Source organism: Drosophila novamexicana, unplaced genomic scaffold (genome assembly GCF_003285875.2).
Source record: "Drosophila novamexicana strain 15010-1031.04,08,12 unplaced genomic scaffold, DnovRS2.1 tig00000121-arrow-pilon, whole genome shotgun sequence".
Classification (NCBI taxonomy): domain Eukaryota; kingdom Metazoa; phylum Arthropoda; class Insecta; order Diptera; family Drosophilidae; genus Drosophila; species Drosophila novamexicana.
Window position 1 is genome coordinate 1288747 of NW_020824773.1, and position 288358 is coordinate 1577104.

The following is a 288358-nucleotide window of genomic DNA, read 5'->3' on the forward strand; positions in this document are numbered from 1 at the left end:
AAAATTATGTTTGTTAGATTTGAATTTATTTTTATATAGAAAGAAAATCTAAAAATAAATGTTTCATATATTTAGTAAGAGTAAATTAAACTTGGGTGTTGTATATTTATAATTTTTAGCTAGCTTATTTATATAGGAGTCTAAAATTTCAATTTTGTAGCATAATATTTATTTCTTTTCAAGGTTTCTTTAATATAAGTGTATAGATAAGTCAGCACTACTCTAAATATACAGAATAATTAGGTCAGTTTTTTCACAAACAACTTTCTGTGAGCTCCAAAAATGTATTGAAAGATTACATTTATCTCCATCTCAAAACATTTTTGGGGCTTAAAATTTAAATTAATAAAGATTGCCCTATTTGAAGGGCAAAATATATTTAGGTCCCAAAGAGTCTTACATTTCCTAAGAGTCTTTTAGAGTTAGCTTCAATAATTAGAAATAATTATTGCTCCCATCAATGCCCAGACAAACTGTATCAGTTATTGTAAACACTTTCAGCAATTGTAGTATTTTAGTGTATTTGCAAATTGGAAAATGCAAAAATGCTTCAAAATTATCATTTCGTTGGCCTAATGACTTGTGCAAAATGTCGCGGTGTTGAGAGATACTTGGCGAGCAGCTTGGCTTAGCAGCTGCGTAATGCTGGCTGTGAATTTACGCTGTGTGCTCCACTGAAGAACCTATCCCAGTTGCCAACTTGGCGGGGCTGAGCGCAAAATGTTTGCTTAATTGTCAAAATTTATGTTGCTGGTGCTGGGTAAACTATCCAAATACCACAAAGTCGCTTGAGGAGAGAGCTGGAGGCAGGTTGCCAGGGTGCGGGGTTATCATGGTTCATGATGAGGGATGAGCATTAACCCAGTTAGCCCATTAAAGCCGTGTCATAAATTCAAAGCCCACAGCACAACAACAGAGCTGGCAGCAGCAACAACAGCAACAACAACAAAAATAACAACAACAACGTTGCCGCACGCTTTGTGTCTTTTTGTGGCCAGGCTTGGCACCGTTTTTCGACTCATTAAAGCCAACTTTACGCAATTAGCCTAATAAGCCGCCCAGAAGTAGGCTACAAAAAGCAACAGCGAGTTACAGAAGCAGACACTGCGGCCACCTCGCAATTTAAAAACACTTTTGGGCGCATTTCGCTCAATTAAATTAATTAAATGACAGCTCAAATATGCAACGAGTCGGATGTGAAGCTGACCCCACTGATGAATACACTAAATAATGGACCTTGGGCATAGTAGTAAAAGGTAGGGGTATGCCCAATAGATGTCAAAAGCTGAGTGCAATGCGTAAACATGAACGAATATCGTGTACCCTGTAACCAGGAGACAGCCGAGAGGAAACCTCAGCCAAGCACATACTAAGGATTTAATACTATGCCTTCCCTATGCACTGTGCATTAGTAAAGAGCACTTCTCTAATAAAGTGATTGTGACTAGAAAATACCCTGTACTCAGCTGCACAGTTTGCTTAAAAGCAAAACGCCAACTTCTTCCTTTACCACCATTTTGAAAAATATATTCTCAAATAAATAGTGTTTCTTAAACGATTAAAATTTCCCAAGCTGAAATCACCCGATTGTTAAAGTCCATATATACATGCACATATATCTTTTTTAATCTTCATACATTGCTGTCATACTACTAACTAGTATGTGGTTTAACTAGTATTGTGGTTTACAGTAAAATTTTGCTTAATATACGTTGGGTGTTCTTGGGTGTTCTTCCCCCCACCATTTCAACAACTCAAAAAATAACGAATAATTTTGAAAATGTTGAAATAGAAACGTGACTAACTAATCAAGTTGATAAAAATAATAAAGTAAAAATTTCTAACTTATTGTAGATGCAAGTGTCTACTTGTTGTCTGGACAGGCCATCTGGTAAAGGAACTGGATGATAGTGCGTGTGGGACGACCAGTCATGCGATCGCGGAGCAAGTACGGCAACGGAGCGTAACGAGTCAACATGCCCACGTTGCGGATATCAATGTGGGCCCAGTCCACGCAAGGCACCAGCTCGTGCAGCACGGCAGCAGCTATGCAGCTGGAGGCGGGTCCACGGCCTCGATTGCTAATGTCGTAGGTGATATTGGGTGAGATCAGTCGTTTAAAGTAATTCCAAAGCGGCAAGCGCCACAAACGATCGCCAGTCAAGCCGCCAGCCTTTTCAAACTGCTTGAACACAAAGTTCGAATTGCTGAAGATGCCCGCAGCGCTGCCGCCAAGACCACAGCAGACGCCATAGCCCAAGGTGGCAATGTCCACGACGAGGCGAGGCTTGAAATTGGCTTGGGCATAGATGAGGGGATCCGCCATCACCACCACGCCGGCCTTGCTGACATCCTTAATGCCCAGTGTCTTGCCGTTCAGCAGGGTGACCACATCCCCCGGCTTTACGGCCATCCCGGACGGCATATTCTCGCAGAGCGGCAGCACCGCACTAATGTTCAATGGCAGCGACAGAGCTGCCGCGGCTCGTATGGTGGCCACACAGACAGCAGCGCCGGCCATGCAGCCGCGATACATTTGCATACAGTCCTTGGGACGCAGGCAGAGGCCCCCGCTGTTGTAGGTGAGGCCCTTGCCAAGCAGCAGGATAGGCTTGTCCTCGGGCGCGGTGCCGCAGTAGTTGATCTCCAGTACAACAGGCGGCTCACAGCTGCCCTTGGCGACCATTAGAAACGAGTTGAGACGATTCTCCTCGATCCAGTCCATGGAGCGTATGTCGACGCTCACACCGCACGGACACAGTGCATCCACAGTAGACTGTGCGAATATGGTGGGCGTCATCTGATTGGCCGGCGCATCACTCAAGCGTCTTGCCAAATTTTGTGATTCGGCTTTGAAGAGTCCACGCGTCCATGCATCCACATCGGGTGAATCATACAGCTCCAGTTTGGGTATGTGTGTGCGATCCTGTTTACGGCGATTGCTATTGTATCGCCAAATGGCCAAAGCGCTGCCCTCGGCCGCTTGCTCCGGATATTCCATGGAATCCACGAAGACATCCGTGACGCCCTGCAATTGCAGGGCACGAGCCCCAACGCCGGCAGCAACGCGTGCGTTCTCCATGCCCTCATCAATCATTTCCAGGTCATTGAAGCCAGCGCCCTCCTGTCCCAGGCCCACCACGGCAACGGCACTGAATTCCGGATCCACATTCATAAAAACTAATCCCTTGCCCAGATCACCCTTCATGTTTGTCTCGCGCACCAACTCCGAGATTTTGCCCTGTGCTCGATCATCAAACTTCTCACCACTGGACGTCAGCTTGGGCTCCCTGTCGCCCTCCTTGGTGTATACGCCCACCACAACGCCCTTTACAACGGCTGACTCATCGCATTTTGTGGCATAGCGCCGCCACTGCTGAATCGCAGTCAAGCTACGGATATGCCAGGGTCTTCTCAGGATGCCCTCATTCGTATTGACTTGCATCCAAGATTTCGATACATGCATCCGCTTGTACAGCTGCACATTCTTGTAGAATGCATTGCCCGTACGTGTTGCTAGCATCATCGTGGTAACTCTTCGTGTGTTTCAGTATTCTAAGAACTATTTTAGTAATGTATTGTTTTTCTAAGCTCTTCCGAAAATTTATGTGATTTGATTGTGAATATTCCTAGTGTACTGAGTCCTACTGAGTGCTATACCAGCCGACATGCAACACTTGGCCTCCTCAGTTTTTAAAATCAAAAGTTTATACAAAGAACACAGGAACAGGTCTGGCATTCCTGTTTGATTAAGATTATATAAATAAATATTAAATAAATATTGTTTTGACTGAAGGTCGCCAAAACCAGCATTACAAATATATAATAAATATATAAATAATATAATAATGTGAACTTGTTGAGCATTCAGAAAGAAAACTGGAATAGTGGATCGATCCTTTTAAATTATTACAACCGATTTATTTGCAATATTTCAAGGAACATAATTCCGCTGGAATGGTATGAAATATAGTCGCCCGATGTGAAAAGATTTACGCTGATATAAAAAGATTATAGTAATATATATAATGATATATATATTACTGCGTCTTACTATTGTTTAAGACTCTAGTAGCAGAGTCAGTAAAAGTCCGTTTCGATTTCAAGCAATTGTTTATTTATTTGTTTGAAGTTCGTTTAACTTAGTGCTTGAGAAACTATTACATTTTCGTATCAAATGAGGAAAACATTTCTCTTACAACATTTTTACGGCTTTTATAATTATTTTTCCTTTTATTCCTCATCGGAGTCTTGTTGATTGTTGGGCTTAAGGCTGCCGAAGACCTTGGCAGGAATGGCTTTTTGTTCGAAACGCAGCTTCTTCATGATGAGACCCTCATCATCGGTTTTGGTCGCCGTGGCCGTGACGCCTTCTGGGGCGTGTTCAGTGCCAGCGTCTTCTGCCTCATCATCTTCGTCCTCGTCGCTGTCGCCAATGTCAATCTCATCGGGATTGATGACAGTATTGTCCTTGCCCTTGGCACCGCCTTGCGTCTCGCCGCGCACAAACATAATATTGGACGCAGCCTTCTCGACTGGCTTCTGTTTGGCCTCCGATGCTGCCTGTCGCGCCTTCTCCTCCAGCAAGCGCATGGCATCGGAGCTAGTGCCTGGGCCGGCACCCGCATCGGCGGCAGCGCCATTGGTCGTATTGAGAAACTGGGCAGCCATCATGTTGACCTGAGTATTGTAGGTGGCCTGCACAGAGCGCTTGATGCGTAGCATTTCACGCATGGTGTCCTCGTTGCCATGACGCACCTCAAACTCCTTCCATGTTTGCCAAAAGTCGGCGGTAATACGCGGATCGCAAACCTTAAAACAATAAATAAAATATAATAATTATAATTTTAATTTACAAATTGATTGTCCAGAAGCAACTTGCCTGTGAGCAATGCGCATAGATGGCCCTGGCACGATCCACCTCGCCAAGTTTGGTCTCCAGCTCCGCAAACTTGACGCACATGTGCCGCATGTTCTGCTCTGGCAGCGCCTCGATGGCCTTTTCATAAATCTCACGTGTGCGCGGTAGTCCATAAATTTCGGCTGCTTTTTTGATGAATATGTTGTACATGTCAAACATCTCCTCCTCTTTAACAGCGCTGGTGGCGCGATCGTAAACGGCCATGGCATGTCGCGCCAGTCCATGCTCCTCCTCGAGCTTAGCATAGAGCAAATAGAAATACTTGGCATGCTCTGGCGGACACTGGTCCAGGCACTGCTCGAAAAGATCACGTGCACGCTCCAGTTTGGTGCCGCCATAACGTTCCAGAAACTTGGTTAGATAGGAATTCCAAATGTCATAGACATTCGGCCATTTAAACAGCGCAATGCCCTTTTCGTATGCGCGATAGGCCTCCTCATAGTAATTGTGCTCTTCCAGGAAGAGACCGTAATTGATGATTATTTGCGGCGTGCAAATCTTAAGGTCAATGATGCGCTCGTAGACCGCCTTACAAGTCTTGAAAGTGCCAAAGGATTCTTCCAGGTCAGCGTACATAGACCACACTTTTAGAGATTTATAAAGGCGCATTTGCACCGTTTCCGTCTCATCATGATAGGCAACCTTTCGCTTAGGCATGGCTGTGGCGAGCTGCATCAACTTGAGCGCTGCTTCGAATTGCTGCTGACGCAGCTCCATTTCGGCCCACTCGCACCACACGGCCGCCAAGTGTTCCACCTTGACGTATTCCACTTGCGTGCCACGCTCAAAGACCACACGGGCATCCTCCACCTGCCCGTTGGCCTCGTAGAACTTGGCAAACTCCACCCATAACGTGTGCAGCTGACCCACTGCCTGCTTTGGCTGCACCGTCTGCACTGCTTCCGTATATGTGTTGATGATATCCTCCGGCTTATCCTCATACAGTTTCACCCGCTTGTGCCACTCATGCACATTGTGCGGATTCTGGCGTAGCAGCACGCTATTGAGCAGCAGCAGGCGGCGCTCCATCAGATACTCGAAGCGTGAGAGACGCAGCTCTACATCAATGTCATCCTCCTCGTTTGCGTACTCATCATTCGCCACCTGTTCCATGCGCTTGTTCAATGACAACTCCTCAAACTGCGCATACTCATCGAAGACTTGGGTAAAGTCCCGCACCGTGGTCACCGTTTGTATGGCCTCCTCATAGATGTCACGAGCACGATCAAACAAACCGGAGCGGACATAGTAATCGGCCAGGGAGTTCCACAGGTGGCCCAACTGATCCGTGTAACGACGCAGGCCACCACGAATGATCGCATCCACATTCAGTGAATGCACTTTGTGCGGATGCTTTGATATCATGTCGCAGAGCTCGTTCCACAGCTGATGATTCGACTTGCCGTGCTTTGAGACAAAGTGCTCATTGTCCACAATGTGCGCCAGTTGCTGTGCAGCCTCATCCAGACGCTCTGCCTCCTACGGCGATAAATCCATGTTACAGAAAGCATTGTTTTTCTAAATAAAACAATCTTACCTGCAAGTAGGCCACATACTCCTCGGCATCCTCGGGAAACAGCTTCAGATATCGCCTGTAAACACGCAGCGCCGTTTCGGGCATCTCGTAGCGCTGCACAAACTTCAAGTACAGTGGCCAGATCCGTCCGTGCTGCGTTATGGGCAACGCGCGCAGAGCACGATCAAAAACGTGACGCGTACGCGTTATGCGGCACTGTGAGCTCATGAATACCCCATAGTCCATCCAGATGCGTGGCATCTTGTGCATGAAGACCAGCGCCCGTTCGAATGTGTTGTTCACTTGCTCGTACATGGGATCTGTGGGTATTTTGCCCCGCACCTGCTTCCTGCGCGTACGCAAATAGTTATACCAGATCTTGTAGCTGCCGGGCAGCTCTTTCAATGCGCGCTCGTACACCAAGTTAACGCCATTATTGGGCGCCTTCGCCTTGTGATCGATGTAGCGCAGCCAGTGCTTGACGGAATAGGCATTGCGTAGAATCTCCTCCTCATACGGAACATCCTCTTCATCCTAAAGATGTGCAGTTAGCGAAAAACTGAAGTAAACAACAGCCACTATATACTTACAAAATTCAGCTCGATTTGCAGCGCTTGTGTTGTTTTTTCAGCCATTTTGCAATTATTTGCAAAGAAAAGGGCAACAAAAGCCGCAAAACGTTTGCATGCGCGTCCGCTATCAGCTGTTAACGCACGGCGTTGCCACCCTTGCGAAAATAACCAACAGTGTAACCAGCTAGCATTATTGGCATTTAAATACTCTAATAGGCAGCAAATGTGACAGCCCTTACAGTGCTGTAAAATGCATGCCAAACAGTGTTGAGCATCTGCACGCGGCATCTTTTTGGCGGCCATCACAACTGAGAACCGAAAATCACAAGCCAAAGCGCATAATTTAATGTGTTAATAAATATAGCGCATTAAGCGAAATAAACGTACAACGAAAAGACTTGAAAATGTCCACGGGCGCTGCACGAGTTTACATTCAAGTCGAGAGCGAGGCCGAGCAACAGGAGCATCTGAAGCAACAACGCAAAACGCTAAAGCCACTGCAGGCGAACACGAACGCCAACGACAAGGAGAATCTTACGGGACTCGGACGCGTCTCCATCGTGGATCAGCTTAGTCGCTTAAAGGCCGGCGTCAATATAACGCCCAAATATGGCAAACGCAAATGCGTCGATGCAGCCGCCACAACAACACAAATAACAACACAGGACGCCGATACACAAACAGAATCAATTGTTGCCGCCAACGATGCCGACAAGCCCATCACAGCCGATGATCTGACCAGTGAGTGCGAGCCCGGCGAGAACTACTACAAACTGCTCTCGGAGCAGCGACGCGTTGCGCTGGAGGAGACGCTCAACGAGAATCGGCATTTGCATGAACGCATCGAAGGTCTGGAGGAGGAAATGGACACAATGCGCAAAGAACTCGACGAAGCTAAGAATCTGGTTGAAGTGCTCAAAGAAATATGCGACGAGGATGACAGCGACGAGCAGGAGGCTCAGGCCGAATAGTTACAAATGCTAATAACCAATAAACACATTTTTTATGTTTTTAAGTCATTATTTAGATTATATTTTGCAAGTAGTTGTAGTTAAATGATTTCAATTCTCTTAACTTATACATTACACTCTATGCAACATCCAACCCAATGGACTGGTCTCAATGTACGCCAGCAATAAATATTTACTAGTTAATGTGACAGTTATGTTCCAATAAAAGTTTGTTTCCTAATTCGCGTGTTGTCCAAATGGAATTTTACTTTAGCCAGTCGGTGATGATCTCCTCGTTGTGAAAGGTCTCCACATCGAACTGCAAGAGAATTGTTACAATTTCATTAAAGCTCTGTTCAAATTAAAAATGTTAGTTCGGTTGTAAGTGTAAATATCCTTTTATCCCTTCTACTCAAATAAGCATCTATAGCTATAGATCAAAAGTCGCCTGGAGGGCGACCAGGGGTTAAAGTGGGATTCCTTATAACCCTGTTCAAATATTCATAGTTTTAAAAATTTTCCTACAGCGATGTCGAGCTGTGACGCTTGGCCTGTGCCTTGTTCTTCAATGTCTAACAGGTCAATATATTTAAATACCTACCGCATCTGTGGATACTTCAATGCACTCCTCATATTTCGGCACCGCACCCATAACGTCTACATCATTGGCGGCTGCATTTAGATAGGCTGAATCTGCCTTGGCCGCCGCTATGAGTACCGCCGTTTCGGTGTCTGGAACAATAATCTCATCCTCGTCTGTGGCGGCTACTCTGGCCAGTCGTGTGTCCGCATCGTCTGGATGGCCATGGGCTGCCTTCATGTGCAGACGCAGAGCAAAGGGTCGCGCATACTCCGCACCGCAAGTAACGCACCAATATTTGTTGGATATCTGCTGGCTTTTGATGGCCGCACTGCTGATGCTTTTCGCGTCGCCAGTTCGGTGGGTCGACATGTGCGCCTTGACGGCATACAACGAGGCAAAGGGACGATTGCAGACGGCGCACTGATAAGGCTTCGTGTGCGTATTCTTATGCGCGTAGAGCTGTACGGAGGTGCGAAAGGACTTCGGGCAGCTATCACAAACATACAGACGCTCCGAGCTGTGAATGCGCAAATGATGCGAGTATACCTGGTGCGACTTGAAGCTGCGCAACGCAAATTTACAAAGAGGTTAAGCATATGGAAGACTCTAGAACCACATTACATACCGCTTATTGCAGGTGGTGCACACATACGGCCGTATGTTTGTGTGCGTGCGCAGGTGGAGCGTCAGCGAGTAGGAAACGCGAAACGTTTTGCCGCACACCTCGCAGCTGTAGGGCTTCTCGCCAGTGTGGACGCGCTCGTGCTTCACCTTTTCATAGGGCCGCGAGAAGACGCGCTCGCAGTATTGACAGGCGAATCCTGGTTTATCCTTGTTTAGATTGGCGGGCTTTTTATTGGCGTTGCTGTTGTTGTTCAGCGCATGGCGTTCATGAATTTTCAGATGCATCTCATAGTTGGTCACATTATCGAACTTTCGATTACATGTGCCGCACAAGAACTGCTTCTGGCTCTGATGCATCTGCTTGTGCACAGTCAACAGATTCTGCTCGAAGCTGCAATGAAATGGTAAATGTCGATTATTTATTATTCACGATTGAAGTCACCAAAACTGGTCCAGGTAGAAACCCTTGCAATGCGAGGACTTTACAAAGTATACCAAACATATCTACAAGGAACCTAGGAGAAAATGATGAATGATTCATGAATCCTAGCAGGCGTGCCAATGTGAAATATAATAGAAACTCGTTATGGCTGAGTTTGATTTTAAAATAATGCAAAGCAAAAAGTTGTTCATAAAAAAACTCTGCAGCCAACTAACAATTCCATTAATGCTGATATGGGATTTACTGGTCTGATCCGAGTAATATAAGGAAGAGTTTGCATAGAAAACATATATGTGAAGGTTTATTTAACGTGACGTGTATCCTGTCAGTATTGGACGCACATGATATTTGTCGTTGATAGGGGGTAAGGTACATCTAAAACCTCTGCTGGTCTTTATGGGATAAGTGCTAGTTGCAGTTCCTGACAAACTCATAAATCCCTTTTCAAGGGTGTAAGAATTAAAACGTTTGCATCCCTACAGACAAGTAATCCACGGATTAAAGTCTTATGGTGTGGTCGTTCTATGAATTACAATATTACTAGATATGCGTAATACCGACCTCTTGTTGCATATTTCGCAATAGAACTGATCCAGCTCGCTGTACTGCTGATGCGCGCCGACGGGCAGCGCATCCTGTATGGATTTGGAGGCACGTTTGTTGTGGATGCGCATGTGGAACTTGAGGCATTTGGGAGAACTGAATTTCGTTTGGCAAATGTGGCAAACGGTGCTGGTGCTATTGCTGCTTCCCGCTGCGGCAGCTGTGACTTTGCGTCGCATTGGCGTTTGCGTTTTGGCCAGCTTGGTGTTGTGTTTGCTGCGTGCTTCACCATTTGCGTCGGCTTGTGGACAGCTGTGGTCCTCGGCGCTCTGACGTGTCTCGAATATGCTATGGCAATCGAAGCAGAAGTAGCGTTCCGATTTATTCGACACTTCCTCGACTTCGTCTACTTCAGCTTCGGTCGCTGGCATCGGTTCATCATCTTCCAGCACATCCCAGAGCTGGGGCTCGCTTGCCTCGTCCAGTTCCTCAATCAAATCATCCTCAACCACAATGGAATCAATGTCTATTGTGTCGTCATCGAACTGTATTTCGTCTTTAATCTCCACGGCATGCACCGTCACCTTGGATCTGGCCTCAACAGTGCCTGAACAGCTGTCGGGCCCACTGTGCGCCTGGTTATACGACTCGATGCTGTCAAAGTCGTTGCCACAATCTTCACAGTAGTAGAGTTCATCCGCACACGTATCAATTATGAAATGGTCAACATTGCTTTGTTTTTCTGTCTCCACGTGCGAGTGCGGAGTTGTTGTCTCGGGTTTTTTTCCAACGTGCCCTGAAAGTTACAAATGTGAGCGAAGGCAAGCGACTATTTTCCAGCTTGATACGCACCTGACATGGCATTATTTCAGTTTAAACGCTACAAAAATATGCTATACACTCGGTACCTACATATGTATAGTCCCACTTTTATTTCTGTCGCAAATTATATCCCAATATCGATAAATTAATATTCAGAAGCAAAACGATATTCGAAAATATTTTACTTTCGATACTTGGCTGTGGCGTATATCGATAGATGCTTAACAGAAAGCTGTTAGCCTTACATAGATGAGCACCGAAAACGAGCTGTTAACTGAAAAACCCGGTTAAATTCAAACTGATTAAATGAGTTAGTTTTGTTTGTGTAATTTATTTGCTCTATGTGATTGGCACTAAGTTAGGCATATGTACAAAAACAATATAACAAGTATCAATATCGATATCATATCAAACATTAAACAGATCTCTTTACAAGCTATTAAACGACTTTAAGCAGGAATGATTGCAAGTTTATCTCACTGACTACAGGGTACAATTATATCTAAAAACGACCCGAAACTAAAATAACAATGAATACAATTGACAGCCAATACGCTTACAAACATTTGAAACGACATAGGCGCCAGCCGAAATGGTCACAAACAGCGTCAGCCAGCCCAGAAATGTGAATTCACCGACGTGCGGCCTTATATGCTTCTGTAATCCCAGCCAGCCGCCATTGTCGATTAGCCAGTAGACCAGATCGTCCTCAATAATCTCAGCAAGTCCGTCAACCAGGGTCTGCAAGTAGTCATAGTGGCCCTGGCGGACACAGTCAATGGCAAAACCGCCGCAGACGGAAAATATCGAGATAATTTTGCCCCAGGTGATGCTCGACCGAAAGAGATCCTTGGCCACCAGATTGAGCAGCATGGGCGCCATATCGCTATCCTCCAGTTCACCAAAAGGCGCACGTGACAGCTGCCTAGAGACGTTCGTGTAGACGCGCGGATGCATGCGTTCCAGTTCCTCGCCCATCTTAAAAATGGAAAGACTTGTTAATTAGATACGGGATAAACATTAGTTCGATTTAGATACTCACGCTATTGAGCGCTGGAAACACCTCATAGACCACATGTGACGATGGTTCCAATATGTTGCGTAGCCTTTGTATCACCTTCCGATTGAGTACCCCAGCACGTCGTAGTCGCGCTCTGATGTACTGCCCACACAGACACTTGCCCTGGGAAAACAAATAAATATAACGAAGTTCAATTAATAACCAATTCAATTCACATCAAATCGAATCAAATCAACTGATAGCTGCTCCAGCTTTGATCTTTGGCATATGGGGCCATCAGTGCTAAGAGTACACGATTTGCAGGTGTATCCATCAGTTGCTAGTCAAAATTTCCGCCAATTTGGAATCACATAATAATTTATGAATTCTGGAAACACTTCTGAAATACTTTTGGATTTCTTTGCCCATTTGTTTGGGTTTGTCGGCACCGACATTGGGAATTGTTTTTATAGCAGTTTTCAGCTATTCGTGTTAGCTTTTGGCCAAAACAAAAAATTTATGCTTGTCTGGGATTTTGAAATTTTTGCCAATCACTGAACGAGTGACACCTGCTAAATTTCATTCACACATTTTACACACCTCAATATAGTTCTAAATTGAAAGCCGACGTAGCACATTAAATGCAACTCTCGCAAAAATAATATAAACGGAACAAAATCGAGTGTGCTCAACTATGAGATATCCTTTAATAGGTTGTTCACAGTTAACTAGAAAACTGGGTTCGAACTGATCAAGATGCAGGTTCGATTCACTGACTAGTTAACAAGGTGAGAGTTTCATAACCCATGGAAGATCAATATATAGTAGTCTGAACTAATAATATATATTCTAAAATATTTGATTGATAGTTGTAACTGCATTCTATGCTCTCACAAATAATAGTAAAAATAATCTTTATTTTCAAAATTTATCCCTTAAATTGCCCGTTTTGGGCACAGCTACTCAGTACCCATAAATATATATGCATGCAAACTCCAAATAGTTATAGATCGTAAATTGCACACATTTCAGACACCCAAATTATACCCTATTAAATAATCTAATCCGATACAGCAACATTACAGGGTGTTTAGCATTATAATAAAATGAAATATGGGTTTATTATTAACAGTGCGAGCTGTGCAGAAAGCTAAGAAAGTGAAAATATTTATAGGGATGTGGGTTAATCATTAGCTACTCAAAAATTCTAAACAGAACTGGAAGTCTAGAGCTTATCTGGCACTGTACGCCTCACATTGGATGTACACCTGTATTCTGCTACAGATCTATATATATATATATATATATGCATGTGCCTGTGATGGATGTCTGTTTAATTTACAATGTCATGCCGCTCGCAATTGTTATCGAGAGTCGGTAGTTATATATTTTCGCGCAATTACCGTTTGTCATGCCAACCGACTTATTGAAAACAATTAAGAAACTTTGTGTTTTGGCGGCAACTTGACATATGCCATTGCCGAGAAAGACTTGACCTTGGTTAACCCAGTTATTGAAATGTTGACAATGCTGACTATTGGCTAACTCTCCCCAGAAGCGGTTAATCACCCCAGCGTGTGTTTACTGTAAACACTCAATAAGCTATAAATCCATCCAATTTGTTTACGCCACGCACTCTCCAAGCGCCGACATAGTTATTACCGCCTGAAGATATGTTTTTATGTTTCCAGTCCCATCGCCTGCCCGATCCATCAACCCAACTGAACTTGCGGCTGTTACGAAACTTTCCAGCAATATATTTTTTTTTTTAGAATTTCTTTGTTTTGTTTGCAGCTGTTTGGCTAACGTTTTTTTAAAGCGAACTATTTTGTTTACATTATACCAAGGGGTTTTTTTTGAATATATCTTTCCTTTGCTCGTCATCTCAGTTTAGCTTCTAGCATTGTCTTTTATATAGCTTATGTGACACCTTTTAATTAGCTGACCTATAACTGGAAGTTTTATTATGCCTTTTTAAATATATGTAATAATTTGTTGTCATTTACTGTAAGTTGTATTTTATCTCAAAGCCAAGTTATGCAGCCCGCATTCTGCAGTTAACAAGCTCAACATTTTATCAACAAATGCAACAGTTATTGCAGCTATCGCCGGGTCGGGTAAATATTTCTAAATTATTTAATGGCAAACAAAAAAGTGCAAACACTTTTCCACTCAAAATGCAGTCATATTAGGTTTTTATTTTGTTATCAGCCGAGATAAACAAATTGCTAAAAAATAAAAACATAAATAAATAGACCTATATATCTATGTGTATATATTTATATATGTATTTACAGACGTGCATTGCGAGTCTACCCTATAAATTAAACGTCAGCGGCGGGGAGGGCTTATATACCGCACAGCCACGCCCACAACTTAGGTAATTTTCTCAAATTGAATTTTTTTCTAGGTAAACAAAAATGAGACCACCAACTGTTTCATTATTTGCCTAAATTTTAACCAAAATATATTAATGTATAATTTGTTTGCACAGCCTTTTCATATACCCTGTGAATATAAAATGTTGAAAAAACGGTGTCGCAACTAGTTTTATTTTTTTTTTATAATTTTTTAGAAATTAAGACGTGTTGCATGATTACTGATCAACTTTGATTACACAACATATATTTGTAATATTCTCAAATGTGGCTTCGCTAATAAATTGAGCTTGAATACAGGGTATATCGTGGTGCGGTCTTCTTAGCTATCACTTTTTATCGCGCCCGTCTTGTTGGCGACTTACCTGATTAATAATTTCCATTTTGTACTCCTGATAGTTGGTCATGGTGCGTGTGCTGCTCGCCAGCGATGAGGTTGAGGCGGCGCGCGTCATGTGCCCAGCAATTCCCCCTGGCCCGGCTCCAGCACTGCCGCCACTGCCCACATGCACGGATCTGCCATTGAGCGGAGCTCGCAAAGTTTTCCACTCGCTGGCTGCGGTGGCAATGGTGCTGCGTCTATTTGCCGTGTAGATCTCATGGTCCAGCGATGAGGATTTGAACTTGGCCAGCTTGGGGGTCGGTGTGGGTGTTGGGCTTTTGGGGGTGGCGGTGCTGGTGGCGGAAGCAGCTGTGGTCGGTGCCATGGCCATCGTCATTAAGGCGACGTTGCGCAGGCTATGCTTCGCTGCAGCTGGACAATGGGCCAAGCTTAGTTCTCGCTCTTGATCTTCTTATTGCGGCTGCTGTTGCTGCTGCTGTTGTTGTTGTTGTAGCTGTAGCTGTAGCAGCCTCCACTGCCTCCCCTTCGTAAGCTTCAGCTGCATGCAAGTTGTGTAAAAGTCGAGCTTTTAATATTACAGTTGCTTTCGCTGATTGTCGCCTTGCAATGAGCACAGCTAGTTTTGCGCTTTTTTGGAGGTGGTTTGGCTTGATAAAATGTGCAAAACAAAATAAAAAACCGAGAATAAATGTTGCGCGCAAAGCGTAGACCAGGCAAACATACACGAACGGCGCACACAAAAGAAAACAACTAAAAACTTGTTGTTGTTGCTGTTGCTGCTGGGCGATTGATTTTCAAGCTGCCTCTGCTGCTGCTTTCTTTTCGCTTTTGTTTTTGTTGTTGTTGTCTTTATTTTACCTTTTTTTTCTGCGGCGCGTGTGTTTTTATTGTCGCTTCGCTTCACTTTGCTTTGAACTTTTAACCGAGAAATCTACGAAAAAAAAATTGTGCAAACGTCGGGGGATTGCCGCTCCGTCTCGGTCACAAATTTAGCGGCCCCGATGTTCTAACGCGTAAGAGTGTGCGCCGTTAACTCAGCTGCTGCTCGTTTGGCTGCGCTGCCCGCTTTGGGGCCGAGCTCCAAAAAAGCACGCAACCAAAAGCTCTTCAGAGCGAGACAGCTATAACAGCCCTGTCCAATGCGTCTGTCGTGTTTGCATAACTTAAGTATGGCGCCAATTTCATATGGTTTGTGAATTTGCTTAGTTTTATAATAAATAGACTTTTTTGGCATATTGGAACTGACATTGTGACGTAGACTTTCGTTGTAGTGCAATTGAAAAACTACAAATATATCAACAGCAAGCAATTTCGCTAAGTAATTTGAAAACGCTGCATTCACAAAAATATCGATATTTACTATACAACTCTGTGCAATTGCACCTAAATAAATACCACGCGCGGTATTTAGTTTCTTAATTTATGAAGGTCACATTGTCCAACGGCGGGCAACTTTAAAATATCAAATATCAAAGTTAAAATCTTTCCCACTTTTGCGTTTTTAAATTAGCTCGTAAATCGTTGGTATATTTTGGGAATCAATGTGTTGACAATAAAGCGAAAAAACATAAAAAGTAAAATCAAACCAAATACAACACCAATGACCAGCGTTGTCCACTCCAAAGGATTTAGACTGTTGGTTGTGGGTAATACGTGCGTATTGATGCCACTCTGCAACGGCAATGAATAGGTTAGTTACAACCATTTTAGTAGAGTATCCACATTTGATATTACCCATCCACCATTTTCATTTATCCAAGGTACCAGCTCATCTTCGATTACTTCCGAGACGCTCTCCATAAGCTTTGGCAAATACTCGGGATGACCCTGGCGCACACAATCCACCGATAGACCACCGGCTATAGCAAATAACGAGATGACCTTGCTCCACGTGATCTCAACACGGAACAGTTCACGACCCACCGCGCCCAGCAGCAGACTTACAGCATCGGGCGTGTGAAACTCGCCGCCAGGATTGCGGCATATCTGTCTCGCGACACCATTGTAGATGCGTGGATGCATGCGTTCCAGTTCGTCACCTAACTGGGAATACAGATGACTTAATGATAGTTTATAATGTGGTAGTTCGCATACCCTAAATGGTTTTGTTAGCATAAGAGCCTTAAGGAGTAAGTTCTACTGATGCAAATACTCACCACCTGCACCGCTGGAAACACATCTCGCACTATGCCTATGGTGGTGTTGCTGTTGCCCAATATGCTGCGAATGCGCTGCAGTCCCAGCTTCTTGTTAAAGAGTCCGGAACGTCGCAGACGCCGCTTAATATAGTGTCCACACAAGCAGCGTCCCTAGAGGAAGAAGCTAAACATGAATGCATGTACGTATACTTCTTAGATTTTGTTACCTGTGTGATTATGTCCTGGGCAGGTATTTGAGCCGCTTTCCAGCCAATTGTATAGGACAGTTTGCGGGTAACCACATCGCTGACATTGCTCAGACGCCTGCGTGTCATTTCCCGCTGACCCACCTCGAGCAGCGCCGCTGAGTGAAGCGTGGCCGGAAAACTGAATTTGCGTCGGTTCTGGGCCTGAAGCATACGTTCCGCCTGTGTGCTGATCATGGGGAAGCCGTTGCTGAAATTATCGTTATTCGTTGGGAATGAGGTGCCTGGCATGCTGGCACAAGTGAGATCCTGAAAAACAGTTGACAACATTTGACAGGGAATAAATTAAACTGATCGTAACACTAATTGCAGTCATCGATAGCCGATATATTGCACGATATACGATATGCGATATGCGATATGCGATATACGATACAGTTCGTGCCTATTTGGGTTTCATTAATTATTTCGATGTCGTAAACTGTGTGTGGCGAGCGCTGCTCATGTTAAATCAATTAATTGCCATTCGATTTGGCTGATGTGGCAAATTTTTGCGCGTTGTTGTCAATCTTTTGGGTGCCGGTGCCCATGAGAGACTTTTATCTGTATCTGTATCTGTATCTGTATCTGTATCTGTGTCTGTATCTGTATCTGTATCTGTATCTGTATCTGTGGCTGTGGCTGTGGCAGTCGATGGCAACGGCATGCTGGAAGTGGGTTTTAGTTTGGACGTCAAGGCGAAAACCTGCTACAACAACAACAACAGCAATAGCGCAACGACAGCAACAACAACAACGTGAAGAACACAGTCTTGTAGTATGTATAAGCCCCCAGACAAACAATTATAATCAAAAATAATTGCCTCAAATCATAAATGTCATGTTGAAATTGCATTAAATTTATGAATGACATTATTAACGGAGACTTGAGCCGCAAGGCAGAAAAGCCTACGTTAAGCGAATAATTGGAAAATGTGAAGAAGGAACATGGATTAATAATAAAAACAAAAAACAACTAGACAGATGCAAAGTTAAAAAAATCAAGCAACCCATATCATTTGCTCGAATATAAAATTCAAAGCTCCTTAGCCAAAGTTTTTGATGTAAAATCAGCCAAGTACCCTATAAAAAGCACATGCAGGGATAAGCTAACTAAGCACTTTGTGAGCACATCCTTATCCTCATGTTAAATTTTAATTAACAGTGTTGCGAAATCTCTTATAAATATTGCATAGTGCTGCCATTTTCTATATAGTTTGCATTACGTGGCAGCACCGGTATTTTATCAGGCTTTTACTAATATAACAGATGCAACCTGCTTGTATTTCTGTAATATAAACTTGTAAAAATAAAATCTGAAACTTTATATATATATCTCTTAGTTGTGCTAAGGATTTACGTACTAAGACTTACATCTAAAGATGTGTCTAGTTTCTTAAAGCACAATAACAGTCTACAGACCACTCAAAAGAAAAGGATTCTGTTTGTTATATTTAATAAAATAAATTACCTGTAATAAATGTGACTCTCTTAGACCCGAATTTATTTAGCTCAACATCCGTCTTTCTGTGCCCAAAATTTAATGTGTAATTATATTTCCCATAAGTCTTTCATTACCGGCAAAAAAGGCACTTCCCACACAAAAATGACAGACTTATGATGAGATTAAGTCTGAAGTATTTTTAAGCCTTTGGCATTACTCAATATATAACAGTAGGTATTTTTAGTCAGATATATGCATCTTAAGTTTTGTTTTGTTATTGTATTGTTATTGATGACTTTTTACTTTGTGCTACCATCTTTGGGCACATTAACGACGGGCTCGTTAAGTTTGATTGGCGCTCGTGTCTTTTTGTTTTGACCATTTCAAACGGATGTCTGCAATGTGGCCAAAATGTTGTGAATGCGTGTTGTCATTAGTTGTCCGCCGGCGGCATGTCAAATGGCAAATGATTTGTGGATTTGGCACTGGTTGCGACAAGTGAAGTTGACGGAGGATGGCCATAGATACGGGTGTCAAAGTGGTATCGTCTAGGGAGTACTAACAGCAATTAGTTTTTACATAACCTGGCCCAATAAATGCTGCCCCGCCGCATCGTTCGTGATCAAGGAAAGTTGTCACAATCGACACAATACAACAAAATCGTGTGCCTTAAACGCATAGAAAGTAAAGTTTTGGGTCAGCCGAAATCACGATTATCGATTATGCGGCTTTAGCTTATAAAAGCTCTCCCACATATGGCTGGATCAGTTAGTGATTGCACAGAATGTCGCCCAATTGGACGTACTTGCTAATTGTCAGCTCTACTTTGCTGCTGCTTGAACGTGCCTTCGCGGATGTGGCTCATTTCTTTGCGGCACCCTCCGAATTTGGCAGCTATCAGCAGGGACAAACGCCCTTTCAGCTGGCCTTTGCGCCACCTGCTCTGTATGGACCACCAGCTGGCAGTCCTGTGACTCCCGCACCTGTGGCACCCGTAGCGCCTGCTACCACGGAGTTTAATCTGCCAGAGATCATTGAGAACCGCAGCGTTAAGGGTTCCAGCCAGGGACATGGAAATTTTATTCCCCTGAGCCAGCATTACCTTCCACCCAGCAATGAGGAGCGACCCAGCTATGAAATTCCTAAGCCAAGGTTTGTAGAATATTTAAGTGACAGGTCTTAAGCAAGGCTAATCTGATTAAACTTTTAATCCTGCCGCGGCTATCCTTATTGTGTTCATCATTTGCAATCAACACGGCTACAGGTCCAAACTAAAAGGCCGACTTCAATCTTAGCTTATTATTTGTTCAATAATTTCAATTAAATCGTCGTTAAGCTTTAAAGAAAACAAGTAAGAGGTTCTAGTCGGGAGCTCCCGACTAGGGGATACCCTGAACCCTCTTCTTGCAACATCAAATGCATATATATTCTATTTTAGAAGCTATATGTCAAGTTTGGTGACTCTAGCTCTTATTATTTACCGAAATTGCCCAAAAAACAGGATATCGATTTTTATCGATTGCTTGGAAACGGAGTAAGTTATCGATTATCGGAAACAAACTCGATCTGCGCGGGAACTAGGAGCATCTACATCTAAAATTTCAAGTCTAGCTCTTCTAGGACGGACGGACGGACGGACGGACAGACAGACGGACAGACGGACATGGCTAGATCGACTCGGCTATTGATGCTGATCAAGAATATATATACTTTATGGGGTCGGAGATGCTTCCTTCTGCCTGTTACATACATTTGGATTTTGCACAAATACAATATACCCTTGTACCCATTTTTAATGGGTTCAGGGTATAAAAATACAGTAAAAACGATTTGAGGCTTTTACCAAAAATTACTTGAGAAAAGACAACTTAAAGCTGTCACAAAAACGGATTTAAGCATTAAAGAAAAATCTGTCAATATCAAGCCCACATTCAGCTTCCTGATCTCGGGTTTCTTCATTGCGTTTAGTAATTGCAATTAAAACGACTTAAAGCTTAAAACAAGATGCGGCTTAAGAAGCTCACTTAAAGCCCTCTGTTTAAAGGATTTTTAATTGACTTTATAAATTACAATTCAAGTGTTCTATGAAAATGGGGTTTGATACATATCTCGCTTAAAGCATTAATGACTATTTAAACAGCTTAAAGCTCAGAAGCTTTTATATAAGCTTTCAGTACACTCTTTCTTTCCGTTCCGCAGCCATGAATTCGAGGGCTACTATTATCCACAGCCCAGCGCCAGCAGCACCACGCGCATTCCCACGACAACAACAACAACGCCACGCCCCATCATTGTACAGGAGCCCGGAGATGATGATGAGCCTTTGTCCTCACCTGGCTATGATTATAATGCGCCGCAGCAGCGCCCCTCAACGCCAGCGCCCGTCTACTTGCCGCCAGCGGAGAACAGTCCGCAACAGCAACAGCTGCGCCTGCGTCTCAAGGATATGCGCTGCCTGCAGTCGGGCTACTTTCGTGCAGTGCTAAAACTGGACAGTTTTCTGGGTGCCGCGCCAGTGCTGGAAAACGACAACGAGGAAGTGCAAGACAAACATTGCGAGCTGAAGCTGTCGCGCAGCTTTCTGCTCTTGGACATTGCGGGCGCAGACTTTGAGCGCTGCGGAGTGCACACTTGTGGTCAGGACTTGTGTCTGCGTCTGCGTTTTCCGGCCATACGTGGCCTTCGCACTGGCGGCGACTCCATTCTGACGCTGCACTGCAAGACGCAGGAACGCGTGGCGGTCAAGACGCATGCACTGAAAATGGGCGTGGCTAATGATGTGTAAGGCGAGGACTGTAGTGTGCCCATAGGATTTGAGTAATATTTGCCATTCTTGTCGCGCAGGCAGGCACGCAGTGTTGGCAGCCATGCCCATGGTGGCAATCAGAATGCCTTTCGCACCCACGTGGAGCTATTGAGACGGGGCACCAATGGATATACGCGACACCTGGAGAGCAATGGCGCGGTACAGCTGGGTGAGGAGCTGTTGCTGCGCGCACATGTCCTGGCAGGCGATGGTAAGTTTAAAGATGTGTATTAATATAAAAGTTTTTATAAGCACATAACAGTGTTTTGCATGGTTAAGTGAAAGCTCTTAATGCAATAAGGCTGACTTTATCGGCGTTTAAAATTGTTTAGTTTAAATATAGATTTAATATAGCCGAATATAGATTCGGCTAACACCTGAATCCATTCGAGAACTTCTACATTTCTATACACTAAAGCTTGCATATCATATCTTCCTGCCTACTCTTATCGAAGCTTTCTGTAAGGTTTAAATGTAATAACAAAAAATTAAAGCTCAAAAACAAGCACTTTAACATCAAAGCACATAAAAGCTTTCTTTGAGATAAATTTCACATAAAAGCTCACTTAAAGCTCTCAAAGCACATGCAAATTTTTTGTGAGATGATTTGTACTGGCTGTGTGCATTCAGGCTCTCTTAAAGCTTAATGTTATGTCTATGTGTGTGCTTGTATTTAATATTTTAGTGTTTAAACTCGTGAATAGAGAATGAATTCTCCCTTTACCAGGCTGGAACTACACCAAGCTAAGTGACGTGCAGCTTCAACGCATCTCAGCAGCTGGCGAGCTTTTAAATAGCGCCCAGCTGATCACCCCACGCGGCTGTCTGAATCCCGCCATGCAGAGCATCTGCGCGCATGCGCCCAGCCCTGAGCTGCCGTTGGGCCAGCGACTGCAGTTTCGAGCCATCATGTTTCCGGGCATGCACAGCGGCGATGTGCTGGTCATGTCCATGCGCATTACGGCCTGTCTGGAGCGCGAAGATTGCCAGCTAACGGCGCAGGATTGCCAACCAGGTGTGGCACAGAGACGACGACGGGATACTCGGCTGGGTGCCCATGGCAATGGAACAGAGGCATCGGAATTGTCTCAGATAACCTTCAGGGTAATTATGCCGCACATGAGCTCCATGGCGGAGCAGCCGGCAGTTGTCAGCGATTTGGCCAATGCGAATGTGGCTGAAAAAACCAAGTCGATTGCTTTGTTTGGCAGCGTGGGTTTTGTGGTCCTGCTGATGGGTGTGGCCGTAGTGGCGCTTTATAAGATGGGCAAATAGCTTGCCGGAGATAGGGATAGAATTAGGGGCAATATAAGTCAGCTAAGGGATTGTAGATTTTTCTACTCCTAAAAAAAACATTGAGTTTTGTTTTTTGCATTGCCTATATTATAATGTCATTACTTAAATAAATTAAACAAGGCTCTTCTGGTCACCTTCAAACTATATATTTTAGTTCTGGATTTGAAGTGGTTAACTGAAGGAGTTCACGTTTCGCAGATTGAATAACTATTTTAATAAAACTGTCACAGCTTCGATTGTTCGAAAATTTGATTTTTGTAGAAACTTTATTATACTCTTTTAGCGGATATTATAATTTTGACAGAAGAAGATCTTCAATTCCATAAAGTATGTATATTCTAGGTCAGCAGCAGAGTTGATATAGCCTCGCTCGTCTGTTTGTCTGTCAGTTTTAAGATATGTCGGACGACCGTTAAAGATCTAAATGCCCAACGTAAAGTCTCATAGTTAAACGCAGGATGCTAGTAAAGATCAGATAACAATAGTAGAATATCGTAAATAAATAAAGACTCTCTTTTTTTCGAAAAGCTTTAGCGTTCATTCTCAAATCTTTTATTTTCCAATTCTTAAAAGAATGTCTATTATAGATTTTCACTTTAAGCTACATAAGGCTTTCTTTTAACCTTGGCTTACTACGAAGTTGTTTAGTATCAGGTTTCTTGTTCTGTGTTTTTAACGACCCAATCTTCTGTTGTGCTCCTTCTTTTGCCTACCTGATTTCCATATACAGACCCTTTAATGGCTTTCATATGCGTATGATTTTCACTTGGCTCACTTTCCTGGCCATTTCTGATGCGTATCTGAACATGGACCCAAAAAAGCGTTCACCTAATTTCTACCTTCACATTCTGCATCCCAATGCTCGCTGGCAGCTCCATTAACCACACCCATCCACACGCAGCTGCAGCAGCAACTCAGCTGCCACAATCTGTGGCGCCAATCTGAGCCGAGAGCGGCTCCTTGGCCAAAATGTGCATGTGGCAAGCGAACAAATTTGAACTTATCTGCCGAGCGAAATCGGCAGCGGGCAAATGTTTGGCCTGTTTGGAGCTACTAAAACAGAAATTAGCACTTAATAAAATGTTATTTATGTTCATGTCGCATGTAATTGGACGGGCTTGAGAATAAAGCTACAAACAAATCTCAAAACATGGCTCGACGACTGATTACCAAACTGTGCGCAATTCAAAAATTGCGATCTGTCCGTTTTATGGCCAAATGCGAAAACTGAAATTCTATCACGTTTTCACGCTTGGAGCACATTTAATGAAACCAAATACGCAAAGAACTCGCTTTAGCTTTTTGGCTTTGTTATTTGGTGCAATTTGTAGTCATTTCTTATGTTAATTCTCCAATCGAGCTGCAACTGGAGCCCGCACCAGTTGCCATCACGAAGGGGGGTACGAAATTGCGTCCAATTAGCAGCTGATTGATGGCCTAATACATCATGGGGGGCACACAACGTACTACTTCAAATAGATAATAATTATTGGCTTGGGTGTTAGGCGCTTACGTGACCACGTCAACCACACTATATAGTTAACCACACTTTGTAGCTGTAGTTAACATTCATCAAGCCAATTTTTAAGTACCTCTGTATAGTACAGCCATAGCCTGGCCTGATTTTCAAGTCCGCAACCCACTGACTCTCTCTATTAGATAACATATCTAATATATATACTTAATACCCTTGACGATTAGTTATAAGCTAACACATCTAGTATATTAATTTAATACCCTGTTACATAAATAAGAGATGTGCGATTTAGTCGCACGATCTCAGGCAACAAGAAATTTTGAATTTATAAATAAAACTCTTAAGCGATATTTCCTACTAGCGCTTTTGAATATACTAATCCACATTCGAAATTTGCTCAAATTCAAAAAGGATTTTGTCAAGCTTTGTGAAAGAATATAAAACTAGGAAATGTTATTTACCGATCGTTTTGCAACACTGAAACTTGTAATTGTAGAGATAAGTTTAAATATCTTGCAAAACAGAAACAGTTTTGGCTGGTCGCATGACAACAATGTGATATATGTAGATAGATTAAAAACAGAGTGACTAGATCGGCAGCTAAACGACGAAAGCTTTTTAAATCAAGAATATAAATACTTTGGGATATCTAAATTTCTTGAGGCTTTACACACTTCGTTGCAAAATGGTATTAGCTTTAAGGAGCTGTGTTTTAATAGCCCTAAGCCAATTTTTTTTTATTAATAATTCAGTTTATTTTGTTATGCGCTGGAAGCGATCAGTGCCTTCTGATCTCTACCAAGCGAATTTACTATCAAAATAGAGTATACTTATATACAATGTTGTGTAGCTTAAAGGGGATCCCAAGATCCCCATCCATACAAGCTAAAGTTTATAATGTAGTTTTTATTTCAATAATTATTCGAACTTGCGTATTGCTTTATATTGATAAGCTAGAGTTAGTGCTGTAAAACATCGTAATAGATCATGGCAGAGATGAAGTGCTGTTCAATATTGGAGTCTTGAATATCGCAACTTAAACAAAGTCGAAGTGTTTAAGACGCGGCTTTAAACTATATGGTCGAAACGATATTATCTGCGTAAAAAAAAATGTGAATTCTTTTTAAGCCCAATTAGTGAAAAACTGAATTTAATTTCATTGTACATATATCGATATTATTCAACACTATTGGTAAAGTGGACTCTTCGAAAGCCACATAGTAGGCCCCATCACCATTCAAAAGTTTTTGCAGTTATACGATTAATTGTGACATCCGCAAAATGGTATTCGAAACTGAATCAAATTTCGCACGATTAGCGCGATTTGACATCAACATGAAACTGAATCGGGCGCGCGAAATGTTAGAACAAGCCGCGGCAAAGTTGAGCATAATGAAATCATTTGGTTCTCCGGCACGACAATGGCACGATTATCAGGTGAGTCCGGAGTCAGGGAAGGGGTATTTTGGTTGCGTGTTAGCTTGTTATAAGGTCTGTAAATGCTGACCTATGATATTCCCACCGAATGCACATCTGTGGCGCAGAGGCAGCCACATTGCTGATCACATAACTGGCAAGTGGCATGCACCTTATGGTTGCCAGTTTGGGCCGACTCCGGGCTAATTAATAAAACCGACACGTTTTGCGGCACAATCGCATGTGTTCCAGGCACGACCACAACATGGCTTGCAACTACTTTGTCTTTGTCGCAAATGGCAGGCAAAATCTTTACTTAGTGCACATAAATTAAGTGTCGAACATACAGCCGTCCGTTACCCGTCCCAACCCCCCGTCTGTACCCGCCTGTCACCCTTCTTTCAAGTCTCAGCTGGCGCTTAACTTTGTAGTCAACACTCGACGCGGGCTTCGTTGCCCACTAAGCCAACAATTTACACTCTTCCATTCCGCAGCCGAATCGGAGCCAGGCCTAAAAACAATTTTCATGTGTCTCTCGGTCTTGTACTGCTTAAATTAGCGACTACTTAGTGCCCAATTTAGCAATTCCTGTTAAATATTTATGAATGCACTTCAGTTTAGTCAATTTTCAGTTTTCAATGAACAGCAACAGCTACAGGCCACAAGATTCTTTGAATGGGCTCAGGCCAAGATTCCATTAAGCTCGATATTTGATGCTCATTAAGTTATTTGATGATATATGTTCATGAGTCAATCGATTAGGTAGTTTTCGTATGAGTTTCGATTAGCCGAATGAAGGTTTATAAACTCTTGCAGTGGAATTCTGTTGTATGATGCTGGCAATTTGTTGACTTAAGTAGCATATGCTAATGCTTAGTCTACTTATGAATGAATGAATTATATATGTACTCTATTCCTCAATAGTTTATAATATCACAGTAAACTCTAGTAAGTGCATTAATTGGAATAAGTAATCCCTGCAGATCTTGCACTAGACATCATCGATCTTTATTTTGTGTCTAGGCTTTTGATTGAAAATTCAATTTAAGGTTTAAATTTAAAATTCAGTACTTTTGTTCAAGTATTTCAATTTTAAATTTTACTGACACAATTTCAATTATAGGTTTGTTCAAATAACAAGAGCTCTGTAAGGGGATTGTGTATAGTATGGATATTTTCGTAACCCCGAAGATTTAATAATAATATGTAGACATTTGTCCTTCGGTTTTGCAGATATGTAAGAATAGTGAAGTTCGTAAACTAAGTAAACTGGGCTTCATGATATATTGGTTCGATTTTGTTACAACTTTGTATGTCAAGATACCTTGATCAACAAAAAACTTTTCCATCAAGAACCTACATTTCGATCGTTCCGATTGCAGATATATGATATACTGCGCCGATCCGACCGGTTGCGAAATATGCACTGCCTGCAACAGAAAGACGGACCTGTACGAAGTTTCAATACGATAGCTTTAAGTACAAGGGTATTTGATCTGAATAAAAATGACGGAATGTACCTTTTTAACTTAATTCGAATTAAATAGCTAGGAATTTTAAAGTTTAGCTGATTTAAAGTATGCTCAAACCAATCAGATTATCAATCACGATCCCAATCAATCACGCCTTTCCTTGTTGTCTGAATCGCATTCCCATTGGTTAATCAATATAATAAAATCACATCACATCGAATAGTCAACGCCTCGAAGCACTCATTAGCAACTTTTATTAACCAAATGTGTCGCGTGATTTATTTTTTATTTTTACTCACTTCAATACTTCAAATGCGGCCAGTTGCCATTGGCCCGAACGTTAGATCGGGCCACTGCAGCGCCTTAAATTAACGTCAAGCATTTTGGCTAATACAATGCGAGTTTTTCTCTTTTATTTCTATACACGCTCGCAAAGTGAAAGGGGTATATTGGTTGTGCTCAACTTTTATCTATCTGTGCTGGAGACGGCAATTGAATAGCTTATATTGGAATATGTGTTTACTGGTTTGAACCTGTGTGTGGTGATCAAATATTTGAGCCACGCCCACAAGGGCTACAAAATCAGCCCATCATTTTGAGGTTAGAGGCACAAAGTAGCTGCTTTCCCTAAAGATCGATCCGTCGCCCCTCAAGAAAGCATTGACTTAAGTTTAGATGAAGTCCACTTACGTGCTCCTCTATAGATATGTATATTCAGAATTCATTTGGATAGTTGATGTGAGCGTGTATTGTGCAGTCAGTTGCACCCGACTGCAACATTCTCACTTCGTTTTTTTCTTTTTATTGGCTGTTGTTTTTGCCGGCTTGGCAACTCGTTTTTTATTTTCAGTTGGCAGTCACAGATCGCGTCCGAGTCTGATTCAATTCAATTCGAGTTTTGTGAGCCTTTTTTTTATATTTTATTTTAGCATTTTAGCCATGTTAACATTTGTGTTATTGATTTTTTACAACAGTTGACAGTTACGCAGGCGCAGTGGACGGCAATTCCTTCCCACTCTGCACCCCGTAATCAACTGTTTTTTTTCTCGGAATTTCAATATATTTATACACTGCTTTTGGGGTAAAACTCTGTATATTAGGCTTGTTTAATGTTCTCCAGCCACTTAAAAAAGACAGAAATGTGCGGCACGTTCCATTTCTCCGCGCAAAACATGAAAATCTGCAGAACTATTCAGAGTATATAAATAATAAGTTTTGATGTGGACTTTGGCTTAGCTCCCTAAAGGTGGGACAAAAGTATGTTTGCTCATTTGTCTCATTTTCCAAAAGCTGCTTTCCCACCCATTTTTTGAAACAGAGTATGTCACAGTCGTGCGTGTCTGAGTGCAACACTATTGCTTGATTTTTGTCGTCATTTTCTCGCTGACTTTTGCATTTGGCTCTGATTTGGCGCATGACAAACGATTCGAGCAATTTGACTTTCGATTTTTGATTGGTTTATCAAATCGCAGTTCATTAAAATGCCAAAATACATTTAATTGCATTTTTGATAGGCTAAACCAAACAGAGCAAACCACAGAAGCCTCCACTCTGGTCACGGTTCGGATATAATACTTTAAAAACAAAATATTTGTATTTAATCCACGATTACATGCAATTTAGACGCAAATAAATTTGCGGTCGTCTGACGTCTATGAAAAATCATGCTTACTACTAGGCTAGAGGATACCCTGTAATCGGAGCAAGCAGTGCATCAAACCTATTCCTATTAGTCTTTATCCGATTTGGAAGTTTAAGTCTAGGTTTATATATACGTAAGCGCAATCCGGAATATATATATATATTTTGCGTATACAACGTAAATTGCATTACACTCTAATTGTCAACAAGCCTTTTAATTTTTAATAATATTTTATTTTTTATTAGCATAGGGTATATGCACATTAAAAAACAACGTTATGAGAAATTTGCAAAATTTGTGAGTTACAATCGAATGCAGGTAGCTGCAGGTGTTCATATTTTGCGGGGGATCATTAGCTACTACTCGTATTGTCGGGTGGGTGTTGATTTAGCACTTTTTATTTCATACCATCCACGGGCCGATTTACGTCATTCAATTCGAGCGTGTAAAGTTACTGACAATTTGCTATGAGTCTTGTTAATTGCAATGTGGCAAATATTGAGTTGCCTTGGGTGGTGCGGGTGGTGCAGCGGATTGGTGCCACGTATCGAATTCACGACATGGTGAACAACATGAATAATATTCTTTTGTTTGTTTATTAATGGCTATTGAGACGACTTAAGTAGGTGGCAACGGTCAAATACACAGTTGTGTTTAAAGATGAAACATATGGATGTACTTGGCATACACTGAGAGAAAAGTAATCATCTAATATTGTGTAGAATTTCAATTTGTAGTCTATGAATTTACTTGATATCAAAAAGTTAGATAAAATAACGCTCGTTTTAAAAGTCCTAGTTAAAAAAAAACTATGTGGCAACTCATTTTGTCTAAATCGGGCTGCCACCTAACCCATCAAATGTGTGGCAGAAGGGGCGGTTAACAACAAATGTATTTATTGCACTAAAGAAAGTAGAGACAGTAAAATTAATAATAATTTAGCACCAAGATCAAAGAAGAGAAGAAGAAGCGAAATGTAACTAAATAACATGCAAATAGTAAAGAAGCCGTTTACCTCTATGTCAATTTAGGTAGACTCTCGTGTGTTTTCGCACACTGTAGATTAATATTTCAGCAGTTTCTTTCTGTTAAGTATTTGCCGCCTTTGTCAATAAACACTGGTTGTTTAGTAATCCAAATGACGTTGCCCGATTGTAATTGTTATGTGGGTGTGCGCGTGTGTGTATTGAAACGCAGCTCGGTTCACACAAGCTTAACCCACACAAACAAGCGACAAAAAAAAAAAAAGAAATAATTTAATTAAAATAAAGTTGGACTCTTTGTGAGCTATTGGGGGGAAAGAGTGCGTTCAACTTTATAATTTAGCAAGTGGCCTTTGGCTTGGCTGGCTCAATGCGTTATTTACTTCACGTTAATGCATTAATTGGTTAAATAAATGGCCGAGCCGAGCCGTGCCGAGCCACACCAAGTTTTTCTTATCGGCATACGGCATACAATTTCATTGATACGCGCATATTCTCGTTGTTTATCTTTTAGTGTCGGATGCGCAATTTGTGCTGATAATGATTTTGTGGTTTGCCTGTGATAAATGATACGCGAAAGAGAAGTATATAAATATATGCATGTACGTAGGTGTATACATATTTGTATACGAAGACCTGTAAGCTGCGCGCGGTGTTGCATGAAAATTGCTTAATTAACTATGCGTTGCGCGTTTTTGGGGTCTTGAGCATTCAGGGTCACCGTTTTGGCAGAAGGTTTTTATTGTTATCGTTGTTATAAGATACTTTAGTGGCAACGATTTAATATGCCTTATAAAATCAATAATTTAAAACACTTGTTGTATTTATAGAAATGGAACACTTAAGCCACTAACCGATTAAATCTTAATGGAAGTTAAAATTCGTTAAATGCAAGTCGCCGCAGCGCGCAACAGCTTTCAATCGTTTCTCGAGTCGCGTACGTGGTAGTCGAGCGTTGAAAATGAAATGAAAAACGAAAAGGCGCGCCGATTTAACTGGTCGCGCAAGTGTTGGACAATCTTGGGCAAAAAGTCGCTTGGCAGCACTCATCGATTGTTGTGCGATGCATATCGATCTATCGATTGTGTGGGCTGCAGGGTTGCAGAGAGACGCTGCGATTGGCGTCCTCTGATAAAAAAGTGCAATAATTCTTCTCAAAAAGTGCAATAAAACTTGTTTGCAGTTCTCGGCACTTCACAATGTCGCTTACCATAGTCAAATATCGAAAAACAGCTGACGGCATTCTGCCCATAACGCCCACTGTGATATTTAGACCTAAAGTGCAAGTGCAGCCACAGCAAACTGTCAAGGTATACAAACATGCGTTGAAAATATATACATACATATGCTGAGTTGCCACAAACAGCTGTTTTCCGGCAATGTGGCAACCCAATGAACATGTGGTTGTTTTAGAAAACACTTGAATTTCTCTTTGATTTTATTTTAATTTGTATTATCATGCATTACAGAAGGTAGCAGGCACTACTATTGCTCTCGGCAAAATACCTGCCGGAGCTATTATCAAGCCGAGTATGAAACGCGCCTCCAGCAGCGCAACATCTCCAGGTGAGTATGATTTGACTGCTGCATGCAATATTTGCTCACCTAGTCCACATTTCACAGCCGCTCCTTTGGTAAAGACACCAAAATATGTGATGCAGTCGAGCAGCTATGCCAGTGCATCGTCCCCTTCACTGGCCTGGCAAACGTCGTCCTCACCGCTGGCTAGCATTAAGAAGGAATCGTTAGGCGCTGCGATTAGTTCCCTACCGCCCAATACGATTATAAAAGCAACCACTAGACAGCCCGTATCCACGACCAACAGCCCGTTGCCAGGTCATGTAAGTGCACTGGGCACAGGAGCGTCGTCCCCTGCCGCAGCACCTGCGGTCGCCTCCGCGGTGCGTCAGGCTGTTTTCCTGAAACGCGACATGCCACAACGCACCATGCGCAGCATGACATTGGGCTCAATTGATATGGCCCCCACGCTGCATCTGGGCGTATCTAGCGCACATTTGCCACTGTTTAAGCGGCACATTTGTAAATACGCTAATCTGTCGCATCTGGACTGCTGCGTAACGCTGCGAAAGCTGCGTCTGAACGAACCCTTTGCCCTACTCGCCGAGTTCTTTGAGCTGAGCGAGCAAGATGTGGAACAGACATTCAAGCGTACTCTTGTCAAGCTGGCACGCTGCCTGCGTCCGCTCATCCGCTGGCCAGACGCCAAGCACTACTCTGAACGCTTAAAGCACATGCCATTAGCCTACAGAGCCAACCTGCTGCATGTGCGATCGCTGATTGAGTGCGTTGAGACGGAGGTGAGCGAGACGCTCAATTTTGGCTGCGACAGCTACAAGTTTATCCTGTGCCTCAACACGAATGGTGAGTACTTTGCAGACTTTCCGACTCTTCTTTTGATCAATTGTAATTATTTTCCAGGTGTTATTAGCTATGTGTCAGATGCCTTTCGTGGCGACTGCGATGATCTGCAATTGTTTGAGACTTCCAATTTTAAGGACATTATACCCAAGTATTTAACGCTATGCGCGGAGCCAGGCAAAGCTGTTAGACGCTCACCTAAAACCAATACAGATGATGGCCTAACAGATGAGGAGTACGAGGCACAGGATGATGAGCCGAAGCAAATCCTGAGCAAATTTGATGAACAGCGATTGGCTGGCCAATTGGCCAACATGCAAACGCTGTCCGTCACGAATGGCGCACTCACCTCCACACGTGCACCGCAGCTCCAGTTGCCTACGTTGCGCGTCAATGAGCCCGCCTGTCGCACACAGATGCGTCACACGATCGACACGTTGCGAGAGTTCAAGATACTTGATCACTGTGCTTTGCAGCAGACCCCACTGCTCGGTTATTTGAACGAGATGCTGATTGTCGCTGCGGCGCTTTGTAATCTGCAGCAGCAGTAGAGTAGCAAAAGTTTAGCTTAAATTTAAACAACACCTGTTTTAAGGTCGTTACACTCGCGATTATGTACACAATATGTTAGCATTACAATTTAAATTTTGATACTAAATGTTGTATTTAGTCACTTTTAATTACTGTAATTTCCAGCGGCAACAGCAACAGAAGCTGGCACTTTCACATGCCTGCTCTTTGTTGTTAGCACAGCCCTTGATTTACTGTAGCTGTTGCTTGTAGCAATTGCATTTTGTGTATATTTTAATAGCTTTGTATACACTTTGCAGCGGGTCCTATAACTTTGTCACGCACTGAGCAAGACATTCAAGGAATCCGTTTAGTATATTGTACATATCCTTAAATTTGTTTAAGCCTTTAATCATGCCATGTAGCACATATGCGTATACATATCACTATATCATATAGTTTCTTCCATGGCAACAATCGGTCAAATATTGAGTTTTCTTTCGATCAATATAATCAATAACAAAATAACAAATATCAGGCATTTCTGTCAGCAAGGGTATAACATTGTCGGCAACCCGAGCTTAAAAATTCGTTTCTTCTTGCCATAAGCTTCATAAAGAGCTGTGTTTAGTATGCAGTGCAACAGGTTGCCGCGGCTGCTGTTGCTACTGAGGTGGCTACTGCAATTTGACATTGTTGACCTTTAGCAACTAGGCATTGTTTATATTTATGCACACATATATGTATGCCATTCCATGCCTTGTGTTCATATAGTTTCAAGTATTTTATATTTTCATGGCTTACACAACCTTTTCGAAATGGCCGTAGTTGCCGTGCTTTAGACACCCACGAGCTGTGTTAAGATCTATTTGTGCAGCTGTTTGGCGCCTCTGACGTGCGTTTTAAATTGCGATGTTTGCTTTTAATTCCCTAACTGGCAGATGTTTTGAAACTGTCATTCATTTTAGCAAGGCACTTTGGCAGCCAGCCAATCTTTAAAATGTTTGAGAAATCATTTTGTATATTATTGGTTTAGTTGAGGTAAGCAACAATTTATTTTGTATTCGTTGATCAATTGCCAAAGTTGCAGATACTTAGCCACATAAGATAACTTTGCAAAGATCGTTAGTGCTTAACAGACTCCAATAGCGCATTAAGAGCTGACTAATCGCTTTCTCTATTGCAACCTTACTTGCGATTAGTTAACGACAGCATTTAAGTCATATTAGCTATAAACACAACATATTCAAGCATAAAAATACGTGTATATGGTTCTAAGCTCTGAAAGTGTATTCGAACTTCAGCGGAAATAACTTTTATTTTTAAATTAATAACTAACTTCATTTCAATTGATGAAACAGAAAACACATGTCACAGCAAAAGCGAGGCCTTTTGTTTTCCATTGTTTTGCTTTATTTACGGTAAAAAGCACATAACTAAACTAAATACAGACATATATACCATGTACAAATGTGTATATATATTTATATATATATAGGTATGGTAAAAATTCAACGAAAGATTTCAGTGAACTAGCCGAAAATGCAAAGCAAAAACTTAGTATATAGTATAATTATCAAAAAACAAAAATGTGCAAAAAAATGCTTAATTTTCAACAGATTTTCTTTTCTTATGAAATGTTTTCGTGGGGCTTGTCTTTTCTTTTTTAACTAGGCGCAAGTTCAAACAGTTTTTTGGGGCTTCAATACGTTTCGATACGCTGCTTTCTGGGTTCAAATTTTGTTTAGTTGCAGGATAAGGGAGAGGGCGGGTGTGGGGGGCTTTAGCTTAGGCTAGAATAATTAATTTAAAACTTGCTTAATTCATAAGTGACTTTTGCGTACTAATTAATTAGGTAGTTTATTAAGTATTATAAAGTATTTATGCCTGCCGTAGCTAAAGAAAACATATCGCAAAAACTCCGTGTTTGGACAAGATATGTTTATATATAAATGTATATATAATATGGATCTGCCAGCCATTATATAATAGTTAATCGTCTCTTTTGTGCGCTTCGTGTCACATAATAACAAGTACGTTTTTTAGAATGTTGTGCATGATATGGGGGGATGGGCGTGGGTGTGGGCTGTGGGATGTACAGAGTGGGATCTCAGAGTTTTTGTATAATTTCAAATTTCTTTTTTAGATCAACGCTCTCGTTCTTCGGATCGTACTTCTTCTTCGAGGCCAATTTGGCACGCATTTCGGCCACGGTAAGCGGCAAATTCAAGCTGCCCGCCCGATTCATGCCCCCATTGGGCGCTGGCACTGTGGGCGTGGCACTGCCATTGCCAAGTACATTGCTGTTGCCGTTGGCGGCGCTGCTGTTGGTGCTGTTGCTGCTGCTGTAGACGCTGCCATTGTTATTCAAGCTGGCCACGGCGGCCGATGGCGGCGGCGGTGTGCTCATCATTTTGCTGGTGCTGTTGTTGTTATTGTTGTTGTTGTTGTTGTTGCTACTGCTGTTAATGTTGTTGTTGTTGCTGCTGCTGTTGCTGCTCGGCGATTTGTTGCCATTTTGAGCTGAGATTGGCGCTGCAAGTGGCACTGTCGCTGGCGCCATGGGCATGCCCCTGTCCACCACATCCATGTCGCTGGCATTCATTGTGCTGCCACTTTGAATGCTGCTCGCATTCGAGATGCGCTTCGTGCTGGTCACGCTAATGCTGCTGATGTTGGCGCTGGCGCCGGGTATCTCCTGCTTGGTGCCCTCATAGCTGGGCGGACTGCTGCTGCTGCCGTTGCCATTGGTCACGGGCGAAGATGGCGACTTTGACGGCATCTCAATGGCCTTGCCATCCACATCGATCAGCAGCAAACGCACCTCGTTGGCAATGGCCTTGATGCGGGCCACCACCTGTTTGTGTGTCTCGCTGCCAATGGAAACACCGTTGACCTCCAGTATGCGATCGCCCTCCTTCAAGCCGGCTGCCTCCGCCGGCGAGTTGGCGTCCACCTTGCCAATGAACTGACCCGGCTTCACCTTTTCCGAGTGTAGATTGAAGCCATAGCCATCGAAATCGGGTCGCTTGACTATGTGGCATGTTTTGGTCACGCCCGGCGGCAGCGTGGGCGGCGTAGGCGTTTTGGGCGTGGTAGATGTGGACATGGCTGCAAGCAAAGAAGAATTACACTGTGAATTGAATTGGCACACAAATTATTTGCGAAGATTGAACAATATAGCAAAAAAGGATCGAAATATATTGGTTCGAGTTAAAGAGAGTTGAACAAACCCGAAAAATCGTTAAAGGTGTGACTTAAGGTAGTCTTGAAATAGGGAAAACTACACGAAAAGGAAAACTTGCTTAAAAGTTATATACAGTTTATTGACATTTTCCCGTTCAGACTATTTTGTAAAAAGTTACCTTTCTCAAATCTCAAGTCGAATTCGTACAATCGGTTAATTTATGAAGAAACTACTTCTCATTATAATTATTCCGAACAAGCTCCACTGTGATGTAGATATGGCCTCTATGAAATTGGGTTTTTATACCCTGGACCCATTGAATTTATGCAAACGTATGTAACAAGCGGAAGGAAGCATCTCCAACTCCACAAAAATATATTCTTGATCAGCATCAATAGTCGAGTCGATCTAGTCACGTCCGTTCATCTGTTGTCGAGAGATATATGAGATAGAGATTTAAGCGCAGGTCCTCCTAACATTTGGGCAGTACGCGTTTGTTTCCTATAATCGAGAACTTTCCCAGCTTCCAAGCAATCCATAAGAATCGATATCGAAATTCTTTACTCTTTGAGCAAATCTCTTTGGTTTTAATGGCTTGGGTCACATAACCTGACATGTAGCTTCTAGAAAAGTATATACAGATCAAGTATTTAATGTTTTAGCTACCGCAGGGTATCCCTTAGTGGGGCACTCCCGACTAGAGCAGCTTTTATTTGTTTTCAGCCAGTTTCGTTCTATTTTCGCTATTCATTTGCTGATAATTTGGAAGATTTTTGTAATGAGCATTTTGTATATTTGCGTGTTTACGAGCGCACGATTCACCTTCAGTTGTGCTCTAATTGAAATGGCGCAAAGATCTTTGGCGGCTTCCTGAAAGTCGTGCATGTGATAAGAAAGTCGAGAAATGCCCATACACAATTTGATAGATCAACAAACCCGCAGCGGGTAAAGTGGTTGAGCATATTTTCTTGATGACATGGGCTGCGTATTGATATCAGATAAATTGATAAGCGTAGCCTTTCATTCTTGGATTGTTATCAGCAATTGGCTTATCGCCTGCCCTTTGCCTGACGGCAGCATGACAACACTTTGACCCACATTTCCAGCACTTTGTGTGTACGTGTTTTACGCCAGCTTTATTTTCAATTGGCCAATACCCGCGTTAATGTCAAAACTCAAGTTGTATGTATCTGCTAAATACTGTTCATTTATGTTTATTAAATATTTGTATGGCCGTGCTTTAAGGCAGCCCAAATAGAAATTCCACTGGCATGTGCTCATGGGTCAGAATACCTGAATATGTAGACTCTTATCGTGGGCGTTGCGTCAGGCTACGTGATTTTTGTTTTTGGCATTTCCAGGCGTCTGACATAAGTACAGCTAATGCCATGAATTGCGACAATGCAACTAAATAGCTTGTACAACAACTTTTTGACGGATTATAAAGCTTATGTACGCACTTTCCGCTTGCCAAAAGTATAGGTAACAATTTATAAAGTTCTGTTGTAGCTCCCACGTTTGGAAGCAATAGAATAACATGACATAGTTCTGACTTGGCTCGCGAGAGCAGATGTGAGAGCCAAGTTTTCTAATAGTGCAGATTTGATTATTTTGTAGAGTATCTGCTGGAATTTCCTAAGATCCGTTTTATTAATATATTACCGATTTATTTTAACCACTTTCTTTTAAATATTTGTAAAGCTATATTTAATTCATAAAATTAAATTTATTTATTATTTTGCATGTTTTTCAATTAAAATACATTTTTATTAGCCTTATGTGTGAACATACATTTGCTTCCTTTGCTCTCCGCCTATCAATTAAGTATTTGCAATTATTTTTTTTTTTGGCTGTTTGTGACGTTTTTTCGAATTGTCAGTTCCGCTTCCTAAAACAACAAAGTACTAAAAACCTACAAACATGTATGTACCAAAGCGCCAAAAATGTGCTATGCACAATTGCTATTATTATTATTTTTTTGAATTTGTATTTTTCGTTGCTTGTTTTCAGATATATTTTCGCTTTTTGCGCCTCATTGTTTACTTTGATTCATTAAAAAGCGCTTACGATAGAAACTCAAGGGGGAAGCTTTAAATTGTTATTGTCTGATCTGGCAGTCAAGGTCGTCTATTGAGCGCATCTTGAAAGTTGAGCAACGGATTTTTGTTAAATAAATTAAGCGCGCAGCGCGGGTAGGGGAGGGGCTTCATTCAACAGAACCGATTAATTCGCAGGGCTTCAATTACGAGTCTTACCTGCCCGGCCATAAATCTTACAGACAGTTGCTTCCCAGAGATGATTCAGCGGACAAAACAAATGATTATGTATAAATATGTTTATAAATAATTTCGACTCGAACATGCGCAAATAAATGTAAAGGAAGTGCCGCACAAAAAATACCTGCGTATCATTTGAAATGCTCGAGAATTGTTTTCTTATTTCACGGCATGACATTTACGCGTACCTGTGCACGAGGTAAGTTCAGGGTCGTTGGAATTTTAAAAGGCTTTGAAGTATTGCGGTTATTAATATGGAAAGCCACAATTCAATTGCCTAAGCTAATAAAGTCTCAGGGTCGCATTTGTGCATGTGCATACACGAAGATGTTAAAACTTGGCCATATCTGTTATACGGCTATTACAAATTTCAATTTTACTAGCAATGCCTTGTTGCCGCATTTCATTAGACAAGTAGAAAAACAATAATAATATTTAAACAGGTGTTAATGCATTTAAAATGCATAATCGAAGTGAGGCAATTGGTGATACAATTATTTATTTATATTAATAAAAAGTGGGCTAAAGAAGCCTTGAATTTTCCTTCCATTGTTGCCAAACTTCAATAGTTTTTTAAAATATATAAATAGAACAGTTTGAAAGATGTAGATTTACTTTATATTTATTTCGAGGTCTTTTAAGTATCTACAATAATATTTGAGGTGACTTGATTAAATAAAGCCTTTAGCCAATGTTGCCTAATTTCTCAGCCTTCTAATAACTTCTAGACTTCTATTTGAAATACCTTGAAATAAATAGAAAGTAATAATAATATTTATTGTGACTTGATTAAATTAAATCTTTAGCTTCTCGTAAGATAAAGAAGTCGTTACTAATTGAATTTCAATAAAATGGTAAAAAATAAAACGTTATTAACAATATGTAAAATGTTGACATGAAAATGAGCTTATAAACAAATGGCAAAAATTGCACTAAAATGGGCAGATAAAAGTTTCATTGTTATATAGACAAAAGGCTGTCAAAGCTTTTTATTATGAATGTTATATTCATATAATTTATAAATTTATGAGCAGAACTCAACTTTTTTTTTCGGACAGAGCTCAAGTTTTTGAGGTTTACATTCATGCTGTGTGCCCCCGCGTCTGTCAAACATGCCCCGCTCGTGGGCCCCTGTCGATTGAGGAGCTGTGTGCAAACTTTAATTGAATTCGCAATCAAGCATGAAGTACACACACACGCACACACACACACACACACACATGCTACTCACACACATTAGTTTTATCAGTCACAATGGAGAAATATGCCCCGGTTTGGGCCCTCCCCCCTGAAAGCAGCGCAGAGACCCGCATGAACGGCTACGCGACAACAGCCTCCATTGTGCTTGTTGTTGTTTGTTTATTTAAGCGGTTTCTCATCATTAAAACAAATTAGCCGTTAGGCAGCAGCACAGGTAGCACAGTCTGCCTGTCTGGCTGTCAGTCCGGCCCAATGTCCGATGCTATATCCGTCTCCGTTTCTCAGCATTTTGCGCACATGACAAACGCGCTAAAAAAAATACTTTGTTGCCGTTAAAAACTATTGTTAGTAATATTTATGCCCTGTTTTCAGCGTGCAATAAGAATATATTCAATTATGGGTAAAGTGCGTCTTCAAAAATGTTAAAAAATAAACAAATAAGAATGCTCTAATCGAGATGCCCGACTAGAGAGAATACCCTGTACCTTTTTCTATCAACACCAAATGCAGCACGCGCAAAAGGGAAGGCGGGCGGCAGATATAAAATTGAAGATACTTGATCTGTATATACCATTCTAGAAGCTATAGACGGAGAGGCAGAGGAACTTGGTTAGATCGAATCGGCTATTGTGGCTGATCAAGAATATATATACTTTATGGGTCGGAAACAAAAAATTCCCATTTTCAATGGATTCAGGGTATTAAATTTTAAGATCTGTATTCATAAAATATGCTACATAGAATGATGAAGATCCAGATATATTTATAAAGCGCAAGGCGCTACCTATACCTTTTTTTCTCTCAATTTGGGGAATAATAAAGAGATGTATTCAACAAGTGAAATATGTTTAATGCGCATAGATTTTCCTCTAAGAATCTTCGAGTTATGCTAAAATGACCTTGCCTCAAAAGTGAGAATATATATACTTCCAGAAATCGGAAATGCCTCCTCCTGCCTGTTAAATACATTAAACAGGTTCAGGAGTTGGAAATATTTCACATTTTGAGTCGCAGTCACTGCATTCTAGTCACAGTTTAAGAGTCACTAGACTTCAATTCAATCACCTGTCTCATTAAAGTGCGAACAGCGCATTGCGTAGTCGAGAACTTTCAATTGCAATATTGTTACAGGGTTTTTCTTCTTCCAGCAGGAAAAGCCAAGCGCGCAATTAAACGGAAATTTGTTTTACGTGAAATGCTCGCGGCACATACACTTTATACATATACCACAGGTAAATCATATTTTAATTATTTTCGTTTGTTTTAGAAAAAACTTTGCAGCGCGAAATTTAATTAAGTTGCCAGTGTCTCGAACTGTTCCAAATCAAATATTAGCACGTTCTCGAAAGCAACATGCAAATTGAAGCTGATAAGCGAAAAAAAAAACCCGAAAAGGAAATGCCGCATACCCCGCCAAGCATTCTGGAATTTTTTAGATAAGCGGGCTTTGCACAATTTCCAGCAACTATTCTCACATATGAGAAATAATTTAAATACATATTGTACTTGAATATGCTCTCGGCGATTTCAGTTGACATACTTCAAACTCGGAGAGGCTATTTGTGTTGAGATTAGCCGAGTTGCTATTATGAAATGCAAAGATGTGAGAACTTTGACAGACATTTGCTAACATGGCAATGAGTCATTCCGTGTACGCTTGGAGAAAATTATTGTAACCGCAGCTAATCATAGTAGTGAATGGATTTGCAAGGTGCCAGAGCAGAAGTCGGAAGATTTAGTTCAGATAAAATAATATTTTGGTTCTTCAGCTGGGTTTTCTTATGTTATGTGTAATTTTAACAGCTGGTAAACGTACCAAGCAGATACGTTATAATACCCTTTCTTATCATCATGGCAATTATGGCAACCCTATAAATTTAATTGGCAACACTTCATCGTTGATTAGCCCTAGAATCTTTAAGCTCGATTTCGTTTTCTCATGTTTATGTCAGCCAAGTGCAATATACTTTATTTTCGCTGTAAATACTGTGTTATTATTATAGAACTGGCAACAACAAACAATGATTGACGTTTATATCTGATGAATTATAACATATTCTGTCCAACTTATTATACGTTATCAATTGCAATAAATATAATAAAAAGTAAGGACATCTTCGACGCGTCGAAGATTTACTACACCTATGCACATTTTTGTTTTGCAGATACGTGAGAAAAGTGAAGGTCGTATATACTGAGTTTGATGAAAATATCTTGGAAAACAGAATATTTACCATATCTACTGCTCGACCGATCTTTCCTAAGGTAGCTATATGGTAAGATATATGGTCCGATGTTGATAAGATTTCGCACATATATAGGAAGCACAGTGAAACTGATAAATGTCGGGTTTCGTTTGGTCAACATAAAATTTGTTCACACGAGAATCTACTTTTCGACCAATCGTTCCTATGACAGCTATATGATATAGTATTCCGATCCGGTCGACATGTCGACTTTTTGATTAATGCACTGGCTGCAGAGGAAATATGGACCTATGCAAAGTTTCGAGACGATAGCTTTTAAACTGAGAGACTGCTTCTCATGGAATCAGACAGGTGGGCTTGGCTATATCAATTGGCTGATCTAGAATAGATATAGCTTACGAGGTTGGAGAAGTCTCCTTATATGCGTTACATATTTAATTACAAAATTATAATACCCTCTACAAGTGCATAATAACTATTAAATACTTAATAAGTATAAAGATAGGAAAATAAAATGTAATTTATCTATTTATAAGCATAAAAGAAATATATTTATTATTATTGTTATATATATATATATATATATATATATATTGATTTCAAATATATATAAATATATATATATATATATATATATATATATATATATATATATTTGAATTGAATTTGAATTGCCTGCTGTTCAGTTGATAATAAACAGTCCCATGCACGCTGAACCAATTTCGTTGCTTGACGCTTGCAATTCTCAACCAGTTAAAGCTTAAAGAAGGGAACCAAAGCCGTGCCTAGAGTCAACAGCTAAGTTGCCAGAACCGAAAGATTATTGAAGGTTTTGTATTTACACGTAGTTGCGTGTTGATCATTATTTATATAAGAATTAACAATCATTGACCTCGAGATGCCCAGCTTAATATAATTATATTTATTTATTAGGCAACTGCATAGATTTAAGGTATTCGTGATTAATGTATATTTATTTATAGATCTTACTTAACTAATCTGCTTGCCATTAATAATATTGCTTAGAGAAACCCTAAACTCCATTATGTATGAGCTACATTATTTATTTGTCTGCTGCAAAGTAGCTACATTTCCCTCACAAATCCTTTGCTAGCAACAGCAAAAAAAAAAGACTGTTCAATAATAAATTTGAAAGCAAAATATGATTTTAGCCTTTCGAAATATTGCAATTAACTCAGCTGCACAGTCAAGAGAGCAAACTTCATTTATGGATAATATTATATAAGCCCTTCACATTTTTTTAAAATGATGCCTCACGAGCTATTTAAGGCTTATGACAATGACTATTTACAGAAACAAATGAAAACAAAAACAAAGCATAAGAATGTCGGTTATCAGACTTAAAAAACAAAAATAATAAAAAAAAACGACCAAAAGACCACGTAATAAATTAAACAAATGCTTACGACATTGCGCTGTATTCAAGTGCTTTGTTGAGATTTTCATATGTGAGCGCTATAAAAGTAATGCTCATAGGTGAAATCCAAGCGACCAGAACTTTCACTTACACAAAGATGATATGTGAGTGCATAAAACACATTAATTGCATTGTTAAACTGACCAACTTCCCTTTGGAGATGGGTGTGTGACACGAGACAAACACGACAACAGCTAAGTAGATTCATTTCTTACAGAAGTTTTTCTTTTCCCCGTTAGTCAACACTAAGGCGAAATAATCCACTTGCGCGTGCGAAAAATGGGTGGAAAACTTAATTTACTTTAAATTCGATCTGCCTTAAAACATATCATTTGCTAAGATTTGTTACAACTCTTGTTGCAAAATTGACTACTACAAATTTGAGTGTGGAAGTTTTAAGCCCATCCTTACGAGCGGAAAATAAGTGGAAAATCAAAAACACGCTTATATAAATACTATATTAAGACAAAATGCCAAACAATTTTAAGAAAATATAACAACAAACTGAAACGTGAATGTTCGTGTCACGATGATAAGCACGACAGTTCTACTTTTAACAGATAACTTAACCCAAGTAATTATTTATGTCTCTTTTGTATTTGTTGTTCTTATCGCAACAATTTAAAACACATTTTAATTTTGCTGGCGTTTGACTTAGGTTAAAAAAAAAGTGAATTGTTTTTATTTATTGATTTTAGACAAGAATTCTGGTCTTTAATTTTCAGTGGTTGGGCTATAAATTATCTTATCGCCATGCTGATTTTCAATGAAGCACAAGCAACCAGCTGAGATTTGTGTTTTTGGAGTAAAAACAATTAATTTTTTTTTTTTGAACAATGACGTCAAGTAAAATGAATAGAGCTTTTAAGTTGAGCTGGCGTTTAGCACCTGGTTGGATTACTTTTCATATTCATTTATTTATATATTTAGTGTTTTTTTTTTAGTTTGTGTGGAAAGTGCAATTACACGCACTGGCACTCGCACTCACTCATGAATCACTTACAAAGATCTTCACACATTGCGCCCGGGGCGACCAAAAAAAAAAGAAGAAAAACTCATTAGCAGCTCTCAAGATGCGCCCAATGAAGAGACCCAATCGAGGCTCTTTCGCATCTCAGAGATTGTCGCCATCATCTTGTTTCTGCCAGAGTGACTGGCGGTTGTTGTTGTCGCTGCGGGCACTGAGAATTGTTAGCAATGGTTTTTTTTTTTTTACTTATAGCCATGGGAAACTATGCAAAACTGGTTATGAATATGTTTAAATGCCCTGTAGCACAAGTTGGTATTCTGTTTAGTTGTTTGAAAACATCTGCATAGAAGTTAAATAGAAATAAATTTGTGAGTGTTGGGTTCATTCAGAATGACAACTATTTATTGTTTTTAAACTGATTCCACTAACAGAATGATGTTCACATTCAGTATGATGCTCAGATAAAGCTTTCGTTTTGAATGAACATGTGAGTTGGGAGCTATTCTGCATGTTTTCATATAATATAATATTACACAATATAATATAGTATTTTAGAGATATCTTTTAACTAGTTGCCATCCAGGATAATATTTGAGAATGTTCTGCTAAGTAGCTGACCCATTTCCACATGCAAAATGATATTCAAAATAATTTAAGATGAGCCCCAATTATTTACTTATTCTTTTATAACTGAGCGTATATCTGGCATTTGGAGAGCTTAAATTTATGCCATAATGTCCAGTGTTTTTCCAGAATTTCTTGTTTGTAAAGGGCATTTAATAGTCGAACTAGCTTACTTTAAATTACTTTGGACCGCCCCTCGCCGATTGCACGTTTGATATTCAATGACAAACGCAAACAATGTGACTGTGACCCGTCTGCCCCACCAGCATCTGAGGCAGACACCTGCAGCGCATCATTTGCAAGCGACTCGCGATAGACCCAAGATCATCTGCGGATCAGACAAACATAAAAAAAAAAACCAAATAAAGCCGGACAACGCCATTAGCATTTAGCACGTTAATCCAACTGCGGCAATGACAAACAACGAGTGTAAATATATTTTTGCTTTTTTTTCCCAGATACTTATTAATTAATGGTAAACAAAAGTGCGGAGCGTACTGAAGCAAATAAATATAAGTTGAGCGAACAAAAATTAATATTTGATACGTAATTAGTTATAATAAAAATATTTCTCAAGTCAGCGAACTCAAGTGTGGGTCTTGCGGATGAGATCATTGGCAAAGCGCATTTGAAGCAAATCTGAGCGTTAATTCAACTTACAATCTATAAGTAAGAAACTATGTAAATATTCTTGAATTTTGATCACCATTTTATTGAGCTGTCTTTAAATGCTAAAAATAAATTTAACGTATTCGCAAAGTTGCATAAATTTAATCAAATTACCAGACAAGTAATGCAAATGAAGGTCAGATGTTTTTGTGTTATTTTAAACTAAAATTTTGAAAAGAATTAATGTCAAGGAATTCTGAAAATCTGACTTATATGCAGCATATTGGTAGGCCGATCTATCCTAAACTAAGGTGTTGTGGGGCTCTATGCATAATATTGTATTGAAATGATGATGACTCAAAAGAGTTCCGGATTTTGCTCAGGCGCTTGACAATTGATCGAAGTGAGGAATGTGGAATGTGGAAAAATCGCGAAAAACATTTGATACTTTGTTTGCTATCGAATCGAGCTCAAACTCATTTTCAAAGATGTTTGTTAAAATTCAGATCATACATTTTTTAGAAATTTCACCGCTCTTGGATGGAAAACGCGGGTCAAAGGTTGAATGAACAAAAGTTTACTTTGCGGCTTCAAGCTTCTCACCACAAGACTAACATGGGAATAAATAGTTGATTCCAGCTTTGGTTTTTTATTCAAGGAGTTCCACGTACGGGAAATGAATGAAGAGTCTTCACACACAATTTAAGCTAATCTTTCTTAAACTTTGCCTATGAATTTTCTTGCGCTCTTTGGTTTGATTTTGTTGCAGATACATTAAGGAAATTAACAACAACAAGTTCAAATTAGGTAAAGATAATCCATAAATGTTTGAGGCAGATGTATTCAGCTCGAAAATCTCGCAATCTCTAAAGACCATTAGATATTCTATAAAGTATTAAGAAACTTATTTACCAACTTAGTTATCTTGAAAGAAAAATTATGTCTGCTGGCAAAATCGTTACGTAAAAGGCTTTTGAAGAAAAATGCCAGCAAATAATTTATCTTTGGCATAAGCCCAAATCATTAGCTTAGCCAAAGGCTGAGGATTGGGCGTGTTCGATAGTTAATCAAGTCCAATAAGAAGTTCACAAACTTGAGCAAATAATGCAAAATAAAAAAAAGCCTCTTTAAAGAACCAACAATATATTTTGGCTACACAAGAGCTAGACTAAAAAAATAACACCAATGGATACAAAGAAGTAGATAGACAAAAGTACAATAACAATTTATGTAAGTCGCGTTGTTGTGGTCAAAAACTTGGCGCAAACATTTAGTGCCAGGCGCGTATCTGTCGGATACATATGCCGCATGCCAAACTGACGAGATGGCGAGTGTGCAGATACTTTTAGCACATACTACAATAACAACTGGCAAAGCAGCACCAAAAACAACAACAACCAAATAAGTAATAATACCAAAATAAAGTAAAAAGATCTCGTCTGCCTGCGCGCCCAGAGAAAGAGAGACGTCGCTTGGAAGCTGCGGCTGCTGTAGGCATGAGTATGAGATACTCGTCGTATCTGTATCTGCAGCTTGGACGCCACAAAACTGGCTGCCTGCCTGCCTGCCTGACAGCCTGCTGGTTTGGCTGGCTTCGGTTGGGTTTGGCCTGTTCTGAGAGGTTGGTTAACCAAATTCATTTTGAAGCTGCCTCAAAATATTTTTCGTGCATTCAGCTTGCCGAGGGATTCTTTTTTATATATATGTGTGTCTTTTTTTTTTTTTGGTTGAGCTTGAGAAAATAAAAATTGATTCTAGAACCAGTTTTGGCTTGGAATTGTTGAGTTTTTTTGTTGTGCCCAAGAGTGTGTGTGTGTGCGTGTGTCTGTGTGTGTGTGTGTGTTGCCTTTTGTACTTGTTTGGCTCTGCTCTTTTTAGGCGTTTCTCGTCTCCTCTTTGGCTGTCTTTAAAACGCAGCTTGTTGGGATCGCGTTTGGCTTTTGCTTCGTCTCTTATTTTGTTTTTTTAGTGTCGTCCATAAAAAACATATATATTGTGTTTTTTTTTTGTTCAGCGCTTTCGTTTTCGTTTGTTTTGGGGCGTTACAGCCGACGAAATGGTCCAGCCATTTAATTAAATAGATATTTTGTATAATTTATGCATATTTCAGACGCACAACAAAATAACCAAAATTCGAAAGTTCCCCGCATCAAAAGGCGTTTATCATAGGCGAGACTTACAAATTTCTAAGCATCATTGATCAGTCGAGCTTAGCTTTAAGTCTATTTATATAATAGTTTCCCATACGGTGTTTTTTACTCAGAAGTAACGCCGTCTCAAGGTCTTGAGAATTTGAAAAATTAATTGCTAACAACCGTAAACATTTGTATAGATAAATTACGAACTAAACCTAAGTGAGGAAAAAATACTTCTAGAAAGTTGTTAACAATGCAGCAGAGAGACAAACAAAAATTAACAAACTTTTGTGGAAATTGAATGTGGCTGTAATATTTATAGACCCGGCATCCATTTAATGTGGGAGTTATGCCTAGGGCCGCATATTGTTTCGCGCTTTCATGCGATTGTTCAGATTTTCGCATGCCACTCAAAATGAATTACAATGCAAAATTGTACAGAATAAATATGGGAATTTTATGGGTCTTGGCATCTACAGTTATAATTGTGAAAATTGGCAAATTTATATATATTTAAATCTTCGTACTTGACTCGAAGATCATTCGAAAACACTTGCGACTTGGATGAAAACTAATGAGTATTTAGACTATAAATCAAGACACGTTTACTCAATGTTCAGTTAAAAGATAAATATACATATTTTACAGAAACGTGTTCTATCGATAACTGTAGTCACTATAATATATATATATATTCTTCTTACTATATTCTAATATGCAAGACCTAAAGCAAGTATCAGGACTATATTTAAGGACTCAATGACTCGAAGAAAATGTTTGACGATGTAAATAGGCAAACTTTAAGCAATTATTTCAATAGTCCAGCATTTCATTTAAAATATTTATAACAATATTATTTAATTCTTGATTAAGCCACATAAAAGCATAAAGTTCTTCAAGTTCAAGATAGGGACAAATAATACCAGCTCTCGAAATATTTGGGCTCTGGCAGTTTGAAGGTCCCTGCCCGGAAACTAAGAACATTTAGATCAAGTACTTTGAACACTGATTAAAGTAAGGCTAACAACCATAGCCATTAGCCAGGTTCTTTGGTAATAAAAAGAAGCGTGGATCTTGATAAGCAAACATTTGCCTGATACTACAAGAATGCTACAAATATGAAATATTTGCTCAATCATAACAAAAAGTATTTCATCATTTCGGGCAGATTTATCAATTTGAAGATCATTTTGATTGCGATCCAGATGCTGCTTTCCGGAACTTCAAGAACTGGCTAAATCTTTGACAATCTTTGTTATTAGCACATGGCAAAGCTGACGCAGGAATGTGCCAAAAAGAGGTGGCCCATAGCGGTAGAGTGTTAACTGCTAAACTTGATCGCATATAGCCAAGATCATAAATTGAATTAGCATAGATTTGGAGCGCAGCAGAACGCAGCCTGATTGCGTTTACAAGCCAACAAAATGCGTGGAAAAAGAGTGAGAAGAGCTTGAAAACCAGAAATACACGCGACAAAAATGCACACACTCAAGAAATCAGGTGAACCGAACCGGTGAATTAATAAAAAGCGTTGACGAAACCTGCTCTGAGGCATAGCTGAAATTCCAGCCAAGATCGCAGTGGTGTGTGCAGGCGGCGGGGGATCACAGGCACGCCTGCGCCATGAAAAAATAACCCAAGCAAGTTAAAAGCGAATAGAGTTAAAAAATAAAACAAGCTAAAAGCAGAAAATGTATATAAAAAATCGCATGCATGCCGCATTTGAAAAATATACGCGCTGCAAATGGCCTTATGCAATGGGTGTGAATGTGTGCAGCAGGGGCGAAGTGGGGGCGAAGTGGGAGCTTATGGGCAGTGTTGGGCAGCGGCGTGTGCATGAACGTGCCAACACAACACTAGCGGCTGGCGGCTGGCGGCTAGCGGCGGCATAAGGAGCCGTCACAAAAATAAATCAAAACAATTACATATTATGCAAGTTGTTGCTGCCGTTTGCTATGGCCATTAAAAGCAGTTAACTGTTAACAGGCCAACACATTTTGCTTTGCTTAAAAATGTTTTGTTTATTACACATTTAGTTTATTTAGTGTGCGGCTTTTAAGGTTGATTGCTCGCAAGCTTTGAGCCGCATTGCGTGTGCCCATATTATGGCCAACAACAACAACAAGCACATAATTAATATATATAAATTTTAATTTATGTTTTTTGTTGCTATTGAAAATTGCATTTTCATGGCGTTTTACCCAATTTATTGCATTTAGTTGCATATAATTAAGTTTTTTTTTTTTGGGGCGCACAAATATTACTAATTGCATATAATTTATTTATTTAAGTTTCGTTTTTGTAGAGCATCAATTAAAAATAATTTAAGATATATTCTTGTTTATATTCAATTAAGGCTTAGTTAAAAATGTACTTATATTTTGCTTGCCCAGGACTTAAAACTGTGCCAAGGCCGAGCGACTTCGCCGCCACACAGTTTGACAAGCACAGGCATTACATAAACTTTTTCACTTCCATGCAGTTTTGCATGCAAATTCTGCGTTTGACAGCTCCTCAACTTACCGCTTTAATAAACAATCCGTTAATGTGTGTGTGTGTGTGTGTGTGTGTTACTGTTGGTGTGCTTGTTTTGTATTGGTCGCTTGTTTTGTTGTTGGCAAAAGTATAAATGCCCTTGTTATTGCCGTTGTTTCTGTGCACTTATTTCTACTGCTCTTTAAATTGTATTAAGTTTTATTTGATTTTTTTCTGTTTTCTTTACGTATTTCGCCAGCACACACATACACACATGCTAATACACGTACGTATAAGCGAACTGATGTTTGGAGTCGAAATCAATCAACAACAAAGATAAGTGGGAAGTGCGCGAGAGACAAAAACGGAGAGACAGTCGGTGACGGCGAATTGCGAAGATAAAGTGTGAGGCGCATGCGCACGTAAAATAATTTTTAGCTGTTGCTTGTGTTGTTGCTGCCTTTTTGCTTCCACTTCTTCGAGTTCTTCTCGCGTGGCGCTATCGAAATTCTCGCGCTTCAACGTTTTAACCGTTTTCGCGGGCGAATTGTTACTGATTGTGACCAGGCCAGCGGCGCTACTTCAAGAGGGCCAGTCACTAAAAGCCACAGGTGAGCTCAAAGCTTGCTAGCGATGGGCAATTGCAAACGAAGTGTGAGTGCTGCGTGAGTGAATATCGTATAGTGTTTAACTGGGATGGGAAAAAGTAAAGCACGTGCTGCTAACACATAGTGAGAGACAAAGACAGTTCTTAAGAGAAGCTTTAGGTTTGCTAATAAAAACAGTGATAAATAAGAAAGATACATTTGAAAACTTAATATTACTTGCATGAGTAACACAGTAACGCTCACCTCTAGCTGAAAACTTGAAATGAGAGCCCAGCAAAGGAGCGAAAGTTAATGTGAGAGCGAGTGGGAGAGCGAGAACTGTAAACAGCTGTTTCTACTGAATAGATCTATGCACATACAAATGCAGCATAGTTTCAGGCGTGCCTAATAATGCCACATAAGGGAAAAAATACGTACTGCATTTAACATTTCGTTCCCACACTGCGCTCAGTTAAAATGATAACTCTCAAGCGTTAATGCCATTGTCTGTGCACAATTGAGACTCGCTTATCAGCAGTAGCCACCGTTGTTTCCAACCGACTGCATCTACTGCATGGCGTATCAATTTGTTTGAAGGATTTACCAAGGATGAATGCATGTTGGGGAGCTGGCTTGATGCATATGCGGACAACTGTTTTTTGACCAAACCGCTGCGATTCCAGAAAACAAAGCCCATTCAAGTACATATAGATGTAGACGAAAAACAGGCGACAAATATGTATTATTCGATTTCTGAAAATGCTCGTGGTAACATCTTGAAATATGTGTTTTTTCTTAAATAATGATAAAATATTAAATGAAAAATACGTATTAGCCAGTTTTATTGGAAAAAAGTTTTTCTTTTGAGATCTCTAATAATTTTTCAAATTTTTGTATTTTATGTAATATACTTATAGGTGTTGTAAAAAGTGATGATGATTTTTGATGTTTTTTGATATATTTTTAATATTTAGTTTTCACTTTGAATTATATAACAAAGTCAAGTTATGAATCTATAACCATTATAATTTTAAGAAAATATTGTTAATTTAATAAAAAATTAAGAAATGTAAGTTTACTTATTTATCGCTTGGAATTTATTATAAATTTATTATTTTATGAAATTATTTTGACAATACAACGTGCCCCGCACTGATTGAGTATTTACAAAAATGCAACTGCAATATTTTTTTAACTTAAACGTAGGGCGACTCCTTGCTGGTCAGTCACACACACGCGCCTTTTGTTGGCAACTGTACTTTTGTCTGTTGACAGTTGACAGGTGGCATTTTGAGTGGTTGCTGACGTGTGCCATGGCCATGATTGATCGGGGTAGCTCGGCAGCTCATGGAATTTATTTAATTTCCGCATGGCCACTGAAGCAGCAGCCTGTGCAGCCCGCATACACCCACAACTAAAATGCCCCAACTACAACAACAGCAACAGGAGAAACCATCCCAAAGGCTGCAATTCGAAATTTAGTCATGCAGCATAGATAATGATCAAATAATACTCGAAAGTACTCGAAAGCTGACTGTACCCGGGCACAACGGTACGCGGACTCCTTGGGCTACATCTCAGCGAGCGGCGCTCTTATCGTTTTAATTAGTTTTCGTAAAAGTTGGCGAACAAACAAAATAACCAAGGGCCAGGACGGGTGACGGGAGACAGGAGATGGCAGGGGCAACTGGGCAGCATATTTGCTTATAGCGTAATGAAATTTAAGCAAGAATTTGTTGTGCCGCACACATGTGAGCGTGTGTGAGTGTACGTCTGTGTGTGTGTGTGCGTGCAAATTAACTTATGAAATTGCTTATAATTAACAAACCTGCAAAGTTCCATTCAGAGTTTGCGCACAAATTGCATTTGCAATTGCATTTAAAGTTTACACTTAACATTTAATTAGGGTCGCGGAGAGATATGCACATTTTGGGCATGCAACTGGGCACACCTGCCGCCCTGCTGGGACAGCAGAAAAAATGCCCTCGCCTTTTCTCAGCCATTTTATTTGCATGCATATTAATAAGAAACAGCCCGAAATTAAATGCAGCTGCCCGCCCCCGAAGGGACGCAGGGTAAGAGCGCGAGTTGCTAGAGATTAAGCAAAAATACCTGAGCATATTCTTTTCAAATGGGGCCGAGTTAAAGGCGGGCCAAGGCAGATAAAAGTTGCGCAACAGCTTAAGAAAATAAAACTTTTTTTCCAAATCCGCTGCCAGTCGCATTTCAAATGAACCAAATCAGCTTAAGCTGATTAAATTAAATAAAATTCAGTTAAGTCAGAATGCCAATTCTCTTACTCGATCCGCATATAGCTGAAAACAGACATCGCTAATGAGCATTGCTCCAATGCTCGAGCATTTGACCAATGGCTGTCAGTCATAAGAGATCGAAATTTTGTTATTTCCCAGTGAGTTGTTGGATGTGTTGGAAAAGGGAACGAGAATGGAACCGAAATGAACTTTAATTTCAAAAACCGTGCAAAAATCGTTCAATCATTTAAGTAAAATGCCAGGCGCTCAGCGCCGGCAGCCAGCGGATCTGACGCATTCAATTCAATGGGCAGCAACAAAAACGTAGAAAAACATAAGAGAGCGACGTCAACCCTCACAGACATACGCACACATACAAAGCACTTACGCGCGCACACATGCACGTGCTGACACTCATAATGGTATTGCTTCGTTGGTTGCGGTTCTTTGCGTCGCTTCGTCTCGCTTTGACTTGCTGTTGGTGTGCGGCAGCTGCTCTCTTTCTGTCTCCCTTCGACACATGTCGTGCATTTTACAATTTTGTATTTTGAAACGATCATGCGGGCGTATAGTATTCACAACAACAACAATAGTGCAAACGGAGAGACGCTGCTGAAACGTTTGCTTGCTTTAAGTTGCTGCGCACCTGTTGGTCACATGGATCACTTTATCGATTTTACGAATGAAGAAGCAAAATGCGATCGATTGTGATCTCAAATCGGAATGTTTTGTACTCGAAACTCGATCGTGCACAGTTTCAAAAGAGCAATTCACAAGCGAAACAATAATGTAAGGCGAGCAACGGCATCAAATGAATCGATGCGATCGCGCTTTAGATCAGCACAGCACACAGCAACAACTCAGAGTATACTGAAAAAGCATTTTGAATGGTTGTGCATTTTAAAAAAGGGAAGGAAGTGCAAAAAATGTACTTGGAGATGCCGGGGATTGAACCCGGGGCCTCTCACATGCAAAGCGAGCGCTCTACCACTGAGCTACATCCCCATGTTGAAATGATGCAGCCAAATGTTAACAAGAGCGCCGTGATAACACACCAAGCAGTGCACTGCAAGGCAATAGTTGCACATTTGTAATTGTGATTTGGTTATTGTGAATACATTAATTAAATTGCTCACAATTTGGTTTCATAAAACTAAAAATGCATTAAGGCAAATAATAATGTTTATAAGTTATAATCAGAGAAATAGGGAATATTTAAGAATTTATTTAGCAGTGTAAATTCAGTAAAATCAAGTTTATTTGTATATGTGTTTTCATTGTATATCATATTTTTTTCATGTAAATTTTGAATCCCTGTTACCAGTTTAATTTATTGCGCATGTTCACTAACAACATTGGCTCAAATTATGGTTTGCGCTGATGAGTATTCAATGGGGATGTAGCTCAGTGGTAGAGCGCTCGCTTTGCATGTGAGAGGCCCCGGGTTCAATCCCCGGCATCTCCAATTACTTTTTTGCATGTTTTTACTGGTATGCTTTTATTTTTGTATTTATTTCACTTAGGCAGTCAGTCTGTCAAGACTTTTATGTGCTGGCTAAAGTTCAAGTTTGCTGCTGAGGCAACTTCTCCATATGACCTCAGTGTTGCAGGCTTTGGCCTGGCTGACTTGATTTATGCGCAACGAGGCGGCAATAATGAATTATTTATGCCGATTTACGGCTGCCAGGCAGGTCTGCATGTCAATTGGCAAAAACACTGGCGTTGCCAGACGGGCGGGCCAACTGTATGGGCGTGTGGGCGGGGTGCGGGCGAAGCGCACAGCTGAGCGAACTGACTTCGGGCGGCGACTTTGACTTCTGGCTGCCATTTTAGCCACAATGCAGTCAAGTGGTTAAAATGTGTGCGCTCTTGTTCTTGTTGCTGCACAGGATATACATATACATATACATATAGTGAAACGAGTGGGGCGGTTAGTGTGGGCGTGGTTGATCCTTTTTGCTCGTGACTTTTGAAAGGCAAGGAAATTGCCTGTTCTCACTTTCGCAACATTTGCTTAGTTGAAATTAAAATTAAATTTTGCATGAGCCAGCCCCTACAGCTGCCCTCCATCACTAAGCCATGTTGCACCTAGATACACACACACACACACACTAACATATGTGGCACTCAAACATTGGCTTGGCTAAGACAGGCAATTGATTTTGTTGTGGCTCTCCCTTTTGGCCGGGCTAAATACATAGCAATCAAGGCTGGCATTCTGTCTTGAGCTCTTTAATTGGCAAACAGCATCAGTAGCCGCATCGGATTTCATTTGATTTCGCATATTGTCCATCAATTAGTCGTAGCACACAAAAATCTGGACATGCCAGAGCAGCTGACACACATCACATAAATATAATTATGCCAAAATTTCAAATAAATATGCATGCAAATTTTCGACCATATTGAAATTAATTACTACAACGACGTCTGTTTGTGTCACTGAATGCCTGTCTCTTTCTCTCTCTCTCTCTCCCTCTGTGTGTGTGAGCTCAGAGTGTAATAAATATTATACAACAATTGGCTGACACACACACAAACACACAAACACACACTTGCTTTCTATCTATCTGCCTCATAGCGCCCGAAGGCATAATTTAAATAAAAGAAAATACAAATCGAAATTGTCACATAGAATTTATGTAATTGCGTAGACACCACAAGGTTCCATAAGTAGACACACACACATGCACACAGACACACACAAACACACACACACACTCAGGCACACAGAAAATTGTTTATGGTCCTGCCTTTTGGGCCACTAAATAATTGAGGCTGGAAACTAAACAAATGACATAACCTCAATTTTGTGACGGGCGTGTCAAGCCCGAAAGTGCCCAAAAAGCAAATGGTATGAAAGTGGATTTCAGGCCCATGCCTGAATGGACTCATAACACCACATTGTCCTCAAATTGATTGATATCTTAAGTACGATGCTGTAATAAAGTTATCTATCGATATGCTGATACGCCAAGCTGTTTATTAAGTTTATTTAAATTTAATTCAATTATAAAGGAAAGAAGGGTTTCCAGTTGTGTTCAGAAACAAAAACAAAACAACGTTTGATTCATTTTACAGCAAAATTTAAAGTATTGTAAACAATCAGAAAAGTTTCAAGTTAATTGAATAAAATGTTAATTACAGTAATCTATAGAAAACGTTTGTAGTCGATTGAAAAAATTAGATTGAAATTAATTGCTTGAGTTTTCTTAAAATAATGTTTGCATTTTTTCAGTGTTATCTGGTTTATAATATTTTTTTTTTAAGTAAATTCTCTGTTGATACTTTAAGTTTAATTTGGAGCCACAATTTGGCAGACAACTTAAAAACGTTCAGCTTAGTCACATGGCTTAGCTCTCAAGTCCATTAGACTTAAAGTCTGACCAAAATTCGCAAAATTTCGGCAACATTTCGAGATTAGATTTTGGAAGCCTCAATCGTGTGCTTCGACTGTTTGCAGGCGACAAGGGCCTAATGCCGCCTTAAGACCCGAAGGTAATCACATTAAAATTGCATTTAAAATGCTCTTTTCTAAAGACCGGAATCATCATCAATATCAATACGAATGTCGTTTATGCCAAAGTGAAAAACCCATATTTCCGTTACCAGGCAACGTGTGTGAGTCAAGCCAAAAGGACACCACAAGGACATCTTTGTCCGTGTGTGTGTGCGTGTATGTGCCTGTGTATTTGAGCTGGAAATTAATAATGCATTCGATATCGTAGCCATTTTGCATTCAAATTCAATTGTGCGTGCGTGCAAATTGAATTCCCCAAAGCCCACGAGCATAAAGTAAATTATATTAGGCACAACGTTTAAGGGCTCAACTATTTTGTATTTCTTTTTCCGGGCCACTTAAAGCTAAGCCATACATTTGCCCGTCGACAATCGACAATTGCATGTGTCAAAAAGAAGCAGCTAGGCATGAGAACAAAACGCATCCAGGCCCAGAAAAACCATGGATGGCCCAACACCCACTCTTAACCAGTTGCAGCAGCGCCGCCTTCAACACAATCACGTTTCAATTAACACACACGGTCGAGTCTACACGCTTCCAACTGCCCTGGCTCTGGGCTCCATATTCATATGTGCAACACGCACGCACACTCGCCTTTCCCTGCCCCGCCTCATGCAGCTGGCTTAATGGGCTGAGCGTCGGCTGGTTGTGGACATCATAATTCCGGCCGCAATTCCCAAATACCGCAAAAACAACAGCCGGGCACAAGCTGAAACTCAGTCTGGCTATGCGGCGCAGGCCCAAAGAACTGAAATGAACCCCCCTCAGCCTCCCCATATGCAAGTTTGCAGCTACAATATACATCCGCCACCCGTTCGCCTCCGGGCAGCCCCTTCAGTCCGCTGCAGCTAGTCGAGTTCTATGGAGCTCATGAACTAATTACGTTAATATGCGACAACGTTTCCATAGGCGAAAAATGTTTTCTGCACTGCGGGCGGGCGGCTCACTGTACGTAGAGGAGGGGGAGGGGGGCAATTCGCATCGGAGTGCAGCCGGCGGCAAGAGTGAAGTGAAGTTAGGGTTAGAGCCAGTCCAATTGGAAAACCAACTGTGGTGCAAATGAGTTGTTCGACACAGAGTGGGTTAGTCGTTGAGGAGTGAGGTGTGTTTTGGAGGGTGAAGGGCGGCCATGTCATGGCAGAATGCAACGTTGTATATGCAACCAAAAGCAACAGTCAACAACTGGATCACTAATTGAAAACGTTCCGAAATACTGGAATACTTCCAATAAAGCACAATTTCTCTTAGTTATAGAAAGTAAGTTACTGCTGAATATAAAACTGCGTGGTCTGACTGACTGACTGAGTGACTCAATGACTGATAGACTGACTGATGAACTGACTTACTAAATAATTGACTGAGGGAGTGATTGATTGCCTGGCTGATTGACAGACAGACTGACTGAATGATTGACTGACTGATTGACTGACTGGCTCACAGGATAAGGGAATGAATTAATGACTGATTACGTGACTTGAGACTTTAGACTTGATCGTCCATTTGTTTGTTTTTTTTTTTTGTTTTGTTTTGCTTTAATCCCAATGTAATGTATGTGCCAACCTATCGACTAATCGACTGAGGGAATACATATAATAAGACTGTAGACAAAGACAGAGTAAATACTTAAAATAAGCAGATTTAATAAAAGAAAGAAAAAACACCGAAGAAAATACCCTGAAATCCTGTTGGACCGTTTTTGGACTGTAAAAGAGAATAACGCAGTCGGTTTCATCCCGATTAACTGTACACCCATTTACATATGTAAGCTTTCTATTATTTGTTTGGCTTACTCTATAAATTTATGTTATATGATTATAAAGAAAAAGAAACTTTTTGCAACATTAATGCGCAATTTAACATAAAGAAAACTTTTGATAAAATGGGTAAAATAAATCTGAGATTAAGCGTAATAATAACTCTGAAATACTTGTGTATGCATTTGAAATATGTTAATATATGTTATACAACACTGTAAAAAAGGGTTTTCAATTAAAAGGGGAACTGTTAATAGGGGTTACGGCTTAGAAACTGGACAGTTCCCTCCTCACGAAGAACTTTTTGATAAAAGATGTGACCCAGCTGTGAAAATTTTGTGGCTAATTATATCTTTGAAGAACGATGCCAAAAAAGCTATTGTACATCCAGATCCTCCGTCTGTATGGGAGTAGATTTGGTCGGCATGCCTTCGCAGAGATCTGATCCAGCGAAAATTAACTGGAAACATCTGTGAAAATGTGCATACAATCACTTGCTTTTTAGAGATCAAGGCCAGCTGCCCATCGCATTGACTTTCTATGCGTTGAAAGGCCGCTTGCTGAGGCTATGGGAAAAAATAAAAAGAAAATCCTTAGCTGCTTTACTGATGCTGGGGACTGTACATCAGCAGTCTTTGCAGCTGCTCTGCTAGCTTCGAGAAATTGCAGATGTTTGGACATTTAGCTATTGGAGATGCCAACACAGACATGTGTGTGTGTGCGTGTGTGTTTGCCCTGCCTTAGTGGTCGGGCGGTACGTGTTGAACGTTGGTTATCATATCAGGTGTAGTACATGCCAAAATCCACGTCCAGCTCCCAGCCCAACCAAACGCTTTAGCATTCATAAATAAGACATGCAACGAGCCAACATCAGCGAAGCTGGCACCGGCAGCAGCAGAGGGAGCGCAGCACGAGCTGTACAAATCCCAAGCTGACCAGCTGCCCATCAAGCTAACCAGACCAATCCCCACACACACACACACACACTCGATCATTCACTCACGTACGCACACAAAGCCCCCCACGACTGGGGTCTGCCTGTTGGCCAGCAGGGAAGGGATTGCGGCTGGGAGGGCTGGCACGTCAATGTCCTTAACGTGTGCCAGTGCTGCTGACAGCGCCTGCTGTCATTCATTCATTAATGCATTTTCCTGATTTTCACTCATTTAACTTCATAGATTTTTCATTTCGCCTATTACGTGGGGTAGCCCAGCAAAATGTTGTCCTGCCCATGAGCTGTGTCCTCTGCCGGAGATTTCATCCTGTTTGCTGCACTTTGAACGCCCCCCACCCCCTGCCAGCTGTGACCCCAGCTGCTGTTGGCCAGCTCTGTGCGCCTGAAGCTTTGCTTCATTTACTTTGTTGTCAGTGGCCATTAGTTTTGACGCACTTTGGGCTGGACGACCTACCAGGTACCAGGTAACAGCTACCAGTTACCAGGTCCCAGTTGTTACCGTTGATGAGTATGCCCCATTGCCGTTGGGGCTTTGGTATGCCAATGCGTGCGCCAATGTGTTCCATGTGTGTGTGTGTGTGTGGCAAATGTAATGAAGTTGTATGTGCTGGGAGTAGGTCTACCTTGGTAAGCAGTGGCTGGAGTTGGGTAAAGTAATGACGGGCAATTGAAGCTATCCACCAACAACTAGTTTCAATATGTTCTAAATGCTTTCCATTGACTTAGCAAATAAATGAGAATTTGTAAAGTGAGAATCAACAAGAAGTTTTGTTGGAGTTGAATTGATCACAGAGACGTTTTTTTTCGCTGTTATCTACTTTTCTGTAAGCTGGGGAATTATACATAAGAGAACTACATTCAATTTTCAGTCATAATATTGTTAATACAATATATAAAGTGAGAGAGAGGAAAAGGGAGAGAGAAAGAGATAGGACTATAGAGAATAAGAAAATCTTAAGATCCAGATTGCAAAGGTCTTGCCAAAAGTTTATATTTTCAGATATTCATTTTAAAAATTATATAAAAGACAGTTACCAACAATGGCAGCGAAATGCATAAAAGTAAGTTTTGCAACACTTATCGATAACTATTTATTAATTAAGCGTCCATTATTCACAACTGACAAACAAATTAAACACAACAATTTCGCCGCAAAAACTTGACCAACACAAAAAAAAAACAAAAGAGAAAATTCAGCGAGCAGCTGTGACATGCAGCCAAATTAATTACCATTTTAGGGCGTGGCGCAGCCCATAAGCTAAAAAGAAAGAAAAGAAGAAAAAGTGGCTACCAAAATGGCGACAAAAAATGCATTGGACGCAAATAAATTTCGCTGTGAACTGAGCTAAGCTTCGAGACGCCTTCAAGTATGCCACGAATTTAACTATTACCCGTAAAGGAAAAGGGCGGGCGGGCAGACAATTTGAGGCAATCATGCACTCGTTAATCTTGCTCAGGGCCCAAAATTAATAGTTAACCTGGCCGTGGGCAGCAGAGAAATGGAGAGTGGGAGAGAGAGGGAGAGCTGGTCAGGTTGGATGGGTCACAAGAAAAATGTGTTGCCGAGCAAATTAAACTCGTTCTAAATACATTACGATAGCGCTGGGCGGGTGCTTCAGTCGCCTTTTCAAGGAGCAACCGAAAGACAAACAAACAGCAGCATCGGGTGACAGACAACAACAGCAACAACAGTAGCAACAATTGCAACAACAGGGCTAACAAGAAGAAGCACAAGCGTAGCAGCAGCAACGGCTAAACAAGATTAATTATACCTGAAAGCCAAAGTCAGTTAGTCGCTGCCAGGCGTAGCCTTTTGACTTTTGAACCTGGCAAAGCACCGCTGCCAACGTCAGCGCCGACGTCAGCGTCAGCGCCGGCAGCGACGTCGACAACAATTCCTTGTCGTTGCCCTCGAGCGTCATTTAGCTGGACTGCAGCAAGGACGAGGGCCTGGACACTCTCCCACTCCCACTCCGTCTACGAATCTGGTTTCGACTTTTGTTTACTTGCTGTCTCTCACTTGTTTTTGTTGTTGTTGTTGTTGTTGGTGCTTAAACGCTCGGAAAATCGAGTCGTAGATAAAACTCAGCTCAAGCTGAAGAAGTGTCCTCTGTGTTTGTGCAAAAAGTCTCTTCAGGTGCTTCAGTTAGCAAAATTTAGCAAAAACAAAAAAGAAAGTTGAAAAAAGCCCGGAACAGGTGCCAGGTTGAGTGCGAATCGCAATGAGCCGAATTTTTATTTGTGATTTCAGCTAAATTGAATTTACACAAAGTGCAAAACAACAACAAATTGTATTTTGACACTTGACCGGGGCTAACGAGCTTACGAGATTTTTGGATCGATTATAACATGAAATAGAAAATGTTTAAATACATTTAAGGCCCGTCTGCTGGTCAAGGAAACTTTGTTTTGTTTATATACTTTTGCCCTGAGCTTGTTATGGCTTTGATACGATGTGTGTAACTAGGGAAGGATATACATATCTTGATCCGATTTACAATTTAACATCTTACCAGAAAATGCTAAAATTTGTCTTATATGAAAAACTCGAATATTTACAAAAATTTCTAACTTGAATATTTATTGGCACAGAGAACATTTTTGACCTACGTTTCATATTATAAAAAAGGCATAACAAAGGTGAATTTGTTTTCGATAATCGATAACTTGCCCCGTTTCCAAGCATTACCTGTTCCTTTCATTTTATAGCAACCGCCAGTAAGAAGGTTCACGCTATCTCGTAGTGGGGCAATCCCTATTAGAGCACCCTTTACCTGTTTTAAATACATTTTGTTAAAATAATATAAAATGTTATAAATCCTAACATTTATATTTACTTTCACAAGGCACCATAAAGTATTTTTAATAAATTATTTAAGAAAAATTGTCAAAATAAAAATCTACCTGAATCTTATTGAGTTCATAGATGAATATTGAGCCCTTAGTTAAGGCTGTAAATTGTATAGAGTTAATTTTAATCTTTAGGTAATATGCTGCTGCACTTTGAAATCGTAGCTGAATAAATCAGTAATAATTTCTTACCTATTTATGGCCGAGACATAAAGCACACGAATATGTTTGCCCAGATCATGTATGTAAACATTTTCGGATTTCATTTTCCAGCTTGTTTTCCGTTGAAACAATTTTTCTACATTTTCATTTTCCTTGAGCAGCTGCTTTAACCTCACAGCCCAAACGTTGCTTTGACTCCACCTCCCCCCCGCCGCACTAAGTCCACAGCTGTTTGGCTACCATTTTGTTTTGTGTCCAAAAATGCTCGAGCTCTACGAATTTTTCCGTGTGGCTGCTGTTGCTGCTGCTAAGTAAAATGTTTTCATTGTATTGAAAATGCTGGCAGCAGAGGATTGCGTTCCATTGTTTTTTGTTTTTGTTTTGCTGTTATTGTTATTGTTATTGCAACAAAGCTGAATGTGTTTTTGCTGTTGACACCTGAAATGCAAACACATTTGCCACAGCCGCCGCACAGCAAACGGGATTCAGTTTTCTAGCTGCAGCAGATGCTCGTGTGTTATTTGCGTGTGTGCTTGCTGTTGACAGCCTGCAGTTTTTGCATGTTGCAAGTTAAAGAGGTTGAAAGTCTTGTTTTCATTTGCCAGCAACATGCGAAAGTTGTACCGCTTGACCTCCTCGACTAGAGGTCACCGAGTTGACCCACTCACAGTTAGAGCGCGCTCTGTGCTCAGCAGCTTGGAATAGATTGCTAGGAAATTTGTTTTGTTTTAACCTAAAATAAACAAGGCTGCGAAACCAAACCATGGTTCGGTTCATGGTTCGAACCAGCGACTCGCCTTGAGGTTTGTTTAGTGCACCAGGCTTTTCATATCTATGAGCCTATCATTGACTCGAACATTTGTAACAATTTTAATCGGGAGTGCCCGATTAGGGAATATCCTGAACCTTCTTCTTCTACCAACACCAAATGCAGCTCAAGCTAGGGGAGGAGGGTGGGATAAAAAATGAAAGATATTTCATCTGCACATACTAATTTAGAAGCTACTTGTCAAATTTGGTGACTCTAGCCATTAAGCCCAAAGAGATTTGGTCGAATCAAATATCGATATTGAACTTAATCGATTGGAAACGGGACAAGTTATCGATTATCGGAAACAAACTCGTACTGATGCTGATTAAGAATGCATATATCTTAGGGGGTTAAAGATGAGATCATTGGCTTTAGGGTATACAAAAATATGTCTCCATTCAAGTTAAGTTGCGGCTGTTCCAAAAAGTGGAATGCCGAATTGAAGCTAGTTCTGTTCAAAACGGGTTTGTTTCAAAATTAAACTTTAAAATAGATTACAATTGCATTTTATATTCAAAGCCAATGAAATTGTTAGATTCGCCGCTGTCTAGCCATGCCCACACTCTTCAACTTTGCATTCACATTAGTGTTCAATGGATATATGTAAGAAAAAAACTACAGTGAAAGCTCGCTCTAAGCTCATCTTAACTTCTGCTGTGCTGTGGCTAACCTGTCGTGGCGCCCCCTGCGGCGACCTTCGACCGCATTTGCATTAAGTGCCACTTAACATGGAATCTCAATATTTTATGCAAAAGTAGCAAAGTTGCAACTTTGTTGCTGTTGTTGTTGGTTGTTGGTTGTTGTTGCTGCTGTCTGCTGTTTGCGACTGGAAGGTTTCAATAACTCCGCCGTCTTTGAAAAGCTCGTGAATCAAAATCTGTGGTGACGTCTCTAACTGCCGCTTGACGTCTGCTTGGATTGGCTGTCAACTAGACTTTCGCATTGCCGCCATCTGCTCTCTTTGCGCTCTTGGCCCAACTTCGCACATATCATTTACACAGCCGTTGTTGTTTTTGCTCTTGTTATTGCTGTTGTTGCCAGCCGCTCAGCCTCGCCGCTGCTCACTCTTACACGCACAATTTGCATTGAAAATTGAAGTGGTTTTGTTTCTGTCTCGGCAAGAGCTTGGCAACCCATCAAATTGGCAACAGCTGACAATGCCAAAAGGGCCAAAAGTGTCAGCTAGCCAAAGCTGTCAGTCACATTTTAATCCGAGCAGCAGATGTCGATTAATCAGCGTACAAATGAGAGAGTAATTTGAGTATAGTTCGAAGACACCCAATTGGTCAGCAAATGAGAGCGTAGAGAGCGTAGCTTAAAAGAACAGTTAGAGAGAGAGAGAGAGAGAGAGAGAGAGAGAGAGAGCACGTAGTAAGTTTTTAATGTCAGAGCGAGTCAGCTGCACAAGCTGACCTTCAATGGGCAGCGTACAAAACGATCATTCATAGCTTTTATATGTGCATGTGTGTGTGTGTGTGTGTGCGTGCGTGTGCATTTGGGGAGAAATAATTACACAGCTTGGCTTTCAGTGGAACAAACTTAATCTTGAATCGCCGGAGGCCTCGCTGCAATTGGCGCAGTTTGCTGTTCATTGGAAAATCAACATTTTCAGCGTTTATCCTGACTTTGATCTCTGCGCTGTGCAATTCCAAAGTCAAAACTAAAGCGGTTTTTGTGCATTTCGACGATTACCTAACGCAGCGTTGCATAATTTCAGCATCAAATATTTAACGTAAATCTTTTGTGCGCAATCAAACAGTTTTACCAGCCGGGCAAGTCCCGTTTGCTCCTCCATTTGTGAAGTTTTTAGTTTCACTAGCTTTATTTTATTTCATTTCTCATTTTTTCCCCCTTCCCCCTTCCCTTGCTCATCCCCCAACGCAGTCAAGCAAATGTCTAAAGGCAAACAAAGTTTTTCGCCAGCACCAGTTAATTTAGTCAATTCAGCGCTCAGTCTATTTCTCAGTTGTGCCGTTTCTCCTTCTCCACTTTCGTGCTCAGCTTACCTGCAGGAAAATAAAAAAAGCGATGGAAACGAGGAAAATTCTATGCCGCACTGCATTCCGGGAGCATTACGTTTCATTTCATTGCACGGCGCGACCGCCACAAAGTATGCAACAAAAAGGGCTGCTGCAATTTTTATGAGATTTTCGCATTTGGCGTGCTAAAAACTCAACAAAATCAACAGAGAATTCACTTAACTTTCCAACTATGCCAAGCTCTGATTAAAATATCATAAGGCTGCATATTTAGACAGTGATACCCAGCAGTTAGTCATTAGAGAATATAATATATATTCTACATGCCATATTCCATATCACCTGACGCAAATAATTCGAATTTAAACTTCTCTTGAATGATTTTGGCCCAAGATTGTTTAAGATGGGGCTCACATTTCTTATTTATTCTCTATTGCTGGGAAATGGGGCTCCAAATTTCTGGTTTAACTCATTTCTAAATATTATATTTATGTTAGACATAACCAAATAACAATCTTAAAAGTTTTAAAAGTTTAGTTTTCCACTTGAGCGTTATTTATGAGTCGGCTCAAGGGATGAAAAAATGTCACCTGAATTTGTGCAACTCCCCAACTGTGTCTAGTGCCCCTTTTGGGTTGGCTGGCAACGCACAAAATATATGGCACAGCAAATTTCAGCCACTAAATCAGTGCAATTTTCATATCGCACAACATTATTCACAGATTTCTCGTTTTGTTTATTTGCAATTCATTTTATTGGGATATTGCTTCACGCTAAACAAAGTTTTGGTACCCCAATAACTGCAACCAGCAGCCATAATTTAGGTACTCTGTTGCACTACACGAACAAAATATGCAAATTTATTGTTGGACTAAGTTCCGCAGACATTTGGGGGAAAAAATGTGGCAGCAATTATACAGGGATTTGTGGCGAGGAGCTCCTGTGTGGAGAAAATGTGAGACAAGCTTAATTAATTTTGGATATATAAAACTAATTTACATAAATTAAAAAATAAGATACAGTACAAATGTCGGAACCGATCGGATCGGAGCACTATACCATATAGCTGTCATAGGAAAAATCGGACGAATGGTAGGTATGGTAATTTTTGTAGTCCAAGATACCGAAGTTATCCTTTTTTTTGCATGTTTTTTATGTTTATAAGTCCATAAAATAAATAAATAAAATTTTGATGCTTTTTATATATATCATTTATTAAAATAAATCACAAAAGATATTTATGTCGCAGAGAACAGTATTATATTGAAGTTGTATTAAATTGAGTAATAATTTGTATGTGCTGCAATATATTCAACCCCTTAATAGGTTTTTTTCTGGCCAACTTGGTCAACTTATTAGTTTAAGTGGTTTTTCGTTGAGTTTCTTTTCCGGCTGTTTGCGCAATCGAAAAGTTGTAAAGCCGCTTTGTGCCCAAGTTGAGCCTTTGTATGGCCTACCTGGAGCCGCATCTACCTTGGCCTCACATTTCAATTAGGAGGAAGGCACAATATTCCGTGGTCTTTTATTTTATTTTGATTTCTTTTTTCTTTTTTTGTGCTGATCAATTGGGAAAAAGTTTTTTGCGAGCCAAACAAAGAGACGCGGAGGGAGGCTGGGCAAAGTGCAGGCATTGTCTAAGACCGAACTTCAATTTATGCCTCGCCAAGTTGAGTTTATCTTGCTTTGGGCCAAGCCGCAGTCCGTCTCAGCCCGTCTCAGCCTGTCTTAATGGCAATAGCTAACCTCAACGGCAAGCAATACCTAACCTCCAACTCAAGCCAATGCGCGCACTAATTTGTCCTCGTTATGCAAGCTAAGCCATTCATTTCACCTTTGGCTCCCTGCAGGAGTACTCCGCTGGATTTGGTGCCTCCCCCTCTCAGGACTCTTATGCGCTAACTTGCACATAATTTACGCACGCACATTTGTCGCCTGATATCTCGCTCGCACACCTTACCTGCTGCCACTTCCGCTTAGGACAGCCATGGGCTGAGTGGCTGGTGCGGTGATGGGAGGGGGGATGGGGGAGGGGCAGTATACGGGTGATCCCCTTGGCATAAGTTAATGCGTCTTTATAGGCAATAAAATTTAAGTTTCTTGGCTGCTTGTTAAATTTTTCATGAGCAGCTACCCAATAAGTTTTGCCCCTATTCCCCCATCCCCCTGCCTGCCCCTTTCTGCTCCTTAGGAAAAACTTTGGACAAAACTTAACAGAATTTAGTGGCAAACTGAGCGGCGGGCATTATTGGGAAGGGGGCCAGGGACCGGGCGCTGCATTTCGGTTACACGGCTAGCCAATGCCTCCCCACCTTTGACTCGCCTCCTACCGAACGCACCCCCCCGCCAAGCCTTCACATCTGGGCGCGGCTGTTGCCCCAAGTTGTTGTTCTTGTTAATTCAAGCGTTTGGTTACTGCGAAATTAAGTTTGCGGTCTCTCCTTTTTCTTTCCTAAGTGCTGAAACATAATTACTAGTTAATTTTTATAAAGTTGCGAAAAGCGATGGCTGCTTTTTTCGGATAGGACACGTCCGGCTGCTCCATAAATTTGAAAAGTGCATGTAACGTGATAAAGCTGATGCAGCAGGTGTAAGTCTGAAGAGCTCTGAAACCTCTGGCTTCTTCAAATCCTTTAAGGACTCTCTTAAAGTTTCATATATCGAGCAGGTTGCTTGAGCAGCACGCACGAATCAGATCCTTAAAAGTGGCGAAATTTAAAAATATGGCTTACTTCACAAATTTTATTTGATTTTCTTATTTATGTCTTGTTAAAGCTTGTGACAATATTTGAGGTAAAACTTCCCACTTAATTAGTAAATAAATAAATTATAGCTGCAGCAGAAGCATACTTTTCTAAAAATGAATTTTCTAAGTTTCTAAGTATTCGGTGCAACTAAAAAACAAGTTTCCTGTTTTGAAAAAATAAAATTTATATGTTTCCTTCGTATCTCCTGTGCAACTATTCTTTATACAATTTAATTATTATACGGCAAAAAACAAATATTTATTTTTGCAAAAAAAAAAATCTTTATTTTAGTTATATATATATATATATATATTATATATATAACTGTATGTCGACTTTTGTTAAGGCTTTGAACGTATTTTACAAGCAGATCCGGACGTTTAAAATTTCAGTATTGCATCTGTTGTTAGTTTCACTAAGCAAAGATTAGTTTTGGATAATGAAAATTACTGTGGTATTTGAACAAACAGAAAAAAGGTAATTATTAAAAATTTAATATATGCATTACTCAGCCATGTAGATATTTATTTATCAGAAATAATCTAGTTTGTTCACAACAAAATATTATTTATCTCTCAGCTCGTACCTACAAAAGATGTCAGGGCCCCTCAAGCCCCTATTTGTGGTTTATTTGGTGATTAAAAAAAGTTTGCTTTGAATTCATCGCATAACGAGCGTTAAACAAAAAACACCCCAAGGGCAATTATTGACACATAAACTAGTCAACAGCAACAACAACAACAACAATAAAGACAACAACAACTGACATGAACAACCCTTTGAGCGGCAGCTTCTCAACGTCCTTTTTGGCTGGACCAGGCGAAACGTGCGGGTTACCTGGAATGGGACACGTAAATGTTGATGCCTTCAGGTGGGATGTGCGACGTGTGGTGTAAATATTTTGCCTGGCACTATTAAAATTGACTAAAAACAAGTCTCTTTCGGCTTAAATATATACATGCAAGTGTGTGTGTGTGTGTGTGCGTGTGCGTGTGCAACAGCAAATTTTAATTAACGTGATTAAATTAATTTAATGAGCTCGTTCTCTGCCACCATTCAGTTTAATTGCAGTCGCTTAAGCTATACCCTGTAAAAAGTTGTAAACAGGGGTGGCACTTAAGTAATAGATACTCTGCAGTAAATATATAGTATTTAAAACTAAATAACATATTCTTTGTTTCATTTAAGAAGTTATTGCATTATAAATGTTGGAGCAACATCATTCATTCTATTAAACTATTAAGCTAACAAACTAACTAATCTATTAAACTAATCCGATTTAAAGGTCATCCAATCTCTTAACATATTTGTATTATGTAGAATTTACAGGGTATTGCTGACACGGATACAAACACTAAGAATGCAAATACTTGCGAGTTTAAACTCACTTAAAGCGACAATTAAATTTTTATGCGCGAGGACAACGACGACACTGACAGCGACAAGGACAACAACAGCAACAACAGCAGCAACAGCAAGGACAACAACAACAACAATGACGTGAACATAAACGCCACGTTACGTGTAATGTATAACGTGAAATGATTTTTACGACGTCCCACAACCGCACCACATGTCTCATCAACGTCAGGCCGAAACTTTCAGCTAGCTGCTCCGCAGCTCCCTTCGCGTAGCGCCCCCGCATCCAACGGCCAAGCGTTTGTCAGAGTCAAGCGGCATTATCATTAACAACGTCATGTGAAAGTGCTACGCCCATTCCGTACTTACTTTGTCAATTGCTGCATGATGGGAGATGTAGAAGAAGCAGCGGGATGGGAACTGTTTGCGAGTTGGGCAACGCTCGCATCTGTGTGTGTGCGCGCGCGTATGTGTGCGTGTGTATGGCAAGGTGGGCGTGCCAGTTGGATAATAAACCAATTTCTGTGTTAATTTTTATGCTATGACCATAGCCTCAGTTGCCTTGCTTGATGTTGTCTATGTTTATAGTGCGGCCAATTAAATGAGGGTTATGCGGACAACATCTCTCGAGAGGATGCTTCCATAATCATATGCTGGAGAGCTGCACGAATTGTTCTTAAGCCAACTAGAACAAGCATGGATATTTTCCTAATTATAGGCAAAGCGAAAGCTTAACAACAAAAATAACAATAGGTCAATAAAGAGCATTTCACAGAGTAGAGCGCTATAGTTGTGAGTGCTCGACTAGAAGATACTCTGTAGCCTTCTTCCATCTTACTTTGACACATTCATAAACAAAGGCACACAGTTGATCCTGCTGTATCTATAAGCTCCACAACATGCATTCTAGTAGAACTTCGGTGCTTGCTGGTTACCCCAGACCAAATTTCGGACCCCGCTCATAAAAATATGACCGCTCAGACATATATGAAAACTATATCATAAAGCTGCCATAGCGAAGATCAATTCAAAATTCTTCTGGCAAAACTAGATTCAGTTAAACAATAAAATTGACTTTTTTTGATTTTGCATAGTTAATTAAATGACATTTAATTAAATTAATTATTAAATTAAAATCTTTTAAGCTTCAGTCTGACTATTGGTTTCTAAATCTTTAGAAATTTACCAAATGTTTAGCAAGCCTTTAAGATAATTTTCTTATCTTGCATTACCTTTTGGGTCCTTGGAGATTTTCCAGCTTGGCATTTGTTTTAATGCCGTAATTTACACACATTAATTACAGTTCGGCGATGGGCGGGTGCAAGAGCGGGGCGGGCCCGTTGCGACAACCAGGGCATAATATTTTGTGTCCCATGCAACTAATTGCAACTGTTACCAGCTTGGCGCCATATCGCAACGACAATGACAGCGACGCCGTCCCCATTGTAAGCGGTAGGGGGGGGGGGGGGGGGTGGGAGGTGGGAGGGGTTGGCAGGGGAGACACTAAAGCAACTGCAGCCTACCTACCTCTAACCCCTCACCCAAGGCACCCAAGGGACTGCCGCTTGTCGCTTTTGCAACGCGTTGGTGTGTGAAATAGACAACTTGCATTCCAACGCGTATGTGTGTGCGATTGTGTGTTGCTGCTCACCTTCAACTTCTTTAAAAGAAAGGAAAAAATGCGAGTTAAAAAACGAAAGAGGAAAACTGCAGGCAGCAGCAAGTTTCCTTTTTCGCTAGCACATTTTTCACTGCCATGTGCCAGGCTGATGTCGTTTTTCTCTTTTCCAACACTGCCACCTGGGGAATTTACATGTGCATGCGTGCGCTTAGCATACCCCAAAACTCTGTAACCTCTGGACACCCTCCGCTTTGCGGCAGGCAAAAAATTCAAGCGGGCTGCTCCACAGTTTAGGTTTTCTTTCTTTCTTTCTTTCCTGTTCATTTTATTTTATCCGTTTATTGCGGTTAAGCAAAAATAATGCCTTTTTGCCTATACCCTCTACTCCCTACCCCATACTTACATATATTATGTTATGCGTGAATTCTCCAGCGGCTTTTGCGTGCATTTGGCTCTTTTTAATTCCATTTTTATATTACTTTTTATTAGCTTAATGCGTAAATTGGGCTTGTTTAAGGTCGCTTGGCTTAATTCGAAAATAAATAAAAATTCTTTTGATTTTCTATGAGATTGGTTCATCCAAAAAATTAAATAAAGAAAATAAAAACAAAAAATATATTGTAATATTATTTACACACGCATAAAAAGATATGCGGCATAGCGACATAGCTCCGCCGACATATCTCCGCCCAGTACATTTTGGAATTAGGTCGCGTTTTTTCTGGCGAAATTATGATGTTTGAAAACGACATAACCCCGCCGTTGATCATGGCGAGATTATGTCGTTTTGAAGCGACATAGCTCCGCCGCTCTAAAAACGAACAAAATTCCGCGCGGAGATATGACGTTTGAAAACGACATAACTCCGCCGTTGATCAAGGCGAGATTATGTCGTTTTAAAGCGACATAGCTCCGCCGACATATTTTCTGGCGAAATTATGACGTTTGAAAACGACATAATTCCGCCGTTGATCATGGCGAGATTATGTCGTTTTGAAGCGACATAGCTCCGTCACTCTAAAAACGACATACATATCTCCTTTTTATTTTTCTCGCACTCCATGTGCTATTTAATGCCAAAAAGAGGGTTGAAGTCCGTTTTGTACATATGCCGCCTTTGCCATCGTTTGCTCAACAAGCAGAGTGGCGCAGTGGAAGCGTGCTGGGCCCATAACCCAGAGGTCCGAGGATCGAAACCTTGCTCTGCTATAGGAAGTTACGTGCTGTAAAGTGACTTTTTTCTTTTATAAAAATTCGAGCTAATTGAAATAAAAAGGCATTTTCGACATTTGGAATTTATTTCTTGTGTTTTTATTGTATTTCATTGTTTTTGGTTGTTTGATGTTTGTTTTTCATGTTTTACTTTACTGCTAAATAACTTTAAATGTTGTATATTCTTTACCATATTCGTTCATATATCTTCAACTTTTTCTTTTCTCTTGTTCTTGTTCATGTTCTGGCTGTTTTAGTTGTTGTTGTTGTTCTTGCTATTTACGCAATTGCAACAAAATGACGCTGTTTGGTGTGCATCTCTTTATTTATCATCTTTGCTCATCTTGTTCTTTACATGTATATAATAACTAAATTTGCTTTATAATAATAAATATAATAATAGTTAATAATGATTTGTTTATTAAATATTTTTAAAAAATGTTCGTTTTAGGAGTATAATTATCATCATCATTTCTTATCATCATTCTCTTTATCATCGTTATAATCGTTGCCAAACGTTCTGTAAACGGGTTCTTTCTCTCCTTTCGCACGAGCTTCCATTTCGTTTAATGCGCTCGTTTACACAGTGTCAATTCATGATTTCGTTAGATTTGCCCAATTCGCTCATTGCATGACTGCAGCTTAAGAACTATTATTTCAATTCATCATTGTTTTGTATATATTTATAGGTAATTGTATATACTAGTTCATTAATTAATGAATATAATAATAAGTATATATGTTAAATACAAAATAATACACACGTTTAGTACGTTTGCATGTATGTTAAAATGAAAAACAAACTACAAAAATATACAATATTTGAACACACAAAACAAATGAGAGAAAAATCTATGACCAACAACAAACAACTTGTATGAATATCACAAAAACATAAAATAATAATAGTAATGTTTATAATCATAATAAAATGAAGTACATAAAACACAAAAACCTATATTGTAGAACACTTTGCAAACTTAAGAGTTAAAACAATAGATCGGGGGCTGGGTTTTGAAGAACACGCTAAGCCCATTGAAAACAATATAAAATTCGTTGATATCACCTGACAAAAATGAAAGACTACTTACAGTTAACATATACACATACACATGAGTATGGGCTACTATATAAATATGTGTATGTAATGTGGTATTTCATTTAATTAAATTAGAATTAAAAATGAATTTTTATACGCACGCTTAAGTTGTTCACACCTAGTTACTTTTTAGTTTTCTTTCATATCCTTTTTTTATTTTTTTGCTGTTGTTTTTTTTTTTTTTTGTTCTTGGGTTTGTTTTTGTATTACAATAAATTGTTTGTTTCTTTACGTTGCAACATTGATTCATTTTTTGTTCTTTACTTTTCAATAAACACATCACATCATATTCACAATTAATAATCATAATAATCTAATATAAATATATATGTATATATATATATATATATATATATATGTATATATATATGTATATATAATATGTATATATATATGTATGCATATTATGTATGTGTGTGTAAATATAAACTAAAATTAACAATAATAACTATGACTTATGCTGAAAAAGACTACACCATACATTATTACATTTAATTATTATGGTTCCGCTATTATAATTATAGTTATATAATTATAAATGTAATATTTAATTTTTTTTCGAATGCGCCATATACAAGCGTCATGTATTACATAAGTGTTAAGTGTGTGTTCAGCTGTATGTTATGTTTGTGTGTGTGTATATGTGTACGTATAGTCAAACAAATTAAAAACTAGTTTGAATTAAAATTATTCAATATATATGTGAAGTATTATTCAATCAATGCACATGATCTACGCATGATATCATCATGACATTCGCTTGATAAAACTTTAAGGCAAATAAAAGTTTCGTTTCTAGTTTACACGTTCGAGAGATTCTCGTATTCTACACGCGTGCCATACAATTACACGCAACTCACGACTCACGATTCACGACATTCGGGCTGTTCGCTTGTAAACAAAATTTGGGGCATCGCTTAAGTAAACATCATATGATACACAGAATCTATGTCCATATTGTAGTAGTATCCTTTTTTTACGTTTTCCTCTCTTAAATCTTACTAGCTAAAACTCTTAATTGTAGAACATTTACGTGTTTTCTTTTGTTTTTCTTTACACGAAACATATTCCTTTGCTATTTTGCAGCTTATTGTTTTCCTCCAATTGTTTATTACATAAGTGTTAGTAACTGTTTAAAATGTTATCGAGTTTAGTGTTGTGTAGTGTTTTAATACCTACGAATATGCATTTATTTTGTTGTAAAGTACTTATTATTCTTTTTTTTAAATTTATTTTTAACTTTTTGTTTGTTTTTTATTTTAATTTCTGTGTTTTAGTTAATAATCTTTCTCTTGTATACAACTTGGCTTTATCGTTCCACTTGTTCTTGTTGTTGTTGTTCTTGTTGTTGTTGTTGTTGTTGTCGTGGTTGCACATAGATTTAAGGTCTGCTTATAATGGACGGAAACTTATTAGGCATTTTTGTTGGAGTTGTTTTTGTTGTTTAAGGTTTCTATGGGTTTATTTCTATAAAAACGTTTGGTTAATTTGTGTTTAGGCTTAGTATTTGAAGAATAGAGTGCTTAGTGTATGAATATGTTCTAGAAGAGGGTATTCGATAAGATAATACAATATGATTGTGGACATTTTAAAGAGTTATGTCAGCAGTTACAGGGAATAAGGAACAAATCAGGGTGCGACGCAAGAAATGCTGTTTGTAAATAAGAAAAGAATTAACAAATTTCCGTATATTATAATCAGCCCTTAAATGTATATGTATATGTATTACGCTTAAAATGTTGAACGATCTTAGCTAATGTTGATTATTATTGTTATTATTATTTATGTATATTTGCGACGCTCTCATCGATAATTTGTGTTTTCTTGATTTATATCTTTAAGTGTATTGATTAATGGAACCGATTTAAAATTACATTTATTTATATTTCAGAAACTTTTCTAATATTGATTGCTACTATTCAATATATATATATTTATATTAAATGTTTTTACCTTTATCCAGTTTCTCTTGTTTTACAAATAAATTGATTTCAATTCTCATTCACTTAATATTGATTTTTCTTCCTTCTCCTTTTGTTAATGTTTCTTTTTATTGATTTCTCTTATTATTTTTTTTTTGTTTCTTTAAAAGATCACATTTCATGTTTAGTTGCCATTAGTAAATATATAAGTATATATTTATGTATGCTTGTATTATACGTGTATATACATAAATATATGGATATACATATCTTGTATATAATAAGTAGGTTTCCTTTCTTCTTTTTCTTTTTGTTGTTGTTGTTGTTGTTGTAATTATTGTAATTTTAATGTTCTGTTTAGTGTTGTGTAGTGTATTACGATTGAATTACTTATCTCGAAAAATTAAATTTACGAACTGTAAATGAAAATCAGTATGCAAAATTTGTAAAACCATTTTGTTGAATATACATATATTTATATTACCTTGAATGGCTTTTATGCTTAAAAATTTTATATAGGAAGATACAGTACGTTAGTTTTTTTTTTCCTTTTTTAATATTTTTTGTGTGTGTTTGTTTTATGAAATGTTTGCTTTTAATATTATTTTATTTTTCTAGAGATTTCAGCTAAATTAATAATACACTTTTAAAAAATTTAGTTTTCCGTGTTTCTTAATTTTCCATAATTTGTTTTTTATTTTTTTTTTTTTTTTTTAATTTTTATTTTTCCTTTCTTTTTACTTATGCAAAAAATGCTTACTGCTTAGATTTGATTATAATTTGAGTGTTGTTTTTGATGCTTCAACTGCTTCATTCTGCATTTTTCTTCGATTTCGCTTTGTGTATTGTAATTAGTATATAAAAAAATATGTTTATTACATTTTATTTGGATTTTCGTTTGTTTTTGTTTTTGCTGTAGTTGCTGATTCGCTTGTTTGTTTTATAAAATGTAAAAAAAGGAATATGGTTTTCTTTTGTATTTTTAAAAAAATCCTTTGAAATTGTTTGCCTTGCGCATTTCTTTCTCTTCATCTGCTTTTCGTTTTTGTTTGGTAGTAAATCGTTGTTGCAAAAATAGGACGTGACTGTACTTATATATTTTTTATAATTTATTTTTGTTGTTTGTTGTTGTTGTTTTTGTTGTTGTTGTTTTAACATACTCGTATTTGTTGTTGCTGCTTAATCATGGCCTATGAATGTTTACTCGTTTTGATTAATTTTGACTATTTTCAATGTAATTTGTTGTAGACTTTTCATTAGGCTTATCGACAGCTATATTATTAACACTCCTTACTAAATGTTTACTTTAATTGTTATAATAATATTTATTTATATTTTATTTGTATTTGCATTGAAATATGGAACACTAGAGTTTAAAATAGTTTGTAACTAATTTTAATGCAACTGCGCTTTTCCCATTTTGGTATAACTATTTATTTATTTTTTTTATTTATTTTTTTTATCAATTTCAATTATTTTAATTGCTAAATTTTTCTGTTTCTCATTTAACAACACTAAACATTTTTTTTTTGTAATTTTCTTTTATTTTTTTGTGGGTTTTCTAATATTGTAGAGTTGTCACTCAATGTTTTCTCTTTATGTATGTCGATTGTGTGTAAATCTGATGCTTACGTTAAAGTCTTGCTATACGTACGAAAAAGTTATGTAAATTTCTCAATATATATATTTTATATTTTTTAGTTTTATTATTTTTTTTATATTTCCTCATAATGTTTGTTGCTCTTGTAAATAGTTCATATCAACCTTTAATTTGCATCAAAATTTTATTCGATTTTATTTTACTGTGTGTTGGTGTTAATGCGTGTGTGTGTGTGTGTGTGTGTGTGTGTGTGTGTGTGTGTGTGTGTGTGTGTGTGTGCGTGTGCTTGTTTAGATGCATGATGAGGGCGCGGCTATTGTGGCCGGCGTAACGGTGATTGTGGTGGCCGGCAGAGCAGCCACTGTGGTGGCCACCACCGGATAATGATGACCCACATACGCGTGTTGCTGATGGTGTATCAGGCTGTGATGTTGCTGCTGTTGGTGCTGCTGCGGCGTCGTGTACTTGAGGACATGTTGCTGCGGCAGCGAGATGAAGGGCGCTGCCTGAATGGGTATACAGTTGGAATTGTAATCGCTGCTTAGCACCAGAGTAGGCGTGGCATCGGTATAGTAGGCAGGCGCCTTGAGAAATGCCGCTGTCGGTGCCGCAGCAGCAGCAGCAGCGTATTGTTGCTGCGGTGTGGGCATTGTTGCCGTCGATGTAGTGGACAGCGTGGTGGCCGACGATAGTGTGGGAGATGTGGCTATGGAACAGGAGGATGATGAGGAGGCCGAAGAGGGGGAGTACGGTGAGCTGCAGTGGTAAGTAATATGCTGTTGTTGTTGCTGCTGTTGCTGCTGATGATGATGTTGCTGATACATGTTGCTGGCGTGGTGTGTGGCTGCTGCTGCTGCTGCTTTATTTGTGTTGCTGTGATAGTAGTTGGTGTTGGTATGATAACTGTATTGCTGCTGCGGCTGTTGTTGTTGCTGCTGCTGCAGCTGCTGTTGCTGCTGATGCGGCTCAATGATGATCAAATTGTTGTTGCTGTTGTTATAGCCAGCAGCAACTGCTGCTGCCGTTGTTGTTGCCACCACACTGCCAGCAGCCGCCTGCTGCTCACTGGGATTGGTGATCATGGCGGCCATTATATTGGCCGGTGGCAAGACAATCGGTATATGATAGTATTTACACTGTTTACGACGGCACTGGCTATTGGCATGATCCCGACAGACAGCAACACGTTGATCAATCACCTCGACCTTGTCATCTGCGTAGAGAATGGGGCGTGAGAATAAAGAAAAGTTATCGATTAGTAGTTGGTAACAAGTGGGACATCAAGTTGTAATGGAGTTATTGATAAACAGTGAAAGCAATTATAAAAATAATTGTTTATTTCTTTTTTTTATTTTTTTATTTTATTTTCAATGCCCGCGAGCAAAAGAGATCTTGAAAGCCGCTTTCTAAGTGTAACCGAAGTCTTGGTTACTCTTCAAACTTGAGGCAAAAGTGAAGTTTATTGAATATGAAGCGAATATTCATTGGGTTTGGTGCAAATGAAAACGGACTTGAGTTGAGTTTGATCTTGAACTTGAGTCCTACAACTTCGGCTAGAAATAGTTATCCAAAAACAAAATAAATCCAATTCAGTTTGTAAAAGGTATTACAATCTTATTTGCGTGTATTTTGTGTGTGTAATTTCTTGGAAATTGATTGAACCTAAAAAAAAAAAAAAAAAACAAAACAAGAACAAAGACAACGGGAAGATCAAATTAAAATGTTGCCAATTGAGCAAAAAGAAATACAAAATAATTTAATATTTTCTCTCAACTACAAAATATAAAATGGAATTTTCTTTAAACAATCGCTAGAGGAAAAGCATTTAAAGCAACAAAACTAAATACTAGAACTAAAACTAAATGCTACAACTAAAAACTAAAGAACATAAGCACATGCACTTACCTTCAGTTAAATGAACGAATCTACAATTTAACCGACTGCACATAGATCTATTAAAATCTTGGCACACCGGGAGGGTGTCCAGTAACTATATAGATGTTTGTTTATTTGCATAAACAACATGAGAGTTATATATAGTTTGTTTTTTTTTTGTAAATTGATTTTTTTTGGGTATGGCAGGATGCAAATGTCGTAAGGAAACCAATTGACAAAATAATAATTAAATTTTTGTTTGTTGTGGTTTCAGAGTGTTTTTGATATTATTTTGGGAATTTTCGGGGTTTCGTTTGAAAAAAAGAGAAGAGCAGAAAAAGAAAAGAAAAAGAGCACAAATTAGTTATATTCTTATAATAATCATATGATACACTAAAATTGTTAATGGTTGTTAGATTTATTACGCTTGGTGTACATTTTCTTTTTTTTTTCTTTCGGTTTTTCAATGTTAGTCGCTGTTTAATAAAATAGTTAACAGGGTTTTTCATTTCATGATAAATACATTAATCGTATGTTAGACTAGTTTTTGACTTAAATAATCTTAAAATAGGCAATAGGAGAATAAATAATAATATGGCGGCGCAAATGAATTTAAAACTCTCTTAATAATATGTTTTGCGAATGAATCCTGGAAAATGGGTCGCATCTATAAAGTATGTGTTCTAAAGTTTTCGGTGTTTGGAGCGTGAAGTGTCATTAACTTTATGATAATCAAAAAGAAAAAAGAAGGTGTTTTTAAACATAAATTTGTTTGTTTTTGATTCGAAAAACTTAAATGCTAAGCTTAAAAATAAAGTTTGCCACAAAAGCTTTAAGTCGAACTTAGGGAAATCTAGAAATCAATGTGGAAATAAAACACCTTTAAAGCAGCAAGTATTGGACAACTAAAACTTAGCTTTTGAAAGAGCCAACGGTATATGGAGAAGCCAAGAAGCTTTCAAGCACAGCATAGAGATAGACAGAGAGACAGAGTGGGAGAGCGAGAAAGAGCTTTAGGTCTGTAACACTCACTTTTTGATAAGGTTTTGAACGCACGCGCCTTAGATACGAAATATATAGATATATATTTATATATATATATATATGTATATATGTATAATACAAGAAAAGATTTAGTCATTTTGATTGATTGCTTAAGTTCTAGTGGGCTGAATTATGCAGTAACAGTTACATATCCTAATAGGCGGCACTAGAAATATAAGAAAAAAGAGAAAGAGAAAGAGAGGGAGAGAACGTAATACATACGCAATGTTAATTTGTATACCATAAAAAATGACGCCTGTGTTTTATTTTTATGTTTTCGAAGAAACAGTCAAAAAATTTGTAAGGATAACACAATAAGAAACAGAAAATTATAACGTAACCAAATCATAAATTTGGCCTTGAGTAGCGCGCAAAAGCTGCTAAAGCTAACTGAACGTGAAAAGCTTTTAAGCTTAAATACAGCGATCGCCTTTAACGCGCGCGAAAGCTCAAAGCTCATTGCCAGATATGCGATGCTATTATATGAGTATTTTGAGTAAGTATATCAAAAGTGTTGCTTGGCACACAGATTTTGGGTGGAATGCAACAGGCACACAATATAAGAGTGAGCGAGAGAGATATATAGAAAGAGAGTGTGGAGAGTGGGGCGGGGAAAGTATCGTAAACGTATTCAATGTAAATAAAATTTAAATTGCTCGCCGCTCTTTACCTAATTATATAAAATGTGCCGTTCATTAGCATAGGACACTGAGTGTATAATACGCCCCGTTCCGGCTGGGCTGTGTTTGGTATCAAATAGAGAGAACATTGATTACGGATTAGCTGGGAGTCTATAAGGTACAATTATTCAGTTTTATTTGTTTAAATTTTTGTTTTTTGTTTTTTTTTTTTTTCTATTTCTCAGTTTAATGCTGCTGCTGTCTTTGGCAAATATTGACGCCAGGTGGAATGTGTGAGGTGTGTGTGTATGAGTGTGAGCGTGTGTGTGTCTGTGTGTGTGAGTGTGGGCGTGTCCCTGTGTGCGTATTGGGTCAGACATTTGTGCAAACAGCTGCTAACAGCTCTGACACTCAAAGGTGTGTCCATGTCAGGGCGCTGACATCATCGCTGACAATGTTGGCAACGCCTTCAAAATGGCCGTCGACACTTGTTCATCCTTGTCGTTGTTGTTGTAATCATAGTTGTTGCTCTTGCTCTTGCTGTTGACGTTGTTGTTGTTGTTGTTGTTGTTGTTGTTGTCGTCGTTATGGTCTGACGCTGCCGTCGTTGTCACTAGGGGCGCGGCAGCGCATTTAATTTGATTAACCCAATTCACGCAGGGAGTGTTGAAATGTGTGCCACTGTAGCTGCATACCCTTCCCGCATACAGGGTACTACAGCTGTGACACGTTGTTTGCTCAGCAGGCGCGGTAATGCTTCTTTATTTTGACAGAACCAAGTCTTTATATATAAATTAATTGCTTAGTTTTTATAAATGGTTTTCAATGAAAAACTCTTTCGATTGAGGTTCTTTTTAAAGCGGCTCTACACTCTAAGATCGGACTATAATATTGTGTGGGGTATTTTCAGCGAAGGGTATTTGAATTTCGGCTAGCCGAATAATGTTTTAAAATTTTCTTATTTGATATGAAAAACAGTAATCGTCATTTTAGAATGAAATTTGACACTTGAGACTAGATAATTATATACTTGCTGCTCTAATTGCGTTTTATTTCTATATGATTATAAACATAAAATACAATTTATCACTAATCTTGTCTTGAATGGTGTTGGGTGTTTGTTTTTGTTGCCTTTTGAAACAGAACTTAGAACTAAATAAAAATTTGAAATGTTAATCGTAAAATGTAAGCGCAAGGTACGCTAACATGCAAAAGATATTGTATTAACAACTGCTTAGCATGCTGCTAACAGACTGTTAGACTGTTAGCTTCGCAAGCATTCACCAAGGGCAGAGACTGTACCTGTCCGCTGGCATCGGTGTAGATAACACAGGAAGCATTAAGAGGTGGCATTTTAGTGTTTGCTATAATTATCGATAATCACAAGCCGGCAAAACATGCAATTTGCATTTTGGTTGAAAGGTGTTAAATTATATTTAAATATATACGAGATGTGTGAGGTGAGTGGTAGAAGAATAGATATAAATGTGTGAACAAAATTGTTGCATTGTTTTATTGTTTGTTGTTGTGGTTTGATTTTGCGGTTTGATCAAAGTTGGAATCCATGCAGCGTTTGGCAAGTGTGTGTTTGTGTGTGTACATTTGGTATCATTATTTGGTTGCATTTTGCCATTTAAGTCCCAATCCGTGCGAGTTTTTTTTTGTTGGTATTTTTCATTCGTTGAAAACATAAAATTTGGTTGCATGCAAATTGAAGAGTATTTTATTGTTTGTTTATTATTTGAACGCATTTGTGTTAGCATGTAAATGGAAAAAATATGAAATTAGTAGAAACAATATGAGTACATACGTATGTAAATAGAGGATTGCTGATAAATAAAATTTTAATTATTTTGCTTTTAACATTAAATGGCAGAGGCTTAAATTAAGCTTAAGCTGCATTTGCGATGCAACAAAAGTTCGTCTGAAAGTGGGCGATTTATTCTTGCAAGTGCATCTTTTCCATCTCTACGTTATTAACATTTTATTGAAAGTCCTGGTTATTATCAACATTTGTTAAATCATCTGCAAAGCCTATAATTCGTAAAATTGTAATCTGTGTAATGAACTGAAATTTAAGCTGTTGTTTCTCCCAAAACTATATTTTACGCTTACCTTCAGCTAACCTTTAATTGAACTCTCAACTGCGCCATAATTACGTTTGAAATTCATTTTATGCAAATTTAACAGACGCCCATACCAAAATACAAAAACACAAAAAAAAGGGAAACTCTGAACCACACAAAAACACGAGTTAATAAATGTAAATTTATGACACGCCTTTCCTGTTCGTCCATTTGTGTGCTGCAATTACGCTTCGGTTTTTTATGTTCTACTCATTACAGTTCTTGTTGCAGTAACTTGTTGCTTGTGCCACACACAAAAAGTTGTGCCACAAGTTTTTGCTGAACCAGAATTTTGTTGCATGGCATATGCAAATGGCAAAACGCACTTAAAGCTAGAATAAATTAGTATAATGACTATTTAACTATTTAAGCATAATATTCAGGTGTCTATTGATAGGAGCCTGTAAGCTGTAAGCGAATTAGTAAAAGTGTTGCATACATGTTGGGCGCGTCTATGTAAAAGCCATGTTAACTGTTAGCAGAAGCTGTAAAATAAAGTGTAATAATAAACAGCAAGTCATTTTTTAGAAAATAAATTTGAACGAAAAGCACGCGTAAAAGCCATGAAAGCAAAAAGAGCAGCAACTGAAATAAGAAAAAAATGGCATCAAAAAATCATGTAAATTATGGCAGGGGGAAAAATATATATAAATAAAAATTATAAATCAGCACACGGCAGAAAAAATTGTTTTTTGAAGCGCATTTTAAATTTGTTACTGGCGCAGCAGCTGTAATTAAAAAACAAACAGTCAATTTAAATACATATATAGTTATATATTATATTATTATATCTAAACATAGGCAGTTAGTTTAGCAAGCGCTCTAGGCAAATATCAGACAAGACACGCACACATAAACAAAAGTCAATAAATAAATAATAAAAAAAAAACTTAAACAATGCGAATACTTACTACATTAAGTACATACAAACAAGCCTGCAAAAGTCGATGAAATATAAGTACAGATATATATCACATATAGCTTAGTATAGTTATATTACCACGCTGACTGGCTTGTGTATGCAAGCGAGTGTGTGTGTGTGTGTGTGTGTGGGTGTGTGTGTGTGCTGAAAAGTAGGCTACAATTTTCGTTTACTTAATATCCAGAACAAGTCAGAATTGAAGCAACAGTTAAAACGCATCTGATGTGCAGCTCAGTTGTGTGTATGTATGTGTGGGTGTGTGTATGCATGTGTATCTGTATAATTTAGTTCTTAAAGCAGTTAACGTTTAACGGTGTCTGCAAGCGTTGAATTTTCATTAGCTACATTCGAATATGACAGCTAAATAGCTCTGAATGTTGTTGTTGTTGTTGTGGTTGTTGTTGCATGTATTTGTTTTGTGGTTAACATATGTTGTTTCATTGTAATCAGCATACGGTCATACATAATACTTGTGTAATCCATGTAAAAAGAAAAGGAGTCATGTTAATAACATTGCTTGCAAAAGGTGTACCACATCATTTTATCATAGATAACAGCTAAAGAGAGCAGAGAGTAAAAGCATATGTTTTTCTTTTTTTTTTGTAATTAAGTTGCCGTTATTTTAGAAATAAACGTGACTTTTGCCTATAAACTTTATTTGAAATCTAAGTATTTATATTATTGAGACGTTAACAATGTGAGATAATTAAGGTTTTAAAATATTTCAATATTCAAGTAGCAAAAGTATTTGTTATTTGGATAAATTCATTTCAAATGCGGGGTATCATAAATGTTAAATTTTAATTCATTTTAACATGAATGCGAAAATTACCCATTGATATTAAACAGTTCTTAAAGCTTTAAAAAGGAAGCTGTATAGCGTACTTAGTTGCATATATCTCTCTGATTTCTTTAGCAATTTCGCATAAATAACTAAAAATAACACTACAATCGAAAAAAAATAATATATTCATACTTAGCGGCTAGTTAACATAGTTACTAAATTCAAATATGTTTGAATAATAATATGGAATAATACGTACGAGTACGAGTAAAACAAAAGCTCATTGGGCAGTGCACCAGCTTACCTTAGAAGTGCGTTTTAGCTTATACGAGTATTGTAGCTCATTTACCATCATACCACATGCCTGAGAAGCCAAATACGAGTATAGTAAATAAACGTAATGTATTTAGCGGGTACTTCGCAATTTCAATCACAGTTAGCATGAAAGTGACAGCCACTTGCAACACAGGACTTGCAACTTCAAATGTTGGCGTAGGTTTTTTTGGATTTTCTTTAATACTTCTTAGTTTCTCATTATTTTTTATATATATTTTTTGATTTTTAATTTTGTACTTGCTACGAAAGTTCTTGTTTCATTGAGCACATGCTGAAAAATTACAATACGATACGCTCCAAAAGGAATATACGAAATGATAAGAGAACAGAAAAACGAATTCAACGAACATGAGATACGTAACATGTAGAAGAGAAACGTACTTCCCACTATGTAAAGGGGATATAAAAACAACCTGTACGAGTGTTACGTGTACAAGTAGCCAATGGTAACATCAAAACAGAGGGAGAGACAGAGATAGAGAAAGAGGCAGACACAGAAAGAGAGATAGAGAGAGAGAGAGAGAGAGAGAGAGAGAGAGAGAGAGAGAGTAAGAGAGATCAAGAGTGAAAGAGATACACAATTGAATGGGACATTGAAAAGATTACTGCATTGTTTTGTGTTGTGTATGTGTGTGTGTGTGTGTGTGTGTGTGTGTTTGGAAACACGATGGAATCTTCTCATTATAATAGGTATTATTCAGACTCATATGGGTTCTCTTTTGTAAGACTTTTGTAGTTTCAGTTTTTTTTTTGTATTATTCAATTGGAAAACATGCAAAAGACTTTTAGAGGGTGGGATAGTGTTATACTAGAGTTTATAGAAAGAGATTGAGAGAGAGAGAGAGAGAGGCAAAATGTTAGTTTGAATTAAGACGAAGAATAAAAGAGAGCAAAATGTTAGCGAAAATCAAAAAAAAATAACAAAAATGGTTTAAAGCGTTTCTTTGAAACATTACAAAAGCGCTTAACTCTAGAGATATATATATATAAATATATATATACTTTTTTATTATAATATTTGTATATTAGGGTTCCATACACATAAACCAATTATAAACCAAATACGAGCTCGAGCAAGCCATGTGTTGAAAACGAGTACTTCGAGTACTATCTTGGTTATGGAGTGTACGTATGTGTGTGTGTGAGTGTCTGTATATATCGATAAGAAAATTGGAGTCGAGCAGAGAGCACATTGATAAACGCCTAACATATACCAGTGAATTGAAAAGAAGCATATGGAAATTCTTAAAATGTTTTTAGTAAGCTTTTCAAATGAGCAGCAAAATAAAACGAGGTTCAAATTAAGTTGGGGAACTTAAGAGCTAAATGGTCAATCGGTATAATATCTATATAAACTAACAGTAAATAGCAAAGTAAATTGAAATATTTCAATAGAATATAGGACAATGCACAGCAAAAACTTTTGGTATTAGTAGTGTGTCTGTGTGTGTGTGTGTGTGTGTGTGTTGGTGTGAGAGAGAGAGAGAAAGAGAAAATGTACGCAGAATATAAGTGTTAAGTTTGCCATTGAGCACTTTCCAAGGTTACGAGTTAAGTAAAAGAAGCAACAAGTTTTTACGGTTTTTACAATAAAACGTTCATATAATTTTCAATATATTTTTGTTAATTTTTGCATTATTGTTTTGTATTAGTTTTTATGTTTTCTTTTTAACGCATAGTTAATAAGACTAATTTTTGTGTATTTTTTTTTTTTTTGTATAGCACATAGAACATATTCATTAAAGTGTTTGCTTGTATTGGTTGCTTTGTGTATAAGTTGTGTATAAGTTATATATATATATATATATATAGGTATAAAGATTTTTATTTTATTTTATTATAAAACAATTTTGTTGTTTTTTTTTTTCACTTTCAAATGTTACCAACTTAGATTTCTCTTTGCTCAACATACATGCATTAGTTAACTTAGATACACTGAAGTTTGCTGCTTGTTAATTTCTGTTATTTTTTTTTTTATCAAATATACATGAGATATTGGTAGCGCTAGGTTTTGTTAAGTAAATAATAAAAGAGAAATGCAAAATGAAAGTGGCATCGCTTTGGGATGCGCTTTATAGCCATACATTAGTTTGAAATTGTTTCTTTGATGTAAGAGATTTTTCCCAGTGTGCTTGTTTGTTGCGCAGTATGTGTCTTTCTAGTATGTGGTGTTCTTTACAAAAAACTGTGCTGGTTATTAACTCTCATCTACAAAATATAAGTTTAAAGTCTATTATCAATTATGGCCGAGCGCGTCTATGCTACATGTTCTTCTTATTTTGGACGGTACTATATTTTTATGGCTTTCTACAATATTGAACTATGTTTAGGCTGGGCGCAAAATCTAAGGTTGTAAAGACTGTACGGAGCTACAAGGGCTCTAAAACTGCGTATACAAAATTCCTAGTTGAATGGACAATGGGCTGGTTCAGCCTACGGTTAAAATTCAATATATTCCGCATATCATTTCGTTGTGATCTTATTGTTTGTTGCACTGTTAACTCGCTGTTAGCTCGATGCTTATGTTAATATTTGTGTGGTGTGCCGTGTTTTCTTTAGATATTGGTTTAAGCAGAATAGAAAATAAATTTTGTTTTATTTAAATTGTGCATTGCAACTGTCAGTTAATAAATTTAAGGGAAAGCAGAAAACAATATTTCACTTGTGAAAATAATAATCAGTATTTTTTCTAATACGTATTTGTAATGTACGAGTATCTATTTCTCTTGCAGGCCGCTTCGCGCGTTCATAACATGCAGTGGTTGAGTTTGAATAAACCTTTTTTTTATTGTAATTATTTTTATTACAATTTTTTTTTTAACAATTAGCGCTAAACATGTTTTGCACAGAGATCTCTAAGATTTTAGTATTTTGTTGTTTTGACCAAACAATTCTACAATGTTAACGAAAAACATACGACAGCTAGAGAACTGGACATACATAGACTATTATTATGTAACATACTTTTAGCAAGACATATATCGATAGTTCGTAGTATTATTATTTTTTTTTTGCTTGTCAGTTCCCAAAGTTTTCGATTTGCTGCATGTTTAGTAAGCAACTTTCTTATCATGTATATATATATGTAGGTATAAAAGTAAGTAGTAAGCCTGCCACAAGTCAAGCGAGAATAGTTATATATATATATATATAGGTATGCATGTGTATTGTTTTCAGATTTTACAGCTAGTTTCTACCGATAAACGAAATAGTATTTGGTTAGCGTACTCAGTTTTGTTTGCCATCAATCTATGAGCTATACATAGAGAAAATTACTAAATCTAGATTTTTTTTATTATATAAGTATATATTTTCTATTTAGTTGGGCAATGAAGTAATCAAAAAGTTTTGAAGCATTTCACAGACAGTCAAGGCAGACAGAACGTGTTTTGTTTATATGGGAGATATAGGTATTCGGTTTTTCAGATTAAGGCATAGGCAAAACGAAGCTTAGAAAGGCGCGAAGTGAACACAAACTTAGGAGGAAGCTGGAAAAGTGCTGCTCTGCCGAAAAGCGTGGCATGTGGCATGTGGCATGTCGCGCATGTAGTGATCGGGTGAAGTTTCTTAAGAAAAAGGGGCGTGTGTTCTGCTTAGAATTTGAAAAGATATATAGTAGATAAATAAGTAATATATGTGGAAAGCGGTACAACAGAAAAAATAAGATAAGTGAATACCAAAATAAATACCAACACACAATAAAGTAGTTTTGTTTCTGTTTCGTAAGGTTCAAACTATATTTTAAATCAAACACACACGATATTTCAAAAATAAACAATCAAAGAACTATCGACAATTAAATTAATATTAGTGGCAAACATTAAATTGTCATTAAACATTAGAAATATATATATATATATATATATATATTTGTTTCAAAGTAACGTAAATTAAAACAAAATATTACAGAGATTATAAGTATATGTATGTATGTATAAGAATAGGTAATAATAATAATATTAAAAGTTCGAATCTATCAACTTCGAGCGCCAAGAGCGTTGAAAATATGGGGCTAAAACATAAAGTGCGCAAGTCTGTGGCAATTTTTTTTAATGTTTCTTTTCTTTCTTTTCTTTTAGGTATATTCCTATTGCTATACAGAAAAAACATATAAAATCTATAAACTACATTTAAGAAATTTGTATAATTGTCAGTACATAAATTATATAACGTAAAAATTACATAGAAAAACATAATAAAGAAAAATCACACGAGATCTAAGATTAAAAACATAGTTCTGTTGTCATCAATTTTATTTTATAAACATACATCATGTAAACATAACATGTATGTACCTTTTATATATAAGTTATTCAGAACAAAAAAAAAAAACATGTATTACATCGAGAGCAAGAGATAGAGAGAAAAATGTATGGTGGAAAAACGAAAATTGTACATAGTTTTGTATTTTCTTTTAATAGTCAACATAGGAGTCAAATCGTGAACATAACATTAACATTAAAATAACATAACATAATTTTGATGGCTTAACATTTTTGAATATGATTTGAGGTGTAGATGTATGTGTGTGTGACGGTGTGTGAGTGTATCAAGGTAAGAGTGAATCGCAAAGAGACAGAGAGAGAAAGTTGTGATTGTGATGGTGACTTAAAATATTGATTTTGATTCGGTTTATAGTTTAGTAAAAGGCGCTTTTTAGCTAGGGTGTATGAGTATGTGTGTGCGTGTGTGAGTGTGTATGATTATATGGAATCTAAACGATTTACAGATCGAACTTCGTCATGTTCTAAGAGTGTGGATTGGTTTTCGGGTGTTGGGTATTTTGGGGTGTGTGCAAACAGCTAGAGTACATAGTATTTATGTATATCGTATATATGTATATAAATATATATTTATATTTATTAGCAGCATACAGCATGTATAGTATTTGTGTATAATAGGTATATATAATAGGTATATTCTATAACTAGGCAATATTCGTTACGCATGTTCGTTGCTCAACAATTTTAAACAATTAAAATTACAACAGCATTCACGATAGCTAACTAACTAGCTAACTATACAGTAGCTATAGAGAGAGATAGAGACAGAGTGAGAGCGAGGGAGAGGTAGACAGAACGTGAAAGACTTTTTGCAACGTTAGCTGCATGGCATAAAAAGCTTTTGCAGCCCAACAACAAGCGCAGACACAACTATACCTAGCAGCAATTTCTTTTAATTTTTCTTGTTCCTCCTGTTATCTAATGGCGTATTTTATAGGAACGATTAACTGACTCGCATGTACGGGGAAGGGGTGTGAAGTAAGCTTTTTTCTTGTATGTGTGAGTGTGTGCGTGTGTGTTGTGTATTGTGCAAAGCTATCACAGTACTTCGTTATACCAAGTTGCAGTTGCCGTTACCAATTCCATTTCCGTTTCCGTTTCTATTTTATGATCTTTTGTGTTCAAGCTAGTGGCTCATTAAACGCTATCAAAGAGGAACTTAACTTAAAAAACTACCTAATGAAAAAGTTTCGTTTTAGCTTTAAAAGCTTCGTTCTTATTTAGCCTATGCTATGAAAATGGCAACAGCTCAAGTCACAGTGAGGTTATGCTTTGTGTATCTTTGTTTGTTGCGTCTAATTAAAACATAAAAATTGTTTAATAAAAATCCTAAGGAAAATTTGACATACTGTTTGCAAGCCGCGACTTCCATTTTGTGTAACTGAGCGGGGCAAGAGGATTACTTGGGGGGCAAGCAGCTTTCAAGCATATTACACTTAATGAAAGCTCATTAAAGCGCGTGAATGTTCGAGAAAGCCTTCAAAGTGTTTAACAGTTGTAGCTTTGATTTCTTATATTGCAAAAGCTGCGGATGACTAAGCTTTAAGCAGCTTTAAGCATATTTCTTTATCCGGCCAATTTAAAAATCTTCCTTAGTGTGTAGGTGTGCTTGCATGTTTGTATGTTTTTGTGTGTACGTCTGACTTGAATTTGGGATTTGTCATGGTGCAGTTCCTTTTTAAAAAAAATGACACGTTATGACACTCTAAATATAATGCTATCTATTACGAGACCTAGTGTATAAATTAAGTTAAAACTGAGGCACATAATCTTACGTCTTCGATGTGTACTACATGCTATAGTTACTACTAAAAATAAGTGGACCAATACGCCTATTAAGTACAGTTGCGTTCGAGTCTCTGTGTTTGGGTAGTGACTGTTTCAGCTGCTTAGGAGGTCTTCATTTTCTTATAGGGATTCAGCACCATGGCGCTGCCCTGAGCCCCGCCCTGCGCAGCTGCAGCAGCTGCTGCTGCTGCTGCATATTGCTGAGCTGCAGCCGCCGCTTGGCTGCTGGGCATAGCATAGGTATAGCCGCCACCGGCGGCGCCGGCAGCTGTGGGCGCGGCGGTCATCATGCCCGGATAAAAGTAGCCTTGGGCAGCAGCCGCTGCTGCGGCATACTGCTGCTGGCTGGCAGCCATTTGCATGGGCGCAGCTGCGCTGGGTGCACGCAGCAGCGCGGCGGAGCCGGTCGACAAATAACCGGCAGCGGCTGTACGCACCGGAGTGCTGGGTGCCACCGGCGTGGACAGACCCGAGTTGGGCAAGGAGCTATATTGACGCAGCTGCGCCTGGGCTTGAGCCTGTGCCTGAGCCTGGGCTTGAGCCTGGGCTTGCGCCTGAGCTTGCGCTTGAGCCTGCACCTGCATTTGCAGCAGCGTGGCCATGGACACCGGCTGCGGCTGTTGCTGCTGTGTGTGTGGTTGCGGTACCGGCTGGGGGGTTGCCGCAGCGGCCCCAAAGCTCTTATTGAGTGTCATGCCTGTGTATGCGGCAGCGGAGGCAGCGGAGACGGGCTTGCCGGCAGCAGCATTGGCCATCTTTAGGGCATAGTTCTTTTGGGCTACCTCTTTGGCCAATGCGGCAGGATCTGCATAATAGCTGGCCGCGGGGCTAAGACCAGCTGCATAGGCGGCATAGGCCTGTTGCGCATAGGCCATCTGGGCCTGAGCCTGAGCTTGAGCTTGAGCTTGAGCTTGAGCCTGCACCTGAGCAACCTGTTGCTGCTGCTGTTGTTGCTGCTGCGCCTGCACATAGCTGTTCTGCATATTGCTGCTGGCCATGCTAACAATGGGCGTGGCATTTGTATAGCCACTGTACAAACTGGCATAACTGTATGGGGGCATTGCGTAGCTCATACGCTGAAATTGTTGTACCGAAGATGCCACCGAGGACACAACAGCGGGGCAACTGTTGCTGCTGCCGCTGCTGCTGTTGGTCGTGGGCGTGGGCAAAATGCCGCTGCTGTGGCCATTATGATAGCGCTGATAGGCATCACTGCTACTACCATTCTGTTTGGGCGCATAGCTGCGCTGGGGCGGGGTCTGTATATAGGAAATGGAATCGGCATCGACTGTTGCACCACTGACAGCAACTGCTGCTGTTGCTGCTGTGTTGCTGTTGTTGCTGCTGCTGTTGTTACTGCTGTTATTGCTGTTATTGCTGTTGCTGGTGCTATTTTCAGCATCGTTGGGCGGCTCGTCGCCATTTAACGATTTCAGATTGTTGTTTAAATATGACAAATAGTTGTTGTTGTCGCCATTAGCGCGGGTCATGGGATCGCCCAGAAGGGCTTGTGTCTCAGTGGGTGGGGGGCTAGAGCTACCATTTGTTGGGGATGTGGTTGTGTCATGTGTTGCTGTTGTTGTTGCAGTTGTCTCATTAGCTGTTGCAGTGTCTGCTGTTGTTGTAATTGTTTGTGCTGTTGTATTACAATCGTTAGCTGTGTTTGTTGTTGCTGTTGTGTTTGTTTGTGTTGTAGCTGTTGTTGCTGTTGTGTCATTATTTTCTTGATCATGATCCGCCTCATAATCGTTAGCTAGCACTTGATTATCATGATTATTATAATGATTAGTAGCTGTGGTTGTTGTTGTTGGTGTTGTTGTATTTGTATTGGTATTGGTATTTGTATTGGTATTGGTATTGGTAGTCATAGCAGTTACAGTTACAGCATTATTATTATTATTACTGGCTGCTGTTGCTGCTGTTGTTGTTGTTGTTGTTGTTGTTATGGCGCTACTTATTGCTTGTAGTTGTTGTTGTTGTTGTGGGGGATACTCACATGACACTGGCACGTAGGGCTGCATTAATGGTTGATAGGTTGTCGCACCGGGTTGATACACTGGAATGCCAGACTTTTCGGCAGCTGGACGTTTGAACGGTACCATGCCAGAGAATTGCTTTAAAAATAAAAATAAATAGCGAAAGAGAGAGAGGGAGAGAGAGAGAGAGAGAGAGAGGAAACGAATACATTATGGATTAGTAAAATTGTCATGAAGTACATCTTAAATTAAGCCTAGTTGCACTCTAGCCATACATATATAATAATATAGAATAAATATATAAATAGCTTACAAACGAGCTCAAGTTGGGATTTTAATTTTGTCCATTCTTTAATTTTACACTCAATTTTCTCAAACTTTTGCCAATGTGTGTAAATGATAGTAAATATATCCAATAATAAACCAAAACTATTCAAATCGAATCAGAACCAAAAAAAAAGTTAAAATAGCATTGAAAAGTATTCAAAAATTTGGCAAAGGCAACGTAAACAAATTGCGTGCATTTCAAGATTGAGAGCTTTTAATGTGCTTTCCAATAGGCTACAAAAGCTATGCTCAGCCAGCGATTAAAGCATGTGAGATATTCAAGGATAAATCTGTGTGGGATATTGCTGCAGCAAAGGACAGCTGAATTCTTAAAACTAAACAAAATCGTCGGCCAATTGCAAATTTTCACATTTCACAGACTGTTTGTTGTCGGTTAAGTTGAATATCTTAAGCTGACCCATGCTGAACCAATTGTTATCACCGAATATGTGCAGTTTTTTTTTAACCGATAATTGAGGTTTTTTGTTTTGATTTTTTTTATTTTTTATTAATATTTGTTATAGTTTATATCGATTTAGTTATTTTATGTGTAAGTTTGTGGAATTTTGATTTGAATACATGCATTCTTATTAAATATGTCAATTGCTTGTTTAAAGTATGCATTGCGTTTGTTTTAAATAAGCTGTGTTTCTTAAGGTTCCGATAAGGAAGTAATCGAAAACTGAATGCAAAATTTAAGTTTGAATACTTAGAAAATTATCGCATTTCGATAAATGATATTTATTGTTAAAAATCAAAATGTAGTTACAAACATTTAAAAGCTTTGCAAGTCTCAACTTTAAAAGTTTATATTATTCCGTATGCATATAAAAAAATGCTGTAAAACTCACGAAGGAGCTTTTTATCGATAAAGTATCGATGACGCTTTTCAAATAAATGCCACCGAATATTTGTTCCACTATCGATAGATTCAAATAGAAGTTCTTTAAACAAAAATTTGCTTGTCTTTGTATATCCAAAAATCTGGAATAGTGTATTCCTGTCACTTAAGTGAAAAGTAAAACTTTTTTATACAAAGAGTAATTTAAAAATAAATCGAAATCGATGTGCTACTTATTGTCGATCGTTTTGCAACACTACCTTGCGTGTGTGGCTTTAAGAAACACAGCTTAAATTGTTTGTTTAGTAATTATAGGTTTATATTATGTGTTCTTCTATATATGTAGTGTTATAATACTGGATGGATAGTTGTTCATTTATCTGTATGATACGTTTTTTATTTCTTTGGAGTACTTACGAAGTTTTCATAGTAAAATGAACCAACCGTTTTAACATCCATCTTTTTGGTAATTGTGCACATTTATGGTTATTATTGTTATTGTCATTATTATTATTATTTTCATGATAGTATATTCCAAAATGATCGTAATTCGATATTAGTAATTGTTTCATTTCATGATTATTTGAATAATACGCATTGTTGATTGATGAATTTGTTGCAGTTGATGTTTTTTTTTTTTTTTTTTTTTTTTTTTTTTTGTTGGTAATATTTCATTTGTTTTGGCATAATTGGGTTAGCAGACATTTGTTGTAGTTGTTGTAGTTGATGATGTTGTTGTTGGTACACATATATTCAATATATGCGATAATTGATTGTTTTTTAATTTTGGTTTGAATTGTTGGCAACAAGTAACATAGAGACACAGAAAACAAATGAAAGTCGGAATCGAAAAACAAACGAAGAAGAGAGAGAACACAAATGAAATTAGTGAATATATTCAGCGTAAATATACAAAATAGAAATTTGTTTTCATATTAGCAGTAAGTTAGAGAATATATATATATATATAGACTTAGACTAGCGTGATGTGAATGTGTGATAAGTTAACCTAAGCTCTATGTAATTATAATACATACAATATCTGATACATACGAAGAATACAATACATAAGTTAGGAGCAGGCAGTCTGCCAAGACTTAAGTTTAAACAAAATGCAAGAAAGCCAAGCAAATTTCGGTTACAGCCCGCAGCTAATTAACTTGGAAAAGCACTTAAGCAATTAAGCAGGGCTGCCACACTAGTGAATGCACTAGCAGCTGCAGTTGCCGTAAAAATAATAAAGCGTAGCCAAGCAGGAAGAGCTGTCGGAGCAGTCGAAACCGCCGAAACGGTTCGTCATGCAGCCAAATGCGAGTGATTGTATTCATTTTGGGGCTTGGCCAATTAACAGTTAAATCATTTTAATTAACACTTGCCTAGGTGAGTGAGTGAGAGAGTGCGTGAGTGTATGTGATTGTGATTTATCATATGCTACCCCTAATTGTTGCCACATACGGCACGCAACACGGCAACAAACGATGATTGTAAGTGGAAGCTGTCGATGCCAGAGTCCAACAGGGCAACATGTAGTATTGGGAAATTGATTACTAATACGCATTTGTGTGTTCGCAGTGTTGTGTAGTGCGTGTTTGCGCTTTTGATATGCCAGATAATTACTTAATTTTGCAAATTAAATGCTCGCTGACTAACTGACTGAATGGAAGACTTGTCTGTCTGACTTGAGGGCTGCGCTGATTATAAACGTTAATTAATGGCACTTCACAGTGCATGTGAAATTAGCGAGTAAATGGGTAAATGAGTGCTTCAGTGTTAGTGAATGCGTGAGTGAATGGGTGAATGAGTGGGTGAATGCATGGCTGACTGAGTAAGCCAGTGAGTGGGTAATTGTGGGGTGGTTATTTGCTTTTGTTTGGTTGTCAGCGCGAAGGAACTGCAAGTTTTATTATACTAAAATCTATTTCAACTTTAAATTTGATGTATACTTTTGTCTGACATGGGAAATAATTTGACTTTCTGAATTAAGGCAAATATATATTTATTTTTTTTATTTAACTAAATTCTTAGCAACTTCGACTTCCAAAAAGTTTCATTGCATATCTGAAGAAAATTTAAAAAACCTTGGAAGTTTTTTAATGTTTTTTGAATTTTTGAAAATGATTTTTCAAGAAAATAGTATTTTCTCTGAATTCTTGTAGGTGATCTCTTCCAGTACTGTAGACTAGTTTCAAACCTTTTTCTTACACATTTCAAGCCATTTGAAATCGAATACTTTGATAATTACAAGATAAAAGCATTTCTTTTATGTTGAAGACAATCATCAATTGTCATAAGTTTGAATTTGTAAAATGCTTTTGATTCAACACAAGGTATGCATCATAAAGTTAAACAGATATTTAGCTATATTATGTTTTAGCCCTACATTACTTTTAAGTTGATTTAGCAGTTCTTTTTTCATAGCACATTCGCAGCTTGAAATCATGCACTAAAAAAGGGAGCTAAAAATAAGAAATAATGAACTTAACTCAATCAAAATCGAAGGCGCAGGAAATTAAACAATAATAGTAAATAAATATCGAGAAACGAAACGCAACAGAAACGGAAAAACTATAAAAAAGAGGTGAAAGAAATTAAACAAAATACCAGTGGAAACATTTCAGGATCCGCTGCCCGCTTCTTGCCTACTTCCAGTGTGTGATGACCCATGACAGCAGCGGCAGCGGCGGCGGCGGCGGCGGCAGCAGCAGCGGCAGCGGCAGCGTTGTTTGTTGTTGTTGTTGCTGTTGGTGTTGTTGTTGCGCCAGCAGCGACGCCGCCGGCCGTTGGGATGGTGTTGTTGTTGTGGAGGTGGTTCTGCAGCTGTTGCTGTTGTTGTTGTTGTTGTTGCTGATGCTGATTGAGTTGTTGGTGTGCCGCAAGAGGTGAGCTCTGTATTGTGTATTGTGTGTATGTGTGTGCGTGTGTGTGTGCGCGCGCGTGTGTATTGGTCAGTTTAGGTGCATCATTTTGTCAAGTTGCAATATTTGAAATCAAAATCAAAATAATTATGTCCCAAAATCAATTAAAAGGAATTTATAGAAAATGATTTTTTAACAAGCATTTAAATAATGCGACCATTAAATATGCATAAATTCCATTTGAATTATTCAAGCAGCGTTGGTGTTGGCATTTATAATAAATATGCACATTTTTTTGAGATTTTTGTTATTGTAGTTGTTGCATTTTTTGCGTACATATTTCAAATATTTATATATATATTTATATATATTTATATTTGCATTTTGAACGTATTTTTTGTGCGTTTTATTTTGTGCATTTGTATGTGGCAGGTGTGTGTGTGTGTGTGTGTGTGTGTGTGTGAGTGTAGATACCATCCATCGTAGAAGCAATTACAGTGTGGCACAGGCGAACAGATGAAATACATAATAGTAGAAGAGTACGAGTGTTTTTTGTAATAAGTAAAATTATAGTCAAAAAGAAAAACATAAAATCAAATAGAAATCAACAATTTTTTGTTTGAAGTTAAAACAGACTTTTAAGAGATATAGTAGCCTTTAAATCAATAGAATATTTTACCCTATCATATAATAATTTTTTTTTTTATAATTTTGTAAATTGTTTACTCGATTTCTTTTTATATTTTAAGACCTAGAATAAAAAATCACGAAACCAGCTATTTGTTTATATTTCAATTAAATATGTATAACAAAATTTAAAGTTTTTTTTCATTTGTTAAAAAAGCATCGTTAATAAAAAGCTCAGAAGCGTATATTATAAATAGATATTTGATATATTTATAAATAATTTAAATGTATAAGCTTGCAAAAGCCAGCAGCAAAAGCTTTATATTTTGTTTTTCTGAAACCCATAATGAATATATTAATATGTAGCTAAAATACTTATTGTAAGAGCTTAAATTCTAACTTAGAAATTATATATAATTGATGTTAAACGCAACAAAATCATTTTTACGGTCGATTAATAAGTTCGCTGTAAGCCAATAGAATTATTCATTTTAAGTATATATTTCGTCTGAATTTAGTTATGAATGTAACAAAAATTGATTTGAGTACACACACACATTCGCATTACTTCGATGAGTTGGGCCGCAAAAGTACTCGTACACCAATTCGATACCTAATACCGATCGATACCTACCGATGCATCGTTGCTGCTGCTTTATACTCGTTACAACTCCTAACTAAAGCCATAAATAAATATTAAAGTAAAGAACACATTTCGTAGTGCATTCGAGCAGTTCGAGTTGTAAATTTTGACTTCAGAGAGCTCAACGCTAATACGTTTAACACCGCAATTTACACAAGAGGTTGACAGCATTTGGGCACCGAGTTGGCTCTGGGTGGGGGATTTTTTGTTGCTTTCTCTGGTTATCTAGTTGTACTGGGCTAATAACCAAAAACTCAAAAAAACATAAAACAAAACATAACTTAACATACTTTTAGGCGGACACACGGCGTTCAACACGAAAAAGTGCAAAAAATTTGCATTTAAATGGAGTCGCAAAGGGAGAAGCTCAGTTTTTTTTTGTGATTTTTTTTTTTAAATTTATTTTTGTGTATTTTTTGGGTTCTGTTTTGTGGTCTTTTGCAGTGCACACGTAGCTCAGGTTGTGCCAGTTGCTGTTTCAGTTCCCCTTGCTGGAACTGTTTCATGTCACCGCCAATGAATGCTATAAATGGATTAATTCGCTTGGGCAAGGCGATATGTGGTCTGCCTATATATGTGTGTGTGTGTGTGTGCGTGGTGTGGTATCTGTGCGTTTGTGTGTGTGGTGTGTGCCGTTTTTTGGGGTCATAAGAGACTGTGGTGGACACAGGCCAGAAAAAAAGCGGAAATATATCTGACAAGGTCGCAGGGAAAATACACTGTATTCTTTATAGATCTTCATTTAAACTCGAATTATTTTAAACAAATTCATTTTGTTTATTGTAAATATTTATTATTATATTCTTTAGAACTCTTTTGTCTATTTCAATATGAGAAGTGTGCCAGCTCAATTTGAGAGATGCAGCTAGTCTAGAAAAAGCAATGTTTATAACTGTGATACTAGTCGGACTGTAATATATTAGCTGAGCTCTGATGAGCTGTTACATCTTTCACATAAAAACACCAACTCGATCTGATAATCATAATAGTCCAAGGATCTCATACTATGGTCGTAAAGATTGTCAGTTGAAAACTGTCGCTGGTCGGGCAACGTTGCCGCTGGACAATTCATTGGCATGGAAATCTCTGCTTTTAGTTAATTTTCCGGTTCAAACGTTATCCTGCCGACTAATCCGTGTCGTCGTTCAGTGCGTCCTGCCTGTCTGCCTGCCTGTACAGGTTGACATTTACATTTTTGGTCAGAACACAAAAAAATGCCTCACAGCGGGTCATGTCCTGCAGCCTGCTGGCAGCTACTTTTTTGTGCTGCTGGCCTCGTGTCACGCTTACATAAGGATTATAGTTTGGGGTTGCTGCGCTGTTGTTAGTGTCACGGCAGGAGGGCAGGATGCGGAGCAAAGTTCGAACTGTCGCTTTGATTCGACAGTTGACATATTTCGGGCATGCCTCTGGCCTCTTCATATATATGGCTAATATTTTGTTGTTGCTGCGAGGCGATCTTTTTGATTTTTATTGGGGTCGCCTGTTTTTCAAAGGCCGCACAATACGAACAACTCAAAATGTAAATAAAATATATTTAATTTAATAAATAAATAATTTGTTGTCCATCAAAACGAAATATGAGAAGAATTCAACTTAAATTTTTATGCTCTGGGCGGATTTTTTCGTTTGTGTGTGGTTCGCAGGGCGTATGCGTAATGTGTGTTTATTTATTTTTTTCTTTTTTTTTAATATTGTTTTTGTTGTTCATGTTGTTCCTGTTGTTTTTGCTGTTGTAAGAACATTATGTGTGTAAAACTAGAGTATTGTAAAACAAGTTAAGTAACAACATTTAATAAAAGATTAAGATATTAGTACGAGTAGATAGCTAGTAAAGGATTCGGGGCTGCACATTATACTTTAAGACTGGATAGACCAGAGTGGCAATTTAAAATATAAAAATATTATAAAATATACTCGAAATTTATTTTTCCTTAAATTGCTTTCCACGCTAGCACTGACAGCATGCATAAATAACCCCAAGGATAATACAGTTGGTATACATATATATATATATACATATAAATACTGATGATATAGGTACATATAGATTGTCTAGGCACTGCTTCTAAAGAGGGGTTTTGGTACACAAAAATAAACAATAGCATAAATTATAAATGTTTTTAGACCAGTTATAGCGAGATATGCTAACGGTAAACATTGTAAGTTACAGCTAGCTTGGGATTTGATATAGCTTAGGGGAATTCATTTGGCATATAGTTTAAATTATGACATAGCTTGATGATATTGTTATAGTTGTAATAGGTAACATATATATGAAAATTAATGATATTTTGGTATAATTTATAGCAGCGCTGCATCGGTCTTAAGTCAAAATTAGTATGTGTAAAAACTAGTTCAGTTTTTACTATTCTAATTTGAGCATTAAATTAATATCTCTTAAGAATGGGTGAAACGTTCAAAATAAATTTTAGCTTGAAGATTTTTTATCCCTGTACATGGGTTTAATATTCGAAACGAAAAAGAAACGCCTAAAATTTGAATAAAATATTAGCTAGAGTTGGAGATGGGAAATTTTGATAGATTTTGTTGCATTATCAAATCATAAACAAACGGCAATGGAAACTAATTAATATGTAATCTTAGAATTATAGCATATGAATCGCCATATCAAGAAAGGAAAAATAATTGCTAATATATAAATAATTAGCTACAAGCTGGAAGCACAACGAGGGCAACATTTAACGAGCCATTTCATAATAACAAAATCGTTATTTTAATATGCATTTTAAACGTTCAGAGCAGGTGCAAAAATATATAACACATACACACACGAACATATTTAAAAGGATATTTATGTATAGGTATATTATTTTTTTTCCTTTAGCTCATAATCATATTAAGCCCGGGCCCATAAATAAAATTATGCGCTGCCCTGGCCAGGTGCGTGTGCGTGAAAGAGACAACATCAGTAAAAATAAAAAGAGTGAGACAGTGTGTGTGTGCGTGTGTGTTGGTGCTGGTAAAATTTCAAAGGACAATTTGATACAATAATCACGTTTGTCGTGCCTGGTCTGGAGCTCGATTGAATTACGCCTAAAATGCTGCAACAATTTTTCACTTTATGCGATATTATGCTGCAATTATGTGTGTCATGTTTGCAGCGGCAACTGAGGAGTGGTGGTGGGGGAGGGGGTACCACTGCCACAGCCAGAAGGAGCCTGGCAACAAGGACACTAGGACTCATCGCTGTTGATGCTGTTTTTGCTGTTGTTGTTGTTGTTGTGCGCAGCGTCAAATAAATTTTCAGCCAAAAGCAATTAAGTCGCGAATTAAGTGCGGCGCATAGGCAGGACCCCATGGACGCGGCAGGACGAGCACACACACACGCACACAGACACACATGCAAGCCCATGTGAGAGTTGGGCAATCACGAACGTGCGCCCACGTGTGGCTATGTGAGTGTATGTGTTTGCCTGGCTGACTGCTGCGTGCTCAAAGCTTTAACGCGTTGTAATAAATGTTAATTTTCCCCAACGAAAATCAACATTTATGGCGTGTTTTATGTGCAGCTTCAACATATTTTCCATGTTGTTGAATGCCAGCAATGCCAATCCCTGTCAGTTCCTGTGTCTCTGTATATGTGTATATGTTTGGCTGGGATTATGAGCTTGCCACACACGCATACACACAAATAAAAACCATGTTTATTGGTGTGCGTGTGTTGTTATTTTCTTGCGTAAAGTCAAATTGTTTAAAATGTAATTTTGTCTTTCGCTGTCTTTCGATTTATTGAACTTTTTAAAATTTCGTTAAGAACACGTAAATATCTGCTTAAATGGCCCTAAAAAGGCAGAGTGTGCACTTGAGCTGATTTTAAAATTGGTTTATCAGGTAAAATATTGAGCAAGTTGCAGATGGGTAGCCAATTATTTTAGCCCACTTTGTGCGTATTTTAGCCCACTTTGTGCGTATTAAGCTAACTATTTAAAATGATCATAATTGGGATGCGGTTGAAACATTTTCTAGTATAAATATTAAGGTCTTCTACTCTATTTATTAACTGGCTTGAAAAATACAATTTTAAATGTAATATATTGCTAAGTTCATAAATCCTTGACGCCTGTGTTCTACGACTTAATTTATAAATAACTCATGGCAAAAGTTAGAAGTATTTGCGTTAAGTAAACATATTTAAAGCCACCTAAATGAGTTCTAAGTGAGTTCTAACTCTATGTGGGAGTTACGAAACACACGCGGTTAAATTAAAATTACAACTGCAAATTGCACACGTTGAGTTCTTAGAAATTCGCGCGATATGTGTGTTTGTGTGTGTTAAATAGTGTTTATGTATGGGATAATTTGAATGCATTTCTGGCAGAGCTCTGGCAGCGCAGCATCAAATATCGCAATTTATTTATTTATTTTTTTGCTCGAGTAAATTGCAGTTATTTATTGCTGTTGTGCTAACGTTTGCATAAAGTTAATTAAATTGTTTACATGCAGCATTAAGTTTTCATTAAATTTGCTTTAAATAAGCAGAACGGAATAGAGAGAGAGAGAAACTTGCACATAGAGATAACATGTAGTTTACACGGAGTTAGCATTTAGCCAATATTGTGTTAACACAACCGTAAACATCATTAGCTTACATTAAGTTAACAGTTGATTAACAGAACTTGTTTAAAGCAAATTTTTTTATTGAAAACTTAAAACATTTAGAAAGATCTAAATCTAACTGGTATATATAAATATATTGCTTGCTAAATACTAAGAGCGAAAACTATTGCATACTTTGTGGCGTGTTTAAGTTTCTTAGTGCGGGGCGGTAAGAGTGTATCATTTGGTTTTATCTTTGTTTAAGTTCAACGAACAAAGTCAAAAATAAAAATATTGTGAGTTGCTCTAATTAAGCCAAAACTGCATTAACAAAATGAAAAATGAAAAAAAAATTGTTAAAATTTTAATTGAGAAACATTAAATGAAAATCTTGAGCAGCTGGCGCGCACAAAAAAAAATAAAAAACTAGAAAAATTAGGCGGCATAAAAAACGCAAATTCAAAAAAACATATTGCTGTCGCTCTCGCACTGTGAGCTGCTGCCACATGTACGACAGAGATGGCAATTTTGGGCAGCTGGGGCTGTGGGGTAGGCATCGGGAGGGGTTTGGGCTTGGACTGAGGGAGTTAAAGAAAGAGAAAGTATAAAAGTAAATATAGAAATAGCCATACCGCAGCTGCAGCAGCGACAGCGGTGGCGCGTGTTTGGGCCGCTTTTAATTGTGCCTGTAGGTGCAGGGGGGGATGAAAGTAGCGGCAGGGGTCACGTGCGCATCTGCCCTTCACGGCGTCCATGCAAACCGTTATGGAACCATCGTCGTGCCGCGCAACGCTCTCCTGCGGATGCGCGAACCGGCATTCCGACTCGGCCCGTTTGCAGGCGCCGCGCAAGAATTCGCGACAGACCTGGAAACACATTTTTAGGATTGTTTTTTTGTGGTTTTTTTGATTTTTGGAGTTTTTTTTTTTAGTTTTTGGAATTGGATACGGCGTTGTTTTTGGTTGTTGATGTCGTTGTTGTTGTTGTTGTTGTTGAGGTGGTTGTTGTTGTTGTAGTTGTTGTGTTGGTTGCACAGTTGATTGCAGATTGCGGATTGCAGATTGTTTGTTGTAGTTGTTGTTGTTGGTTGTTGGTTGTTGGCGGGCAGCAATAGCAAAAGTGGCAGCAGTTCAGTGTGTGTGTTTGTGTGTGTTTATAGGCGAAGTGGTGTTTTGTTGTTTTATTATATTTTGTTTTTTTTTTTTTTTTTGAGGCAAAAGTTGCAGATTTGTTGTGTGTGTGTGTGTAGGTGTTGTGTGTGTATTGGAAATAATGGAAGGATATTCAGTAACAGTTCAGTTTTTTGTTGTATACTTCAAAAGTAAAGTTAAGTATGCGGAACGCAACAACTTTTAATTATTTTTTGGATTTTTTTTGGAAGTTAGTGCCGATTTGCAGTTGTTGTAATTGATTGCTTGCAGATCATGCTTCCATATATGCACAGAAGCATGCATGTCGTATATATGGTGAGTATATAGATAGATACAAACATATATGCTTGATTTTAAATTTTTTGTTTGTTTAAGCGGCTGCCAATTGCTATCTGTGTTAACAGTTGAACAGTGGACAGCTGGATTAGGTTTTCTTTTTGGCTTGACTTACTGTTTTTCACAGTTAAGTATTTGCTATTATATTTTTTTTTAATTTTGTTATTTTTGAGCGAGCCGATTAGTTTTTGAGTTTTGCACTTGAGAACAACAAAAGAACACATACACAAAAAACAAAACAAGGCAAAAATTTGAGTTAGCTTAACACAAATGCAAGGGCTTGATAAAAATGTTAAAGCTTTCAATTTGCTGAGGACCTGAAAAAAAACTAGACTGGTATTGTGGAAAAACAAGAATTCACTTTGCTATAGAAAGGGTATGTCATAATCCGTCGCAGAATAAACAAAAAAAAAAAAAAAAAAAAAAAAAACAATGTAACAGCCTAACTCAACTGAAAAAGTGTTAGCTTACATTGTAGTTAACATGGCAAGTTAACATTTCTCAGTTTACATCAGAGTACTGTAAATTGAGAGCTTCTGAAAAATGAATTCGCAGACTCTTAACAGACAAAAACATTCTTGAAAATTTTAAAATGAATACAAAGAAAATATACCAAAACTTTTTGAATATTTTACTCATATCATGTGAATGTGTACAACCTATTGAAAAGTTTATTCTGAGAGTATCTGGCTAAAATGAAGGTATATAACTCAAGAAGTTATAAAATATAATATACGGATAAGTGCACAGAATTTTCAATTTGTATGTAGTCTGGTTTTATTTTGTTTTATTTACAAATTCTCTGGGAAAGCATATACTGAAAGCGCTTATCGTAAGCTTTGCAGGGTAGCAGCCGCTTCGGTAAAGCGCATTTTTGTAAACAAAAACTGTGCCGGAGTTCGACACTTGGATGGTTTGATACAAGTGTACAAGATTGTATCACATAGAAACCAAAAATACATATATATATGTATATGATATATATATATATATATATATATATAAATCAAAATGAAGAGTAAAGTATTATATCAGACATAAGAATAAGTAGAACGATTTTTTAAAGACAATTTTGCGATGTTAGACAAAAGTTCAAGTTTTCAAATACGAATACGAATGTGTGTCAACGTGATCAAATCAATTTTTACTATCAGCGAATTGTTAATATTAATTTTCGTTATCATTTTTCATATATTTATTTTTTTATTTTTATTTTTGGCAGAACTAAAGAGAACTTAAAACACTGTACATGGTTTTAGTTGCAATATTTTGTATACATAGTTAAAATATTAGGTCTTATATGAAGTAATACATAATAAAAACTCAATTAATTAGCATGCGAAAAAAACAATATTGAAACATGTCAAAAGAAAAGCGTTTCTCTTGGCATTTTGTTTGTCATTGTGTACGAAATAAACGATAAAACGATAACACGATAAACGATTAAAGAAATAAACGTAAGCATAAATTAAAGCATAATCCAAAAAAATGTATCACTTTATTGGCTTCTATTGCAGTCAATCAATGAATACAAATTTATATAAAGTAACTGTCACTCACCTCTAATCTGTCGGAGCGTGGAATTTTCTGTTGTGCCACCTGAACGGTCTGTGGCACCACCGTACCCAGCTGTGAGGCAACGCCCGTCGGATCATGTCCCAGCAAAGTAGGCACTAAGTGTCCGGCATAGTAAGGACTGTATGTGTTGGCTGGTATGCCAGTCAAGTAGGGATTTGTAGCCTGAAAGAGCATAAAAGAATGAAATATTGAATTCATCATCATCAATGCAAGCCATCAATCAAACAGCAGTTAATCAGTCGGAGGTGTTCTAGTGACAAGCAGCAATAGCTACTACTTTAACAGTTTCCACTCACTCACATCTGCTTTGTAAGTCAACCTATCTTATCTTCACAGCTTTAATTCAGGTTAAGAGCTTGAGAGCAGCTTAAGGCTTTTGAGAAAACAATAAAGCTAACATACTACTTGGATTTCACTTAGAGCCTTATCTTGCTCTTTATCATTAACCCTTTAAATTAATGTTAATCTTTTGGACTTATTAAATGTTAATGACATTTGAGACTTTTATAATTGCACCATTTGAGCATATCACTTAGTGTTGAATTGTTAATGAGATATCGTGTCAAGAACCCATCGTCAAGCTTATCGCAGCTAAGTATCTGCTACCACTTTAGTTTAAAGAATGTCTCATTTGCAGCACTTCACTTTCTATTTCTAGCCCTGGCAAATCACCCTAAACTCGCTAATGAAGGCTCATGCATTTTTCAACACACATCAGTGTTGAGCAGCGCTCGGGCTAATGGGCTCTGCCGTTTAGGAAGGCATTTCAAAAAACCATGTTCAAAATTATTTGAGAATTAATTTTCGATTTGCTGAGTAAAAAAGGCGGCAAGTGCGCCGCCCCTTGGCATGCAAATGCATGCGCCAGGCGAACCGGACAAAAACTTCTTATATAAGTATATATATTCGGTTTTCTCGCCCCTCACTTCGACTTCTTGTGCTACTCATTTTCGCGCATTTTGAATAGCATTTAACATTTTTTGGGGGTTCTTGTTATTCATAGTCCTGGTCATGGTAGGATTGGGGGAAATGGAAATTGAAGTGGGATATCCGCTTATAAATATTCATATTGTACAAACAGTTAGTCTGTAGTAGTCTAGACCAGGGAGTGGGCGAGTGGGTGGAGGGGGGGTGGGGGCAGTTGGCAGCGCTTAGGAGATTCAATTAAAGTATTATGTGGTTTTCGGGTTGCAAGTACTTACCACGGCTGGCACTTGGCCCGATATGACCGGCGGGCCGGGCGCAATGCCCATTTGTTGCATCAGTGCATTCTTTAGGGCCAGATGATTGCGTCCGTTTATCAACAGCTGATCCTTCAAATGCTGTGGTGGATGAAAATATTTGCACGGCGGTTTATCACGATTACAGCGTCCCTGCGAATAGTTAAATAAATGGTGAATTCTTTTGCTTAAAGCACATCATAGTAAATAAATTGCTCCCCAATTGAATGATTTACAAAGACAACAACAATAATTTGGCCAACAGTTATGGTGTTTTTATTTGTTTTCTATTAAGATTCGTTTTCGTATCAATTTACTCGTATTTTACTGAACAGTAACTGTGACTGTGACTGCGACTGTTACTGGACACGCCAATGGAAATCTTATTGTTGAGACCCCGACGCTCCATAAATTACGGCGCAAATTTATGTTAATGTGTGTGGACTGTACACGTGAGTGCGTGCGTCTGTGTTGGCAACTGTATAATTTATGTGGGTCAGTGTTGTTTAATGCCAACACAAATTGCCGAAAATAACCTTAATGTCAAAGTATTTTATTGTGATTTAATAAATTACAATGCAATGTTTTTTTAAGTTTAGTTGCTTTGCAAATCAAAGGAAACAAATTTGAACTAAATTGTGGGAATAAATACATTCTCTTTGATTATATATTTATATTTGTCTATTTTGACCCGGATAGAAATGTGCAGCACTAGAAAATGTACACTGTATTACCTATAAATATAATTTGATTGCTCACGACATGACTCATTGATTCACTATACTCAATGCACTCGAATGACGCACTGCTGCCGTGCTGTCATGTCATAATTTCGAATATAGAATTTGCGCGCCATTGTTATGAATTCCAAAAGGGAAAACAATTAACTGCACGTAACTGTAAATATGCATTCCGGCCGCACATGCCACACACATCTGTTGAGGCATGCGGCTAAAGAAGAAACTCAAACATGCATATTAAATCGATAAAAAGTAATTTCACATCATTAGCTGGTGTAATTATGGCCGCGAATTAAGCCGCCGAATCATGCAGCTCCTTTGTTTTTTTTCTTCTTTTTTTGAGTCCCGGGCTAAATGTCAACAATAATTATAATGAGTCCAGGCTAATGCTCCAGGGCCAGGTAGGGCGCATGCAACATGGCATGCACAAAAAAGATTTAATTCCCGTGTGTGGCGAATTGGGTGCGCAGACTGTCAAACAAATATGCATGTAAATTATATTTAATTCAGAGCAAATGAAGTTAACAAATATTTACATATGCCCGGGCGAACAGCGGACAGGACAGTGGCCGCATGTCCTTTGTCCGCGCCAGCTTATACATTGAAAAAATAATAATAAAAGGAACTGTGAAGCCTGGAAAATATTTATATGTATGCATAAATTGATTGTTTACTTGGGCAGGCCTTGGCACGAACAGGAGCACGTAGTTGGCAATTTTCATTTTCATATTGTTATTGTTGTTGTTTTTATTTTTGTTGTTGTCGCTTTTCGTCCTGGCATTCACAATTTATGACGCAATGAAAGCTCTGCAAGATTTATGGCGTGAACAAAATAAGAGAAAAATCTCATGCGCCCAGCCGCTAACTTACAAATAATTGTTGTTCAAAAAATGTTCACTGCGCGCCGACATTTATAAAATTTTATTCACTGTTGATGTTATTTGCCAAACAACACGAACTGCACAAAATATTTGCACAAATATTTGCTTGCATATTTTTCAATGCCAATTCAGCATGACAAATGTTGTGCAAATGTAACAAAAACAGCAAAACAAAAACGTAAGCGTACAAACTGCCCAACTAGGTAATATCCTGGAATAGCCTTGAAATAAGATGGGAATAGGATTGTTTGAAGTCTACCCAAAACTGTCAATAGTTTTCTCTTCGCCTGGCAGATAGGAAACACTTTAGTCAGGCTACAATGCAGCCGTTTTGCCTATCGCCTGGCAGATACATCAACGATAGTAATAAACATATTATGTCTTTTACCATCCTCTCTGATTAAAAATCGAAAACAAATATAATGAATGAATATAAAACAAATTTAATAATATTATATGATATCACAATCGTACCGCATTACATTTTAACGCTCAATGAAAAATAATGAAATATACTTTATAATGCAAACTAAACCTAATCCGGCCATTTTTATGGTATACGATTGTGAATTGCTTTACTCCAATTGGAAATATATATAATCCAATTTGCGTGAAGTAAAAATAAAATGCATTTTGATAGCCCATCGGATTTAGCTCAGTCAATTATTTCGCATGCATTACGAAATTACAGAAAAATTTGTTGCCAATTAATTAGCTCAATTATTTGTCACAAGCAAATGTGAAACATTTGCCAGCAAAATTTGCTGGGCAAACAATAATTTGCATTGTACTTGTTGTTCTTGCTGTTGATTTGCAATTTTGATCAAAACACAAAATATTTATTGACAGCAAGCAAACAATTTTCTTTGCACATAAATTTCTCTGAGCTGCGAATCGCGAGGCGCCTGAAAGCAGGCAACACGAGGTTATTGAAAAGCAGACGCCAAACCCGTTGACTGCCCCCGCCGGCACTTTTGGATTATTTGTTTGTGCTTATTGGCGCCATTGGCGGTAATTTAATGCTTGGATTGAGTTTATTCAACAACAACAACAACAACTACAGCAATAACAACAACCAGCAGCAGCAGCACCAACAGCAGCAGCAGTTTTCATGGCTTGTGTCTGCATCTGTGTCTGCATCTGCATCTGTATCTGTAGCTGTATCTGTGTGCTGTGAAAGGAGTAGCTGTGTTTATTGCTAACTCTTTTGCTTGATTTTAAATGCTTTAGCAAATTGTCTGTCGCTTCCCTACAGCACGCGCCCGCTTCCAATCCTGCGCGGCGCTTGGCTCTTGTCATTTTGTACACTCTTGTACTAATTTAAAATAATTAAATACAAATGTGATTTTTTAGTATGCCACTCGCCAGTTGCCAGTTGCCAGTACCACAGTTACTTGTTGCCTTCGCCAGCATCTAGGTTAATTGCAGTTGATTGGCAGGCGGCAACCGTTGCCATGAAGCGAAGACCATTTACGACATGTGCGAATCGGCTGATTCAGTTATTGCCGATCAAATGGGTCAGTTGACTGGCTAAACTGGGGCTTTGTTTGAATGTTAAATGTGATAGCTAATCGATGCAGTGCTTGGTGAGCTAAATATCGCATGCTATATAACTGTATAGCGACTGGGCGGAAATTTTATTGACAGTGGGACGCATATATCATTTTGCTGCTATACGAATGTATGGTAATTTCATAGTTATAATTATAAATATTAATTAGATATTATCGATAGACATTATCTTTAATTGAATTATAACAGCTAAGTTTCAAGTTAATGGGAATTTTAGCTTAGCAATGTGGCAAGGCCATTTTATAGTTTACTTTGCAACACTGTTCTACGAATAATGAAAAGGTGCCAACTTTGTGGCAACACTGGCTGCAACTTTGGGCCTGGCTTGTTCTGCGCGTACATTTTCAATGTCATTCGGAAAATTTTTAAATTGCATTTGGCATCGCAATCAAATAAGATATTATTCTTGCTCAGGCTGCACAGGCCCCACCAGTGCAACATGCAGAGGACGCGGCACTTTTGCACGTTCTTGCATCAAATGGCGCCGTGGCAGACATTATCTCAAATGGCAAGTGGCGCTCGTCTTGTGCCTCGGGTGCGCCCGCTGGCCAATTTCTTGTTGGTTGAATGTGAAACACATTTAGCTTTGCCGATTGCACTGCTCGCTCTCGTTCAGCTAGTTCTTATACTTTTCTTTTCTTATACTCTTTTTTTTTGCCAGTGCTGCCACACTAAACATTTTCATGTCATTTCGATTGTAATCTGCATGACTGGCTCCCACGATGGACGCGACACACGGCCGAGACAAAAAGTATAAAAAAGAAAAAGCAGCGAGTGTGAAAATGGCAAATGGTGTCCACTCACGCACACAGCGAGCGGGTGAGTTGCAGAGATGAAGAGCTGCAAAAAGACATACAGATAGAGAGACGGGCAGACGGACAGACTGGCGGACGGACAGACAGACAACGGGACAGACAGCATATTTGCATTGTGCGCGCTGTTATTCTCACTGCATTTTTATAGCAACCACCGAGCCTCGAACCCTTTTTTTAGAGCAATTCGCTCATTTTTTTTATTTTGTCACCAAAGCCTTGTGCAGATTATCCGCTTTAAATTGCAATGATTACTTTTTCCTTTTTTTTCCTTTTCGTTTTTTTTTTCTTTTTGGCTGATAGCTGGCATTGGCCTGGCATTTCAGAGCTATTTTTCTTCTTCGCTACGCTCGAAACAATGTTGCTGGCTGTCGCCGTCGTCTGGCATCCTCCTCCATAGACGATGCATGCGTAGCGAGTCCGTGAGGATTGTGTCCGTCGCAATGGAGGCTAAGGAATTTTTCACGTTTTCATGCCAAGTGCAAGTCAAGTCCAGTCATGTATATCGTCGCATCGTATCGCATTTGCCGACATGCGTCTTGGAGAGGGTCGCACCAGCAGGGACGTCGGCCAGAGGCACTCAACGTTTGCTCGACGACGTCGACAACGTTGGGTATTAAATGTCATTTTGCATTTCGTGACAAGTTGGCTAATCTGACTCGAAAGTTATTTATTTCTTCTTTGTTGAGTGCAAAGGAATTTTTCTTGCACTTTGCTAGCCCGAGCATTTTACATGGCATTTTTTGCTTAGTTTGCTGAGCGTATCCTTTCCTATCCTTTTTTTTTTTTTTTTTTGGTGAGTCCTTTTTAAGTTTAGCTACTTTTCTTCAATTTGGCGACGATAGAAATCGCCTTTGAATGTTAATAAAATGGATTTTTATGCAAATTTAAAACTGTTTGGCGGTTGGCTTGGTATGCATTACAAATGCCAGAGGGTTAGACCTAGACAATGAGTTTCCCATAAAATGCAAATGCTGTTTTCTCAACTGAAATTGATAACCAAGACGCGACGGCGCATTATGCAGTTCTCCAGATGTCGAAGTGTGACATGGGCCATGGGCTATGTTAAATTGCTATAAATTTATAGCAGCTCTGAAATATAAGTTCAAATACAAAGATAGGGATTGCTTTCAGTTTTATAGCAAGTCAATATATACCACACATATATATTTTCATAGACATAAAAGTGCCTTATCCTTCCATTTCATGGAATCACAATATCATGTAAATTTTGTACACTTTACATTGCTAGTTGCATTTTTAATTCAGACAGTTGCCAATTTCAACGCAAACTAACGGAAGTACAAGCTTTGGCACTTAGCCGGCCAATACACACACAACCATACACATACACATACTCACACATATTGCAAGTGACACTTGCAGCTGAAAACTATTTTGAGCGCGTAACGAAGCAGCTCAATTTATACCACTAGCCCATGCAGGACATACACACACACACATACACACTAACACACAGGCAGACAGTAAAAACAAGCAGAAAATGCAGAAAATCAAAAAGCAATTTTCATTTGTAACAACAACAAACTGACAACAATGACATAGAAAAAAATATTTATAGTTAATAATTGGCAGTAAAAATAATAAATGGAAGCAAACAAATGCAACTAAAAATAAAAATTGAAACAAATCTTCATTGAAAGCAAACAAAGCAGAAAAAATCATTGAATTTAATGTGCGCAGCAAATGGAAATTGCGCCTATTTTTGATTTAATTTTCAATATGGTCAGTCGAAAGGGAGGTGTGTGTGTGTGCGTGTGTATGGGTGTGAGTGTAAATGAAAATGAAATTATTTTCGTAAAATGCAAACAATTTGTTAAAGGCAAATGCTCAATATTTGTTTTTGCATAGAACGCGAGCCAAGCGAGGAAAAGGCAAAGTGTTTGCCACGAAACAAAACTAATGAATGTGCGGGTGCAGGGGGCGGCCTGGTTGTAGCAGAGCAGGGCGTGGGGTGCTGGACGATGAGCAGCGGTGCATGTTAAGCGTTTCGCCTTTAGACAATGCAAAAATGGAATGCGCCACAGGAAAAGCAAAAGCCGGCGTTAGGTTCAGGCAATCTGCTAGCTATCTCTCTGTCCCTCTCTCTTTATAGTTGTCTCTCTCTCTCTTTTTGCATCTGCTATTGCTGCAGTCACTGAACTCGATGCCTAAAAACAGTCAAGCTCAAATAGCCAGGCAGAATGTGTGCAAAACAATGCGCTGCACGCTGAGTCTTTGTCAGTGAATGTGTGGTGTGTGCGCAAATGTTTTTTTTCAATCATGCGTATATTCATTCAATGGCTACCATTGCATTGCATACTTTTGGGATTTGCAACAGATTCTCGCGCATAATATATATATGTGTATGTGCGTACTGTGTCTGTGTGTGGGATCATACACACGCTTCACCTAGCACCCAGCCCACCCGCTGTGCGCCGCTCTGCCCTTTGTTGGCCCAGTGCTGCGACACACAATGTAACATTGTTGTTTCAATTTTCACGTTGCTCGGGCAACAATTATCGGGGGGATTTTGGATTAGTTATCACTGGCGACCAGAGCGAAAAAGAGACAGAGAGAGAAAAAGCTAATCAGCAGAGACTTTGTGCTAATTGAAAATGTTTCCAACTGCAGAGTAAGTTGGCTTTTAGCTGTGATCAGGTGTTCAAATAGTTTCTCTGTGTTATTTAACGAGAGCTCAGCTAATGTAGAGGAAACTTTTGGCATAACATTAAGTTTCTCCTTAATGCTATGCATTTATGGCACAACAAATAATTTAGTTAGTGGCACCATAATTTTCACTATGCCCACCATTGAACTGCTCACATAAAATGTTTTATCAATTTTTGTATCATTTTATAACTTGCTGCAAGCCTTATGGCAAATATAAACTGCTATAAAACTCAAGTCTTATAAAACTGTAGTTGACTTGCTACAAATTAAAAAAAAAACGTCTGTATACCCACTTTTCAAGCATAAAATCAACAAAAATTGCCTTAAAGATATTATAGGTATTCGTTGTTTATTTCCACTGCAGCCACACCCCTAGCCTCAGGTGACCGCCCACTCATCTGTTCATTTTGCGCTTATCGGACGCGAAATTCACTTAATTTAATTAAAGTGCACAGCGCACGCGAAACGAAATGAGCTCGAAAAGAAGAGGAACAAAAAAGCAGCTTGGCAACATTATTTTTATGGCAAACTACACACACATACACACACACGCCCACAGTTGAAAGGTGTGTGATGCCCGGCACTGTTCACTGGCCTGTCCGATGCCCGCGCGCACTGCTCTCATCATCGACGGGGACGACGTCACCTCATACCTGGCCACAGATCTGCTCATCATCAGCGTCGCCATCAGCAACCAGCGAAATGTCATTGCTTCATTTTCGCTCCTGTTCTCAATTGCCCGGTCTCCCACTACCGAGGTCCAGATATTCGCCAGAGTTTGGTTCTCTTTCGAGCTGAAGCTGAAGCTACCGTCTCCATCTACCGACCAGTGCCCCCGAATTAATTTCCGTTTTGCAAACCAATTGAAAATCCAATTTTCAATACACAAACCGTATAAAGTACCTCTGTATATACACCCACACTCCAAATATATATATATATATGTATATATATATATATAAAAATATATATATATGACTCATTCACTCCGGCATACGTTTAACTAACGTGGCATAGGAGCAGGGGAGCAGGCCAGGGGCCACCGCCTGGCAGGAGGCCTTTTATTCAACCCGATGCACACGTGCAAAAGTTTGCTCACATTTAAATGGGCTTTAAAAATGGCCAAGCTGGGACACCGGCCACTGGCCAACTCGAACTGCCACCTCCACTGGCCATTGGCCATCGGCCAGCGGGCAGTGCCGGGTATTTTGCCTAAAAGTAGGCAACAATATATGGGCATTAAACGTAAACCGACTGCAGGCAAAAGCGATGACGTTGGTCTCGGCCCGTGCCTGCGTGTGTGTGTGGCCAGGACGAATAGGACGAGCTGCTGCTGTGGAACGCGTCCTTGTGTGCATTGCCGTGTTTATTTGTATACAAACTCATGCGACGGCCAAGAGGAGCCCATATGGCCACATAATGCACGCCATGGCGCCTGTGTCGGCTCGGGCTCCGGCTCCGGCTCAGGCTGCGGCTCTGTCTAGGGCTCAGGCATGCCCCCAGGGCTGCGGCAACGCGCTGCAATGGCCACGTGTGCGGTTGTTTGTACGTGGCACATTGATTTTTTTTCTATAGCCAACACATACTGCAACAGCAGCAGGAGAAGAAATTGGAGCTGAAGCTGAGCAGGGAGCGGGGAGCGGTTGTAGCCTCAAGTCCATAGGCCTCTGCGATACGATTTGACCACATGCTACGCCATTTTTTGCCGCTTTGCAAATTACATATCATGCACAGTGGTAAAAGTAATGCGAAATCAAACATAATAATTTAAAATTTGATTGTTAAAGCTGTACGAAAACTAGTTGAGAATTATAAGCAATTCATAAGTAATCAGTTGTGTGAATGACGAATATATTGAATGAATGAATATATATCTTCCTATAAATTTAGAAATGTGTTTTGCATTCAATAGTTGTTTTTTGCAAATTTTAAAAACAGCTTGCACGTAATTAAATTTTGTCCATAAAAAACTAGTTCATTTGACTGGAAATTATAAAAGGCCATGATTGCCACCAAAAATTTGGTCGTTTTATTTCTGTTCATATATTTGTTGAATTGCCACATGGTGCAGCGCTGGTCAATTGGTTTGCTATTGACTCTATGCTTGGCCCACAGTCCGGCTTCAAGCGTTTGGGCCTGCAGCAACCTAACGCCATATGTACTCTCTATATATATACTATATGCACCTTATGTAGACTTTTTTGTTAACATTTTTCAATTGGAAATGAATATCAATGACCATTTTTACGGTTTTTGCTGTTTTGCCAAGCAAAATTCCCAGCTACACATTTTTATTTTTATTAGCTTTTTTCGAGTGTTTATTTTAAAAGCATTTTTAAGCCTAAAAGCGAGCTGTGGCATTTGTTAAGAGTTTCATTTTTTGCCGAGCTGTTTCTTTTATGCCGCTGATAATTTTAAACTCTGACGACTGCCATTTCGCAACTTTTGATATGGACACTGAGTATGAGGACGATGCGTCATATAATTGGGCAAATGTCAAAAAAGGAGCCGCTATTGAATTGAGTTCCAAGCAACTCGAGGGGCTTTTGGCAGCGCGATATCGAAGCTCACACACGCACACACATATACACACACATAGCCAAATAAATGGCGGCACAAATTTAATAGCGAGTTTCGGTTTTTTGGCAGACATTGATGACTTTTTAACTGCAGTCATTTGCAAGGCGACAGGCACACACACACATGAGTGAGCGTGCTAAATGTTTGCCTAGCCACACACACCAACACGCTTGCGCACATTTGGTGGCGTATCCGTTTCCGTTGCCGCTGGTGAAATGGCAGCCACCTCCATGGTAAAACATTTTGCAGTGCGGCAATGCGGCGACAACATCGCGTGACGCGACGATAAAAATAATCATCATCATAATGTGATATGAAAAGGGGGCCACCAGTAAAGTGACTTAAGTGTAGCTAAAAGTATGCCCTCAAGTGTAGGCAGACCCAAAAATACGCGTCGCTAATCGATTTTTGCTTTGCTTTCTTTGAGCTTCTCTCTTTTCTTGTGTGTGTTTTTTTCAATTTGCCTGTAATGCGATTATTTTGCGATTTCTCTGCCGGACTCAAAGCGCCCAGCGCCCACAAATTAACGGGGCTCCATAATAATTTAGTCGCATGCCGCAAAGCACACTCTCACACACACACATACACTCATCCTTTATAGCTCGCCAAGGTCGTCAACATTTTTGTGGCGGGCTCAGAAGGCAAATTGATTTCGTTTCATATGCCCTTGGCATATGTTGCCGACTTTTTGGCGCCCTATTACGAGTGTGTACATGCATGTGTATGCGTGTGAGTGGGCATGTGTGTGTAACACTCGTCTGCTCGCCTCGACTCTTGTGCGACATTTGCATGGTCATAAAATAAGAAATAAAAGTGCGGGTCGTATTCTACCCAGGCGCTTGCAGCCAACTGCGGTAAGGAATTGGGTTGACCGAATTGTCAGGCCTGTCCCGCCATAGGCCGTTAAAAGTAGGCAACATTAAATTTGTGTCGTGTTTAGTTTGGGCAGCGCTTGCGGGTCTATCAACATTTTTATTATCTTGTTGTCGGGGGCACTTAACTCTTCCCGAGGCGTGGCCAAATGTGTTTGTCCCATCGTTTGCAATTATTATTGCATACTTATGGGCATGTAAGCTGTTGTAGCTATTTTGATAAACACGAAGCGCATAGAAATTTTTAGGTGCATTTTATTACACTCATTTTGATGTCATAGGAATATATTATTAAAATATGAATCTATGTGAATTTCGAGCTAATCTAAATGAAAACTGAAGCCTTAACTGTTCAACCTGCTGCCTGATTGGTGAGGCCACACTATTATAAGTCGGTTCATATTATAAAGCATATAACATATATGTGGGTAACGTTATAGGCCGATTCGACTTCCTGAACATCCTAGAACATATTCACGACTTTTTCTGCTATGCAAAACTCTAGTGACTCCGACACTGTAAATTTGTATATAAGACTTACCAGTAGAATAAGTAGATTGTAAATATTCATACAAATTTAATTTAAGTTGTTCCAGATAATAACAGAAAAATTAAAATAAAGCTAAACTTAATAAAAAAAAAAAAAAAAAAAAAAAAAAAACCGACATGCCAACTAATTTTAATACCTTTCACCTTGAGAATTCTCGCTTTTTGAGTTCTCCGGCTTAATTCAAAAACACTTAAAGTTCAATAGCTGAACAAAAAAGTGGAATAAAATATAACAAAGAGCGATTGCCTAAGTTGAGGCACATGCTGAAGCGTTTTCCTTTTATATTTTTCCTGATATGTGCACATGGCAAACTAATTGAAAAGGGAACTGCACAAAGCGCAAGGAAAAAGTTTATGACATGTTGTTGTTGTTGACTACACACACACATACACACACACACACACACACACACACACACACACACACACAGGGAAAAGACACGAGAAACATGAGAGACACGCATTTAATAAATCCATCACATAACCCGCATTATTAAAAAGATCCAAGACACTGAGTCCTGGCACGAACCAGCAAAGTTTCGTTGGCAAACAAGCTCATAGATTGACTAAGATAGAGAGCGGAGGGATGGGAGGTCGGGTAAATGGGGTAGTTGGGGATGCTAAGCAAACAGGAACAGAAACAGGAGACAAACTCAGAGACTCATGACCAGAGAGGCACGAACAAAAAGCGCTTATCAAATTTCCACAAACGATGACAATCAAACAAGGCAGCCGCTGTCCAAAGTCCACACTCACGAGTTCTGTGTAGAAGCAATGAGAAGAATGCGCGGGGATAGGGTGACGAGCATCCTACATGCGAGTGTTGCTGACGAAACGAGTTGATTGAGGTTTGGCCAAGCGCCCACCATCAGCTATTGAGTGAATGTAATCACCAATAAAGTGCACAAAGCGCATATGACAATAGAGCTAGAGACAGAATCAGGAGATGACAGACAGAAGCTGGCGAGCCAGGACATCGAAAGGATTCAATCAATGCCCAAACAAAAAGACAAGCTCACACATACAGACAGACCAACAGACACATAGAGAGAGAGAGAGAGAGAGCTAGCCAGCAGCTAGCCGCCAGACAAGATCATCCAACAAAACAAGGGACATAAATAATTCAATTGTCAACACGCTGAACGATGCAACATGCGATAATATGAGCTGCAGCATGACTAACACATGCCAACCCACCGACCTGGACCCCCAGCCTTAATTTCATACATATATATATCTGGCATCTACTGCTGCTCAGCAGCCAGTCGAAGGACGAGGCGCAAAACTTTTTGCCAACAACACAAAACTTTATTGGGCGGGTCGCCGGAACTACGTGCATAATACAAAAGTAACAACTTTATCGATTTACACGAAATGAGGCTCGTTATTAGTTAGCAGCTGCTGTGCAGGACACTCAGGACATTCGGCACACACAGCAGCACACAGTAGTCAGCCGGGCACAACACATGGTGGCAGCAGCTGGCAAAAGGATTGATGAATGCCTCGTAACGACTTGAGGCAAACGCATTTCTCAGACAGGAAAATTTCCTAATGGTTGAACTTTGAGGGTCTTTAGTCTTTAAAGACTGGGATGTGATTTAAAAAGCAGTCATTTCTGTTATCAATATCTGTATATTGTTTGTAAAATTCCAATAAATATTTGGTAGATGAAAATTTCTTGTTAAAAAGAGGATTATATGTATTACAATATCTTTTGGAAAATTTGCAGACTTGTTTTCTTTTTCTTTAACAGAATCGGAACAAAATCCAGATTTAATAAATCCATCCAATATTTATATTTAATATTACAATTATGAAAGGCCGTATTTCTTTAAATCAATTGGTTAAAATAAAGTCAACTGCCTTTTAATCTATATCTGCGGATTTTATAAATTAAGCCCATAAATATCTAAAGTCGTGTTAACTTTTACAGTTGCCAAGTTCTCAAATAGAACTGAAGGACAAAAAACTAAAATCTTTAGAACTTGAATAGTTTCACATCCGGAATTTGCTCTCAATCTTTCTACTCAATTAAAGTCATTTGCTTTATGCTTGGTGCTCACACATCGCACAAAGTGTTCTACCCACTGACTAATCCCAATAGCTAAGGTCACACCACCACCAGCACCACCGCCTCCGACCCCCGCCCCCTCTGGCTGAGCTGCCTATGGTTTCCTGCTGTTCACTTGTCTCACATTTCTCAAGCATTTTTTATTGGCTTTCTTACACGCCACTTTGCCTTATTTTTTTATGGCTTGCCACAGCAAAAACCTTAAATCCCGCTGCCACACCCCGTTCTGGCAGTCATCGAAGCAGTTTTTTATGATTTGTTTCGCTTGGTTTTGTTCCCCCCTTGCTTTCGATTTTAAAGGCTTGTCCATGTGTGTGTGTGACTTGGCTCTTAACCCACCCGGACCACACCCACTGGCACAGCCCCCGCCCAAAGCCATTCGACAAGTCAACGCTTGGGCCATTTTTTATTGTTAGAAAATTGTTTTCTCTGCAGAAGGAAAGGCAACAAAAAAAAAATTGATTTCTTGTCTTTATGGCATTGTCCTTTTGCCAGCCGATGCTGTTGGCAAATTTAATATGTTATCCTTTGCAGTGCGTATGGCTGCTATTTGTTTGGAAAATATTGAATTTTTGCTAAAGGATATAGGATAACATCTTTGCCGTGTTGCCGCAAAATGAAGCAACTGCCAGAGCGGCAGCCAGTGGAAAATTGTCCAGCATTTGCAGCGACTTAACCTGAAGGTCCTTCCCAGGCTCGTCCTGCGGCCCGTTTTGCAGATCTTTTGTGGTTAACTTATATCAGCTTCGCTTTTATTGTCTGTTTCTGTTTCTCTTTCTGTTTGCCTTATTGTTTTTGTTGTTGTTGTTGTTGCTCTTATATTGGCAAACATGTGTTATGTGTTTATATATTTCAGTCGCCCGTGGTGCTGTTTTTGTTACAATTTTTCATTGCTTTCTCTCGGCAGACACACACAGGCACACACACACACTCCTCATCGCACACAGATACACAATTTATTTTGACCAAATTGAATTGCATTTAATTTGCTGCATTGCTTTTGCCCAACAAATTGAAAATAAATAATAATTCAATTTGTTTGACAGCTCCCCACACATAGCAGAATTATGTAATCGCATCTATATTTTTGCTGAATGGCCATTTCTAATATCCTGACTAAAAAGGAAATCCGAATCCGTGCAGTTTACCTATTGCCATTTGGGTAAACAATCGCATATTGATCAAAAATTAACTACATATTAATCTTACAATGGGCCTTGCGAACCGGCAACGATAACGCTCTTTTACCGAACTTTTATCTTCCGAATCGGATATAATCGATTTGATTATTATTATCTGAGTCTTTTTCTAAGTCTTCATATACTGTTTAATAGATTTAAGCTACTATGGATTTATGTGCAGGGTATTGCAGGGTTAATTAAAGTCGTCTAGCAACTATCGGATAACCAATCGATTATTGGCTTTGCATAAATTTAAAGGTGTGCCAAGTTGCATAAAATGTTAATTTTAAATAAATGCCTGTAATTTGTTGTTGTTGTCCCATTAAGATCATCAGGTATAATATTAAATTACACTTCTCGGGCGCTTACCTGCAAGTCAAAAGGAAAAGTTCAAAGTTAATATCAAATAAATAATATCTTAATGCAGCTTAGGTTATTTTACAATTACAATAAAGAAAACAAATATAATATCAAAGGAATAACATCTTAATGCAGCTTGGGCTATTTTACAATTACGATAAGAAAATTAATTGTAATTGAACTCTGGTAAATACTACGCATCTTTTGGTTACCTTTATTAAGAAAAACCTTTGTGTATTTAATTAAATGACCAAAACCGCACAATTCAAGGAATTCTCCCTTTTTTTTTACTATGCAACAATAACAAAAAAAAAAAAACAATTTACACGCAATATATAGATTTAATTAAATCAATCACGGCAAGGTCTCGTATGTTGTTATTAATCGTTGAAATGACAATTGTTGGGCAAAAGCTTTTTTAAGATTTAAGCCCACAATTGCTAAAATTTTTCCTTTATTTATTTTTGGGGTATTCATTTAAATATTCGTAAACTCTCTCTCTCAAAACTAACAAATAAAAACCACCATCTCATTTTTGAATTTTTTCTTGTGCCCAGCAAACTCATCATAAAAGCATTAGCGCCAATTTTTACAATTTTTTTTTTGTTTAACTGGAAGTTGCACAATGCACATTTTAGTTGGTTGCGCAGAGGGAGGGTGGATCGGTCAGGCGGGGGTTCGTGCCAGGGCCAAAGCACTCATGTGAAAGCCCAAAGGGCAACACTGCAACAAACAGCGGCAAATGATGAGCGACAAAAGAGAACAAAATATACCAAAAGAAACTATGGTAAGAAGTGAACGACTATCTGATACCCTGCCAGGAGTAGAGAAAAAGAGTAAAAGAGACGCTAATTGAAACGTCAAACAAATTTTGTAAATTCTCTAAAGCTGTGCTAATAAATTTTTAATATGCCCTTTTTAAGCAGTTCTTGGCAACAGGGTATGAAAAGCAGGCGCGTTTAGAATTTGTACTTTTATGCAGACAAAAGGACACACTCACATGGAAACGAAAATTCTAGCCAAAATAAAGGCAACACTTTAAAATATAGAAAGAGTATGCACACACGAACACATGTGAGACACACACAGACAATACGGGGCAAAGCCGGCAGAAATACATAAAAAATAATATCATGAATGCAATGACTTTTAATGTACAGTTATTGCGCAGCTGTCTGATGTGTGCTGTGAGTGTGTGTACGTATATGTGTGTGTGGCCATAACAATATATGTGTACAGTACAGCGAGTATATTTTTAATATTGCATACTTTTTTGGCGTTGCTTACATTACGCGCAATGCACAGGACAGAAAAGAGTCAAGTAACAAAAACGTAGCATACTTTTGAGCGGCAAGCGCATTGCATGCACGTACTTTTGCGTACTTTTCTGATTTTTTCCTTTTTTTTATTGTTATTTATTTTTTATTTTTTGGTAAGCTTCATCACCACTTTACAACGGATGCGAGCGGGAGCTGGTGGCGCAGTACACCATCGTTTGGAACGACTGTTTCCCGTTGCACATACTAATAAGGCTAAGTGGCAATGACAAACACAACTGCACACACACACACACACACACACACTCACACACACACACACACACACACACACATAATATACACATGGCTAGCTGAGACCCTCTATTTGGCTTTTTTTTTTTTGGCTCCCTCGAATGTCGCGTCCTTCGCATTCGCGCATTTCACGCTCGCCTCGTTTCGTTTCGCTTTGCGGCAAAATGTCAGTTCTCCAACTACCACTCGGTAAACAGAAATTTCATGACTGTTGATGACCTCATAAGCATGCGTGTTTATTTCCTTTGTTGTCGCGTGTGCAAGGTCCCGTTTTTCTTTCCCCCAATGCTACCCAATTTCGACGATTTGATATTTTTTTTTAGAGAAATATCATTCAAAATTTAACAACCTTTGAATATAATTTAAAAGCAGTTTCTCTCTGCTCCGAGCTGGCTTTACTTAATTGATTTTTAAATTTTAATTTTAGAACTGAATGAAAGCATAGAAAACAAGGCAGGCTATGATTATTGGCAGCTAGCCTTGAGAAACACGTCTATAATATTTGTGAGCAACTCTCATTCCGACATTCAGCTGGACGAGATTCAGTCACACGCAGCTTTCTGAACAGCACATTGTGAATAGAAACGACGAGTAGAGACCCAAAAGTAAGTGCGCTTATTTACCTTGTTTATTGATTTCCCAATTTATAATTGCAGCAGCTTACACATGTCCAAGCCCGATGGTTCCTGGATCAATTGGTTTGTCAACTTACAAGCCAACGAATTTCTGTGTCGCGTGCCCTACGAATATGCCCGGGACAAGTTCAACTTGACGGGCCTGGAGACGATGGTATCCAATTTTCAGGATACACTCGATGCTATACTCGACTCGGAGTTCAATACTGAATATGGCTTTGAGGACGGCGAAACGCACCCCGAAAAGGCCGAGCAGCTGTATGGACTAATACATGCACGCTATATACTGACCCGGCGGGGCATTGCGGACATGTGCGTCAAGTATCAGCGCGGCGACTTTGGCATCTGTCCGCGTATCTATTGCAACGGGCAGGTGGTGCTACCATTGGGTCTGACCGATCGCATTGGCGAATCGCACGTCAAGGTCTATTGTCCGCGCTGCCAGGACATTTATCAACCGAACGCGCGTTGCGCTCTACTCGATGGCGCAATGTTTGGCTGCAGCTTTCCGCACATGTTTTTCATGCAGCTGCCGCATCTGCTGCCAGAGCCGCCGAGCGAGAAGTACACGCCACGGTCAGTGTAGCCCAAAAGCTTCAGAACACTCTTACAAAATAAACCTTCCTGCAGCATCTATGGCTTTAAGCTGCACAAGTTGGCGTTGATGCCGCCATCGGCGGAACTGCCAGCCGGAAGCGACTATCCCACTGCGAACTCCCCCAAGAAGGAGCTGGCGTCGGCAAATGCCAAGCCTGTGGACTCTAACCGCTTAACCAAGCGACGTTACAATTTTTCACTTGATTAGTTACAAATTATATTCAAAATTTTAGCTTATATATAATAAACGGCATTTTGTTGCAGTGTATTGATTTGCTAGCGTAAAGAAACACAATGCTGTTTAAGAAGGTCGCTGGCAACATCTAACACATGCCCAAAAACGACTACTTTTGAGTTCATTTATGAAAGTTTTCTTCTAAACGAAATGTGTCACTCCAAGAGAACTAACATACATATCAGAATGTGCTGGAATAGACGATACAATGCTTTTATTTAGTCAGGTATACCTATTTTTGTTATTCGTAGCTATCGTAACATTATAGAGTGGTAACTAGACTTGAAGTCCCAACGAAATCATAAAATTGGCTCTATTCAAATAGTTAAAATGAACTCAAAGTTCACAGCTCACAGCACAGCATTTTTATTATTATTTTTTCTTTTTAGCAGTCCTTTTCTTCCTGTTGGCTTACAAGTTCGAACAGTTTAGCAACTTCCATCAATGTCAAAGTGATTGTAAGTTGGCGTTGTCATTTCTGCTGCTATTTATAGGCAGCTGTCAAATTGCAAATTGATGCCTGGCATTCGCAACTATCCCATATATGTGCCTAAAGCCTCATAATGCTTCAGTTTGCAACGCCGAATATTTTTTTCTTTTCGTTTTTTGTATTTTTCATAATTTTTCTTGGGCAAAAAGAGATGCGCGTACTTTGAGTTGCTGCTTGTCAAGCCATAAAATGTTATCACAAAAAGTATTTTCCAAGTCAGTGCACACACAAAAGTAGCAGACAGCTCGGGAGAAAGAGAGAGAGAGAGAGAGGGAGAAGGACATACAAAGCGCAGTGCGGAAGGGCGCTGGCAGCCGAGCTTCAAAGCAAAAAGTTGTTCGAGCTCCTTTCCATGCATACACATACACACCGACTCACATTCACACACACACACACACACACGTGAAAGTTACAAATAGAGTTGCCATAAAATTTCATATGCTTATCACGTGCGTTTTGGCAACACACACACACTCGCTGTCTCTTGCGCTCGCCGCCAACAGATGGCGTCATGTCAGAAAAAAAAGTTAAGTAAAGCATTTTTGTTGTGTTTTTGCAGAATCTACGCGGCGAACAATGCTAAAAACTTGGCGCTCAAAAGCTGTGCATGGCTTGTTTTTATTAGTGGTATTGTTGTTGTTGTAGCCGCGGTTGTTGTCACCATTTTCACACGACACACACATACACACACACACCTATACACGCATTCATGACATCCGTTATGCGCCGTGCTTAACTGTACCGCGAGAGTGCACAAAAATATTGCGTTTATTCGAAGTTGCTAGTATGCCGTTGTTGTGGTTGTTGTTGTTGTTGTTGTTATTGTTATTGGTCGATGTGTCCATTTTATTGTCATATTTATCAACAATCAAAGGAAACGCCAAAAACGAAAAAGTTCAAATTGTTGTCTTCTTTTTGACTGCCAGTCGCTGGCATTGACGCATTTTCGCGCCATGCTACGCGAAAAACCGAGCTATACAAATTTTTTTCGCGAAAACAAAAGAAAATTCTAACAACAATAACAACGACAACAGATATGTCAAAATGCCTAGCGCGCATTTGAAATTGGCGTTATTTCTTTTTTTGTTTGTTGTGTAGAAATTTGCTGTTGTTGTTGTTGTTGTTGTATCTGCAGTGACAACGCGAATGCATTCAGCAAATGGAAAATGTGTGTGCCATGCATTGTTGTGGGTCTAGAGTTGACATATTGCACAGATACGATAAGAGAGACAGTCTGTTTTGAAAGTGGTTCCAAGCCGAACCGAGACAAAAACAAAACAAAAAACTTGTGCAGCTTATCCAATGTGAGCACCAGAACTATTCACTTTCTCTGCCAGGCGGAAAGCACAGTGAAATTGGTTTGAGGCTATTGGAATATGCAACCGAAAATGTGTGAAAAACTTGAGATTGACTTTAATTTTGACAAAGAAACTTAAGAACAATTGCAAAGGTGATGCGAGCAACGTAGCAGGAAGTCTCCTGCCTTAAGCTTTGGCATTTGAGCGTCATATTTATGTGCAAACATTAAAATTTTTTATTTTGATTTCGCAACATGTTTAATACCCGGCTCTTCTTTTAAATGCTCTTTGTACTAAGCATATACATATCTGTAGCTAAGTCTGCAATGTAAATAATAAAGAAACATCACTTCAATCTCGCTTTTTAACTTCCCATTAAGTCCTCATATAAAACCCATCAGAACAAACTTAGTTGTAAATACCAAAACTGAAAACGATAAATTTCAAACTAAATCTTTGTCTAGAAGCTCATAAAAATTCATAAAAAACACAGCAAAAAACCAAAAAAGGTGCAGAAAAACTCAATTAAAATTGCTAAAAAAAACATCAAATATAAAAGAAACAAAAACTTTGCGCCTGCAACATTTTGCATTTGGCTGATAAGCCACAAAGTCGAGTGCGAGCAAAAAAATGCAGACAAATTAACGCTCAAATTTTGGCATTGGCAGCGGCATAGAAATGCTGTGGCCAAAAAAAAAGAAGAAAAACTACGGAAAAAGTACGACTAAACAAATACGGACAGACAGTTGGTCGGACAAAAACATAGGGGCTACAGCTGGCGCATTGCAATATGAAAGTGTGGCATACTTGTGGGCGCTGCACACAAAAATTTTGTTTTGGCCCGAGTAGGCGGCGCTGGGGAATTGGGGGCGCTGATTGGGCCAAAAGTTAAGCATTTGTGTTAAGCACGTGTGACCCAGAAAAAATCAAATCCGGGGCGCCATCTGTATATTGCCATTTCGCCGAGCTTATAATGAACTGATTTCGTCTGGCAAGCGTTAAATGTTGGGCTACAAACTTTGCTGTGGATTGGCACAGAAACACAATTAAATTAGCAGCGAGCATGGGTTGAAATGGATTCACTTCTCGCATGTAAAGCCCATGCCACATATTTGTTAGCGCACATCTACAATTTAATGGCAACAGCTATTCGAACAATTTATGCAGGCAAAACATGAAAATTTGAATTTCATGTAAATTTTATGCAACGCATTTCCTTCCTTTTTTTTATATGCAACCACAAAAAGCAGTTAAAAAGAAGAAAAAAATATAAAAAGTTGTTGGTAAGTAGCAGCCCAGCGGGCCGGGCAAACTGCCCAACCAGGTGCTATACAGAGAGGGAGAGAGCCAAGCAAAGATCTTAACGGCCGCCAGCTGTGGACCCGAGACTACGAGACTGACCCCTTAATCTGCATAATTTGCGCAGACAGCAGGCGCAAAAGGGAGGCAAAGTCCAGTTCAGCAACACATTGGCATTATAAATAGTCTAAGATATTTATTTGTAATGAGACTCGAGCCTAGGGAGGAAGTTGCTACGGCACCGCTTTTAGCTATTGCCTGGTCATTGGCTGCCCGGAAGGGTAGTTAAGAAACTGAAACCGAAACCGAAACCGAGGCTGTAGCTGATGCTGATGCTGAATCTGAAGCTGAAGCTGAAGCTGAAGCTGTTGGGACTTTTGTTCGATTAGAACTGTGCTTGCGCAACATCTGTTGAGGGTCGACTTTTTGGCGCAAAGTTCAGCCTAATGATGACGACCACTGAGTTATGTTAATGATAGACCTACAAACTTGATTAAAAACTAAGAACTTACTCATTCAACTTGACTTGCTCGACCGTTGATTATGCGGCCCCACAACTGACAGTTAATATGGGCTATTCTCGTTTTGGAGTTCATTCAACCAACAGCTGCTGGCCTTATGTGCCTATCGTACGCCACAAATGACATTTTATTATTTAATCAATTTGTTGGACGGGCCCACCATTAACTATTTCCACTTAATTGAATTTATGATTCAAGTGTCGACAATTTATTATTGAATGACCAAATACTTTGACAAATGATTGCAGGCCAAAACGATTTAGGTGCGCCATAAATAGAGTTATGCTTGGGGGCTGGTCAAATAGAGTTGAAAAATATATGACTTTTACTTTGATTTTTGTTCATTGTCGTGAATATTTTGAAAAAGTTTCTGGAACATTTCGTAAATTTCTCGGTTATGAACAAACAATATGCAACATTTCTCGAGGAATAATTGTTATCTTTTCACTTGAATAAATTTTGGTATGCAGAAGGGGAAAGTCCCAAGAATAGCCAATTACGAAGCAAGTAAATATTTTAAAATTAGAAGTCTTAAAACATATGGAAAGTAAGAAAGTTTCAGTATTGTTCTCTCGTGCCTTGTGTACTTTCCACCCAACCAAATGTCATGCAAATAAATCTTTAGATCTTGAAAGATTTTTCAAAGTACTACAATCTGAATTGTTTGAATATAAGTCTTACAAGATATCATTAATATTTGAAAATATACAAAATTAAATATTTGAATATATACCACTTATATAATATAACAAATTCATTTATAGTACATACCTAATTGTATAACATATATAAAATATGTATATTCATTCAATATTAAATTCTATTGTTGCCTATTCAAAAACTTACGTCGATGAGCTCAACAGTTTATCGATGCTTAAGATATAAATAATTGACGGGCTATTCTTTTAAACTAGCTGACAGTCATTCGCATTATCCAGGTATAATGGTACTTTTTCTGCTCTTTAAGACATCTTTTAGAAATTTCTCGAAGAAGCTACTCTTTCTGTGCTGTCCCCTGTCCATAAACCAAGTACACAGCCATCAATGTTTAGTGTAGCAATCCCAGCGCCATTTAATGCCGCTTTTCTTGGCTTTAGTCGGTCATGTGCAAGTGAAATGAATTCCTCATGAGCAGCTCAGCTGTTATTGTCGCTGCTTTGGGTGTCCCCAATCCAAATCCCCCCCCCCCCCCACACACACACACACACACAGCATTTGGCACAAATTTCTCTATATATATGCCCATAAATGTATGGAATGGCGAAATTATATCGATTGACCTGTGCCTATTTGATGGGCTGTGGTGCAGGGGGCACTGCCACCAGGTGGACATTCTGTCCTAGCATTAGCAGCACCTTACGCCCCGTGCCCGCCCCGCTATGCTGGTGTCTTTCGTTGTGGCTGTCACTGGCAGACCACCCAAAGTTTGATTGGCATTGGAAGCAGCGGGTGTTCAATTTTATTGTCGTAATGAAACATTGCAATGTGTATGCCAGAGGGCCCTGCTAATAAGGACTAGGCCTGATTGTGCCATAGTCACATAGGGTTTTTCCTTTGCTATTTTCCTCTTTTTTTTTTTTGTTTTGTTTTGTGCTCAGCATTTGGCAGCTAAACTTGACAGGTGTTTGCTGCAGGGCGTGACTCGGCGCAGGACTTCCGTTTGCCAATTTTAAGTGCTTTAAAATACAGTCGACTGCTTAATTATGCAAGGCACCAAGCACAAGGCTCAAACCCTGCCGTCGCTTGCCCAATGTCCGAATTCTGGCAGGAAGCAATTACGTGGGCGGTGGCCTGAAAAGGGTCTGAAATCGGATAGTGGTTGAATGTGTGGGGAGTTTAGCGACGGATTCTGAGCACTCTTGTCGGAGGGGTGCGAGTGACTCATGCAATTTACACACCCAAAAACATTTTACCGGGTGTTGATGACGTCAGCTTAGCGCCTTCGACTAGCAGAGGTTGAACGTGTGGGCTAGGGCTTGCGCTTGGGGTTTGAGTATTGGCTAAGAGCTAAGCACAAATCAAAGTCAAGCAAGTTTGCATTGGAGAAGGTAGTTCCAACTGGAGTTATCATATGATATTCAAGACAACTGCAAGGCCTGTGAGAGCGAGTGAGAGAGATAGAGCGAGAGACAGGGTAGCAGTTAATTGGGGGTTGCTCAAGAGTAATTTAACGGAGTGTGTACAAGGGCCTAAGCCCACAGCTTGAGTGATGTGTTGAGCCAAAGAGCACTGAGAGTTGAGCCAAAACTGAAGGGTGCCGAAGAGCCCAAGTGAAGAGCTTGCCTTTGCGTTAAGGGTAGAGAGACTTTTGCAGAGCTGTTGAAGTGATCCAATTAGCAGTACACACAATCCCATTAGAATATAAAAGCAAAATCGATCTTAACTGTTAACTTACAGCTTTCTAATTACAAAGTGTCAATGGGCCACAAACGGCTGAAACTTTCGTGGCAATCACATTACTTGAGCACATCCAGAGTAAACGGAGTTTGTAAATTTTCTAGTTTGCCAAGCCGCGAGTTGTCTCACATTCAACTTTAATTAAAAAGAATAAACTTTGAAAGAGTTTTGTATTGTCTGGCAACGGCAACAACAACAGCAACAATTGAAAGAACAACTGAGCTGCGTTGTTGACAGCAATTTGACAGGCAACGCGAGCAAATACGATGACAACGACAACATTTACCCAGCCAAATACAATAGTATAGAAGCAGCTCACCGAATATTAAATGCCCTTGTGGAGACATAGCAATGTTTCTTTTACTCGAAAGCGTTATTTCCGAGCTATTGTTATTATTGTGTCTATTTTTAAGGGGCATGTTTAAGATATGCCGGAAACTTAATAAAGTTAATCCTACAAAAACTTAATTTTATGACTTATCATTCGTATGACTACTATATAATATAGTGCTATCATCCGGCCAATTCCGAAAGATTTTTCGTTCGTAAGGATAGCTTTAAGACAGACTAGACGAACATGTCTTTATTGATTCAGCTGTTGGCTCTAATGAAGAATATATATGTTTAAGGGCATGACTGGTTCTTTGTGTTACACATTTCATCACAATATTGTGATACTCTCTTTAAGGGAGTGAAGAAATTCCGCAGCACCACCCACACCACCCACTGTCAACTCAAGGGTTGCAACACTCTGCTGAAAAAAGCGCAAAGAGCAGTTAAGAATTTAAGTGAGAATGTTAAACAAATTTGTTGATTGTTTACGCCAAGTATAAAAAAAAAGAAGCATAAAAACGAAATGACACCTTAACCTTTCACCGGATTGGGCGCCCATTGTGCGCGACTACAACAAATGCTGAGAAGGGTTCCGGATATGGGACACCGAAAGGAAAAAGAGAAACCGGTACCAGATCGAGTGCAGAGTGCGACGAAGTGCGCCGGAGATTTATGAGCGTGCGCCCGGCTCGATGTCTTATTATATATCGTTTTTTGTGGCCGCTGCTGCTTCTTCTTCATATTTTTTGTCTTTTTAGCATGCTAATTGCGTGTGGCGTCTGCTTACGGGACATGTTACCCGCCGCCGGCACAGCCTATTTGGCCGATCCGTTGAAACGAAAACCCAGAACTCGAGTTACGTGTGGAACGTGCCGCGTATTTCAGGTTTGCCTTTCACCATGGTTTGCTCATTGAATTGCTTCGCATTTGGGACACTTTTTTTTTTGTTGTTCATTTGCTGCGTGGCCCATCTCGAGGCATTCTTTGCATTCATGCGGGTAATTTATGTAAATTTATTGCGCCTTTATCTGAGGCGGGGTCTCTGCTGCTGCTCTTTGAGGCGTTTCACAGGCGCGTGTTCACTGTCACAATCTTATTTTCTGGAGGCCTATTGCGCGCGGCTTAATCAATTAATAATGAGTTTGTGAATGACTGCAGATGCCGTTGAGTGTATGTATCGCAATGAGGCGTTATGAATATGGTATCGATACTGCGGAGAGCATTCTCACATTCGATTTATTGGGGTGAGAATAATAAAGTGAAGACCTTGTGAAAGGATATATACATGGATCCAGATTTTATAAATGAATCATTGAATATGAGAGTGCGAATGGATGATAATAGTTAAATATAAGGTCGGTTTTCAGTGAGCGACACTTGGCATCTGGCTTGATTACGGTCTAAGAGGCAAGCACTTTAGTTTAAAACAATATATTTTTTAAAATCATTTTATAGTAACTTTTATAGGGCATAGGACGATAAAGAATATAGCAGCTCGATATAATCTTCACTTGTGCTATAATTTCTGTTTTGTTCAGCAAGTTTTCAAACTAATAATTGATTTTATAATTATTTTATTTAATTTAACATTTGTAATCAATATTGGAAAAGAGATATGATATTTAGCTTTAGTTTCTTAGAAGATTTCTTAGATGGCTCAATGTTTGAGCTTTGTATATTTCAATCAATTAAAAAAGTAATTGTAAGTCTGCATTTGGCACACTTTCAAATTGGACACAGCTCATTTTCAATCTTATCCAAACTTTTATTGTTATTTAGCCATTCGCCGCTGCACATTTCAAGCTATGTTTACATTTATTGATCGCTTCACCAAATGTTTCCCGAATTTGTACAACATGCATATCATAAAGATATTGTGCTAACCCCAACACAGAGAGAAACCTACCCCTGCTTTGCTGTGCACCCCATTTTATTTATTAATATGCCCCCTTTTGGTGTTTCAGCATTTCACCATTTGCTTTTATTGTTTTATTTGGAGACATTTGGAGAAAGACACCCCCGAACAGGACCGATACCATACCATAATAATAAAAGGCCCCGAACAAACTCAATTACATAATAAAAATTTATGAACGCAGCAAAAAGGACATTAAAATTTTGCGCTATTCCTAGGCGCAGCAATATCCTGCAAACTGTCTGGCTGTCCACTTGGAATGTCGGACAGTTCGCCTTCGTTTTCCTATTGATTTTGCCACTCCCATTCTCTAATCCACATTGATGAACATGGTCAGTACATCAAGTTAAATCCAAAATCATTAATACATATGAGACGAAGCTTGGGCTTGGGACTGGAACTGTGACTGTGACTGCAAACATCGACCCTCATTTATACGTATATTTCATGTAATTCATCTCAATAAAATGCGCAAAAATCCACATAGCACAACAAATCCGACTCCAACTATAAAATATATGTAGGTCCAGTGCCAGTAGCAGTTCCACATCCGAAGCACTGCATAAACAACTACCAAAAGATAGAAATCAACAGCAAGAACAACAAGAAGGACAAAGTGGAGGGCAGATTTGTGACCGTTTGGGCGCGTGTCCCATTCCGGAATGGGTTGCCCTTTGACATCAAATAAGGTTTAGGGCACATAAAAAAAAGGAACAAACATACGCACAGGATCTATACAAACGGTTTGGGGTTGCATGGGCTCAATTTATGCAAACACATGAGTGTGCTGGGTGCTGCGTGTGTGTGTGTGTGTGTGGATAGAGTAAAATATAGATAATTATTGGACTTTTACTGAGTAGCTATTTCTAATAGTGCTGACCGACTTGACCAAATCTCAACGCCAGCTGCTAATTGTGAAACGTGTGAACGACTTTCGCTTGACCTTCAAAACCCAGCCCTAAGCAGAAAATAAAATAATAATAATAAAAAGCTGAACTTGTTATCAACGCAAAATCAAACAGAAAACACACACAAATTTCGTGAATCCAAAAAGATGAAATTCTAAACAAGTTTTTCATGAAATTTTTCGGGTTCTAATGCTGCTTGGCCCTGGGAAAGACAGCGCAACCCTTGAGTTCCTTAACTGAACCCCAACAGAAAGATGCTAAGCATCCTAAGCACTCGCACAACAATATATTTATAAGCACATTATAATGCATTGTTGTTGCTGCCAGTGGCCAGTGGCCTCCTGTCCGAGCGTCCTTTGTCACATGCAGAGCTCAGCATATTAATGATTTCATGTATTGTCCAGACTCCCGACTCCTTCAGTGGAGTTGAGCTCGAGTCGAATTGTGTTTAGTTTTCCCCCCGCCCTACAATTTCAGATAACTATTTGGCAACCCTTTCGGCTGCTGCATATGCACATACATAAATTAATTTTCTTGTTCGCTGAGTTTGATTTTCTTCAAGGGTTCGCTTCGGTTCGTTTTGGGTTCGTTAATAATGATCAGCATAAATAAACCCTGAAGAACTTGTGGGCAGTCTGAGATGATTTGTTTTCTCGGAATTTTTATGTGAAATTCAGGTTTGAAAATATTTTAATGCGAACGTTGTCAACATTTTGGATGGGGCATGTCTTAAATGCTGATTAAATTACTTACAAGCGCCTGAGTTTTCTAGAGAGTGTGCATAGTGCGAAAATAGTTATTTACCTGCAAAGAAAAAGAAATGTGGAATTGGTAAGATTTTGGAATATAATGTATATTATAATATAAAAGAGCGAGAACTGCATTAGGCCTTGAAGGCTTCTAACTAAACAACCCACATCACATGAAAATAAATAGATAATATTGTACAGTAACTAAGTATGTGTTATTGATGTGCTGCATACTGAATAGAATATTTCAGGAAATGTCCAAGTCTTAATGTTAAATTGTTATGGTTAAATACATATGTATAAGATGTGGATATGTACTGTGATTAACTCTGCTTAGCCAGTGATTGGCTCATAGTATTTCCCTCGTTCGATTCGCAACAGAGCAAACTGTTTAAGGACATCCAATTTTGTAGTGATTTAATGGAGCGATGGACGTTAATTGTTATACACACAAGAAACTATTAAGCGGCGCATATAAAGGCACATTTGGGGTGAGTTCTTGCGCTCGTGTGTTATAGCTCGTTGATGCAGCATCCAGCACGTTTGGTAAATAGTTTACAAATGTATATTGTCTGTGTATTTGTTGCTCACCCTTTTCACACACACACGCACATACGCACACACACAGACAATTCGACTTGAGTGGTCGTCACACTTTAAATTAAGTCAAATGCCCAACAATACAATGACAGCGCCTAAAAGTAGGCAAACAATGGCAAATGCCAGCAGAAGGCACTTAGTCACAGACGCACAGACACACACACACACGCACACGCACACGCACACTGTTAAGACACACCTCAATGGACCATTAAATTTAGCTGGCCATGCAACGACATCCGCCAGATACAAGATACATTTCGGACTCGCGTTCACTTCAAGGCCATTAAACGCGCGCACAAATAAACAGGCAAATAGCGAAATAACAAAATAGCAAAATGCGTGGCTTTCAGCTGGTTTAGCTGAGGCGACAGCCTGGCCAATTTTTAGCACTTTTAGCAGCCAAATCCAAGCAAACCGCAAAAAGTCACGTATCCAACGACTCGTGCAACAAGATGAGATGTCAGATGAGATGCCGTGCGATGCGATGCGAGGTGGCGGCCTTAACAAGTCAACAAAATGCTCAAGTGTTTCAATATATGAAAACGAAGCACGTGTATGTAGAGTAGTGTATTGTAGCATAGCCCAGCTGGCTGGCCCTTACCCCCTTTCCAACAGTGGATGGGGTCTTAAGTGAAACCCTTAAAGTGCCCGGCAACGTTGGCAACGACGCCGCTTTAAGTGCTCAATGCGGCCACGTCGAGCGTAACTGCACTTGCACTGAGCAAAAATTTATAACTAAAAGCAAAAGAAATTAATAGGATCTAAAAAAAAACATAGGTTTTACTTTTTTTTTTGCTTAAAAAAAGAATGCAGAAGTCTCGTACACCCAAGAAATAGTAATAGCTATTAAGTTTTCGGTAAGCACGATCAAATAAAGCAAGGTTATAAAGTAAAAAATATTTAAAGAACACTAAAAATCAAAGATATTAAAAAGGAAAAGATTTACAGATAACACGCATATATGATTAAATAAAATATGCAAAAGCTCTAAGGATTTCTTGTTCAATTTTATACAAAATATTATAGGAATTTATCGGCTAATCTTTAAACGGTTTCAGTTTATTTAACAGCTTCTTATGTTTTTGAATTTTCTGAGATTTATGTGCTTTAATACTAATCTAATTCGATTTAGTTCAGTTGATTTGTGCGTGTTCATTTAATTAATTTCTCTCTGTGTACGCACTGTCTTTGGCCAACTTATGTCCCATATGGCACAGGGCACATCTCCACCGCCCGCCCCCACTAGGCGAGCTTTAGACACAACGCTACAACAAGAGCTACAGCAACAACAGCAATGAAATCTTAATGCCTTAATGGGCCACACAATCTAATTTACTTTTGTTTGCTTTGCTCTGACTTGCCCTCTCGCTCTGTCTTGTCACTCTGTCGATCGCGTTGTCTCTGTCTTGTGCTGTTTCGCTGTCTTTACTATAAATGATTTTCTGTATTTTTTTTGCGCAGTCTTTTTATTGCTGCTGTGTGTGTGTGTGTGTGTGCGTCTGTGTGAGTGATTCGTTTGCTTTTAATTGTTGTTGTTGCTGTTACTGTTGCTGTGGGTTTTGGCCGTTGCTAATGCCGTTTGCTTTGCTTTGGGAAACGTATTGTTGTTGCTGTTGCTGTTGTTGTTGTTGTTGTGCTAGTTGTTGGCTGTTGTGCTTCCTAATCCTATTAACAATGGCGGCAGCGTCGTCATCGCTTTTGCTTCGCCTAACCACGCATTGACGGCGACGTCAACGTCGACGTCGACTGTAAACGAGTATTTTTTCTTTAACCGTTATGCCATGCGACGCCATTTTTCATATGGTTTAGTTGATTTCTTGCTTGTTTTTATTGATTGTTACACGCGTTTTGCTGTAGTTGTTTTTGTTATTGTTGTGGTTTTTCAGTTCCCTTTAGGTATTTGATATTTCATACTTTGGCTAATTGGTTTTAAAGTGCGTTGAACTCGGTTGAAGTTGTATAAAAGTATCATATACAGATATTGAAACATAATTTGATTTGGGAATTTTATATTATTCAAAAAGGGGGGATAAAATTAATGAAAGACGAATTATTTCTTACCAAATGTCTTATTTTTTTAAAAAAATAATTGCCGCTTGAAGAGTGTAATTACAATATGATTGATATTATTGTATTCGAATAAAGTAATAATTTGTTGTGCTTAATAATAATTGGAATTGGACATGGGCTCATGGCTATTGCCTTGATTGATAACCAAACCCTTAGCAAACGAAAAACTCAAACTAAAAAGAAAGAAGAAAGAAAACTATTCATGTCCAAATGAAGAGCAGGCTATAAAAAACATTTAATTATAAATTATGCATATTAGGTTTTTTAAGGCCAATCACTTTTAGTCTTCTGCTATCGCCAGCTTAACCTGTCATCAATTTGCCCAACAATACCAAGAGCCATACGCATTAAGCGTTTATTGAGCTCTGCGCTACGGCAAGAAATACTCCATTCTGCATTCGCAATAAGCAATCCCAATCCCAAATGTCTGTGACTTCCGCCTCGGGGAATTTGAGATCTGTTAGGCCAGCCGCCGTCTTCTATCATGTGCATTATACTAAAAATTTTCTACAACATTCTTGCGCAGCACAAAGACAGCTTAATCCCAGCTCACTATAAATCACACAGATGCACACGCGCACACACACAAGAACACGCATACATGCACACAAACACACACACTAAAATACATACAGACAGACTGTCAGAAGACATAGTAAGCTCCCAGGCGCATATCAAGTTCAGTTTAAATATTCTAACATTTTTTTTCTCTCATTTTTAGTATTTTTTTGTAGCACTTTTTTGCTGTTTTGCAAAGCTGAAATTCCCTGAAGCTTAACAAGTTTAAGTTGGCTGCAGCTCAAAAAGCTTGCAAAATGCCTTTTTATCTAACATACACACGTACACACACACACACACACACACACACACACATAGTGCGACGCACTTTAGCAGCATGTAAAATAGTTTTAAATTACACACCGAGCCGAGACCAAGTAGCTAGAGAAATTCTAATTTAATTTAAATTTGGCATACCAGAGAGTGTCAGCAGGGTGTGTGCAGGGTGTGAAGGGCCATGCAGTTCAGTCTCGCTTAAAGTGCACGAAACTGTCTCAAGTTGTTTGCCATTTATTTATATTTCATGCAAATTAACTGCAGCAATAAATTGGCAGCAACACTTGCCATGCCAAAAAAAAAAAAAAACTTAAAGAAAAGACTTGACAGACAGTGCAAGGGATTCAACAGCAGAAGCAGGATATGAAGGCATTTATAGAGCCGTGACAGTGGGTGTGAGAAAAGGACTGCTCTGAAATTTAGCTCTCGGGAAAACCCCTTTTCTGGCGTCAGAGTTTTGACAGTCGCGACATTTTCGGCTTGTTTACCGCTTTTCAACTTTTAGCCCAGGCCAAACCGGGTTCAAGAGTGTTTACCTGCTGCTGCAGCTGCGTGGTAAATGCCAAAGCCAAAAGTGCTTGGGCTCCTTTCCTGTTACCTTTCTCTGCCCCCTTCTGTAACGGAACGTAGCCACATATCAAAAACTGTGACAGTTGCGTGTGTACCAAAAATATGACTGAACTTTTTTACTTGGGCGGATATGTGTACCGTGTGTGTGTGCTGTCAAAAGTTTTCTGTCTTAGAAGTAGCTGGCTTAACTAAATTAAAACTATGCCCAAAATTAACACCGATCTGTGTGTGAGAAGAAATCGCTTAAGTGACGAAAAAACAAAAACGCAAAAAGTTCCAGATCAAAATGATAGGATTAAAGCTGCGTCATTTTATCTCATAAGAAATGTTTAAAATGAATGTCAAGTATTTAAATGTCTATGCTAAGCTTAATATTCAATACCTCATTCAAGCACTCACATCCATTCGCCTGGCACACACAGTCCCACGTTTTCCAATTTTAGTCCCCACAGCATGTAGAAATATTTTTCTCTGATCTGTTCTCCCTCCAAAGCATAAAAAAGAAAACTTTAACCACCGTATGCACTTTATGTATTTTTCTCGTTTTTTTTCTTTCCTCAATTTTAATTTTGCTAATTGAAAAACGTAATATACCAGCCGGTTCAAAGCGAATTTTGTGGACACGTGGTGTTTGTGAAATGTATTTTTTCCGCCTTTTCTACTTTGTTTTTTTTTTTTTTTTTTTTTTTTTTATGTTGCGTTTAGTGCATTGCGTTGCTTAATACAAGTTGATGGCCGGCAGGGTCTGTCATTGCAATTTACTCTTTGATCCCTACATCGAGCAATGGCTGTCAGTTTTCTAAGTGCTTTGGACAGTTAGTTGTTCGATTTCTGACAATCGCGTCCTATTAGTTGATTATGAAAAATTATGGTTGCAAGGGCTCTACAGTTCTTCGCTATTCACTCACTTGATAAAAACAATAGTTTGCAACGTTGCGAACATTTTCAACACTCTAAGTTTGTTAAATAAAATCAGTTGTTTTTAAAATACCAAAAACTGAGCGGCATAAATAACAGCAGATAGCAAAAGTATTCAAGTCAAATTAGCTTTCAATTCCACTTCGCAACACACACAATTTGGACACAAAAATCAATTACTCAACACTCACAGCTCACCCTGCAGCAGCACTTTACAGCACACAAACTAGCTGCAGGCATGTGTGTGTGTGTGTGTGTCACTAAAACTAAATTAAATTAGAATAAAAAGCGGAACCGAAAAAGAGAGTAGGAAACAGGCAAAGAGTAGCGCATAGAAATAGGTAAGCTAAACTACCTCTTAATGGAGAGACTGGCAACTAAATGAAATCCTTGACAGTCTGTGGAGCATTTAGTATTTATTTGCCACCCCCTGAAATCCCCTCTTTGACTGTTCCGCTTTGACCTAAACTTGGCATTTTAGTTAATTACGAAAACCGTGCAAAGGGTTGCCCAAAAATTAAAAACAAAAATGTGAAAAAATACTTGCCGCAAATTGTTAGCGCAAAGGAAATTGAAAAACAAAAAACAAAAAACAAAATGAAAGGCTGGGTTGCATTTGGTTGATTGTGTCTCTGGCTAATGAAGATTGCAGTTGAATGACAGCTGTCACATAAGTAGCCACGCCCACACATGTGCGCCTTAAAGCCATCAGCTTAAAGGTAAATGGGGCCAATGCACATTTTGGCTCTGGCCTAGACTGCGCGCTGATTACTTTGTCCTGGCAGCAAGAAGAGGGAGAAGGGCAGTGAGAAGCTCTGCACCACAGCTAATCATTGGCATATTGTTAACAGAAGCTACCGCTGCCACTGTCGCTGCCGCAGCTGCACTTTGTGAGTTTTATCCGCAACCACAAAGCCCCACTAATAACTTACATAGCTTCGTCGACTCTCAGAGTGGGATAAAAAAAAAGCCCTCTAGTACTTGTATTAGTATTATAATGAGCGAGCGTCTGCAAGTATGCTCTGACTTTTTAATATAATGGCGTGCTGGCCATAGTCCTATGTGTCCTGTAAGCGCGCGCGTCCTTTGTCGCTGCTAATTAACTTGTTGCGTCGTTTAATTAGCCAAGCTACTGGGCAAAGAAAAAAAACCACAACAAAATCCATAAAAAAAAACCTTTGCGCTTAACTGGCTCGAGTTTTATTATTATTCTTCTTTCTTTTTTTTTTGATATCCACAGTTTTATCAATTTTTTATCTTGTGGCAGGATGGGGCATGTAAATTATGAAAATTATACAAATAGCGCAAAGTTTTTCAATTAACCGCCGGTTAGTGAGTCACAGCCGCAACCCCTTCCAACTAGCTGTTCCCCACTTCCCACTTCGTCCACATTTTTAGCGCTAACGCTAATTGCACGCGCACACACACACACACACACAAATCGGACTAATATATGAAAAAAGAAAACAGTCGAACGGCTAAAAGCAAATGCAAATAAATTTAGCATAGATATTTATTACGGCTAAATGAATACAAAAAAATGAGACATAGAAAAAGTGCAATTTTCAATTTGCACAGCGCTTGAACAACTGACACTTGGCACATAAATTGAAACAGATACAGGTACAGATACAGACACAACTACAGATGCAGATAAAGAAGCAGAAATTATGAGGCGAGGCCAGCGTAAAAATAAAACTCTGCTGAATTGCATAATTAAATTGCCCAAAAAGTGGATCACACGCCGTGGCAAGCAAATGACGTGGCATATGGCATATGCCCCAACGTCAGTTTGCTCGGATCATTCACATACGCATTCATTCATTCATTCACACATTCATATTATATTCATATATGCCATACGGCAGTCACAGTCGCAGTCGCAGTTGCTGTTGCAGTCAAGTAGTCGGAGTCAAGACGTCGCCTCTCGCTCCGGTCTTCGGGCTGGCACTTCTATAAATAATTGCAAGCGAATTTGTCAAGCATGTCAGTCAGGCGAATGGGACAGGGCACAAAGGCCGGGCAGGGCGGTGCCGGCATTCATACAGCAAGCAGGCAGGCAAGTGCGAGTATCTTGCAGATGCATGGCCCGGTTCCTGCTCCGCACTTGCTGCGACAAATTTGCGATGTCTTCGGCTTTGGCTGTGGCATGCAAAGTGCGGCAGCTTGAGTGCAAATGTTGCGCCATTATGCTCTATGATGAATGCAAGTATCCTATAGATACTTTACTCTATATATGCAGCTACAAAATGGATGTCGCACGGCATGGGCAAAAAGCAGAGGTCGAGCAGGCAAAGAGCTCAGAAGCAGCTTCGAGGTGGCAATTAGGTGGAATTTTTCTCACTTTTTAAAAGTGTTTAATTTGAGTGTGAGCTTAGGTGTGTGTGTGTGTGCGTTCGGTTAAAGAAATGCAATTGGAATGGGTAATGCACATCTATATGCTATTGGTACATAGCTAAAAATACTAGTGAAACACCTTTTTCAAACGAAAAAAATTTTAAAAATTGATTGGATAAGAGAGAAACGAACGATATAGATTCAACATTCTACGGAAAGCAAGAAGCACAAAAAAATATTATGAGAAATATCTTTATTTATTTCATTCATTTCATTTCATTTTTCATTTATCTTTCAGAGAAAATGTTATTATTCAATCCAATCATTTTCCCGATGTTGGATCCCAAAATCTCGTTGTTCAACTTATTCAAAACATATACTTTAACCGTTATTTTTTTACTGTTTAAAAGAATTGAATTAAATTTTCAGATACAAACTTAGTTCGGTTCAAATTTGACTTTGAAGCATATTTAAGCATTACATTTATTTCAATAGCCTTAAACGGAAAAACTAACTTAAAATTAATTATTAAAAATATAATTGTCGTCAAAATAACAAATTATTATTTAAAAGTTGGCATTCGTTTCAATTATTGATAGGGTCATTAAATCTGAGCAGCTTTGAACTCTGCTTGTTTATTCACATAAATCCTAAGCCCATTTTACACAATTTGGTAAATTACATTTAACAAAACATGTGCAAAGGTCATGACTACGCAGGTCCTTTAAATTTTTCCACGGCTAGCAATAAATAACAAGAACAACAACAAAAACATGGGGAGGAGAAGCAGGTGGAGAAGCGAGACCAAATCGCTTGCCTTTGCTTTTTAATTTGTTCCAACACAAGAACACAGCCCTTTCATTTTGGCCGGAAAGGACTCGTGCTGTGGTCAGATTGCCCCAAACGGACACCAGAGTTCGAGTCAATGCGTCGTCTGTCTGGTTAAGCGGAGGCCGCCCGCTGGCCAGCAAAGCAGCTAACCAACCAAATACACTCTAAACCGCCCACGCCCACGCCCACCGCCACCCACCTTGCCCTTCAAGCATTTTGCGTGTTTTTCGCATTTTTTGTTTACCCTTTTTTTTTTGTTTTGTTTTTGCTATTTTATTTGTGTGTGTGTGTGTGTGTGAGTGTGTGCGGCCGCTCAGTTTTCAAGTTTTGTGGCAGTTTTGCGTGTTTGCTTATAATTTTGTTTGAGTTGCATTGCCACACCCCTCCGCCGCCCACCAGTGCAACACGAGCCACCAAAAACTACGCGACCGGCACACAGCAAAATTTGTAATTACTTTTTCATGCAGCAATTAAAAATGGCGTAAAATACTAGAAAGCGAGGCAGGGGCGCGAAGGAAGCGATTCAAAGTTTTAGATAGAGATGGATATAGAGAGAGAGATAAACACTGTGCGAACGGACTTGCCCGCAGAGTTTTGCCAAAAAAGTGGAGTTTTATTTTAGCTGCAATTTTAAGTGGTTTTTCGCCTGTTTTATTTTACCCATTTTATTTTTGCTGCTTTTTTTTGTTTTGTTTACAACTTTAATTGAGTTACCAACAGGAGTGGGCGGGCGAGGATGTGAGGTATGAAAGGGTAGCAGCCAGTCAGGAATAGGAAATTAAATTACCCAACTTGCAGTCTATTGATTTTGACATTAGTTGCGGCACAATAACATCAGGAAATTTAATCGCAGATCTATACACATAAATAAATATATATACATATATACATATATGTATGAAAAATCTATAATAATTGGTATTTAATGACATGCAGAATAATGAAAGGCTAGTTGTTGTTGTTGTTGCTGTTGTTGTTTTTTTGTAATTGGCACCGTCATTAGCGCAAATTACAAGCAATTAAATGCGCGCACGCACACACGTATGCACATGCTTACAAAAGCTGCTTGTTATCGCAGCGCGTCACACAAAAGAAGAGTGAGTGAAAGGAAGGGAGTGAGAGAGGGGTAGAGGTAGTCCTTGCCATAAAAGAGCCATTGCAATGGGCAAATGCATTAAATTAATTGAAAGCATTAAACGCAAACAATTTAGAAGCGTGTGCAATTTGCTGCAAGTGCCCGTTATAGAGCATACCCAGGACGAACTAGAATACAGCATTTCCTAGAAAAGAAGCAGAGAGAGAGAGAGAGCTAGTGAGAGCGAGGGAGAGGGAGAGGAAGAGTGAGTGAAGGTAGAGCGACCCTTTTGGGGCTTTCAATCAATTTGCAATTACTTAAAGTTCATTGAAACGCGCTAAACACGAAATCGTCATAAAAATAGAGCAGCACTAAAATAGCAAAATCGAAAAATGTGCCATAAAAACGTGCAACATGACTAAATGAAACAAAATAGAAAATACAAAATGTTGCTTAAATAATTGAGTTGAGTCATACGTGTGGCTGAAACACACACACACATCTTTATAGGGTAAATGCGGTACATACTTATGTTTTATCCAGGCACATGTCTCGTATTCCCCATGGAAATCAGCATAATATCAAAATAGCCAGCCACATCACTTAGCTGATGTGGCTCAAAGCATATAGTTAGAGCCGCTTGCAAGCTGCATTTGGTGGTTGCTTTACGGCCAAGAAGTAGTGCAGGCAGGGCAAGGGGTTTAGCGGGGGGCGGCACGTGGCTTGTTATTGACACGCAAAGTTGTGTAATGCAACTTCATGTATTTGGCTAATGCGTGTTTCGTGTAAATTCAACAACTGATTGCGAACAGACAAGACAACTCAAGGCGCCATATTGTAGCAGGTTTCTTGGCGCAGCAGGCTTTGTGCTAAGCGTTGACTACAGGATGTCTAGATTCTCGATAATAAAAATCAAATCAGCGTGTATTGAGAACAAACAAGTCCTATCTATTTATTTGTGCCAGAGTCAGTTAAGAATTATAGCGGAAAAGAGCTTTGTTGTCTTTTGTGAGTGTTGCAAAACATCAGTATTTTTCTTCCATTTATCAGAAATTCGCGCGCTTCATAACTCAAGCTGAAATGCCTATGTAGATCTGTCGGTCTTTACTTGTTATCTTTCACGCTGGAGCTAATTTGGAAATATAAATTATTGACTCTTTTATTTTGTTGTCCTGAGTATTGAAAAACAGTTCTACTCAAACTAAAATGCTAATGGTAACCTGTCTCCATATGATTGTATCCATTAGAGCTAGAGCTAGTTGAATTATATTGTTATGAGTGTTGAATAGATGAAGGTTGTTGTTTTTGATATCTAATAAGATGTTGTTTCGTTCTTGTTTAAGTAACATATTATGTGAATATATAAGAGTCAAGCATGATTGCAAACATTTTCCAAGCTATTGAAAAACTTGCCGCCTATCGACTTTCGAAATGTTTGTTCGTTTGACAACACCAATTTAGCTTAATTGCTTATGCTTTTTAGTGCAGTCGCTTAAATTTCAGCTAATTTGCACTCACTAAGTTGCCTACACATTTCAACTTAAGGCCGAGTGATTAGCACACAGCTGAAAGAAAGGGGAAAATATAAAACACAATGGGAAAAATTCTGGGAAAAAATCGAGCGAACATTTTGCTTTGTTGCGGCGCCTTTTGACGCTTTGCCAGCCGCATTTTTTGTGCCTCAACTGGATTTGTTACCATTGTTGCTGTTGTTGTTCTTGTTGTTGTTATTTTTGTGGAACTACAAGGATAAACATCTAGAAAGGCGCTTTGCTGCATGTAAATGGAAAATAAGTTGCCTCCCCGCCCACCCAGCTCGCCTCACTAATGTAACGCGCTACTTTGTTGCCTGCCTGTTTGTCCGTCTGTCTGGCTTGCTTCTCTATCTGTCTTTTTTGTCTGTCTTTCAGTCAGTTTCTCCCTTTACCTTTTGCGCACTTTAGTTGGTCTTTTGTTTCAGCTTTTGGTTCGGGCTTGCTTTGCTTTGTTTTGTTTTGGCCACCTTTTGCCATGGCAACGCGTTAAATAATGCTAACGAACGGGCCACACACACCAATGTTAAGTGGATTGGGCGGGGCCGGGCGGTGTAGGGCGTGGCTGGGCAGCCGCACCACCCAAAAAAGCCCAGTTCGTGTGGTATTATGCCACACAATACCAGGTAATTATATAATTTTATTTATAGCCAGATAAGTGTGGCGAAAATGCAATTAACGTTAATGTGGAAGGGTACCTTAAAAGCGAGCGAGCGGCTTTAAACAATATTTGCTGCATACTTTTTGGGGCAGCAGCTTTAAGCCTAACAAAGAGACATAACCTCAATTATAAGCAAAAAGCTGGCGACCAAATGCAATTTATTCATTGCTTATTTTGGCAGCCAGACAAAAAAAAAAAATAACAACAAACACACACAAGAATATAAATATATGAATTTATTAAACTATAATTCATCTGGAAAAACGGAAAAAGCACTTTGCAGCTCACACCTAACAGCTCGCGGGAGCCAAAGGCGACGAAAGTGAGCGCAAAAACAAAAATAACAACAAATAATAAAAAAAAGGACACTGCAACGGGGGACACACACACGTACATAAACATGTGTGCAATACGTGGTGCGGGTCGACACCCAGAAAAAAGTAATAATAAAACATAGCCGAGCAAATACGGCACAAAAATGCGCAAGGGCTAGAGGCAGCTAAGGAGAGAGCGACAACATCAGCAATAAGGAATGTGGCAGGCAAATAGCGAATGCTTGCAACGAACTCAGCCGGATCCTGAATCCTGACAGTTGCTCTTGTTGTTATTGTTGCTGTTGTTGGTGCTGGGCCTCGCGTGCCCCGTCCAAGAAGCGAAAAAGTTTTGTTTGCATGTCTGCGGTACATTTCCGCGACAGGCACAGCGCACCAGGCCCAACCAAAGCTCTAGCCCTAGTCATATGCTATATAAACAATCCACATATAAACCTAGCAGTAAATGTGCGCAGACCAGATGCCCTGACAGCAAGTGAGGCAACAACAATAAAAAATGTTAAAACACGGCGCTAACACTGCAGCAAATTATAGGTTAGGCGTCACAACTTAAATAATACACATGCAGCAAACAAACAAGAACAGCAGCAGCTGGACATAGTTTGACTTAATTTACAAAGGGGATTCTGCTTGAAAACTAATTAAATGTTCTATAAAAAATCCTATCCAACTTTAATTATATTTTCTATTATAATCGATAATGAAATGTATGATTTATAAAGTGTATTTTGGCATCTGAAACAATTTATTAAAAAATCGATAATTGCAAAATTATGTGTGCTTCATGGCATAAGTGTCTCCACCTATGGCCGATAACGATGAACAGACAAATTTTCAAGCCATAAATTTATTGAAAGACTCCAAACAATTTTATAGTACAACAATATTTTTGATCGATAAACACAGCTTATGTCACTTAAATTGATTAATCTCTGTGTGCACACGTTATCGTTATCGATAACTCCAACTAATCGAAGCGAAGAAACTTTGAGAAACTCCGCTCAAGTGCTAAATACACCAGAAAACTTGAGCATAGCAACAAACTGCTGTAACTTCTCACTAATCTAATGATTGCATTAGATGCTCAAGTTCGCTAAACCCGTTCCTACCCCCACTCAACAAAGTCAAACGACGCCATTGACCCGCTGTGACCACAACAGAACAAAGCGAAATTCGTGTGCGCGCGACTTGGAAATGTTTTTGCGACCTGCTGCAAAAGGGCAAACGGTGCTCAGTTACAGTGCCTGCCAGGCAGTCTGTGTACCAACCCAACCAAAACGTAGTTCACAACTTCAAAAACTACCCACACGAACATACCTACCCACCCACCCACACACACACAAACACACCGTAAGGGCAATAAGTAAAGTGACTGACTGGCGCCATAATGTCGCCTCGCCCCTTCACGTGTGTGTGTGTTTGCACGGCGTGTTGTCTACTGCCGCACAATGTGGCGCTTGTATCCCTTTTCACACACACCACCCCACACCCAGCCCAGCAACACTTTTACTATACGAACTAACAAACCCTTATATACCTAAGCCAACGCGCATTTTATTGTGCTTCAGTTTTGTTTTGTGTAATATATGAGTGTGCGTGTGTGTTGTATAGCCTGTGTTCTTGCTGTTGTTGGTGTTGTTCTTGTTGTTGCATGTTTTAGTGTAGAGTGTTGTTTTTGCCTGTTTATTTGCTGCTAATAGAGCGAATGCGCAGTTCGGTGTTTGCCTTAATAGTATACAGTATATAAAGTTATGGCAATATGCACAAGCTTATTTTATAGCGCACAAAGAAGAAAACCCTTCTGATGGATACAAATTACCTTTTCTTGTACTTTACTCTGTTTGCAAAAGGTAATGGAGTACACGTGTTGCTTGTGAGCTTCAACTAACTCGTATGCTTGAAGCTATGTAGTTTGATCACCAATAACGTTGTTTGGGAAAGAAGAAAAACTATATATATCACTACATTTATCGATATGGCCTACTTTTCGATATTTCGTATCTATCGATATACAGAGTATTTTATATTCGATTCTATCTAACAACTTGTTTATATTTATTTTTTTACAGCTTTTTTCGAGCACATAATTCCCAATATTTTTGTTGGCCACAATTTAGGTCCTTGTCGCAACGGTTGTCTATTTATTTATTTTTATTTTTTCGCTACATGCTCGATAAACATCGCGTTACCAAGTCGGAAACCCTCTGACAATGACAAGATTTACAGCACCCCAAGCAGCAGCAGCAGCAGAACAAAATAAAAATGGAATAACATCCAAGCAAAATTGCAGAGACCTATCTAGAGGGCTAGCGAGTGGCGTGGAGCGCGTGTTGAGCATGTGAGAAGCGGCCCAAATCAAAGGCTTTGTGCCATAATAATCTGGGACCACATTTGAGATTTCAATGAAAGCTGCCACAGGCACACGCACATCTACAAAACACAAACACACTCACACTCGCACAAAAATGATTTATTTTCCATGTCGATAAACGAAAGTAAGCGAAACTTGAACGTCGCCGCCTCAGCTACCCCCTCCAGCCCAGCTCTTACTCAGTTTACTTTTGGCAATAGACTTGGCCAAGTGTAGCGAATGCCGCATAACATTTTGCACAATAGATTGAGCATTTCCGGGGCCAGAATGTGAGGAAACTTTTGGACACGGCATTCCCCGAAATGAAAGAACAACGCGTGCGCGCCGGCAAAACATGTGTAGAAGTTTAATTTAATAAGTTTCTTTTTTAGGTTATGGGATATGTTAAACATGCCGATATATTGTACAGAACGCCTGCAGACAAAACCAAAAAAAAAAAAACTCTAAAAAAGAAAAAGGTTCAAAACATAAAAGAAAAAATATATTCTCAAGTTTGTTTATTTTTTTGCGGGGCTCTACTACATGTTGCTAATTTTATTTGTTGTACAGTTTTTTTTGGGGGCTCGCCTTTTTTTATTTTTATAAAACAGCCGCTTCAGTTGGGTTGAGTTCGGTTTTGCCGCAAATGGGGGCTACATAAATCATGGGTAAAGTTAGGCTAAACTTTGACTTGCAATGGGCGGGGGGCATGCCACATGTGTGGCATAATTTGTACATTTTTAGCGAAGGGTCTGGAAAAATGTAAAGTGAGAGAACATCTTGATGCTATTCTTTCTTTTTCGAGCGGTAATTTGTAAGCGAAAGCGAATTTGCCTAATTAAATAGCTTTTTGCCGAGGCAGGAGAGGTTACAGTAGCAGAGAGTAGTAGAGGAGAATGCCAGGGCTGCCCTTGATCCATTAATAAGCCGAAGACAGTCCCTGTGTTTCAGCTTCTAAGTTCGTTAGGCAAATACAAAAGGCGTCCAGAGAAGGCAGCTTCCGTGCGTCTGGGCGCCGCTGATGAAGGGCGAGCAACCGGAAGGAATGGCAGGGGCATAACAGAGTTGCCGCAGTTTCCTGCGTGTGGCTGACAAGTGGCTCAAGCAAAGTGAATCAATTTTGGCCCAATCAAATAATGGAGCTGCTCAGAGCTGTGCGTCTGTTCGGCTAATTGCTGGAACTCTTGTGTGCTTGTCGTATTCCACATGCATTATTCCTCAACCCCTACTCCATTGTTCCATGGCCAACAAAAGACTGTGCTACGGAAATCCATAAACTTTACGCATTCATCAAACCCTTTTTTTTTTTGGGAATTTGTTTTGCTTCGAGGTTTTCTCTACGTTGCCGAAAAGCGAAAGTGTTGATTTCTGCGTAGCTTGGGGCAGAAACAGGTGCATCCTGTTGAAGACAACTTTGTTCACTTTCAATAGACAGAGAACAATATATATGTATATATAATACAAAACAGAGGCAAAGAACCTTGAAGCGGAATCAAAGAAAAGGTGCAAAAGCTTTGAAAAAGTGCGTGATGGATACGACCTTGTCTCGTTTTCTTCCTTTTAATGCGTAGGCTTTGTATTAAGCGTGGGAAAAGTTGGCACAAAAAAGAACTTAAAACAGAAGTTTATTTATAAGTCTTAAGCATATTTCCATTCAGTTTACAAAGTTGTGGGCAGATAAAAGTTTTGACTTGCAGGTTGATCATTAAAAGCAAAAAAAAATTACTTGAACTTGAAAATTAATTGTTATTAAGTCGATTTAAAGACTGAAATAATATGGAAATATACACAAAAATATGTATACGAATAAATATATTAAATATATACATTTATCTCGATCATTATATTGAAACTGAAAACTTCCTCCATTCGAACTTGGCTTTTGTGTACGTGTCTAACAGCATCCCCAGTTTGCAACATTATACCTTAGTCTGGCCTGTCAGCTTGGATAACAAAATGTCACTCTACAGCAAATGTGAGACCGGGCACCATATGCCGCCCCACAACGCACAGCCCCAATACTTTCGAGAGACCAAATGGTGCGACATTTTAAAAAGCGCTTGCCTTGTGGCTTTTTGGTTGCACAGATGCCGCCTCAATTTCATGGACTATCACACATACTACTTGCCCCAGCTCCAGCAATTGCTCCACTCCTCAATTCTGCAACCGCATACGCACTCAGGCACATGAAACGCGCGCCGGCAACGAAATTACAACTTGTCAACTCAATCAAGCGCGCTTTATGCAGTAATTTCCGTCACTTGTGTGAGTTCCCACACATACACACACTTACACTCACACACACACACATCCTCTAGCAATAAAGCGCACATAATCAGCTAATATAAAATTTGAATGAGCGCGTTGCTAATAATCCTTTTTTGATTTGAGAGCTCAGGAAAAATTAACAAAGGCTCTCATACATTTGTCGTTCTTGTTGTTGTTGTTGTTGCTGTTGCTGTAAGCTGCGGCTTACCTGAAGCCCAAGCGCCTAATATTATGCAATAACAGCAGACAGAGCCCAAAGTCGGGCTGCACAGCGCAAAATATTGAGACGCTTTAGTCAAAAATTGTGTTCAAAAATTAAATAAAGAAGGTTAAAAATAAAAAAAATTTTGCCATAAAATATTATTTAAGGCTCGACTATATATTTAATTTAAATGTGAATTAATTTCTTTATGTTTTAATTTACAGCCCATTTATTTGTTGCTCTGTAGATTTTTTATTCGTTCGCCCTGCTGTTCAGCATTTTAATTTCATGCTGGGGCATATTTCCTGCCAGGCGACGATGCCATTCGGTTTAGCGAGGACATCCGCCGGCGCTTCCGGCAACAGTTGCCAGCTGGCGCGCTGTCCTCTCAGCCAGTGTCCCGGCCATGTTCCTGTCGCGTCAGCTACTTCAATTTGCCGCCAGCAAAAGTAGCATGGGACAGAAAGGACAACGACAAAAATGAACATGAAGACGGTGACGTAGACGGCGACTGAGACGCTGGCGGCAACGGAGACGTTGATAAGCTGCTGTCGCGAATTTGTGTGTGATTTGTGCAGCTTAAAGGTTAAAATTTTAGCCAAAATCCTTAAAGTGCAGACAACCATCAATTAGCAATTAGCCCAGTTGGAATTATTTCTTATTATATATATTTTCGTTGGCTGTTTCTCTAATTTTTGCCAAGCCAGCAAAATAAGCGCACGCATCGATTTCAGTGTAGGACTAATGAACTTTCGATTTAATCCGCCCTACTATGTTATTTAATACCCTGACTCAAAAAGTGTGTCAAAAGGGGTATACACAATTTCATACAAATTTGTTATAGCCTGCAGAAGATATCTCCGACATTTGGATACATAATTATGGATATGGAAATAAAAAATATTTAAATCATTCTACTGCATTAAAAATCAATCGAAAATCAAATCAAACCCATCAATCGATGGGTAATCCCCCAGACTTATTACGGACGTAGTATGAACGTTAGTTCTGAATATTAAAAGTGGTGTTAGTAGATTACCTTAATTTCAGATATTAGATGACCCGTTTTATTCCAGAATCGATAAATATCGAGAACTCCTTTGTTTTACTGATATCACGGCTATCTCACAGTCGAGCACTCCCAACTAACTTGCTGCTTGCTTTATTTTTTGTCTTTAATTGCAGAAATCAACAAATGCCCGCAGCCTTGATTTATGCTGCACATGTGCGTGCTTCCCCCACAGGACACGCCCATCTAGGCAACTCCGCCCTCAATTTACAAGCTGTATTTAGTTAATTACTGACAGAAAGCAGCAGCGGCAACATCAGCAGCTATGCGGGTCGCGTCGTCCAGTGGCGACTTTTCAAATTTTACGTCTTGTAGCTCAAAGCGAAATGGAATTAAATCCCAGGCGTATCGTTTGGTCGCTGCTCGAAACGTGGGCGGGGCGGCGACAAACTTTTCCTAGCTGCGATTTTTCCAGTGTTTACGACTAAATTAAATGTGCATTAAATAACGGTTAACAGCTGACAGTCGCCGCGCGTGTTGCAGGGGGCCGAATGGAGATAATAAAACGCCAAAGGGCAAAAGTTTGGATTTGTATGCGAGAATTGGTCAAAAACAATCTAATTTGGCATTTTATGTGACACGTGACGGGGTGAGACAAACCAGGGGCAAGCATTGGTTGAGCCAGGGTAGACAATGGGCGACAAGGCTCTAGAAATTGACAGTTTGCTTGTCAATTGTATGGAATACTAATGTGGCTTTCGAAACATATCGATAAACTTTTTCAATAAGGAAATGTTAAGCAAGTATCATAAAATAGCGCTGTCCATTAATCGAAACTTAATTAGCCGATTAATTAATTACAGACGCATCGGTAAAGCCAGGGTATAAAATGGTCGGCCAGGTTCGAGAAATTTACATTTTTGTAAATGTAATGTATATCAGGAATTTATATCGATATATTTTATCAATACTGCAATTTTGGGTAAGGTTCCTAAACTGATGTTTTACAACAAACCTAATTAATCGTTTGATTCTTTATACAAGATCTTTACTAATGTTGTGTTATTTTTTCACAAGTTTGAATATTTTCCCGTTTCCGTACCTTAAACATTTCAATACTTGAATACTTTAACCGAGTCAATTTGCATTTTCCACAGAATTCCAATCGCCTCGTTTAGCCACAGTGCCCGAAAAACAATTGATTTTTAATTTAAATGCGTAAGTTTTATGGCCTGTTTCTTAAGTACAAAGTGCGGCTAAACTGTAATGTCGTCACGTTGATTTGATTTTATTGCGCCCAGTTTGGCAGCAGAAACTTCCACCCTGGGACCAGCAGAGAGCCTACTTATGATTTGGACTTTTAAAAGGGGGCCGGCGGCGGCTGTTCACCCGCTTTTATGTTGCTCGAAATGACCTGCGTGGCATAATTTATGCATGTTTCACCGAGCGAAGCAGCGAAATAAAACGGCTTCAAGGCATAGATCAAATTTAGAGCCCACTTAGTAGACCAATAAATACCTCGCAGCTCGAATACCTAGGCGCTGATGAGAATGAGCGCCCTTTCCACTCTCCCCCCCGCTCCAGCAGCCAGTAGCAGTTGTTTTATGGCCAAGCCGCAGCATTTTGCGCTCTTATTAAATTTCGTGTGACGAAGCACAACAAAAGGAATGCCTGAATATGTTGCAGGGAATTTCTTCATATTTTTTTTTATTCTTCCGCTGCTTCTATTTTTTTGTTGACTGCGTTGCTCTTCATAAAAATTTGTTTTATATGCTGTCACACACGAACATAAGCAGCAGGAGAGATGCAGCTGTTAGTCGAGTGGGCGGGCACATGGACAACACACACTCCGCAGAGGCCACGACGTCCGTGGCGACAACGTCGACGACTGCCAACAATAACCCAAAATGCCAACAAGTATGATAACCGCAACAGCAACACACACATACACATTCAAGAGGAAGAGATACAATCTGTGTGTAGAGCAGGACAAAAGAACAGGACTGCCAGCCAGGAAGATGTTCTGCCACATTTTTGTACTAAGCGTATTATGAAATTTTTTATATATTTTACAACTTGTCTGCGCTGTTCTTAAGTTCGTATTTGCTTCTCTTTTTTTTCGTTTCTCTCTTCTAGGTGCGAGGCCTGGGAGCCGTAGTTCTTGGCTGGCAATGTTACTTGGCACTAAAGAGTTTTTAAAGTAAAGTCGAGAGTCTTTTAAAGTTGTAACTAAAGTAAGTTATAATCGATTTGATATTTTGATATGAGCGCTTTTACTTGGGTCTCTTACAGCCTGAGTAGTGGGGAAAAGAAGAGACAATATGTGGATAATCAAGACTGTATCAAAGTAATTTTGATAAAAAATTTAAATAACAATTAATTACAAAAATTGACTACATCAAATTTTACCTCAAAGGAACAGTTTCAAAGAACTTCGTATATTTAAAGTCTTTACACAGCAAAGCTTCAATTTTTAGACTTCTTTTATTTTATCCATACTTAAACACAAATTATTTATTATTATCAAGTTTATATTTTTTCCATTTACATTTAATAGTATTATATATTATCCACTTCTTTCCATTTCTTTGCAATTTTTCTGTTTGCTTTTAAAAAGCAACAAAAACAAGCACTTCATATGTTAATTTTCCAATTAGACAGGGAGAAATGGCACTAATTACATGTGCACGTACCACACAACAACACACAGCAACAAAAACAACAGCAACAACAACAAAAACAAACACAACAGCAACAATAAAAGTAGCCACTTGAAGTGCGAGTCGTGGTCCTCGCCTTGGTCCTGGGGGCCTGTGGCCGGGCCAAGGCACAACAAGGCGAAAAAGTAAATAAAATTAATTTTATACACCATTAGGACGGGGGCAGGGACAGATGTAGGGGTAGAGGCTGCTAGCTGGGAGCACCAGCAAAGCTAATGCTAAAGTCTTGGAGTCAGCAGAAAAAGAAACAACAACACGAAAGAGCGCCAAAAATAAAAAATAAAGCAGCCAAAGAAATGCTGCAAATGTCTGGCCTCAAGTGGGCTGTGTTGTGAGTTGTGTGGGCTGCGCAGGTGTGTGAGTGTGTGTGTGTGCGAGTGTGTGTGTGGGCATTAAAACGAGCGCTTGACACGCGACGCGTTTGCATTTTACACGCAGCAGGCGCAAGAAAGAGAACAACAACAACAAGAACAGCAGCCACATTGTGGGCATTGTTTTATGAACCGCACCGACACACACACATACACACACACCTATACACACTCATTCAAGTAGGCGGAAATATTAACCGCACTGTACAATTCTAATTACATTTTGCCAGCCTGGCAGCTGCCTGCGTCTCCTGCTCCTGCGACGCCCCCTCACCCGACCAACCACTGGCAGGAGTCGCGTGCGCCTTTAATTTTATTTATTGCGCAAAATTGCTGACTAGAGGTGTGTGTTTGTGGGTGTGTGTGTGTGTGACTTGCTATTGCCGCAGCATCGCGTGTCGCATTGCTATAAAGTGCAACAGCAAAACCAACAACACGTAGTTCAACAGCAGCCGCCCCCACACCTTGCCTAGACTCTGTTTATTTCTTGTACCCTGTACCAGAGAATGTACCAAGGATATATTCAGTAGACAAATCTGTGACGCTACACAATTGTTTAAGTTTAAAGAAGGAAATAAAAGAGTTATTTTACAAAAAAGTCATGAGTGTAGTTGATCCCTGTGTGTCTTTTGACAAGACAATTTGCAGGGTATACGAAGAGTCCACACAATGCAAGTGCTCCACACTCAGCGAGGTTTTACTTGTGGTGTGTTTCTCTTATGCGTATATGTGCGTGTGTGTGAAGAACTTTGGTTTAGGGATTTGTTTTAAATTTATTTTCTATGACTTACGCGATTTGATGAAGTTATGGATTTGGCAAATATGAACATTGAAACATACCTGCAAAGAGAATGCAAAGAAAAGGTATCGATTAGTTATGAAGTAAGCTGGTAGGGTAAGGCATATGGAGATATAGAGTTGAGATATTCAGAATTATGCATAACAGTCTAAGATTTAAGTACACATATGTATATATATATTATTCAAGCCATTTTGGGTAATTAATTTGATTTATCAATTAGGGTATTATTATTGTAACTGTTATTCATATAATACATTGAATTAATTTTAATATAAATTATCTTAATTAATTTTTAATTATAGAATTAATCATAGAATTATCGATTATAGAAAGTTTTCGAAACATAGATATGTTGGTTCTTTTTGTATTAGTGACCTCTCACTGAAAAATGAACTGTGCAGATCTTCGTCCAAAACATACAGATGAGCTGATTTTGTCTTTCGTCAAAATTCCTATTTAATTTTTACCACTGAAAATTAAACACTTCGCTTTGTTATTTTTACCTCTCTTCTGCTAAAGGATCAAAAAGCATTTGAACAATTATAAAAATCGAGAACTTCTCGTTGACCATTAACACCCCAAAAAGTAACAACACGCACAGAAAAGATGGGAAAGAAAAGATGACTCAAAGGATTGCATCATAGCAAATGAGAAATAACGACACATTTTACGCTTAATTAAACAAGTTCAATAAACCGAGCGTCGGCTGTCGAGTGCAGAGTTTTGTGTTGTGTCCTGCCAGAGGCTGCGGCTGCTGGCAGGCAGGAAGGAAAGGCTCAAAAGAAAGAACCCTTTTTTGTCATTGTTGCCGCATAATTCATAAAACGAAAGAGCTGGCGAGTGGAGCAGTTAAGGAGTGAAACAGAGTCGAGAGCAAATCATTGACTTTATTTTGCGAGCATTTTAGGCTCGCAACGAACACAAAAGAAACGAATACTCGGTTGAATTTTTCTCATCTGTTAGTGCTTCCTTTCAGCTGGGACTCGCTTTGACGCACGCAGCTCACACAAAGTGGCAACAAAGTGGAGCAGCAGGAGCAGCAGGACATCGGGATAACAGCTAAGCAAGTCCCGCAGTCGGTTCATCAAATGCACCACTGCCAGAGCCACTTGCTTTTTAATTAAAATCCAAAGTCATTTGCATGCGCTTTGAATGGGCCGGGGCCAAAAGAAATTGCCTCGCAATGGGTGGGAAATGCTTCTGTGCATTGTAATGTAAGTAGTTTTTGAGGGGGTAACCGGGTGTGGACTGGAGCTTAGCTGGAGCGACTAGCGACGACCATTATAATCATTATCAATTGCCGAGCGCTGACAACGAGCTTAACAATGGCCACACTGAGACACTGAGACACTGAGACACAGAGGAAGGAAGGCAGGAAGGATGGGCCGAGGGTGCCGCACCCACTGATACTCACGACCACAAGCCACGAACCACAAAGGCCGCGATGCATAGCAAGTAGGCTGAAGTGAAATGGAAGTGAAGATGATGCTGACGGCAATGGCGTACGAGGCGGAAGGAAGCGGCCAGCTAGGGCGAGTGCGGTAGGAGGGAGGGCGAGGGGGGATGCCTGCCGGAAGCCGTGCAACGCAAGCGGAAACGGAAAGCCTTATTAAGCGGAAACATTTCGCCTTTTGGCTTCGTGCGAACCCGGCACGAAATGCTCTGCTCATAATTTATGCCAATATTTTTGCAACTATGCCACGCCCACGCAACACTGCCCACACTTCCCGCGCTCTCATCAGTCAAATCAAAAGCAGCGCTGTTGATTTTATTGGCCTGGCAGAGAGACAGAAAGAGCGAGTGAGATATGTAGAGGGAGAGAGAGATAGAGAGGGGAAAAGCCAGAACTTTTTCTGGGTTTTCATCTGTGCCGCTGTCCCCTGGCATATCAATTGAAAAATTGCAATTGACGAAAGCAGCGAAAAGCAAAGTTGAGAGAGAGAGAGAGCGGAGGGGGGGGGGGGGGGGGGGGGGGGGAGAGAGGAGACACGAAGGCGCAGGAAGCGGAAGTGATGCAAAGTGTAAGAAATGCTCTCAAAGGATTCGCGGCGGCTTTTGAAGTGTAAATCACAGCGCAAAGTAATGACAATTTCTGCAGCGTAGTCAAGTGTAATTGGAGTACACATAAGGGAAAGCGGATCGGAGGGGCAAGAGGGATGAGGGCGAAAGGCTGTAAGTGTCAATGAGGGAAATTGATATTTACCGTTGGGGTTTTTCATGCAACACAAGAGATAGATAGAGAAAAGGGAAGCAAATAAGCGGCATTAAATGCGTTCCACAAGACATTAAAAGCAATCAGCTTGGAAAGGTTTAAGAAACTGAGAAAGGCAAAGGGCACAGATTGATGAGAGGAAGAAAAATATACGAAAAACATAATTAGCAGTGCACTCAAAAGTAAGAACATTAATGTTTGATATTATTGATATTAAAATGTTATTGAGTACATATTCTGTAAAAAAAAATATAAGGAAATATCAAAGATAAAAGTGTAAATTATATAATAGGATTTCTTATTGCCGGACGGTAAAGTGAAATCAAATTTGAGGATTCCCAAACTATATTTTAAAACGTGAACATTTTGGGACCACATCAAGATTTTTGTACTTGGATAATTTTTAGGAACTCTCTTCTTTATTCTATTAAGTAATTGTAAGCTGAGCCCTCAGCTTTTTTATTTCCATTCCCTTCTAAAGCCTAAAAAACCTTTCAGGCTTTGCTGTGGGCAATTTTAAGCCATTTTTCAAGAGCAGTTTTGAACCTTAACGATTTCTAGTGTTATATTTCATAGTGAGCCCAACAACAAAAACAATATCAAGAACCTTAAGCATTAATGTTGATGTGGATGATTTAAGCTGGTGCCACACTCAGTTTAGAGCAGAGGCACGCATTCTGCAACTTATAATGTGCCATAAATCAAAGTCAAAGCCTAGCATATTACATTCTATAGCACACAGACAGAGAAAGAGAGCGAGAAAGAAAGAGTGCGGGGGGATTGAAAGGAAGAGAGACATAGCCTGCTGACCACATTAAAGCTCAAATGTCCTGCAGTTTTCAGGCAACACAAACTTAGGGCACACACAAATTTGTTTACAGCGGCACTCAGAGAGGTCTGGCTGACAGGAAGGGTACGGGGAGGCGGAGGAGTAGGAGCCGGTGGAAGGAGAAAGCCCCAACAGAAAGCAAACTTTGCTCATCATTAACAAAACAAAATATTGAACATGCCTCAGTGGCAGTGGCAGATGCGGAAAGAGCCAAACCCCCCCCAAAAAAAAAAACAACTCATAGAGCGGAGCTTACGTTTCAAGTATTTCGCTGTCTGCTCGAAATACAACAACAACAACAAAATCAGCAACAACAAGTTGCACTCAAGTGCCTATTTATCTTATTAAGACGATGCCGAGCAGCTTGTTTGGGTGCCAAAAGCCGTGGCTGGCTGCCTGTGGGCGTGGCATTGTCTGTTTGCCTTTGCATAGTTTGGCTCAGGGAGTTGGGCAAGGACACGCCATGCACGAGCTGAGCTTTCCTTTTATTTTTTTTCTTTTTGCGCTCTGCCTATTAGTTTTTTTTGCTGCTTGAAGTAGTTTCTAAGTTTCTCTGCACAACTTGGGTTGCTGCTGCGTTTGTTTTGTTAATTTGATAGGGGGTACACTTCTGTTGAAGAGAGCAGGGGCAGCGGCAGAGGCAGGGGCAGGAGCACGACAGTAGATGGCAGAAAATAGTTGAGTTGACTTGTCCACTTACACTCGTACATATAAACATTGTGAATGCTGCCGCTTTCCATGCATAAATGTGACTGAGCAAACAAAATGAAAATGTTCTTGTTGACATGCCAGGGTTGTCGCCGCTCTCAATGTAACTAGTAACTGGTGACTGGTAACTGGTGACTGGTAACTGTGGGATTGGTGACTGGGAATGTGGATGCTATGAATACGCTTAAAGTGCTGTCAAAATTGTTGGACTTGTTTGATTTTGTCAATGTGTGTGTATGTGTGTCTGTTTGAAAATGTATGCTAATTGGCTTTTGATACTCTGCCATTGTGGATGGGTCAACGTCATCGTCATCTGAGTGCTGGGCGTAATGACTTTAAAGCTAGAGCAGTGGGTGGATATCATTGTGCGGTTTTGCGGCTACAGTGAAGCTTGTGTTGAGTGGAGTGTTAGTGGTTACCAGTGCTGAGTGCTACAGTGGTCAGATATGAGGTTGTTTTTCCTTTTAATAAGCAAGTGAGTGCCAAGTTGCTCCAAATTTGTAATAAAAGTCCTTATTTAGACATGAGGCACTTCCTTAAGAATTGAATGCTTCACAAATCATGTGGATCGTGTTTAGAGGGTAAGCAATGCTCAGCAATTGGATTTAAAAGCAAGTAAGAGGTTCTAGTCGGGAGCTCCCGACTAGGGTATAAAAACACTTTCAACTCTTGAGAGATAACTTTATATAAAGAAAGTTTCAAAATGGGCTTAAATTGCAAGTAGACTGTAACCTCGAATACTTAGCCTAAAATAGTTTTTAATACTTTGGACCTCCATTACCCAAAACTCTATATAACACTATCAGACATTTTCGCTATTCTCTGGCTACTTTCTGCAATTGTGACAAGCTAATGATTTGTGGAATTCATTTGCATAGCCCAGGCAAAACAACTTTCCACTGTCTAAGCCAAGCACGGCAATGAAAAGAATACAAAAATGAGCACGAAAAAGTGACCCCAAGGCTAAACTTTTTAATAGAAGCAAAAGTTTTCGTTAGCCTAATTTATGAACCTCTCGAGACTCGATATGCCGAGATTCGGATTCGGAACGCACTCAACGCACAATGCACACAACGAAGCGAAAACTCATAAATATCGATTTCATTACCAGCGCATACATTTCATGGCTATCGGGCGGCCAAACCAAAGCTGACGAGCCAGTGAGCCAATGGAGAAGGAACTGTAGCAACTGTAGTAGCCGTGGGAACTGGGGGAATCCAGCGTATATATCGTGTGCGAATCATCCACACGCCATGACTAAAAGTTACTAAATTTTCCGGCCGTTTGCGTCATTAATTTCCACAAAAAAAAAAAAAAAAGAAAAAGAGAGAAGCAATTGGAGAAAAAAAAGAAACTCAAAATGGAAGTGGTTAAAGGCATTGCCACAGCCTCAAACCAATTGGCAGGCAGAGTAAAAGTGCGCGGGCGGAGGCTCAACGCGAAACGCAAGTAGAAATAATGGAGCAGCAAAAGTTTCGCGAACGAACGCCGATGCTCGTGCACTGATAAGGATAATGGATCTGGACTCCTGGACCACGCTGATGACGACAACGACAAGGACGATGTGGATATGAACGAGGACGAGAACGTGAATGGAGTTCGCTGTCAGCGTGTAAATTTATTCATTGACAATTGAGTTGCGGGCTGCTGGAAATTGAGTTTGGGTCAGCAGCACGTTATTTAGATTTTCTCCCACCCAACTGCGAATCCCATTCCGACTGCTACTACAATGTCATCAGCCGCCGTCATCGTCATCGTCATCGTCATCGCCATCATCAGTTCATCCCAAGTAATTTTGAGTGGCGCATATTTATTTGCGCAAACGCTTTTGCTTTATTATTATGTATTGCTATGGCTGTTATTATAGAAACCCGCAGAGAGCCACAAGGCGGCACAGTGGAAAAAACTGAGTCAAGTTCTTCAGCGCTCAAGTGGTTTGCGGTTCGTTTCGGTTCGGCATGGCTTGGCTTGGTTAGGGGCAGGCAGACACGTATTTTAAATATTTTTGCGCAAAAATGTCAAGTATACTCTTTGGCTTACAAAAGTATGCAGCCAGGATTCGTGCCAACATACTTTTTAAACAGAAACCAAGCTTTAGAAAGGAACAAGAGCTCGAGCTAAGGCAACCGGTGAGTTTGAAAGCGTAGGCACCAGCTTGTCATTTTACATACTCCCAATTGAGAATTATTCTAATTAACTGCAGAGATATGTCCATTAAAAACGCACTTTTCCAACAAATTGGCATCCCTGCGTACGTGCGACACTTGGCTCTTAAAATTCGCAGAACTCAAACCAATTAAAAACAGTATAACTGCCTTAATTGTGTTATTTAATTATTATATTTGGGCGCAACCATGCAGTGGCTATTAACAGCTAATTAAAGGCTCGCCGTGCTGCCAGACATCTGTTAGCACGAAGTGAAGTTGGCTGCGCCTTAATCCTGTTACAATATTGAAGTCCTTAAATCTTTTGGGCTACATAAATTAGAAGAATATGCAGCTAAATGAAACTCTTACGAGCTCAGTTTGAAGATGCTCAAAATTAAAGTTCAATATCATATTAAAATATTTCTGTCAGACAAACATATTATATACATAAATGTTCCTTATTATAAAATAAACAGAAATGTTTGCCAACTGAGAATTCATCAAAATCCGTCTTTTCTTTTTAAATCTTTTATTGCTTTAATCTTACAAGTTCTTGGAAATAAGAAATATAGATTGAAATTTACTTCTAGCTGTTTAACTCTGCACACTCCCAATCCGCATTTGCATAAAATGAGCTGCAATTTGCCTGCATTTCCCTCCACTTCTCTACGTAATTCCCTAGCTCTGCGGCGCCTCCCCTTCTGGAGCACCGTATTTCTATCTGCTGCTGCAATACTTCACATGGCCCCTGATATTTGCTGAAGCCTCATTTTATTTTTCATTTCTATGAGCTGTTTTTTCTTTTTTCTTTTATTTACTTTTCCCCATATATATTTTTCTTTTTGTTTTCTTTTATTTTATATACAGATAGATATATATATATATGTATGTATAGATGTTTTTTTGCCGCATGAAATACTCGTAGATGTTGTCGCCGCCGTGGTATGAAATCTAGTTTCAGGCAAATGCCACAAAAGATTGATTTTTTTCTGCTTCTTCCACTACAACTAGTACTTGTTTATTTTGTTGCTGTTGTTGTTTTTGTTATTTGTTGTTGCAGCTGCTGCTGCTGCTGTCGCTGTTTCTTTGGGGCTCTGCTCTGCTGGCAGCTGGCCAAGCACAAATTTGTTTCGAGTGCCTCGGCGACGACATGTCCAAGCCCAAACATAAAAAATAAACCCTGCCGCCCCTGCAGCAAAAAGATACATTTACAATGCCTTAAATTTGCTTAACAAATTTCCAAATTTAATATGTTAAAATAAAAAGAAATAATCCAACAAAACAGACACAAACTTTGCCAAAACAAAGGCACAAATTATCAACAAAAACAACAACAAGCAACAAAAAAAATCTCCGAGCGCGAGCAAAAACCGCAGCGAAAATAAAAGAGAGAAATAAACTTTTGCGGGCCAAACACGTAATAACATTTAAAAAGTGCTGATGCTTGGAGCCAAACACACACACACATTGATACACAGAGGAGAGTTAAAACTGAGGGGCAGTTGCTGCTACTGCTACTGCTGCTGCTGCTGATGATGATGATCAACATTTGAAGTTGTTGTTGCTGCCACAACTTTTGCTGATTCAACACTCTCGCTTTTTGTCGCCCCCCGGCGAGTATTTTGTGTTGTGCTTCAAAACATTTTCGCATTTATTCCTTATTATCAAGAGCGTATTTTGCTTCTGGTTCTTTTCTTCGTTTTCCCTTCTGCCTGTTGCTATAAATCTAGTTGGCAGCGCGCTTTCATTAACAGCTTGGGCCCTGCTGCAACCGCGAGCCGCTACTGGCTACAGCCCACACACTCGACATACTTTATCATGACACGCGGCGTATTTCAACATATCTTCCACACTGACAGATGAGCCAACAACCAGACAGACTGCATTCGTCCTGACCAGCCACTGGCCCTGGCCCTGTCCCTGTCTCTGCACCTGCCCCTGCCTCATCCCTTAACCCAACACTCCGACTGCAGACTGTTCAGCAGTTGCAAGCATGTCTGGCTCCTGACTGTCCTCTGCACGAGCTGTCCGACTGTCTGTCTGTCCGTCTGCTTGTCCCATTGTCCTGTTGTCTCTTTTGGAACATATGACAGTTTAATTTACTTTTATTTTTCTGTGTGGATTGCATTCCAACAAACTGAAATGTTGGTTTTTGGGGCTTTTGCCCAACTGCTGTTTAAAGTTTATGTTGATGTTTATGTCATTTAATTTCAATTACGACCGAGTATATACGCCCCTATTGGGATTGTAAGCTCAATTATCACACTGGGAGAGAGAGAGCGCGAGAGAGGGAGCAAGAGGAAGCGAGACAGAGCGGGAGAGGCAGGAATAGAATCCTTCGTTGGTTATTTTAATTATGCGGCTGGTTGGTAATTTATGTTAAACTGTGAGTTATTAGAATTTATGGCGCGCCGCCCCGTGAATTGCCAAATGGCCAAAAACGGCTATATTACGGCTTTAAGACAGCTTTAAGCGTCCAAATTGCGACCGTACGATTATGTATTGCATTGTTGTATATGCCAAATAAATACACGAAAAAGCAATCAACTTCGCTGCCTGGCAGAGGGGCATAATAGAAAACCAACGTTTACAATATTGTTCGAGTAAATCACAAAAAACAAAAAACAAAAAATGAAGAAAAATGGACAGCAAAGATAAATAAAAATAAAACTAAAAAGGCTGTTTCTAACATTACGAAGTTCGAATACTCTACCAGAGCCAATAAGCCTATAATATAATATAGAGCATTTTATAGCCTAGCGAAAATATTTCAAGGAGTTGCAAAGAGATTTATTTTATTTTAGAAGAAAACATCAACTGGATCTGCTCAAACTATATAGGTCAAACGAAAAAAGCGAGCCTATAAGACTGCCAGCTAGGGTATAGCCAAAAGATCGAGTAGAACACCCTGACAATGGGCAATGGTATGCCAAAACAATGACAGCGGGAAATCAACGCGCCAAAAAGCTGACAAACGACAAATGAGTAGAAAGCCCATCCAAAGGGTCTCTGCAAAGCAGCAAGCACACTGAGCTCTTCCAGACAGACAATGATGTGGCAACAAGATGGGGGCGGGGATGGGCCGATGGATGCTGTTGATGATGACGCCATCGTCGACAGTTGAGACCGGCGACTGGCAACTGGCGAGCTGACTGACTGCCAGCCAATATGTGTTTTTCCATGTTTAATTTGGTACTCCTCGTTTTTCTTATTGGGGTTTACTCAATAAAGTGCTCGACAAAAGCTGATAAGCAGGCAACGCAATGGCAAAGAACAACTTTTGATAAAAGAATTTTCAATATATGCATAACTAAGCCAAATAGAAACAGTCAAATTCACACATACTCAAAACATGTACAGCAACATATACATACATGTATTTATATATGTGTGCTTAAGTATATACAGCACTGTCTGCACCACAAGAGTGGTTGAGTTTTTTCTTTGCTTGCAAATACTTCCACTTGAATACAATTCCTTCTGCTCTGGATCTCTAGAGATTTGTTTTTTGTTTGGTTTTGTTTTCGTGCACTTGTTTACTGCGTCTTTGTACAAAATAGAAAATAGCAGCAGCAGCAGCAACAGTAGCAGCAACAGCAGTAACAACAATGGAGCAATCGCCTGCCCAACCCCCCTGCTTCTCTACACATGTCACCGAGCAAGAAGCTTTCGCCTGCTCGAGGGATTTTTCGTCTTTTCCACACAGCTCGAAGTAAAAATGTAAATTTACATTAGACGCAAGTAAATTTAAATAATGCGCGTAAAATTTACTAGTTTTTTGCACAATTTTTCCTACCCAGTTGTATGCTTTTCGTTTCTCTCTCTCTCTCTCTGTGTGTATGTATGTGTGTGTGCGAGTGTTGTTTGTATGTGGAGTAGCTGTTGTTGCAGAGTGGCAGCAACAAGGAAACAAAAAGCTTTAGATAACAGTTATGGTATCGTTGGTTACCAAGGGGCACTATTATGTGGCAGCTTTTGGCTCTGCTGTGTGGCTTAGAAAATATGTTGACAACCATAAAGCTGAATTGTTACGTTAGATTTTGTTGAGAATGCGAAAAATATAGCTGCAAATGGGCAAGTTATGCATTGTGGAACCTGGCATTTTCCTGAATAAAGAAAGGAGTATTAGTTGTTACGTAGGTTTCCGTTTAATAGGATGCTATTAAAGCTGTGCAATGCATGTGCATTTAGATATTAGACAAAGTCTGCGGTTCACTTTGAGCCACACCCACCGCATGGAACTCATGAGGATGATAGTGGGAGTTTAGAGCACATATGGATTGTAGATGATTGTTTAAGCAAAAATATATTTTAAAATGTTTGCAGTATCTCAGGCACACGGCGTCATTTGGGTCCCAACTATATAACTCCCAAGATATTAAGTATTCATCATTTCTTGTTGGTTTCACAGACAGCACATATTAATCATAGCATCTATTATTCGTCTGAATTTTTATCCACAAAATTAACCGCTCTCGCAAGCACTTGTTAAGCACCCCTCCGCAGACTAAGCCACCCGCAAAAAAGGCGCAATTATGGTTCGGTCTTTTGGGCCACAGCCGCTGATCACACAAAATCCACATGCATTTTTCATGCTTTGTCAAATAAACAGCATCTACATATAGAACACACACTGTGCCCACATACACAAAGGAGTCATTTTTTCAACGGCTAGACGATAGAAAATCGTGCCTGGGTTTTAAGTTATTTTTTGTTTGTTGTCTTCTTCTCTGGTTGTGGACAAAGTTTTGTTGGCGCTTTTACTTGCCAATTTCAAAGATACCAGAAGCGAAAAAATGAGTCGTATATGCAAGATGCTGTACATGAGGACGAAAACACAGAAAAGCTTGTCTAATAAAAGTCTAGTCGACATTATTTTTGCAACCCTCCGCGAATTATACACAGTTTGATCCGTTTTGCGACCCCAGCACGAGACACACTGAAAGCTGAAACTGGGGAGTCGGCCAGTTGGGGAGGCAGAGAGTGGGTAGCCATGAGGCAATGCAATTTTCGTGCATGTCGCAAAAACGTGGCTTGAATAGCCAAGTAAGTCCCACATTATAAATAAATAAGCAGCCCGACGCAGCCAGCACGACAAACACTCAAAATAAAAAAACTACCCTCTTGATAGAGTTTCGGGTAGCGTCGCATATGTATAAAAAAAAAAAAGAAATAGAAATTATATTAAGCAAGCGAGGAAAACATTTTAACAAGTCAATAACATGTCAAGTGAAAACTTTTTTAATATTTTCAAATTGTTGACGCACCACCCAAAAACCACCCGAAAAAAAAGAAACGAACTGAAAACTTCATGCGTCAACTCGTTTGAACCTGCGACCCGCTAGAAATGTTCTTGTGTGGCACGTTGCACAGTCACACTCGATGTGGGCGTGTGCGTGGGCGTGCCTGACGCGTGTCTGACAGCGCAATTAATCAAAATTTACAATAAATTTTGTATTTTGTTTTTTTTTTCCTCCTTGTACACCACTCAAAACTGAATCTGTTGGCATCTCTCTGATGTGTTTGTTGCTGTTGTCTTCTTGTTGTCATGATTTTGAGATTTGCTGTTGTAATACGGTGGATTTAGTCTTGCCACAAGTGGAATTTTAAATGGCCGAGCTGTCTATTAAAGTGACAACTTAACGGACCAAAGTGTTTGTAGAACGTGTGCTGATGAGCTTTACAAAGCGGGCAACTTAATTTTTAATAAATTCTCGGAAAACGATTGGGAAACAGCTTAATAGAAAGACCAGCGCGTTTTGCCCGGCCTTGCCCGTGGACATTTTGTGCTTAAAATATTAGATAGTACCTTTCCAGAAAAAAAAAAAAAAATATGTCATGATGTGTTTCGCATAAGGAGCCACATGATGGAATCAACTTTTTTTTTTTTTTTTTTTAATTATATTTTGTTTATTAAGAAATCTGGTATCCTGTTACTCTATGTTAGCAACTTTTATCAGAGTGACATAATTACTTAGCTTAGCGATGATTGTGGTGATGGAATCAACGGTTTCCACCCATGCGAAAGCTATTCTTAAAGCTAAAAAAATAGGTTCGTTTATTAAACCATTGACCGTATTTGATGGGAAATATGATTAAAGCGCTTTTTAATTTATGTAGAGCTTAGCGCTTTTTAATCAATTAAACTGTATTAAGATTGATTTTAGACGAAAGAAGTGTGTGAAGAATAAGATTGTTGAAATTCTTTCTAGTTGCACTGAAAGTATTTTTAGAAATAAGAAAAACGGCCCAGTTTATAATAAATTAACATATTCAATATAAATATATTTTATGAATAGCTGTAAATGCACAATAAAGCAAACGAAACTTAACACTTAACTTGATTACATTCCGTTTGCACCTGGCGTATGATTCGTACATTCAACTGATGCTCAACTTTTAACTTGCCTTTCAATATTAATTTCAATAAATCAACAAGTGCATTTTTAAAATGAATAAACTTTTGGCAGGCACTGTGAGAGATCTCAGTGCAAAAACTGGCTGCAGAGAAAAACTTGCCTCTAGTTGCAAGCATGAATCAACACAAAGGTGGGCAATAAGGCGCCATGACGCATGTTGCAAGTTTTTTATAGCATGCAAATAAGGCTAAGGAAATGTCTAGATTTGCGTCTGTGTATGGTTGTGTGTGCTGCGAAATCAAGTAGAAAATATTTGCAAAACTTTTCGGATTCAAATGCATTTACTTAATGTATTAAAATGTTGCCTTATAACGAACGTTCCATTGATTACGGGAAGGAGGTTTCTGTTCCTCCCCTCGCCCATCCAATCAGCTCTATCAAGCCAAGAGATGAGTTATATGTTTGTAAGACATTATACAAATTTGGCCATACTTTGATTTTTTTAAAAACAGCCAAAATGTGCTGTTAGCCGAAATGTAGCTGAAAAGTTTAACTGTCATTTTTTTAAGAGCTCTGCGGCCACTTCCCTGCCCCCCTCGACCCACCGCCGACGAACAAGCAGCCGCTGCGACGAACTTTTACTTATGAACTTTTCACTAATGCTTTTTGGCTCCATGTGGAACTTAATGTCTGCCACTTTTATTTCAGCTTGTTCTTTAAAGTTTTGCCATTTTTCTACAGCACACGAACAAAAATTGTGATTTTTTATGTTTTTCTTGTATTTTTTTTTTTTTTTTATCTTTTGTCATGACTTTTGCACGCAAGTTGAAGAAAAAAAAACGAAGATATTTTTGCACTCCCCAAGAAAAATCAGCGCAAAGTTTGCTGCGCCCCTCTCTATAGACCAAGAACATAACCAAAACCAATATGTATTAGTGTATATATATATATGTGTGTGTGTGTGCATAAAGGCAGTCAAAGTTTTCCTTGGGGTGCATGTCCTTTTTCTGTGCTGATTCGCAAACCCCACATCGAATGTCTGCACACTCTTTTTTGTGCAGTATTTTTTAAGTATTTTTCCTTACTTCTTCTTGTTCTTTTTCTGTGGCTTGCATTTCGTGCAAATATCATTATTCTTGTCGTTTTGCTGCTTTAAGCGATTTTCGTGAAGTCGTTTTAACTTGACTACTTTGAAAAATGTTGCCCCTTCGGCACGTGCCAGTTACAGGGGTGGGGTGGAGCGGGCTGGCACGGAGTGTCAAGAAAAAAAAATGCGCTAAATAGTTTTGAAGAATATTAAAAAATTCCTTGGCACTTACGTGGGTCAAAGGGCGTTAGGGGGTTGGAGTCTGAGGAGTGGTAAGAGTGTGACCAGCAATTGCAGTTAAACTTACCTAGAATGAAAAAAATTAAGAAAAATATTCGTCAGTGAGAGAAATGTTTTGATTTATGCTTTGGAAATTACGATAGCTTATTAACTTAAGAAGGGCCGAACTATGTGACCAGATATTCGAAGTTATCATTCTGTAAGTGTGTCTATAAATATTTGAAATGCGTTAAAGTTGACGTGAAGTATGAGAGAATGTCTAAATTTGACTTGATTTTTATGGAATGTATTGCAACTTGTAGTTGCTTCAAATATATATTTGAAGATCGTTATGATATAAACAATGGGAAATCTTATAGAAATATGGACAAGCATTTATTACAAATTTGCTAAACTCTTATCGATGTAATACAACCTTATGACATTTTAAATAATTTATCTGTTAGTCAAAAGTTTGTTGGTTTCAATACTGTAGTCTGCTAGCTATAATATTCTGAATTGATTATTGTACATAAACAATTTGAGTAAAATGCAAATGATATTAATACTTTTTCTTCTACTAACGCTATACAACTCGTTTGCAAATTCTCATCATTTTGGCGGTGCGCAACACTGCATTAACCAGTGCACAGGTGCAGTCTCGGAGCCAATGAAATTAGTGCGAGATCAACATAAGCAACAGCTGTCCGTTTATTAAGTTAAAGCCAAATGAAATGTGAATTAAGCCAACATTATCAAGTTGCAGCCATACTGAAGCCGAGTTAATAACATGACTAAATAATTGCTAATTTACGTGAAACGAGCCTGGGAAGGCAAGAGTTGCTGATAGCTGAGCTGAGCTGGGGCAGCTACGTGCCAAACTTTGCCACGTAACTTGTTGACCTTATGGCGGGTGGGTGGCAGCAACTGCTGCCAGGGTCAACATTTATGGAACGATATCAAGTTGTGGGCCCTAATTAGTTGGGCCAACAAAGTCTTGTTGGCGCCTAGGTGCCCGACGAAGTATAGAAATGTAGATATGAGGGAAGCCAAGTGTAGAACCTGTGTCAAGTCAAATTGTTGCCTCTAATGTTTGTGAAATTTTCCTAGTGGGTAGTAAGAAAATTTAATAACAATATGTGAATAGCAAGTTTTCTTCTTGGAATGTGAATCTGAGAGTGGAACTCAAATGTCAGTACGCAAGATAACTTACTAAGAAAAACAACAAGATCTGAGACTTATCTGTATATTAAATAAACATTCTCTTCTGGTAAACTAACGCAAACTAATATTTTATTATTTGTTTAAAGCTTGAATTATCTAAATTATCATTGTGATTGCAAGTGTATTGGTTTATCGCGGCAAAATGCATATCTTAATATAAGTGCACTGCAGTTGCATTCAATTTGTATTCTCATGCTCTGGTCTCACTTATGCAACTTGCAACTATTCGTGGCACAATGTGGTATTTGTTTAGCTAACAAACCAGCTGGATGAGGGGCTGCGGGGTTGTTGAAGCGCCAAAGCTGCCCGGAGGGCAGCCAACTTTATATAGATTTTTTTATATATATTTTTTTTTTGTTGATCTTCCCCACTCGTCCCTTGCTGTGAGTTGTTAGCCAAAGAGCAAACGACTGTCGTTTGCCAAAAATCAAATGCAATCAGCGAAAACAAATAATGGCATAACGTGCCGTATTCCCAAACATTGGGAGCGGCACGTGTGTGGATGTTAAATGCAAATAGAAGCTCACCCGCTCCCCGCCGTCTCCATAAGAGGACACACACACTCATATGCGAATATGGACAAGTGCATTAAATGCAGCCAAGCTAATAAATATTAAAAGCTATTTTCCACATATCGACGCGCTTTATTTAAATGTAATAGGAAAATAATGGAAAGTAAAGAAAATACTAAAAAACGGGAAAACAAGCGAAAAAACCCACTATATTCAATATGGAATTGTGAAAATCAATAAAAATGAACTGCGCACACTGCATAAATACAATATCAGATGTCACTGGTACACATCTGGGGAAAGTTTATTAATAATGTATTAACTGAAATGCAGTTCGAGATTTATGTGAAATGCTTTCGCTCCGTACTAGAAAAATATACATCTCATACAGCTTTCGAATTAGAAGCCGTCAACTGTCAACTGTTTGTACTTTGTTAAAATATTACTCCATTCACGATTCGAAGCAGTTTTTGACTGTGACTGTGACTACTTTTTATAATAATAATCCTTTCTTTAAATACATTTTTCCACTACTATATCTTATTTTGTGTTCATTTGTTCTGAAACAGAAATATCAGTTAGATTTTGATGGTTTCAGATGGCGAATGAATTTTTCCTTACGCTTCACTAGCCTTGTTTTGCAACTCAGTGCACAAGAGAAATAAATAGCCGCACATATACTTACAGCACGCACTATATACTTATATGTGTGGCTTTGCAGTATTTACAGTCACGGCTTCAGCTGCCCCAGACCAATTGCTCTCTGCTACGCCCTTCCCTCTCAACAAACGAAATTCATCTGTGTATTTGTGTTTTCATTTCGCTGCAACTGGGATTTACTTTTTGGTCCTCATCAGAGAATCCTGTTGCTGCGGCTGTGGACAGCCGATGCACGTAAATTTAAATTAGCAGCAGCGCGAGAGTGCCACACACAAGCAAGCACACGCACACGCACACGCACACACACATGATATATATGTACGGTCAGTTGGTCTGTGTATATATGAAATTACGCATACGCCACGTTGCACCACATTTTGACTACTTCATTACCATGTTTAATCAGATCATTGCGTGTGGCAACGACAGCAGCGACTGCGCCATCATCTGCTGCAGAGGCCAGTTCATCAGGCTGCCAATGTGTACACCCCCCTCCCCATCCCACAACTACAGTTCTCCCAGCCAACCCCTGCTGCTGCTGTTGCTGCTGCTACTGCAATCATTTAAATGTTGTGCATTAATATTTCACACGCACATCGCACGCACTTTTGGTCAACTGGCTGTTGCTATCTCACTTAAATATGGCCATCTCTTTCATTGACCCCGCTTCGACTGGTTTTAGTTTTTAGTGTTTTAAATAACAATTTGCTTTTGCATAAATTTACGCATGTTTCCCGCAAAACTTTGTTGCCTTTTGCACATAATTTGTATAGCTTTCATTGTGTTTGCCATTGTTGCTGTTGTTTTTGTTGTTGTTGTTGTTGTTGTTGTTGTTGTTGTTGTTGTTGTTGTTGTTGCTTTTATTGCTATTGTTATTGTTTTGACGCGTTGCTGTTGTTGCACTTTGCTCGTAAAGTGTAATAACGGCGAGTGGGCAAAGCTAGAGAGATAGCTATAAAATGTTTTGTTAGGGATTTTAAACGTTTTTTATTAAAGTTAAAGTGTATAATTGTTTGCACATTGAGCAGTTAGAATCCTGGATCCATTTAAAATAAATAGGTCCAAGATTAGGAAAGAAAAATCTGATTTGCCAACAATTTGTTGCTTTAGGATTAAGGTCATATTGTTTTTGTGTACGCAAACATTAGGTGATCGATAAATTAAGTGCTGCATGAAGTGTTGGTTAGAGATATCGATGAATTATAGAAAATATAGGAATCGCATTCGATACCAAGATATATATAAGCAAAGCAGACTGAGGCAAGCAGATTGCATTTGAACACGAACCAATACATGTAATATGTATTGATTATATCGATAGCATTGTGCATAACCGATAACAACATTTACTTGATGTGCACTCTAATGACATGAGCTGACACTTATGCCTACACTCATCATTGACTTCAACTCATTAAACGGCAAAGCGTCGTTTTGTATCTGCATCTCAGCAGCTCCGTCCCTGCTCCCTCTCGCTCTCTCTCTGTCTGTCTCTATCTGCTGCCTGTGATTTATGCACATCAATAACATAGCGAGAACAACAAACACACACATAAATTACACAGCACATACACACTCACAGTCGGTCACACAATAGGCAAAAACAAATATTTGTCTAATTTCAAGAACAAGAACCAACAATGGAGATTACCAACGCAGATATAGAGAGCTATAGATACAGTCAGATAGAGAGCTAGATATATAAGTAAATATACATTAATGGCAGGCACAGTCTTTAAAGCGTTTGCAAAAGGCCAGAAACGTTTTTGACGTCAGACAAAAACCGCAAAACAAAAGTTATGGTTTCTGTTGCTGACAAGGTCGGGGGTGGAGGGGTTGAGCTGGTTTAGATAGGGCCGGGTTAGATTGCAATAGAGAGACGCAAGCGAGACGGCAACATGAACATAATTAGCATCGGGAGCTTTAATTGATAGTTACAACAAACGCCAAACAACACACACAAATGCACACACACACACACACACACACACACACACACACACACACACGCACACGCACACACACGCGCACACACACACACACACACACACACACACACACACACACACAGCACAACAGAGCCTGAAAACTTTGCTCTTTGCTTGTTTATTAATGTCTGTTGTTGTTGTTTTTGTAAGTTGTTCGTTGCAGTTGTTGCAGCTAGTTGTCGTTGTTGTTGGCTGTTGTCTGCTGTCTGACATGTCAGGCTGCTTATTTAGCTCATTTATTTTGAATGGCAGCTTTGGCAAGTGGATGCACTTGCGGCCAGGACGCAGCAGACGCAGCAGACATCAGTAGTCTGGCTGGTAGCATTAATTTCCAAGCTATAAATGGCTTAAATTACGCTCCACAAAACACATACACACACACACACGCACACGCACATACATGCAAACACACATTGCACACTTTTGGGCGTCTGCACTTTATCTTCTGGGCTGGCGCACAGCTGAGATCGTACCTTATCGCATTGCCGTGCATCTTTCGAGTGCCCCTCGCACGCTGCGGTTGCCTGCTGCAAATTTATTAGCTGCCATTTAAATTGGCCCACAATTGACGTGCCAGACCACCCACCCAACGACATGCCCCACGTTGCGGTTTGCAACTGCTGCAGCACCTGCAGAATTGTCATGTGCGTCCCAAGTCTCGGCGTATCCTTGTATCTGTATCTTAGAGCTGCGGTTGCCTGCGTGCAGTAGATTAATTGTTTACGCTTTGGGGTTTTGCCAAGCCTAAAAACCCCAAACTTCAGCTAGAAAACAGCCAAAAGATTTGCATCAACTTTTGCGCATTATGCAATTTATCTAAAGTAGCTAAATGAAGACCAGAAAACGCTGTCAATTAGAGCCAGTGACAGGCTGTGGACTGACGGTTTCTGGTATGGGGTGTGTCAGGCTAATACACGCACACACACATTCATATTTGAACGTAACTAATTAGCTGTCAAAACAGCATAATATCAACTGGATTTAAACAGCAGACACACAAAATTTGAATGGCAAATAAAGCAGCAACTGTATTATGTACAATTTGTTTAATCAAAGAAGGGCGGGGTATGGGGGGCAAGTGAGGGCAATGAAAAAAGCCTGCAAAGCCAAACACACAGCCTAACAACCTGTACACACACACACACACACACATGACATCAGGCAGGCAGACAAACAGCAGGCAACAAAGTCAACATAAGAGACATACAGACAAACAGACACACACGCACACTCTTGCACAGACGAATTGCATATAGTTGCTGTATCTGTGCCTATGCCTGTCTGTATCTGCATCTGCATCTGCATCTGTATCTGTATCTGTATCTGTATCTGATTTCATATGAGCAGCAAAGTCGAAAAGTTTTTGGGCTCTGCTGAATTTTTAGCCACAGCTCTTTGCTCCCGCTTTCTCTCTCTCTCTCTCTTCCTCTCTCTCCCTTACTCTCTTCCGTTCTCTCTGTCCTGCTCTGTGTGCATAATCGAGCGGATACAATCATTTTAATAGACACGCCGGTGTTATAATTTATATGCAAGCATATCCGTTCCCAGGCACAGCTCTGCCAGGCTCTGTCCAGTAGCCGACCACAATTTCTATGCCATTTGCATATCTGTGGCAATATTGTTGTTGATTTTTTGTTGTTGTTCTCGTGGTCGTTGTTGTTGTTGCTGCTGCTCATTCCCTTTGTATGTGACTTTTGCTGGCCATTATTGTGTTAATTTGCAGGTTGATGTTGCCAGGCTGCCAAGCTGCCAAGCTCTAGAGCGGCAGCAAAGAGTCGGGGAACGGCCTCTGCTGCTGCCCATATGTGTGTGCATAGAATTTGTTTTGGGGCATATGACAACTGGCAAAAAGTTTTTATTGTTGCCATTTTGCGCGCTATAATTCAAAAAACAATGTGAAATATTTGTCGCTTGTTGTTTGCCCTTTGTGCTCGTTAAAAGTGGACTGGCGAAGAGGAAGGGGGAGTGGCAGCTGCCGGAAAAGGGTAGCAACAAATTGAAGCTGTGTGTGTGTGTGTGTGTGTGTGTCTGTAATAAAGACTGTGACTGGCCTCTAATAGACCAACATGAAACAACAGCATTTGAGTTATAAAATACTCAAACAGAGAGATCGAATTTAACCATTTTTGTGATTACACAACACTTTTCATAAACAACAATATTTATGGGATAACACAACACTTTTTACAGACAACAATAACATGTATACGAGTAATTCAGACAGATACGCAGTTTTGACTATAATTAACACGGAAAATGTATTTTATAATATCTAACCAAATAAAAACTATAGCTGATATAAGTAACGATAATAAAGTTGTGTAAATAAATACATTTTTAATGCAGCGAAACATGTCAATTTGATATTTCGCCTAACACAAAATATTTTTGGGATTTCTTATTTATTTATTTATACATTTCTTATTATGGTTTATATTTTAAGGATTGATTTGATTTATATTTGAAAATATATAATACTAAATATTTTTTTGGATTTTCTTTATAATTTCATACATTTTTTCAATACTACCAAATTAAAAATATTGTTCATTATGTTTTATAGTTTTTAGATTTTGATTTATGTTAAAGAAAAATTGTCGTTTTAAGATGCACCCAAACAGTTTATTGGAACACGTAACTGAAGTCTGGTTTAGCTTTTTGGTTCTTAATCCGGATATTATAAACGTGGACATATCTGCTTTTTCATTTATAAATTGAACTTAAAACTGCCCACTGAAAATAATTTGCACATTTTCACATATAAATCAGTTTAACAAGACAAATATTCAGCCAATGATTTTGACAATTAAAAATTAAATTAAAAATTGTTATAAACTGAGAAATTATTGCTGCAAATGAGCGGCTACTTAAAATGATTAATTCATATTTGCAGCAATCATTAAAACTATGATTAAATAAATAATACAAGATACTCATGCGAACGAAAACAATAAAAAAAAGTTTAATAAAGCATGGCTATATAATTTAATTAACAATATACCCAAGCTATGGAAAAGAAATGCGTAAAAAAACGTCGACACAATGAGCAAAATATGGCTCTCCAAATGGCGTTGTCATAATAAATGTGTGCAACAACAACTGGAGCACAATAAAAAAGAAATTTAATTTGAACAGCAATAAATGGAATTGAAATCAAGTGAAGCCAAAAAAAATTGTATTAAAAAAAATAAAAGAAAAAGAAATTTTTTAAACAAAGGGTGCAGTTTTTTTGGGGCAGATCGGGAAGGGGATCAGGGGAGTATGTTTAATTCTGTATGTTGCCGTTGAGGAGAGAGCGTGCTCTGACCAACATAATTATTATGCACAGCGCTGCCAACGTCGACGCATCGCGATGTTGCAATGAGAGATAAATATCAGCGATTAATTTGAAATTTATTGCATGCATTTAATAATTTATTAGTGCGAGAGGTGCAACGGTATAATATACATGTTGTTGTTGTTGTTGTTGCTGTGGCGGCAACTTCTTGCCGTCTGCATGTTGCGCATACGCCACATTGGCCAATGCAGCCCTTCGGCTTGTCAGCGCAGCGTGAAATGCAACGTTTTGTTGTTCTGTACGTGCTTGTGTGTGTTTGGGTGTGTGCTTGTGTGCCTTGGTGTGCTTGCTGTTGTTGTGCATAAAACAATTGCATTTAAATTGCATGCCGTTGTTTGACTTTTGGGCTGTTTGTGCAAGTTTCACTGCCCATGGCCCATAAATAAAATGCAAACAACTCAATTTGCGAACCGTTCGATGCAGGGAGAGAGAGAGAGGGAGAGAAAATGAAATGAGAGAGTGAGCAGAGAGGGGCTTTGCACAATTTAAGTCTTTGCATAGATTTTCATGTTTAATAATCAGCCAAGCAAGCACCAAACGTTGAGCTCGGCTCCGGCTCGAGGCAAAGCATTGAATATATTTCATAAATATATTCAAAAAACCAAACTTATAAGTTTCGTGCTGCAAAATAGTAAAACTCGTTGACACCATTCTAACATGGATGCCTGTGTATTGCGACCTATTAGATTATTGGGAACTCCTAGTGCCAGCCTAACGCTCTGCCTATCAAGTTAAGAAATATATTAAAAAATATCTCCATATCTTTTTGTATCATTACTACTATGATATACTGCAGTATTTATATATTCTAGCGCTGGCTTCGACTTAGTTTAACACTTGCAATTTTTAATTTATTTTTAATAAAATAAAATAATATTTACCATTTTATTTTAATTGCTAATTTCAACTGCATTCTATTATTTTATATATATATTATTTCTAATAATTATTGCCTTTAGTTATTTATTGTCTAAATCGGCAAACGTTTTATCGCCGCCCATAAATTATGTCTTAATTATCTCTGCTAATTTAGAGCGCTAATCATATAATTTGCAGCTGTCGCTTTCTATTGCCGCAAATCCACTCGAATGGTTCCGTTCATGCGGGCGGACAGTACTCGGAAAAATACGCATCAGCTTTAACCATTTCACATCCATGGATTTTGAAAACAAAACTTTTTAATTAAAAACTTTTTTTTCGTGCGCTGCACTCTTTTTGCGCTTTGCTTGTGCGTTTTTCGTGATTTTCCTCTCTTTTTCATACAAATTTTCGAATGTTTTTGTTGGTTTTTTTTTCGGTGTCTATTGTATTTATTTTTTATGCGTCTTTTGGCTGGCGCTTGTCTGACGCTGCTCTGTTGGGTGGCTTCCCGTTTTCCATTTGCAACCGCTCGTTTCCTCCCTTGCCCCAAGGCAATTGCTGCCTCGGGGAGCGACCACAAAGAGCAGCAACTTGTTGTTGCTGCTGTTGCAGCTGCTGCTGTGGTGGTGGCAACAATTAAAAGTGCGCCACAGTGCGACACTTTTTTATTTCGGCGGCGTGGGTGTGGCAACAACATCAGCACCTAATGTCACATTTCATTAGGCGCACAAGTACAAGAACAAAATAACTGCTGAGCCACTGAGCAACTGCCAGCATTGTTGATGTATAATACCAACAACAACAAATGCTTTTGCGGCTAATAAAGGGAATGTGTTGCATACCTTGTGGCACATGAGACAAAATAAATAGAGAAAATAAATAAAGTGAAGTGGACGGAGCAGATATTTGCGTGCTTATTTTATATTATTTTTGCTTATTTTATATTAAACAAATAAACTTTCAAATAGAGAACGAGCTACGCTTGTTGGTATATATATAAATTTTGAAGGTTTTAAATGGTTTAAATTGCATTGAAGATAATGTGAGAATAAAAGTTGTTTGGTATTGCGTAGAAAATATTAATCTCTGATATGAAGATGTTCTATTTTCATATATTACTTTACTTTTCATTGCTGTTTTCCTCTATTAACTTAATTTTATTAACTCTTCTATTCCTCCCCCCTTCGTTTTTTTCTCCTACCACAATCCGTTCGAATTTTAGCACATCTTTCAATTCATATTTTATCAGTTCCATCATCTACACAATTGACAGTCAGCCTGCCGTCCACTTGTCATTCAGAGCTGCCACTTGGCTAGCCGCGAGTCCTGCTGCCAAACTTTACAAAGAAGTGCAAAATTAAATTACTCACTAATTACGCACAAATCCTTCAGAATTAACCACAATTAACTAAACTTTGTTGCAACAATTTTCTTGGGTTTTGTGTCCTTGCCGGCTGCGGCGGCTGGCTGCTGCAGAGCTGCCTCCTGCAGAGAGTCCACGCGGCGCTCGCTTCATTTCAATTATTCAATTTTACACCTTGTGGCATTTCGCACCGAGCAAAAAATACACACGCCAACACACACACATAGAGCGAGAGAGAGAGATACGGGGCCTGGCAGCTCAGCAAGAAATGCCAACGAATTTGGCAGCTCAGCGCTGGAAGTTGGAAGTTAAGAGACCTCTCCTCCACCCGTTCCTCTCACAAGCTTGTCGCATTAATCGCACGCGGCAAAAGGACCAAGTTTTGTTACCCCAGTCCCCGTACTCTGCGGAAATACGCAATGAAAGGAGCTAGGAGCCAGAGCATCTGGAATTTACAGCAGCGCTAAATGAAAAATTGCAGAATGCTTCACGGCGTTTAAAGCAAATGGAGAGACAGCAGCAGGCAGCAGCCAGCAGCCAGCAGCATTTCTTTCAACCATGTCCTGGCTGTACAAGTAAAAGCTGCGGTCATTCTGCCTGCAATAAGCAGCTGCCTTTCTCTTTTACTTACACTTGTTGTTGTGGGCGTGGCTGTGCGGTAAATACAACAATGACAATTGGAATCTTGAAGCATAATACGCTTAATGTGATATTTTTCTTCAATGCGTCTTCTTGTGCTTTTTGAACGCATTTAAATGGGAGCATTTGTGAATGCAGCAAGTGGTACTAGTTTAAGGAATCTGGCAAGCGAATTGGGTGCATATTAAGAGAAAGCTGTTCCAAGACGATAGCTTTTAAGCTGAGAGACTAGCTCGCATAGAAATAGACAGATGGAATTGGCTGTATCAACTCGGCTGTTGATACTGAGCTATAAAATATATACTTTATGGGGTCGGAGATGTCTTCTTCATTTCATAACAAAATTGTAATACCCTCTACAAGAGATTAAAAAAATTGTGTAGCAAAATTTATAATTTGTTTAAATATTTACTTTACTTCAAATATTTGCACATTTTCTTGGTAGGTTTTTTTCCAAATTGGCACACGAGTCTTAAACGAAGGCAAACAAAACTGAATCTGACACTTTAAACCTGAGAAATAGCTCTTAAATGTATTTCATGAATTGCTCAAAGCCATTAAAAATATTTATAAATACAAATTTGCAAATACATGTCTCTATTTTGGTTGCCAATTACACACGCAAATCATTTAAAATTGTCGACACAAAAATGTATTTATAAACAAAACATAGAAACCCACAAATTGTCGTGTGTTTTCTTTGGGTTTTTATTATATGCATCCCGCTTATACGCATCTCTCTCTCTCTCTCTATCTCTCTCTCTTTCTAAATCTCTTTACGTCTACCTCGCTGGCTGGCTTTGAGCCAAGAAATTTGACTTTTGAGAACTATAATTTGACACGAATTTATTTTGTAAAATATTTGTTTGTCTTAGAACGAATAATTCGTTTAGGTTTCTTTTGCCTGCAGCATCTTCATTTGAGTTTTTCGAATTTGCAACGGCCTCAAAACGAAATGAGACAACAATTTAACTGAGCGTGGCAAATGTTTATAAACTAAACGGACAGTCCCGCAAATATGTAAATGCAATGTAAGCATTTTATAATTAAATTTCATAGGCGGACGCTTTGGCCTTTTGGTTTGAGTGTCTACTTGTGTGTGGGTGTGTGTGTGTGGGGGGCTTTGTACTTATAATTTAGTACGCACAAAATCAGTGGCAAAAATTGCACAACAATTAAATAAATGAGTTTTCCGCGCAAAATTTAAATGATTGCGCTTTGCGAAATTAACTCATTATAAAATTAATTAAACAATTGATTGGAGCCGCACAACGCCAGCCAAATGTGACTGTAATTGCAAATTCTATGTGCCAGATGTTTATGCTATATAGTATATATATATGTACATGCCCACGCACACACAAACACTCTATAACCAACGGAAATTGCACTCAACATAGGCCTAAAGGGAGAGAAGCCATAGACGAACGGAAGTTTGCGTGTGTGTGTTGGGGTAAGTGTGCGTGTGTGCCTGTGTGTTTGCAATCAGTTTTCAGTTTCCAAATCGCCAGCAGCAAAACCTAACAACAAACGAGGCAACAGCAGGAACAACAACAACAGCAACAACAAAGCAAATGCGTAATGCGTGTGCGGCATGGGCAGAATGCGAGGCGTGGCAAATAAAAAAAAAAAAAAATATCAAAAAAAATGAAAGCGAAAAAAAAATACAATAATAGAATCAATTTGTAGTAAACCACATGAGACACATGAAAAACCCAATAAAAACGCACAGCAGCCGCCTCAATTTTCTCCAATTGCCGTTGTTGCCGCTGCCGCTGTTGATGCTGCTGTTGCTGCTGCTGTTGCTGCTGCTGTTGCTGCTGCTGTTGCTGCTGCTGTTTTGTGGCCGCTTTTGGGGCAACCGCAAAAGAGAGCTTAAAATTATTGCATACTTTAGAGCGCGGCTCGCGGGGATCGCCGTTGAGAGCTTTAAATTTAAAATTTAAAACAATTAATGAACATTAAAATACTTGGTGTATTTGTTAAGCAATAGCGCTTGTAAATAAATCATTTGAAGTATTGTAGAACGCCAATAAATAACGAAAATATAGCACGTTTGCTGAGGAGATATATTAAATGAGAATACAGACAACCTGAGAGTAAATGATTATATTTATTCATACTGGAGATTAGATTAATTGGGTGTTTAGATAACCTCGAAGAAAATGATTGTAATAGAATCAAAAATTACAATACTTGATATATATGTTTAACAATAGCGCTTGTATTAAATAAGTCATTTTTAGTGTTGTAAAGTAAATTGAAGAAGAACCGCTGCGAACAGAGATAGATTAGTTTGTTTGTTTTAATTCGCTTGATTTTATAATGATTACAAATTATGCAAATTAAACATATTGTGGAATGCTTTATAGATTCTTATAACAGTGCATATTTTATATTAAACAGAGTTTTTGTCGCCAGCAACTTTAGTGTCAGCTGTAGCCAAAACAGACACTCAAAAAAAGTTTTCTATATAGATTCCAACTGCAGCCATTTTTGCTATGACCATGAGAGTATTACATTTATTTAGCAAACACAATATGCGCAAAATGTAGCAACAAATGTCGCTTAATTGATGCAACTGTCTGTCAGCCTGCAGAACATTTGCGAGTCGCTGTTGTTGCCTCGACAAGGCAACAAAAAAATATGTATATGTATATATATACATTATACAATATAGAAAAGTTGCCGAGTTTTATTTTTACGGGCTTTTTCTTTTGGTAAAAAGTAAAACTCTGCTTTGGCTTTTACATTAAAAACTCTCAAAATGGCGCCGCTCGCAGCACAAAATCGTTGACATAGACATAAGGCTGACAATAGGTATATGTACATGTGTGTGTGTGAGAGCGTGTGTGTCGTTAGATGTATATGGTTAAGTACCCCACTCACATGCACAGCGTAGACTCAGCAACTTTTGCGCACAAACGTGACAGGCTCAACTTGAAGCAGGTTCAGCAACAGCATCAAAACTGATAGCGATAGACGCAGAGATACCCATTGTAAGCGACTATTGGTAAACGCCAATAACCATATCGGATTATACATTCATAATGATGATTTGTCTTATTTATCAGAATTATTAATTATATAGAGAAGCATGTACACGATAATCAAGTAAACCTAGCTTTGCAACAAATCTGCATCAACTCTTTCATTGGTCTGTTATACTTCTATCACATCGGTTAACTCACGGGGTATATAAAAAAATTTGCTGCAAGCCTTGACAACACAGCCGCAACCCGGCAAAACATTTAAGGGGGGCCGAAGAGATGGTTTGCTGTAGAAAGGGGAGGTGGGGTATGAGCGATAGGGACAGGCCATGGCGCGTGTTGTGCGCGTTTAAAAACGCGTCGCTCAATTGTCTTCTGCTTTGCCACCTGCCACAACGTGTGGCAAAGTAGAGAAAACACAGAAGCAGTGCGAAGAGAAAAGCAAACGTGCCAACTCTTATTCCTGTTGTTGTTGTATTTGTTGCCGTGGTTGTCGTTGTATCGTTTGAAGCGCACTTATGACATATACACACGCATGTTGTGCGCCTACATTTGTGTGTGTGTGTGTGCGAGTGTGTGTGTAGCGTTGTGTGTGTAGCGTTGTGTGTGCTGTTTGTGCGCGCAATCCTTTGTCTATAATTTTCATTTTGTCAGCGCATTTTGTAACTTAATTAGCATTTTATAAATACAATTTTTTTCTCTTCGGCCATTTGGCTTTTTGTGTGGCAATTTTTTTAAGCGTCTGCTGCCGCCTCTGTCAAAAAGTGTCAGCTATCATATCTGCTGGTTGTTGTTGTTGCCGTTGTTGTTTTCGGCGCTTTTAATTAAGTGTAAATTAATATGAGCAGCATGACAATAAGGGCCGCAACTTGTAAATCACAATAAAAGAAGCTTTTTCACATGCGAGTGGGTTGTTGATGCGACAAAGGATAAGCCTTGCACATAAATTAGGCAGAAGTTTCATATATGCATTTGAATAAGCGATTGTTAAATTTAAAGAATATATACATTTATTAATTTGTGCTTTGCATTTTGAAATATATATTATGTCTGTAACAAGAATTGGCTTTAAATGTTACAGTCTCTTTAACTAAATCCGTTCGGTATTTTCATGAAACAATAAAATATCTGCAGGCTAGTTCAGAATTAGTTAAATATACTTTCACAATATTTTGTTATTCAATTCACCACTTGGTTATAAGCCTTAAATTAAGAAAATATTCAGAGAAAATTTCATTAAGATTCTTTGGGAAATTTTGTTTATTAATTTTAACAAAAATTTAAGCTGCTTGCTACGCAATTTGAAGCTTGTTAACATGACTTGACAAGATACACGCACAAGATACAAATACACAAACACACACGCCCACACATAGACACTGATGACACACACACATACACGAATTTGTTGTCTTATGCAGACACCCTGAGAGAAGCATCCTTGGAGAGCGACTGCCTGACACTTGTCTGTTCTACTCTGTCTGTCCTGTTTGTTCTATTTTGTTGTTTTTGTTGTTATTATTGCTGCTGCTGCTGCTTCTGCTGCTGCTGGCATTGCATAAATGCCTTTTAAGTCGCTTTAATCTCCTTACATTTCAAGTTGTTTGCTGTTACTGCATAATTAATTAGTGAAAATAGCAAGGCAAAAATAAAAGTAAAGCAAAGATGCGAGAAAGAAACCAAAACTTGACAGCTTTTGATGAGTGTTGCGAGTGCTGCAAAGTGTTGCACACAGTCAGAGACAACACACACACCCACACACACCCACACACACCCACACACACCAACACACACAGAGGCACCGCACACGACTTGCCACTTTTATTTTGCTTTGCCCTTTTGGCCTGCTCTATCATCAGTTTTGTTGTTCACACTTTCGCACTCGTTTCAACTTCTTTTTAGCTGATTATTTTAATGAAGCCTCTTTGCCAGCTGTCAAGTGTTGTCTACCCCAGCGCTTTTCCCGTGCTCCCCTCTGCAACCAATGCCGCGTATGCGTATTTTATTATCAAAGGTGGCATGTTGCCAGGCACTTGTGGCATGCTACTTACGAATAACATGATGTGTAAATAGTTAAAGTGAACTTCACATACCTGCAAGCAACAAGAAAGGGAAAGGCATATTAATTAAATATTCAAATGGCTTAAGCTTAACTGCATAAATTCAATAATTTATCTTAAAGGTAATTAATTTAGAGCAATAATAAAAATAGGTAAGAGATAAAGAAAATTTATAAAACTTGTAAGTTATGGAATAAATAACACGTTTATGTTACGAAAAAAAGGAAATAATTTCAGTAATACTGAAAAGTCCCATATTCACTATAATCTGTAATATATAATGATCAATCGATATTCTCGAAAACTTTGACAGACTTAAGAAAAATTAGTAATATATATTTAAGCAATTTTTCCTAATATTATAAATGATATTGTTGGTAATATAATATTATTTTGAATATCTTAGCTTATGAGCTATAAGAAAATCACCTATTTAGAAGACCTCCCCGAAGCATATCTTGTCTAACTGGTCAATTTCCATGATTTGTATGTTATCCAACCTACCTGGCTACTTATTTCGGTCAAATCTTTTAAGCATCCTGAGCTATCAGCCTAATGAGCCGCAGATTGTAAAGCCGTCAACTCGCTCGCAGTTGATAAACACCCTAACATTTCCCCTTTGCAACTAACTCGACTTAATTTACAGGCAGCTCCTTTGCAATGCTCACAAAATTTTGACACGCTCGCACTGCTGAACTCGTTCGGTAATGGCCAATCTCATTCTTGGCCCCCAAAATGGGGATAAAAGCCTTTGCAGCGACCCGTTGCGGCTCCTTTTCACTGCTCCATTGGCTTCTTTGCCGCTGTCATCAGCATCAACTCTTCTTGGCTGCCTTTTGCATTTGGGCTTAAGAGCCAGTGCTGAGCTTCAAGCGCACTTAATGTGCACTTCATGCACACACACATATAAACCTTCTCTATTTTAGCCCCTCTTGCTTGCGCGCACTTTAAAATGTAACAAGAAAATTGGTAATTGCTGCAGGTCACACGCCGCTGCTGTCAGCAACGACTTGCGGCACGCCCACAGACACCCCTAATGCCACACTCACCTACACACACACACACAAACAGCAAAGCACCGCAGCAGCCGCAACAACATCTTTGGGGCCATTAACGGCAGCAACCACAGCAACAACAGAAGCAACAACAACAACAACGACTTGGCTTAGCGCGTTACATTAATGTCATTTCAGGTAGACTTCAGCTGGAATTCCAGTTTGCGCCATTGCATACTTGCGGGCGCACTTTAAAGTTGTTCAACTTTTGCCAGCCCAGGTGTCAATCATCAAATTTGATATGCCCCACTGACACGCCCCCGCTGGCCCCTTTCCATCAAATCACAACAGACACTTGAGCGAACTTGTGAAACTTGCGCAACTGTCATAAAAACAGAAAAAATCAAATTACCTGAAAAATAAGCCAAGCCAAAAGGTTGACCAAATTGTGAACACCCTGTAGTTGGCATTGTGAAGGAGACGAGAAAACCAATATTTTTTTTAAACTTTATAACTTTATGAAATGAATGTTATATGAAAAGATATGTAAATATTCTTTTTTGTTATTAATATAATATATATATATATATATATATATATATATATATATACATTTTTTTTTTTAATTTGAATATATTATTTCGTATACATTATTCTATTGTTTATTTATTAATATCTTTTTAAATTATATTCTTTTTATTCCTCTTATTCTATAATATTAATAAAAAAATTAATGTATTCAAGATCTCGCTGTTATAGACGCATCCTAGCATCCCAATTCCCGATAGTTTTGACTCTTCAAAATATGTTTTTAGGAACTTATACTTACTAATACTCGAATAAAAAATTCATTAAGCAAACTGAATATACCCCTTTAAAACAGTCACTTGCTGAGCATTCACAAATACAATGGGAGCGAAAAGATTTCAACACAAAAAAAAAAGAAAACTTTTGGGCGCACACTTTAAAACACATTTCAAATGCCACAAAATGGCAACTGGAAGAACTTCGGCATTGTCTTAATGTGCCCGCCAGCCAGTCAAACAAAATAATCAAAAAAAAAAACAGAACAGAATCCGAAAAAGTACTTGAAATTCATGTGAAACGCGCAACTTGGTGGCCAGTCGGGGCGTAGCGCAAATGGAATCTCAGCATGGACGTGGCTGCATTTGGTTTTTATGCGCCCTGTTCCGCTGGCGGTAATTTAGTTTGATGGGCGTGTCACAGACGCCGCCCAGTGGCAATAACAAAACTTCGTCACATGTTGCATTTGCTCGATTCGGATCTGAGCCCGCACCCATCCCCTGCTCAGTACTCTAGTCCAAGGCAACGAAAACATTTATTGGCCAGCGCGAAAGTTCGCAGCTAGTTGAGGATTATGTTCGGATTCGAGAGCTCCCGTTGAGTTTTATGTGTTTGTAATTAGTTTTTTGCCCGCCAGAGGGCACGCCAGCGGAAATGAAATTGCTTGCAATCATTTTTCAAAATAGTAAATGGAATATTTTCCAAATTTGAAATTAGCGCCAGAGATAATAATAAACAACAGCAGGCGAGCGTCGCTAAGAAGTAGCTCAGGGGTTGGCTCCAAAGGAATTAGGCAAAAGGGGCGGGGCCGGGGTAGTTAGTCACTTTTTGGGGTTGGCCATTTACAAAATGTGCGTACAGCAATTTCGCTGAGTTTGTTGGTTTTTAGAGATGGGGATCATTTTAATGAATTTCGACGTCTTTAAACAAAATAATGTTGCCTACTTTTTTGGTGTGGGGGAACGCAAGAGATGATAATGCAGGGCGGAAAATAAGTGTTGCAAAGTACCGAATGAAATATTTATGCCAGTAAGAAAGTATATATAGTATGTAAGGCAGAGCATCTGAAGCTTATAAAATCAGAGATTTATCGAACAGAAATTTAAGAAAATAGTTAAGTGTGAATAAAAAGGTACTGAGCCCCTCGCTATTTGATATACATAAAATCCGTGTTGTAAAAATGTGTTCTCAAAAAGTTTAAATCTTTTTTTATATTAATAGGAAATTAACCAATTTCTTCTCTATACGCTTTAGGATTTTTTGTAAGTTAATTGTCAAATTTTACAATTTTCTTATAAATTTTATTATTTATAAAACAGTTTATAAATATATAATTGAAATATGTTATTTTTAGAAAATAACTATTTAAATTGTCTTTCAATTTCAATGTTTACGGAATTTGCTACTTATATTCCGAAATACAAGAAACAAAAGTCGTTTTTAGATAAACTCTTAAATCTATAAAATATATACATTAATTACATTGCATACGCCTCAAGCTCTCATTGAAGCTTTGCAGCTGCCAAACTCTGCTTACAGTTGATAAACAGCACACACATACACACACAAACACACACATTTGCACTCATAGACGCTACGTGGCATACATAATCAACATCATCATTACATGACATTATGCAAATAGAACCAAAATGGGAAACGCTGTCGCGCAGATTTGCCCAACTTTTCAATATCAAACCAAAAAAATATATAAGTAAAAAAATCACCAGACAACAGGACACAAGAGAAGGCCTAATAAACTTCAACGTGCCTATAAAGATGCGCTGACAATTCCCGCCAGGCAGAAAGAGATCTAAGGGGTGCAGGCGGCATATTGGTTAAAGCGTGTGAGTTGGAATAAAAAAAAAACATCAAGGATGCTGTTGCCGCTGCTCTTGAAGCTAGGCAGGAGCACGCAATGCGGCAAGATTACGCATACGCCGTGTGTGCGCCTGATAAAAGGGCGGGGCATAGGCGGGCGAACAGCAGCAGCTGAACAAGGACCAGATAAATAGAAAATTAGAAGCAGGTCGCAGCTGCCAGCTAGGTGGGTGCAGGCGGAGCTAAGCGTTAAGGTGGACAGTTTCATTTGTCGCTGCTTCAGTTCTCTTCGCTCCCTTTTTTTGGCTTTGCCTCTTAAATGCCTCGCTGCGCGCAATGAATTTGTTATGAATTTATGTAGCGTTAGCGGCAGGGGGCGTTGCAGGCAAATGAAAGTAATAAGTTCCATGTGGCTGCCTACGCGAGCTTACTCTTAAGCCCGGAGCCGGGGCTGGTGCCGCGGCGGGCAACAAACGTGCGACAAAGCGGCAATCATTATGCGCCGCGTAAGACAACAGGCTGACGCACATTCCGCGGGCGGAGGGCGGCGTGTGGTATGGGTGCAGGTTAACTCCAATTTGCCAGGGCACATAATGCCGACAATGCTGACAATGTCGTTTGTACCAACAAAATAAAAAGACAACAGCCCCCGCAACACCCGCTTGGCGCGAAAAACATTTTCTATTTGGCATTGCTTTCGTTTTCAATTTGGCTGCCGCCGTCGGTTTTACTTGTTTCCTGTTCTCTGCATCATCGTCGTCAGCGTCTTTGTCTTTGCCAGCGGCTCTGCAGCTGCTTGGACGCAAGCGTGGGGAATGGGAAGGACGGGCCGACGGCCATGGCCCTGACACTGCGGCCAGATGCGCTGTGCTTTTCTCGGCTTTCCGTGAAAAACAATAAATATTAAAATAAAATTTGTTATGCGAGACAAGCAGACACGCAAGATAAAGGCGCAAAGGGGCGACGGCAGCCAAAACGATGGGCGGGGCCAGCGAACAAGTGTCGCGAGCTCGTTTTTTCCGGTAAACGCTTTAAGCGTACTGACAGTAATTTTAGATGTAATTTGAATGCTGCCCCGAATGGCAGGTGAACGTGGCGCCGGAACTGCTCAGATTGTTAAAAGATGTTTATTGGCTTAGTTACCCGGCAAGCAATAGGGTTTTGAGTGTACACCTAATAAAATTAAGGCGTGCAAAGGTAAATTATAAATCGATTGAAATGTTAGCCAATAGGCGTACGTGGAATTACTGTTTAACTGGCGTGACAATATAATTAAATCCTTGATAGTCGTAGCCTGTAACCTGTACCCAAGGTAAGGCAGAAGCCTGTACATTTGTCAACTCAAACAAGTAAGGGAGCCCTAGTCGGGAGTGCCCCACTAGAGGTTACCCTGAACCTTCTTGAACCAACTCTCTTTTCCGTGTTACATGCATTTGCACAAATACAATATACACTCTTTACCCATTTTTGGGGTATAAATATCTAAGGAAGTTACTTGCAAATTTGTTCAAGCCGGTGGCAACGCCATATTTTAAACGCAGCTGGCCACGCGCTTCAACTAGAGTTGGACTGGATCTGTTTACCTTAAGAGTGTTAAGAGTTGCTGCGAATGCCAATTTTAAACCTTTAAGCACCCATACTAAACTTACACTGTCTCGAATTTATAGCATCTTTGATAACATAAATATGAAGCAGACATCTGTGTGCAATATATAGCTATAATCTTAAATTCAGGTATGCCACATAGAATCACATAAGCTGATAAATAAAAATATATGTGTTAAGCATTTGAGCACGCTTTAAGCATATATTTTAGGTCCAGCATGTTGGAAAATTAAAGTAAATAAACTCTTTGCCTATACAGGTGTAAAATTTAAATACAACATTCAAGCAACAGCTCTGATGTCGTAGATAATAAAATGTTAAATGCTCCTTTTGAAAAATGTATTTGAAAGGAAGACGAAGCAAAATTCCAAGACGTAATCAAGAATTGCAGCTCAATTATAGAGCGACCTCCAACACTATTCAAGTCATACAATAATTGTTTGCACAGCGCGCCGACACGCCATTCTGAGATACACCTAAGTTACACACACACACACACATACACACACACACACACACACATACACACACACACACACACACACACACACACACACACACACAGAAAGAGAGAGTAAAAAATAGATACTTGAGCTACGGATACAGAGATACAAGAGTCGACTGGCAGACAGGCTGGGCTTGGTATGACGACGCTGTTTATAATTTTATCAACTTGTATAAATATGACAAATCGCTTTATGACTTCTCACGCAGAGAGCTGGCCAAAACGAAGAAGCAGCAGCAGACGGGGATGGCGCCACGCTGATATGGAAACCCAAAGCAGCTGGCTAGCAACGATGGCAGCCGGAGGCATCTTCTAGAAGCAGCAGCAGACACGCAAGAAATGCTGTACATACAACTAAAATAATCAAGAAAAATGTTTTGCACTAAATCAGCAGCATGGAGCAGGGACACACACACACACACACAGTAGAAAGTTGGCTTGGGGGGCGTTGCAAAAGGTTGCCCAGTCGAGTGTGCGTTGGGTATCATGGCAGCAAGGAAATGAAAACCGCAGGCGGCAACTGACGGCGACACTCCATGGCCACTTCCTCAGCATCTTTTTTAGTTGGCTGGCACTTTTTTTCGCCTGTTTTCTTTACTCTTCTTCTTTTCCTTTTTTTTTTGTACGCCTGCAGTACGCGGCGTATACGCAACGTCAACGCGCAGCTTATGCGCTTTTCCGCATTTTCCGTTTGGCCGGGCCCAGCACGCGAAGTCCGACAGCTGCAGCTGTCGCTGGGAAACCATGGAAAGCACATTTGCTTGATTTTATCGGTACCGCTAATGTTTTTTATTTATTTTTTTTTTATACTGCTGCTTTCTCATTTACCTTCTCCCAAGTAATTTGCATAATTATTGTTGTCTCTGCTTTTATTGTGCGTGTGCGTGTGTGTGTGTACGTGTGTACTTGTGAGTCTCTGTGTGAATTTGAGCCTTGTTAAATTGAGCGTTAAATTTGCTGCTTAAATATTTGAGACAAACTTAATTAGCGAAGTCAAAAAAATTTTTGGTCAGCATAAAATATAGAAATAGAGCCAGAAAGGCAAAGGACGCTGGGCACTGAGATTAACATAGCAAAAAATAAATAAAAATTATAAATAGCGAAATATATTTGAATTCAAATTTAATGCTTCTGCATAGCCTCTTGATTTTTGTTAATGTCAGAATGCAAATGAAAACTTAAATTTTGAGCTTGGCCTATTTTGCAGATTGTTTAATAAACATCTAACCACTAAGTAATTGCCTGGTAACAATTATTTTGCTCAAAACTTAATCTCAACTTTCATACATATTTCCTATGAAATGAATCTGTTTTTCGATATATAAGAGATCGAAATATTTTAGCTACATACAAATTATATTTTCCTGAACAGTATTAATGTGTAAGCTACTTTTTATCTCGGCACTTTAGACATTTAAATATTTTTGCGCCAACAACAATATTATCTATTTTTGAGTAAAGTTAATCTAATTGGCTTTTAGACCACATCACACTTGGTTGCATAGTATTTCCTGCACTAAAACCCCAAATTAAGCGGTGTTATGCTCCGTACGTTTAGCCCCTTGCCCCATGCATAACTGTTTGATGTAATTTTCCAGTTCTCGCCTCACTTGAACTTTCTTCATGGCCCAGCTAATTGCCATGGCTACGACAAAGTCACGACAACGGTTACAGTTACAGTTGCACGTTAACGTCTTGATAAGTCTGGGCAAGGATACAATCGGCACCCCGCTTGGCAAAATAGCTGCCGCTGCCGTGTCAGGTCCATACGCATCCTCAGGCCACGGGGGTTGCATGTTACATAATTTTGTCACTAATCCGGGCAATAAGATTGTTTAATTTTGCGCTAAACTTAACGCTTTCTTTGCATATTTCTTTCTTCTTTTCTTATATTTGGGCAGCTTTGTTGTCGCCTTTCGTAGCTGTTTGCTCGTATTTTGCTGGCTTGGCACGTTCTCTCTCTTTGTGTGTTTATTTATCTGCCCCATCCAGCAGCAGTTTTGGATATCTGTCTCAGTCACCCACCGCCCCGGCTACCGTTCTATGCGAGCTATGCAAATTGTGGCACACCTGTCGAGCAGCAGCAGCAGCAGCAGCATTTGGGGTCTCATGTGCATTGGCATACATTACCCCCTGGTAAATGTTACAATCTAGTTGGTTGGTTTTGCCAAGCAGCTGCCCTGGGCCCCTGGCCCATGCTTTTGTGTCTCGGGCAAAGCCCCTCTAAAATGCTTTATTTGCACAAAAGCGTGCGCGCCCAGGCAACACATCCTCGACGTGTGTCCTTACGTATATCTCCGTATGTGTGCGTTTGTGTGTGTGTGTGTATGTGCTTGCCTCATTTCGTTTGATTTTGTGCTCTGTGACTGCTGCTGCTCCTCTTGGTTCCACTTGGCTGCCAGGCTGCCGAGCAGGCTGATACTTTTTATAGATTGCCGCCGCCAGTTGCTGCGTCTTTTGCCTTTTGTGTGATAATAAATTTGCTTTGGTCTAAGGCAACAACTTGGGGATTGCAGCTACAGTTCCTTTACACCACACTCTACCCCCAAGTACACACACACATACACACCCCGCCCTACCGTCTGCTTTGTCTGATGCCTTTCATTTTGTGCCTTTTTCTTTCTTTTGCATTTTGCTTTCTTTTTTTTTTTTGGTATTTTTATGCAAACAATGCTCGAGTGTATGCAAATATTTGAGTTTTAAGTGTGTTTGCAGCTCACACACACACTCACACACACATTTACCCTCTGCAAAAGGAAAGCCCGACGCAAATGAAGCAAAAAGATATGACTGCAAAAAGTCTTCAGGCTTCAGTCTCTCAGCTCCGCCCGCCCTTCATATGTTCATTTTGTTTCAATAAATGTGAAAATTATTAAATTAAGTAACTGCCTTTTGCATGGCCTTTTTCCGTTGCCTTTTCCTTTCACATTTCCCTCCTTAACATATGCGCCTCACACATACACTCACATTTACATGTGTGTGTGTGTGTGTGTCTGCCCATTGTTCAGCGAAAGTGGTTTTATGTTTATAAGCAAATAAATTACTGTGTAAATAGGTTAAATTCTCTCGCATGAGCATTGGAATGTGCGCCGCCAGCAGCCACCGGCCCGACTCCCCCGCGGCCCCTCGGGGCACCAAATATTCCGAAATTGGCGCCAGCTGCACATGAGAATTTACTCCTAGAATTTTTGAGTGCGGGTGTGCGAGTGTGTGATGTGGGTCACGGTGAGGGGTACCTTAAGGGACCTGTCTTTCAACTCCATGACGTTTAATGTGACAATTAAATTTCATTTTGAGCAAGACTTAAATTATTTTTGGCTTAGGCACAGCTTGTCACGAGGCCCCGAAGGATATGTCAACAAAACGAGCAAATCTCAGACAATTAAGTTGAAAGGAGCCGAGGGCATGGCTTAAGCTTTCTATGCTAATCAAAGCAAGTAAGAGGTTCTAGTCGGGAGCTCCCGACTAGGGGATACCCTGAACCCTCTTCTTCCAGCATATATATATTCTATTTTAGAAGCTATATGACAAGTTTGGTGACTCTAGCTCTTATTATTTACCAAAATTGTCAAAAAAAACTGGATATCGATATCGATTTTTATCGATTGCTTGGAAACGGAGTAAGTTATCGATTACTTTTATTTCAAGTCTCTAGCTCTTATAGGTTCTGAGATCCTTGGACGGACGGACGGACGGATGGACGGACGGACAGACAGACGGACATGGCTAGATCGACTCGGCTATTGATGCTGATCAAGAATATATATATTCAAATTTATGGGGTCGGAGAAGCTTCCTTCTGCCTGTTACATACATTTTGCTTTCGCACAAATACAATATACCTTATACCCATTTTTAATGGGTTCAGGGTATAAAAAATATAATTAAAAATCGGCAAAAATATTTCCTGTGAGGTTTTTAATTTACTTAATAGTTTAAAGCGAAATGATTTACTGTCATTTTTACACATTTCAATAAATAGTTCATAAACAAAGTGATGAAACTACGCTAACATAAACTTAAGTTAATTGAAGTTCTTCAATACAACTTTTGGAGTTCGTCTCTTTCGCACTTATAATGAATCACAGAATTAACAAAACTGAGTAAGATTCTGCCAACTCTTTAGGTAAGTTATGCAAACATTTTTCTACTTTGCAAAAACTTTAACTTTATTATTCTAAAGTTTTCCGTAATTTTTGAACTACTTGCAGACATCTCACATATGTTAGCCATTAAAATTGCGCCTTCCCCCCTTGCTTTTCAGCTAGTTTCCAGCTTGACACTTGTGACATATCGTCAGAGTGGAAAATGATAAATTTTTGTGTCCATTTCTGTTTTTTTTTTTTTGTTTGCTGTCGTGCATTGAGAAATTATTATATAAAAGTGGAAAAATAATTACGAAAAAAAAAATATGTGACAAGACAAATAGCAGCAGCAAAAGTTGCCGAAATTAAAGGAAAGTAATTAAAAAGTGCGATTAAAATCAGTGGAAAGAGCTAGAGGAGCGGTTGGCAAGGAAGTGCAAATTAAAATGAAACGAACTTGCGCAAATTGTTGACGCTTGTCATTAAGCTTAAAGCTCAAAGCTGGGCGCTGTCAGCGCAGCCGACGAAAGGATTTAAGCCAAAAATAATGATAATGATAATAATAATAATAATAATAATTATGAGTGAGACAGATTGTCACAAGTTGTCAAAGTGAATGTGCAGAAGCCGTAATAAGCACAAGCAAGTAGTCGGCCAAGACGGGGTTGAGGGGTTGGCTATTAAACGGGAAATGGGAATGTTGATGGATGGTCTCTTGTTGCTGTTGCTCTAAAGGAAGTTGCCCGCAGATTGTTAAACAATCTAAACAGGCGGGTAAGAGGGGGCACTGTAAGTGTTGTGGCATGTCATAACTTATGTATGTGCTCTTTTTTGAGTGTTGGTTAATGAAATTAGTTGACTTAAGAGGTAGTCAAAGTGAGAATACAGTAGCGATAGAGAGTGATATACCAAGAGAGAATAGAGAAGTTTGACAAACAGTTGCTATTAAAGATCAAAGCAGACAATTTCCGCAATTTAAAAATCTAGAACATTGCATAGTTTGTGATGGATCGATGCCCTAACACATTCTGAATCAAAAACTTTGAAAGACGATTTCTGAGCAAGTTTATGTCTGGTCCCGGCCAAAGTATTTAAAAGATTGAAAATATCAATTAAAAGTTAAATATTCAAACTTTAAAAAGCACAAAATGATATTAAAATAAAAGAACATAAGATGTATTAAGATTATCTGAAGATAAAGGAAATCCAAACACAAATCTCTTGGATCTTGGAAAGATCAGTGAGAAGAGTAAAGTCCGTTTTATTCATACAGAAAGACAGAAAGGAATTGCCATAGACAATGAATCTTTGTAAGAGTAAAGACCCTTCTATCCACATAGACGGAAACGAATCGTCAAATATATTAAATATATATATATGATATATCATATAAGCAAAAGGAATCTTGGTAAGCGTATAAGCAAGACTGGCTGTTCCAGTTAAAGGTATTCGTCTCTATATAGATTAAATAGTAAAATACCTGGTTTACCCAGGCTGCAAGACTTATATAAGACGTATGACCAAAATCAGTACTCCACAGAATATTTAAGCATTCAGAAAGCTGTTCTAATCAAATTACTTTACATTATTCTCTCCGAGCGTTACAAAGCTTCCATATGCGACCAAATTAGTTCTCACTAGCACAGCTGTTGACATTTATAATGCGAACTACATTCCGGGGTATGCACACCCTCAGCCCACCCCAGCCTCAGCCCCATGACGCACACACACACTCACACACACACATTCACACACACACACTTCATATATTACTCATACGCAGCATAGGCCAAATTGTTTTCAATGAAGGTGCTCAACCCGCAAGAGAACTCGGCCTGACACTTAAGGCTGTCTGCTTGCCTATAAACAGGTGAGCGCGCCTGTGTGTGGGCGTCTGTGTGTATGTGTGCACGTGGGAGTGTTTGTGCGAGTGTTTTTATGCCACTCAAGTGTAAGGTAAACAAACACAGACACAATGCCGAGGCAAGTCTAAGGAAACGTAAGGAAAATATAAGCAAAGGACACATTCACCTGCCTCGCACACTGCGAGCCGCGGAGCCTGCGAACTATTATAAATGTTGACAATAATGGCTTTTTAAGCCCATTACCCCAGCACTAAGTGGGCGTGTGCGGCTGTTTGCGTCTGTATGTGGGGGGTCTTGAAAATAAATGTCATTTAAATGAATGCACGAATTAAAAAGGCCCCGCCACAAGCATTGCTTAGATAATCGCCTCGAAAGCAGGAAATCGTTTTGTAACCACAATCAATTATCAGCTGGTATTCATGCAAATTGCCATCCAAACTAAAAAATATAGTAAAATACTCACTGCAAAACATAATATGAATTTATAATCTGGAGACATGGCCATAATCAGGTGGCCTAAACAAATTGCCAGCCTGTTTTTAATTGCTGAGCAAAGCTTTGCAGCAGATCAGGCCAACCAGTGCGAAAGAGACAGAGGAAATCTGCTGGATGCTGTCACAAATCGAATTCGAGGAGTCGCTAATCCATAATCTCTAGCCAAAAGCAAAAGCCACAGGCAGCATATGCAAATCATGTTAGACAGCGCAAAATGGCAAGGAAATATAAAAATAAAAGCGCGTCACACACACATACCCCCACACACACAGCTACACACTCGACTGCAACTGGGTATCTATGATATATGACTCTTTGTGCAGAGATTATAATGCCGCTGATTGTTTAATCGCTTGGAAAGTGATTGAAAAGTTGGCCATAAGTCGACGTCAGGAGTGGAGATAGCAGCACATAGTAGAGTGTAAATACGTGTGTGTCTGTGTGTGTGTGTGAAGTGTGGCTGTAAGTGAGTCACTCAAGTGTGACCAGCGCGGCAGGCAGCTTACATTTACCATATGGTTAAGGCTGAGTGTACTTCGGCGAGTTGATCGGAGAGTATGGCAAAGGTTTTTGGTAGATCTGATATTATGAATATAAAAGAACCTTAAATAAATATTCTCGACTATCAAATGGACATAAAATTTAATTGATATTCATCGATAAGTTTTGCACTTTGAAAAAATTAATAAAATGGAAAGGTATCCTCCTGTCTGTTATATACTATTTGAATAAAGCTAAATACTTTCCAAATTTAATTATTCAATTCAAAAGTCGAATTCCAAATGTTGATTTATTCAAATATACGTAAAGTATCTACTATAGTAGTAAAAGCATTCGAACTACATTCAACTATCGCAGCATGGTTTAACACACAATACGAAATGCAACTCTGTTTGTGCAGTTACTTAGCAGCCAGCTTAGCTGCACACTAAGGCTGCCCGCTGCAAAAGCGCCTACTCGAACAATCAACTCACAAGTGCAGCTCATGACGCACTTGTAGATCGTGGAAAGTGGAGTAAACTGAAAAGGGATGACAAAATCAATAAGCCAACATTTAAGTAAGCCGCTGTCACAACAATGCGCAGCTAATGCGACTGGGGCCACCCACACGATAACAGTGAGTGATATAAATATGCGCACAACTACGCTAGCGACTGTGCGGCGCCACTTTGATGGCTGGCTATATGGTGTGTGTGTGTGTGTAAGGGGAGGTGTGTGAGGGTGGTGTAGTTATATAGCCGTGGCATAGTTATAAACAGTAAAACTGTCTAAAAACTGCTGGCACCATTCAGAAAGGATAAAAATCTCGACCAGCGACAGCCGTAAATCATCAGCAAAAACGTTGACTCGAGTTCCATTTCAATTTTTATTGTTGTCATCACTGTGCTTGCTCTGTCTCTCACTCTCTTGCTTGCCCTCTCTCTTACCCTATCTGTCTTTCTCGCACACTCTCTGATTTCTCACTCTTGCCTACTTTGCTGCGGCAGTAAACATACCGAAAATGCCTCTTGAATTGTAATTTTTTCTTTTTGTATATATATACTTATTTATTTATTTATTTTTTTTTTTGCTTTTGCCCACAGCTGCTGTTGCTGACGTTTGTCGCTTTTCTAGCTTCCATTCCTCACAGCCAGCTCGTTGCCTCTGATAAGCGTGATTGAATTGATTTTTCTATTTCTCAATATATATATATATATATCTTTTTTGTTGCGCCACTTTGCTGATGGATATCAATTGAAATGCTTAAACAGTCGCTTTGCGCATTTTCAATTTTAAGCAAATAAGAAAAAAATACGCATTTATATGTAAGATATACATCCAAATATATATAGATGTATATATTTATTTGTTGCTTTTAGCTAGGCAAACTTAAATTGTGCTGTCAATGCTCTGGTGTACTAGCATATTGATTTCAAGCATACACACACAAACACATACACGCGTTCCTTCGTCCTTTTTCTAGTCCTAAGAAAATTGTTGTTGCTATTTCGTGGCTGAGCCTCTAAGCAACCATAGCGGAAGTAATCCATTGATTGCGCATCTTTAGCCAGACACACATAACCTCACAGGCGAGTGTGTGTGTTAGTGTGTGTGTGTGTGTGTGTGTGTGTGTGTGTGTGTGTGTGTGTGTGTGTGTGTGTGTGTGTGTGTGTGTGTGTGTGTGTGTGTGTGTGTGTGTGTGTGTGTGTGTGTGTGTGTGTTGTGTGTGTGTGTGTGTGTGTGTGTGTGTGTGTGTGTGTGTGTGTGTGTGTGTGTGTGTGTGTGTGTGTGTGTGTGTGTGTGTGTGTGTGTGTGTGTGTGTGTGTGTGTGTGTGTGTGTGTGTGTGTGTGTGTGTGTGTGTGTGTGTGTGTGTGTGTGTGTGTGTGTGTGTGTGTGTGTGTGTGTGTGTGTGTGTGTGTGTGTGTGTGTGTGTGTGTGTGTGTGTGTGTGTGTGTGTGTGTGTGTGTGTGTGTGTGTGTGTGTGTGTGTGTGTGTGTGTGTGTGTGTGTGTGTGTGTGTGTGTGTGTGTGTGTGTGTGTGTGTGTGTGTGTGTGTGTGTGTGTGTGTGTGTGTGTGTGTGTGTGTGTGTGTGTGTGTGTGTGTGTGTGTGTGTGTGTGTGTGTGTGTGTGTGTGTGTGTGTGTGTGTGTGTGTGTGTGTGTGTGTGTGTGTGTGTGTGTGTGTGTGTGTGTGTGTGTGTGTGTGTGTGTGTGTGTGTGTGTGTGTGTGTGTGTGTGTGTGTGTGTGTGTGTGTGTGTGTGTGTGTGCGTGTGTAGCAAAATGTTATCATATTGGATTTGTGCTCTGCAGCACGTGTAGAAATTGTTTGTCATTGGCCTGATGAGTGTGCTTAAAATGTTATTGATATGGATATGAATGGGCAGGTTTCGTGTTTGGGTTAGTTTTTGATGGAGGTAATTACCAATAGGGAACTCCTGCTATTTGGAACACAATTTATATATTTTAAAGCATAATCAAAACTGGCAACCTAAATACTTTAGATCAATTTTCATTTTTGTAGGTCCTCCTTCAAGGAACTAAAGACTTTCCAAATTTATCGTCTGGTGTATTCAAAAAGGACCAAACTAACTATTCAACACGCTCAGGATCAAAACATTGAAGTATCATAGAAAAGATTTGCCCGTAGAACTAGGGTGATATAAGCTGAATCCGATCTAAATAATGCTCCTCCAATTGAGGTCGAAGAAATAATAGAAACTTTTTTTCTATGTGGCTTATACATTTGTTATAAATAATTGATATAAATTCTTTTTGGTTTTAGTTATTGTTTATTAATTTTGTTAGTTACTTTTTAAAATAATTATTTAAAAAACTGTTGGAACTTTTCAATGCTCTCTTATGGATTTTGATAGAGCATTTTTAAAAAGTTATATTCCCTTTTTTGGTTTTCTTCTTTTCATAACTAATACAAAGCCTGCAGGGAAATAGCTTTCGCAACTTAAAACTTCAGTTGTCTATAAGCTCATCATCATCAAGAACAACAACAACAACAGATGTAGTTTGCCTGCCAATCTCACTCACACACATATATACACACACACACAGCGACAGTTTTTTGGCCGTTTTTCTCGTAATATGCAAATTGTATGGGGAAAAGCGAGAATTTCTCTGGCCTCCAGCCACGTAGAGCCCCTGGCCTCTATTGTGTGCATTGTCGCTCCGCAAACAAAATTCAAACACTTATTCAAACATTTATCGATTTCGTTGTTGATTAGCATTTTTGTGATGCGATTGCTCGTTTTCCATTGAAACCGAAGACCAAAACAAACAACAATCAGAACCAGCAGCTACCCCCAATAGAGAGCGATGCGGGGACGCCCACCTGCCTAGGGATCTGTGTAATTTGATGCGCTTGTCTTGTCCCTCAACTATTAGGTAAATTGAAAATCTCGCCCTTCTACGTATTTCCTTTTATTTTTTATAACTATTTTTTTTTTTTTTGTAGTCAAAATTTTATACAAACTCAAGCGAAGTTAAGTTCTAAATTACACTAATGGACACCGAAATGTAACCGAGCAAAGTTTTCAGATGAACTGCATTTGGGGATTGGTCATGGCATTTGTGGGCACAGATCCGCTTCATCATCATCATCATCATACGGTGATCATTATCATCAACTAGTCGTTGCTGAGCGAGCTCACTAAATAGCTGCGCTTCAAGTGTTGCCACAAAATGTGTGCACAAGCAAACTTTTGACCATAAATTATGGCATTTATTCAAAGCCAAACACGGTCAGCTGCAGACAGACATGACTGTCCAGAGACACAACAGACACACATACACACACACACACACACACACTGGCACGCACATACTGTAAGTGCTCAAGTGCTCCAGTAGAACGTCTGTTGAATGTCCTGATTGCTGAGCTGGCTGCCTGGCCCAAGCCGAATGGTCAATCGCCTGTACATTCATTGATTAGCCCAAAACTGAACTTCCCAATTGACAGGCTTTGACTCTAGCTGTATTTCTATTTCTGGAATTGATGTTTTGACCACTTTGAAATTAGGTTTCTCTTCAGCTGCTTTTGCGGGTGCGCGGTGGTGCTGAGGACAATGCGGATAAAGCCTGCGGCACTCATATAGGGCTCATTTCACAATGGCAGTCAAGGCCTCAAAATGTCGACAACAACAACAGCAGCAACAACAAAAAAAAGCGCAGCATAAAAAGCGCAAGTTGCGCCAATGGCGCGTGAAACTTGAAGGCGCCTGCCGTATGCCGCATGCCGCAGCTTCATTAAAATTGCAGCAGCAATGGAGCAAAAGGAGAAGCTTGGCCGGGAGAGTAATGGAGCAATAGGAGACGTTGACTGTAGAATGGCCTAACGATGTCAGCGCACAATGTAGGTCCTGTGTGTGTGTGAGAGTGGGTGTGTGTGTGCTGATATGTGCTTTTGATTGTGTAGGTGGAGGCAGCGCTTCTGCTGAAAAAGGCAATAGAAAATTCCACAATATACCCGCAGCACTTCAGGCAGGAGCAACTGATAAAGCGACTGAGTGAGCGAAAGAGACAGGGAGAATGAACGAGTAAACGAGAGAGGGAGAGATAGAGTGAAGGCTGCGGCCGAGCGCGATGCTCGAAAAAGACGACATCCTAGCAGAGTCTAAGGCGAAGCTTCACAGTGGAGCAATTGGAATAAAAGTGTAAATTAAAATAAAGAATCCTGTTTAGTGGGAATTTGAGTTGGAGAGATTAAGTTCAAATGAAATTTGAAAAAAAAAATATTTGATGTTTAAAGTTAATTTAAAAAGAAATGTCTTTCATTTTGGACATCTTTTTATTTTCTTCTTATTCCAATTAACTTTCAATTATCAGTTTGTTTTTATCGCTTGTTCGAATACTTCTTAAGGCAATTTATTTAGTATCGATAGACTTATTTATCGATAATTGAATCAAAAAAAAAATTTTTATTAGGCCTCTGGTAGTAAGTGGCAGCCTCTTCGCCATTTTACCCACTGTGCCACAGGACCAAGACGCCAACGACAACTCGCGTGACCTGAATTATTGGTGGCATATTGCCACTCATTGACTTTGCCGCAACGCCAGCGGCAGAAAAAAATGCTGCAACCAGAGATACAGCGCTAGAGCGAAAGAGAAATGGTCTTAAGAAACACAGAGAGAGAGAGAGAGAGGGGAGGAGGAGGAGCAGAGAACAGGGCAGGAAACTAGTGGCATAGCAGGAACTTAAAGGAGTCTTGGCAAACAATTTGCGCCGCTTTAATCAATTTCTGCTCAAAAATTTAACAATCAAGACAATGGGTGCCTGAATAGCAGCCAGCAGGCAGCTCCTGCAACAAGGACGAAAAGGACGACAAGGCTGACAATTGTTTGTTGAGTTTGTCAAGTGTAAAAAGGCGACGGTGGCGTTGCAATTGCAACGGCGAATGCAACAGGAGCAGTATGGGTTTTGTCTGCTCGTCCTGCGTCTCGGCGGCGAAGGCTGCCTCTGCTTCCTATATCCTTACAAATGTGCCGCTGCTGCTTTGTTTGTTTGTCTCGCTTTATTTCTAGCACCGCTCGCCGCAGTTGTCGACATTGTGGTTTAATAATGTGTAAAGTCAAAGTTATTTGATATACCCAAACATACACACACACACACACATACAAACAGGGACTCACTCACACATGTATGTGAGCTTTCTTTCTGTTGGCACTTTGTCATTGCTTACACACACACACATACACAGGCGAACACAATTCTTATGCTTGCTTTTCTTCTTTAAATTTATTGCGTTTTCTGTCTGCCATTATTTGTTAGGCACTCCTTCTCGGCTCTATGCCACGTTTCATTTCATTTCATTTCATGCCATTCCATTCCGTTCACTCGCGTTTTCCGTGCCGCTCCGCAAAATTGAAAATAAATTGAATGACGTTTTTATTGATCCCGATTTTCTTTTAGCGCTGCAAGCATTTTTCCCTCCCATTTCCACGACTAAATTTACCCATTTTGACGCTTAGCTGTCGTTAGAGGCTCACAGACAGTCAGAGCGGTTCGGGTAGGGGAAGGCTAGGGCGGGAAAGCGCTGGGGAGGGCGGGGCAGTGCGGTAGACTTGTCTGACAATGAGTTGTTGCGGTTGGCAGGTTTAAAGCTGTGCAGACTCTGGATCATGCTCAAAACTTTTGTTTACGTTTTACAATAGGGTTTTGTGAAATATTTAAAACGGAATACCTTTAATTTTGAATATATAATAATAATGTTATATAATAATCTATCTATTGTACTGATGATAATAAACAATTCTGTAAATGAAATATTATTTGCAAATATTGGATTTAAAATTTAAAACATTTCTTTCTTTTATCTAGATTTTTAGATATTGGTTTTTCCCCATTTACATAACTGTGCTTTGATTCCAGATAAACTTGGCTTTGCATAAAATCTATTCCAAATAATATTCTAATTTATACGCATAAGTCCGTACATTTTCATTTTAGATGTTTTTTTCTAATATATTAATTCCTATTTAATAATGTTCCTATATTCAATAAATGCTAAGAATTTATTCTTCCGAAATGTTTCTGTTGTAAATTTAATTCCCAATTACTTTGCTGTTGACTTTTACACTTGATTGACAATCATATGAATATATAATACGTCAAATGAAATGAATTTTGGGCAAATCCGATGAAAATCACAATTGGTGACAAGTGAAGGCCTGCAGAAGTTATCAGTCCCGTCGTTGGCTTCAACTTATTTTCATATGCACTTTTGACACTTTTGTCGAGCTAGTGCATTAACGCCCAACGTGGGCATGGCAGCGCATGAAAAGTTTATGTGCCCAGAAAAAGAGGAAAACTTGTGACATTTCTCAGCGATAAGTTTTTGCCCGAAGCTGCAGCTGAAGCTGAAGTCGGCGCATTTATATTCATTGTGGATGGGCATTAGTTTTTATTTGCTTGGCCAAGTTTTGCACCCCTATGTGATATGGCGAAAAGAATTGCTGAGAAGTGCGGAGTGGGTGGGCGGAGGGAGTTGGGTGGGTTTGGAGGTGAGGAGCAGCAGCCAAATTTGTTTGTTGGTCAGGGTGCAGTCAGCGGAAGCTGGAAACTGGAGTCTGGAGTCTGGAGTCAGACGGCAATTTGTCAGGCTCGTGACTGTGTTTAGCTTGTCGCAACCCCCCGCCGCACCCGCTTTGCACCCACCCGTCTGTTGCTTCATTTGTTGGCTTAAGTAACTTAACAACTTTACGCTTGCAGCTCGCGTACGCGACGTCCTCCTCTTGTTTATATTGATAATGTGCCATTTATTTTATTTAAGACATGCCATGCCCGCTCGATTTGCCGCCGCTTCTGCTGCTGCAGTCACGTTCCGGTCGCAGGACGCCCGGAAGCAGTCAGGACGAATGAATTGTGTAGGTTTCAGCAACTGCGAAATGACTCCACAGACTGCACATGTGTTCTATCCCCATACCCACTTCGCCGTCTTCTCATTCCACTGCACAGTACTTACTTCTGCTGCGCAAGGACATGCCACAACTTGCTGCTGCATAATGCATTAAGTGCTGCAGCTTCTGCGGGCGTCTCCTGACAACCAGCTGCTGAGTTATTGACTTGAAGTTTGTTGCGGAATTTGAAAGTGCAACGTGTGTAAGGCATAACAAATTAGCGGGCGGCGCCTCCGTCTTGGTGTGTGTGTGAGTGTATGTGTGGTGCAACGGCCACTTGAACACAGATTTTCGCAGAGCTTAAGAGGTGGCGGCATTACTAAGGATTATGTCGAATAGCTCATAGAAACCAGACTGTGTCAGGCATCAGCAAAACGAAACAAAAGTCTTAGCTTTATATTTGAATCTATAGAAGAAATTCTATAATAGACAAAAGCTGTTTGCTACAAGCACACTGTGTTGCATTTTTGCCAGTAAATTACCAGTTGGAGGGCACCTGGTAAATTCGCATTGTAAACATAAGCATGCAAAGACAATAGTTTAAGAGAGTTGCATTTGCAGTCAGGTTCTCAGAAAATGTTCTCCAGATCTGTTGTTATTTGCAAACCTTTTATATTCATTCCAAATTATAAAATATAAAATTTTATTATCCGACACAACAAAATTGCCTGTGCACCGTAGTACCTTAAGATATGTTATTAGAGCGCAGTGCTGTTCATCATTTCAGTGTTGCCGCTTGTTTATTTTTTAGTTTTATCAACTATTTGATGAAGTCATCGTCTGCCCTGAACACAGTTCCGAAATTGCTTTTATATTATGACTAAAATCATTTTTTAGTTGCGCGCACGCAATTTGCAGTTTCTTTTGGCTTGGATGACAGGCGCCACACAAACTTTTGGTTACTTTCATTCTTTCATTTCATTCATTCACTCAGTCGCTCATTCATTCAATCATTTTAGCTTTACTGTCGTCATTCAGAGCACACTTTAAGCAAACTATTGAGGAAACTCGATAGAGCTCTCCATTTCGCCATTGTGCGCTCTATTTCGCCACTAGTTGGCAGCTTTGAGATGCGCAAAAATATATTTTTTATTTAAATTGAATATACTTTTTTATGGTTTCGCCAGCGACTGTTTATTTTTGCGATAAATATCATGATTTTCGCATGGCTTTGTGTTGGTTTCGCTGCTTCGTATTATCGATTTCAATGCTATTCCAGTTTAATGGCAAATTGGTATGGTCAAAAGCAAACTTTGGCAGAAATAATGCACAGCGAAGACGAAAATACATATAATTAAAAATAATTGGATGACATTGAAGCTGACCGCTCAGCTTATACATAGATCGAGAGCGAGTTGCAAGTCAGTTCCTGTTGTCTTTTAAAGATTTAATTACCAAACTATTTCCGACTGACACGAGCTGCAGGCGGCCGGAAATTCGAGCGTCAACTACAAAATGCTATAGAAATAAACAACAGCGCTGAAAACTAAAACAAAATTACTTCAAAGGGCGTGCACATTGTTTTGATTCACTTTTTGCAGACAATCCACCAGGACACTCACCCACCAAGCCCCCAAACTCGGGCTCACTTTGCCACACGCTTTGTGGCGGAAGAGTTGCCATTTTCATTTTCTTTTGCGGCGCGCCATATTCTTTTAGTGTTTTTTTTCTTCTCTTTTTTCTCTTCTTTTTACTTTTATTATTTTTTTATTTATTTGATTTTATTTTTTATTTTCTGGCCCAGCTCATAATTTGCATGGCATGAAACTTGACTTTTGTTGCCCGGCCGAGGTGCAGTCGAGGGGTGGGCAAGCGTGGAAAATATGTTGCAGCGGCAGTGTTGAAAATATAATAGAAAAATAAGGTGGCACACAATATGGCCGAGAGCTTTACAGTTGGTTAAGTAGCAAAAGCGCGCGAAAGGCGAAAGGACGCAAAATGCGACCAAGCCAGCCGGATAAAGTGGCACCAAAAGCAGCCAACGGCATCAAGCTGCAGCCGAGGCCGGCGCCCGAGCATGGCGTGAAAATTGTTGTGACAAGAAAATTATAAACCGGAAAATGTTTTATGTTGTGGCCATGGCGATTCTTACTCCTTGAGAGTGCCCCTTTCTGTATTTTTTTTCCTTTCTTTTCTTGTTCTTTTTTTTTAGCTCTGTGTGTGCCATTTTCAGTTGGCTTATTGTGGCCATATTAAATTGAGAGGAAATTAACAGTGAAATGATGCCAACTTACGAAAGGGTCAACTTTGTCGACGATAATTTGCCAAAAGGGATAAACAAACGACGGGCAATTTAGAAAGCAGGATAAGCTCTGGAGCGAGTCGGCAATTTCTAACAAATTTACAAATAAGCTGCTGCGGATAATGCCAAATAATGCTTAAAATATGATTTAAGCAACTAAGTTAATTTCTTTTTTGTCTCGTTAACAGCACTCTTATATGCTTTTGGTTTAATTCAATTAAAAAACATTTTATAAATTCATTTAATTAGGCCTAACAGTACAGGATAACCAACCAGGGGCAATCTTTCTGGTACACTCGGATAACAGGTTAAGAGCACAACATTCTGCCATTGACCCACTTTACGACAAGGTACGTTTTATTGAAAAGAACTTTTCTTGGGTTTCTTTTATTAAGGAGCCCCTCTTGCAAACCAGCCCCCCCCCCCTCTCTCTCTTCCGGAGCCAAGCAAATGCCATTAGAAAGTCTACAATGCGACAACTTAACTATAAATTAGTGCCGTGGCCACATGGCAAAAGTTGTCGCACCCACATAGCCGCACAGGTACATATATGCTACCCGTAGGCCTCGTGTCCTTAAACTGGCTGGCATTCATTATATGCTGGTTACTTGCACGTTTAAGTTCGTTATACATTTAAGCCCCCGACATGCAGCATGCCACCCGTTTTGTGTGTCAAGCACACACACACTCTCCTCCTCTGGGGAAAAAGAGGTGAAAATGAGTACAAACACACTCAGCTACAATTACAACACTCAAAGCCAGGAAACATTATATGAAAAATAAAAAAAAAAAGGAGAAGAAAACTGTGCACGTCATGCGGCTGGGCAGAAAAACTCGCTCAGCGAACCAAATTGCTCGGCAACTTTACTGCATAGTTAATTAATAGGATAACACAATTAATTTGTGGGCAATGAATGTCTGAGCTTTATTTGCCAGCCGCCTAGCAGGCAAAAACGTTTACCCCAAGGGGCATACTGACGACTACTCCATATACAGGCATATATAAAAATATATATATATAAATATATAAATACATATGTACTTCTGCCTGTCCTTTCGCTTTTGATTCGCATTTTGAGCTCGCATTTGTAACAGGCTCGTAGCTGACTCACTTTTTGGTCAGTTTATATGGGTAGCCAATCGGAATTAGCTTATCGGACGCCCCAGCTGTGGCCTGGGCTAAGTAATCGCCAATGGTTTGGGGGTTTTCCATAGTAGGCGCTCAGCATAAGTAAAGTTTTGCTTAAGTTTGATGCTTCATCTAAAATGTTCAATTTTAGAGACAAAATAATCTTTGAAAAAGAAACAATTTGCGATAAATTGCAAGGATATTCATTACATTAGATTAGGGAAATGTAAACTAAAAACTGTCCGAAAAGAGCCACGATTCAGTTCGGATAATGTGTTATAGCGGCATATGACATGAAAATATAATTTTAAAGAACTTGGAAATGTATTTATTATATCCTTATTTAAAGCAAACAGTCAGCGGAAAAAAGGAAGACAATTCAAAGGGAAACAGAAGAGGGACTACTTGAAGGCCCTCAGCCTCAACTGTGGCAGTGGCTCAATTAAGGACGCCGCTCGTGGGGACAGGCGTGAAAAGTACAAAAACAAAAGCGCACCACAACAACGACAACAACGACAACAACAACAACAACAACAACAACAACAACGACAACAAGGAGCTACTCACAAACATCAGTTTTAACTATTGTTTGCACACTCTACGCGGCATAGAGGCGAAGGGAGGCGGAGTAGGGAGGGATGCCCCAACTTTAAAGTTGCACTCTCCACGCTTTGGGGTTTTGTTAAAATAACAAAAGCGGCCGCCGCAGCCGTTAACCAAACAAGTGGCAAATGTCTGGCGCCTGAAAAGGCGGCTAACGAAAATTTTCAAAAACGTAATTTTTTATGCTGTCACAAATTTGACGATGCTTATGGTGATGATGATGATGATGTTGCCGTTGATGCTGCTAATGATGATCATTATAATGCTAATAATGATGTTCCAGGCAATATTTTGCCAGCATTAAAGAAGTACTATATATAAAACTCTCGACTTTATGTTGCCATTTTGCATAGTTGTTGCCGTCGCCGTAAGTTGTTTGTGTTGCCAACATTGTTGTCACAAAAACACACTCACACACACACACACGCAGATGAAAAGAGGAAGAGAGAGAGAGAGAGAGAGAGAGAGAGAGAGAGAGAGAGAGAGAGAGAGAGAGAGAGAGAGAGAGAGAGAGAGAGAGAGAGAGAGAGAGCTTTATATAGCAAACAACAACAAGCTGGGCAACTTAATTTTTCCGCATAGCCCAGGACATTGTCAAGTTATTTTCGCCCTTTGTTTTACTCTGTTTGTTTTACTTGTTCTTATTGTTGTTGCTCCGGACGTCAAGCTGAGCGAAAAAGTGCTAAAAATGCCCAAACAACAACACAAAAAAAAATTGGATAAATAAGCACTTCAGGCTTTGACGCTTTTGTTTTTACGCGTTGCTTTTCCAATTTTTTTTTTTTTTTTGATAGGGCTAATTTTTCGCGTTTCAGACGCGAAAATTCAATATTGTTCGATGAAAGGGACATCAAAAAAGAAAATATGCTTTGATTTTGTGTTTGAAACAACGTCACAGAGAGCTTAGAAAACAGCAAAAGGAAGAGAACCTGAAACTGATCAATAAATGGAACATTGTTGCGTGCACAAAAATGTTAATTGACACGTTTCTAGCGAGTTTGAAAGGGTTTAAAGGGTGCTAGAAACAAACACTTATATTATTTGTTAATAGTCCCTTTCAGTTTATTTAAATACTAAATAATATATATATATAAAAAAAAAAATATAAAAATATATATATATATATATATAATATATAGTTATATTATGTTTACCTTGTAGTCATCCATGTCTAAAAGTTGCGTTGCCTAAAACCACTCAAATGTGATATTAAATTGTATTATTTATAATTATTTTAAGCACTTTTCACTGGATTCGATAATTATGATTCTAAACACGATTTATGCCGTTCAATTCTTAAGCTTTTGTTACATTCTTTTTTTCATATTTGATCTCTGGTAGTCTCTCTATAACTGGGCAAGGACTTGGACAAGCACAGCACCACATTCGCAGGCACAAAGACAAGCGCAGAGGCAAAAAGCTGCCGCCGGAGCCTAAGTTAAGGCGCAAGCTTTCAAAAGCTCTCTCAAGTCTAGGCTTAAAAGCGCACAATGCAGTGGGCAGCGGCAGTGAGAGACAGCGAGAGAGTATAACAGACAGAGATGGAGATAGAGAGAGAGACAGACATAGCCACTAAGCTTCAACTATATGTAGATAAAAGCACAGATAATATACCAAAAAAATTAAAAAAAAAAATAGAACATAAAGTAAAAGCACAAAAGCACAAACGACAAAAGCGCGACAAGATCCGTTTTTTGGTTTTTTGGTCTTGTCCTTAAATGCATTGGGACCTGGGCAGGCTTGGATGTCTCATTGTTGTAGGGGGGTGGTGGAGTACTTAAGCCATGATGGATTAAAGTTAAAAATATAAAAGCTTACAAGCTACATTCCATACATATACGCGGTAGAAGCGGAGTGGTAATGGATACATGTGGGCATAGGTTTTGGCATTCTATATACTGGTTGGGCATAATACTGACCTTGATACTGTCATAGCAAGCGGTAACCTTGCCGTTCTGCACCTCCACATTGGCCGGCGGATGGGCGAACTTGCACTCCGTATCCTGGCGCGAGCATTTGTTGCGCTGAAACTCGCGGCACACCTCCAGCTGCAACCAGCGCGAGTCCTTGCCATTCAGCAGGCTGTTCATATTCACAACGTTGGCCATCGTAGCGGCAACTTTTCAGTATTATAATATATATATATATAGGTATTCTAGATATATATATATATATATATATATTATAGAAATATATAGTTTTTAGCTGGGGAGACTATATAGATAGCTTAGCTGGCGACTAGAAATGTTGCGCGTTTTACGTTTATGACGTTGGCTTTGTTTGGGTTTTTTTTGTTTTGTTTTTTAGATAAACAGCTCTTAGCACAGATCAGCACCTATATATATAAGGTATACATATATTTATATATATTTAGCATAGATGGTAGCGTTTTGTATGAGTTCTTGTTGTAGCGTTTACACTTGCTTTTTTTATCTGTTTACAAAGCTTGGGGATGGCTGATAGCTTGGGGTACTTGAAGCCTATCTTGGCTAACAGTTGTATAGTTTAATTTTGATTCGAACAAACGTTTATATATAAATATGCTTTAACTTGATTATTGTTTGTAAGTTTAGCAGCTTTTTTTGCCTTGCTTTGTTTTGGTTTTTATTTTTTTTTTTCGTGTAAGCTTTTCTTTATTGAGCATACGCTGATTTTACATTATCTGAAATGAGAATAAAAAAGAGAAATAGACGTTTAGGTTTATACCAAACATTTGGTTAACTCTGCGTTTGGATAGGTGTGTTGTACAAATCATTTCAATATTGACCAGCACACGCGCTTTGGCAAGACAGAAACAGAGAAAGAGTATGACAGAGACAGACAGAAACATGTGTGTGTGTGTGTGTGTGTGTGTGTGTGTGTATGCAATGCTGATCGAATTTTTGGTTAGTAGCGCGCAAATTATTGGAGCTTTGGTTAGTTTTTTCTTATTTGGGGATGCAATGATGCTAAATGAGTGTTAAGTGCATTTAAATAAATTAAATGATATATTATAAAGATTGAGACTAAATTATAATTACGCTTAGCTTATCCTTTACGAACGCTTCCACTTTATCTGGGCCTAACTAAATATTTCTTAATTTGATTTATTGATTGAATATCGAAAAATATTTTATTTTATCTATCATTTAAAATATTAAAGTTTTTAAGCATTCGTTATTAAATTTTATAAATATTTATATTTTTTTATAATATGTATCTTGTCGTATTTAGAAAACTTTTGTTCTAAACATTTTTACTTTTTATGGAACAATTTTTTAATGTAATTAAATTGAATAGTACAAAATATTAAACTTTATATATATATTTTTTTTATATTAAAATATAAATATTTTCGTAAATTTTCTTTGCAATTCTATCAAGTTTGAGGCTAAACAACTCAGCTACTAAGTTACAAAAGTTTAATTCCAATATTTTCAAAATGTGCGTGAAATGAATAAATTAAAAATCTTTTGGGATTTCTTTTCTTGACGATTGTGTGACTTATTGTGCAATCACAAGGATTTATCTATATGTGTGTGTTTTTATGGCAAAATATGGTATAATTATGTGTCTAGATATAGAGCGTGAGCAGCCACAGCATCATCCGTATTGCAGCCAAATATGCCAGGCAGGCAACAGGCAACAGGCAGCAATCGCAGCTTGCAGACTTGCCACAAAAAGTGTATTTCATTTTGTTTTTTTTTTTGCTTATTTCTGGCTGTCTTAATACCCGTTGCGCTCTATTGTACAGCGAGTTAAACCAAACCAAGCACGGCCCATAACAGCAGCAATGCACATTGACAAACTACAAATAAAGTGCGCCACGTTTTTCATATACATTACAAGAGATTATTATATATAGTACTTATATTTGGTAACATTTTTTTGGTTCCCAGCGGCATTTTGTAGCGTTCAGCGTAAATGAAAATCAAATATATAAATAAATAAATACCAACTAAAAATAATATTTCTTATATTATGATAGCGAAAGCAACATACAAATAGAGAGACAGAGAGAGAAAGAGAGTAAGGGAGAGACTTGTCTACGTATGTTTTTTCTATGGCAAAAGTTATCAAAGTATTTGATTGATGGCGCCGCAAATAGTTTATAAAGTCTAAATTGTATTTTTTCTTTTTTTTTTATCGTGCTTTCTACGCGTCCTTAGCAAAAGCGAATTAAAATTAAACGCACTTACCGCTCGCATAGTTTCTTATTATTAAATGCATTTGTTTATAAGTATTACAAAATGTCTATAAATATTACTGTAAAAAAAGTGTTAAGTAAACATTAACGGGGCATTTGTAATATCTATCATTTATATCATGTATATAACCACATTATAATAATGAGCAATGTTTATTAAATTAGTCGAACTGAGAAATTAAAAATTGCAAAATCTTCGGAATGATTCAATCATCGATGACGCCACACACAAATTTCATTTGTTGTCGGCTTTTTTCCTGTTTATTGTCAAGTTTGATTGTATACACTCTCTTGTATTTGGCATTTCATTTCTCATTGTTGTTTCTGTAGTCTTTTGTGCGGCTCACAATCTTATCTTATCTGCCGCCCCGCAAATGAATCAAAAATTGTCATTCAAACCCAAACGAAAGTAAGTTATTAATCAGCGCCTGGTTCTGGTTGTAATTCTGAGTAATATTTAAAGCAATTATCAAAACAAACTATTTATATGGATATTATATTTTTATATAAGCCAAAAGTTGGCTCTGCATCCAATAAATATAATGAAATGTGAAATAAAAAATAAATTAAAACAAAATATTTATATTTGAGCTTTTCATTCTTGGGAGTTAGAAAAAAAATAAATATATTTCATAAATGTGCTTAATAAAATTATTTAAAAATGAAGGTCGCCAAAATAAGGATATAAGGCAAATAAGGTATTTTGATAATTAATTTAATAGTTGGTGAAAAAAATATTCATAAAATTCCATCCATAATCAATTTTCTAAAAACTCTAACAAATATATATATGACTTCTAGTTCTCTTGCAGATGTGAATTTAGAATAAGTTATGGTCTTTAATATAATTTCTTTTAATATCCGTATACAAATGCGACTTCCATTCAAATATTAATGATTGCCCACGCACAACCCTGAGCAACATGTGCAATAGCTAAAATAGTTTTTGGTTAGCTACCAAAAGCCATATATATGTATATGTATATATCGCTATCTGGCCTTTCAGAGATATCGATTCACACAGACAGCCACATATACAGATACAAATGCCAATACATGTGCAGTACATTATCTATAGTTATTTTTAAAAAGATAAAAACCAACAAAAACAAAAGGTTAAACAAAAAAAAAACGCATTTATAATTTTATAAATTTTGTTTGTATATATGTATAACAATAACTTGTTGCTCGTCGGTCGGGGAATATATATATATATATATATATATATATATATATTTTGTTTTTTGTAGTATAAGTCTAATATGCTGTTGGGGCTTGTATGATGTCAGCTGCAAATTGCTTTTCCGTATTTCAAGTTGATATTCAAAATAATGTATATAAAAACAAAAAGAAGTACAAATACTAACTTAATTTATGAGCTGATTCTTAGACGTGCGTCTGTGTGTGTGGGTGTGTGTGGGCTGTAGTTAATACTTATGGCATGTATTAAAATAATGCCTGTACAGCTTCTTCTTTTTAACTGAAAAACTGAAAACACAGCAAAAAAAATGGATTTGAGAAAAAAATAGAGAAACTTTTAAACAACGCAACCAGCGCCCACACAAATAGAACCAGCAAAGCGGACGTGTTGAGCATCAAATGTGAATAGAATAAATATATAAATATATATATAGATATGGATACGGATTCAGATACAGATACACAGCTAATGCTAGCATGTCATTGACGCAGTTTCTGGATACAGAGAAATTTATGGCCAAGCAACTGCTTGTATGTGTGTGTGTGTGTTACAAAAATAAACTTGCCTACAACTAAGTAGTGTGTGGCCAATGGGTGTACTATAGAAATGTGGGCCAAGAATAATCGAAGAGCGATATCGATGACTCGATGACATTAACATCCGATGACCTACAAGCAACCTTCAGGCTTCAGTGGTCGTTAATATGTTATAAATAAGCGTATGCACTTATATAAGGATATTAATTTATTGCTAATTGAGCCCGCACCGTGATTAAAAAAAGATTAATACATTAGCCGGAGGCACAAGAAAAAAAAACATTAAGCAATGACTTGAAATAAAATTAAAGTAAAAACGAAACGAAAAGATGCAAATTGCTTTAGACGTGAAGACCACAGAAAAAAGACACGAGACAAATTCGAGAAACAGACCAAACAAGTTCAACAAGTTTTAAGTCTTGTATTAAATTTTGGTAGCACACTCTTTTTGTTGTTGTTGCTTTTCCTTTGTTTATTTTTACTTATTTTTTTAAGGTTAACCTGAGAGAGAGATGGAGTGTAAAAGAGAGCGACATCTAAAGAGCAGCTGAAACTGAAATCGAAAACTGTTAATTTTTATAGCTATTAACACAAACTCACTAAATATTTACATTCACATATTCATATTCGTATTCATCTCTGTATTCGCTTTGTATTATTCGTATTTATGTAACCTGTACCAACAAAAACAAAACAAAAACAGCAGCTGCGTCTGTTGAAATGAGTCGAAAATTGTTCCACATGCGGGAACAATTACCCGGCAATAATTGCAAGTGGGTTCCACGTATATTTGAATAGCATAAAACTTAAAACAAAAAATTGGCATCGCCTTGAAATCTGCCAAAAGATAAAGTTGGAAATGAGTTCAGGCTAATGAAAAAGACGTTGAATTCAAAATATCGTGCTCGGATTAATATTTCGATAAAACAATAATTCGACGATTATCAGCTTATTTCTTATTTTCATATCGTTCAACGATTCGCACAAAATTTTGCAATTAATAATTTCGCCTGAGTTGTTACATTCTTCTATATGTTTATATACCCTGTGTTGTTATAGATAAGTGAAACATTCTGATTAAAGAACAAAATCGAGCCAATATATGTATCGATAAATAATCGATAAGCAACAGTTATGGCGTAGCCTGAACTGAAAAAGGTAACTGAATTGATGAAACGATTAACTAATCGATAAGCTTATCGAAAGCTCCTGCTTATTAAGTTATTGACGTTGTCTTAACGGATCGATACAAGAATTAATCAACTTATCGATATTTCAAACGAAATTCATACATTCACTCTTTTGTGGGCCTTAGTTAAAATGATCAACCATATATCGATAAATAAAGTTATCGACACAGGATGGTTGTAAAACACTCCAGTTTTTTAGTTATGCCCCTTAAACAAATTTGTAAATCCAATTAGGCATTCCAGCTGTGCCGCTTAACCCACATGCCCCACATCTTATAGCGCCCGTGGAATTGAGAGCGGGCCGCTGATAAGGGAACTCACAGCCGATGACGACGTCGTCATCGACTGGCTGGGCTGTTCACAGCTTGTTGTGAAAAGTCATTCCTTATATGTGCTTAATATTGTGTTGTAGGTTTTTTTAGATATGCGACTCACTCATAACGCACTCCAGCCCGTGTATATTTGTAGTAAATTAGTACATATATATCTATACATATGTATGCATATATATATATATATATATATATATATATATATATATATATATATATATATATATATATATTGGTTCTCGAGCCGCATTGGGGCAAGTGATTAGCACCCGTCTCCAGCCAACCAAAAGCTGATGGGCAAAACGCAATTGCAAGTTTCCGTGTGGCCCGTATGGCACCGTAGTGCACAGTTGACTGTTGGCTATTTTTAAAGCCCTCACATAATCGCGGCCGCAATAGAAATGGGAAGCCAGGCGAGCCAAATGCCCTGCGGCAACTCCAATGAGTTTGTGTGAGTGTGTGCGTGTGTGCGTGTGTGTTTGACTGCACGCAACACGCTGCCGGCCTGGAAGCCGTAGCAAGGCGCACGGCAACGGTCAGTAACCGCTTTGTTGCAACATTATACAACATAAGCCGCGCCGTCTAAGTGAACCCACCGATCCAGCGACCCACCGACCCACCCTGCTGTGACACATATATTAAACAAAACAGAAAAGGTGAAAAAAAAATAAATAAAAATAAATAAAGCTCAAACAATGAAGCCCCAGTGGGAAAGGGCGAGCCAACTCGAGGCGGCTTTGACAGTTGCTATCAATAAATGCGATTAGATAAAAGTTAAGCACCAGCGTTTATATGGCTGCCTGTGCCACCCCTCCCCAACCCCCAAAGAGTCTCCTGATAAGCGTTTGCAATTGCAGGGTAGAGAAAAACTATCGACTATCGGCTGCAACAAAGAATTGCACAAAATTAACATTAATGTCAAAGGTGCTTGCAGCATGACTCAGCGGCTTGAACAACCCCATCAACTAATACAACGTCATTATTATAATTATTATCACTATTTTATTTAACTTAACTAGTTGCTCAGCTTATGTCATGCAGGTGAGATCTGTGGGCGTTATCAGGTTCTATACTTGGCGCTTAACTAAAACTTTCAGTTGACTTCAGGCTAATTAATTTTTATTGTCATACATTGACGCGCATAATTAATTTCGCATTTCTCAGCGCGTGGGCCTTCAAAATCTATCGAGCTCTTCCGCCGACGCGAAGTCTTTTTCTTGGCCAGACATCTAAATCTCCCTTTTGGTACATCAGCTGTACATTCATTTGATTTGCCATGCTGCTGTAGCAAATGCTTTTAGTCAGCTTTAAATATATATAAATGGTCGCAATATGTAATTTGGCCAAAGTGTTAAGTTACGATCTGCAGCGACTTGGTCTATACACTATGCACTATACTATATATATATATATATATATACTATATATAAATATATATATTTTATGAGGTCATGAAGAAAGAAAGAAAGTTATGTCTTAGTTATGTTATTGTATGCCGAATTAAAGACAACGTGCTGCAAAAATAGATCTAAGCAAATTTTGAAGTTGGGAATGGAAAGCATCTAGATCACGTACTCGACCTACATTTGAAAAAAAATATTGCCAGGTGCTAATAAGTATCTCAAGAATATTCAACATGAGTTTAAGGAATCGTCAACTAAAATCTTGTATTACAAATTATTTTGCAATTTTTATTTTTTGATTTTTTGACCGAAATTAAATAAATGTTAAATTGTGAGCTATTCACATGAAATAAAAGCCCATACTTGGGGATTGAAAACTATAAAATCAATTTTTTAAAACCTATTTAAGATATATTTCTTGAGGAATTAATCCGATATCGAACATTCCATGCTCTTGTTTTCATAGCAATAAAAATGTTGCTAGGAAAGAAAAAATATAATTCCTAAGAAGAAATAAGCTCATTTGAGCCGAATTATATGTACAACCTTCCAGTTAAGGACGTATTCGAAGAAGAGAATCAAAAGGAACGTTGTGAAAATTATAAATCTAAAGCAATACGACCTTGATGTGTTAGGTTTTAATGAGGCACTTGTCAAAAAATATCTTTGGCAAGCATAATTAATCAGCATTTAAACTTTGGATAGTAGTTGCCAATAATTGGACATAGATAAAGTAGTACGACTTGGAGCAAACTAATCTAATCTTATCTGAAAGCAGCCCATTTGACGGCTCTGTTTGGATCTTTGGAATGGTCCTCAATTAAATTAGCAAAAGACATTTCTAATCATTTGGCTAAATTTTTCTGGCACGTTTTTGTGAACTTTCTAAGAACCATATTCAAATGAATATGCACACACATACACACACAGGCGTAAGCAAAATTAATTTCTTTAGCGTCCGCTAATTACGTCAGAGTCTAAAATCTGTATTTTTGGAGGCGCACAAAAATCGCTCGAGGTGAGAGCAAGGCAAGTGTATAGAAGGAAAAACAAAGTTTCTTAAATGCCAATGGCTAAGCAAGTTTTTGCAAGAGCAAAAGAGGGAACAGCTGTGCCTCCCTCTCTCCCCCTCTCTCTCTCTCTATTTTAGATTCTCTTATTCTCTCTCGTTAACTCTCTGTCTCTCTTTTTGGCAGCGTCTTATGAAACATGCACTCATATTATACATTTTGGCATATTCATAAAGTTTTGCTTATCTTAAAATACACTCTCTCTCTCTCTCTCTGCCTCTCTCATACACACACACACACACACACACACACATGGGCAGAGCAGTGGCAGCGAACTAAATATTGAAATTTGTAGCTAAACAATATTTGAAAACATTTTTGCTTAATTAATTTCGTTTTTGCAAGAAATTATTTTATGCCACATATGTATAAATAGCCCTAGGACAGAGAGAGAGAAAAAGAGTGAGAGGGAGGGAGAGAAGAGTCGGGCAGAGCGAGAGAAAAGAAAATTATAATTAAAATTTCTCAAGTGCGATGGAATAATGCGACGCACAGCAAATGAAATCGAATTAAACTTTGAACTAATTTGTTTAAGCAGCTTGCAGACAGCAGCAGTTCGGCCACGCCCACAACGCCCAATGCTTGACCCACGCCCCAGTCCGCCCCAGCAGCTCCGCCTCCTTCTCCTGCTCGCACGCTTCGAGAAAAGGTTAAACAATCAATTTCGCTTTCAATTGATCTCAATTTAGCATGAAGTGGGGAATGGGCTGCAACTGAGCACGCTGGCCCAGCCAAGGGTTAAGACAGCGCTGCTTATGTAAATAAGGCAACTAATGCTTCTGCTGCTGCTTGTTCTCCTTGTTTTTGTTGTAGCAGTAGTGGTTGTTGTTGTTGTTGTTGTAGCTGCTGCATTTGGCTGCCAAAAATTTCATGCACGAAAAACTTATTTTTGGTGCCGACGTTTCCAAAATGCAGTCAGAATGGGGAATGGGGGAATCGCTGGCGGCAGCAGGCTGTAGCGTGTGGGCTTAAGAGGGGATTGACGTATGCAGGGAGGGAAGGGAGGGAAGGGAGGGTGGTGGTTATTGGGTACAGCCAGTGGGGCTTGTGGACAGTGCGATGTGCTGCACAGCTGCAGATACATCCAAAAAGTGTACAACAGCTGCTGGCTCTTTGGGCCAGAGGCAGAGGCAGCGGCAGATGCAATGGGAAGAGGCGACGAACACGTTGAAATTCGTTTTTTATTTAATTTTCTTTTACATATAACTGTATATATCTATATATATTATATGCATATATGCGAGATATATGCGTTGAAATTAAATTAGAGTGTACCAATGTTGTTTTTAATACAAAGAAACACAATATAAAAACTTAAGCGCAAAATTGTATTTGTTTATTCGCAATTTCAACAATAAAATTCTTTAATCAATATTATATTTATTTAGTTTTTTTTGCCGCCTCCAGCTGTATAAAATTTATTTGGCTAGCTTCGGTTATTTTTTCATGCTTTTAGCTCATTTGCTTTTGCCTCGTTGAGAGGCGAAAATGTGTGATATTTTTAGAAAAAGTCGAGCACATGTTTCAAAATATCAAAAAGCGAGCAACAAAATTGAGGAAGATGAAAAAAATGAGCAATATAAAAATAAAAATCAAGAAGCAACAGCCACAGCCACACAAATTTGAATAGAAAACGAAATGTTTATGTGCCCCAAAGACAGAGACCAGACAATGCCGCGCATTGAAATTAACCGAATGCAATTCCAAAGTATATTCGGGTTTCCAGTAGGAAAGAAAAGAATATTTCAAAACAAAATAAAAACCAGACTGTGAGCATATCTTTGGCACGCCGAATACTCAATACTCTCGCTTCCGTTTTGCAGCTACGTCAGAAGAGTGAAAACTCGTTTGGTCTAGATATCTTGAGAAACAAAACGGTTTTCATACTAGGTCCTACTTTTCGACCGATCTTTCCTATGGCAGCCATATGATATAGTGCGATAAGCATAAGATTTGGCGTATATATAAGGATGAGAAAAGTAGTTTTACTTTCTTTTCTTTTTCCAATTTCAATATCTACATATGTATATACAAATACAGTACAAAGTTGACATATTCTGATAGCGAAATGTTGTTAGTCAAAGCAAAGACTTCAATTTGATTGGGAAATATTAGAAAAGAACGGAGCATAATTAGTATTGGAATCGGCGTACAACTAACTCCACTTCTGCAATATCTTTTTTGCCATAAAACTTTCGATCTACTCAAACTGAGTTAAAATGGAAAATCTTGCGCTTTCATCAGTGAATTACGAAAAGCAATTGAAAAATCATTAAACAAGTTAAATCGAAATCATTTTCTTCAAGTTGTGCAATTACTTTTATTTCTTTCATTTTATGTTTTTTTATTTTTTTTTTTGCGCTGTTGTTTGCATTTGGAGTGTAATTATTGTGTAAGTTGTACAAGTTGCAAAAGAAAATTCAATTAAATTACGTACGCTTTTTCTCTAAGCTGCATTCCACATAATTGAAAAAAAAATCGCAAGAATATGTAAGATCAATTAATGGTTATATCTAAAACGGTTTGATTTGAATATGTACTGCGCAGAGACTCGATTGTTATGTTGATTATCGTATTGCTTTACTGTTTAATAATATCGAGAACCATTAAAACTAATCGATATTTCTTACACCCAACTTCGTCTCACATCACAATAAATGCTCAAAACTAAAATGTCGCTATTCGACGGCTTGCCTTAAATGTCGTTTTTGAGTGTTGTAAGACTCATCAGTTGAGTGTTGTAATGTGCCGCAGCTAGTGCTGCGAATCGAAACAAATAACAATAATGTGCACATACGCAAAAAGAAGATGACAATTAATTTTTGCGAGCTAAAATTTTTTGAATTGGCATATGATTAATATTAATACTCAATAAATTAGTATTTAAAGTGTTGTAAAGCGCGACAATCATCAAATGAATGCAGCTTGAACCCTAGCTAGTCGTTCAAGTAATATTTTGTTGTTGCTTTGCTAAAGTTTATCCTCCAAGTTTATCTGAAAGTGATCTGCGGCTTTTTAAGCTCGAAGCCACAAAATCCCGCTGCTGAACTCCTTTTGGCTCTCAATGTATTTGGCGCATCATTCAAATCGCAATTTCAAATGTCGTCGTTTGGCACTTGAAAAGCTCACAAAATTTGTCGTGAGTGACTTTCAAGTTTGCTTGAGGGCGGCGAAGACAAAACGAATGAAGTAAAATTTGTAGTAAAATTTGAAAAGCTTCATACTATAGCTATCGATATTTATTTATTGTTGTTACGGACGGCGGGTGGGCTGGCAAAGAGGACGGGGGAAGTAAAAAGGCCACAAATGCGAATGCTGGGCAATATACCATATTTTTTGTTTTCTGTGAGAGTTTGGCATGACTTTTTGGGCGAAAAATCGAATCGATTAGTCATGCCAAGTCCTCAGACTTGAGAGTTTTGTTGGTCTCTCGGCCTCACCTCTCACATTTTAGTTGAGTTGAGTTGTGTGTGTGTGTGTTTTTTTCAGTTTTTGTTCAGTTTTGGGGTTCATTTTGTGTTTGGCTTTTTTGTTTAAGAGCGAATGACTTGTCAGTGGCGTTCGAAAAGACGAATATCGGCATTCAACAGAGACAGAGCAATTTATGTGGCATTTTCCAAGCGATTTCGTTGGCCCATTTATTAAATTTTGACAGCTTTTAAGTGAGGGGCAGCAAAGGAAAAAAAAACACACAGAAACAAATATGAATGGAAAGCGTCAAATATAGCAAATGCTTCCAACTTTTGCTTTCTTTTTGCGGCGCTAATTCAATCCAAAGAAATGTAAACAGAATCAATTACAGCAAATTATAGAAAAATGAATAAAGATGAAAATAAATGAAAAGTGTAAACGAAAACCCAAAACAACTGTTGGCAGTGGGAGGAACAACTCGAAAAACACATATATTTCATGTTTACGACCCAAAAGTAACGCCAGAGGCCACTCGAAACGCGGCCCGAGAATCGGAATAGGAATCGGAATCCGAATCCGAATCAGAAACAGAAACTGAGCGCGAGCTCGAACTCGACGACAGAGGCCGCCGGCTCGAAAAAAAAACGTGACTTTTCATAACAAAAAAAAATAAAGCACAAAAAAACAAACAACAATGCGGAATATCTCGCGCTTGAATCTCGCAAAAAGAGCGCAAAAATAAACAAATACAAATAAATAAAAATAAAAAAGGTGGGGAAAACGAGTGCGTAGACTGGGCCTTGCCCGGCATTACTTAGAGGTATACAAATAGACGAATTTGCATTAAATTTAAGCATGTTTTTTAATTGAGCGTGTGTGCGTGTGTGTGGGTGTGTGCGTGTGTGTGGCCAACTTAAAATTCAGCTCAGTTTGTAGAGCGCTTCACAAGCCAAGTTTATGGACTTAAATAGAACTTGCAGTGGCCAAATGATTAATTAATAATAAAGTTCGTAAACATCGAAAGATGACTTCATAGAACTACATTTATTTCTTTATATTTCAGCATACACACATATTAATTGTGGTTTACGTAACACCATAAATCTATATATGTATGGATACTCTTCTTTTTTTTTTTTTTTGCTGATAAACTACATTTTAATGGCTCGCACAGTTCATTAGCCCCCGCCAAAGACGGAATCGCTGCGGGCCATTTGTGTGTTTGTAAGAAATTATTGCCTTATGGGTAAAAATTAAATCAAACGATTTACAAACTAAGACCACAATAAGAATTTCAAAATGTAGGATGACACCTCCAAGCACATTAAAGGGAAATACATATATACACATTAATTGCTGGAAATATGTGACTTAAGAAAGAAGCCAAGTCAAAGAAGATATCGGTTTAGTTTGACCAAATAATCGAATTGAATGATTTTTCCCTTTTGCTGTCCAAAAAACAACTAAATTCACATTAACAATATGTTATAGAAGAAAATGATGTATACCATCTATAGATACATTACATTCAAAATGAAAGGTAATTAGTCTGTATGTACTTTTCTAGAAGCTATATGTGTGTCCAATTTCGTGTCTCTAGCTTTAAGACTAAGAGATTCGCTCAAAAATCAGGATTGCAATATCGATTCTTATCGATTGCTTGGAAACGGGACAAGTTATCGATAAAGAAACTGAGAAACATACAGAAAAAAATATCTAAACTTTTTCATACTTTTCATTAAAAACATGTCATATGTCATATTTTTATATATTTCCTAGAGTTGATGTAGCTCGAAGAAAGTTTTTACTTTAGGCTTAAAAAACCCCAATTGTGTCCTTTTGCAGAGATTTTCGGGCTGTAACATTTTACAGTCAAATTTAGTTTAGATAGTCTTGGGTTCGATTTTTTACCCGTTCATGAACTATTTTTAAAAAGTGCGGAGAAAGATTGAAGCCAAAAAACTTGGACTGTTTGCACGTAGAGTTTTTACTGTACCTGAGCAAAATTTGATTTCACAATTCAATTTAAGCACATTTTGAACAGAATATTGTTTAACAACCCGATGCAAAGCTCAAATAGAAACTAATTAAAATGGAGATAAATAAAAATATGTCTGGGCTAAACTTTGGGTCTGAGTTAATAGTAACGGGAAACTTATAGATATAGGTATGCAAGTTATATACGTAAGTTATGGCTAGATAAACACCTTGTGCTGCAGATGATGATGCGATGCGATGCGATGCGATTCTCTCTCTCTCTCTCTCTCTCTCTCTCTCTCTCTCTCTCTCTCTCTTTCTGGCCTGTCGCAGTTGTGGCTGAGTGTGTTTGGTTTTGTTTTTTTCTTGTTGTTTGTTGTTTGTTGTTGCACACAAAACTCACGCGTTGTTATTATAATTTTTGAGCTTATTTTGCACGCGGACAGCAGCCTGGAGGGGGAGAGCGCGAAGCAGCGGGGCAGAGAGAGGGCGACAGCAGAAGAAACGCGTTTTTGGGCTTTTTTTTCTTTCTCTTTATATTATTTTTCTTGCTTGCGGTTTTGCTGACTTTGCAGTTGTTGTTGTTGCTTTCGTTGTTGCTGCTGTTACTGCGCTGGCTGACGTGACGTCATTAAAATGCCGGCATGAAGCGCTGCGCAAAGCTTGAGACACAATTTTGTAAGACACGGCAAGACACTCGAACTATTCGTTTTCTTTCTCTTCCACTGACACTAAAGACAAACTGAAGCGAGACACACGCACGGAGCGAGAGCGAGAGGCACACGCACACACGCACACACACGTGAGATGTCAAAAATTGACAGGCAGCAACAACAAGACGGAGAAAAAGTCGCGCTGCTTTGCTTTGTTGTTGATAAAAACACACACACGCACACACGCACAAAATTCTATTATTTTGTTGACAGCTGTTTGTTGTTGTTGTTGCTGCTGTTGCTGTTGAAACGCGCGCGATTTTTAGAAAATGTTGCTGTGCTGCTTCTTGAATTGGTTATTAATGTTGCATAATTTAATGCATATATTCCTAACTGTTTTTTATTTTCTTCCTTTTTCTAATTGCGTTGTTGTTTCGTTTTACGTATATTACTCAACACTTGTTTTGTTTGTTTCTTTATTTTTTTTTAATACTACGGGCAAGGCAACTCTGCACGATTTATAAACTTCACACTATTTATTGAATTTGCTGTATTTATTAGAAAATTTCTGCTCGCGTATATTTATTTTGAATAGGTTGTGAAAGCGTTTGTTGTTGCTGCGTTTAGCTCTCATACACAGAAATTCTAAAAATTTATCAACAATATGCGCACACACGTCCGCCTTGCTCGGTGTTGTTTTTGCTTCTGTTCGAGCGCTGTTATGGCGCTGTTATGCACCAAAAATTCCAATCGGCAGCCGAAGCAGCCACTGCGCCAGCCGCTCTTTTGCGCTCTCACGTTCTCTGCACGGTCTTGCTGTTGTTGCTGCTGCTGCTGCTGCTGTTCGGTCTGCAGCGAGTCCAGTGGCAGCGGCTGTTGCTCTTATTGGTTTATTTAGCTGGAGTGCGAGCAAGCGAGCGAGAGAGCGAGAGCGAAACTGTTAAGTGAAGAGCGCGCCAGTGTTGAGCGTTTACATTGCGCTCACTATATTGGAGTGACTCTTGCAAGGGATTGAGTGTCTTTATATGGGGTTAAAAGCAGCTGACTTAACAGCTAGCTAAGGGTTAAGTAGCCAAAAGTGACCCGAAGGAGCTGTGGGCAAAGCCAAAGGCTTCAATCGAGTTCGTGTTGAGACTCCGCTGCAAAACTACTCAAAAGTGCATGGAGTACTTAATTTGAACCGTTAATATATTAAGCAGCAAATTGATTTACCTTTTTTCTAGCTACGAATTTTAAAGGACCTTAAAGTCACCTTCAAATCGGTTCAATATTTCAATTTGGTCTCGAGAAATGCACATTAAAATCAACTCATATAGTTTTCTGTATTTATAGCCATGCAATGTTTCAGTTTGACATTTCGATGGGTGCCCAAAAATAGCCCAAAATACAACAACAACAAAAATGATGAAAGTACCGTTCATTTCGGACATTTTAGTGCATACAAATTTTGACATTTCTATGTCATAAATTTCACACACACACACATACACACCCCCACATAGAAAAAGCCATAGAACGAGATGCCATAAAAAGATATAAACATAAATGTACTTATTTATGTATTATAAAAAGTGAATGTAAATTGATTAGAAAACCAATAACAACAAGAACAACAAGAACCCCAACAGCTGCTGTAAGCTAACAGAACAAGCACAACTAACAACAACAACAACAACAGCAGCGAAACGTGAAAGCAAACATGGAAGAAAAGACTTGAAGAGAGCGCCAGCCACTTCAAGTGAGAGCGAGATCAGAACGCCCCCGCAGTGCCCATTTAACACGGGCGCTGCTGTTGTTGTTTTTAATAGCATTAGAAGTTTCTTGTGCATGTGTGTGTGTGTGTGAGAGTGCTATTTATAAAATGTTTTCGATATGGAAGTTTGCTGTAGTCAAAGTCAATGCGGCCGACCACATGGAAGCTGGAACGGCTGCTGCTCGAGGGCAAGTGAAAGGTTGCGCTTTTGTTTTTTTTTTTTGTCTTTTGCTGTTGTTGCTGTTTTCTAAGAAGCAAAGCTCGTATGCAGCTTGGCTGCACACATACAACCACACTTTCACGCACACACACACACACATGCGCTGAGCCACCTCTGCACTCATTCATTATGCAAAAGCAAAGCCGAAGAAAAAGAAAAAGAAAAGAGCAGACGATTTTTACTTATCCCACTTTTGCAGTTGGGCACATGCCAACACACACACACTCGCACACACACACGTACACATAAACTGGAGTACGGCGAAGCGAATAAAAAGTTTTCAATGCAAACAGACAGTCACACACACACACACACACTCGTATACACACAAGCGCTCGCGCTCACCTATGGGAAGCTGCTTGGCCAGGCAGCAAAGAGTACGAAATCGAAATCGAGATCGTTTTTTTTTCGGTTAGAAACAACCGAAAATTGTTGAGAGATGTTTCAGGTATAACTGGCTATTAACTGGTTTGTTTGGGAAAAATGTCATTTAGTACATTTTGAGCTGTGAACACATTTTACAGTTATTGTGATAAATATAAAAAAAAAACAAACATGTTTCGTAGATTAAAATTTGCGGTTTTTTCAATTTGAGTAGAAAACTTTGAAGGTTTCATGCACATAAGTTGCTTGTATTTAAATTGAATATATTTATAGATCCTCCTCCAGTATATTTATAGTTATATGGCACTTCTAAATGCTAAATTTTGCATGCATATTGAACGTCTTTTTCCCAATAAAAACAGAGGCTAAAAAAATATAATTTTATGTATAAAGTGCAAATAGAGATACTATACTATACTATACTATATTTTAGGGGAATTCCCTAGACAGATTTTTTGTTACTCATAAGTAAAAATGCACCCAAGGCACTTGACAAGATCATTAACAACACATTTGTCGGTTGGTCGCTGCGGTTCGTGCGTTGCGTTGTGGGTTGCTCAGGGGGTCAGTTGTAGATACAGATACAAAAATATACACAGACTCCGCACACACTTCACAAAAAACACGACTTGAGCTGTGGGCAAAGATGGAGACGGAGACGAGGACTGGAAAACCGGTTTCAGGCAAAATCAAAAGTTGCGCAGACGCAGACGCCGACGCCGACGTCGCAGCCGGAGCCGCAGCTGACCGAACTGAAGTTCGCTATTGGAATTGAAAGCAGCGCACAGGCAGATCTATATGTATGCTGCCAGAGCGGGAGCGGTGGGGGGAGTGCGAGCAGGAGCACAAAAGCAAAGTTTAAGTTTCGCCCGCCGATCGCTGGATGCTGTGGAAGCTGTGGAAGCACAGAAGTAAATCACGCAAATGCTGACCGGCAGCCACTGGAACTCGTTTTGTGCTGCACCTTTTGTGCCTGTTCCAAGAACGTGTTCAAGGCTTTGCCAGGGTGTGTCTGTCCGCGCTTGTGTGTGTGTGAGTGTGCGACCGAAAAAGGAAAAGGAGGTCGCTAAGGTAGCGCAAAAAGACGGGCGCACAGGGATTGGTGCGTTAACAGAAGCAAGAGAGAGCGCATAAGAGAGAGAGAGTTAGCGCACAATAGGTAACGCCTCTATAATTCTAATTATTTTCTAACGGCAAAACGACTCCCGCTGCTAATGTGATTCAAATAAGAATGAATCTTCATTAGGTGACGTCTCACACGCGAAGCCAAAGAGACCGGCGAACTGTGCGCCTGCATATCAATTTAGTAACTAGATATAAAGCAAAAGCCGCAGCAAACCAGTTAAGAGAGAGACAGACAGACGTACAACGAGAGAGAGAGAGAGAGAGAGAAGAATGAGCCCCACAAAAAAATGAATAACAGAACCAGACGAGACGCTGATGACGTCGTCCTCGTTGATTATATGCATGCACACACACACACACACACGAGTAGTTTGTATAGTATGTATTGCAATGTGTGAGTCAGCTTCCAGACGCCGCAAGATTACAGTTAACAGCTAGACAGGCATGCGCTCTTCCGCTCTCGGTCTGACGATCTTACACTGTTTCTCTCTCTCCCTCTCTGTATCTGTTAAAGCTGTGGCACCTACGCACATGTGCGCCAGTTCGACTCGAGACTCTCATTGGCTTTGTTCCGCGCCCCCTTTCGGCATAGATCGCTGAACAACAATAACTCAGCGTTGCGCTCTCAACGGCCATTGAGCGCAATTTGTGTTGCTCTTGAGTAGTTTGCGCTCGCTCAATATTTCAAGTTCTCTTTGCAAGTGCGTGCGCCATCTGAATGTATTAAGTGCTCCCAGTTTTATGTGAGTGAGTTTTAGCTCAGCTGAGTAAAAGATTTCATTTTGTATTTTGTTCTGAACAGGAATTTTACAGTCGCGCATTGCATACTTTGTGGTGCTGGAGAAGGGTATTGGGAATACTTTTATTCATTATGAATGTAAGTTGTAACATGTACATTTAATTTAATTAAGCAGACTGATAAATATAAAAAATGGAGTTCTTTCTTAAAATTGAATGCTGTAATTTAAAAAAAAAATATGGGCATACTTTCTGATATAAGACATCCGTTCACATACTGTCAAAGTGAGTTTAACATCGAACCTTTAACAGAGTGCTGTTAACTTATTTGCCTAACCTATAAATCCTTACCCAAATTAAATGAACTCATAGAAAGAAGCCAATCTATGCTGTTGGCTTTTATTTTATGTAATAGCTCTATAAAGGAAGATATATTTCTTAAAGAGTTTTAATCTAAAATGTTAAAAGTGAGCGCCGCTAATAAGTGGTTTTAAATTGCAGGAATTTCAAAAATTACTATTAAATTGTTTAAACTATATTTTGGTTTTGAGTAACATGGTTCGTTGGGATTCTCAAAGTTATCTTCGAGTCAATCGGTATCCATTTCGATTCAAGTAGATTTTTCATTAGTTTTCCCTTTGCCCATTCCAAAAACTGATTTCAATTATAGCCAATTAAGCGAGAAAGGACTCAAGCGAGGAGGAAAACAAATCAACTGCACTTACATTGCAACATTAACGCAAGCCAAAGCAGATGCTTCCAGCTGCAGACAATCAATACCCTTTCCCGCAGCCCCAACCCCTGCGCCCTCCCTCTAACCCACACACCGTGTTGGCCCCTTGTTTGCACCTTGACTGCGTTTTTTTGGTTGCCCGCCGGCAGCTCCGGCAAAGGATAAAAACTTTATCCACTTTCGGCGGCTTCTGCCCCTTTCCTTTTCCCTCCCCCCCGGCGCATTTCTGTGCGCCAAATGTTAAAACAAACAAACAAATAAATTAGTGTTCAATCAGCGTAATTTCTTTAACTGCCACGCCCACTCCGAATGCATCTGCCGTCGCAACGCCCTCGGCAAGTGCTTAGCTGCTTTTGTCTCCCATTCTGGGCTGATGTGCGATTTTGTTGCTTTTAACTTGGCTCAATTGCAGCTGTGCAGCACGGCGAGGGGCTGTGTGCCTCGAAGGGGAGCGGGTAAGCGATTGACTATCCAAACTTTCCACCCACTGTGCAGCACTTGGTTGTAAGTAATTAAGACTAAAGGAAGCGGAAGAACAAGACAGACAAGACAGACAAAAGCTGCCTGCAAAACAGGCGAAATTTTCGCTAATTTGGTTAATTTGAATTCGAATGCAGTTTGCCAAGAAGGTGAGTGCAAGGGGCGGCAGAAGGTGAGAGGGGGTATTGGTATGAAAGGGCGGTAACTAGCCTGGTTAAAGGTGAATTGTTCTCGAGCCCGATAGAAATGTGCCCAACTTTTAATTGTCTCTACTCGCGAGAGTGCATTTGGAGGATTTGAAAAGCTAAATCTGAAAAGTTTTTATGTGGTAATCGGATATCGATAATTATCGAAAAAGCAAATTTTGGATTATTTACCAAGAGTTAAAATATTAGAATGTTAAAAAGAAAAATGCAATTAGCGTCTGTTTGCGATTGAAGATTGATTGATTGATTAATTGATTGATTGATTGATACTATCGGAGTAATATTAAAATCAAAAACTATCGTAAGTAGTGTTGCACAACTTTTTACAGGACTTTCACTAATCAGTTCCGATAGGTGCCAATAATGATAAGGTATCGAAAAATGACTCAAAGAGCTATCGATATTGGCAGAAAGATTCGATAGGTGCAACTGGAAAAGGCACCAATATAATATAATATTTTATAGTAAATGATATTATATTATATACTGCTTCCACCTATTTTCCGACAATTTTGGTGGTTTAAACTATTGTGAAAATTTGTGCAGAAAAAATGTGTGTTTTTTTTTAAGATTCGACTTGAATTGAGAATCAATTAAATCGGGTTTGTTTATTTTGTAGCAGCTGTAAGTGTTAGAAAGTGAGAACAAAACTATTTAAGGCAATTTGTCAAAGGAAAACACGCAACAAGCCAAAGCTAAACATAAATAAAAATAAAGCACAAACTGTCAGGCAAAACAAACTGGCCGAGTAGAGCCCACCTGCCACGCCCACACACAAACGCTATTTGGCCATGTCTGCGGCTAGGTGTGTGCATGTGTGTGTTCGTGTGTGTGTGAGTGTGTTTCGCTTTTAAGCTGCCAAATCCGACAATTAAATTATTGCATGACAAAACATGCGCCGCAAAAATATTCAAAACGCGCCAAAAACAGGATGTAAACAACAATGGACATAAGGACGATGGGCCAAAGCACACTACAGGATGCAAAAAACCTCAAAATACACACACAAACACAGAAACATACACACATACGCACACACTAACAACAACTACAACGTGAACAACTATGATAAAAAAACTCCCCAAACCGAAACAAATTCATCTTCCGCAAAAAAAGAGTAGCAAAAAAACTAACTGAGAAAATCGTAAAAAACGAAAATATACATAGACACACACCCACACACGCACACACACAAACTCGCACACACGCAGCCGGAAAAATGTCCCAATAGCAAGTAGGGAAGGCGTCACAGGCTACCGGAAAATGACGCGTTAGAAAAAAGCATATAAGAAGAAGAAGAAGAAGAAAATAAAGCATGAAAACGGGAAACATAAAAAATATAACAGCAAAAATATTTATCTACGAGCTGCCGCAGACCAAATACCCTTACATTCGAGATGCGAAAAGAATGTATGCAATCGATTAAATTTTTTCAAAAGTTAAATTTTCTTCGATTTTTACAAAAATTAAACGCATGTGGATGGATTTGAATTAAGTTTGGCATGTTCTAAGTTTTATATTGATTTAAAAAAAAAAATTCGGTATGTCAAACATATTAAAATACGGATCTAACATTTTTAAGCTTAGTTGAAATTTGTTTAAAATTAAGTAAAGATTTTTAAAGCTTTAATTATTTTAAAATTGCTTGTATTTAATAAAAAATTTTGATTATACAAACTATTTAAATTCAGATTTCATATGTCTTAAGCTTAGTTGAGATTTTGTTTAAGTAGTTTCGATTTCTAAAGTTTTTTTCTTAATAGATTTTAAATACTAAAAAATTTAGAGCACACAAACTAATTAAAATTCTGATTTTATGTTTCTTAAGCTTAGTTGAGATTTGTTTAAAATAGTTAAGAATTTTAGGTATTTCTTTCAATTTGATTTTAATTTAAAAAAAGGTGTAGGGAATACAAGTAAATTGAAATTGGGATTTTATTATTCGTGAGCTTAGTTAAGAGTATTAAGAAAATAGCAAGAGGTAAATTTTTGAAAAATAAATATAAAATATATATAGAAACTACGCTACAATCGGATTTTAAGCCGAATCAGTTTCACTTTATTATTTTAACACAGGCCGAGTTTTAATCCAAGTAAGTTGTTCAAAAAAACCTCCGTAGCAAAAGCCAAACCGAACCATATTTTCTTTTCAAAAATTGCTTTGGCCGAAAATTTGAGGGAAACCCAAGCCAAGAATTATCGAAAATTTGTGTTTTTGGTTTGCAAAATTGAATAAAAAGTCTATTGAGAAAACTCGCTAGCTGCAAGTGTAGGAACATTACCAGCCATATAAGGTGACACAGTTGCCATACCCTTGATGCAAGAGTATAAAAGAGAATAAGCTCAGTGGCAAAAGAAGTCGCCGTGTGGCTGCGTGTCCTGCCGATGTCCTAGCCCATGCCGCTTGTCAGACGTGCATATAGCTCATGGCAATAATTTGAAATTCGATTACCATAACCAAGTACTCGGAAAACACAAACAGCGAGGCGCAGCGCGGGGCTGGCATATCCGATACGGAAACAGCTAGTAGAGCGGGGTAGGACGAGGAGCAGGAGGAGGATACACGTGAAAAGCCAAGCAAAACAAAATACATACATATATATTATCGGCGGCCTACGCTGCCTTTGTTTTTCTGTCTGTGTATGTGTGCGTGTGAGTGTGCCAGGGGCTAAAAAACAGCAAATGGCGAAAACGTTCGTTAAAAGGTTGCCAGATCGTTGGGGGACGCGGCCAAAACTGTGGCCAAAAAGCCAAAACGTGAATATATCAGAATTTTGAACAAACAAGTCGGTTTGGCAAAAAGGAAAATAAAAATCAAATACTTTTTGTGTGTGGGCCAAGCTATGACAGACAACACACAAACACAGCTGACACACACACATGTGTGTGTGTGTGTGTGTGTGCCTCTCTCTGCTTGGACAGTAAAACCAAATGCAGTTGCTGGCCACAAGTTCAAGCGAAATAGCCGAAAGAGCCACCTGCCCATCAACTCAGCCCAAAGCGTTCGTTCCCAGTCAAATCAAAAGGTTCTTTGAGGGGCCATTGGTATGGCTGATGGGCAGGTGGGCGTGGCTGGGCAGTACCTGGCCAAATATGCCGTTTGATAATTTGCAAAATGGATTTGCAAATAGCGCGAAATGAGAGAATTGCAACCAGCTGCAGCTCGACTTTGACTTTGACTTCAACAGTTTAAATGCAATCGATTTGAGTGTGGCCCAATTTACAATAAAATTCACTTTTTTTTTGTATTTTTAGCCAATTTTATTAAAATATAATGCTTAGAGGCAATAATTAATAAAAACGTATGTACAACTTTTTTGATTTAAGCATTTGCTTTATGAAGAGCATAATTTGATTGACAGTGTGACCAACGCGACTAAATAATGTATTGCGCCTTAACACTTATTTACATATATTTAATACACCTTTGTATATTTTATTGTATTAACTCTAATTTTATTCTCTCACTTCTCGCATATAAACTAATTTCTAATTAAATAATATAACTTTTCCCCCTGTCTGTTTAAATATTGAATTAATTATGTTTAAATTTTTGATTTGAATATAATTAAAATTTTCAATTCATTTTGAATGCATAAACTTAACGCATAACAATAAATAAATAAATCGAAAAAGGAATGATATTTCGGCACGTCGAGAATTAAATGCCCTAATAGATATTTCCAACTTGCAAATATGTGGAAAGAAATATTTATAAAAAGAATATTTTTGCATATAAGAACCTAGTTTCCGATCGTTCATTCCTTTGGCAGCTATTTTATATAGTGGCCCGATCCGGTTCCGACATATGTACTGCCTGCATCCGGAAGACGGATAAGTGCAAGGTTTCAAGTCGATAGCTTCAATTCTGAGAGACAGACGGACATGGCTATATTAACTCGGCTTTTGATACTGATCTAGATCTCTGCGTTACACATTTTGAGACAAAATCATATATTTGGGGAGGCGGGGAAAATGATTAGCCTCGAATGATCTTATTTTTGTACCGATGATTTTTTGGCAACTGTGTTATATAGAAACACATGTTTTGCCTAAAGCAGAAAGACGGCCTTGCATTGTTTTCGATTGTGGCTATGCTAGTTCGGCTGCCGGACATATCTCCTCCTTCTAGGCGATACCTATTTTATGACAACATTTTTTCTGATCCTCTACGAGGTTTTACAAACAGTTTTAATAATTCGTCGAGCTTGTTAATTGCCCAAGAACGAGTTTCGTGGCACATTATGCACCAAGAGAGTGCCGGGGCCAATCATCTAGCTAGTGAGGAGTATTGAGCAGTCCGGCAGAGGGGATGGAACGGACGGCAGTTTAATTGCAACCTAATAAGCGCGGTAATTAACTTTCCCCAGTGCAATATCACCTGCAGACGCCAACGCTGCATTATAATTATTAATCAACAGCAGCTTAAAGATTTTAATTAAAATCAACAAGAGAAGCGAGGCACCAGTTGTTCTCGCTGCCGGAATCCTGTGTCCGACGGACACTCCGGGACACCCTTATCTCTCGCTTTGTCAACACTATGGCAACAGCCAAGTCGCGCCACCCGCTCGATTTCTTTTCATGCAGCCGCAGTGACCTCTATCGAAGTGCTGGTGCAAGGGCCAAGCATGTGTCCTGCGAACGTCCTGCACTGTTCCCTATGCTCGAGCATTTATACAAGCCCGTTGCCTAACCCGAAATCCGTGGCCCTTATAACGTATATCTACTGTAGTTGCTGTTACTCCAATTCTAGCTGCAGTTTGTTTGATTCGATTCTCTTATCTTTTACTCTTCGTTGGGGCAGGCTCCCGTTGAAAATGCGTTCGAGAGGGTGTATAGGTTTTGTGCAAGCGCAGGTGACTGGCAACTAATTAAAAACTTATTATTCTTTTAAATCGATTTTATCTCTTTAAGAAACCTTGCCCTCCTAATTAAAACCATCGATAACTTTCCGAAATCGGATTGTAAAAATATAGCAAACAAATGTGCCATAAAACCTATGCAAAATACTGAGAATATATCAAAAGCCGAAAGTAGGCGAGGCTCAGGGCTTCAGCCTTGGTAATAATAGGACTGTGTAATAATATCCCAGCATGGACTGGTCTATTTTTGGGTCCATGGGCTCGACACCTTTGTCCACATCTCTAAAAGCATTGCTTACCTTGCCTCTACCTGCGGTCAGTGTCATCAGTGCCTCCCAGAGTAAACGAGTCCAGCAAACAGCCACAGCAGCTGATGCCAACTAAGCATTGGAGTCAAGGAAACCTGAACCGCGCATAGCCGTAAAAAGTATTGATGAAATGGTAATGGATGGAATGGTAATAAGATCTTCGATTGACATTAGAAAAATTAAAGTAGAGCCGTAGAGGAGGTAGTGTATCAAACTGGTCTGTCTGTCTGTTAATGTCAATGGAAAATTTTAGCTCCGAGGATCGAAAATGCAGGGCGTACGATAATACAATATTCCCATCGAGAAAACTCGAGAACTGTGCGTACAGAGAGAACAAGTAAAAGACTTTCTCGTTTATACTTATGTTCAAATACTATATAAACATATAAATATTTAAATTAATTTTAAAAAAATTTGAATAAATGCTTAGAGAATTATTATTTTCCTTAAATAGAAGGTGGAAAGAAAGAGAGGGAGAGGGAGAGAGAAAGAGAGAGTGAGTGAACAATTTCAACAAAAATAGGATTCATAAATTATTTATATTAAAATTTCATATAATAAATTGATCGATAGCACTTGGTTTTGGTTGCATTTCAGTGCTTCGCACAATCCTCACATTATATACATTCAGTACACAGAAATATTTCGAACAGGTTCGGTTCAGGTCTCGAACCTTGTAGTTTGATTCGATACAATTATGTTTGGGTCGGCTTGAAACATTTTTATTTCGAATTTATAAAAGTTAATTTGGTTCGGTTCAGATTTTGGATGTTTTTTGATCCTTAGTAAGATATAAATTTGAGTTCCAGGTTTGAACCGGCTTTTTTCAATCTTGCCTGATCAACAGCCGAGCCGCGCCTGTCCGATATGCCTCTTTTTCTCTCCCTCCCTTTTTTTTAGAGTTCATCAGTCAATCACAGATTTAGTGTGTGCAGGGTAACTGCTAGTCGAGCGAACGCGACTTGATTTTTTTTGTTTTGCAACTTTGCCAAGTTTCAGTTTCAGTTGCAATTACTTGGCGCACCTGAAGTGGAAGTCGGGCCAAAGGTTAGCGACTATTTGTTTGTTTGTGTTGTGGCCCTCGCTGTGTATGTGTGCGTGTCTTTGTGTGTGGACAAAGGTTTTAGGTTTGCGCCAGTGCCCCGCCCAATTGCAGCAAGCATTTTCCTACACTTTTTTTTCGTATATATATATTTTATATAGTTTTTCGCTTTTCTGTTGACTTTGCGCTTTCTATTTACGCTTTGCTGTTGTTTGTTGAATTCCAACTGCAATTATCTGAATTTTTACCGTGCACAGCATAAAACAATTTTACCCGCCTCGGCCCGAGCAGCTCCTTGCTCATAGATACACCAGAAATCTATCTACAGAAATATAAGTTAGCCTGCAGCCGCAGGGCGGGCAAGTTTTGGTCAAGCTCAAAGTTAAACAGCACGGCGAAAGTAAACTCCGCCCAAAAGTCCAACAATAAAGAGATAAAGCAACGCGTCGAAGGGAAGAGTAGATCAATTTAACAATGGAGTTGGGGCTATGCTAAGATAGGATTTTGGTCAGCTGCTTGATTGGAATTGAAGTCAAGAAATGATAATTAAATTGAATATTGAATAATAATAAATAATGCAAATATCGACTTAATCTGCGATTCCTCAAATAATTAATTTATATCTAATTTAATCTATATATTATTAAACCAATGTAAAATACTGCCATATATATTTGTTTATCTATTTAATCGTATCGAACATTGTTATAAAATATTTTTTTTCAGTTTTATTATTATTTATTATTTCAAAATATTTCGCTAACTTCAAATTTTGTAATATTTTCGAAAGGTTTTTATTCTACTCTAATTTCAGTTCCTATGCACATTTTTTTCTTTTAAATGTTAAGTTATTTTATTACCAAAAATATTTTTGACATGTTTTTCTTGTCATGTTTAGCCTAATTAATTAGAATTTTAAAAACCAATTTGTTTTTTGTTTTATTTACGTATTTGTAAGCTTCGAGTAGGCTCTGATATCGAAACTGCCAACCTGGTACAAATGAGAATTCGTGTAGCTTCAGTTTTGTATTGGTTTCCTGGTAGATCACACAACTAAAAAATTTAATAGGCTTTTGATAAAGTATTTCCAATCTTAATTTTATTCATTATATTTTAGTCAAGTTTTGAAAGACAAAAAAAAAAAACGGGAATGGCTGAAACTAACAATAAGAAGCGCGTAAGTAGACAATCGCACAATCGACCAACCTTTGCACTGCCAAACTGTTAACAGAAGCCGCTTCAGGACGATTTCATTGAAATCGAGCCTCAAGCCATGGACGTGGAGCCGCAGCCAGCAGCAAATGAAAACGCGGCAAAAGAAGAGCAAGCGGAGCCGCCGGCAGAGGAGCCCACAACTGTGGACAAGACCGCAAAGAAGTCGCGTGTGCGCGCCAAGAAAACGCTGAGGCCAAGCGTCATTCGGCGCATTTGCCAGATTCCCTCGAAAGAAAGCAAAGAGCTGAGCAACAACGACGCCGAGGTCATGTACACGAACTCTCAGTTCGGGCAGCTGTTCGATCCATGCAGCCGTTCCGCTTGCAACATGTGCACCTTGGCGCCGCGCCGCCGCACCAAGATCAGAAACACGGCCAAGACCAGAAGCAAGTCCAAGCCAAAGCGCTCGGCGGCCGCATCCAAGCGCAAGATGACGGCCAAAGTCAAGCGACATTGCACAACCGCCTGTGACAGGCGTTTGGCTGTTAAATCCCTGCTAAATTTCGAGGCATCAAATCGCTCGATGCCCACTCAATTGAAAAGGCGGACACGCCAATGCCTCTGCACCGAGCTAAATGGCCAGGTCTATAAGCTGATGGACTTGCCCAATGGTGTGCACGATGGCAGCTCTTTGATGCTCTCTTTAAGACGTCGCCAGCTCAAACGCACCTTATCGAAGCCTCGGCTGGCCACCAAGCGAATAGTTGGCAAACGACCCACCAATGGCCGAAAAGTAAACAAGAATTAGGCTAAGTTCAATCTCAAGATTTTTTTTAATTATGTAAAGCAAAAGTTTATGATTTAAATAAAGGAAGTGTAATATGTACGCAACAGAAATGTATATGCTTCCAAAGCTGTACTAGAAAAAGCATTCCGATAACTAGCTTGATTTTTGGCAAGGTCATGGAATGTGCGCATAGGAGACTTCTCGGACTTCTTAATTTATATACATATTTGATCAGTATAGACAGCCAAGTCAGCGTAATTAAAAATATTCTTAATGAGCTATATTAATTAAGAATATACATATATTTGAGATTTACTTTACCTATATTTGGTTTACAGTGCATGCGAGATACATAACTATGGCCGAATTCGATGCGTGTCTGTTCGTTGCCAAATAACAAGATGACAGAAAAATGTGTGCATTTAGGCTAAGGCATGACTGGATGAATAACAGACAAATAACATAATTGACTGATGGATTAAAGGGCGATATTTAAAGAATAGCCGATGTTCTGGCTCTATATTAACTATAACCACAAGTCAGAAGCTTTCATTATCTAAACCACGGTTTGTTTAAACTTTAGAGGAACTCATTATGGCTGCAAAGGCTGTCAGCTCTTAGAGAACAGATCTAGTGCATTTTCTTTCTCCATGTATATATTCTATTTTTATTTTTTCTTGGTTTCGTGTATGTGGACGCTATCCACTTCCGGTGCGACAGACCCGCCTGTCACGTAGACTTTCAGTTTGCTTTGAGTTTTCAGTTACAAGCTTTGGCCAGCGAAGCAATCACCAAATAAAAAGCGAATGCTGGACAGTTGCTGAGCTGGGTTTCAATTTTCACTTAAAACAAAGTTGGCACATGTCGAACAAAGGAAAAAAACAAAAAGAAAACAAACACACGACCAGGAAGGGAAATTACCACTGCCAGCAACAGAGAAAGGCGAAGGTGAAAAAAAGCAACTGCACAAGGAATTTTGGGGGGCGCTCAGGCGTTAAGAAAGCGCGTCTAACATTGTTGTTGTTGTGTTTGTAATCAGAGCAAAGTAGCGGCAGACACATGATCCGCCATCCCCCAACCGACAACATGGGGCAAAAAAAAACCCTTCTGCGCCGACAAGCAAGGGCTTACGTGATTTGGCCAGCGCGTTTGGCATTGCAGCAAATCACAGCTCGCGTCAAGGCAACTGCAGCAAGCGCCAACAACAGCATTTCAAGAAAAAGAAGAAGTAGAAGAAGGAGCGGAACAAATCAGAGCTATCATCAGCCTGCCGATGGTTAAATACCCTACGAAAGTGGCGACAAGAGGAGACAAAGGATGTAAGTGTCCAGCCGAGCGCTGAGGCTCCAAGTAGGGCCTGTGTAGTTGATAAGCAATAATAGTGAACTATTAATGAACTTTGTCTAATAAATAACAGTAAATCTAAGTAACTAATTCTTTTTATTTCTTTAACTCTCTAAAACCGAACGCCAAGGCAATCTGACGTGCAAACTAAGCTACAACGAACGATGAAGGTCTTTGGTGAGAACAATCCCAGCATTTGATAATTGTCTTTTACTCTATACCCTAGGGATAGATATTAACTGTAGTCACATTCATTTCATGCCGGAAAAAAATTTAGGAAAAACAATCTTTTGACCTTAAACGTTGTTTGAAAAAAGACTGGTTTGGTTCAGGTTGTGGGTAGGCTGTTCTGTATCCAACTAATTCGATTTAAGTTTTGGAGTATGATAAATTAGGTATTGGATTAGCGAGCTTAGACCAGATTGGTTCAAGCCCGGTTTGTCTCAATATCTTTTTTTTGCAATTGAAGCTCGTGGCTAATTCGTAGTACCCAACGCAAGGGTATAAGCTTTGTATAAAAGTACAAAAGAATAGTCAAATATTTCAATGTGTTAGCTTTGTTCTGATGAACACAAAAGCAAATAAAAAGCAAAAAGTTTGTGGCTCACGTGACATTTGTTTTGGCAACTGTTTCCTCTCATTGCTTCAATGTTGGCAAATCGACAGAACGTACCTGCAATGCACAAGAAAGAACTCTGTTATTGTCTAATATAAGGAAACAAGCAAATAAATGTTCAAACACAAAAAAAATTTGAACAAGCAAAGCAATGAAAAGCCACATTTCTAGCCAATCTATCTCTCTAGCCAGTTTACTTAACCATGTTCCTCTAAGTATCTAATTTGTTATTATTGTCATTATTAATATTAATTAAATATTAATTGAATGTGTTACCAGCATGGGGCTTAATGTCAAAATTCTTGACTATATTAAATCATTTTTTGGCCGAAGTTATGATAGACATGTAGGAATATAAATTGTTGCACCTCTTTTTACCACTTACAGCAAATGTGTCCGAAACATTTTGGATTATATATAAAAAGCTAAGAAAGTGCATCTTTTTGTTCGAACCCTCGACCATGGTCCCAAAGGGCGCGACGGAGAATAAATAATACACGTGTAGGTTGTGTAGACGAATAGACGCTATTTGCGAATTTCATTTATTGTCGGATCAATTCGATGCGAAGTTTACCAATGTGGATCATTTCGGCCAAAATTGGAGCCGTAACCGTACCAGCCGTCGGTGTAAGCTGTCGTCTTTATAACTGTTGGACGGGCTGGCTCTGGTGGTGCAGTTGTCTTGCCAACATTCTTGTCCCACCACTTTCTGATAGGTCCCTTTTGTTGCTCCATATCGTACCTTATTCTTCTGCACTCATCCAACCGTATATTCTTTTGGTAGCCCCATTCGCACTTCTGACTGCGTGGAGATATTTGTATCACACAACCGTTTGCCTCATCTTTCCACACATAGCCGGGGGCACAGCGACTTAATGCCACTTCCAGATCGTCTATTAGAGTTTGCTCCAAGCTCGCAGGCGATAAGCCGTTTGGCAGCAAAAGACCAGCTTCTGGCAGAGCAATGTGGGGCAACGACAATTCCAAGCCATTCAGAGCCTCCATGGTTTGGCAACTGATTCCTCACCTGTCGCTTTCCACGAAATATACACGATTTGTGGCATTAAACTGTCGTGATTGGATTCGATTTGCATATCCGTTGTTAATATAATTAGTGAAACGTAACAATCTGTGTTGCCCACAAGCTGTGCATGTAAATAAAAGGATTAGACTGTGACAAATGCATGTTTGTTACAGATCAAGATAATTTTATATTTTCGATTCGTCTGTGCCGCCAAAATCGATCCAATATAGCACTTATATTCTTATAATTAGTATAAAATTTGTTAAAAATCGTCTTAGTCTTAGCGAAATAATGGAGTGAATAGTTTGCCCAACAAATATGAGAAACTTGTGGGTATTACCCGGCCTAGCGCGTGGCAAATGTTAGATACTAATTTTTCACCCAGTTCCCGGTCGTGAAGAAGTAAATTTGCCCGTACCATGAGATCCATCGAAGTTAGAATCAATGGTTTCCGTCCATGTTAGTCTTGTGGCCGAAAATAAGCTTTCGCTTATGGCTTTATGCACTCCCAGTTCTTACTCTAAACCATCAGAAATCAATTTACCAACTATTTTTCGCCCGTAAAACTTATTTAGAAAATGAGTTTGATGTCAATAGAATAAAGAACCAAATGTTGGAATCTATCGCCCAAGCAATCTTTCACTCGTACTCACTACCGATTTTGCGAAAAATGTGAAACACGTCCCAAATAGATTTTCAAAAGAATCATTTCGGGAATGAGCAAAAATTTGTGTAAATAAGCTTACGGCAATGAGAATTCCTAGCTCTTACGGCTTGTACTGTGCATTGAACACCAATCAGTTGGTCAGGACAAATTTATATCTGCAATCGTTTTTTTATTGGTTGAATAATTAGCTTATGTCTAATTACTCCGCCCAGGTTTGTTACTTGGCGGCTTTCGTTTTTTAGGTTGCTTCGTTGATGGTGGCTCTATTTCAAGGCTCCAGTCCATTCCTTTTTTGTCATTTCCACTAACAGCCCATTGACCAATCATCTTATCGTCATTTGGATGTCGTTCACCGCCTTCACCATCTCCATTAAATGGAACAGCTTCATCGGTAGCATTGCCTCCATCTGGCTTACTGCCTCCGCTCGTTCCGAAACCCATATCAGGAAATCCGGAGTGCAAATGCCTTTGAGTAGGTTTACTTTCTTTTGGTTTATCTGTAGCACGTTCTGTGGTTGTGTACGGAAATATAGAGCCGAAGGCTTTACGAAAGCTCCCAGGTTGCTGACCCGGCGTGTACACCATCCGTGCGCATATGAGACGATTGGGCTGTCTACTAAAGCCATATTTGCATCCAGAGCGCATCAAAATATTGGCTGACATATGCTCAAGTGGCATTACGCTGCCAACAGTGGAATTCCCGGGAACCAGAAACTGTTCCATGGCTCAGTTGTCTTCCACAACCTTGTGATCTGACTGATCGATACCAAATAGCTCAGCCTAATGTTATATACATTTCATATTAAATACAATTGCATCTCGAGGCAGATTTGTCACAGGAAATTAGTAAAGTTTCAACAGCAATGCAATATAAATTAAAAATCGTTCCGATATGCCAATGCTATGCTTGAAGAGCTGACTGTTTACTGTTAAGTTCTAGCATTAACCGTGTCACCTTAACGCGCTCGTCCATCCATTAAGTATTACATAAAATATTATTTAAAGTGCATTTGATATTCTATGTACAGCATTTTAATGTCCTGCTGGCTGTTAAGGTGTTTAAAGTGCTGATTTTTGTGCCAGCAATAAATTGAATTTACTGGCTAAATAATCGCTGTAATTAAAAGATGCCCACGCACAGATACAAATACATCAGAGCGTACACAGCACACACAGGCACATACACACACACACACACACACACACACACACACACACACACATACAACTAAATCAAACAAACAAAATGTCATTACAAGCTCCTGCTCCTGCGTTAATTCCTCCACCTTTTCCTCCTGCCTGCTACAGTATCGCTAGCTGTGGCTGCTTCTGGTTATGCCCATTAAGGGGCTCTACATTTTGCCGAAGGGTCGGCGCTTAAAATACCTGCAAAAATGTTCGCATACCATTAAATTGGGCAGCACCCGCGTTAATGGCTGCCTCTTTATGTGTGTGTTATTGTGGGTGCGCATGTGTGTTGGAGTTTAGTTGAAGGTTTCCAATGGGTGATGGGGAATGGGGAACAGGATACTCAGAGCGGTATTGAATCCCGGCACTGACTTTGCTGGCATTTCATCATTGGGTTTGCCACGCAGCCTCTGAGTGCGCATTTAATGAGTGAAATGAAGTAGTCTACTTGTCGAGTACAAACTGAATAAGGCGTTGGATACGCAGCAAAAAGTTCGAGGGCTGCACTTACATTTCCGAAATGCTTAACAAAGGGGTTTTAAAAATATAAACAAAATAATATTTTAACTGACGACATATAATTATTTCATATTTTTAATTTCCTTTAAAAAATATATATTTTTCTTATTTTATTTATTTTGTTTTTATCTACTGTTCGCAATTTTAACGAATTTTCCATTCTGGATGGGGCCAAAAAATTACTTAAGTTATTGAGCGACCCTCGCCTTGATTTACTTTGATATGCACTGGTTAAAATTCAATTCGAGTTGACCCACATGGCGAATGCGCAATTTGCTGATTCCAACGGCATATTTTCCATGAGGCACTTAATCAGAGGGCTCATCAGCTAAGTTTAGACAATATACATTCAATTCAATGTCAAAGTTCACGCAGACAAATTGTAAAACTTTGACTGAGCAAAGACAAACGATTGACAGTGGAAAGCTGCAGGCGTTGCCGGTGCAAAAGCCACTAGAAGCGCATTGACACTTGGCCAAAGGATAGCGAAGTCCTTTGCCGCTTTCAATGAACAGTTGGCAAAGTTAGCTGTAACCTTCACCTGCTGCCACCTTGTTGTTTGTTTGTCTGTCGCACTGTCAGTTGCACTGTCAAACGGCAAACTCCACTAAAGTGTCGCCTACAAGCAGCCGAGTCGAGGATTGTGGCAGCCACCTCTCCATAGCCACTGATAACGGTTTATCTACAGCTGCAGCAATTTAGCTCCTTGCCCGTGCAACAATTTCATTTAAGTTGGCATCAAGTTGCTTCACGTTGACTGACTTGACTGACTTGACATTCATCATCATGAGACCTTGCAAAGAAAAAGAGAAAAAAAAAGGAGGACTGCTCCATTTAGGAGCGCTAGACTAAGGAATACCCTGATCTTCTAGTCTTCTACGAACACTAAATGCACTCGTTTGCCTTAGCATTAAAAAAAATAATTTAACAATTTAAGTAAGTAAGGCTCTTGTCGGAAGCTAACGACTAGGGGATTCCCTTAACACTCTTCTACCAACACCAAATGCAGCTACAATCGCAATTGCTATGCTGTATATAGAAATAAAGACATGCATATGTATACAGAAATTCTTGCAATTCGGCTAGCTGCCGCTGAGACGTGGGCAGCAATATCTCGCTTTCTTCAATAACACTTGTGTTTCTTAATTGATCTTGTATATTCTTCAAAAAAGGAGGACCTAGGAGGACCTACATTCAATATTTCAAATATACTTTATGAAGTCGGAGATGCTTTCTGCTGCCTGTTACATATATTTGCACTAATCGTTATACCCTTTTAATTAATTTGCAAATGGTTCAATGGGTCTTATAAAAATGGGAAAACAAAAGAAAATCAGTGAACTTAGAATGATGATGATGATATGATAATGTTGGCTTAATTTTCGAGCATTTACTTAATTGAAAATACGCAGCCTCGTTTTAAATTACCGAGCTCTAGCAGCTGATTGCCTTTCACTGGACAATTGCATAGCCAGGAATGAGCTTCAGTTTCAAATCAAGCAGGGAAACCAATTCAGCAGCTTAAGTGATTCTATTGGAAATAGCTTAGAAATAAATAAACAAATAGGAAATGCAGGAAAGCGCGGAATATACTTTTTCTCTAAAAGTTTAAGATCAAGGTACTCAAATGTAGCCGCAACGTGGCTATGCTTGCACTTTTATATACATATTAAGCGTATCTAAATGAAGTATGTACACGCGCATATCCAGGGGCACAGTTGACACCTTGGGGCGGCCCCATATCACCCACAGTGTGGCCATCGGGTTTTATCTAAGTTTAGTGCAAAGCAATTGCAACATGTTGCAGGCAGCTCGAGCATATTGCCGCTTGTTATGTCAGCTGCTGCAGCTGCTTCTTCTGCTGCTGCTTCTTCTTCAATTACCCGAGAGAGAAACGAGAACAGAGTGAACAACTGACAGCTTGGCTAAGAGTGAAGGCGGTAGAATGTTGGGGCGTTTGCTGCCATATGACATGATTTTTAAGTTCTGATTCGGCATCAACTTCGGCTTGAGAGCTTGCCGCAGGACAACGGCGGCGACGCCTGCATGCAAAATCTAGGCAGCAGCAGCAACAACAACAACAGGGACGAACTTTTGCTTATCTGCGTCACAGCCGCAAGCCCGAAACCGTTGCCCAGAATCCCAGCCACAGAAACAAACCCACACCCACTCACACTCAGATTGGCTACGCCTTGACCCCCAACTCCATAGCTTCTGCCCCAACAGCTAGGCAACGTCTTGAGGCATTTCGCTTCGTCTTCTATTTTATTATTCTCTGGACCCGTAGGTAATTAGGGTATAACAGGCTCCAGAAAACATCTCCGACCTTGTGAAATACATATGCTTGATCAAGAGGACCAAGAGTTCATCTGTACAAACGCGATTACCTCGAAAATACTGTTAGCTAGAGACTAAAAATTTGAATCAAATGCGCGTAGAACGAGTTAATTATGTTTTGTCGACAACTCTCTTTACTTAGATTATATCGATAAGAATCGACTTTGAGGCAAAGCATTTTAAGCATCACTTAGAAATTATTAGAGCTGGTCGGTATTTATGGATAAAAATATATTACTTTTTGGATATAATCCCCTATTTTTAACAAAAAGTTAAAATACATTTTTAATGATAGAACTTTTTAATTTAGTATACACACTTCTCTTTGTGCCATATTAAAGTTTGACAAATTGTACAAAGATCGGAAAGTAAAAAACGATGTTAATCAGGAGCGCATTTCCCTTAAGGCGGAACTAAAGGAAGAATAAGCACTTCGACTTTTTACTCGGAAGCAAGAGTGTGTGCAACAGCCGTGGCGCGGATCTCAGGGTATCTCCTAGTCAGGCACTCCCGACCAAAGCAAACTTACTTGTACATTTTTTTGACTTGCCGCGTCAGACCGTCTACGACTTGCGCACGTCCTTGTCCTGCGCCTGTATCCTGCTGACTACTGACTGCTATCTGGTTCCTTGCTGCGATTTCTACACACGCTGCGGCTGCAGCTGGAGCTGCCTCTGCCCGTCGTCGGCATCTTGTTTGTGCGTGCTGCTTTTTATTTGTTGCACAAAATTGGGTTTTAGTGGATTTTGTGGCAAATGATTTTTGCTGCTGCCGTTACGCTTGCATAAACTTTAATTTAATTTCGCAACACACCGAGCAGAGCACAAAACTTGGCCAAAGTGAAATGGAGGCTAGGAAAAAAAACGCACACACAACTGGCAGCAAAAACTAAATAAAACATGTCTTAACTGACAGTCAGCGCTGGGTAAAATGCATCATTTTTCTTTCGAGCAACAGAATTTCCCATTTTTAAGTGCAGCAGATCAGTTAAGTCTGCACATGGGCCAGGCTGTCCTCAAGAGATAAAACATGAGGATGTGCTGAGAGTAAAGATCGCTTTGCAGGTTGGAGTAATAGTTACTTTTTGTATAAGTCAAATGATGGATATGACAGTTGATGACCGATTTATAGGGTGCCCGATATTCGTATTTGTTCTAGCTTCCGAGTTGTGTTTATTTATACACTTTTGAAAGTTCTGCACATTTGTTAACCTATTTTTAGAAACTATGCGCAAAATTCATCAGGTTAAATTTTAAAATAGTTATAACCTCTTATAGCCTCAGACCTTATTTTCTACCTTTGAGGTTAAGTTCTCGAAACTTATTAATACAAGCTCTAGTCAATTTTAAAATCCTTAGAAAGTAAATTAAAATCGTTCGCATATCAACTTAATTTAAGCTGCACAAAAGTAAATTCATAAACACTTTACAAGTCAGAGAACATGAGCTATAAATTTAAAGGCACACACACAGTCAGATGTTGTGCCATTTTAGAAATGCACAAAAGTGCAATTGAGTTGAAAGACGCCAAAAGGGTCTACATGCCTTGACTCTCTGGGAAAGAGCCGTAAAAATGGCACTCGCACAGATGCACAGGTGAAAAATTATAGCGTAAAATTCATATTTGATGACTTTTTGATTGCCAGCCCGAAAGCAGTCACCGTCACCGTCGCAGTCGCAGTCGCAGCATCCGCCTCCTGAGCTGCAGCTTCAATCTTAGCCTGCAAGGCGCTGCCACATAATGCAACGAAAAGTGCTTTCAATGGCGTCATTGTCAACGTTTGTCGTGCATCATCATCATCATCACCATCAGTATTGTGATTATCAACATCAGTTGTAGTTGTCGCTGTTGATCCAAAGCAATGCCAAGCACCGGGCTTAAGTTGAAGCCGGATTTGGGCCATGCACTTCACGTGGCCGCACAGTTGTCGCAGCTATCCCACAACGCTGACATCAACTTTGTGTGTGTGTGTTAGTGTGTGTGTGTGCACTCCTTTTCATTTTTCAATTGGTATTTTTGTGTCGTCTTGTGCACCTTGATGATGCAGTACCAAAATTTCAATTGTGGCGCGGGATATTCAGTGAGGTCAACACGGCGTATGGTTAATGTGCTCAATTTAATATTACAACGTGATTGATTCTTTTCATTTTTATTAAAGTCATTAATTGACACAGAGTGTAATAGGGAGCATAAGACTAGAGATGCCAAAATTTACATTAAACAGACGGACGAATAACTTTTTTTATTTTATCAAGATACCTTACCAAAACTCGGCATTTATAGGTTTCACATGCTCCATACATATATGCAAAATCTTATCAACTTCGGACCATCATATAGGCAAGATCGGTCAAAAAGAAGGTTCTTATGGCAAAATATTATGTCAGCATTTACGAGCTTTACTATTCTCCCATATCTGAAAGAGGGACCGAATATATGCTTGCTTCCTTATTATGATAATGTGAACTCTTAAAATTGTATCTGTATCTATCAAAAAATGAATATGATCCTTATTTGTTTGTAAAGAAATTAATAAAATCATTACCCTCACCCTAGAGACTTAATTTTGATTTTTGGTTAATTTATGACTTGTGCAGAATTTAAAGCATTGCCTTGGCAACCTTTTGTTAATTAAAAAGCGGCTCATCTGGTTTTACCGTCATATGAATTTTTTAATCCCGCAATGCGCAATTAATTGTGCGTTTTTTTTTTCGTTTTTTTTTTTCTTTTTGTGAGCCGGCTAATTTCAATTAAAGACCAAAGAGCGCGCTGCCCGTGCGAATCCCCCAGTGGTGTTAATGTGTAGGCGGCAATGTTGATGACACTAATGCTTACACACACACACAGACACACACACACATACACACTCACAGCACGCCCATGTCAATGTGTTAATGACTCGACGGCATTGCATAAAACGCGGCGCTAATTTTCATTGTTGTTGGGCACCCGACATAATGTGTGTGTGTGTGTGTGTGTGTGTGTAAGTGTGATGGTTGTGTGTGGAGTGCCAACTGTCAACGCCCGCAAGCTCTTGTGTGTAATGATTTGCACCAGTTTCTCCTTCCTTCCTTTTTGCGCCTGTGCCTGCCTACCGTTGGCTTATGTCATACAATTTATAAAAACTTTTTGGCAACATTTTGCGCGCAATTATGAACCAACCTCTCCCCCTCGTCCATCACCTTCAAAATCCTTATCAAAAAAAAAAAGAACAAACATCACATACACACACACACGCACTCGCACATTGTGTCACTTGTTGACCTTAATTACATGGCTCCTAAGTACGCTAGTTTTTTGTAAGGCCTTAAATATGAAATTGCAAATCATTATGCACAGCACGCTTTTGTAATATTAGTGCATATTTTCTAGGATATTTTGCCATACATAAGCACATATATAAGGAGGACAGTTTAAGTAGTTTATCAAGATATCGTGATAAATAAAAAGTTTGTTCTACTTAAATTCACACCGTTTGTTTCTATATGATATTGTAGTCCGATCCGGCCGGTTTTGACATATGTTATGTCTGCAACACATCCATGGAATGTTCCAAAACGAAAGCTTTTAAACTCAAAAACTAGTTCGGACTTGGGTATATCAACTCTGCCTTTGATACTGATCTAGAATACATTTACTTTTTGGCGTCGAAGATGTCTTCTTCTATGCGTTACATATATCATTTCAAAACTATAATACCCTCTGCAAGGGTACAAATAATTACTTTTGCTGCATTAATTGTCTTTTGCTTTCGTTTTCCGTGCGATCAGAGATTGAAGTTTCTAGAAAGAGATTTAAAATGTTCTTTTCGGGTGGGAAGCTTCCAGGAGGTAATTTGAATTGTTTTTCACGGGCGGGAATTGGATAGAAGAAGTTATGCGTAAATTAGTAAATTTGTTCTTCTAAAATATCCGAGGTCGTACCAAAAACATAATCTATTGGTATTTATGTGTCGGTGTTATGTCCAACAACCTTTAGGATGACCGCAGAAGACAATATTGAAAGGGAATGGAACATTTTGATTAGTATTTGGACCGCACTTCCTTCTACCATGGCAACTGGCACTGGATCTGACTTCCTTATGCCTTGCAGGGTATTGGCCCAAGAAAAACAATTCCAGCAATTTTTTTTGTTTGGTTTTATAAGCCATTTGGCGATTTTACAACTTTGCTGGCGCCTGCCTTATGCCAAACCCAAACCAACTGTGGCGCGCTCGTCAGCGTCATTGCTGCTGCTGTCTTTGCCGGCGCCATGGTTGGCAAATCCCAATCAGAATCGGGCTCGGGGTTCTCAACTCTGGGGCACAGTAGTATGTGTTCGTATCGCCCGCGGTGCTCGTGATGGCAGTCGCCAAAATGGCGTTGCGTGCTGCCACGAAATGTTTGGTAACCATTTCGTTTTTCTTTTTTGAGCCGGCTAAATAAATTCCGAGCAACATATATAATGAAATGTATATATTGGCACACGCATCGAAAATTTGTATGCGTCACAGTCATACTCGGAGTCGGAGACAGTGCTAAGCAAAAATCATAAAAAGATTTATGGCGCTTTCAAGGCAAAGACGCGAAGACAACGCGGAGACAACTATAAACCATAAAAGCCAACCCCGAGGCCCAAAACTGCGTGCGAAAAGTGCTTTTCGCCTTACGTGTTTCGTGTTGTGCCCCCAAAAACTTGGTAGCCCTAATGCGAAATGCGAGCAAAGTTGATAACTAAATGGGCATTGGGGCAAGTTAAATAAAGTTGAGCAGTAAATGGCCATAAATCGAATGGATATCCGAGCGGTCGGTGATGATTGTTATTGGCTAATGAGGTACACGTGTGCCTTAGTAATGCAATGACATTATAAATCTGGACGGAGAAACTATGATGAACTGAAGAAGAAACTAGTATGCATGACGGCAGTTATCTATATAGCAAAGTTCCTTAACTAGAGCTTAGCTAAAGTTCCGTTAACGCCGTGATTCAGCTATTTAGCCAACTGACAATTGAGGATCTAGATTTTAGGCTAGTAAATGGCTGCCGCTACTCGACCGGTCCTAAATTCTTAGCATTGCTTATGAGAACTCGCCAAATTGTGTTACCTATGGCTGCGGAATATAAAAACCACGGCAGCTGTTGGCCATTTCTTAAAATCTGGTGGTACTTGTGGGCTGTGTAAAAAATGTAGCACGTCAATGCGAAATGCTGCCACAAAAAAAAAAAAAAAAGAAAAACCAGTGCATCGATGGCGCCAGCCTGTTGCCAGCGAGCATGCCACAAATCCATCAATGCGCCAGCGAGCACTACACTTTCGACTTTGGCTTTAAGCTGGTCCGTTGCTAATTTATTGACTGCCTGCTAATTGAACTCGCAGCTCGAGAGCAGTGGCGGCAGCTCAATAAATTAAACGCACGTTGGTCAAAGTTCATAAATTAAATGCACGGCGCCTGTAGCTGCCTACGACCCTTTGCCATATTTGTTTCTGTTCCTTCGTTTAGGACCCCGCGCGGCTGGCAGCAGCCGCAGTAGCAAACAGAAACAAATACGAGAGTAAAATAATGAAAACAATGCTACAATTGCACAGGGACTTTCATGAAGCTTGACCAGGCAATACCCTGTACAAGATATGTTCTATTATTTCCAGGAAGATAAGATTTTGTCTAGTCAGTCAGGCCGAAAAACAATAAACATAAGAATAATAATAATACATAAATTTAAAACAATGAAAATAATATTAATATTAACTAAAACAATAATAAAAATAGCTTTGTAGCCATTTTAAGACATGTGTATTTATAAGCCGCATACGTAAGAAGATTTAAATAACTTCCTCCCTTTTTTCAATATAATTTTTATTAATATAAGTCTTATAAGAATCAACGACAATGTCCCAAATAGCTAACAATTTAAAAACAAATCTCATTAGTTTAAGAACTTATTTCTTGAATAGAAAACTATTATGACCTAGCTTGACTTCTAGCAAAATTTATATACTCTCTTTCCTATTGATACATATTCCCAAAGCGCATTTTATTGCCATCTTGGACGTTTGTACTATTCCACCTAATGCTTGCACATGCATACAACCCAATTTCATGGCAAAGGATGTACAAAAAAGAAGCAAGGAAAAAGTGGCACCAAGCATAATTTACCACGTCGAAAGTCAACACGGATGCCGAGCGTTAAATGCGGCTGCTCCAGCTGCTTCCAGCTAGGGCCTCTGTTCCGGCAACAACCCAGGCTGCGCTTCAGATGTTCCCCCCGATTTCGTAGCGCCCATAAGTAGGCTGCAGCGCGAAGTTGGCTTTAGTTTTTGTATTCTACTTTGTCTGCCTTGGGCGCTTTGTTCGTTTCATCCTTTTTTTCGGAGCCTGGCGCAAAATTTTATTGTTACATAAAGTTTCCAATTGCACAATGAAAATGGGCGAGAGCGGAGCTCTGAGCTCTGAGGTCTGTTCCAATTGCCAGCTCCAGCGCCTGGTTGTTGGCTACTGCCACTGCCAAAATGTTTACGCTCACTGACCACGCCCAATGCAACGCCTCAAAAATTTGGGCCCCTGCAATTGCAAATGCATTAAAACAATGCAGTTTTACAGTATTCGCCGCACCATGGCACAAAATCTGCCAGAATCGCGTTGCCTTTTATTGCCCTAAGTCCGTTTGCTGGCGGAACAAGTAAAAGTGACTGGTCGGGTGCGCCCGACTGCCAGATGAAGACCGCACGAGTAACCTTCTATTATACAAAATACAAAAATATACAAAATTTGTTTTGAAAATAAAATTGAGGCACGAATTGTAAAACCTTGAAACCTTGAAATGCCTTTCAAAGAGGGCGGATTTTGCGAAAAGTATGTAATACGTCTCAAATGAATTTTCACAAAGATCATTGAAAATGATTTTGAATGCGATCAGATGGAATGCAAAAAAACCTTCATAGAACCATTTTTCGTAAATTTAACTTCGTTCCGGGATAAATTTCAAAAGATGTTGAAACACGTGCCTAATTGGTTCTTATATAGGGCGAATCTTCCCCCTAAAACACTGTGACTTGCATTTCCATCGAGGAGGCCCACATTTTGCGAAAAGTGTGAAACACGCTTCCATTAACTAATATATATGACTACATGTTTATATTTCTAGATCTGTTTCTACAGACCTCAATAAGCGATTGTCTTTAACAAGTTTCAACGATTCATGTTCCTTTAAAAATGGAATACCTTTAACCAGTCTATAATATTGTTAATATTTTTAACACATTTAAGGTTCGATTTGTTCCATTGTACTTAATCGAAATTTAGTGTTAAGATTGAACTCAGTAGGCTGCTGAATTCAAATTCAGAGGACTAGTACTCGCTTTCCCAGTTAATTTCATTCGTTGACTAGAGCTCCTATAGGAAACAACATTTAAATTTAACATAGAAATTCACTTAATAATATATAAGTAAGTACAAGTAAAAGTGAAAATATTTAGTTTTATATGTCTGAAAATAATACCAAATTTGTATTTCGATTTGAACAGTTTTTAACTTCAGCAGGCGGCAGTAAACAATTTTACGACCTTTGAGTTGAATTAGGAATTTTCATCATTCCCATTCAGCGCTTCAATTGCAAAACACAACAAAACTTTTATGAAATTTATAACAAATTCTTCATTTCTCAAAAGACGTTAGTTTAAAAAATTTCGAATTCTAAACAAAAATTATTTGATTTTCGATTTATTTCTTAACGCATTCGTTTCTAAGGACTCTCACAAACAATAACGACGCGTAGCAAGGTTAATAATAAAAGTAAGTAAAATATAGCTCAATTTGTTTGGAAAAATAATAGAATATTGTTTTCTTTCAATAGTTTCATAATGGCTGATGCACCAGCTACTCCGGCACCAGCGGCACCTGCACCAGCAACAACTACTTCTGGAGCGGATATGTTCGAGGGCAACGCTTGGCTAACTGCAGGCGCAGTTGTGATGTACTCCACTTGGGCTATGTGGGTCAAGCTGCGAAATTTGAAATTTGCATCGAAGACCGACAATGAATCGATCGAAAATGAATCCACCAAAAACGAATCGATCGAAAATGAGTCGATAGAGTTGCGCCTTGAAGGTCAAGCTACGCAAGATGACGAGCGTCGAAAAAAGTTAATTGAAACAAGTGGACGGGGATAGAGACACACGCGCATTGTATTTAGAAGACACGGAAGACACTTTGAGGCGTTGAAATGCTTGCGATTTTAGGGGGGTCGCAAGTCAATTTTTACGCTTTACATTCATAACCACTCGAACATTAATACACACATACACTTTCACTTACACCAAACAATTTGCTGTTGCCTAATTGTCGTTTGTGCTACTATGACAAGTGGGGTGCAAGAAAAATAAACTGCCAAAATTCAAAACTGTATAAGAAATTAAATCCGTTTTGTCTAACTGAGGTGGGTCGCTCCAAATATGCTACCATTCAAAATGGTTGCATCTCGGAACTGTGTCCATACGATCGTAGTTCACTTAACCTAGACGTGTAGCTTCTCATTCTATACCTATCATCAACCCCGCCTCCTCCACAGATTAAGCAATAATTTGAATGCTGTTGTCTTTTTAAAAATATATGAATATTCTATCTGCCGATAAGTTCTACAGGATTACAATTAAATTTGTATTGTAGTGTATTTTTACAAAAACATGTTGGTATAGTTGTTTAATAGAGGCAGTGTCAAGTCGTTCAAATCAAATTGATGAAATTTTTTTTAAGTATATTTTTAATTAAAGCCAAAACAAACGAGCTTTTCGCATGAGGTGTATTTTAGTGTGGCTAGAAGAGAATTTGGGTAATTTAGGAGGTAAAGGCAACTAGAAGTGAAATATGCTAAGAATGTGTACACTGTACCAAAAGACGGGGTTGGGGGGGTTAAGATATCGTCTTATTTCCGGACATATCTCTTCGTTCTGATCAAGAATTTATTTATATATATTAAGGGATCCAAAATAATTGCTTATGCTTTTTGCGAAGTTTTTTTTTTAACATTTTCCGGGCATAAAAAAATGGGGTATGCCACATGTAAGTTTTTATCAATACATTTCACTTTTTGACGATATGCCTTAGTTTTTTTTTGCAAATGTCAGTATATGATTGCCATCTTTGCCTACCTGTTCAGATATAATTTCTTAATAATCAATTATCATATCCACTTATCATTTTGCGCGACTGAGGAAAGCAGAAGTATCTCCAAGTCGGACTGAACACTTGTTTTTTTTTTCTAAAACAATTGTAGAAATATAAATTAACTTCAGCAGGCGGCTGTAAAAAATTTTCCGACCTTTGAATAGAATTGGGAATTTTCATCATTCTCATTCAACACTTCGATCCCAAAGCAACACAAAACTTTAAAGAAATTTATAACAAATTCTTCATTCTGTAAAAGACGTTAGTTTAAAAAATTTCGAATTCTAAACACAAATTATTTGATTTTCGATTTATTTCCTAACGCATTCTTTACCAAGAGCTCTCACAAACAATAACGACGCGTAGCAAGGAAAATATTAAAAGTAAGTTAAATGTTGCCGTTTATTTGAAGAATAATGGAACATTGTTTCCTTTCCATAGTTTCATAATGGCTGATGCACCAGCTACTCCGGCACCAGCGGCACCTGCACCAGCAACAACTACTTCTGGAGCGGATATGTTCGAGGGCAACGCTTGGTTAACTGCAGGCGCAGTTGTGATGTACTCCACTTGGGCTATGTGGGTCAAGCTGCGAAATTTGAAATTTGCGTCGAAGACTGACAATGAATCGATCGAACATGAATCGATCGAAAACGAATCGATCGAAAGTGTTTCGGTCGAAAATGAATCGATCGAGTTGCGCCTTGAGGGTCAAGCTTTGAAAGATGACGAGCAATGTTTCGTGGCTGAAAATGCACGATCCCTAGGGCGTTGAGAAAAGATGGATGAGGACACAGATACAAACTGTTATTAGGCGTTGATTTGCATAAGGTTTAAATTTAATTGATTCAAAATTTTAAAATTGTTTCTGCTTCGATTTCAAGTGAGTTTGGTTCAAATGCGAAAATAAAAGGAATGGCGCAGCAAAAAATAAAAACCAAATATGATATTGAAATGATAAGGACGAGCTGGGTCCTCCTACCCCCTCTAAACTATCGCGTCTAAAAATATAGTGGTCGCTGGGCTCAGGGTATCTCGTAGTGGGGAGCTGCCTCAAAGTACTCGTGTTTTTACATAATCTGTTTACCCTGGCATGAACCTTGTTGACAGCGCCGAAAGCCGTTAAAGCGAAAAGCAAACAAGACTGGTAAAGATGGGAAGAAGTCGGCCAGTGAAGCTTGGACCGGGTATGAGGCGACAAACGGCTGTGACAGCATGATGTGAGGTGAGTTGGTAGCTAACTAGATGGGGACAGTGTTTGGGCATAATGAAGATGCTAAGGTAAATAAAAACTCGCTAAAAGTTTGCTGTCCGGGCTCTGTTGCAAATCTGTAAATACAAATTTGCTAAGCAGTCGACCGATGGCCAACCAAACAAAATGTGCATTTCGCATTGCATTTTCATTGATTTGTAACACATTTGGCAATCGGTTGACACTCCATCAATTAAAGCTCTCAGCTCGGCTCCCGCCAGCTACAGCCGAAGCACCATCAATCAAATTCGCCAACGCTCGACATGCCATTATGTCATGAAAGCGACAAAAACGAGTCACAAGATCGGATTCAACGGCAATGGACAGCAGGAAACTGGAGCATATGCAGCCATCACAACACCTTTCGCTTTCGCGCTGCCCGTCTTCCAATTGCGTGTTTGGCAATCTCTTTGATGAGAGGGGCAACAAGCTAATGAATACAACTCTCAATTAGCCATGTGCGCTTCATCCGTCAAAGTCAATGCTCAACTGTTTTAGAAATGAGATTCATTTATTCTATGTAGGATATGATGAAATATAATGACGCGCCTGCTTAGAGCGCGTCCTGCATGAGCGCTGTTAGACGGGGTCTGAATATTGTCATACGGAAACCTATTCGGAGTGACATGTGGACAACATCAACAAAAAGTTTTCAAATTTAAAAATCTTAAAAATATTTTGTTAATTTTCTTAGCTTTGTTTTGTTTTTGATAGAGACTTGAGACTTAGTTTTTATTTTTTGGGCAGCATTCAAATATGCTAAATAAAGATAAAATCCCTGTATCTGAAAGCGAACCGTTTAAAAATGATGCGACCTGTCTCTCAGTCAACACCTGGGTAACCGCTGCTGCTGCTGCTGTCTGCTCGGCCTGTGCCCTGTGGAACAGACTGCAGATGGTGGTGGAAACAGATGATGAGGCAAGTAATGAGCATGCGGGCACCGAAAGCATTAATATGTTACACGCAACTGATATGGGCAAGAGCCAAAGAGAAGACGTTCAATCGATGCAAAAGCGATCACATTAGCAGATGTCCTGGCTGTTTCAATCCCAATCGGATATGAAATTGCAGTTGAAATCGAAGTTGCATCATCGGGATGTTTCGTAAGGCATCTACATTTTGCCATCTGAGCTAAGTTAGCCCAACACTGGATCATTTCAATATAAATGCAATATTTTTGTATAAATTTTTTTAGCGATGAAACAATTTTGTAAAACCATTTTGCAAATATAAAACCTAAATAATATTTCGGTTTCGCGTTAGTAAATTACAGCTTAACCGCCTTTTCCTACATTTTTTTTTTATTGCATAAGTTCTTGTTGTAGCTGGTATAATTATGCTACCAAGTATTTCATAACACGCCGCAAACATGTCTGCGCGGAACGCTCTAAATAAGCAAATGCTCAGACAACTATTTTTTGAGCAATTTTCTTTTTTATACCGCCACAAGCCGCTTTTCTACCCTTGCTGCACATCTCTTCGCTATGTCAGCAGTCTTGCTTTTCAAATTGGAGATTTTACCCTAACTTTTGTTGTTAAAACTTAGTTTTTAATTAAAAAATAAAATATATTTATACAATTGATTTAAACAATTGATATAAATTAATGTAGTATTAAATACGAGCTATAAATATAAAATAATTGCAGGGTATCTTAAATTCGCCTTGATTTTCTATTTATGTGCTGACAACACGCTGATCGATTTCGTTGGCGTCTTTTCTGTATCATTTTCACTTTTCATTTTAAATGAAATATGCCTTGGTTTTTCTTTCGTTCATACGCTACGCACACACACGCGCACACTAGCACACACACGTACACACACGCACACATAATAAACGCGCTTTTGGCATAATTACTTGAGCAGCGGCAGCTACAGTACGATCGATAATTATGATGTCAGCTAGGCTGTTGTTGTTGTAGTTGTAGCTGTAGTTTTTATCGTCATCGACTGTCTCGATAATATGCAGTTAGTCGGGGCCAGCCCCCACTGACGCTGTCAGCTAGCAGCGGCGCACAGTGGAATGAATCTATTGGGAGGCGTAGCAGAAATGATAGTTTTTACAGAGGCAGTTGCTAAAATGAATGCATCAGAAATTTTATCAAGAGATTCAGTATCAGTATCAGAAAAATCGTATTTAAGGACAAATAAGAAAAATATATGTATGTGCAACCAGTTTTTGCTACCATAATTGATTGTAAAAACGTGTGTCAGCCTTAGTGCTGGATGCATTATAATAGAAAAGTAGAAGCAGAAAGCCCAACAGAGAACAAACATTTCTAAACTTTTTGAACAGAAAGTTCAATATTGAGCATTGATTATTTTTGCAACATTCAAATTCAATTAGCCCCACTGTGGCTCTGCGACTTCAACGCTCACATGTAATATTTGCTCGCAATTATTGCGAGACGCCGCTGCTAAGCTTGTTGCTGTGGCGGTTATTGTTGCAGTTGTTGCTGCAGTTGCATGTTGCAAAATAACAATTTCGCTTTCGCTTTCAGTGGCAGTCAAAGACAGGCGAGTTAGGCTTTACTTTTCTTCATGCGCATCGCATTTAATTGTAGCAACATCGACAGCAGCGGACGTAATCCATATACAAAATATCGACGAATGCAGACAATGTTTATACGGCTGGGCAAGGGGCCTGGGCAGCCAATTTTGCACACGGCATAGGTGTGAGCATTCGCTAACGATCTGTTTGGTTAGTTACAACAAATTGCCATGCCGTCTGTCGACTGTCCCCTAGAGCTTGCACTAATCATTCTATGGCTTCTCCTAAGAGCATTGATTTGGCAAAGGGGTTATTAGGAAGTGCTTCGTCACACTTTGCACTTTAAGCGATAGATTAAATTTCTTTGCAGACACAAAACAGAGGTGCGAAATGAAAGCTTGCTTTTTATACTGTCGCCTGATGCTTTATCGCTTTAATTCAAATATAGGCAGCATAACTATGCAGGGTGTTGATAAATTTGATAAAGATATCTCCAAAAATAAATTAGTTTTTAACACAATAATTCATTTATGTGATATGGTTGTCCGATCCAGCTAACTTTGATAATTCTTAGCTGCAAATAATTCATTCAAGATGGATTCAAAACTTAACTGCAATTTATCATGGAAAATCTAGTCTTCATCATAGTTTATAGGCTCGTGGATCTGTCTTTGTGACAAAAGCTGAAAACACTCAGCAATAAATATATGCAAGAGTTGTACAACTCCACAAAAAGCTTATGTTAAAATGTATTCCCTGATCAGCTGTATATCATTTTATATGTAACTGCTTTTCTTTGCAGAGTTAAGCCCTTTAATTGGTTTTAGCCTTGGCCAAGGGCAAACTGGGTTCATTAATGCTAAAGTCAAGCGTTTTTGGCCACAAGTTGTATTTAAATCAGTTGATTCAGATTGCGTGGAGAACGCAACTCGTCAACATATTTCGTATTATTAAAATCCACTATAAACGAAAACTTTTTCGTTTAAAGTTTTAATAATACGGAAATGTGCACAGACGCACCCCAGAAGGCATCCCTTGCGCAACAGGCCCCCCTTAAGGAGAGCCTCTCAACCATTAATATGACCTTTCCTGCCTCATGCACAACCAAAGAACAAATGAGCAAAGGATTAAAAAAGTTTGTCTCCCTGTCATCATATTCTGATGCCCTTGCGAAGTGTACTACTATTTTCTTATAGAGTTTGTTTTATCTATTCATTATAAATGGCAATATATATATGTCTGTCCGTGCGTATAGCTGAATAAAGACATGAAGAACCAGGTTTAGCGAAGTATCCTCTTAGCTAACTGTGTCCTTTTGTATGTTAATTTTGAGAGATTTGAGAGACTAAATTATAATCATCACAGTTTATAGTTCTCAGGGGAGAAATTTTACTTTAAATCAATAATTTTCGACTGACAAACTCAACTCTGAGGTATATATATAGTTATCGGCTATCTTCTAGACTCTTTCCATAAAGTAAAATTATTTTACTTAACTCATTTTTAAAAATCTGTATCGATAATTAATATTTAAATTAACACACCTTCAAAGCAGCTTATATATATAGTACGTCGTTTTATTGTTATTAGGAAGAGCATTCAATCTTTGGCAACTCAAAAATAATTGTTCTGACTTGTTATCGTTGTTGTTTTATTTTTTTTTTCTTATTCTGCGCGAATTTCTTGGCTGTTGAATCCAATTTAAATTTAATTACTTCAAATGCCAACTTTTGACACACATTATGGTGAGGGGTGAGGGTATGAACTGAGGCTAATGAGCCAAGTTTGCTGGCTGCCAAGACGCTGTCAATAAGCTGAAGCCACGCATTTCGTCTGGCAATCTGTCAGTTACTCAGTCAGTCATTTGCTCAGTGAATTTGCCAGCGCAACTACTCGATTTAATTGTATTTAGCATAATTTATGCGCACTGTCTGCAGCTGTGAAGGACACATGCTTACTGAATCTGTAACCGTACTTGTATCTGTAGCGGACTTTATCTATGTCTGTGTTAAAAGCAAATATGTTTAGTCTGTTTGTAGGCTCTAGGTCTAGCTCCTACCCGCACTGATCCAAAGGCCCCTGGCTCATTATCGCTGCCCTTAATCAGATCAACAATATTGCCAACAATCAGGACAACACAAAAAAAAAAAACAACAAATGTAAGAATAGCAATACCATTTTGCCATAAGTCATAAGGCACGTGCCACGCCCCTTCCCTTAAAAACCAACCCCAGTCCTGGCAAACGCCCCGAAGCTGCTGTTTGCCTCTGTCTCATTGATGTCAGTTGGCTTTTCCATGCAAGCTGAGCTGTTGCCACTGTTGATGTTGTGCTTGTTGTTGTTTTTCCTGCTTAATATTAATCGGATTGACATTGCCATAATCTTTCGCTCTGCTTGTGCATGTGTGTGTTTGTCGCTGTTTGTGAATGGATGTATGAACTGTTTGTCAACTCTTTAGAACCATTAACAATTATTATGTTTGTTGACGTTTTATGTCTTAACGCCGTAGATAACATCCAATTCTATTGAGCTCAGCTTTAATTGGATACTTTTTATACATGTTCATAGATTGAAAGTGTATGTTGGATATTTGTACTGGAATACTCGCACCAGATAAAGTTTTGTGAAAGCAACTGGTGAAAAGGAAAAGTTGTAAATCTATAACAGATTGCATAGCTGATCTTATTCATCAAACAACAATCAATTTGCTACACTTATGAAAGACTCTCCCGCAGTTGATACTACCCGGTGGCAAGATGCTTGAGGATAATAATTTGTGATATTTTTATCTCTGTTCTTAATTTAATATTAAACTATTATCATTGATAAATACTATTCTAAGAACTACACATCCAAATAAAAAATGTTTTCCATATCAATATTTATTATTAACATGGTCTTAGAACTTAATAACAAATCCAAAAAAATATAATATCTATTTATCATTCTTATCTAATACATATACATATAATTAAATTGATTTAGTGGTATTTATTGTGGCTCATGTTACTTCTTAGGACTCGAAATTCGCCTAGCTCATGACAAACTAAATTAAACATGGCCGGCAAGAACCTTAAACGCTGCTTCTTCAACTATACAAAGCGAATTACAAGGTAACCCCAAGTCAAGTCCTCCAACTCCAAAATGGAAACAACATGGGCGACAGCCGTGGCGTGCGGGCGACCAAGACTGCCAAGAATGCTGCCCGCCATGGAGCCAATGTGTGAAAATGGTATAAGTGTCGGGCGCGACCGGAAGGAATCAAAGACGCTGTCGAGTTGGCGCAACGGTCGAGTAACATGTTGGCATCGTCTAGAAACTTACAAACATGACATTAAATGTTGCCCGTCTGTCGAGCCGCAGCCCGAGTCGAGGCTCAAGCACAGACTTTGCAGGAGCACAAAACGAGCAGCTGAGATGAAATCAAGACAAAACAGGTGAAAGTCGACGCACTGCAGCCAAGTAAAACTTTGGGCCGGGACAGACAACGTACCGACCAGCGGCGCCTTTTAGAAATGCGCAAAGTTGCGCATACGCCACATGGGCCCAGGCCGCGGGGCACATCGTTTGCTACCTATGGGAATTTCATTTGTTGTTCATTTTTAAGCAGTTCGCGATTTGAATTTTCTTTTGCATTTATATGCAGCTTTATGGAGCAGCCGCCGCAGCAGAAACGAGTGAATCTCACAAGCAGCGCTGCAGTAAATTTACACAATGAAATCTTAAGCGCTCCCCCGGGGCCACAGGAACTTATCCGAAGCAGGCAAAAGTTTTGCAGACACACGCACCCACACACACGCACAGAGAGCAGTACACACCTTGAATTGAGCGCTGCATACTTGACTCCAGCACTTGAACAATGCCACATTTATATGCTGCCCCCTACCCTAAATACACATGCGGGGTAGGGATTTGAACGGCGTTCGCCATTTGACCGGAAGTTCGACAAAGTTCAAATTATATGCGCACACATACTGGGCATATGTCGGGGCGTGTGCGTATCTGTGTGTGTGGCCTGTCGTTTTTGCAAATAAATGAACCGTATACTAAAACAAACAAATTCAATTGAATCACTCTCCTGGGCATTACAATTGAATGTGCCCAGCGAGCAAAACTCTATGGGAAAACTCTATCGTACCAGATTTTGTCGGCGTCGCGTCGTCTGCACTTGAATTTTCTTTGTTTTTTTTTTTTGTATTTTGTGTGCGTGCCATGTTGTTGCCGTTGCTGCTGCTGTTGCTACTGGCGTCCGCCCACCAAAAGAAAATCTAATGAAAATGTTCAATTTGTGTAGCAAACCACACACCAACACACAAATAAACCATGCTCAGGCACAAAATCTGGCCAAAAATACGCACACCAGAGAAATTGGGCAACTGGCTGCACTTGGCTGATTGGAACTTTTGGCCATTTTGTTAGTTCAAGGGCAACAAATTTGCTAGTTTCTCAGCCAGCTCCATTTTTATTTTGTTTGCTTCTTTCGATTTGTATGGTCTGCATTGGGATGCGTATGTGTGTGCCTGAAGAATCTTTGCATTTGCATCGAACTGAACTGCCACACTGCCAGTAATTTAATTTACACCATCGACTGAGCAGTCAATTCACAAATTACTCAGTTCAGTGCGAACTATTGGCCATATTTGTGACTACATATCAGCTTTGTTGTCAAAGTAACCCATGGGAATTTCAAGCAAATAGGCACAATATCTTCATAATGTTTTGAAATTATATGCAAAATGACATTTCACCTAATTTTTGGCACTAATATTACTTCAATATATATATAAATAATGGATTGATCATTGTCTGATTGACTGACTGACTAAGTGACTGGCAAACTCTAAGATGTGAGTGACCGCTTAGACGAGGTTTAAGATAATTGCGCCCGTTACTGCGGAAGAGGTGAAAAAATTAACTGTGTTCTTTTCTAGTCAATTAAATTCAATATTATTTGTAAAGATTTTAGGGAAAATTCATTTGAGAGATTTCGTAAAATTCACATTTCCTGAATGGAACATGGAGTTCAAAAGGTGTATGAAAAATTATTTAACTTTTAGCTTTAAGTTCGATTTCGAAATTGTAAAGCTTAAAGATGTTAATCCTTACTTGAACGCTTTTTCACTCCACTATTTCTAGTAATTCATAAATTTCCCTTTTAGAGAGTACATGGATTGTACAGTCAAAAATGCAATACTCTGGCCAAGAAGAGACTTTCTAAATTACATGGATGTAATTGAAGCAACATGAAACCCTAACATTTTAATCGGAGCAAATTGCTTCAAAAATAATTAAAGAAATATAAAATGCTAAGAGTGGGGCGGAAGGAGTTGCGGCTCAATGCATACAAGAAGTAAATCCACTGAACAAAAAGTTGAGACACGCACCGAATTAATATAGCCTTGATCAATTTGCAAACAGTGTAGAAAACTGGAACTGGAAATTCTCTTTCCACCAATATCTGGAGGCGCACAAGTTATGCAACTTTTAAAATACATTAAGATATTTGGCCTCTTTTAAGTAAATCTAAAATCTTAAAACGTACTATTCGTTGTGGCCTTTCAGCACAAGCGCACAAATTTCCTGGTTATTGTGAAAGTGTTTCGCCTTGATTAGAAACACGCCCACACTCATTTGTTGCACAGTTATAAACTCGAGTTTCTTTCGGATATTTGTGGAACCCCATTTGTCTGCAACATTTTACGATTTCTTTTGTTCATATTTTCTGCCCATTCGTTGCTGCTGTCGTTGTTGACTGGCAAAAACAATCAAACAATCAGCGCAAACTGTGCCATTGAGCGGCTCATCAGCCGGTGTAAGACAATGCCGCTCCCTTGACGGACAGTTGGCAGGTTGTGGCAAGCGCTTGAGTCGCCACCTCGTCATCGGATGCCAGACCAGGAAGCAAAGCAAGCCAAACGGGCGACCAAAGACCCACCTGCTGTGGTCAGGTCTGGCATTATTATGCATTTATCAAATGAAAATCATGCAAAATTTGACAGAAAATTACACGACGAAAAGCCGCCCACTTGGCTGGCTGGCCGTGCAGAAGGAAATGCGAACTGCGAGCAGGGGAAAATCCAACAACGCCAAAGTGAGCGACGCTTAAATACCCTGTAAGGAAAAGAGTTAGTGTCGAGTTAGTGATTTTAAGCTTACAAATTGTGTACCCTGCACAAACACTTGCTTCAGGGTATTGCCCATGACTTGACTTTTTTTAGATTGTTTTTTTCAAGTCTCTTATCCACAGGGGGGCGTATGCGCAACGTTAGAAATTAGTCAAAATACGCTGGACTTAGACAAATGGGCAGCGCACTCATATGCCAGAAAGTCGCAACGAGTCGAGCTTGGCGATAATTATGAGCAATTTATTTAATGATGATTTGCATGGGGCACAATGCAAGCAAACAGCATTTCTGAAAAATTTGGTGGCAACAGTTGTGGTTGTTGCTGCTGTTGTTTACATTTTTTCTTTTACCAATGACAGTTGTTTTTCATAGTTAGCAAATTTTGAGTGAAATACGAATCTGTGCGAGTGTGTGTGTGTGTGTGTGTGTGTGAGCGACTTTTAATGGTCCATATAAATTAGGTATATGGCAACAAGTATCTATACTTCCTGATACGGCTGCTCATTAAAATCTCAATGCGTTTCAGCTTGCACTTTTTAATGACATTTTAATATCAATTTGAGAGTAGTTTGTAAATTACACACAAAACACCTTTTTACCAAATGGCAAATAACCATTAAACATAAAACTTTTAACGACCCCAACAAAAAGGGGCCAGTAGTTGAGAGGAAGGGGGTCACCGGGCACATAACAATAAATCGCTTACAAGCCACATCATGCAAGTCATCTTCCGTTGGGCAGTCGGCAATGGAATGGCTAACAAATGACTCCTGGCCAGCTTCAGAGCTTTTACACCCCAATTGATTTACAATTCGCACGTCTTTTTGATGTCATAAGAAAACACGTAGACTTAAAATTTAATACTTTGTAGCAATAATTTGGCTGGAAAATTTGAATGCATGAGATAAAAGTTGAAATTGCTTTTCAAAATAAAATATTGAAAATATTTAAAGGAAGCGTTTAAGCCAATACAATTTTAAGAATGCAACAAGCTGAGACATTTTTACCAAGACATGTTATAGGGAAAAGAATATTGGAAATTTAATACATATTTTGAAATACCCAAAGGATTAACACATGCAATTAAATAGACGGCTATATTTTTTTAATAGAGTTTTGTCAAATGTCGATGCTTTACGGGTTGCTGCCGCACAAATGACATAACTCAATCAGCCAAATGACGACATAGACAGGCGCATTATCAAACTCATCTTCGCGCACGCAATCACAATTTTGCCATATCAAGTACAAAGCTGAGCTGCAATAAGAGCTGGCGCTCTTCAAGCCCTGTCCAAAATGCAGCAAATGTCCAAAACCAAACATTGGCGAGCCCGTCGCCGCAAGAGAAGTTGCAAAAATGTTTTCACTTGACTGACTTTTCTGGCTCCATGCAATTTTCGCACTCAAGTGGAGTAATTTGCGGTCGTCGTTTGGATTCGCTTTACCGCCTCCAATCCGCCCCACAACCCGCCTTTCGTCCACAACTGTTTTCGCTTTTGACGGCCCGGCCAATCGAAAGTTGAACAAGTCCATTTCGAGGCTGTATCAGACACCGATTGTGCGGTTGACTCAGAGTCTGAAACTGCGACTGAGTGATTGTTAATCGTGACTAGAAAGACGCACATGACATAATGATTGCTGAACATGCGGCAAACATTTGTTATAACATTTTCCAGCCAGCCTCGACCACACTGATCAACATCATTTTCGACAGCATTAAAATGCAAAGTAATGCATATAAAGCTTAAAAAAAGGGCTTAGGTCTTGAAAAAAACAAACAAACAAAAAACTTGTAAAAACAAACCAATAAATATGTTTCAGAATCAAATCCAAAATTACAGAACACACTATAAATATATGTAATAAAAGCAATAAAAATAGTTATTGAACTTGATGGAAAACGGAAATTATAAAAGAAAGTATAAAAGTTTAATAGGAGAAAGATGCAATAAAAGAACATTTATTTAATATTAATGTACTCCTAATCAAATATTATTATTTATTTAATTTCGAAATATTTTAATGTCGAGAAATATATTATATAATAGAAAATCCCTATAATATCCAATGGATGGAAAAGTTAAATGCCACGTTTTGGTTGCATAGTGTAATTACACTGTTTTTCGTGCCAGGTAGACACTTTTGATGGCTAGGAAAACCTTTCATTCATTAACAAGCCAAAAAATTATGAATGCCGCTATGCTTGTTGACAAGTGTCAGCGACAGCGACTGATTGGTGTTGATGGCTGCACAATTAAAGTTTTACTGAGGCTTGGAAGACAACAACAACGCTTTTGCCAGAGGGAGGGGGTTGCATAATGCCAGAAATGATTTACACAAATTATTTTGTAATGTGCGTTGGCAAGTTGCTGCTTTTGGCCAGGCTTTAAGCTGCTCCAACTACCACTCTCCAATTAACCATCCAGCCATCCATCCATTCATCCATCTATCTATCTATCTATCTATCTTACTATCTATATGTATATCCAACTGTCTCTCTATCTCTCTGTCTCTCTCTCTCTCTCTCTCTCTCTCTCTCTCTCTCTCTCTCTCTCTTACTGCTGTGGCTGTCGCCGTGAGCCGTAAGTCAAACAAATCAGTCGTGCCAGAAGATTAATGGCAGCATTATTGTGTCGCCTGCATCAGCATCAGCCTTAGCCATAGTCGTGGCCCATCATCATCATTGGCAACTTCATCATGCGACTGCCGACTGCCATCCCAGTCCCAGTCCCCCTTCATTGTTGGGCACCCATAACCCGCTCGCCATGCCAAGCCTCAATGCGTTGTCCACCCAACAAAATCATTCTGGCCTGGCTTCTGACTGTGCCTGCCTTTAGGGCCTGTCTTGCCTTTTGCCCCTGCCCTTGCCTCTACTGTGGACTCAGTGCAAAAATGTTGCATGCGATTTTTCTTGCAGTAAATAATTTTTCATGCCATCTGTCCTGTTATGTCTGTCCGGTCAGGTCCAGTCCAGAAAGCCTCGCCCACCTACCAGCAGACGTGGTCTGTCCACTCTGGCCGGCCCGTCTGTCGTATTATAGCCCATTGATCAGTTTGTTTTACTAGCGCTGGTGCCCGGCCTGTGCTCGGCTGTGCTTTGCAGTCTGGTTTTGTGTACATTTTGGATTATGAACTCTTTAAAGCTTTCGATGTTTTTGAAAGTAGGAGCCGGGCATTTGGACTACCGGCAATGTGGATGAGCGTAGACATTTTGTGGCCCAATTAAAGACAATGTGCAGCAACACAATTGATTATGATGGACTATTACAAATGTATGCTAGTGTATCATTTAATTGATTTGCTTAATTTAAGTTTTTATAATTTTGCATATCGATTAATAGCTATAATGTATATTGTGTTAACAACGGGTTAACGAAAGGTTATTGAATGTAAGAAAGGACAATATAATTGATTATAAATAATTATCGACTAGCTTAAAGGGTAAACGATTAGTTTATCGAAAAGTTTTCATGGGTGTTACGAATGTATGGAAATAAACTGGGGGAAGCTATTGAGGTACACAATCTCCGACAAAAGCAGCTAAAGCCTGTCGAACATTAATGCATTCAATAAGATCTCAAAATGCTGATCAAAATAATAAATTAACAAACAAAAAAACAGCAATTGAGGTTGATTGAGCAGCACAACCTGCTTTGTTTTAATTCCTTGCCTTATATTCAAACCTACCACGATATACTTATCTATATTATATGTAACCATTTTAATACTATACTAAATAAATATTGATGTAATATATGTTGACTGAAAAACAATACTAACTCCACTGACAGTTGCCTGAGTTTTTGAACGCTTCAAGCACATTTTATGCCCATTGTACTTGCGTTGAGGACTCAAATGGCAGCTTCTTACTTTGGTACTTTTGCTGCCAAAGCGGCTTTCATGTCTTGTTAGTACCCACAATTGGCTGTCCAAGAGCGGAGCGGCCGAGAAGTGGTTATAGAGTGGGAGAGGTGGGGGATTGGGGCTGCAGTCATAAGGGCAGCCACGAGGCCAGGGCTATGTAAATTTGTCAAGTTTATTGAGCTGCGCTTGTGACGACGGCTTAGCCTCGGCAGGGCCCAAGCAAGAACAACAAATTTTCCATTGTGTGCCGGAATGAGCTGCCATAGGAGCTGTTGCTGGAGCTGCTGCAGTGCTTGTGAAACTTTCGCCATGCAGTGAGAAGAACATTTAATTAAATTCCTTTGCACCTTTAGTGCTGCGCTAAAAATTCCAGCGCCGGCAGGACTTCCTGGCAAAGACCTACAACTCCACCAGCGGCAATGGTAGCGGCAGCGGCAGCGACATGCAGCAATAACAAATTAATCTTTGCGGTTTGCGCAACCGGAACCGGTAACACTGACGCTGGCCCCGTCCCTGCCATTGCCTCTGCCCCTTCCGCCTGGGAGCAGCGCGACTGCGGCCGTAAGCGTAAGCCGTACAAATGAGACATTTGATTTTAAAACTGGCGCAGCAAAAGTTGCCAACAAAACGGATAACGGAGGCCATCGACTGAGAAGCGTTTAATGTCGCCGACTGGCGCTTTTATGGCTATAACTCGCCCGCCCGCCCCGCCTCTCCAGCTGCTTTGCTCTATTCAATCAACTGCTGAATTATGTTGACAAGGCACGCACACGGCCAAAACCAACTGCCAAACAGTGTGGCACACCGAACCGAGGGCAAAGTTTTCAATTTACCTTTTTAAGGCTTGTATTCCCTGCCATATGCCAAGCCCTCCCACAATTTGTTGCCACCCTATTAGCGCCTGCAGAGGGCCCCAGTGGAGGCGCACAATTTGATGGCACTTGCACTTCGTCTTTAATTTTGCAAATGCGCCTTAAGTCAGGCCACGTAAGCGGAAGGAAATGCATAACAAAGCGTTTCTTATTAGCATGACAGCCTCTGCGAAAGGGACAAAGAGTGTAAGTGTGAGAGAGAACGAGCGAGAGAGAGTAAGAGAAAGCAGCAGTTGTATGGCGCAAAGTTCGAAGTTTTGTGCATTGCTCGATTGTTTAATCGATAAGTTTTTAATATTGCTTTATTCATATGCCGTTTATGGCCGACACATTAAACGATTTAGCGACTATAGCGAATAGCTACTGTAGGTAATGGGCACGAAACCCAAATTTGACACCATTTCCAGTAGACATCATTTATTATTTTGACTACTCATGCACAACTTGGGAAAACAAGTTATTATATTTGCCTGTTTCAATTGTACATTTTACGTTCGAAGGTAATCTTTTTTTATGTTCAGAGTTGAAAGTGATAAAGTTAATTACCATCTTAAATGCCTTGACTATTACTTAAGCTGTTACGCTGGCAAATTTCAAAAAGAAAAAATGAAAGTAACAACCAAATAATACGAGATATTTTATGTGGCTACCAACATATACCGACCACACAATCATCTGGCAGACGGCTTATGGTACAATAAGGACTCATAAAAGTAGACAAGTGCATGGCAAAATATGTTAAGCAATGTCAATCTAATACATTATAATTGATTTTTATTCCCTGAGCCCATTGAAAATGCCTATAAAGGGTTAATTGTTTTTATGCAAATGTAGGTAAGAAGCAGTAGGAAGCAACTCCGATTGCATAAAGCATATAAATTCTTGATCATCACCAATAGTCGAGTCTATCGAGCCAAGTCGTTTTGTCTGTCCATCCATCTGTATAGATGAACATGTAGGTCCACCTAGTGCCGACGATAGATAATCAGATAATCGATAACTTGCCCCGTCCCAGAGCAAATTGTCATAAGAGCAAGAGTAATGCTCTCCCAGATGTGCATCTGCACAGCCTGGGTATTCTAACAAAATACTAATTGAAGTTTTCTGAACACCATCAGAGGTGATATCTCCTTGAGGTGATATCTCTGTCTATCTTTCTCGTTTTAAGCTGTTGCATTTATTTAAAAATGTTCAATCGTGTTGTGTTCTGAGCACCTGCTCATGTGTCTAAATGCATATTTACGGAATTCTTTCAACAATTTGAAACACATAAAAAACAAACATATTTGCTCACTCAATGGTATATATCTATTGGCAAAAAGCCGTCTAAAGGATACACATTACAATATGTATATCAGCAAAAATATATTTTAAATTAACAAAATAAATGTTATGTGAATATATTTACGTAAAGCATTTCCTATTTGGATTCAATGAATTGTATGTGATATCAATCAGTATTAGAATGTGAATTTATATTTACTGCTCGCAGATCCTAGCAACACTTTGCCTACCACATTATATGCATAAATAGATAGGCAACTCAGCTAAAATCAATTGTTAAATGTCAGGGGACAATAACAACAACAACAACAACAACAACAACGCACAAAGACCATTTCGCCCATATTCTAATGCCTCCAACCTTCAGCTGAAGTCATCTTGGAGCCCAGACTAGCAGCTGCGGCGCTTGTCCTGCAAGCCACTTGGCGTCTTTTGTCCTTGGGGGCAATCAATCCATGTTAATGGCTGCGCAGCTAAATCAAAAAGATTGCCCCTGAGCCAGTCCGAACAGGGCAATGTGAAAATACAAAAAGCAGGATAAAAAAGCAATGGGAATCTGTTGAAAAATTGAAAAGTTTGCGCAAATATTTTACCACATAAGTTACAAGATCGTTGAGAAGATGGCGTTGGCTAAATTGTTATAATGTTGTTCTCGGCTTGCATGGTGGCATGCTTAAGCTATTTAATTATGTACTATCTGCAAGTTGGCCAAATTCGAACAACAAATCCCGGCCAGAAACTTGGCTGCCCTACAGCAGCCCTGGCAAACTGGCAAACTGGCAAACTAAGGCCAGGCCAAGAAAGTTGAAAGGAACGCACACACAACCCCATTCACACACATAGCTACACACGCACGCACTTGACTTGGCCTTAACAAAGCGCCCAGCGACGAGCCAAGAGGGCCAGCTTCAGTTACAGCAGCCGCTTCCCTCTTCCCCTTTGGTGAGGAGAGGCATGCAATTTGTATGCCCGTCAAATGCGGCTCGTTATTGCGAAATTTAGAGCTGCTCGAAATAATTCCAACAAATTTTCGTGCAAACGAGGCAGACGCAGTTACAACAACAATATACAAAACTAACGCACAGCTACATACACTCACACACAAACATGTAGGCACAAACTATGTTATAAGAACTGTGGCACCCAGCACAAATGTCGAGAACGCATTCGATGCTGAGTTTTTGTTACGAGCAAGCGCTTAACTCAAAAAACCTATGCATACATACAGATATTTAAAAAAATATATGTTATTAATTAAGCATCAAGGCATAGAAATATATATTCACACGTATTCTTGGTTTAACTGATCCAATATATATAGCCACAACTATAGTCATATATTAATCATTTGGATAAGATTAAAAATTAAATAAAAATTAATAATGATGTTGCATAGTTGATAATGTTTTAAAATATTTGAAAAGACATTTTTATTTTGTAATGTGTTATGAAATGTTTAAATACAACACCTCTGCGTTTGTCCTTAATTTCAAGTGCCCGTTGTGGACAATTTTGTCGCCCGTCTGGCTTACCATGTCAATTGCTGCCAACGGATGCCACCCAATGCTACCACAATCCGTTGCCCAAAAGTCAGCATCCCTAGCCCTCCAACTCGGTCCCTTACACCCTCTCTCCATTTCTCTCCCTGTCAGCCTCTCCATTACCCTCTCTCTCCCTCTCCCTCTCCCTCCCTCACACACTCTCTTTCTCTTGGTGGCCAGTGCACGTGCATTAAAAGTTTAGCGCCAAAGTTGTTGGTGCTCGTTGCCGGTCGCCCGTTGCCCGGACGCAACCGGCGCAAACCGGAAGTGGTGGCACCACGCACACGTAACCAAAAAGCCAGGCGGGACAGCAGGGGCGGCGGCTGCTGCTGGAGGAGCAGAGCAACATGTACCACGGCAAGTGGCATGGCTGATGTAGTTTAATTATGTAGAAATCGAGACACGCACTTTGCCAGACAACGTCAACGATGGATGCACAAGCTGGAGACTGGTTTCAGGTGCTGCTACAGCAGCCACTGGGTGTGGGAGTGGGTGTGGGTGTAGGTGCGGGGCGTCATGCAATTGACACGCCCACACGGCGGCGACAACGCCCTCATAACTAGCGCACGCAAAATTTGTGGGTTTTTATCGCTCAGGTGTAGCAGGTGCTGTGTGTGTGTGTGTGTGTGTGAGGCTGAACGTGTGTGTGCGATTATAAATTCTGTTGCATGTCAGTGGTTTCCATAGTTAGTGGAAGGCACCGCTTAACGCCAGTAGACAGCCAGGCAGCCAGCGGCAGGTGCAAATAAATGCCCTGAATTGCATTAGACTGTCGCTCAGAGCTTGAGGATTTTCGTTGGCGGAAACTTTAAGTAAATGGTTTGAAAATAAAAATAATAAAACATAAATAAAAAGCACAAAATTAAAGTTTAAAAAAAAACATGCAACTTTCATTGTGGCATCGCATAAATTTTAATAAAGGCAAAGTCAGTGAAAGCTGTGCAGGTTTTTCAGCATTCAGCTGGCATTACAAACCGTAGGAGACAGTCGTTTATATCAATTAGCCGCCGCGTCTGCCACGGCAAACAGGACAACAGTTTACGCTCACACTTGGGTTCGACTTCGGTTTCAGTTTGGGTTCTGGATCCTTGCTCAGGTGTGACTCAAGCTGAAATGGAGCTTGTATTGGTTTGTACTTGTGTGTGTGCTAATTGATTTATTTGTGCGTTCATTTTGCACAAAATGTGTAAATAAATTGTAAAATTAGTAAGTCGCCACTTTGAGTTGGGTATTGGGATTACCAGAAGGTTCGCTTCAAGTTTATTGTAATACTTGGAATATCTTAAAAAGCTAAAATTAACCGAACATTGAGCAGCTTCAATGTTTATGTTTTATTTGGAAGACTTGGACGAGTACTAAGAGTATTAAGTTTTTTTGTCTTTTAATTGACAAAACAAATTATAAACAAAGCACACAGTATGTACTCAGTTGTAGGAATTTTGCTAAATTTGTGTGCAGCAAAAACTTCTTAAATTTCTAATATACTTGATTAAATACAAATTATACCATATGCTGCAAATTTGTTGCTTCTTCATTTATTACAAAGACTGCAAACTTGTTTAAGCGGAATTTATTTCAGTTTTGACATTTAACATAATATTATAATTTATTTAAATGAAATATAAATAAAAATTTTAACAAATTATTTATTAATTTAAAAAAATGATATATATATAATAAATTTAATTTATAATAAATAGATTTGTTCTATTGAAAAATTAATACAATATGAGATGCAAGGTTCAAACCCAAAACTCGGTTCCGCAACCCGCATACAACAGCGCATACTTTTACTGTTTCTAACTATCTTTTAATGCTCCAAACTGAATAGTTGACAGTTGATAAATAACATTATTTTAAACAAAAATATTATAATATTATATTATATTAGTATAATAAAATGTAAAATGGAAAAGCAAGTTGAATAGTTTAAAATTACTAGAATATAAGCCCACATTTAAAAAACTAAAAGATCAAAGTAATTAATTTAAATTTAAGCCCAGGATTTCGAACAGTGCAACAGTAATGGGGTATTGAAGTTAAATTAAAATTGAATCATAAAATTCTTTATATATTTTTCTGATTATGAAACGCATATTCCCCTGTCGCAAAGCCTTCAGGTAGCTCACACACTTACTCGTTGCCTAAAGAAGCGGAACTTCAACAGATTCCCGCCTTAAGCCCAGCGACACATAATTTCTGTGTGGGTGGCAAATGAAGCCAGGGACTATTGACTATTGAACAAAAAAATAAAGAAGAAAAATTGAAAAGAAAAAAACAATTCGCGTTGCCAACGCAATTTCACACTTTACCAGCTACAAATTGCAACATCATAGTCCAGCGGTTACGCCCACATAGGAGCAATGCAGAACCGATTCCTTTTCAGGAGCAGGTTAGGCAGGGGAGAGACAGGCGCCTTGCCCGATTATAAAGATGACGATGGCGTCATTGCTGCTGGGCTGCATGGAATTTTATGATTTATGAGTGCGTTCTGGCAGCCAAGAGCTGAACAGGGCGGAGGTGGAGTTGGAGGGGATGTGCAGGGCATTTTTCTTGCCGCTTGCCGCTTGCCGCTTGCCCCTTGGCTACTTTTTTATTTTCTTCTCTTTTTTTTTTTTTGCTACTGAAAGTGGCGCCACAGAAATTGTTGCACTTTTTGTGGTATTGCCAGTGGTGCAGCTGCAGGTCAGCGTGATAAATGAGTTTTGCACATTTCGCAAGCATTGAAAAGAGTTGAGCCCTGAGTTATGAGCTGATGCAAGGATGAGGGAGGCGGGCGGCGGGTGGCAAGCGGTGCTACGATGACATTTTCTGCTGCTGCCTCAATCTGTCAGGGTACAGCAAATTGATCAGACGGCCTGTGGTCGCTCCAACAACAAATGCCCAGCAAATCACGTCAGTTAACACCCTACTCCCCTCCCTGAAGGCACCCAGCCCTGACAACTAGCAAACGCAATTAAGCCGCCCCCTGCCATTGGGGCTGCCCGCATATCCAGCTCGAGAGGTGTGCAAAATTCCCTTGTCTGATTTGCAACAAAAAAGGCTTTAATTAATTTATGCATGCGAGATTTTGTTTCGTCCAAAGCCTCAGACCTGCCACCCATTTAGGCAGCTGAAATCCACCCTCATGCTGTCATCTGACTGGTTGGGTATTTCGCGGAAATTGTTGGCAAATTTAAGAAACTTTAAAAAACCAATAGCCCTTCATTTTTTGTTTACATATCAGTTTCAGATGTTTACAATATATAAACATAGCTGTGAATCAATGTGAAGAAAATAATTTCAGTTGAAAGCCAATATGAAAACTCATTTTTTGAACAATAATTTGCTTCGATTGAAAGTAGCTTAATATGATAATAATGATAGCAATTTAATGATGATTATAATATAGTATATTTCAATGAGAGTTACAGTAATCTCAAATTGATAAGATTTTCTTGAAACTAACAAAGGATTGCAAGGCTCGTAACTGTCAAGCTTGGAATAGAAAATAGTTTTCTGATAGACCTAAGCAAAGTTCATAATTATTTTCACTAACAACAATTCGTAAAATCATGCTTGGAAAATGCCTTCAAACAAAAATTTTAAAATTATTTAAATTGGAAATGTGTGTGTGTGTGTGGCTTGGTTTATTTCCAAATCGCACAGTAACCCGCATTCTATGCTGGTTTTCAGTTGTCGTACAAACGTTCCTCACTATTCTGCTATTATACTTCACTTTAGAGAAAGGTATATGTGCCAAATGACATCAAAATGATGTTTTGATTTTATTCATTTAATTTTGGTTAGGTAAAGGAATCATCGAATTTACCTGCTCCATTTCATTTTTCATTGTGATGCTCTTGTTATCGGCTTGGCTAATCGACGTACTCGTTCAGGTAATGGCCATATTCACTTTAATTTAAATTCCATTCATTCAAATATATGACTCTTAGCGCAATTTGTTGGCATTGACGATATATATGGTAACATTCGCGTTCTCTGGCGTTTTTGTCATTACCTATTTGTTGCTTATTGTTTTCAACGTGATTGACAAGAGGGACCCAAGGATAAATAACGAGGCATGGAAAGATCAACTGCTTGCTGTATTATTTACAGGTAAGTCCTATTTTAAGCCGATCTTCATTTGTAAATAACAAAATAGCATTTTCGAATAGTCAACTATGTGTTCACATTGGCTGCGTTGCATTTATATCGCGCAACAATATTGGCAGAGAATGCGAGACTGGAAAACACTTTCTAACGCGGACTATTCTATTTTTCACATGGATGGGTATGGTGCCAAAACAATTTCGTTTATTGTCTCCCCTAGCATCTATGTGGGGGAGCTGGCGTGGGGCATGCAACAAAGAGTCAAGTGGTTGAGTGGCATGCACGACTAGAGTTACAGCAATGCCTGCTATTCGCTACGCTACTCTTCTACGGTATTATACACTTGCAGCTGATATTTCAGATTTGCAACAAGATTTGTAACGCACTGAACAAGTCGTAATGGACGCCAGCAGTTTTGTAAGTAATTATCTATGGCCATGTCATATGAGAGATGTTACAATGCCTATTTCCCGCAGTGTAGACTGTTTTTGTAATCTATCTGACCAGGACTATTGCTGCGCAACTTTCGAGTTTTATCTGCCGACAGATTTTTATTAGCGCACCATTTTATCAGTGAGTCGAAACCTTGCCAGCAATCTAATGCAAGGGTATTTAATCTTCGGCCATAATTTGTTGTTGTTTAATATTTTCAGTTGCCCCAGCGACCAGGAAGCCAAACAGCCAACAATTCTACGTGCCTAGACAGTGCCAACTAGTAGCGGCAGGCAAGCAGACAATCCAGCCACACACACACACACATGCACACACACACACAGGCACACACTCAAACACACACACATACACCCACACACACATATGGTGTGCACATTTCCAGCTCAATTGCGCGCTCAATGAATAATTTAGTTGAAAATTTCGGCGCACTTTTTGTGTGAAAATGCGGTCTATACAGTTATTTGAGTGCAACAGCCTACCCACTCCTCCTCCTCTCCCCTCATCCACCCGCACCCGTCGTCTGCTCAGTCAGTCATAAAATTTATGCGTTTTTCCTTACAGTTTTTCTCATTTTGGTGGGAGCTTGGCTCTCGGTTGCCTCATAAAATGACTTGCGCAACAGTTGAAAAATTCTAAACGCTGTCATAAATGCTAGACGACCATGCCCCCGTGCCCCCCGTGATGGCCAGCGTAGCTGCACTTTGCTGGCGTTGCCATATCAGCGCCATAAATAAATTTTTCGTGTTTGACTTTTGGTGAAATGAGGAAAAAAAATATATAAAATAATAATAAAACAGAAAAACTTGCATGATATGGCAATTGTGGGCGGTGGCACACGATTGCCTTAGGGCCTGACACTGAATTTATGTATGTGTGTATGTGTGTGTGTGTGTGTGTGTGTGAGTGTGTCTGTGCTTTTGCACATTTTATGACTGCAAGCGCTTTTTGTGGCAATACAACAAAACAACAATAAGCTGTCTAATAAAATTTAAAATAAGACCACAAAAAAGGCAATTGTTTGTGATAAAACTGCAAATTGGGCGGCAATTTTCGAAATTTGTCTCGTTTTCAAATTGAGCGCCTGTAAAATTAATAACAAATTTGAAGCCTTGCAACAAGTGGCCTGTTTTAGTTCTTATACGCACATATACAAGTCTAAAAGGCATTTGTTTAGTGTTGAGTAAAGTTGTGACTGGGCGCAGTTTCGATGACAAAAGATTAGTAATTTTTAATATTATCAAGGAATTATGCGCAATGTCTTCCAGAATATGATATACTAAGTGCTTCTAGTTGCATCATCATATGTATTATATAAATCATCAATATATTTCTTGTCACTCTGATAAAAGTTGCTAACATAGAGTAACAGGATACCACATTTTGAAATAATCAAAATAAATTGAAAAAAAAATCATATTTTTGAATTCTTCATAAGAGAAATATAAATAATCAAATGCTTGGTTAGTTTTTCGGGGCCTTCTACAACTTCTTAGCTAATTGAATCTACTGCAGATGGGAAATAATTTAGGAATTTGTTGGGAATGATAATCATTATCTGATAACTACTTCTGAAATCGTGTCAATAGCTCAAAACCACTTAACCAGCATATAGATCCAAGATAAATCGAAAATTAATGGCACCAGCTATAACCAGAATATCGTAAATATACCAAAACTCTGACATGGCTTTATTTAATGTTATATCGATTTTTCAATAAGTTTACCCTATCCTCATTCTATAATATACGATTGAAGGCTGTTTATATGAATATTTAATATAATCGATTGAAATGCTTCTGCTTCTTAGAGACAATTTTGATCCTAACAAGCAGGAGTCATAATACACAAACATAACTATGTAAATACTAGCCAATGCTAAGGCTTAATTGCTTGAATCAAGTGTTTTAAATGAACTTCAATTGTGGCCAGAGACACTGGAAACTATGTCATACTCAACTACGGTTGGAGCAGCTGCATAGTAAAGAGTCCAGCCCGAGTGGCAATCCTTGAAATCTTTAGCAAAATATACACATATATATATACTCGTAGATGTATATGTGTGCACAGCTCACAGTTTGTCTTCTTAATTAGTGGCCAAGTTAAAGAAGAAGCCCAGACAAGTTTATGTGTATTTGAATGTCTTTGCCTAAGTGTTCGTGTGTGTGTGCGTGGTGTTATGCATTGCAGACGTCTGTTGAAATTTGAAGGGGGGGCCCGAACGTGTTTGCTTTGTGCGGATTATGATTATTATATGGCAATTATGCGTTTGTCTTTTGTCAATTTTGTAATAAGTGAGATTGCCTTAAGTAAATGCTGAGCCGCAATTTGTCTTAATTTGCAAATGACGCTTCGCATTTGAAATGGAAATTTACTCATGTTTGCTTTATTATTTGCCATTCAGCTGCAGCTGTCTTGTGTGGCGTGTGGCATGTGGCAACAAGCACTTGGCATTTCAAATTGCTGCAAAAATCAATAATTATCTGAGAGTTACGGCTAAGCTGCCACTAAACAATACGCCGCAATTTGAGGCGAGAGGCTAGACACAGAGCGGAAGAAAGCGATAGAGAGCGAGAGAGAGAGACAGAGGGGGGCACAAAGGGACAGAGCGTGCGTGCAAGGTCTAGTGTCCTGCCACCTTCAATAGACAAATTAACATTTCGACAAAGGCAACCTAATCAAATGTCAGAATCACGCATGCGGCATGTCCTAGCCAGCCGAGTCCAGCTAGCCCCAACCCCTCAACACCCAAGCCCACCGGCGCATCCTGGCCAAAAGTGACATTTTGTTGTAGCTTGCAGGAGAACGTGGGGCCGGCTGTGCGGGCTGTAGCCGTGCCACTTTTTGCAGCCCCTTCGCATAACTTTCACTCTTGTCAGTTGCAAATTACGCCGCACGTTTCTGGCTGGGGCTGAGGCTGATGCCTGCTGCCTGCAGCCTGGAGCGGCAGCAACGTCGTAATTTAAAGCTTATTTTGACACTCACTGCCTGGACTCGGGAACAGCAACAGTAGCAGTAGCAGCAGTAGCAGCAGCAGCAGCAGCAGCAACAGCAACACCCAATTTGCATCTTTCAAAATCGTGTTTTGTTACATTTTGTGGATGCGCAAAAATTTGCATACGACAATTAACACTCGAAAAGGCGCGACCCCAGGGCGAGGAAGCACGGGCAGGAAGCTGACATGTGCCATCTCTAAGGGGTGCAGCAGCAGCAGCAGCAACTGTATCCCATGCGAGCAGCTTATCCTGCATGCTGAGGCAGTGCAACAAACGTTGCAGGCGGCGCCCGTACAACATTGCGTATGCGTAATGCTGTCTAACCCAGCAGCAGCAACAGCAGCAACAGAGTTCTAAGACAACTCAGATATGTAAATACGATTGCTTGATTCAGCTTTTGTCTAAGGGCAGTGCCTGTTCCAACTGTCACAAATTCTATTATTCAATTCGCAAAAGCATGACAAACTAACAAGAATGACATAATATTTGTCCATCCATAATATGAAGCTGTTCTTAGCAAGTGAAGAAGACCGAAAAGTTCAACAATCCCAATATATTTAAATATACATATTTGGAAATTCATGAATGTCTAAGATAAGGATCGGGTAGATCGTAATTCCAATTACTAAGTTCAATCAATATTGAAGTTATTTTTTAAAGGTTTTGAACTAAGTTATTTGTGAAATTAATGTAAATTTAAGCGGAGTTAAAAATATGCATGTGGATAATTTTTTGCTCAGTATAGAGCACTTTTCATATGAAAACGGGATGACAAAACCAAAGTACAATATCTTAAAGCAAATTAAGAACCGCAATCAGCCGCAAACATTTGACACACACCGCTCCTCCCCCCCTTCCACACCACTCACACACATTCGGGCACAATCGAATGCGAGAAATTGTCGCGTAACCCCTGCCACCCACACACCAATGCCCAAAAGGGTTGCATGAGTTAAAAGGGAAGCCCATATTAAGCGACATGCATCGAATGGGGGTGGTGCTGCGAATGTGGTGGAACGTTTGTTGTTTGATGCCAATGCCAAGAAATGTCATGATAAGCACAGCAACAGCAAAACACACACACAAACACACGCGCGTGCACACAGTTGCACTTAATACGCTTAATTGACTTTCATGTATGCACGAGTGAGTGCAGCGACACGAGAGAGCAGCGCCGAGCGACGAGGAAGCGGCGCGCAGTGGGTGGCGGCAGATGACGTGTCGGGTACAGGAACATGCTGACGTCTGCTGCGTCTACATGTTGGCCAGGCTGCTGCACCACTGAGCCAAACTGATGCGGATTGATGCAAACTGATGCAGCCCAGCAACTGGTGACATTAGCGATACGAAATTAGCCAGAAAACAGACTGAAAACAGCCAAAATCCAACCGAAGCATTCTAACTGATGACCCATACGGATGGCTGCCAGTGTTGCGAAGAATAAAATAGAGACTTAAGTAGAAAATTTATTAATTTGCAGATTATCAAAAAGAAAACATATTTACTAAAAAAATAGAGAATTTAATAGACAAAAGAGAAAGAAAGAAAAATGCCACAGCATGGAAACTAGTTTATAACTCTAGAACTGTCACAAAACTGTAAAGCTGTGGCTAGAATATCAATTGTTGCGGTATGTGTGTGTCCTCTAAAGAGAAGATCATTTTTAACATACGTGCAGAAACTTATTAATATAGGGCATACACATATTGTATAGGGCAGATGTTGTTGTATTTATTTTTTCCCATAAAGATAATAAAGAAATTGAAATTTTCTTATGTAAATAAATAAACACAAATCATGAATAGTATTTATACACAGAACTAAAATCGAGCTGGGCTTTGTATATTGAATTATAATATACAAGCCGGCATTGCCCGGCCTTGCCCGTGACACGGGACAAACAGTGTCATATAAAGAGACAATATAAATAATAAAATAATAATAAAGTAAAAAAAAGAATTATTACAATAATATAATTTTAAATGTAATTTCGAATAGAAAACTTACACAAAAAATAAAACAATGATATATTGTGCTCTGTAATATGTTAGCTGGCAAATCGTTAAAGGACAATTCATCAAATATTATGGAAATTTAAGCAAATGGCCGTAAATTCAACGTATCAATACTCTTGATAGCTTACATCAATAGGGATGTGGAATGTGAAATTGCCAAAAGGCATCGATAATCGCACACAAAACGCTCACAAGCTGAGCCCACACAAATGCGAGTGGACTCAGTCAAAGGGGAGCAAAGAGCTCTGGCGGAGCTCTGGCAGGCTCATTCGCACACACTCGCATTTAATCACTATTCACTTCATTGATTCACTTATTCAGTTTTAGTATTCAGTATTCTGCCAGCCCAAAAATGCCAATGTTCGAGCACAGCCTGTCCCGCTCATGCCCATTGTCGCATTATTCTGTGCATGGTGTTTGTATTGTGTGGAGTTTGTGGTTCTTTTGCAACACTCATGTAGTGCAGTGCGTGTGCCTGTTTTGCGGGCTTATCAATCGTATCTGACAGTAGCTGCTGTTCAATGCACATAACTTGACAATTATGCAAGTATTTTTCATGGTCTTAATCCTGCCATATTAGTGGATACTCTGTGGCCTTAATCGCCCAACCAGTGTTGCAAACTGTGTCAGTTTGTTACGTGGCGAGTCTAGTGTTTGGAAGCTATATGTAAGTGCATATCTATGTGACATGTATTTGATTTAAGGATGGAAATTATTTATATTATACTCAGTGATTACTTTTATTAAGCGAGAATTGAGGTTTCAAGCCCAAGCATATATCTTCAAATTTTATTTTGTATACAATGTTTTATATGTAACTATTATTTGTTTTTCTCTGATTCAAAAATGAAGTGCTGTTCTACGTTTCTTAGGAAAATACTGTTGGCCTTTAACTGAACTATCAAACGACAAAAGCTTTCAAAATCCAATTCACCTCAAATCCTTCACTCAAGGATTAAGTTGGAATGCATTATAATTGCAGAGCTCAAACAGCTGCAATCCAAAACACAACCCACCCATATACATACACATACGCGCACATACTCTGCAGCTTGTTGACAATATCTTCTGTTCTTCCTTTGCTATATTACGCTCATGCCTCGCATAATTCTGAAGTGCATTAAGCCCTTTTTGACTTCTGCTTTTCTTGCACTTCAACAAATAAAATGTGAGCCTTTCCGCAGTCAGGACCCGTCCGTCCAACTCTCTGTCACATTGTCTCGCTGACTGTCTGTTTGCGCCTATTTGTCTTTGCGCCAGCAGCGCCCCGAATAAAGTCAATGTCAGACGGGCTCCAAGTGAAACTCAATTACACACAAACACACACACACACACACATACACACACAGAAGCACCTGCAAGCACAACAAACAAACAAACACACACACACACACACATTTCATTCACATATGCAGCTGCAGACGCATACATCACTTTTATTTATTTACATACCAAAGGAAAGTAAAACTGCGTCAACAAAGCCGAAGTCTTAATACTCTATTCACAATTCGTAACATTATCTAGAAGTCAAATCGAAGCAAAGCAGCGAAAAGAATCAAAACAAAAATCATAATATTAATAATAATAATAATACCAATAATATTAATCATCCTCCTAATATCAGTTTATAAATCCAATAATATTATAGTTTAGTATATGTAATAATGTAATATTTAGTAAGGATTCTCAAAATTTGCTTCTACTTAGTTTTATATGATTTATTTAAATCAGAGCTGAGATTTAACTTCAAATTAAACAAAATATATATAAATCTGAAGTTAATATTAACAAATATTTAATAAGGTTAGTTTAAGTAACAAAAACATGACAATAATTTAAAATTATTCAAATATATATATTCCATTATTTATGATTTTATTCGCTTTAAAGCGAATAGCTAAAAATCAACAAATAGAATATTTAGAGAATAATATCTCTTTTTCTGCAGCTGGCTGCAGCTCAAAGAAACTGCGAACTAAATAGAACTAGATCTAAACTAAATGGAACTCTAGATCGTACAGTCATTTTTGTAGGAAATGCTGCAGTCGGTAGTTTTTTCGATACGCTGGATTGCATTGCAAAGAAACGAAACTCTTTAACTTTATGTTTATGTCAAGGCGCAACAAAACACACAATCACACACACACAACACCCGCACACACACATACACATATGCTGCAGCTGGCGCATAATGAGCGCAAAAACATCCTGTGTGTAGATTGTCTGCGCTGGCAGGACTCGTCCCGCTTCATATTTGCAACGTTTGCCAAGATTTGTGCGCTTTTAGCGAGGCGACATTCAAGTTTTTGCCCCTTTTTATATTATTATTTCACTTTTTTGTGACTTTTTAACGCAGGACATGAATGCGAATGTCTCTTAGCAAGTGTGTGTGTGTGTATGTGTATGTGTGTGTTAGTCGGCATGTCGCCAGTTTTGTTGACTTCGCCGACGCCGTCGCCGTCGCCGTTGCTGTCGCCTTTCGCCGTCTCCCGCTGCGTTTTGCGACATGTGTCGCATTCGCATTCTTCGCATCCTGCCAAAGTTAAATGGATCTCGTAATTGTTGTCATGGCCTTCGTTGCTCGTCCTGGCTGCCGCTTGTGCCTTGCGCTCGCTCCTGGCTGCTGGCTCCTTGCTTACACGCCTTAATTGTTTTCTTTCTCGCATTTGAGGCGTAATTTTTTATAGAAATTGCGGTTTAATTGCTGCATTTTAAATGCAATTGAAAAGACATTGAGCGCACTTTTGCACTCTGCACCATGGTCTATGTCCTTTCACAAGAATAACGTGACATTTGCGCTTTGTCTCCCGGCGTGTGCACGCGTGCCCTGCAACATTTTCGGGGATTGCTTGCCCAACCCCGGCGAGTGTTCAGGTTGCACAAACACTTGCGGAGACAACACTTGACACGAACAACGACCCATATCCCTGAAGGAGCCGTAGTCAATTCGGCCGGCCTGTGTGCTGGCATTTTGGGGCATATGTTAATGAGAGATCGGCTGCGTTGGGTTCGTTTTATATAGTTTTTGCCCTCTCAATTAGTTTGCTCTGCCTCTTGAAATTTAAGGTCTACCAAAGTTATATTAAACCTTTTATAACTCATTGGAAGAGTAATTAATGTGATTAAAATGTGTTACTGCACTAATCAGCATTATCATCATTAGCTTAATTATGTTTACATTTGTCTCTTTTTCCTTTAAATATCGTTCAATCACATTTGCCAGGCTTTTTGTTTTATTTAGTTGCTCACCATTGCAGCCAATTTCCACACTCACATTGGAAACTAAATTCCAATCGGTCTTTAATCTGCAACACAAACGCGGAGCTACAAAGTTTGAGCTGTAATCAATGCCAATTCAATGGCAACATTGTCAGTGCTGTGCAATGCATTAAATATCCAGTGCGCACTAAAAACGCATGCAAATATCAAACGGTATTATGCGGCCCAGCCCGACCCCCGACCCCCAACCCGTCTCTGCCCACACATCGCGCTCACTGCCAGTTAGTTGCTGCAATTTTCCATGCATTTTCATTTAAAAACAAAAAAAAAAAAGAAAAGCGACTTTTTTTACGATGCACAAACAGCCAGAGGGGAAATTGTTGCCTGGTAATGAAACGTCTATAAAACTCAAACGAATGCACACAAATCGCAAATCATTTCTCATAAAAGCGCATAGCGCATTTGGATTCCCTTTTTCCCAATGATTTTTTCCATTAGTATGGCGCTGATAGAGGTGAATGTGCCAGAGTTGGATAGAGAATTATCACAAGCTAATCGGAACTTACCTGAGCAACAGGGCGCGGCCAAAAGTAGCTGAAAGAGAGTGCGAGAAAGAGAGGGGGAGTGTGTTAGATAGAGATAAAAGTAAAATGCAGTCGCAAATTCAAACTGTGTCACATTCGAGCCCCTATATCATTATTCATCAGGTAAGCAGCCCGCGTAGCCGCCAAACAGTCGCGTTTCTTGTCTCGAAACCAGACTTAAATTATTTCCCTATTAAGAGTCGAGCCCGTTGACGGATCGGCAATTGCAGGAAACAAGCTTTCAGCAAAATGTTGCCTATTTACAGCTTTTCGATTTTCGATTTTTTCCCTCAATTTTTTAAGTTTTTCATTTGATATGTGTTGTTTGATTTGAGGAGTTTTCTCAGACAGTTGTGGGCTGGGCGTGTCATTTAACTGTCCGATAATAATAGTGTTGGCAACAGACTGGAAATTCAGCTACTGGATATATGGCAATAAATTAAGCTGACTTTTAAAGTGTAAAACAACAATTTGAAAGTTTGCTTTATGATTTGTGAAGCATTTCCAGCTGATTAACAGGCCGAAAGCAGCTTTAAACAGCAAATAAGGAAACCTTTTTTTATTGTTAGCCACAACATTTTTTTTAATTAGCCAGTGTTTGATAATTGCTCGTAAACATTGGCCAAAACGAGCTAAGAATAGGCTACCAAAGGATCAGATCGTTATCCACATTAAGCTCCAGATCTTTTTGATTAATTTTAGTTGACAGCGTTATTTTCGCGTATGGCTTTCAGATGCCCTGAAAGCATTTATTTATATGACTATAATTATTTTTAAGCAGTTTGCAATGACTTTAGTTGCACTAAGCAGAGAGAAAGCAAAGCGAAAATATATACAAATTTGAAATATTTAAAGCACAAAATACTTTAAAGGAGCTTTTAGCTCAAGGCATTCGGAGGTGCTTTCAAAGTTTCTGCCTGGCAAATGTATGAAGTTAGCGTTTACTACTACTATCTAATATTATCTACTTATATTATCACTTTTAACATCCAAGGGTTTTCTTATTCCATAGAAAGAGCAGTCCTTGGTGGATGAGTTCTCCGAGTGAGCTTGGCAATTAAGCAACAAGGGTTCCGATTTGAATCCCTGGCTAAATTATGGATATTGTCTCAGCCGAAGACCATGGCTTGTTTGCTAGTCAAATCTTTATATGTTTATAGCTTGTAACCATTTCTTATACTCATTATAGTAATAATAATAGTTAAATATAAATAATATAAGACAATAATAACAATAATCGCATAGCTAATATGGAAATCAGTTTGTCGACCATAACATCCGCTGCATGTGAACTTTTAGGAAAAAACTAGATTTAATTTCGTTTTCGCTATTGCCATTCACATAAATTGGACTTACGCTTTTTACATAATTTCCTACAATTTCTCAGTTTTCAGCAACGCCCGTTGGCAGTGCAAGCAATGTGTAACATGTTCGACTTTAGGTTGGGAGTTATATGAACCGACTAAAGGATATCCGATATCACATGCTATCTGGCCGAAGCGCTGTGCTATTAATAACATTTGTTTATGTTTAATGAACGCCTCGCGGAACTACAAAAAAAAAGTAGTTTGCCCAAGTGAAAATCTTGCAGCTGAGCTGGTCAAGTGGGCCTCCGGTCGGAGGCAGACAGCGGCAGCATTGGCGCCTATTAATTACCAACTCCGTCACAGTCGGCGTAATTTATGAGCTAATAGCTTTACTCAGGCGGCGTCAAACTATCTGACGATTTATATAAGATATGGCTACCTGAACAGTTGCTACATTTTGCACCTGTGCCTGTTAAACAGCCCCCCAGTTGATTTACACAGGAGGCGTCTTCAAGTCCATAAAGAAACGAGTTAAATCAATGCATGGCTTGAAATTTCGACTAAAGGTAGCTGACTATGCCGATAGATGCAATAACCAGAGTCATTAGTTAAACAAAATCGTTTTATGTGGGCACAGAAAAAGTTTACAAAAAGAAGAAAACGAAAGAAAACTATTTGGAACAACTCGTGTTGATTTGTCTTACCTATGAAAATGAATTAAACTAGCTTAAGAAAATAGTTATGTTCAAGTTTTAAATAATTTTATATTTATGCTTACTTTTTATAGAGGCCAACGCGTTTAGATTGAGTTAATAGTAAAATGTGTTTGGTTTGATATATGTTTTCGTTTTTCAACACTGCGAAAATAGCTCTTTTTCTACACTTTTAGTCTGGTTCTTTTGTTTAACTGTTTAAGATTATATTTCTATTATTTTGTTAGTTTCACGAAACTCACAACTTTAGCTGAAAAAGAAATTATTCTGTTAAGGCTAACATAAAAGGTAAAGCATTTAAGAAATTTCTCTAAATTGTTCAACAAAAATATTAAATATATGGCTGCAAGGAGAAACCGAAAGATACAAACTGTGAAGATAGAATTTATGCGCGAATCGCAGAAAATTTGTTACAAATTTAAACTGGAAAAGGATTTAGCCAAGGCAAAAATCGAACTCAAGAAGTTGCGCCAAGTTCAGCAGCTAAGCTGGCCGGAAACGGGGGAGCACAGGGTGCTCAGGGCGCACAGGGTGCACAGCGGGCGGCAGCACGTCGGAGGAGCCGCTGTTGCCGTCAAAGGCAACAAATTCAAGTGGCAACATGTTTCGACAACAACGGCTACAACAATCTCGACGGGCAGCAGGGCCGGCGGCAGTGCGAATGCTGTCGAACAACAACAATGGGCCAACAACAAACAAGTTTTGGGTACTTCCCGCCGCCCCTCCCCGCCACACCACCCGCCACCGCACTCGCTCAGGGGCAGCTATTGAAATCTGCTTTGCTGATTGACGTCGAATGTTGTGGTTTCGGTTACGATATTTGGTACCAAAATGCAAGCAACAACGTCGCACGACCCGGACCCGGACCCGGACCCGTACTAGGAGCAGGACCCGGACACGTTCCCGTTGCCAGTCAGTGGCAACAGCAACAGCAACAGCATCAGCATCAGCATTTGGATTGGAACTTCGGGAAGCGCAACTGCTGGCATTTTGTTGTCGGCCAAGTTTGTTTTGGCATTGAGCAGCCTCGGGGCAGCGGGGGTCAGCGGGGAGCCAGGCGGGGCACAAT

General features: G+C 39.1%; 15 protein-coding genes, 2 long non-coding RNA genes and 3 other non-coding genes across 32 annotated transcripts; 11 read left to right on the top strand and 9 right to left on the bottom strand.

The window, feature by feature from the left end:
* Nucleotides 1–1604: 1604 nt before the first annotated feature.
* On the bottom strand, nt 1605–3640 carry LOC115757956 (cytosol aminopeptidase). The gene has a single exon (XM_030698431.1). The coding sequence runs from the start codon at nt 3524–3526 to the stop codon at nt 1865–1867; it is 1662 nt and encodes a 553-aa protein (XP_030554291.1). The 5' UTR covers nt 3527–3640; the 3' UTR covers nt 1605–1864.
* Nucleotides 3641–4135: 495 nt separating this feature from the next.
* On the bottom strand, nt 4136–7144 carry LOC115758001 (pre-mRNA-splicing factor SYF1). The gene is made up of 4 exons (XM_030698495.1): nt 7028–7144; nt 6459–6971; nt 4883–6400; nt 4136–4812 (listed from the first exon to the last, which is right to left on the bottom strand). Exons 1-4 carry the CDS (start codon nt 7070–7072, stop codon nt 4234–4236), a joined length of 2655 nt encoding a protein of 884 aa, XP_030554355.1. The 5' UTR covers nt 7073–7144; the 3' UTR covers nt 4136–4233.
* A 141-nt stretch (nt 7145–7285) lies between these two features.
* Nucleotides 7286–7999, top strand: LOC115757972. The gene has a single exon (XM_030698455.1). The coding sequence runs from the start codon at nt 7414–7416 to the stop codon at nt 7978–7980; it is 567 nt and encodes a 188-aa protein (XP_030554315.1). The 5' UTR covers nt 7286–7413; the 3' UTR covers nt 7981–7999.
* Nucleotides 8000–8197: 198 nt separating this feature from the next.
* On the bottom strand, nt 8198–11082 carry LOC115757971 (zinc finger protein 391). Its single transcript, XM_030698454.1, has 5 exons — nt 11004–11082; nt 10170–10947; nt 9168–9557; nt 8561–9104; nt 8198–8278 (listed from the first exon to the last, which is right to left on the bottom strand). Exons 1-5 carry the CDS (start codon nt 11008–11010, stop codon nt 8225–8227), a joined length of 1773 nt encoding a protein of 590 aa, XP_030554314.1. The 5' UTR covers nt 11011–11082; the 3' UTR covers nt 8198–8224.
* Nucleotides 11083–11307: 225 nt separating this feature from the next.
* On the bottom strand, nt 11308–15895 carry LOC115758023 (bcl-2-related ovarian killer protein homolog B). Of its 2 annotated transcripts, XM_030698528.1 has the most exons (4): nt 15553–15895; nt 14717–15341; nt 12016–12156; nt 11308–11951 (listed from the first exon to the last, which is right to left on the bottom strand). In XM_030698528.1, exons 2-4 carry the CDS (start codon nt 15068–15070, stop codon nt 11493–11495), a joined length of 954 nt encoding a protein of 317 aa, XP_030554388.1. In that variant the 5' UTR covers nt 15071–15341; nt 15553–15895; the 3' UTR covers nt 11308–11492. The 2 variants fall into 2 exon arrangements, with proteins under 2 accessions (XP_030554388.1, XP_030554387.1); XM_030698527.1 differs by lacking the exon at nt 15553–15895 and having other exon boundaries at nt 14717–15489.
* Nucleotides 15896–16197: 302 nt separating this feature from the next.
* LOC115757864 (bcl-2-related ovarian killer protein) lies at nt 16198–30564 on the bottom strand. Of its 3 annotated transcripts, XM_030698302.1 has the most exons (6): nt 30467–30563; nt 29645–29841; nt 17060–17347; nt 16851–17003; nt 16429–16737; nt 16198–16365 (listed from the first exon to the last, which is right to left on the bottom strand). In XM_030698302.1, exons 3-6 carry the CDS (start codon nt 17327–17329, stop codon nt 16201–16203), a joined length of 897 nt encoding a protein of 298 aa, XP_030554162.1. In that variant the 5' UTR covers nt 17330–17347; nt 29645–29841; nt 30467–30563; the 3' UTR covers nt 16198–16200. The 3 variants fall into 3 exon arrangements, with proteins under 3 accessions (XP_030554162.1, XP_030554161.1, XP_030554163.1); XM_030698301.1 differs by lacking the exon at nt 29645–29841 and having other exon boundaries at nt 30467–30564; XM_030698303.1 differs by lacking the exons at nt 29645–29841; nt 30467–30563 and adding an exon at nt 27678–27774.
* Nucleotides 19244–22669, top strand: LOC115757862. The gene is made up of 4 exons (XM_030698297.1): nt 19244–19672; nt 20720–21301; nt 21365–21537; nt 22054–22669. Exons 1-4 carry the CDS (start codon nt 19305–19307, stop codon nt 22599–22601), a joined length of 1671 nt encoding a protein of 556 aa, XP_030554157.1. The 5' UTR covers nt 19244–19304; the 3' UTR covers nt 22602–22669.
* On the top strand, nt 25374–33469 carry LOC115757863. 2 transcript variants are annotated; one of them, XM_030698299.1, is made up of 4 exons: nt 25374–25536; nt 31082–31178; nt 31236–31994; nt 32052–33469. In XM_030698299.1, the coding sequence occupies exons 1-4, from the start codon at nt 25381–25383 to the stop codon at nt 32540–32542; spliced, it is 1503 nt and encodes a 500-aa protein (XP_030554159.1). In that variant the 5' UTR covers nt 25374–25380; the 3' UTR covers nt 32543–33469. The 2 variants fall into 2 exon arrangements, with proteins under 2 accessions (XP_030554159.1, XP_030554160.1); XM_030698300.1 differs by lacking the exon at nt 25374–25536 and adding an exon at nt 30707–30922 and having other exon boundaries at nt 32052–33468.
* A 400-nt stretch (nt 33470–33869) lies between these two features.
* On the bottom strand, nt 33870–50168 carry LOC115757889 (Na(+)/H(+) exchange regulatory cofactor NHE-RF1). Its single transcript, XM_030698334.1, has 2 exons — nt 49671–50168; nt 33870–35612 (listed from the first exon to the last, which is right to left on the bottom strand). Exon 2 carries the CDS (start codon nt 35608–35610, stop codon nt 34612–34614), a length of 999 nt encoding a protein of 332 aa, XP_030554194.1. The 5' UTR covers nt 35611–35612; nt 49671–50168; the 3' UTR covers nt 33870–34611.
* LOC115757890 lies at nt 41103–41826 on the top strand. Its single transcript, XR_004017377.1, has 3 exons — nt 41103–41269; nt 41330–41429; nt 41486–41826. It is a non-coding gene; the product is annotated as an uncharacterized LOC115757890 (long non-coding RNA).
* A 3226-nt stretch (nt 50169–53394) lies between the features above and the next one.
* Trnaa-ugc lies at nt 53395–53466 on the bottom strand. Its single transcript has one exon. It is a non-coding gene; the product is annotated as a tRNA-Ala (tRNA).
* A 388-nt stretch (nt 53467–53854) lies between these two features.
* On the top strand, nt 53855–53926 carry Trnaa-ugc. Its single transcript has one exon. It is a non-coding gene; the product is annotated as a tRNA-Ala (tRNA).
* Nucleotides 53927–71353: 17427 nt separating this feature from the next.
* Nucleotides 71354–71425, top strand: Trnam-cau. Its single transcript has one exon. It is a non-coding gene; the product is annotated as a tRNA-Met (tRNA).
* Nucleotides 71426–75392: 3967 nt separating this feature from the next.
* On the bottom strand, nt 75393–224840 carry LOC115757914 (protein muscleblind). 5 transcript variants are annotated; one of them, XM_030698372.1, is made up of 9 exons: nt 223606–224840; nt 209816–210558; nt 105924–106094; nt 104704–104883; nt 95573–95857; nt 91824–91941; nt 80891–80952; nt 77955–78039; nt 75393–77262 (listed from the first exon to the last, which is right to left on the bottom strand). In XM_030698372.1, the coding sequence occupies exons 2-9, from the start codon at nt 210002–210004 to the stop codon at nt 76340–76342; spliced, it is 2013 nt and encodes a 670-aa protein (XP_030554232.1). In that variant the 5' UTR covers nt 210005–210558; nt 223606–224840; the 3' UTR covers nt 75393–76339. The 5 variants fall into 5 exon arrangements, 3 of the variants coding, with proteins under 3 accessions (XP_030554232.1, XP_030554231.1, XP_030554230.1); XR_004017380.1 differs by lacking the exons at nt 80891–80952; nt 95573–95857; nt 223606–224840 and adding an exon at nt 93389–93430 and having other exon boundaries at nt 77188–77262; nt 209816–210004; XR_004017379.1 differs by lacking the exons at nt 80891–80952; nt 223606–224840 and having other exon boundaries at nt 77188–77262; nt 209816–210004.
* LOC115757916 (suppressor-of-stellate-like protein) lies at nt 122309–123367 on the top strand. Of its 2 annotated transcripts, none has more exons than XM_030698375.1 (3): nt 122309–122408; nt 122460–123014; nt 123069–123366. In XM_030698375.1, the coding sequence occupies exons 2-3, from the start codon at nt 122470–122472 to the stop codon at nt 123241–123243; spliced, it is 720 nt and encodes a 239-aa protein (XP_030554235.1). In that variant the 5' UTR covers nt 122309–122408; nt 122460–122469; the 3' UTR covers nt 123244–123366. The 2 variants fall into 2 exon arrangements, with proteins under 2 accessions (XP_030554235.1, XP_030554236.1); XM_030698376.1 differs by having other exon boundaries at nt 122310–122408; nt 122463–123014; nt 123069–123367.
* Nucleotides 224841–236740: 11900 nt separating the features above from the next.
* LOC115757915 lies at nt 236741–237753 on the top strand. 2 transcript variants are annotated; one of them, XM_030698374.1, is made up of 2 exons: nt 236741–236883; nt 236950–237753. In XM_030698374.1, the coding sequence occupies exons 1-2, from the start codon at nt 236857–236859 to the stop codon at nt 237667–237669; spliced, it is 747 nt and encodes a 248-aa protein (XP_030554234.1). In that variant the 5' UTR covers nt 236741–236856; the 3' UTR covers nt 237670–237753. The 2 variants fall into 2 exon arrangements, with proteins under 2 accessions (XP_030554234.1, XP_030554233.1); XM_030698373.1 differs by having other exon boundaries at nt 236938–237752.
* Nucleotides 237754–240114: 2361 nt separating this feature from the next.
* LOC115757917 lies at nt 240115–240628 on the bottom strand. The gene has a single exon (XM_030698380.1). It carries the CDS (start codon nt 240611–240613, stop codon nt 240179–240181), a length of 435 nt encoding a protein of 144 aa, XP_030554240.1. The 5' UTR covers nt 240614–240628; the 3' UTR covers nt 240115–240178.
* A 12055-nt stretch (nt 240629–252683) lies between these two features.
* Nucleotides 252684–253731, top strand: LOC115758083. 2 transcript variants are annotated; one of them, XR_004017391.1, is made up of 3 exons: nt 252684–252766; nt 252845–253112; nt 253174–253731. XR_004017391.1 is itself a non-coding variant. In XM_030698598.1 (2 exons), exon 2 carries the CDS (start codon nt 253181–253183, stop codon nt 253487–253489), a length of 309 nt encoding a protein of 102 aa, XP_030554458.1. In that variant the 5' UTR covers nt 252864–253112; nt 253174–253180; the 3' UTR covers nt 253490–253731. The 2 variants fall into 2 exon arrangements, 1 of the variants encoding a protein (XP_030554458.1); XM_030698598.1 differs by lacking the exon at nt 252684–252766 and having other exon boundaries at nt 252864–253112.
* A 935-nt stretch (nt 253732–254666) lies between these two features.
* LOC115758100 lies at nt 254667–255438 on the top strand. The gene is made up of 2 exons (XM_030698625.1): nt 254667–254866; nt 254925–255438. Exon 2 carries the CDS (start codon nt 254932–254934, stop codon nt 255256–255258), a length of 327 nt encoding a protein of 108 aa, XP_030554485.1. The 5' UTR covers nt 254667–254866; nt 254925–254931; the 3' UTR covers nt 255259–255438.
* Nucleotides 255439–275447: 20009 nt separating this feature from the next.
* LOC115757865 lies at nt 275448–277446 on the top strand. 2 transcript variants are annotated; one of them, XR_004017374.1, is made up of 6 exons: nt 275448–275642; nt 275703–275791; nt 275849–276011; nt 276071–276422; nt 276482–276578; nt 276659–277446. It is a non-coding gene; the product is annotated as an uncharacterized LOC115757865 (long non-coding RNA). The 2 variants fall into 2 exon arrangements; XR_004017373.1 differs by having other exon boundaries at nt 275450–275642; nt 276487–276578; nt 276659–277445.
* The last annotated feature ends 10912 nt before the right edge of the window (nt 277447–288358 follow it).

What these genes read in the sequence shown, in the direction of transcription:
- LOC115757956 (XM_030698431.1), bottom strand. Translation starts at nt 3,526, where the DNA reads ATGATGCTAGCAACACGTACGGGCAATGCATTCTACAAGAATGTGCAG.
- LOC115758001 (XM_030698495.1), bottom strand. Translation starts at nt 7,072, where the DNA reads ATGGCTGAAAAAACAACACAAGCGCTGCAAATCGAGCTGAATTTT. An exon ending in TGCAAATCGAGCTGAATTTT is followed by an intron (nt 6,972 to 7,027) that starts GTAAGTATATAG and finishes GCACATCTTTAG; the next exon opens with GATGAAGAGGATGTTCCGTA. An exon ending in TCTATGCGCATTGCTCACAG is followed by an intron (nt 4,813 to 4,882) that starts GCAAGTTGCTTC and finishes TATTGTTTTAAG; the next exon opens with GTTTGCGATCCGCGTATTAC.
- LOC115757972 (XM_030698455.1), top strand. Translation starts at nt 7,414, where the DNA reads ATGTCCACGGGCGCTGCACGAGTTTACATTCAAGTCGAGAGCGAGGCC.
- LOC115757971 (XM_030698454.1), bottom strand. An exon ending in TGCGAAATATGCAACAAGAG is followed by an intron (nt 9,558 to 10,169) that starts GTCGGTATTACG and finishes ATTTCATTGCAG; the next exon opens with CTTCGAGCAGAATCTGTTGA. An exon ending in TTGAAGTATCCACAGATGCG is followed by an intron (nt 8,279 to 8,560) that starts GTAGGTATTTAA and finishes ATTCTCTTGCAG; the next exon opens with TTCGATGTGGAGACCTTTCA.
- LOC115758023 (XM_030698528.1), bottom strand. Translation starts at nt 15,070, where the DNA reads ATGACGATGGCCATGGCACCGACCACAGCTGCTTCCGCCACCAGCACC. An exon ending in AAATGGAAATTATTAATCAG is followed by an intron (nt 12,157 to 14,716) that starts GTAAGTCGCCAA and finishes TTGTTTTCCCAG; the next exon opens with GGCAAGTGTCTGTGTGGGCA. An exon ending in TGTTTCCAGCGCTCAATAGC is followed by an intron (nt 11,952 to 12,015) that starts GTGAGTATCTAA and finishes TCCATTTTTAAG; the next exon opens with ATGGGCGAGGAACTGGAACG.
- LOC115757864 (XM_030698301.1), bottom strand. Translation starts at nt 17,329, where the DNA reads ATGCCAGGCACCTCATTCCCAACGAATAACGATAATTTCAGCAACGGC. An exon ending in CCCAGGACATAATCACACAG is followed by an intron (nt 17,004 to 17,059) that starts GTAACAAAATCT and finishes TTCTTCCTCTAG; the next exon opens with GGACGCTGCTTGTGTGGACA. An exon ending in TAAATGAAAATGGTGGATGG is followed by an intron (nt 16,366 to 16,428) that starts GTAATATCAAAT and finishes TTGCCGTTGCAG; the next exon opens with AGTGGCATCAATACGCACGT.
- LOC115757862 (XM_030698297.1), top strand. Translation starts at nt 19,305, where the DNA reads ATGTCGCCCAATTGGACGTACTTGCTAATTGTCAGCTCTACTTTGCTG. An exon ending in TATGAAATTCCTAAGCCAAG is followed by an intron (nt 19,673 to 20,719) that starts GTTTGTAGAATA and finishes TCCGTTCCGCAG; the next exon opens with CCATGAATTCGAGGGCTACT. An exon ending in ACATGTCCTGGCAGGCGATG is followed by an intron (nt 21,538 to 22,053) that starts GTAAGTTTAAAG and finishes TCCCTTTACCAG; the next exon opens with GCTGGAACTACACCAAGCTA.
- LOC115757863 (XM_030698299.1), top strand. Translation starts at nt 25,381, where the DNA reads ATGGTATTCGAAACTGAATCAAATTTCGCACGATTAGCGCGATTTGAC. An exon ending in CAGCAGCGCAACATCTCCAG is followed by an intron (nt 31,179 to 31,235) that starts GTGAGTATGATT and finishes CACATTTCACAG; the next exon opens with CCGCTCCTTTGGTAAAGACA. An exon ending in CCTGTGCCTCAACACGAATG is followed by an intron (nt 31,995 to 32,051) that starts GTGAGTACTTTG and finishes ATTATTTTCCAG; the next exon opens with GTGTTATTAGCTATGTGTCA.
- LOC115757889 (XM_030698334.1), bottom strand. Translation starts at nt 35,610, where the DNA reads ATGTCCACATCTACCACGCCCAAAACGCCTACGCCGCCCACGCTGCCG.
- LOC115757916 (XM_030698375.1), top strand. Translation starts at nt 122,470, where the DNA reads ATGTCCAAGCCCGATGGTTCCTGGATCAATTGGTTTGTCAACTTACAA. An exon ending in AGCGAGAAGTACACGCCACG is followed by an intron (nt 123,015 to 123,068) that starts GTCAGTGTAGCC and finishes ACCTTCCTGCAG; the next exon opens with CATCTATGGCTTTAAGCTGC.
- LOC115757914 (XM_030698372.1), bottom strand. Translation starts at nt 210,004, where the DNA reads ATGGCCAACGTTGTGAATATGAACAGCCTGCTGAATGGCAAGGACTCG. An exon ending in CGGGCCAAGTGCCAGCCGTG is followed by an intron (nt 104,884 to 105,923) that starts GTAAGTACTTGC and finishes ATGCTCTTTCAG; the next exon opens with GCTACAAATCCCTACTTGAC. An exon ending in ATTCGTTCATTTAACTGAAG is followed by an intron (nt 77,263 to 77,954) that starts GTAAGTGCATGT and finishes TTCTCTACGCAG; the next exon opens with ATGACAAGGTCGAGGTGATT.
- LOC115757915 (XM_030698373.1), top strand. Translation starts at nt 236,857, where the DNA reads ATGGCTGAAACTAACAATAAGAAGCGC. An exon ending in AAACTAACAATAAGAAGCGC is followed by an intron (nt 236,884 to 236,937) that starts GTAAGTAGACAA and finishes AACTGTTAACAG; the next exon opens with AAGCCGCTTCAGGACGATTT.
- LOC115757917 (XM_030698380.1), bottom strand. Translation starts at nt 240,613, where the DNA reads ATGGAGGCTCTGAATGGCTTGGAATTGTCGTTGCCCCACATTGCTCTG.
- LOC115758083 (XM_030698598.1), top strand. Translation starts at nt 253,181, where the DNA reads ATGGCTGATGCACCAGCTACTCCGGCACCAGCGGCACCTGCACCAGCA.
- LOC115758100 (XM_030698625.1), top strand. Translation starts at nt 254,932, where the DNA reads ATGGCTGATGCACCAGCTACTCCGGCACCAGCGGCACCTGCACCAGCA.